The sequence below is a fragment of the Pseudopodoces humilis genome, chromosome 7, assembly GCF_049639895.1.
Source record: "Pseudopodoces humilis isolate 2021_Gansu_Grassland_sample_001 chromosome 7, ASM4963989v1, whole genome shotgun sequence".
NCBI classification, from domain to species: Eukaryota; Metazoa; Chordata; class Aves; order Passeriformes; family Paridae; genus Pseudopodoces; species Pseudopodoces humilis.
In genome coordinates, this window is record NC_142206.1 from 13,902,460 (window position 1) to 14,161,844 (window position 259,385).

At 38.6% G+C, this 259,385-nt stretch overlaps 4 protein-coding genes across 11 annotated transcripts in view; 1 reads left to right on the forward strand and 3 right to left on the reverse strand.

The window, feature by feature from the left end:
- KCNJ11 (potassium inwardly rectifying channel subfamily J member 11) overlaps positions 1-1,367 on the reverse strand; it is a 1,933-nt gene extending 566 nt beyond the window's left edge. Inside the window, exon 1 of the mRNA XM_005522305.3 lies at positions 1-1,367. This exon is cut by the window's left edge and continues 566 nt beyond it. Within this exon, the coding sequence (XP_005522362.1) occupies positions 101-1,303 (1,203 nt within the window). The 5' untranslated portion in view covers positions 1,304-1,367 and the 3' untranslated portion in view covers positions 1-100.
- Positions 1,368-6,702: 5,335 nt separating this feature from the next.
- Positions 6,703-80,064, reverse strand: ABCC8 (ATP binding cassette subfamily C member 8). 5 transcript variants are annotated; one of them, XM_014252117.2, is made up of 39 exons: positions 79,844-80,064; positions 78,424-78,565; positions 75,669-75,790; positions 70,118-70,179; positions 68,632-68,874; positions 67,584-67,772; positions 62,809-62,973; positions 60,760-60,915; positions 55,114-55,248; positions 53,932-54,094; positions 50,249-50,289; positions 49,807-49,952; positions 45,579-45,684; positions 45,247-45,357; positions 43,285-43,360; positions 43,089-43,194; positions 38,860-38,895; positions 37,343-37,378; positions 34,030-34,128; positions 33,161-33,245; positions 32,418-32,498; positions 30,237-30,374; positions 27,751-27,876; positions 26,949-27,048; positions 26,110-26,357; positions 25,351-25,511; positions 24,114-24,183; positions 23,282-23,439; positions 21,629-21,721; positions 17,380-17,482; positions 15,959-16,072; positions 15,213-15,333; positions 14,907-15,037; positions 14,284-14,362; positions 13,318-13,426; positions 11,653-11,756; positions 10,708-10,841; positions 9,330-9,392; positions 6,703-6,857 (listed from the first exon to the last, which is right to left on the reverse strand). In XM_014252117.2, the coding sequence occupies exons 1-39, from the start codon at positions 80,037-80,039 to the stop codon at positions 6,720-6,722; spliced, it is 4,686 nt and encodes a 1,561-aa protein (XP_014107592.2). In that variant the 5' UTR covers positions 80,040-80,064; the 3' UTR covers positions 6,703-6,719. The 5 variants fall into 5 exon arrangements, with proteins under 5 accessions (XP_014107592.2, XP_005522363.1, XP_087913585.1 ...); XM_005522306.3 differs by having other exon boundaries at positions 70,118-70,284; XM_088057459.1 differs by lacking the exon at positions 79,844-80,064 and adding an exon at positions 79,388-79,555 and having other exon boundaries at positions 70,118-70,284.
- A 14,617-nt stretch (positions 80,065-94,681) lies between these two features.
- Positions 94,682-143,980, reverse strand: USH1C (USH1 protein network component harmonin). Of its 4 annotated transcripts, XM_088057431.1 has the most exons (23): positions 141,084-141,205; positions 137,132-137,199; positions 135,047-135,190; positions 134,374-134,512; positions 128,716-128,824; positions 128,575-128,599; positions 127,824-127,881; positions 126,952-127,055; positions 125,696-125,780; positions 125,247-125,306; positions 124,950-125,006; positions 123,004-123,146; positions 122,308-122,373; positions 119,695-119,819; positions 117,367-117,416; positions 114,511-114,663; positions 114,049-114,165; positions 100,343-100,384; positions 99,979-100,032; positions 99,734-99,833; positions 98,421-98,530; positions 97,665-97,720; positions 94,682-95,905 (listed from the first exon to the last, which is right to left on the reverse strand). In XM_088057431.1, exons 1-23 carry the CDS (start codon positions 141,117-141,119, stop codon positions 95,893-95,895), a joined length of 1,914 nt encoding a protein of 637 aa, XP_087913557.1. In that variant the 5' UTR covers positions 141,120-141,205; the 3' UTR covers positions 94,682-95,892. The 4 variants fall into 4 exon arrangements, with proteins under 4 accessions (XP_087913557.1, XP_087913556.1, XP_087913555.1 ...); XM_088057430.1 differs by lacking the exons at positions 114,049-114,165; positions 114,511-114,663; positions 117,367-117,416; positions 141,084-141,205 and adding exons at positions 118,160-118,236; positions 143,926-143,980; XM_088057429.1 differs by lacking the exons at positions 114,049-114,165; positions 114,511-114,663; positions 117,367-117,416 and adding an exon at positions 118,160-118,233.
- Positions 143,981-144,459: 479 nt separating this feature from the next.
- Positions 144,460-240,696, forward strand: OTOG (otogelin). Its single transcript, XM_088057510.1, has 56 exons — positions 144,460-144,557; positions 144,722-144,782; positions 144,880-144,934; positions 146,121-146,208; positions 153,774-153,866; positions 154,093-154,247; positions 154,651-154,769; positions 155,131-155,336; positions 156,913-157,043; positions 157,919-158,025; positions 158,950-159,059; positions 159,865-159,990; positions 161,197-161,305; positions 162,159-162,205; positions 162,682-162,827; positions 167,221-167,353; positions 168,338-168,515; positions 170,291-170,415; positions 171,333-171,545; positions 173,130-173,295; positions 173,787-173,861; positions 176,297-176,340; positions 176,805-176,958; positions 191,087-191,194; positions 195,364-195,502; positions 195,749-195,883; positions 196,959-197,105; positions 197,697-197,816; positions 198,681-198,797; positions 199,641-199,797; positions 200,770-200,796; positions 203,211-203,378; positions 205,462-205,740; positions 212,834-212,951; positions 213,629-213,708; positions 214,092-217,843; positions 218,504-218,672; positions 219,603-219,739; positions 220,917-221,006; positions 221,377-221,560; positions 224,152-224,372; positions 225,241-225,379; positions 226,251-226,445; positions 227,279-227,491; positions 228,248-228,352; positions 228,705-228,815; positions 229,700-229,801; positions 230,241-230,339; positions 230,700-230,740; positions 231,260-231,335; positions 231,833-232,011; positions 232,804-232,908; positions 233,321-233,440; positions 234,199-234,244; positions 238,766-238,845; positions 240,146-240,696. Exons 1-56 carry the CDS (start codon positions 144,506-144,508, stop codon positions 240,344-240,346), a joined length of 10,653 nt encoding a protein of 3,550 aa, XP_087913636.1. The 5' UTR covers positions 144,460-144,505; the 3' UTR covers positions 240,347-240,696.
- Positions 240,697-259,385: the final 18,689 nt, after the last annotated feature.

The following is a 259,385-nucleotide window of genomic DNA, read 5'->3' on the forward strand; positions in this document are numbered from 1 at the left end:
CCTGAATTTTAAAAAAAAAGTAAGAGGCCACCTCAGTGTTTTGAGTTCATGAGATCTTTCAGACACAAAGCCCTAAACAGAGTTTCCCAGTCAGAAGGCATCAGGAAGGCTCTTCACTTATGGTAAACTTGGGCTTTAGCTTGACAGACCTTCTCCTTATTGTGCCTTTAGGGGACAGTGGCATGGTGTCCATAATGCTCTTGTCCTCCTCCAGCTGCCTGGCAGTGCACGAGGGGGTGGGCACTTTCACCGTGTTGCCAAATTTAGAGTAGTCCACCGAGTATCGCCCATCTTCCTCTGCCACGATGGGCACAAACCTTTGGCCCCAGAGGATTTCATCCGCCAGGTAGGAGGTTCTGGCCTGGGTGGTGATGCCGGTGGTCTCCACCACCCCTTCCAAGATGACGATGATCTCCAGGTCCTCATGGTGGTGAAGGTTCATGGGGGAGATGTCGTAGAGGGGGCTGTTCTTGTCTATCACGTGGTAGATGATGAGTGGGGAGACGAGGAAGATGCTGTTGCCCCCCACGGGGTTCTCCATCTGGATGTCAATCTGGTTGAGGGGAACCACCTCTCCCTCCAGGCTGGTGGTCTTCTTCACCACCTGCATGCGGATGGTGGCACTGATGATCATGCTCTTGCGGAGGTCGCCCACGCGCAGCATGAAGCAGAGCCTGCCCTCGCGCAGGGCGATGACTGCGTGCTTGCTGAAGATGAGGGTCTCGGCCCGGCGGTGGGCCTGCGACGTCTTCATGAAGATGCAGCCCAGCATGATGGCGTTGATCACCAGCCCCACGATGTTCTGCACGATCAGCACCAGGATGGCGGCCGGGCACTCCTCCGTCACCATGCGCCCCCCGAAGCCGATGGTCACCTGCACCTCGATGGAGAAGAGGAAGGCGGAGGTGAAGGAGTGGATGCTGGTCACGCAGGGCACGAAGCCGGCCGCAGACCCCGCCGCCCCCTCCGCGGGGTCCCGCTGCAGCCGGGTGCTGTGGTCCAGGTCCCCGTGGGCGAAGGCGATGAGCCACCAGACCATGCCGAAGAGCAGCCAGCTGCAGAGGAAGGACATGGTGAAAATGAGCAGCGTGTGCGGCCACTTGAGGTCCACCAGGGTGGTGAAGACATCCTGCAGGAAGCGCCCCTGCTCGCGGATGTTCTTATGGGCCACATTGCAGGCGCCGTTCTTGCCCACGAAGCGCGCCCGCCTCTCCCGCGCGCGGTACCGGGCGTGATCCGGCACATCCTCGGCCAGCCGGGTCAGCACGTACTCCTCGGGGATGATCCCCTTCCTGGAGAGCATGGCTCCGCCGCGCACCGCCCCGGGCAGCCGGGGGGGCTGTGCGGGCTCTGCCAGCCGGGCTGCGCTGCCGCCCGTGCCGTGTGTGCGCCGCGGGCTCGGAGGGGGGAGCGCCGCAGCCCCCGCCGCCGCAGCCGGCCCCGGAGCGCTCCCCGCCGGAGCTGGGGGCGTTTCTTTACCTTTTCACCCTCCTTTTTTTTTTTTTTTTTTTTTTTTTCTCTTTCCTTTTTTTTCCCCCCTCCGGAGGAAGGGTTTCGGGGCCGGGGTTTGTATGTAAACATTTGGTGCGGGACGGATTTGCTGCCTTCCATTAACAGGGGCTCCTTTGTGGGATGCCGTGGCTTCATGTCGGGTGATTGTTCCGTGAAATGGGGGGAGGGGAAGAAAAAGGTACTGGCCAATTTTAAAAAAGGAATTTGTAATAATAATAATGATGACATTGATAATAACAACAACAATAATAGTAATATAGCAGTAAAATAATAACAACAACAGCAACAATAATAATAATAAAAAAATAATAATATACTGAAATTCACTTGCATGTCTTTTGGTAAGTAGGAGGAAAGAATTCATCTGATAAATCAGGCAGGCAGTGGTACAAAATTTGCTTGAAGATGCTGAATCCAAGAATGTAATGGCTGAACAGAGACCTGGAACTAACGGGGCTCAATCCCACTTAAAATTCATCTGAGTTATTTAGAATAAACAAGGATTTATTTTTTTTTCTGCAGACAGGAGACCATGAAATGATGTGAGCTGTGGCTGCTCAGGAAAATGTCTACAGTCCAAACAGCAGCAAAAGTTACAGGGAAAAAAAAAAAATCTGACTGCAAGGGTTAATCCCCAGTGATATGAACTTCCAGACAGGCCTCAAAATCCTCGGAAAAGGCAACAAAAGGAGGCAGGAAGCTGGAACCTGTTCAGGACACTGGGATGTCTGTGTGGGTATAAATACGTACATGGGCATGCCCATAAGGATGTATCCTCCTGACAAAATGCATTATTTAAAAATATTCTGATGTGGCTTTGCTGCTGTATAAACAGCAGTATTCTCATTGATGTGTTTACTTCTTCTGCTTTCAATATTTTGTTTCTATTTCAGTTTAGACACTAACATTGTGGAGCTGCTACAGCATCCCAGGATATTCTGGGTAAAATCTTTTTCTTTAGTACCAATGGATTTGTGATTATTTATATTTTAATTGCATGTGTCTGTGGACTTTCCCTTTAGTTTTGGCTGGAAGTGCTTTGGTACACACTGTAAACAGCTCTTGGCACTAATTCCCTGGGCAAGGCAATTGTCCAGTTGATGTCTGGGCATCAGCCAGTTGGGGTTGAAATTAACTTTCACCACCTACAGCTGCTTAAAGCAGCCCACCTAGGGATTTCAGAATAGTAGTTTGAAGTAATCACTCTGAACTCTCCAAGCAGTTGTTACAGGTTTTGTAATTAAATGTTTACTATTACTTCAGACTATTTCTACTTTTTATGTATAAATAGTGGCATGTCCTTGCACACATCAGTTCCTTTTGGAGGGGACAGTTTCCCAGTTTGGTTCATCTTTCTTGCTGTCTTGATAAATAAAGCTAGAATAGCAACAAGGTGCCCTGGCACATGACTGCCAGGCCACTGAGCTTAGCCAAAGGTGTTCCCCCTTTTGCTACATCCCATCGTCTTCTAGACTCTTTTTGTGTCCTTGGTGTGAATGGCACCTGCACCTACACTTTTAGTTTGTTAACTACATGATTTATATGACAATGTAATTTTAAAAGAAGTTTGGGTTTTTTTAAAAAAACATTTCTCTTTCTAAACATTAAAAAAAAAAACAAACCCATAACCCAAAAAGATGAAGTAAGCTGAAATTTTTCTTGTCAGATGTGTAGTTCTGCAGCTGATGGCAGTCCTACTCCCAGCATTTTTCAGTAACCATAAGCAGTCTGTACAACACCAGACAACTCATGGGCAGCATTTCACACCCTTGCAGACATGGACGTAGAGATTCAAGAGGCAGTTCAGACTTTTGTGCTGTTTTTCCTTACATTTTTCTAACTATGGTCTTTATTCTGTGCCTTTTCCTCCAGAGGGCGGTACCTCCATAAATGTGTGCTAAAAACCTGTGTCGGGGGAGAGGGTTTTAGAGCAAGAGTAAATTTCTGCATGGCCTGGTGCTAGGAGGGATGCTTTGTGAATACACTCACCACTCCGCTTCTAGGAATCCTGAAGTCTCTAGAAGAGTTCTTCCGTGTTTCCACTTCTGTTATGGGACTGTCATTTGCCCCTTCTCTTTCTTAATCTCTGAGTACTTAGGGGCTGAGATGGGATAGCAAAGCAAGTGGCTTCTGCTGAAGAATTTCTAGAGCTGTCTTTATGGATCAAGTGACAGATACTTAAAAAAGTGACAGATCTTCTGAGTGAGCCAACATATTTGTGTTAAGAGCTGCTGAAAAAAATTGGGCTCACAGGAATGAACAATCCCACTCTAGTATTGAATCATAAGGGGTAAATTCTTCCACCCACAAAATAGGTTTTACACTTCAAGACACACCCCCCCCAATTTATTCTAATTTTAATGGCTATCAAAGAGGATCTTATGATAACTGTCAAATTAAAATTTAGTTGTTGCCATGTTATTACTCTACCTTTAGAAGCTGAGTAAAGCTTCAGAGGCTACACAGAGTCTGACAGAAATTAAGCCTCATAAATCACCTTGCAGTATGAGTAGGTAGGCAGAAGAAAAGAGATCAGAGTTGGTTATGCAAAACCATAAGGGGAGGCATGAGCAGAGGGAAGAGGGCTGATGAAGCAGCCATGCTGTGTTTCCTGGCCACACTAAGGCAAAGGAATAAACTCTATAAAGTTTTTTGTATAGTGGAAGCATTTATACAAAGCAACAGAAAATCCTCTGCATCTCCATGGGCAGTCTATCCCCTAACACCTTTGGGACTGAGACAAGTCCCATCCCTGAGGAAAACTGAAAGTCTGGCCTTGGCTTGCACTGTCTTGCAGCCATTTCAGAATAGCCCTTTGCTTAGTGATGCCTCTCTGCCACACACACACATTTGTGAGCTTGGTTTAGCAGCAGCTCCTGGGCTGCCTACCTCGTGGCAATTGACTTGGATAATGTCAGCAAGCCTCACACCACAGAATAATGTTCTTGGCTACTGCTTCTGGTCATTGGTGAGACTCTTAATCCTTTGGAGTTAGGAGCAGGAACTCCCTGGCCCCATGTAAACAAGACCAGGTGAAATGTGCTGGGGAAATGTTCTGTGTGGCAGCCAGGAGCCTCCCTGTTCACATGTATTGATTCAGCTGTGTGGTACCATTAAAAAGATGATTAACTGCTGGGTATGAATGAACTCACCCTACTCTCCTGCAAGCTACTTTGGGAAATACAAGCCCCATTTAAAATGGAAATGTATGTCACTCACACTTCTGAGTTCTAGTTTCTTAATACTGCAAGATAAAGTACAGCCTCCTTGGCAATATGCTGTGTCCTTTCCTCCCCTGCATTCCCTTCTGGGTAAGGCTGTCAGAAGCTGGTGGAATAGGAGTGAGTCCAAATTGCAGTGTCAATTCCCAGGCATTTCACTAAAAGCACATGAAACCTCACTTCTCTGCATCTCTCCCCTTGCCATTAGAATCTCTAAGAGCTTCCACAGATGGCTGCAGAGCCCCTGCACCATGAGTTTGAGGTGTCCTGCAGAGAGGTGATTTCCTAAGTCTTTACAGGATGAGATCCTGCCTTAGACCAGTAATGGGAAGACAGCAGACAGAATGCCCAGTAGCTGTAGCAGAAACCTGCTGTGCCCTTCTGCTCCCACTTCTCCTCTATCAGCCCTAATGGAAGCCTGGTATTCCAGGGTGAAAACACACCAACAGCTCTGCAGCCATTCTTTCTCAGACACTGTTCAGAAAACAATTCCCTGGAGGAGGAGAAAGCTCGCACCTGCCCTTTCTCTCTTGAAGGGTAGTAGGAAATGACATAGCTTATGCCTTTCATCTGCATAACCATCTCCTACCTCCTGACTCTTCATTCTGCACTCACTGTTCAGTCTACACTCTCCTCTGGGGCCACTTAACTGCCCTTCATTATTGCCCCAGTAACAGCAGGGATATGCTGCAAACACTCTGCTCTAGAACTGGTAACACAAACAGCAACAAGAGTTCATTTTCCCTGGCTCTCTGCTGCGGTGCTAGAAGTAATGCCTTAAAATATCACATATCCCATGAGAACACTGAGGTGTCTTTTTCTACACCAAAAAAATAAAAGCTTTTAAAAACAGATTCCAAATTGAGCAGACTAAAGTGAGAGAAAAGAACCCCAAAAAGATATAGAGTTCTCCTAAGCACTAGAAATCCTTCAAACAGGTGAAGCAACAAAACAAAAAATGGATGTAAAGGCAAACTTGCTGTAAAAAAAAATAAGTGAAAAATTCATTGCAGCCTTACATTGGGTTACTGACATTCTATTAATGAAAAAAATCCCAGAATGATTGTCACAGGGCAGGGAGAAGTAGCTGTCTAGCTAAATTAGGATAATTTCAGTGGTTAAAAGTTATCTTAAGTGTACATAATTTGTTAGTAAGGGTCACCATAAATCTAGAGACAGCACAACAGTGGGTGAAATATGTAAAGCTAGGATCTGATGAGTCAAGCTCTCGTGGCCCTGAGCTGCAATGAAAGGTTTAATGCTGTTTATTTACCAGACTTGGAGGGATAATTTCCAGATGAATTGGCACATCTGCACTGGTCTGGAAACAGTGTACATTAAACACTGATACTTTGTCACAGCCTGACTCCTCTCAGCTTCTTCACAGTGTAATAGTATTCAGCGGGCAAAAAGATGGAATCAGATTGTGATTCATTTCTAGACAGTATTAAAAGAGAGTCTAAGGCACAACTCAGGCACTATCAATAAACCACAGTATAAAAAATGTTTTATAGATTTTATATTTAAATATTAAAGCTTTACAGAGTCATTTGATTGAAAGAGATACAAGCTTTTGAGAGATACCTTTGGTGTATAATTTTTCCTTCTGCATTTAGTCAGTCATGAACATTATGTACAGTAGGGCTATGACACATAAAAAATAACATGTTAATAAATGATGTGGGGGTTGAGAGTTACATAAAAATTCCATGCTGGTTATGTTTGTTTGATATGTATCCTGTTGTAGTTTACCCATGTAGTTTTTTTCCAGCAATATTTCATGATTCTTTGGCAGCAAATGAAAAGTAGTAGCATACAAAAAAGTGAAGTACACAGATAATTCATTAATGCTTCAGATGGAAAAAAATGGCTCATTTTATTAAAAAAGGAAAAGCTCAATTTATTATGAAATAATATTTATTTACAGGTAATTTACATTTTTAGAAAATAATAAAATTGTATTCTAAAATGCTTTATTTATGTTTATTACTTATCTGCTTGTACAAAAGAAGCAAATACACTGTCTTCTTGTTCTAGCAGAACCTCAGGCTTGTCATATTCCAAAATAACCCCTCTCTTCATTACAATAACCAAATCTGAATTGAGGATTGTGTGCACACGGTGCTGAAAAACAAATAAACAAAATGCCAGGTCAGTGTGACTCTCTAGTCAATCTATTCCAGGATAAGACAAACTTTTGCAAATTAATTTTCCTATGAAGTTCAAGTTTGATTAAGGCTACTTCTCCTATTTTTCATCTTAATTTCTGTGTAAATACTGCAGATAAATATACAGACCAACAGCCAGGTGGATACTCAAGTACCTAAAAAATACACAGGCACTTAAGTATGAAGAGTCCTACGAGTTCCCTTTAGAATGTTCCCAACCCAGAGTCCTGCTACCCAAGTGCAGCCGAAAGAAGGCAACCAGGCAGAGTAGGAAATGGGCAACTGGCTGTGGAACTGCCTGTGGGAATTTGTGAATTCTCCTGGTCCTGGATTATATCTGGGTCTGGGGTGGTTCCTGAGCTTGGTGTGGTTTGTCTATTTAGAAAGATGATCTAGGCAGTTTTACAGCACTTGGGCCATGTCTTCTGAGATTTCATAATCATTTTGCATCCATAACCTTTGGAAAAGGCTTTTCCACACTTCCTCCCCACTATATGAACATGTACTCCCTCCTTTTGTATGCTCTGGGCCGCGTTGCTCAGAGTTCCATCTGATGTCCCTTGCCTCGTGACTTGGTAGACCTTTTTCACATGTCCTTTTGTCAGACTGTCCTTCTTCCAGACAGAAGAGCCCCAGCCTGCTCAGCTGCTCCCCTGCAGGACCAAACCCAACACCTCCAAAATCATCCTGGGCTTCTTACCAGTTTGCAGTTGTAATGTGTTGTTCTGGGCACAAGGAGACTGGAAATGCACACAATATTCAAGGTACGTGTGAACTTTGGACTTTGTATGTTAAGTATGGACTTTGAGTTCAGCCTTCTTGTTTCTAATAATCTTTTCTATTTCTTTATCCATACCACATTTTTCTATCCTATCTCAAGCATTACCTAAATAAATAGCATTCATTGTTTCCATCTTCTTTTTAAATAAAATACTTCAGTAATTTCCATAATCCCTGTCAGATTCAATTTCCTTTGATGCTTTTTTTAGCTTTTTTCTCTTCCATCATTTATTTTTGGGTTTAATTTTTTGCAAGCCTCTTCATATTGACAGAATTCCACTTTTTAATGTTAACTGTAACTGCATGGGATTTTTTGAATCTGCATTACTCCTGCAGAGATATTTAATCTCAGAATATTATGGTTGCTGTTACATGGTTGCTCTTTACCCATAAGGTTCCTAATCAAGTTTTGGGCATCCTGAGTATCAAAACAGCTCTTTTATTTCCTTCTCTGGCTTTCCTAGCCAGATTTTCCATAAAATAATCACTGATGACATCTATAAATCTCATATCTTCAGCAGTTTCTATGACATTCATCCAGTCCACAGGCAGGGGCAGGGGACTGAAATATCACATTCCAGTTGAATTTGCTGCCCTTGTCTGATCTCTTTCAGTGTAACACAATCACTGCCGTCACCCTGGTAACTGTGAGTAACATACAAGATAATAGAGAGCCAGTACTGTAACTCCTACTATTCCTATTCTTCCAAAACAGAAATTAGGAGTATATGGCTTTTTCTCAGAAAAAAAAACCATACCAAAACCAACACACAACAAAAACACCTCAAAACCAACAACGCAAACAAAAAAAATCCACCACAAAACCACTATCCATCCCACAAATCCCCTGTGTTATGTTTCTACTACAGAATGTTTTGAATACAAACCCACCTGCTGTAAACCACATTTACAATTGGAAGCAAACAAAAACATTCAAAGTAGGTTTATCCCAAGATGTTTGTTTGAGCTGTGCAGTTTAAAACTCACTAAGAGAGTACAAGAAGAATAAAGCTTTTTTAGCTTGTCCCTAAACAAACTGAAAAAGATACATAACTGCAGAATACAGTGCAAATCTGAATTTTCATCCAGAGAAATCAGGAAACGTCATGGTTATGATTCCTTTGCTTTTTTTATAATGACACACTGGATGGATACCATAAGATAAATCAGGACTACTGTTACACATTTACTAGGTGAAAATAAATGATGCTCAGAGATTCCTGAGCACAGATTTCTTGTGTTGAATTTTTAATTGTAAGGAAGCATACTGACTTCATTTCACGTCCCTGATACGTGTTTATTTACTTGTCCTTATTTTAGCTTGATAAAACTTTTCTTACATTTCACAGCAGTCAAAGCATATGGCATTTTAAATTAGCTTAAAATGGGAAACAGAAGACAGAGAGCATACTTAGATTATGTACTTTTACAGGTAACTTGACCTAGCATCATGCAATACATTTCAGAAGCTACACTTAAGAATTTAAGTAAGAAATTTAAAAATGGAAAAGAAAGCTTACATCTAAACACCACTTAAAAAAAGAAAAAGATGAATGGCCTAACACATTTATTAAGACTGACAAGAAGTGACTAATGGGGCATTTCTGACCCTTATTTGCAACAGAATGGCAGCAGGGACTGTACTTACTGCTATTGTAACCACAGTACGGTCAGCAAACGCAGTCATGACCACCTTCTGGAGAATGTTCTCCTAGGGAAGGAAAAACATTTGGTGCTTTTCAAACAACAGAAGTTGCATGATAGACACAGACACTGAGAAGGCTTAAGTAACCACTGACTATTCCATGCTGTTATTTTTCCTCCACGGCAGAAGCGAAAAATTAGCTACATGTCTGAACTAAGCCAGAGCCTGGTCCCTCCTGCCATTCCCACTGCTCATTCCTTCCATTCTCACTGCCTCTGGGGTTCAGCAGACCCCAAAGCTGTGTTGTGGCCCCGAACTCCTGCAATGCTGGTCTCAGTTTTACAGTGAGGAAATCCAAGGTGAATTCCGGGTGCTGCCAGGCTGCCTGTGCTGGTGCCTCTGTGGCACGTCCTTCACCCCTCTGCAAGCCCAGGAATGTTCCAGCACAATGGGGACGTCTAACACCAAGAGGTGGCAGGGACAAGCAAGGGACTCTGCTGTACCTGGCATATTTAACAGTGGAGATGATATTTAAGATGGCCTTAGCATACATAGCTCTCACTCAACAAGTACTCATCCTTTGCTATTTAGGAGATATGTCATTGCATTCCAAACTGCTTGGAAGTGTCAAGAGCACAGATACCTTCATTTGCTATTAGCTGCTCTTTAGAGAGGCATTTCAAAGGAAGGGCTCCTTTGAGTCATTGATCCATTGATGCACCAAAATTCAAAATGTGTTTTAACTGGGCTCGTGCACTATAGTTCCCTTACTGAAGCTCAAACGCGAACATTTTACTGAACTAAAAATTGTAGCTGTTCTAACAAACCCCTCCAATTCTGTTCTTTACTTACAGTGGAAAGAAAACCAAAGTATTTCCTGTAACAATATAACAGATGAAAAAAATGTACTATTCTATTTGGCTAAAACCCAGTCACTGCACTATTCCTGAGTGCTTAAACATCTGCCTAGAAATTCCAGGCAATTAATGCAAGAATCCAGTATGTCTTTTCTATGTCTGTGTTCCTTGACCCTACTTTCAAGCCTTCTAACTTCCTCTCTTGTCCTCCAGCCATGCTGGGAAAGCTTGTCATTTGCCAATTCACCCTTCACTGACCATCCCAAGCTTTGTTTACTTTAGAAACGCCTACTGCCAATTAAAATAACATGCTTCATTTTCATATGCAATCAGCTCTAGAATAACTGTTCAATCCCTAGTAAAATGGTTTAAAAGATCTTTAGATTTGTTAGCAGTGACTCACAACTACCTGGGCTTGTAAATGTCTGCATATTACAGAATAGACAGAATTGCTTTCCACTTTTTTTTCACATATCAGTTGCCTTCCCCTCAAGGAAAAGAGATCAGAAGCACTTCAAACTCACTGTTGCCATGTCAATAGATGCTGTAGCTTCATCCATGATGAAGATGCTCGTCTTCCTCACAAAAGCCCTTGCCAGGCAGAACAGCTGCCTCTGGCCCTGACTGAAGTTTTCACCCCCTTCTGTGACTATGGCATCTGGAAGTGATACAGCAAAATCAGTAAGGTCAGAGCAGAATACAGCATACGCTTGGAAAACACTGTCTCACTTTCAGAATAAAGTACTATTTCCTAGGCCCACAGCTTCTGGTGACACATTTTTGCTTGCTTATTTCCAGTGTTCAAAACAACCAGTACTTCTGTCTCACTATATTCTCTGTATCTGTTAGACATCAAAGTAGCTGAGGATGTTCAAGAGCAAGTTTCTCTGGAACATGTGCAGTCTAGGACAATGCACCCCCAGTCAAACCAGCATCCATAATTTCTTTTCCTTAGGGCTCCATAACTTACCATTTTAAGGGAGTTTATTTGTGGTTTTTTGGTTTATTTTTTCCTCTTAGGTGGTTTTTTTTGTTTTGTTTTTTGGTGTGGTTTTTTTGGTTGTTTTTTATTTTTCTGCATGGCCAAATGATTCATATCTTGAAGCTTTAGAAACCTTCCTTCTTGGACATGACTATTGGAAAACACAGAAGAATGTGTTCTAGGTAACACCTGACTTGTTGACAGCTTATTTAAATTTACAAGACCCATAAACCTCACTGCTTCATAACAAAGACGTACTGAAATAAAATGATTTTACCATTGATTTGAAAAGAAAGAGTATTCTGCCCCCTAGGTACAGTTGGTAAAGGAGTTTTACAGATATAGGACATTTGCCTGCAGGCACTTTCTGTCACCTTCCACGAACTTTAAAAGCTCTTTCTTCATCAACTACTTTTCTAATAAATGAGTGTGAAACAGGAATACTGTGAGTGCTGGAAACAATATTCTCAAAAAGAAGTCTCATTACCTAGGCCCCCAGGTAAAGCCTTCACCACATGCTTGAGCTGTGCTATTTCCAGTGCTTCCCAGAGCATGCTGTCAGTGCACTTCTTCTCAGGGTCCAAGTTAAACCTGCAGCGTGGGTAATTCAAGAACATCAGTCAACAGAAACTGCTGCAATGGATTTCTTTTTTGGTGTGCTTAGAAACAAACCTGCAGATAATCAGAATCATATGCTGGAGGTCTGGGCCTGATTCTGATTTATCATTGGCATAAACGTGGATTAAGTCTGGGAAATTCAGTGCATTTATACCAATGTGATTAAGATGAAAATTTGACTTTCAGTTGAGCAGAAATGGAAATGCTTCCTATTTAGTAGATATCTTCCAGGTTTTGGAATTTATTTTGTACTGTATAAACTAAAGAAATCTCATGTTTTACTAGGAAAAACATGTAATATAAAAAACATGTAATACTCAGTTTAAATTAACATTAAATTTTAACAAAGGCCAAAATTCTATGCTCCCTTCTTTTAAATACATCGCTTTGTTCTTCACTGCTATAGAAATGTTAATGGAATAATCAAGCTTCATACTGCATTATGAAATTCAAGGCTTCACTACAATTCAAAAAAACTTGGGTTTATGAACAGATAAACATTATTTTAGCTTGCTGTGGCCCAGAAGTGACAGCAACAAATGTGAATCTCACATCATATTCCATCAGCATATAGAATGACAATAAAAGATTCAATGGTGTATAACACTACTTTTACATTTTGCTCCTGCTGTACGAGTTGTGAAGGATCGATGCTGGCCTAAATGCATTTTTTAATAGATTAATTCATAAAACAAAGGAATACAATCACATCATCTGATGTGAATGAATCATCGTATGTTCAGGCATGTCCTGAAGTCTGTATCCTTTTCAGTGAACTCTAATCACTCATGTAGAAACTAAAACGGCAGGTGATGTAACTGTGCACTGAGGATTGTACTGTTTCTTCCTAAGGTAAATGGCACAGACACAGGGAAGTACATTTGCTGGAAACTGGAATTTTTGGCCATTGTTTCTACTGCATCATCTTCTCAGAGAAGTAGAAAGAGAAGGCAAAAAAACCCAAACAACCAAAAAACCAAGGTATTTGGTGCTGCAGATGCTCAGAAGAAACATAGAGGCTCCAGGACAAAATAGCACAGTCTCCTAGTACTTCTTATGTTCTTTTGCTTTCTCTCTGTCTACAGCAATTTCTTAGTCTTCATTTTTTACATCTCATATTTTAAGGCAGACAGATGAAAACAGATGTAGGAGAAAGAAGGTTTCAAGAATTGCTGGCTGGTTATGGGTATTTGAGCTAAATTGATTACTGGATCCTGGAGGAATAAATATTGGCCTTCTCTGCTTCCCAGATGTGGGATGTCTTCTGCCTACAGTGTCCTGTCCAGGCTCAGGCATGGGGAAAGGCTAGTCTGGCAGAGGTGAGTTAAAAGCACAGGCAGAAGGCAGTGATCCTCCCTATTCCAGCTGAGGAGACTAGAATTGAACAGCTTGATATAAAAGTCATTATAATATATTAATATAATAATCAATACAATGCTATTAATTAATATAATAATTATAATATATAATTAACATTGTATGACACACAAGCAATTACATGTTTTTTATTTACTGCTGGTGCTTAAACACTTACCGGATTGTTCCACTGAATAAAATAGGATCTTGGAGAATGATTGACAGCCTGGATCTCAACGTCTGTAAGGGCAGCTTTGCGATATCTATACCATCAATGATAATCCTCCCTATGCAAAACAAATAGGACAGTGTGTTTATTGTGCCACACAGCTGCTGGCAAAGACATGACTCACTTCCAGACTGAAAGGCAGTACAGCAGGAGCAGGCCTTGTATCAGATAGCCCCTTCACTAAAGAAATGTGCTTTGACTAAAAAGCAAGCACAGCCTTCTTGAGTCAAGCTCAGCTGAAAAGATACAGAGTGTGTGTACCTGAAGTGTCTTACGAATGATTAGATACACAACTGCTTGACCAGTATACATCTATCAAACAACAAGGTCAGACATTACTTCAATCAGGGATTAATTACCAGGGGCAACAAGCCTTTCAGAAAGCCAAATTACTGTTGAACACTATGAAATCTTACCTCTGAGTACAACTGTCTGTCTTAGCAGAGGGGCTCTGTGGGTGATGTGGCTGGGAAACAGGCTGACATCTTTTTGAGATGCATAAGGACACAGAGCAGGAAATATGGCAGGAAATTCCAGGGCAGTAGGCCAAGCTGCAACCCCCAGTTGCTGAGTTTTCTGAGCCTAGTGGATCCCATCTGTGCCTCGAGCACAGATCCCTCATGACACTTAAACACCTTGCCCTTTTATGATTTGCTCCTATTGTTGTGATTTAACAGCACAAAAGGCTGTCATCTGTCACTCTTGGACTTCTGCTTCTATCAAGCAGAATTTTTATTGATCCAGCTTATGAATGGCACAGTTGTATGGTGACAGGTGATATCAGCTTTAAACAGGGCCAGAGAGTCTGTCCTGCAGATTTGAAAATCACACTTCAGAGCTGCTGCTGTTAAGGAAAAGAATACCGAAGAACCTTCAAGAGCTAAGCTTGAGTGACACACAAAAGTGTTATCTTACCCTCAAAGGTGTCAACCATTCTGAAAAATGCAAGAGAGAAGGAGGATTTTCCACTGCCCGTTCGGCCGCAGATCCCAATCTGTGACACAGAAAGCAGATGAACATCAGGCAATGAAAATACAGGAAATGGATAACATCTGTACTTGACACTTCAGATGAGAGGGTGGAGGAGCTGTTCTGATTCACATAATCCTCTTCTCCTCCTGACAGACAATCAAACTGAACCAGCCATTACAGAATAACTGTGTTCACTTTTTATCTTTTAGGGGTCTGAGCATTTGAGAATAAATCAAGGCCAGTCCTATAACAAGAACAATAGGAGAGCGGTAATGATAGGAATAAAGACAAGAGAGTCATGTGAGAAGGATGAAAAGGAGGTCTAGCACTGTAAGGGCCCACTGTCACTTCTTTTGGCACTGTGTGCTCTGGGATACTGAGAGGGGAGTACTGCCTCAATACACCACGCTAAGAATCCCCCAGACTTCCTTTCCAGCGCACTACATTCTTTGAGAGAAAAAAATCATCTGCAATTCAGTCATCAAAACATTCTGTGGTATGTTTTAACTCTGATTTATGTGATGTGCTAGTCTAAAGAGCTTCTGAGAACCACTGCAGTTCTTTACCTTTTGTCCCGGTGAGATGTGGGCATTGACATGTTTCAGCACCGGCTTTAAGTTGCTGTCATATCGGACACTGAGATTCTGGATTTGGATCTCCCCTCTGTCTGGCCAGTTCTGGGGAATCTGTGAGGAAGCTGCACCACGAGCATAGAGGGGAAAAAAACCAACATCAATAATATGATGTATATCAACTCTTACAATGAATTAGTTGGTTCATGAGGTAATTTACTACATTTTTCATGGCAAACACTGCAAAGTCATTAAAATTTCAGCAAGCTCTTTCTGCATGCTGCACAAAACCACACTTACAAAGGAGCCCTTCGTAATTTTCAGCTTCTGTTTTGAGAAGGCCATTGATTCTTTTCACTGCCCCCAGCTGGATCTCCATGTCAGCCAGGTTACGAACCATCCAATTCAGGTAGTTAGACACCTGATGTAAAGCAAATACAGGACTGAATCCCAGATTTTTAGTAGTTTGCATCATTTGACCAGCATGCAGTTTATATTCCTACACAGGAATGCCTCAGTAAGTGGAAGTTGTGAATGCACTGGATGGTACAACATCAACAGGGAGGCAACGATGACTAAAGGTTAAATTTCCTAACTGCAGTGCACAGTTACTTTGGTATTATGGAGATCTGATCTACACCAACAGAAAAGGGGGTGGGGGAACAATAAAGACAGGTGAAAAGACATAATTTTGGTAACTTAAGTTTAGACAATCTAGAATGACATACAAGGGCATAATTACAACTGATGCACTGAAAATGTATTCTTCACAATGCAAGACGATATAAAAAATTATGATGCAACTTGTCCATGTTTCGTTGACATATTTGAACTAACACCTTGATGAGATTTGATCTCAAAACTGAAGAAAGCATACATTCAAATATGTCAACCATCACATGTTAACTGAAGTAAACACATGGTTTCAGTGATGTTACAGTACCCACTATAGATGTACAGACACCTTCAATCTTCCTGTTCCTTTGTGCCCTGAGGAATTGCAAAAAAATGTTTGGGAGAGACAGAAAGGATCCTGAGATTCTTACCATAAGAGCATAGGTTAGTCCCAAGCCTACAAGTCCTGAAGTGATTTTATTATACAGGCAACTGGTAATAGAAGTGACAGCTGCTATGAGTACCACACATGCTCCAATGTACTCCTGAAGGAATATGAATAAGCTCCATCATTATAAGTCTACAAAGGGTTAAAACGTTCTCATAACTTTGCATACCAAATAACAAAACCATTGCCCAATTTCGAAACACAGGCAGAAAACCCCGTGGAACTCCATACAGACTCTACCTGGGAACACATTCTTACTGCTTTTAGCAGGGCTGTGCTGGGGAAGTCAACACAGATACCTTAAGCATGTAATGGAGGTGGCTGAAATCATGCAGCTGATGCTACCTGGGATAGGAGGGAAATGCTCATGTATCTCATCTCTGTGGCTGATGATGAGCTGCTGAGAGGCTCTGCTGCTCCTGCTGAGTTCCTACTATCCATAACTGTCCAAACAAGCCATTGCACAGCATGCACCTATTACCTTAAGGGCCTTTTTCTGCTTTAATTTAAATCATTGGTGATTTGACCTCCCACAGAGAATTCTTTGAGTAAAATTGTGTAACAGACTAGAAAACAAACTCTGTAGGAGGGAAACTATCCGTGTTTGAACTGTTTAGTGATACAGGCATTGATCAGAATTATGGACTTCAAGTCGTCTAGGCCTGAACATTAAATAGGGTAATAATATTTTATTCAAGTCATACCCAACACCTGAACTAGATTAGCAAAAGGTACCAGTTAAGATGGTGTCCAAAATGGAGCTATAGAATGTGACATGAAAAATGAAATAACATACATTTAGCACATTTAAAAGAAGCCCATGTTACCAGAACAGCATTACTACACCTGAATTTAAAAGTGTGATGTAACATTCCACAATAAAATTCCTTGACTAGCTTCTTAGAGAATTATTTTTTAATAAACCATTTCTCATGCCAGGCCACGTCACTGAGCAGAAAAGAGGCCATTGAATATGACCCCAAAACAATCAGATAAACCCAAACCAGACTCAAAGTTATCTACATTCTTCTGCTCCTTAGGAGAGCTGCCAAGATACTGAAATGTTCCTAGAGAGCCACAAGGCAGAGGCTGCTGACATGGTCCCACAATGAGATGCTGGATGGTGGCACAGCTCAACTAGCTCTGATCATTCTTTACACACAGAGCAGTCAATGTGACCCGTGAAAACTACTCCTGTCTTGGAAAAACAGCTGCAGGCTACCGGGAAAATTCATACCCCATTCAGTGTCCAGGATGGGTTGGACATATGCTCATTACAGTCATAGAGGGCAAAGGTTTTTGAGGCTTTGAGATGAGGCTTGAAAACTGTTGGATGTCTCATCAGATTACTTGGAACAAAATAAAAAATTCCTCGTTTATACACAACAATAATAATGTACTTGCCATGCGAACTTCCAGCCAGCGATTGGCTGCTGTGAGGAAAAGGGAGGCAATGTTGTTGGAATCTGTGTATTCAAGAAGTTTTTGTCGGAATTTGGCTTCATACCTAAAAAAAGAACACAAAAGAGAACGGACGAAAGGAAGAAAGCAGGAAAGCAAGAGGAAAAGAGAAAAAAAAAGGAGTCAAGCCTTGGGGTCTGGGAAAAATACAAAGTAAAATTTAATTTCTGGGGTATGTGCTTATGGACAGCTTGGCACAGGGTATAAATCAGCCTATCAATAGTTCAGAGCGACATCATTTGTAGTCTCGTGTTAGACACAGGCAAGGTGTCTGTATCTCGAGAAGTTATTTATGGATATTATTGCACTGATTATTGCATCGAAATTCTGTGGGACTTCCAGATCCCACTAGCCATTTAATAAATGTATTTTATGACATGGTAATTCAGAGAGAAAAAAAATCTAAAACTAAAATATTTAAAATATATATAAGAAAAATAATACATCCACGTATTTGTGAAAAGAAGCATTAATGCTGCAGAATTCTGTTTTTCTCAGTCATATAAGCTCAAGTTTTAAAATCTGTATTACCATAGTGCTTGGAAATTGTAACAATTAAAAAAGTATAAGCTCAAAGAACTTCATATGATAGTAGCTCCCATATTAAACAAATTTATCTGTTCTTATCATTAAACAAATAGAGCACTTTGGAAAATAGAAGTCCAAGTACATGGCGTAACAAAAAGTGTTATATTGGAAAGAACTGTTCCTTTCCAACCTAATCCTTTCCCTTCCCTCAAGGAACTAGCCACAGTACACAAAACCAGGATTAGTCACAAATAAGCTTGTTTACAGTTTGTTACAGTGAATTTGCACCCATTCATCTGAATAGCTGTGCCAATGAAATCTGCCACAGATTCAGCAGGTATGGGAGATGATTCCCTGCTGGGGTCTTGGCAAGTGTGCAAGTCAGCCAGTTGCCCCTTGTAGCTGGGCATATTTAATTGCACAGGTGTAAATTAAAGTGATGTCAGTAATCAAGTGTATCAACAATTACAGTTAATAATGTACAAGCCTGGCACAGAAGTCTTTTCCAGGGTAGTGATACAAGCTCAAAGGCCAGAAGATTTAGTTTAATCACCCAAATCTTGCCTTTTCCCCCCTTTTATTACATGATCAAGTTTAATACACTTGATCTCTCCTTTTGAAACTTTACCTTATCCTTTAGCTATTATAGCTGCAACAAACACTGATTATTTATAAACTCAGCTCTCCTAATATCAGTATAGAAGAATGCCTATGTACAAAGTACGTGGCTTAGAGCTTTCAAATTTGTTCACTGCAGAGTGACTTAATCCTTCTTCTGAGCACAGTAAAAGAATGACTTTAGATAAAAAGTTTATGAATTTGAGGAATATAAATAATTCAGCTGTCCACAACGTAGCTACGTGCTACAACCTAAGAGATGTGTCTGCTGTGTGCAATGGGGAATCAAGGAATGGCTTGGATTGGAAGGAAACTTAATGATCATCTCATTCCAACTCCCTGTCATGGGCAGGGACACCTGTCACCAGACCAGGTTGCTCAGAGCCTCAATCAACCTGGCCTTGCACATTCCAGGAACATCCATAACTTATCTGGGCAGCATGTGCCAGAGCCTCACCACACAATAAAGGACTTTTCCCCAATATCTAACCTAAACCTACACTTTTTCAGTCTGAAGCTGTTCCCCTTGTCCTGTGATTACATGCCCTTGTAAATAGTCTCTCTCATCTTTCTCACAGGTTCTCTTTTGGTACTGGAAGACCACAATTAGGTTACCCCAAAGCCAGGCTGAACAAACCCAACTCTCAGCCTTTCCTCACAGGAGAGGTGTTTCATCTCTAATCAACTTGGTGGGCCTCCTCTGAATGCACCCCAACAGCTCCACATCCTTTCAGTGCTGGGACCCCAGAGCTGATGCAGCACTGCAGGTGGGGTCTCAACAGAGCAGAGCAGAGGGGCAGAATCCCCTCCTTGCCCTGCTGCCCACGGGGCTCTGGATGCAGCCCTGGATTTGGGCTGGCTGTGAGCACATTGGTGTGCTTGCATAGCAGAATGGTTGTTTCTGAAAACAGACACTAGAAAATAGGCAGAGGAATATCCTGCTCTCCATGTCAGAGCTAGGAAGCCCTTCCTTTGCTCAGGGCTCACTGCCCTCAGTGCCTCACCATACAGACGTGGCCGTGCTGCTTCTGGAACCAATTCTGTCACATTTAACTTTCCTATCTCTATAGCATGAGGAATTGTGTAACGCAGATACGCCTCAGAGAATGTGAAGTATGCATCATGAGTCAGTCATGCATATGCACGTGGAACAGGGATGCAAAGTTACCACAGTTGCTGGATTGACGCAAAAAATATCAGAATTTCTCTTCAGAAGGTGTCCCTATATTACTAGGTCTTTAAGAATACAGACAAATCTTTGCAGAATCCTTCACATCTTGTTTATTGTTTAACACAAATGCTATCTGAAGTATCAAAATAAACTATGAATCAGGCCAGGGCATCTACTGAAGGTGTTTTTGTAGGTGCAGCAGTAGCTGTCTTTCTGAACTCCCCCCAGATTTTTTTTGTATATTTCTTTCCAGATGCATTCTGAATAAATCCAGGACGGAGAATAACCAAGGGTAAGGACACCTCAGGAACAACTGGCACCTCCTAACAGAATGAATTCCTGAGTTAGTGTTATTTTTAGGGATGCTCACGTTAGCAAGTCTAAACTCCACTCCTGCTAATATGTCAGGCAGCTGAAAAGCTACACAATCCTAAAAATAACTGGCTTAGCAGCTGAGGCAGGAGGCTGGCAGATGGAACACAGAACTCACTGAACACACATGGCTGGCTGGGTCAGAGACACATCACTTACTGCAGGATTTAAGGAAAAAGGGGGCACCATACACAGTTCTTTGACAGAGGAATTAATTCCAAAGTGACAGGAAGAATCAAGAGGGAATGCACTGACAGACTGAAAATACTAGCTAGATGCCATTGAATATTGCTTTCTGCATCAACACCAGAAAATATACAACCATAATGCTTTAAAGATCCTCTTGATCAAATAAAAGAATATAGGAATAAGAAAAGCAGAAATTAAAAGAGAACATGATTTTCCTGCAAATTGAACACAGATATAACTACTAACTATAGAACATCGCTGGCACTTAATGAACTAAACATTCAATAACAGTAATTAATGGAAAACACTATGCTGCTCTACCAATCTTGGGTAAGCTGTGTTCAGTCCAAAAGAAACGAACTCTTAAATTGTGTCTTTGATCTATTTATAACCTATTTAAATAGTTTAAGTTACCTTTGTGCATTACTTCTATTATGAAATTACAATTATAGGTTAGGAGGAATAAATAAACACTATTGCTTCAAGGACAGGAATAAATAAACACTACTGTTTCAAGGACAGAAGGGTAACAGTAATAATTAACTGACAAAATATGTAGACACCATCTAGATGAGAATCTAGTGGAAAAGTTGACCATGTTTGAATCGACTGAGAAAAGACAAGAATAGCCCTAGTGCAGGGAAAGCAGCTGGTAAGCTCAACAGTGGTTTTATTGGTACCTCTGAGGTATCACTATGACTGCCAGTTTTCTAACACACACACACAGAACCCAGGCACACTGTCAGGTATTCCTGGGCTGCTCTCCTGGGAGCTTATGTGGATGGAAAAACAAACCAAAACAGACAAGGAAACACTTTGTCTCCAGCTTGTGTATTTCCAAAATCAGTGTCAACACCCACATTTTCAGCTAGCAACCTGAAAACCGATGTGGGGGGATTCTGCAGCCCCTGAAGACCCCAGCGTGCACAGCTTATCTCACCAGGACATCGACACGCATCCGTCTGTACCAAGTTGTGCGTATTAGTTCTGTCATGGAAACTGTCCAAGCCCATCGTCTGCCACACCACTCGCTGTGGTAATTGTGGGCCAATTGAGCTTCTTAAATCACATTTGCCCTCAAGTTCTTTTTTCAGGCTGCACGTAAGTGTCTGGACAGCAACCACAGGGCAGATGACCCACATGAGCTTGTTCTTTTTACAGTGACTCCTCTACATACAAAATGCTTAAAATTCTGCACTGTTTGACATCCCCCCTTGCCCATGTTTGAGGACTCTGGAATTTTTCAGGCAAAACAGTTTACGACATAACATCACCTCACTTTAGAATATCTATGTTTCTTAAAAAAAACTATACCTGAAGGCTCGGATGGTGGTAAGACCTTCAACAGTCTCTGAAAAATGGGAGAGTAATGGTAGCTGAGTGCTGTCATCCAGCTGCTGCAGGTCCCTGGAGAGGGTTATGAAAATAATTTTGTAAAAAAACCAGGGTTTTTGTGCAGTTATTCTCTTGAATCAGGCCCAGGGAGTGGAAAGGAATAGTATCACAACAGTCATATACATAAGGTTCAGAGAGATTTCAAAGCAGTGCTGCAGGGGAATGAATTCCTCAGGAGGACTTTTCTTTTAACATTTAACTAGCTGTAGTTCTGAATGGGTCTCTTCCCTTCACTGCCTTCCCTCTTTTCTCCTATAATCCTTTTTCTTGTACTCAATTTTTTATTGATTTAAACACCGTTGTGTCTCTGTATTGAATATCAGTTTAATGGAATGTTGCAAATAGGAGCTCAAGTTAAGTGGAAGAAAAAGCGCACCCCCAGATAACAGCACAACTTCTCACTGAGCCAACAGTATCTCATACACTCAGTAAATGAGAGTCTGCAGTCATTATTAGGATGCGTTTCTCAGTGTCATATTTAGTCCTCATATCAGTAAAAGCACATGTAGGGTGAAATCTATTTAGTCTCAATTTCTTCCAGCAGGAAGTAAATTGGTTGCAGACTCCCTCTCAATCTGAGCATATATGAGGTGATATGCATATTTCTGCATTGCTGCAAGCATTTCACAAGAGGGAAACTATCATCTTTGAAGGAGTAAGGTCTCAGATACAATTAAAATTTTCATACTTTTGAAAACTAGAAGGCACCCAGAACAGGAGAGGATCCTCAATGGATAGCAGTACCACCATGGTTAATACTGCATTCTGCACTCTCCTTGATTTAACATATTTCCACTTTCACCTGGACAGGCAGACTTCAGTTTCCCTGTCCTGTCACCACATTTTCTCAGACATACCCAGTGCACAGCCCCTGGGGGAGGACAGAATCCAGTTGGGTTTTTAGAGTCCTGTGAACTCCAAAAACCTTTGATCATGCACAAAGACCCTGCTCATTCCTTCTGGAAGCTCTGCTTGAAGAGTTGCTGACAAAGACACTTGTAAAATGACACATTTCCACTGCAGTGGATTTGTCCCACTTGCAGACAGTGCCATGGCCTTGACAGGACCAAATTTAAACATGAAGCTCCCCTGCACAGCAATTCTGCAGTGCACTCCTGTACTGCAGGAAATATTTCCATTGCCAGAATGCAGAATGGTGATGTGTGGGTGTCAGCCAGATTTCACCTTGAAAGAACCAGGCATTAGCGTGAAGCCCCGGGAAACATTTAACTTAGGGCCAGCCTGAGAGCTCCTAGTATTGTTATGTTAAGCAGCCCAAGTTCTACTTCCTTATTGGTTACCTGTTCTCCCTATATGGTTATGTTTCCAGAAGGTTCTACCCCAAGTGTATATATTGTCACTCCCCCCTCGTTCCTGGTCTTCGGAGTTTTTCCCATACTGTGTTCAGTTTCTGGGCATCTTCCCTATTTTGTTTCCATTAAAGTTCTTCTGTTCTTGGGCAACTCCACTGTTCCCGCTCCTTTTATTTTGCCACCTAAATCCTGAAGACAGGGAACCCGAAAGGTTTGCCACAGCCACCCTCCCCACGACTGTGACGGTCTGTGCTCTTACCGGGACGCGACTCGGAAGTACTTCTGGATGAAGTAGCACATGATTGCCAGGGGAACCAGGGCGATCAGGAACATCGGCGTGACGTACGAGATCACAGCAAGGGCAGACACACACAGCAAGGTGGAACGGCTCAAGCACTCCAGGGTGGCTGGAATGTGCTGCACAGAGAAGAAAAAAACCACTCAGAATCTTCTATAATGTGCCAAGTTTAAAACACTACTTCATTTTCCTTTCTCCCACTTCCGCAAAGATTTTATTCCTGGCATATTCTAAGTATTTTAGGCATACAGGTCTGCTCTTGAATTTAACACTGGGTTTTGGGGACATCTGAAGGGATTTCTGTGGGGCTGCTTCCCACCTGCACTGTGGAACACAATCCTCATGTCAGAGGATCACAGACGGGATGCAATAGATGATTTTAGCATCTGCATAAATCCTATGACCTGGCAGCGCAGTCTGGGCTAAGTAATGGTAGTTTGAATTTCAGTCATTTCTATTCTGGACAACAGCATTTACTTTTTTCTCATTTCATTTCCTCAAATGAATGTGTTTAACCACTTAAAAAAAAAGTAGATACTTTTTAATTTGGGGATATCACTACTGATCTTATTTTCCCTTTTCTATAGAGGACATCTTAGCAAAATTAATGTTTTTTCAATGTGCATGTAAGATGAGGAACTCATTCAGAACTGAGAAAATCATGATGCAAACTGATATAGTCAAAATTATAGTGCATCTTGTAAGCTTAATCTAGATAAATCTGTAATAAATGAAACCCCAGATTCAGATTAAGACAGGATAACTTGAGAGCTTGAAAATACTGAATCAGTACCTGGTCGATGGTATTGCAGTCAGCTGAAAATCTGTTCAATATACTTCCCAGAGGTGTTGTTTCAAAAAACCTAAAATGGTACAAGGAATGGCAAAGTTTACAATACTGATATTAGAACTGATCCATGCTACTATTTTGTCTTACCTAAGCTAGGTACTATATCACAGAAACAAGCAAATAAATTGGCATCTGTAGTAAAATTTCTCATTTTTCCCACCACCTATGGCTTTCCAGTTAAATGGAAATGTCTTGAATTTACAACCATAAGTATGAACCTACAACCACTTAGAACCCTACAGCTGCAAGCATGTCCTCAGCTCCCTCTACTGCCTAAGCCATGGACATCACATGATTACACTTGAAAAAATCCTTTCAGATTTTAATTTGATGCCACTTCAATTAATGAAAAATTCAAAAGAATTTTTTAATTAAATTGTAAAGTCTTGCACCTTTCTGGGAACAGAAAATTGTAACAAGAACAACTACAGTTGCAATAATATATTAAAAGATATTTGGATATAAAAAACGGACACTACATTATTGTTCTCCAACTATTAGCTGCTCCGTAACTCATGTGAAACCTGAAGTCTGATTTTATCCTGGAAAAAAAAAAATCTAAAGAATAGTCTGAGGTTTTCGTGTATGTGATTTTTTTCTATGATTTCTGGTTAAAAATAAGAAGTTTTTTTTCCTAGAGCTGAAGGTTTGAATCAAGCTACACCTTTCCTTTCATGCACAGGGAAAAAAAACAAACTTATGGAGGACAACCAAGGCTTTTGCTGGAACAAAGTACATCCCAGTGCACTCTAATGACGCCTATAATGACACTTGTCCAAGCTTATTACCTTTCCTAGACTTGCACAATCACTGCCTGACAGTAAATATTTCCAGTCATTAAGATGATGAAGTCTGCTATGAATTATCCGTACCACATATTGATCAATAAGTGTGTTTTCTCCCTAATTAAAAACTGCAAAGAGAAATTAAACATGCAAGGAAGTAAATCTCTGAAGTCACAGGCAGGAAAGGCATTTGACTTGTGTCTCGGAACTCAAGTAGCTTGGGAACCATTTTCAAAAACTACTCAGAAACGTGACACCTGGTGATTTTTCACTGATATCTTAAAAAATATGCGATGCACAACCATTTCTTACTAAAAACTGCACTTAGGAGACTGTCTTGAAGTAAAGAAGACAAAATGACTATAATAAAATTTTTATTACAATCAAAGAAATACCTCATTGGAGCCAAAATAATTTTATTTAGTAGAGAAGAGTGTAGCTTTTTGGTGACTTTCAAGCCAGTCCACTCCACTGCTATTGATGTGACAAGACATAATACGATGCCAAGGCAGCAAAGAATGCTGAAAACTTTTGAATATTGAGAATGGTCAAATTCCTAAGAAACAAAGAGCAACACAATTATTCACTTCAAATTACATTTAAAAATTATTGTAAATACATAAGCACAAGAGTGAAAAAATGTGAGAGCATATCCCTTTTTCCTCCCTAAATTAAACTGTCCATGATTTTTACCCATCTTAAATCATAACTTGTTTTCCTTTGGAGAGGGAGGTGTTCGCAAGTGATAAATCAGAAATTTAAAATCACAGAATACCATAAAAAGCCCAGGTTGCTGCGAGAATACAACACTGCAAGGAAAACAAAAAAGAATTGTGATATCAAAATTTCTTTAGAAACCCACATGTCATGGCGGGACAATTTGTTCTCTCAAATTTGCCCTAAACCAGACACCAGGTTTAGGTGTCACCAGCTTGGTGACTAAAATGCAATAAATTTAGCAAAAGGAGAACAACACACCAAACTTAACTTCTTTTTACTGCACAGTGTATGCAAAAATGCATTGAGCTTCAAAATACTCTGGAGCGGCTCTCAGATAAAATAGCACATTGCATACAAATCTTGGAGCAGAGGTTGACAGTGGGAGAACACCCCCAGTTAAATCATAAGAGGAAGGTGAACAAGGCAGTGCCTACCATGCACTGGGAGCAGTTTTTTATGTCGGGCTCTATCTTGATAGAGATAGCATGCTCTGTCCAGAGTGCCAGGCAGTAGTCGATGGCCACCATCACCGTGTGCTTCAGCAGCTGGGACAGGAGCAGCAGTGGCAGCAGGAGGATCCCTGCTGCACTCAGGTACTTGCCACAGGCTCTCCAGGGCATCTTGGCTCTCTGATGCAGCACTGAAGACAGGTTGTCTTCGTCATCACTCTCTGTTACTTCTTCTGCAAGGTGAAAAAGGACAGCCATGCTGACATACATAGCAAAGAGACTGGCAAGTGGTAGCTACAAACCAGGTCTTGCCATCCAGGATAAAGGGTGGCTTTAAGGTCAAAGTACCTGCTCAGGCCTGCATATATTAACCTGCTAAACTTAATAGTAATGCACACTAAAGATGCAAAAACCCTCAGCACTTGCTAATCAATTTCTTCAACCATGCTTTTGCAGTGTGAAAGCATTGGCTGGATAAAAATCAATTGTAATTTTTTTCCTATGTAAAACCTTAAGCAAATATGCTTAGCTGTTGACAGATAAAGTTCACCTAGCATATTGTTTAATATTATTCTTCATTCACTATTAAATCATATTTGCATATAGGAAAAAACCTCAAAAGTTTGGAGGGAGTGATGACTTGTGAATGCTTGCAATCGCTCTAGCCCAGAGGTCAAAGCAATGGAAACAGCACTCTTATAAATCATGGCCCATATGAAAAATGTTTTGTTCTCTTCCCAGTTTGAATGGTGTTAATTCATTCTAATATAATTTAACTGTGAAACAGTAATGTACTGGCAGTGGGCTCAAAGGGTGCTCTTTACCTTCATCCTCTTCATCATCTTTCAGCAATGCTTCCCGGGAATACATCGTCCTCCGGAGATTTGTTCTTTCCAAAACAGGGTTTTCCTCAATAGTTGTTTCCTGAAAAAGGGACAGTTCATGTGTTTTCAACCAAAAGGTCAATACAAAAAAATTGCTACTTGTGATAAAATTGTTTCCACTCAGTAAAAAATAGAAGTGAGAATCTCACAGCAAGCAGCCGTAAGTGATTGATTTGCTACATCTGTGTAAAAATCAAAGGACATAAATTAGATATCTAATATTAATCTCAGATTGCCAATTCCAACCCTCCTGGAATCTTAACTTGCACAGTTATCCCAGAGTTAATAAGAGCTAAGATTAATATCTCATTCTTTTTGTGTTATAAGTATGAAAGACAAAAAACATCATAATTTAAAGAACTTGATATAGTCATATCTGAAAAGCTTCCACCCAAGGCAGTGAGTAAATTCAGGCATATCTATAAACCCAGTTGTCAATATTAGTAAAGCTTTTCCTAAAATGGCTGCATTTAAATTCCTTAGGTGACAATATTTTGATAGGGCTTCCTATCAAGAATGGATTAGAAAAGTGTCAAGGCAATATGAGATGTTCAGATGAAGGAATCTATCTTAATAGATAAAAAATAATGGTAAAAGTAATACTACATTCATATTAAGTTAGACATCACACACAGTATGTCAATTGTTAAACCTTTCAAACTAAGGCAAAAAAAAAAAAAAAGAAAAAAAAAAAAAAGATGACATTTTCTTGCATGTATTGATTGCCCTGCCCATCAAAAACCTTCTCCAGCTCTTGGTCTTGTCGATTCATTAGTGTCTTCCAGTGTTCAAAGAGCTCAGTCTCCGATTTCTGAATGTCCTTGAGCGTTCCTTCTCTCTGGATGTTACCATCTTTCATTGCAATTATCTAAAAAGACAGAAACACAAGTGGTAGGATAAATAGCTGGGTATGTCTATTTATTTTAAAGCTATGTTGCTGTGCTTTGACAGGATTTTCTCTTTTCTTAAATAAATAATATTTTTACAAACAAATCTATCTTCTAAAAAGACACTGACATTGACATCTCTTGGCTCCATCCCCCTCATTCAAGATGCTGAAAACCCAGAAACTTCCTGCACTCCATGTTTTCAGAAAAGGCTGCTTTTAAGAAAGAAATATGGGATCCTGTCAGCAGACAGGGGGGGCACAGTACTCTTCCTAAATACAAGACATTAGCAAGATAAGATTTTAGAGTTCTCTTACTTCCTTAAAGGAAAAAGCTTTTATCAAGACATTGAGTGCAGGAAGTTTTGTCCTCATTAAGTCAGCTAGATACGAGCATGCTGGCTCCTTCTCTGATACCATGGACTGATAAGGAAGAGCCAGGGAATTTGAATCCCTAAAGCTTTTAAAAGCATAAATAGTGGAGACAGTTTGGGAAAGAAAAATATTTATGCAAGACAAAGTCTGCAGGGAGAAGTTTCCAGGTTTGTGTCAGTGTGTTATACACATAATGTAACTACTGCCACCCCCGACAAGGGGAACTGGAAAATGAGGCATGCAGATTGCAAGCCCCCATCATTACAAAAGAGTTAATGCACCATTTATTTTTCTCTTGCCCTGGAAACTCAGAAATTTCCATGGGCAGGGAGTGGGGAAATAAACAATTTAGTTTATTGCTAAGAATTTACACCAAAGAGAAGGTAAAAATAAAGAAAATAAGGAACTTTTTGTGATCAATTTATTCAGGAAACCTGCAACTGAGTTGGACCTTGAATGCTTCTGGGGGTTTTGTTGAAAAGGTTTAGGGGGACCATAACATATACTTCAAACTACATTTTTATTTAAAAATTCTTAATAAAATAAATATTCCCTCTTCAGTCCATTGGGAAAGAAGTGCTGAGGATTAATGAAACCTACACTTAGGGAAAAGAACATGAACTATTTTGTAATAAGTACTTTTTATTATCAAGTTCATACAAAGCCTTCCTGTGCTACTGTTTGAAACAGTATATTTCATAAAAAATTACACATCTAGAAGATACTAAAAATAAAGCAATTTTTGTACAGTGTCTCCTAAAACACCATCATCTAGAAATAGGTCTTACATTCACAAAGAAAATTAAAACAATTACACTGATGAAAGGCCATAGCTGTATAAACTTACATCTGCAGATATATATATAAATAAAAAAAGAAGTAGTTAAGATGGAACTCATAGGGAGGGGAAGAAGGCAGAAAATTCCTGAGACACTCATTTGAAAGCCAGGACTGTGTTGAGAGCAATGGTAACTCTAAAGGCAAACAACTGAGGGACAAGGTCACTCACAGCACAGAACATAAATAACAAATGCTGGCCACCAAAACCCTGATCAGAATAAGATGAATGTCTATCTGCAACTTTATACCAAGCCAATATGAAGCTCAGGAAGCAGCTGCAATATGATTATTTCTTGAGACCAGGAAACTGCTGCTATTGCCTGTGCAAGATGTGAAAGAGAGAAGTCCTGCTAGGAGGTATAACTGCAGTCATCAATCACCATAGCCAAGGAGACCAGGGAGGCTGGAAAACTGCAGGAATAAGTGTAAGGCCAAAGGGAACCAATGAATTAAAAAAAAAAAAAAAAAGAAAAAAGAATACAACCCCCCAAAAATTTCCTCTTCATCTTTGACATTTCCAATTACAAACTGGTATAGAAACCATACCTCCATTTTTTTTCCCTTTAAAGTAGAAGATATAAAAAAGAAACCTAACAAAACAATCAAATACGAGACATTTCTTAAAATCTTGCCCACACACAAAAGGCAAAGATGTTCTTAATTCATTATATGCTAGTGCTAACCACAAGGAAATACTGGGGTTTTCCTTATATTTCCATACCTCTCAATATCCACCTCAACATGCACCTTTCCTGTGATAGCACAAATTCCTAGTAATACCCCAGCAGAGGCAAAGGTGTTACTCAAACATTTCACTGTTTTGAGATTTAAAAATTAGCCAAAATTCTCCAATGTAACTAATATTTTGGGATACTCAGTATATTTAAAATGTAACCTGCTTTCATGAGAGTACTAAGTCACAGCTCTAAAAAAATCCATCTGATTTAGGTGTTCCAAGATGGAAATCTCAAAATTATGGGTCCCCTAAGTGGCTGATTTTCAAAAGATCTTTAATATATATCTTCTCACTGAACTATTACTGGTGGAGAGATGAAGTGAAAGCCCTGTTTGCAGCAAGACATGTTCCTGCCATGTTGTTGCTTCCTTAGAAAAAAGAAGATCCTTACCCAGTCAGCATGGGGCAAGTACTGCAGCTTGTGAGTCACCAGCACAATGGTCCTCTTGTCCTCCCGCAGCATTTTCAGGATCCCTTCTTGCATGAGATGGTCACTCAGGTGGATATCAAGGGCAGAAAAAGGATCATCCTGTCATGAGGATAATGGGTCAGATTTTGGAGCCAGAATTTATGGGATCCAAGGAAACGGAAAGGTTTTAATACCAGTAAAACCAGATAGATCAACAGACACACAAAAGAGGCCATCAGATCAAAACTGTGCTGAGGTACCATTTCCTTAATTTACAGAGCACCAAACCTTGAACTATGTTTTTGCAGAGAGCACTGAGTAATGCCAGCTGTGTCAGTTCTGTGGGGTTCTCTGGGACCTGCTCCTCTCCCCAGATGTGTTCATGGCCCACACAGCTTGAGAACATGGCTTCTGTAAGACTCTGGACAATGTCCCAGTGTGGGTCTGTGGCAGATACCACATTACTGCTCCAGGGACAGGGACAGCAAGCATATTTCTGTTTCTCTAGAACACCACTGCCTTCAGTTGTTTTTTGTGTGTTTTTTTTTTGTTGTTGTTCACAAATCAGTAATACTCTATTCAATCAAACAATACTCTATTAACAAAGAATCACAAAAAAAATCCAACAAAAGAAGCAATATTCATCATTTTGCTGACTCAGCTCAGATGTTTGATTTGAGACCTACATCATCTTATTAAATCAATCCATTATATGCAATTCATTTAGGCATAAATTAATCTGTACCACCTTTTGAGAAACTTATTTACCTAATCCTATTTATATGGAATCACAAACCTTTTGATTTGATATTTCTGTTTTAAATACTGGCTATAGGATTTACTTAGTGTTACTATTTCATACTATAATATTACAACTAAACCCATACTTCATTAAAAATCAAAAATATCTGAAATTAGCAGTGATCACTTATATTCCAATAAACCATAGCATCACAACATAAAGCACCTAGAAAGTGCTCTGAATCACAGTAATGTCATGATCCAAAATTTTCTTTCAGAAGTGTGTGTGCAACTGTGTGTGCACTGCGCTCACTGAGCAAGGATGTCTGCTCTGCTGCTGCAGTCTTTGGACCTGCCACAGACCCAAACATCAGCCATATGACATTTATACTTGTGAGAGTGAAGTTTCATAAGTATTTACAAAACCAGCCCTAAAAGAACCAAGTGTTTTCTAGTACTAACATACAGGATTTCTGTTTTTTTTTTTTTTCTAAATATTAATACTGGAAATAAAGTTCATTTCTAGGTGTTTTTCCATTGTAAAACCATAAGAGAACCTGCTGCTATTAGGAGGTTATTGAGTGTCCTTCACAGAAGGACAAAAAGGCCAAAACCAAGTTACAGACCAATAATGGATCTGCTGATTTGCAGCACCTGACCCAACTGCTCCCTACTCTCCTGCACTCTGATCTTTGCCTGGTAATGGTCTACACACGAAGCAAGCACAGACTGATCAGCCTAATTACAGGGAAAGGTCTAAATAGCCTCCCTTTCTTTTAGGGATGAGATCTAATGTGCACAGCTTTTCTAATCCTACACGATTTACGCCTCACTGTCATTACAGCTGGATTCAATCCTTCCAGAAAACTAAGCTAAAGAAGGAAGGTCCTCAGTTGGAAAGCAAGCAAGCTCACTACAAGTGAGTGTGTAGGATGCACCTGTTTTCCCCACCTGTGAAGCTGTCAGAACCTGCTGTCACTCTTTTTCCATAGCTGAAGCTGGGACAGGATATACAACAGGCATTTCAAGGTGCAAAAGCTGCTTAATTTGTTGCAGAAAGGAAACATCCCAGACATGAGACAACATTAATTTTAGGCCTGAGACATCTTTGGAATTTCATGAATACAGTTGAAACTATTATATTTCTAAGACCCAAAGATAAAAGCAAGGGCCAAATTCAATTTTTAACGTGCTGAGAGGATAAGCATCAGCATTTCTTTGTGCAATACCTATCTGTCTGTCTGCAGCATTTACAAAATGCTTCCTACCTGCAGGCTAGCTGACAAGAGATACAAAATACACAGTGCACATTTGGCTCGGCTCAGCAAAACACAATGTTCAGTGTGTGACCCATGAAATACTCTAAACGAAGAAGCAGCTCGTGCTTCTGCATGGAGCATAAACAGAAGGGCACCTACTCACCAGGAACACAACATTTGTCTGCTGGTAAAGTGCTCGTGCCACGCTGATACGCTGGCGCTGCCCTCCAGACAGATTAATACCCTGGAGATAAAGCAAGAGAGAAACAATCAGACAGTTAAAGAAAACATCAGCTGAGTATTCAAATTCCTTATTCTGATTGGATTATCCATAGAAGACTTTTCTGGGTAAAGAAACATGAGAAACCCTTTTTCTGAAGTGTGGCCTTGTAATGTATGCTTCTGGTGTTTTAGGGAGCATTTTTGGGGCTCTTCTGTTTGTGCCAGAATATGTTAGAGTAAATAGTTTACAAATCTGCGACTTCTGTTTCCTTTCTCGTCACTCCCTATCTTCCCTGATGTGATAATGCCATTGATTAAACACCCATCCTTCTGTAAATGAGAGGGCTCCGAAAAAAAAAACCCAAACTATGTATTATTATTTATTCTTCTATTACTTCTAAAGAAACCAAGAAATATCCTGTTATGTCAGGATATCTGCAACAACAGCTGCAGAATAGTCAAACATTCTGATAGCAACACATTTAAATCATTGCACCTCACATAAATGACAGTGTTTCCATGTTCACTGAGCAATGAGCTTTCAGACTAATGACCCTAACACACACTTAACTAAAAGATTATCTTTGTTGCCAAATAACCTGTAAGATTTTAAGAACCAACAAAATAATAAACCTCCCTCTATATAGTTAAACCAAAAATAGAAGCCTGTGGCTGTTTACTGACCCTCTCTCCAATCTGGGTTTGGTCTCCGTGAGGCAGAATGTCAATATCAGGCTGGAGCGAACAAGCATCAATTACTGCTTTGTACCTGAGGAAACAAAAAAGGCAACAAAATCCACACAGATGCTGCTGGAGAAGCACATTTTCTATCTACAGAGGAACAAAAATTAACCAGCTGGAAAAAATCACACAGTGGAAAACATATTTGTCAGCCACTAATTGTTCTAATGGGATCTCTTTCAATCACAGGCAAGTAAGTAATATTTCAGTTAAGAAAAAGGATCTTAGGTCAGCTTGCCAAATAAAAATATTAAATAGTCAAACCTAGGAAAATCAAACATAACTTCTTCCAAAGTATACTGTTATGTTTTAGCAGTTGTTTTTCATACCCAGGGCCTTTGTTTCTTGTTTTAATATCCAAGGATGACAAAAAGAAAAAAAGAGTGCAGGATGCAAATACATAACCACTTCTTTTCAGGGTGGGAGAATGGAATACCAGCAATTGATTTCTAAATATTTTACAATTTCTGGTGGATATTTATACTGAATAAAAAGGCAGCCCACTAATTCTTTGCAAACAATATTCCCACTCCCAAACAGGTGATGTCCTTCCAGGGGAGGCAAACAAGTCAATCAGGTGAGAGAACACTGCATGCTAAACAAACATGGTCCTTGGAAATGGAAACATTTGTACACTTGAGTTCCAGAAAGACAAGCCCTGTCCCTTGTGCCACATGGTTGAAGGGGGACATTGTCATGTTCAGGCAGGTGCAGTAGGTTTGTTCCTACAGGGAGATGGGCATGTGTGACCCAAACAACCCAAATATTTACAGAAAAAGGGATTAAAACACAGCTGTGCTGGAACCTGTTACCTCTGTTTGTTAAAAGAGCTTTCAAACGTGATATTCTCTTCCACTGTGGCATTGAGCAGCCAAGGCTTCTGGGATGCATAAGCTACAGCACCTCTTTTCCTGGGAAAGAAACAAACACAAGAGTTTCCAGCTTACCGGTGCGATTGGTGCTTTTGGAAACCGTTTTCTTGTAAATGAAGAAACCTCTAATTAGTCTTCAAAAATGCTTTCCTTTCTTTCTTTCGGACAACCAATAGCTTTTCCATCAAGGAAATACGTAAGATGATAGATTTCTGACAGAATACTGAAATTGTTTACCCAACTGAATTTCACTTTTTCCCCTCTTCTCCTACTGTGAAGTGGGGTTTGTAGAGTCTAGCTCAATAAATCTGCCTCTTGAGCAGAGTGAATGGCAGGAAGAAAATTACCAAAGACTGAATCCCAGCTCTGTTTGGATAGATTAATAAAAAAATTAGATGTGTAGCAGAACACTAGTTAGGCAGTGTTCACATTTCAGGAGGGACTTTCTAGAAAGATAAAGTGTTTGAGAAAGATCCAAACAATTCCACATAATTCCATATATTCCACATATATCCAAGGCAACTCCCTCTGCTATTTTTTCCCCCATTCTAAGAAGAGGACTAGAGTTAGAAAGTAAATGCATAAGTCATTTCTATGCCTATAAGGGCAAGAAAAGAGAACACAGACAAAAAAACATTTGCTAAATTTCCCCTAGTGAAATGGCCCTCATAATGTATTGTCATTTACCAGTATTCATCAGTACAGTCAACAGGATCTTACTCACCATATACATACTATTTCATATAAATTATTATTTTTACTACTATTTAAAAAGTAAAGTATCTGCCTGCTAGAGAATTTGTGCTTTTATTGTCTGTGGTGCATTAAAGATCCCACTAAGGCAGAGCTGGGAGAAAGGCAACATCTTTTATCAGAGCAACTGATACTGTTGGAAAACTCATTGGCATATCAACCTTTCTACAGAAAAAGGCCAAAAATGGGATCATATGCCTAAAAGCATTTGTTTTCTTCATAGTTCTATCAGCTAATCCAATAAAAAGATAGGACCTCTCACCCAAATGTGGCCCTTGTCTACTAAACAGCCATTATGGCAGCCTATTTCTAGTTGGACATGAAAACAATTCAAACCATGACTTGACAAAGTACATTTTATTTCTCTTTATAAGTTCAGGTCACTCGCCCTGCTCATTTTTTTCAGGCTTTTACCAAGCTTGTTTAGAAACCAAGATAGGATTCAATTTTTATTGATGACCTGAAAGAACATGCAATTCCACTATTCTGCTAACATGCTTCCAAGTTGAAATTTATGATGGTTCATTAGAATTTAATTATGTTTTATGTATTTTCTTTGCTGGAAAATGAAACAGAAATAGCTAAACAAAAGGAAAAAAAAAGACAGAAAATATCCCCCTAGGCAGCCCAGCCTGCCGCCCCAAAATCTAATTCAAAGACCATTCAAGTCTGCCTCCAGAGAGAAGCATTTTTTCAATTAGTATGAAATTTTCATCCCAATAATTTAGAAAAAATTGTTCTGAGCATTCCAAGATGAAGATGCATTCCCTTCCCCTCTTTTTCATTGCTTGAGACTGTGACTTTGGAACTCTTAATTCTCAATATGATCAAAAAGTTACTGCTAATTTAGTTTTTGGAAAATAGCCAAATTTTGAGGCAAAAGCTTTTACAACTTTTGCAGAAAGTGTTCTTTGGTTGAGTGAAGATATGTGATGCACTCCATGCTGAGAACCAGCACAATATCTGGGAATATTACTCACATTTGGATGACTTCCTGCTTTTAGGACAACAGTGAGAATTCATTACTACAAGAAACTTGGCAACAGGCAATGAGTTTGCCAAAACTGATTATGGACAGAGGATTTAGTAAGTTCCTCTAAATTAATCCTAACTGCAAACTAACACTAGGATGGCATATCAGGACTTATCATATTTTGACATAAACAAAAAGCCTGCAAATACTTGAAAACTTTTACACATATATGAAATCTATTGCATGTCCACAGCGCTGCTTACAGTAAAGAGACAAACAATTGTTACTGAAACTGTGAGAAACATGTGGCTGAAAATCCAGAAAACAAAATATTCTGCAATGGAGTGTGCAAGACTTGCTCTGAAAGTCTGCCTTGAACATACATAAGGTTTCACAGTTTTAGGACTGAATGCAAACCAATGGTTTAGGAGACAAAGGCTTTCGAGGGATTATTCTGCAGGTGAAAGTGATTGCTTCCTGTCCCTAGACTGCATAAATAACCATGTATTTTCAGCAATGGAGTCTATTTTTTTCCCCTCTGATAACACTAGCCATAAGCTCTTAATTATCACAGAGATGCAGACAAAAAAATTCAGTCTTGCAATAAATAGGGAAAACCTTCCCTGGGTTCCCTGGAGACTATGAGCTTTGTCTCATATAGAATCAAGCCTGTTTACTAAATATGAATCAGACTAATTCATCAGAAACAACACTGTCAAAAGGAACGACATTCACTTCTTCACTGTGTGGGTGACTGAGCACTGGAACAGACTGCCCAGAGAGGTTATGCAGTCTCCCTCAGTGGAGATACTCAAGAACCATCTGGACACAATCCTGGGCAATGAAAGCTCTGGGATGACCCTGCTTGAGCAGGGAGGTTGGACCAGATGACCCCCTGTCCCAGAGGTACAGTAGATCTTCAAGATCAAACACAACTAGTTAAGGGATGTTCATACATGAATCTCAGTGCCTTAATAAACCTCCAAAATCTGAGATGTTGGCAATTTTTAGAAGAAAATAGATGCAGTTAAAATGCAATGGAGTTAGAATTATGATGATAGAGGAAATAACATATTGCAAAGCCTTTTCTGTGTGTTTTGGGATTGCTGACTACAGTTTTATCCTGATTATTTTTCACAGTTCATTAACTTCTACTATCAGTCAATTCAAATTCAAATGTTCTCCAGATATGAGAGAAATGTGTACTGTTCTGTATTACCACTGCATATGCAAAAAGTATGCTTCTTGTATTTTCAGCCTGATGGAAAGTATTGGAGCATTCTGGTATTGCCAGTCCTGAGCATTCCAGAAGAAATTTTTCTGCCATTATTAAACTTCAAGGGTCACCTGCTTGTTTTTATTTTAAACCTTGGAATAGCTGCATATAGAGATATCCTGTTTGTCTTCTAATGGGGAACATTAACCTCATTAAGTGCAGAGACTGCTGAACAATGTTCACAGAGTTACAGAATGGCTGAGGGTGGAAGGGACCTCTGGAGCTTCCCATCAGTTTTTAAAATGTTGTACCTGACTTCCATGTCAATAGGAGGCTCTTTCTCTGGGCTGTAGAAAACAAACACAAGGGTTTTTAAAAAAATTATTTCAGACAGTGCAAATAATACCATAAAGTAATATCACTAGGCTATAATCAAAAATACAGCAAAATGACTGCATAACAGAAATTAGGCTCTTTTTATGCTAAAATTCTCTGATATGTGATATTGACCTAAAAAGGGTATAGTTAAAGCTTCAGTTTGGAGAAGAGCTAAACAACCTTGTAGAAAGCCTTCAACACCTATGAGTAAATGCTCAAGTTCTTAAAAGACTTTGACCCAAAATATTCTTCTGAGAGCACCAAAAATGTTCTACAGGATGTTAATGCAACAAAACCACCAGAGGTATTCTTACAGCATTTAACCAACTAGGATTCCCAGAACATATGATAATGTACGTACTTGTTCCATCCATTCTAATATTATTTTCTATCTTTTAATACTCTTGCCATACTGTTGTGCATGCTATCTCACCCTTCATCATCCGTTTCCATAACAGTTTCAAACATGAGACTAATTCTGATCATACTTCTCTTGTATCTTAAATGGTTCAAATGGTTTCCTTTCAACTTGGCCCAGAAATTTCAGTCTCTCTGAACACAGAAAGGACTGTAAGATTTCCAAGTATCCTCTACCATGAGGTTTAGACATGTAAGTTCCTCTTATACTACACACACATGGGAGCAGCAGCTTTGCAGGACTCAATCTGACAACTAGGCAACAAGTCTGAGAAATAAAGTAAATGGGAGAGAGGAAGCAGGCAAATCTAAAGAAAAGGCAGGGGAATAGTTGGAGAATCACAGAATCAAGAAAATATTCTGGTCAGTAAAAGCCACACAATTTAGGCTAAGTCAAAAAGGGAGGCCATATGACACTGCTGATTTCAATAACAAAGTTCTCACTGAGTCCAGCAGGAACAGGATCATCACTTTTAGAAGGTTTACCATTCAGGAGGTTTCTGCCCCAAGGTCAGAAAGCTTTGTTCTTAGTTGATTTGGTAGATATTCCCAAAATCCAAGCTGAGCTATGTTAATCAGGTAAAAATAATTTCTGTGCCAACAGATGGACTATCTCCTACTCTCCACACTTCTCTGTGTGTGCCTGAAGAATGGTAGGTGAGAAAACAAACTTAGGATGTAAAAAAATGAAGAGAAGGGTAATGGGGAGAATTTGCTTTAATAAATGAGACCTTTCAATATTCTATACCATTTTTCCAAGTGCAGCATAATGTGGTTCAGATCTTTAGAGAAAGATTTTCAAAGACATATTAGGATACAATTTTCAAAATCTCCAAATGGCAATGCTTTCATAACAGAAATCCAACTCTTCTTTTCATAACTTGCATAAATGGTTTCAAAAGACAATGCAATCAAAATTTCACTGATTTTCAGAATTCTGACTGTATTTTAAGGACAGATTTCAGAAACCTTTGGTTTTTTTCTACTGCAATTGATTTAGCAGGAAAACCAATAATTGCATAAAATACCATACCTGAAATCTTCCCCCGTCTCACTGTCAGAAGTGCAGCTGCATCACAAATAGAAAGCAGAGACTGTTTACTTAAGTGAGTGCAAGCAATCTGCCCCAGAAAGAAAAACTATTAAATTCCACTTAGTGCACAGACTGCAAACATTACTTATCACAGGGCTGCAGTGCAGCATCTGTTCCTTCTACATAAACTGACTTGGTTTCATCAGGCAAAAAGATTTGGTGACCCTTTTTTACCTTATAAACATTAATTTGACTCATCAAATAAAATCACCTCCACCCTGTCCTAGAGGTGCTAGCAGAACTAAGAACTCCTGCTGTGACAAGAATGCAGTTCCATTATAAAAAGTTCTTTTCCTGGGAAAACAAAATGATAATTCGTGATACTTTTTTTTTTCCCCCATGACAGTAACTGTACCTTTACAGCAGGTAATGGGTTAGTGTGAACCCCAAATCACACCTTCAGTTGCTATATACTGGGTTCTGTGTCAGCCCTGTCCTTGGGATGATGTGCTTCTATAAATGTAGGCAGATCCAAAGGACAGAAAGGTTTTGGTTTTGCTCTTTTTGAACATGCACAAAGATGTTCAGAGTTGTTTTGACAGGATGACTGGGCATACTTATTACTGATGCTAAATTCAGTTCCATTCAAAAGTGTGAAAAATCTGTGTGTCAAATGATATAAAGAAAATCAAGGAGGACCAAAGCCTTTCACACTTTAAAGGGGACAGTCTCTCTAACTTTGTACCAACACAATTTGCTTATCAATATCCAGGAGAGATAACTATACCTGCAGATTAAAAGGTTGGTTTGAGACACTTCTGTAAAATTTATGCATAATAAGCAATGATCTAAATCAAATTTACTGCACAATTTGAGAGCACCAGCCAGTCACCAGTACTTTTACACCAAAAGTCTATGTACAAAGCTTTTCCACAGTAAACTCACACTCCACTAGTCTTAGCTGACCATGTGAACTCAGTGGCCTGTTATCCAAAAACCCACAAGCCTATTGCATATCATTAACTAGAAACACATTCTTTACCAGGAACTAGTGATAGGCTGAAATTGAAAACACCTTTTCCAGCGCTTCCATGCACAACACAAAGACCCTGAACCAATTGTATATCAATTCCCTGATCTCTGTTTCTGCTCTGTAGCAGGAAAACAATTATTCTCCATTTGGAGTTTTAGCTCAGACTTCTCAACCCACTTTTCCCCACTTGTTCTATACCTTCTTTCCCCCTTTTCCTGCATACTCTATCTCCTACTGAGATCAAGAGATTGCTGATATGCCAAAGCAACATACGTTTGATAATTAGATCTAGATCTAATTCGTCAAGGTATTTTAGATGTCTAATGATACAAAGATGAGCCTACTGAGATTTTCAAGCTTTCAGATTTTGATTTCCCATGTAAATAAAATAAAGTACTTGGATGATTCAGGAAACTCCAGTAAACATGTATTTTTAAAAACCAATTTACTATGTAGGCACAAAAACAACTTTAATTTTTTTTTTAATTTGATGAAAGCAGACAACTCCACATTAAGATGGAAACTGATTGTTAGCAACCTTAAATCTGTCTTCCTTCATATTATAAGGAAGAAAGAGTCACATGCAAGAATGTATGTCCCGTTTAAAACAAATGACAATTATATTTGAGGAAACTATTTCCCAATTAGGTCAGTTTTCTGGTGTTATTTACTCCAATAAGACTTCAGTTGGGAATATGAAAAGTCATATACTGCCCAAAAGAAATTAGCATGGCATGTACTACAATTATTTACTCAATAACAGGTCAAATCATTACCATTTACCACCTGCGCAGAATGTAAATAATGATTCTTCTATTTTTGTTAAAACCTTAACCATATTATAAAATATTTATACTGAGATGCTCTCAGGAAGCTTTGAACAAGAGGCATTAATCTGAGCTGGATCTTCTGAACATACACAGTAACATAAACAACAAAAATATCACAAATAAGCCATGGCTCACTTCTGATTATCTCCCTCCTAGCCCAGGAATAAATTACATTACTTTTTAAGGATTTGAAACAAATAATTTTGATAAGAAACAAGCAAAAATAATCCTCATTTATTCATAAAGCATGGGGGCAAAGAGTAGGGAAATGACTTGCTATCCATTAGACCAAGGGAAGGGCCAGAAATAGCATACAGATTTCCTGAGCACTGAGCGACGTATCAGCAGGATACATCCTTCATCTTCATAGCTATGACCTTGGAGGAAGGGAAGGGGAAGGAAACTTGGATGAAGTAATTCAGGTCTATTCTGTAACATGAATGACTGAAGCCAAGCCTTCCCAAAGAAAGAGCTGCAACAAGGGAGTTAAGTGATTTTGGTAACACTTTTCATTGCCTCAGCTGAGGCTGTGAGCCCTGGCGATTACTTGATAATACTACTTTCCTTGAACCTGGGATAAGGTTGCATGTTCCTGGTCAGAAATTAGTATTTGCTTATTAAATTAAGGGAGCTTTCATCTGACAGCTTTACAACACAGGTGTGCAGCCCACACTGGCTGCATCCATCACTCTGAATAGACCAGTGCATGTGGCAGCAGCTCTGAAAGATGAGACAACACAATCTGTCCCAGTGCAGCCAGCACTTACAGTGCTCAGATTGTTTCAGCCAAAAGTCCCTTTCTACGTATCTGACAGATAGGGCAGCAAATGTGATAACAACTGAATTTCACCTTGTGATACTTTGGCACATATAGAAGACATGAAAACCAGCTCTGACCTTTCCACTCTCGTGAAGAACATACTTCTAAACAAGTGCTATTTAAAAACACAGCACAGTTTCTGATCTGAAACATAATGTCATCTGTTTTGGTTTAGCATCAGACATTCAAATTACACTTTTTAATCATGTTATGTCATCTGTAAAAAATTACAGCCTTGCTGAAATGAAATTAGTTCACCTAATAAGGCTGCAGGGATTCTCTGTTGTCCCTCACCACAGTCTGATTTTCTGCTTAGGGAAGTATATCCTCATGGAGAGATCATCACACTCTGGAAATTTGGCTTTTCTTGTTTCCCTCTCTAGCTGAAAGGGTCATCTTCCTCTGTTTCATTTTCCCCACCCATAAATTAGACAACCAACCTTCCTTGTACTATTGATATTAAAGCAAATGCAATTCTGAGTAGTGTGACTGGCTTATACATGGAGGCTGGATAGAAATCATATCTCTTGATAAACACTCAAGGAATTTAGAGAACTGTTCCACAAAATTGCTGCAGGAACCACTGCATAACAATGACCACATCCATTAGAGTGTACAGATTTGATTTATAGGTAACCTGATTTTCCTTCAATCAGCTCAAAATAAAATTGTTTCTCCAGGTTCCTGCAATTTGTTGAACTTTACCTATAAACAATCAGAGTCCAAAAGGCAAAATGAAGTCTGTATGGGTAGGAAGTCTGGTAGTGTGAAATAAACAGGCTAAAAATGTTCACATGCATTGATCAGACTGTGTATTAGAGATGGCAGGAATTTACTGGAAACCACATACAGCGGCAATATATTTTACCATCTGTCACCCTGCCTGAGGGTCAAGAGAACAAGTCCCAGCGGAAGCTGTTGGAGCTCAGTACCATTTTTTTCCCTCCCTCAAAGGTCAATAAAAAAGTTAGACACGAGTGGAATCCCTTAGTGCCTATCAGAATCCAGGTGCTGTGAACCCTTGGGAAAGGAGGGAAGGACATGGCTGATTCATTCCTGCCAGATCAGGCAGGATACACTGGGAATGACTCCACTCAATGAGCCACTTGAAAGACACTCTTGAAATTCTCAGGCATTAGCCTGGTGCTGAAATGGAGCACACATCTGAGCCAGGCATTGCTCCTAGTGAGCCAGTACCTCTTTAGAGCTCCATGCAAAGACATGAGCTTAGGCCTCAAAGTGCAAACACCATTCTGTAGCTGCACAACGCCTCAAGCTCATTAATTCTAATTCCAAATTAGTTACAATTTCACTCAGGTTATGTCACTGGAGTACAGAATGCCCAAGAATGGTTGTTCATTCCTATTAATGGAATAGAGGCAGCTTGTTTCACCTTGGCTGGGGATTCTTTCTGATCTTATGGTAAGGTTTTATCTTGACTGTGTATCTAGAAAATTCCTGACTCCACAAGTTCCCAGGAGAGATTTTGGGCTTTTTCTGCATTACTGCTCTAGTCAAGCTGAACTTTTAAATTAAATGCCCCTACCTGCTCCAGGATATGTTCCCAGAGATCTTCTGCATCTCACCAAGTATGGCCAGCAAGAGAGATGACTTACCACAGCCCACCTGTCCTACAATCATTGTTAGCTGACCTGTGAGGGTGGAAGGCATATACAAGATTATGATTTACCAAATAACTACAGAAAAATATCTTACTCAGTTTATCTGATGTAATTTTGTACCTTGAGGGATTCGGATATCAATATTGGACAATGCTGGAGGACCTTCAGGTGTCCAAGTGAAAAATCCATTTGTGATCTATACCAAGATGGAGAGAAAAGATAAACAGAAACCCAGCTTTAGGGCTCACTTCCCCCTCCAACATCAAAGAAATTTCTTGTTTTCATTACATAGAGCACAGGAACAGAGTTAGCCTTTGCCCAATGCAGGAAATGGATCTTCAGGTGACTGACTTTGTAAAGGACTTCAATGGGCAGAAGCCTCTGAACTCAAGCCCTATTAGACTATTAGAAAATTACTGAGAATTCATGAGGGCAAAAGAAGTTGCCATTTAGAGTTTCTCTTGTTCTGCTGTTTGTAAGGTGGGTACAATGAATAAGTGAAATTATTGAAACACAATTAAATTACATACATGCCCAGCGTGCTCTCTGCAGAGCCCTGAATGTCACTTGAGACACAATGCAGTTTATACAGCAATTACACCACCTAAATTCCAAGCAAACCTGCAGAACCTCCCATAAATTAGATGTTGCTGCCCATTACACCATTTTCCTTTGTATTTCTGACATGATTCTCAGATAATCTAGGTTTTGCTAGAAACAGAAATTGTTTCATTGAAAAAGACTAAAACAAGAAAAACAAAACCTGTTCAGACTTTAAATGGAGATATCCAAGGATACTATAAGAAACAAGGAATGGGAGGCAATTTTAAAAGGCTTACATTTATACAGCACTCTCTTTTCTCACTTTTTCAGAGCCACTAAAGCCTTCAAAGCCATTCAGCTATGCAAGGTACAAAAATTTTTCATCTAAGAAGACTGGATAGGACACTTTTATCACACCCTTGAGAAAAATTGATACTCATGTATTGAGCAAAAATGAGCATTGGTGTTCCTCCCTCTGGATTACCGAAGGCAGTCAGAGGATCCTCTTTTAACTCATGTCCCTTCCTGGGCAATGAGCTGCAGACAGACAGTACCTGCACAAATCACCTGACCCAGGGGCCACCAGTGTCAGGAGATGGAGCCAAAGATTATCCCTGGCTTTCTGTTCAAGCCTTACAGAGGTTACTGCACCAGCCTCTCCTTTGTGACAAACTCCTCTGTTGTCACTCCAGGCAGTCTTTTGAACCAACACTGCCCCCAAAACCCTCTTTCAAATATTCCTCTTATTTTCCTGGAAGTCTGTTCAAGATGGATCCTGCACCAATTCAGCATGTCTAAAAAAAACCTGAAAGCATTACCAGTTGTCCTACTTAGTCCCATGAAACTGAATTATTCATCCTCTTTTGCTGGAAATGTAAATGTTAGCATACTTCCTAAATAAACAGCTTCATCACTATAACAACCATCAGGATTTTTATTACTTCTGACCATTTCCATAGCAAATCAAGAGCACCAGTCTTCAAGGTGGCATGGGTAATTGTACTTATTTTCTTCAGACAAGTTAGGCCTTAAGGAGTTAGTTTTTAATTTCATCTAGGGAAAGGCTACTAAGAATTCCAAAATAGGAAGGGAAGATCCATTATGAGATTATTTTGGGAATATCTAGAACAATTTCTTTTCAATTTTCTTCATTCCATTATTCTATACAGACCCCAAAACTGGAAGAAAGAGTCTGGCATACATAAAAGGTTGGGCCAGGTGATCTTATGAGGTTCCTTCCAACCTAGGCTGTTCTAAGTTAAAAATTTTGGACCTGAGAACAGGGATAAAGATTTAAACACTTGCAATAGCAAATGGCTGGGTGAAATCTAGAAGAATAATTGAAACTAACCACAACCTAGAGATTAGTAGTTAATTCTTAAAAAGGAAGACAGATACAAGAAAGGTGGAGGTTAATTTCTGACAAGCGCATATAGTTCACACCAAACACTGGTTCTTGAAACTTGAAACTGCCATCAGAGTACAAAAGTGACTATTAGTGAGCTAATATAAGTGCTATTAGAGTGACCTTCATATCACCTTTACACAAAAATCATCTGCTTCTGTGATGTTAATGGGTCTTCTCATGTGAGAGCTGTAATTGTTCCAGTCCTCCCTGGCAGGCCTCTTGCGGTTCACAACCTTGAGTGGCTGTGCAAAATCAGAAAGACAGAAATAAGCACTAATTGGTGGCAGTATCAGCAAAATGCCCTTAACCCTAGCAACCATAGTGTGAATGGTACAGTTCAGGGTATTAAAATAGAGGTTTTGCAATTGCAAGAAATAATCAGTAGGAAATGAAGAAGTGAAAAATTTATTCTGGGTACAAACGACTGCAGCCACTTTACTGGCAATGAGACAGCTTTACTCACCACTGCTTGGTACTTGCTGTGATTATCTGCACTTCTTAGCTCTGAAGATTTATCATGCTCTTCTCCAATTTCTTCACTTGACAGGAATTCACTCAATTTCTGCACACTGAAAGGGAAAAATCCCCACCATCACACCTCAACCTTGGAAGTAACAGTTTTGTTCACTGCAATGTTTATTACAGAGCATCCTTTTTGATACTTCAGCTGCTGTCTGCTGCACAGTTTGTTCTTTTGTTACAGGTGTATGAAAATGTGTAATGGGAAGTTATTGCAAGGAAGCTTTCAAAACCTATCCTGTTGTCCATTAACAGTGACATTTTAAGTTTGCACAGATGTTCCTCAAGTCTTGTCTCTTCTGACACCACCAGAGAGATCTCACAGAAAGATTTTCTCAGGCATTTGGTGGGACATAGAAGGGCTACAACAGTGGCTTGTTTTGAAGTCACTCACCAAAGTAGAATTAATCCCCTTTATGCTGATCAAGTGTGGCCCAGTCAGTCCTACTGAACAGGCTTATGAATGCTGTACACTGTGAGCCAAATTCAACCAGCTATGGTGAAATATGATGTGCATAAGGTAACTAGATAAAGGAATATACCTTAACAGAATAGTTTTCAACAGATGAGATATAAAAGGAAACCTGACAACCAGCAACAAAGAAGAAGGCATAAAATTCTCACTAGCTGCTTCAAGATTTAATTAGCTATAAGATAATGTGCCTTTATGAAGACATTTAACAGATCAGAGCACCAATTTTATCTCTGTACCTGACTTTATAAAATATGTCTAATCTACTCACTGGGACAGCAAATGAAATTTGTGAAAGAATGGGATTGAATCATGAACTCAACATCAAAGGAGCTCAATTATCTGGAAATAAGTTAACTATCAGTCTTCAAAATGATAAAGTGCCAGAAGGCCTAAAAATAAATTTATGGACAAGAGCTGAAACAATTTATTTCAATGTTTAGCCTTAGGCCACTGGTGAGAAAGAGGAAAAACAATGTCACTGAAGCATTGTGATATGTGGTGATCTGTTAGGATGCCAATCTTATAAAATAAGAATAAACCTGCCAAGTTTTATTTTGCATTTCACTACCAGGGGTTTCTTCTTTAGAAGGAGACTTAGTTTCTTCTAAGAAGCTTGGGAGATCCCCCACTGATGCCAAAACATTGTTGGATCCAGGCATTACTGCCTGAGGCAGACTCCCTGCACAGCTAACACCTGTCCTGCAAGTAGAGATCAAAGTCACCCGGGCACTCCCTAAGAGAGAACTGGTTCTAGAGTTTTTCTGTCAACCTGCCTGATAGCTAATGGCAGCTGAGGATTGAGATCAGTGGATCTCTCAGTGGATTCAGTGGAGGGAATTTAGCTAGAGCAGGTACTACAATCTAAATAACAAAAAGTAGGAGAATAACAATTTGGGATGGGATAAGAGGTGTAATAATTAATTTGGGATCGATTTTTGATCAGAATTACTGAATGGGAAGGTTTTTAATCTCAATGGAAGTGATCAGAAGCTCCATTGTTAGAGATATTAATATCTATTTGCACAAAGCACTGGAAAACAGGACTAGGAATCTTACCCTTTTTGTTCAGTGAACCAAACATTTAAAAGAACATTTCAAATGTCTTTAAATGGACCAAATAATGGTTTAGATGCTGCCTATATGGATTTGATATGCAGCTGCACCTATGTTCTCTGCATGAAAATGACACTGATATTTGAGAAATTGCTCTGAAGACAGAAGGAGCAGATAGTGAAGTCACCCATGTATCTGCTCCAGGGCCTAGAGGGGTAGGAACAGAAGACAGCAAACACCCTCAGACCATGCATATCCAAGCAAGACTATGTCTCTATTAAGCTGTCCAACAATTTGATTTTATTCTCTAGGTGTGCACCCAGGTGTCTCTACTCTCTGCAAACCTCTGCCCAATGCTCTGCATAATTCTAGAGTAACTGCTCCTGAGGCATCTACTGAAGAAACACAGTAGAGCTGTAAGAAAAATCTTGCTAGAGGCAACAGCTCTTGTTTCAGGATGCCAGACTGTTCAAAATTCTTTAAGAGTAGAAAAAGGACGTTCTCTGCAGAGCTCTTGCTGACAGCACGATTCCAGTATTCCAATATCTCCACAGGGGAACTTATTTTTAAGCCACAGAAAGGACATATTGATTAAAAGATGGTTATTTGCACAGCTGACTGGAAAGATGGTTTGATATTAAACCCAGTAAGAGACATAATGCCACTCTTGCTGCTTTAACAGCTGCTGATTGAAAATTGTACACTGCACCCTTTGTCCCTGAAGATTCACACTGAAGAAATACATCAATTGGCCTCTCAGTTTTAATTTTCAGTGGCAGAAACACTGCATATATTAAAAAATACCGAGAACACCACTACACAAAGAGTTATCAGAATTTGTCACCTTCCTAAAGGCTTTGAACAGTTGCTCCTCTCAGAAGCAGACACCCAAGCCCGTAACTTGGAAAATTTTCAGGGGTCCTATGTGGAACAGAAGCTTTAAATCTGTCAATCACACAGGGGTTCTGAGTGTGTCAATGACAATCCATGGGGATGCTTTGCAATTGGGCATAAGTCTTATGATTACAGATACTGACAAGGTTATTGATCAATATTCTTGTCCTTGGTAGCATCAGGCATCGAAGACTAGCCAATACTAATAGAGCAGGGTTTTTGAATTGCCTAAGAAGCAAAACCAGTAACACTCTCTTACTATACTTTACATGCTGGTTTCACTGCTGGATCATCTTCTGCTCCACTTAATCTTTTTCTGTCACTCTAGAAGCTGTTTTGCACACTTGCTAAAACCAGCTAGATGATCTCAGCCTAGAAAGCTGAAATACAACTTTGCCAAGTTAGGTCACCTTTACCTGACCTTATTAGCAGGAAGGTGTAACCGTAGGACACAGTTGCAGCAAGCAAACAATAGCCCTGCTCAATGGGTGCAAACTTGACTGTCTGCTTTTTAACATCTATTAAACTATTTAAGCAAGCACATCTTTGCATAGCTTGAAAATATCTGGGACATGCTTCCAAAATATTCCTCTGAAGGCTGAGGTACTCTGGAGAGAGCAGCACCACCAGCACTATGGAGCAATGCACTCTGGAACACTACCTGGGTGATACAGACAGCCAGGAAGGCAAGGATGATGTCAGCTTCGTTCCAGAGTTTGATTCTTGTCTGCACAAGTGGCAGGGCAGCTGCCTGCCAACAAGAAGCTATCTCCAGAATAACCCATGAAGAACTCCCAGCTAGCAACAATTAATATTTGGCTGATACTAATTGCTCTCAAATTGTTCCTGTGGCATTAACAAGCACAATACATTTGCAAAGAAATCCTTAGGCAAGCCAAAATAAATGCCTGTTGGTAATAGGCAGTGTCAGTGTGGACTCCCAGACACTTTGCTGGCTGTAATCTTTGCATGACAATTTGCCATGGCTCTAGGGACTACCACAGTGGCTGCAAAACATTTCCTGCCAGCTGCTGATGCTCTCAGATTTCACACTCCTTAGGAGAGAGGACACAGCTGTGACTTTGCACTGTCAGGGAATTTTCAAACACTGAAGGCAATCTTAGCCTCCTGCTGCAGTCTCCCTTCCATCTCCAAAGCAACAAAAAGGCAATTATGCAAGGGCTGGTATCCAGTCCCATAGTTTAAACAAGCTTGTCAGACAGCTTTGTTGGAGGTCATAAAGTTTTTCTATTAAAGAAGGAAGACCAAACTCTGCTCAGGTAGAGTTACACTGCACATGAAAAAGCATTGAGAATCTGTTGATACTCAAAATCCCCAGTGAAACAGCAATTCCAGTGGTTGGTATTTGGTTAGCTTTTGAACACTCAAAACTAATATGTTCATCAGAAAGTAAAAAAGTTCATCAAGGCTGGATTAGACATTTAGTCATTAACTTACTGTGACTCTTAGAAGTGATTTTTAAGGTTTTTTTTTTTTGTTTGCTTGTTTCAGTCTAACTCTGCCCCAACAGGCAGCTGAAAAACAAGAGATACATGCTGTAACACATGCCCTTCTGTGATTACCTTTTACCCTTCTACATGCTTGATGGAGGGTAAAAAAAGTTGGGGAGCACTTTACAAGAACAGATAAATAATCACCATGCTATTTCTAAACTTGAAATTGTAAAATGAGCAATGGACACATTCTCAGAAACTGGGTAGGTGGTAGATATTAATTTTACAGTTCTCACCTTACTAATGCTTTGACAGTGGATCTAACCACACTTGAGAGCAGGAATAATGGAGACACAAGGATATGAAACAGGGAGAGGGAGGCAAATGCCACTGATGGGGAGAAGTCAGCCTTTCTTGTCAGATGAGCATGGACAACAAATGTCTACAAAAGAGACAAACATCATCGTCAGTGCTTTGCCATAAAGAAGGAAACAGACTTCATATTTCATAAGCATTTAATTTACAGAATCTTAATTCATACTCTCGTAACAGGTTGAGGGATGCATGCTCTGGGCTGCTTGTGGTCCCAGAAGGCAAGCATGCATTTTCCATTCTCTCCCAGAGGAACTGCAAATGTGTGGCAGGTTTGCATCCTGTTCTCCTCCTTCCCCAGCTCCACAACCCTTATACTTGAAAATGCACTCATAATTAACACTATTTAGAAAAGTCCATACTTACTATGAGTACAGCTGCAATTGGTATTGCTGCATTCATAAAGACTGTGAAGGAAAACATGCAGGAACATTTAGAAACAATTTTCATTCTGACATTCTAAATGCTCAAATACTACTAGCACTGCTTTACAATGGGGTTTTCTACACTCTTACCCTGCATGTCCATCCCCTCTATCACAACCTGAGGATATTATTTAATCATCACCTTTTCATTTTGACCTTCACTCAGCTTTATTTCATGTAAATAAACGACACAGATAAAGAATATACACCCTAGAGCTAAAACAGAACTCAGATATAAGCAACATTCAAAGAGTAAAAGCCCTCCCCAGTTCATCTGAAGTGTCACTGTTTGACTCCTCTGGTTGACTGGCCATCCTTTTCTCAGCATAAACCCCTGAAGAACTCTATAGTGTCAGATATTTATTTTGCCTATGTTTAGATGACCTTTAATGAATCTTCAAATGTATTCATAAATTCTGTACTCATGCTTATATAAAGTAGTGGAGTCATTGCATGTAGCTCTAATTACTCGTCAGAGAGGAGAATTTGAAAATACAAGCATGTTAGTGTGTGTAATCGCAAAATAAAAGCTTAGGCTTTGAAAGACTTACACGTATGAAAGTCCAGAAGTGCATCTTTACACCTCACCCCCAGAAAAAAACCAACGTATTTTTCTGAGAAAAATGTTCTTTTTGTGTTGGAACACAAAGCAGCCTCTCATATCTCTTTAATGGTTCTACTTCCTGACCAGTTTTCACACTTTGTATCAACTCAAGGTAGTTACAAATTACCATGTAGTAGTCTTGCTATACCTACAGCACAGAAACTGTAAAGAAGTTGCTGTCTGCAACTCTTTCCTTCTGAGTGCCATTAAATCCTTGCCTTTGCAATGTGCCTTTGAGACTGCTGCAGTACATGGGTTTGCTTTTAGGGATGAATCCAGTGAGAGAACCTAGCAAAGCCAATCAGCTTCTCAGAGATGGATCCTACTCTACTCCTGTCCACAGTACAAGATCATACCTGTCAAACAGGAAGCTGGATGGAATAAATATCCTGTAGGGTTGGCAAAGCTTGCTGCAGTTAAGACACCTAAACTACTTGGTGGCTTCCCAAGAAGCTGATCTCAATTTTTCTATTATGTGAGATCACAAGATCTCACAAGATACAAGGACTTCAAGCTTCTTTCAACCAAACAAATATAAGCCATTGGAATTTGGGGGTTGCTTTCCTTTTTTTAATTTTTTTTTTCCTAATTATGCGAGTGTCCAGAATAAAAAAAAGTGTTTTCTAAAATAACTCTATTTTGCAGCTAATGCTTTACGTTCAATTAATTTTAGTCAAAAGGACTTTGTTACTGGAAAAAGATGGACTAAAAACTAGGAAAAATGTTCAGCTGGTCTGGATATTTTAGTAACAGTAAAATACTTTTGTTTTCCTTTTTCCACTCTTGTTTTCCTCTGAGAAAGCTTCGAGTTCTTTTGCTTCTGATACATTAGGTGAAAAATCATAGAAGTAGGAAAACCACTCCTTTCTTTCTCTGTCTTTCCTGAGTTTTAATGTATACTAAATCCTGTAAAGATGTCACCCAACTTTCATTCTGGTGGGGACATTTAATTAAAATACAGGAAGAGGTAGTTTTTATAATAGTTCTTTTAGTACACATGAATAATTCCATATACATTTAGTCTGGATCCTGGCATAGGGGTGAGGCACATGAGATCCAATTTCCATGTGGTTTTGAAATGGAATTTTCTTGTAGTCTAGCCAACACTGTCCTGAAATTTGTAGGTATATTTTCTGCAATCCAATGCAAATCTATTTTTTATGAATAAAGTAGCCCCAACCACATTCTTTATTTCTGTTAACAGCTATGTGTACATAGAAAAGAATTTCAGAGTCTATTCAACACTCTGTTAAAAGAACTATATATATATATAAATCTCTTTTTTGCTTTCTTAGTGTTCTAGCATGTGTCTGACTTTCTCTACACCACAAACACATAAAATCATGGTCCTCTACTGCCTTTTAATTTTTTTTTTCCCCTAAAGAAATTAAATCATGTGTTCACTACAATATTAGCTAATGTGTTTTGGACTGATTATGCCTCTCATAATTATACTTAAGGTAAGAAAAAATAGCAATTTCTCCTGTATTTATATTCTGTTTTTAGTCTGACAAAGTGCAAGTTTGTAAAGGTAAGTGTAATTCTGCTAAAGTCTGAAGGTGTAAGGAACTCCTAGGCTGTAACAGTAAGAACCTTTATAAGCCAAAATTATAAGCACCATCAACATAAAGCTGCACTGCTTTACCCCAAGCTGAGAAGTTATATCCTGTGTCCTGCACATACCTAAATATCACACAGAATACAAAATCAGAGTGCAACTGCAAATTTGGAATATTTCAAGGAGCATCAGTAAATATTTAAAGTTTTTCTAATAATACAGATTCTTATGTCATTGCTTCACAGGATAATCAGTACCGCTGGGATGAATACACCTTTCCCTAGCTGTTGCAAATGAATCTGTGAGGATTTAAAATCCCATAAGCCTTCACAGCCCTACAGCTGAACCCTTGGCCCTGACTATAAATAGATTTTAATGCCACATGAAGCACTGCAGACAAAGGGAACCCATGTATGTTGATCTGGGTGTAAGACAGAGTTTCTGGTCTTGCAGTCTGCAGCTAAATTCTGTTTTATGTCAAAGCAAAAATTCCTCTCCAAGCCCACAGTACTTGGGATCACCAGGGAGAAATTCTGGTCTCAGACGACAATGAATACTTCAATATAACATCAGTTAAATTCAGTGGGATCACAATCTTTCTCTTAGAGTACATTACCTATGTACTACCTAGATGATAAGAACTAGGCTTCCTTCTTATCCCAGGAGATATTTGTACAGGTACATAGTAGTGCTCAAAAACTTCTTGCTAAAATTTTCCATTTCGTTAATATCTCACAGATTATATATTCTTCAGTTTGATTTTACTAATTATTTCTAAAATGTAGCAGTTATATAGCTATTGCACATAATCTCCTCAAATATAGAGTTCAATTTGCTGTAAGTCTTTTTAAAAGCACAATGAAGTCTTAAGGCAGTTTGAACAACAACAGGAGAGGAAAGAATCTGGATACAGAATGATCAAATGGCCAGGATGCTCGTATTTTTCTTTCCAGGATACAGAAATGGTCTTAAGAATCACTTATTTTAACAAGAAATACAAGTTTTGAGTAAGAATATGTAACTATTATCTGTTGGAGCTTCAGTGCAAAGACAATGCCTGACACATATTATTTGTATACTCTGAATTGTGCAAAATGCAGAAAAACCCTCAACAAATAAATTTCAACATCAGCTTCCTCTTGGATGCTGTGTTCTAGAAGATAATAAATTTTCACTGTCTAAATATAGTCTGGGAAACATTAGTCCCTTGAAAGCTTTTGTCCAGAAAAAGTCAATTCCTTGAAGTACTAATTTTGTCTTTTTTGTCTTTTAGACGTATTTCCCATACAAGCAAAGTTCTACAGAATTAAATGGAGGATCTGACTAGATGGAAAGTGAGGAGTACAGATCAGAGCCTAAAGCAACTGAAATTATCTCGACCAAGAAACGGTAAACTCATTAGTAGCTGATAATTCAGTAGCACTTAGCTGAGCAGTGCATTACAATGAAGGAACAGACTTACTGGATATGGAGGTATAAAGAGCAAAAGACTTGAGGCTAGTCATTTCTTTTTGTCTGGTTTCCTCCACGCTGCTGTGAAATATGTGCTCCCAAGCATAAAGTTTAAGGAGCTTAATGCCTCGAAGCATTTCATTTGTTTTCTTCAGTCTCTCGTTGGAGTACTCCTGCAACATTTACACACACATTTACCTGAAGAGTACAATAAAAACACTGGTTCCCTAAGCATAAGGATGACACTTATATAATAAAATTTATAATAAATTTTAAACTTTATAATAAAAATTATAAGCAGCCCCTTTGCACATTGCAGACATTATATCACAAACAGCACTGCTCCCATGTGCAGGAATTTCTAGGTGACACTGACTCTATGATCACTGTATGATTGGATGCAAGAATGAATGCTGTCCACATTTCTGGAAGGGTGCATACTGTTGATGGGAAGGATTTCCTCTATACACAGGAAGATGCAGAAATAACTTCCATTACTACTACCCATGATCTGTGGTGGAAGAGATTTCAGCAAGCTCTGGCTCCATTACAAATTCCTGTGGCTTCCTTGGCAGCGCAACAGTTGCTGAAAAGGGGAATAAGGTTCAGAGCAGCTGGGCATGAGAATGCCAATGAAGCAAGGTAATGTTTTCAGCAGTGATGCAGGTGATTCAAATTATAGACAAGCCAAGTGAGGGATCAAGGAACAGCTTGTGACTTAGCAGACCTCTAAGCTCCCCAGCTGAGGCACACACTGTGGGAGTTAGGACTGCATAGAATTTGTTTAAATAAATCCATCTGATAGATTTCCACATCTGGGGTCTGGGTTTGGGTGCAGCATTCATACTTTCTTTCCCCTTGGACAGCTTGCCCTGCACAACTCACTTATTTGTGCACTGCCCAAAGCTACTTTAGTCAATGTCTACTGATCATCTAGATTTGTAAGTTGGAAGGTTTTTGAGTTTTTTTTGCTCTTAGGGAACCATACTTGCTGAAAAATATAAACCCCCCCAAAAAATGTATTTACTGCTTACACTCAGAATCTCACATTCTTGAATGTGGCATGTTTGAACACTATGAAATGTTTGAGAAGCAATTCTGGGTCAACATCCATTGTTTGCTTTGTAATTCCAACCAATGCATAATTACCAGATATGATATTTATATCACAAATGAGTTTGAAGACACTTACCAACGTGCTTCGCTGGGCCTGTGAGAGTTTTGTTGCTACAAAGTACTGGACAGGTGCAAGGACTATGATTACTGCTGCTCCAATTAAGGCACTGATCCCAAGAAGATAGTAGAGCAGAAGAACTCCTACAATTATCTGTTGGGATAAAAAAGGGTGAGGGAAAGATCCTGGCTTCACTTGGGGTATTCACCACAAAGACCAATTTCAGGGTAAGGGACAATGTTCAACCAAAAGCAGCTGCAGTTACAGCCACCCCAAATGTCCCAAGTTCAGCACTGCTGGCACAGCCAATGTGATCAGTCAGGGCTTCTCTCAGAGACCAGACGCCCACCCAGTGCTCCTCCTCAGCCCGGGAATTCTCTCTATTTCTGTTTCTGTATTTCTCCCCACTACGCACAGTAAAAAAGTTTTACAGGTTTGTGTATCTTCTATAATTTAACACTCAAAACTATTTAAAAGAACTTTATTTAAAAATAATGTTTAGAAAAACAACTTTAAATAAAATTGAATTTAAAAATACTTCCAAATAACACATTATACCACTGAGAACACTCATCTCAGATAATCTCTGACATAAACTGGACCTGTTTTAAGGATCTACAGTGCCAGACACACAACTACTTTTGAAAAAGGGTTACAGAAACAGTGTAAAAAAAATAAAAAAAAAGCTTTCTCTTTTGATAAGTAAGAATCTAGAATCTGGAGAGAAAGCCACAGTCTGGATGGAGATGGTTTACTGTAAGCAGCTCAATAAACACAAACAATACATACAAGCTACCGAAGTTAATCATCAGTATTGTAATGACTGACTCCTGAACAATCTGCAACATTGACAATCTAAGTATTTAAAACTGTAAGCTAATAAATCAGTCAGAAGACACAGGGATAGAAAGTTAATGTCATACATCATTTCCCTTAATTAAAAAATCTAAATAATTGGATATTTCCTTAAAGTGTTATCTACTACTCTTGCTATGTTTGTACACTCTCATAAACTTCACAGAAAGTCTCACATCATTTCAAAGCTCAATAGTCATAGGCCTATTTCCACACATTTGTATGAATTGTCTGTTTACATGAAAAAAAGGAGTTTGTAGTTTCTACATTTCCATCAATTTAAAGCACAGAGAGAAAAAATATTTTTTTTTTCCTTAGGAACCCTCTGATGCCTCTCTACAGCTAAACTGTACTAAAACACGATGAGCCACAGTATTGTCTTAGAAAATACGCACTGACATGAAAAGTAAAATCCCACTGTATATGCCCCACAAATCTAGTAAAATTGCAAATTGAAAAAATATATCAGTGATGAGTAGTTGAGCAATCTGCTTCCATCTGAAGTCAGGAAATTAATGAGTGTCTGAAGCCAAACCAAACACACAAGGCCTCTGCCAGACACCCCTGTCAGAGCTCTCCTCCTTAACACAATATGGTCTTGGTCTTTACCAATCAAGATTTTCCCTCCCAAGTGCTTCATCATGAGCAGATGCTGTGGGCACTCAAAACACAGGAAAGCTTTGAACAGTGAGAAGCCACTGCAGAATAATGACTGCCTGTTTTCTTGCTTTCCCTCACTATTGGGTTGATTGTCAAGGACATTGTGGGACCACCTGGCTCTAAAAAGAGAGCATCACCTTCTCCCATAGACAAGGAGAAAGCTTTCCCACAGCTGGATCCTGAGGGAGTTGCTAGCTCACAGCTGCTTTTCCAACCCTCATCCTAGCTACTGAGAGGGTCAGTCTTTGCAATAAAAACCCCATGTTTCCAATTGGTTAAAAATTACCCCATTTTCATCTTTATAATGTGATAATACAGACAAACTTTTGAAATATGTTCAGCATGTATGAGGAAAAAAAAGTGAAGAATTGTATCTGAAAAGAGCTGAAATGTTATTGAACATAATTCTATATCACATCACAAAGTAGTCAAGAGTCAAGAATAAAGAGTACACAGATTAACATCTGAGCTCTGGGGACCAGCATCTGGCAGATGGGATGGCTCTCATTACTCTTCCTGAGAAGTCAAAAATCATATCTAGAAAAAACAAGTCCGTGTAATGAAACACTGATTCTCTTTCATCAAAATCCCAAAGCCGTTCTCTGCTAGAGATATATATCAGGAGCAAAAAGCTCACCAATAGCTCTGGTTTTGTCTCAATTATTTATTGAGGATGGCAAATACTTTCAGCCAGAAACTGCTTTGTGGGCAGTTTTGAAAGAGACAAATGTCCTTTCATTATAAGTGTAAGCTATCCCTACCAATGAGTCAGAGATATGAGAATACAGGATTTTTTAATAATCACAATGAAATCAAACAAGGGTGTTTACAAAATGGAAGCATGGGGGGAAGGCCTTTATAAGGCCTCATTTTGCTCCCAGGGTTTGAGCCAGACCTACTGAGGGCATCTTTCAACTGGTTGGCATTCCTGGGCCTCTTCTCATGGATTTCAATAACTTTCAAACAGTAACTAAAGGCAATGATAAAGCTCCCATTGACTCCAGCCAGAGCAAAGATGGGGCTCAAATTATCTCTACTGTATAGAAAACTAACTTGTCATGAATGGCTATTACAAAATCTACAGCAGATGCTGAAATGTTGATTGCTAGATTAAGAGCTACAAAACCATTAAAAATCTGTTTTAAATAATAATGGAGTTTGCACAATGTAGTATTAGCCATCTTTCAAGCAGCCAGTAATTGTTTTCACTGCCTCATAAAAGAAGGTACTGAATGAATGCTGTGGAACAAGGTTTTGAAGAAGCTTTTGTGACCAGTGTGATTCACTGATTTTGGCAAGGAGCGCTCCACCCACAAAACAGGAGCATGCTCCAGCACTGATCGTCCTCATCTGGTAAGGAGCATCACAGGGGGAATTTTAATGCAATTAATTGTATTTTCTGCAGGCTGTCAGGAAGTCTCTATGAATCTGTGACTTTTGGCACATTAGAGCAAAATGTTGTTACGGAATATGCAATGGAATTGGATTAATTCTCTGTTGCACTAAAGCACTCTCTATGCTGAGCTGCCAGAGAGGTCTTAGAAAATAAGTGCACATGAAATTGGTAGCTTGTACATAGTTTGTCTATAATAACTGATACCCTAGACACTATCATTAAGTGGGTGGACTCTTCTTAATGCTCCACAGCTTTTCAGCACTATCATTTTAGCAGTCTAGAATCACTGACTTCTAATTGTGCTCCCCATAAAAGGAATGAAAATACTCTGATATCCAAATTATTACCAACAAACTGCCAATATGTAACCATATATAATATATTTCCTCTTAATTTATTTTCATTGTAATTATCTTCTCTTTTTCAATTAGACATCAATATTAGGACATATTCCTTGATAATTTCCACCCCTACTTTAAAATAATCTGGTTCCCATTTTTCCTCCCCCACCCATAATTTTAGGGAAACCATGCCAAAAAATAAGTCAAGTTGCCTTCTGAAAACATCTAGATGATAACTGCTATATCCATCACACTCCCTTAATTCGAGAAAGCAAAATGTTTTAAACTGCCATGTAAGTTCCTCTAGAGCAGATCAGAAAAACTAGTCCATACCTCTTCTGCAGGAGTAATACACTGGAAGAGAAAAATGCATTTATACTGTGTGAAAGCAGCCACACTGTGACCTAAATATAGCCACAATCACCTTAAATCTTAATATTTTAACAGGTATGTTTTCATACATCTCACACATGTAGAAATCACAGTTAAAAGAAGCCACCAGTATGTAAACTGATTGTTTACACCTTAATATGCTCACTACCCTGATCTGAGGCTTTGCACAAGTTTCATGGAGCTAACAAGAGTTTTATCAGAGATTCAGACAGATTACTTCTTCCTCCATGTCCTACTGCAGTCTCAGAAGCAATCTACCCCCACTACCACAGCTACTAAAAAATCTGTGGTAACACAGCAGGTTTCAAACATGTGGCAGAAGTGTGAAGATTCAGGGTATTTCAGGAAGACACTGGTTTTTCAGAGAATGAATATTCCCCAAGACTGAGACTACACAAGAGGATACAAGATGAATTCAAAGACTCACTGTAACTGACAATAAAAAAGGACCTGTACTTCCCCCTCCCATCGCCCCCCCACAAGTATTTTCCCTGCTGAGGGGAAAAAACCTCAGGGCAAATAGCTAAATCAGGCCTTTTTTGCCCCCCCCCCCCCAGTTTAGAAGTAAATTTGGTTAAATTTGGTTTTATCACATGACCAGATGATTTGAAGAAGAGTTGTTCATCTGCTCTGTAGCAGCTTGACAAAAACCCCTTTGTACTGAACAGGAATAATTACAAAATCCACTCAATTTTAGTAAATATCTTTATTGTCAGAAAAAATCCTGATGGCCAGCAGTCTAGGACCTCACTCTTTGAAAGACATTCATACAGTTTACCCAGTTATCTGAATGGCTAACTTTTCTTCCCCATTCCAAACTTTTCAGTGTAATTTTCTTATAAGCTTAACATCTTACAGAAGAAAATCACTAGAATAAGATGCTGATAGACACATCAGCACTCCTAATCAACACCCCTAAAACCACATTATAAACTGCCTGGAAATACAATCTGCCAGTTGCACTCTATATACAGTCTCATGAAAACCATTTAATTTTTGGACAAGGGCAAGCAACCCAAAATGCAAAGCTGTTGGATAGATTACTTGGGGGTTTCTGACTTACACAACAGTGAAATCAGCCTCTATATGGTGCTGGAACCAAACTACCTTTGTGACATGAACACAATGAAGTTTTCATCATGTTCTTGAAACTAAATCATACATCTAAAAAATATCAAATTCACCAGTAAGTGAATTTAAGCTCTACTGCCTCTTCTCTTTATATTTAATGCTAGCACTGAAGCACACCCAACAAAAAATGCACCAAGTAGATGGAAGAAAGCAGAAAGACTTGCAGGGTACTGAGTATCAGATGAAACTTCATGCTTTACTGTCAGTTTTTTCAGAAAATTCTTAAATAAAAGTATAGGGTGATCCAAATGGGAAAAGAGACTGAAGGGATCAGATTGGTATTTAGATACAGGAGGCCAAAGATACCAGAGGATAAAGCAGCAAAACAGTTTTGCATAATATGTTATAACAAAAACAAAAAAACAACCAACCAACCAAAAAACCTCACAAAACAAAAACAAGTAAACAAACTCACAAAACCAAACCAAACCAAAAAACCCAAACCAAAACAACGACAAACTGTGGATTCATGATCCAAAAACCAGCAGTGGTTTCAAGGCATGTCCAAAGGTTCATCTCTACGTAATCATATTTATGTTACTTCTCTTGCTTCTGCTGGGATTCAGAAGACAAATGATTGCAATATCTTCCAGTTAACTTCCCTGATGTAAGAAACGAATGCACTGCAATTCCTGCTGCACCCTATAAATTCTTGTTACAAATGCAAACAATTTTTGGCAGCAGTCAAGATACTAATACAATCATAAACACCTCAAGTCACAGATGTGGAATCCATTACAGGCAACGTTTCTAAATGTTAATAGCTTGAATTTTTATTTCCAGTTATTCTTTAACTTCTTTAATATCCCCGCTTTCATAAAACTCCCATGCATTGAACCACCATAGACTGACATGCATTAAGAACAAAAGCACATTCAATCACCTTACCTGTACTGGCATAGCCCACAGGTTAGGGCAGAGGAAGAAGAACCACATCAGCTGATTTGTGTCTATGGCAACCAGGTTACAGATCTGGCCTGCTGTCATCTCCCCCATAGACATGTTAGAAGTTGAAAGCTGCATAATTTTATTGTATATTTTTGTCTGGAAGAGAGATCAAAACGTACTAGCATACAGAAATAAAATGAGACTTCTAGCTCCATCTAAACTTCAGGCCCAACATGCTGAGGGAAAACAATATGTCCAGTAACCTGAGTGAAGGATAGAGTGAGTGGATAAGGTTTGGCCTTTTAAGTTACTTCGTAAAATTTAAAGCTACTATTCTTCACTGATAAAAAACACAGGGCTGTTACCTGCATCGTGGTTGTCTAAGTATTCCATTTTTGCAGCCCTGTGCATCAATAAGAGAATGAAACCTTTATGCCCAAAAATGCCCAAGAAGCACATTAGCAGCTATGATTTACACCTCCAGCATCTTCACAGAGAATCCTTCCTGTAACTAACACTAAGATATTATTAGATACAATAAATAATCCTCAATGTATTATTATCCTTGTTATTTTTCTCTGGTAACTGATTAAGGTCCCATCCACCACAGAACAATGTTCCTGGCTGATAACATTGCTACACTTTGCTTAGAGAACCCAGTCCCACTACAAAGGTTAATTCACAGACAGCAAATGTCACAGGTACAATTCTGTACTGAACTAAGCAGTTGCCTCAGTGCAGAATCAGGCACCAGGCATAAAATAACTTAGTACAGAATAACGAAATAATACTTTTACTGGATAGTTTGGTAAAAATCAGACACGACACACTGAACAGTGGCAGATTTACACAGGAAGAGAGAAAAGATTTAAAGAAAAAAAAAACATAGAAGAAAGTAAAAAATACTGGCACAGAGACTGCCATTAATAGTGATCTGCTTAGAGTGCTGACTTAGAATTTTCCAATTTGAATAGTCCAACTGGTGTTATCTGGACCTCTTATATCCAGAGCAGCAAATACAAAGCTTTTCTTAAACAAAATTTATTTAGCACTATTGTCCAACTATTCCCCTTTTGTACTTTGGTCCTTGTATTTTTCAGTCATTTGCAACTCTTCCACTCAATCCAAGTTATGACTGGTTTTTTTTTCCCCCCATTCTTTTGGGTCAAATTTTTCTTCCTGTAGAATTTTTCTACTTCATTCTAGTCAGGCAAAACCAATGGATGAAATCCAGAAGTCTGTCAGCTGACAAGTGCTTCCAAGTGTAAGATCAAAAGAGAATTAAACAATTAGGCTGCTATTGAAAGCATCCATCCATCACGGAGACTCCCCACAGCAGCCATGCAGCTCACGGGATAAATAGCGTAACTTATACGTCACACTAAGCCTGGCTTTCATGCTGTCACAGGGTAGGTTTCAGTCAGTGCCTCTGGCAATCCCACACTGTAATCTTACACCAAATCTTCTCATTTCCACGCACAGAGCTTTGTATGCTACATCAAACTTTGATCTGTAGTTGTCAGTTATACAACGATTACAGACCCCATTTTTGCAATCTGACTTATGCTCAGTGCTTACAGATTCCACTGTGCCTGGCAGATTTTGTGGCATGACACATGGAATCAAACACTACTCCATGCATTGGGAATACAACCTATCCTTCTGTCCAAAATATATTTACAATACATTTTAAAGATGTTTAATTTGCATGGGATGTGACATTACCAAAAAATGCCATTAAGATGGGACAGGTGCAGTTCACACCTAAACTACTTCAAAAGTTACATTCAGTTGTACTGTCATCAAATTTTTACTTAAAGGTAAGAAGACATACAGCATTAGACATTAAAAATAAACTTTTATATAAAACCATCAAAATAAGATGCAAAGGAAACAGAAGTCAGGGCTAACACAATTTCTAACAGCAATGGTACATTCAATACATTTCACTTCAAGAGAAGAATTTCAGAATGTAACAACTATATAACTTATATTGACAATTAATGCTTATGAGGGCGTGAAAAGGTTAATTAGTAATATATTGGGTACCTGTATTGCGCCTCTCAAGTTGATTCCTGTTTCAATAGCAACATAGTATGATGCTTGCAGAAATGTCCTCTGCAGTAGAAGGGCAAAAAATAAGAGTACAGCCAAAACATAGGCATTGGACAGGAACTCTTGCGATGAAATGAAGAAAACACCAAGAATTTTAGTCTATAAAAAGAAAGTTAAAAATCAGGTGCAATGGTAATTTAATGCCCTGTTTTTCATAATTAATGAGCAGAGATAATCACAGTTTATTACTTTGAAAGTGCTCCCAACCTTGTCTGAAATTTCAGTTTATCACTTCAAAGAAACAGTCTCCTAACATGCCAACACAGTAAGCTTCACTTAAAAGCAAAATGACATTTATAGGATTTCTATTATCCTTCCAAAACTCTAGGACACTGAATAACTCCATATGGTCGTTTATTAAAAGGTGCGCACTGCCCATCATCAGAAGGAAAAAGTTAACATCCTTTGGGAAAAATTACTCACATTATTTTAACACCTCAGGTTACCAAACACTAAAAATGACCTTCAGAACTTTAAAAAAACCCAAAACTCCCAGAACCATGCAAATTATTTTGGCCTGCAGCATCTTGTTCATTTTTACATATGGTCATTACCTTGTAGCAAGCTCAGGAGGTCACTAAAGTGCATTTTGAAGCATGTCTACAGTTTAATGGGAAAACAGTGCATTTATTTCATATTATATTTAACAAGCTGACACCTCTGATGCCACAAGTTGAGAAGTTGTCTCACCATTAGAAACCTTAATTCTGTAATTAAAATGTCTCCATCTTCCTCTTTCTCCTCTTGGCTCTTTCAAAACTTTGATTGCTGGATTGTGCTTCCATTAAAGGCACAATTAGCAAGAGGACTCTTTCTGTGCCCTTTCAGAGAGATTCTTGCCATTTACACTCCTGCTGTATCCCTTGTTCAGCACATTTTTTCTTGCCTACATAGTTTCTTTGCTGTTGAAGTTTTCACAACTGCTAAAACACTTAATCAGCTATATTTCACAAACTCTCAGTGTCTGTACATTTTATTAGATCTGATCTGCACCTTGCAGTTAATGTCATTAAAAACCCCATATGGCAAGTTCATGAAGAGGCAAAATTTAGTTTTTAAAGCTGTTCTTTTGGCTGAGCTAGCTGGAAAAGGAACAAACTTCTCCCTACTCTTATTAATACCCAGTTGCTCCAACCTGCACGCTTCTGTTGCTTAATGTGCACTAGCTGGGGAGCTAACTGGATTTCTTCCTGAGACAATTCAAATCACTGAGATAAGAAAATCAGCCCAGGAAAAAAAATAATAGGCCAAATGAACCAAAAAAACACCCAATCAGTGCCAGAGATAAAGCAAAGGAGAAAACAGGAGCAGAGGTAAAAAGGAATGTAAAAGGAGGAAGATTTTAAAATCTGCATTAAGTGCAGAACTCTGAACAATTGCAGTACATGTCAGCAATTATAGTTCAGATAAAGAGACATTTAACTGCTATTTTACCTATTGCACCCAAAAGGGATTTTAAAGCCCTAGTTTATTACTTATCCCATAGCAACTCAAATAGGCTACAGGAGCATTTTATACTACAAATAGTCTATAGTACAATAAAAATGAGCTTCTCTCCCAGATTATTTACAGTCTTGCAAGTTCACGTTTTCAGTGCTGTCCTCCATGCACATCTGGCCAGTACTGCTCATCTCTGCAGATAATACTACTTTTTACTGTATGTAAAAGAATACATTTGTTTTCCACAACTGTTTGCCAAATCATGCTTGTCTAGCAGCGAGATTCTGGTGCAGCACTCATTCCCATCAAAACATTATATAATAGACAAGGAGGGAAAGTGAGATGAATATTCTCATCCTTTCTTTTAATACTCCCTTGAGGGAAAAAGAGGACAAACACAAACATAAAGAGCACACACTTAATGAGAGCATCAAGATGTTTGCCAAGTTTCAGAGGCATTATGAGGCCATTATGGCTTACTGAGCATACCTGTGTTTAAGCTACAATAGGTGTCTACACACACGTCAGCCTGTAGGAAACACAGAAATACCTGAACACTTCCTGAACCTTTCACATATAAGGCAAATAACCTTGTTCAAGAAGTTGATGGAAATAATTAGAGGTTTTATTTTCAGAAATAGCTTTGGGAATATAAAGTATTCCACCTTCCTGACAACCTCAGAGAAACACCAATTCTTAAAAATTGCTCTAACAAGTAAAAGGTTGAGCAAAAAGTTGATATTTAAATGCACAGACTCTAGACTCACAAAATCTTAATGTCAATACTGGGCCCCGTGACTTCTAGAGCTTTTTAAATAATGAATTTGCTGCATCTCTGCATGTGTTATGTCAGCAGCTACTCCTAATACTGGAACTGCTAATCCTAACGTTGCAATGTGGAAGATGTTACCAGCAAACTATAAAGGTTATCATTCTGTCAGTCTCTTCTTCAGTGTGAAATGATTAACACTTAGAGAAATCCGTGTCATAGGAACATTCTGGGATGGCCATAAATATTGATACTGGAGTTATAAATAAACATGAAGAGCACGACAGAATTTAAGATGCTGTCGTGCTCTAACTACAGCACTAACTAGAGCAGTTAATACTGCCTGTGACACCCATGTGATCTGAGTTACAGCTCCACAGTGGGTTATATCTGTCACAAAGGACCTGAGGAACAGAGCAATTATTCTCTTTGCCTTCAGTTTCACAAAGAGCATTTGTTTGAAAGATGCAGTTGACTCATTACAACATCTTAATCTAAACTATTTAAGACGCAAATGGGAACACTCCTAGCAGTAGAGCTGGTGTATTTCTTTCCAAAATAGACCAAGTTGGTTAGGTATGTGAACACACATGGGTACGCTCCTGAACATCCCAGACAGCCTCCAGATAATATGAATAGAAACCCTTCATTAGAAAGATATTTCATCTAACCCAGCAAATGCAAATTTCAAACATAAATGTAGCTAGACCCTTACCAGAAAAAACAATGTCAAAACATTAATTAAGGAAAAGCCTTTTGGAGACATTTTAGCAAAGCTAAAATACACCCTTAAGTGTCACTCATGGACTACCACCATAAGTGAATATTGCTGTTAGCTGATCCCAAATTGGTGTCAACAACAACAGTTAGGTTACTGCTTAGCTAGTGAGTGAGAATACCAGGCTGGATGGAGCTCTGCTTAGAGCCTAACCAGACACAAACTCTTCTTTTTTCCAGAGACACACTAACTGACACTTTTATAGGAAAATTTAAATAGGAAAATTAAATAGGACAATCTGTAAATTGTATCAAATCACAATTTCAGCTGAAACAGTGTCCCAAACAAATTATTGAAAAGCAGAGCTCAAGACCTTCCACAGTACTTTCCTGCATTATAGTCCTATAGTTTCAATTTTCTCATTTCCTGCATTAACTGGTTTCCATTGATCTATAATAAAACTTGCTATAATAAAGCTTCCAAATATTATGATAAGGATTGCAAAACAGACAAACAGTTAATTTTAGCCTGAGGCCTTTGTTAAATTTTCTGCACTGCAGCTGATGGACTTCAATATTTACAGTGGACCTAATCCAAAGTGTACTTGAACTAATGGGTATATTTCCATTAGTGTCAACAGACTTTAGAAATAGTCTTATATCAGACACTGAGCTGCAGAAATAAACTGATCTATCTTGTAGAAATCCAGCCTGAGTGACCTCACCTTATAATGAAAAGATGCTTTCTGAGTTACATTTTTATTTTAAGTTAATCAAGAAACATATCTGCTTCCTCTTGGACAGCATTCATTTAAATAGCATCCTTTAAAAGTATGTTTCAGTTGATCTTTCAAAACTATCCTCCTCAAAGACACTAGAGGGAATTCTTGGTCACAGTTAAATTACTTGGCATTTCATGATGATGACAAAACTCTGTGTCAGTCCTCTTAGACACCCCTCATTTTTGGAAATGAAAAGGCAAGCCTATTAAAAACACACTTTTCCTTTCTGATAAACACTCGATCACATATTTGATTCAATCTTTACCCAAGACTGAACCTAAATTCCTTATGATATTGATGGGATTCTGGATATGCTTCACGGTTCTCTCAAATGAAGTTATTTTTCAGAACGCAAGGCTGGCTACATGCATGGCTCACATATTTTGCCCCCAAAAGAATCACAGAATGGATCAGGCTGGAAGGGACCACTGGAGGTCATCTAATCCAACCTCCCTGCTCAAGTAGGGTCATCCCAGAGCACATGGCACAGGATTGCATTCCAACTGGTCTTGAGTTATCTCCTGCAAGGGTGACTCCACAAGCTCTCTGGGCAACCTGTTCCAGTGCTCAGTCGCCCACACTTTGAAGTTTTTCCTCATGTTCAGGTGGAACTTCCTGTACATCAGTTTCTGCCCATTGCCTCTTGTCCTATTGCTTAGCAGCACCAAGCAGATCCCGGCTCCATCCTCTTGAGACCCTCCCTTTGGATACTTGTATAATTTGATGAGGTCCCAATCCCAGTCATTTCTTGAGGCTGAACAGGCTCAGCTCCCTCAGCCTATCCTTGCAAGAGATGCTCCAGTCCCCTTAATCACCTTTGTTGCCCTGCACTGGACACACTCCATCACAGTGTACAAGTGGGTTTCAGGCAGTACATTCACACTGGCACTTCCAGCATTCACAAACACAGTGCAGAGTCTCTTTCCTTGCTGAGGACAAACAAAACAGAGCCACAGCATCACTTCTTCCACTCCTCTCTTTCGATGACATTTTGACAGTACCTGTGGGCGGATGGTGTTATTTCCTTTTCCAACGTTGTGAACAATCCCAGAGATGCAGAGTGGCCCAGCGAATCCAAGCAAGTCAGCCAGCATACGGAATGTGCTGCTGAGAAGTAAGGGTCTTCCGAAAGCACAGCAGAGAGCACGCCAAATGGATCTGGATCCTTGGGGAGAGGATGATCTTTTGTTCTGGTCAATATTAAATTAAAATTAGTAAGAATTATGTTATACATTAACCTCAGGTCTGATAAATCAGTGGTATTTTTATTATTGCTTTAATTAATTTATGATCATTTGTAATCTCTCAGGTAGAAAGCAGAGGAACTACAGCTACTGTTTCATTTTACAGAGTCAGAACAAAGCAATAATTTGCACTTTCTTCCACAAAAAGAGTCATGATTTCTTTCCTACCATTAGTAGGGATCGAGTAAGTGTGTTGTTTGTGGCCTACTGAGGAAGGAAAAAAAAAAAAAAAAGAGGGAGGGAAGTGACTGGTTTTTGTTCTATGGTGAACACAGAGACTGGAAGCACACACTTCTTAGGCAGGATGCAAACAAGTTCTCTTAAAATCCTGTATATCCTCAGCTCCCCCTGAGGAGTGAAAATTAATTTGAGCTGCGGTTGTTTCAGCCCTGAACTCTCCTATGGACAAACTATAACTGAAATAACATGGAAAAAAAATAGCCCTGCAAGGCCTAATTAATACTGACTGCATAACTGAATGTTTCTGGGGTCTTATTAGGGGGAATAATGGTGTTCAGTGAACACAGTCCATGATTCCTTTCCCCATGAAAATGGAGGCCGTACCAATTTTACACACATTTAACCAGTAACGGGTTTGACATGCATGTTTGATTAGAGAAAGTTCATTATTTGTACAAGGTAAAACTGAGAATGTGGTCTCTCGGTATATGGACTGCTATGCCAACGAATACTTCATTTGCATCTTATCTGTTTATATCGCTTTGTGTCATGCTTATATGATAAAAAGTAATGAAAAACACAAACTCTGAGTAAGTAGGCAGACATAATTCCATGCTTTGCATACCTTCTGTGCCTCAAAGGCCTCATTAAGGAGAATGTAATTGGTCAAAGCTCTCATAGCAATGGGAAGCTTGCCTATGGTTTTCAAATCTATTGGTTTCTTATGGGCAGTCTTGATGAATGTGTTCATCCACCAGTATGTTCCTTTGGATAACAGATTCACAAAGGGCTGCAAGAATCGGACACCAAGATCCTGGAGATCTTCAGGAGGTTTAACTTCTTTAGGAGTTTTGAAGAAAACATACCTCTGAAATACAGAAAAATGCCAGCAGAATCATGGTAAATGTGCAGAAAATACCAGTGCACAAAGAATATATAAGGACATTGCAGATAATGAATGAATCAGTTTTGGTTTCTTAAAAGACATTTAAGTATAACCAATACAGCAATTGGTTTCCCCAGGTACTGAGGATAATCAGAGGCATCCAGAAATAAATAATTATCATTCACTATGACTGCTTATGGTGCAAAAATTTGTATACTTGTAGGAAAAAAACCCCACCTTACAGAATCATCATGGTTGGAAGAGACCTTCAAGATCATCCAGTTCAACCACCAAACCAGAACCACCATAATCATCCCTACACCGTATCTCCAGACACCTCTGGAACACTTTCAGAAGTGGCAACTCCACCACCTCCTTGGGCAACTTATTCCAGTTCCTGCCCCCTGTTTCAGTGAAAAACTAATCTGAATCTCCATGGTACAACTTAAGGCCATTTCCTCTTATCCTTTCAGTTGAGACATGTCAGAAGAGACTGACCCCCTCAATTATTTAAACACTACAGCCCCAGCACTGCTTTGAGTTCCAGGCAGCACAACATGAGACATGGGAGCTTAGGCACAGCCCTGAGGTTATCACTGGGTTCATCTCCCACACCACATTTCTTCACATTTGTTGGCTCAGAACATGGAGCTACTGGTGCTGCAGCAAGAAAATTTACATGGGAATATTTCTTTCCCTCCTAAATTTAATTTGTGCACAGTTGGTGAGTGGCAGCTGAAGGGAACTTTGGCATTTATGTATCCAGCAGTCTCCAAAGTCTCAGTTTAGATTATGACTGCAGCGGGAAAAAAAAATATAGCTTGGAGGAACCCCAGTAGCCCAAATAAATCACTTATTGTAATTGTCTCCTGGAATTATCAGTGTGTCTAAGATTCTACCAGTCTTCTCTTGCATCAGAAATACTTGGCTGTCATGACTGAAACAGAATAACTTAAAAATTTACAGCAAACTCAAACAGATGAAATTGATCTTAAATTAACAGCAACAGAATCTGGCATTTTTTTAAATTACAGATTCACCTGGCCTAGTAAAATAGTATTAACCTTCGATTGTCAAATAGATTTCTATTTCTAGCTGTATTTTTCTTTCTCCTTTAGTAATGCATTTTACAGCAAGTACCTAGAAAAGGGAATAAAAAAATACAAATAACCCAAAAAACAACCAATAAAAACCACAGAAGGAGACTTCTATCATAGTTACTTACCCTCACCCTAATGACATTGATTTCTACAGCTAGTAGCATTCCATAAAGAACAACCAAGAGTCCTGTGAGGCAAAATCGAAGCTGAGAAAATCCAACCCCATTATCACAGAACTTCACAAATTTGATGGTTTTAGTTATGAAAGCTAAAGTCCAGTAGAACAGCAATGCTGTAGAGAAAAAACAAACAAATTAACCAGCTCCATAGTTGCAAAAATATATAATGGCATTATAAAATATAATTAAGGAAGAATCCAACAAAGTGCATAAAACCAGAGAGTGGCCTTTCTCATGTCAGACAGAAAGGCCTAATTTAATACAGCAAACATTAAAATATTAAGATAATGTTAGTTCTAAATGCCTTTTCTATTAGAATTAGTGATATTTCAAAAGTTTTACATAGTGAAGTCTGCAGAAGGAAGTTCCATCTGTTGTAAACGTGTGTCCACATAATCAGCTGAAGGGAAGGTGTTGCTCCAAAAGTGAAGGTGCCTGTGAATAATCATCTTCAGATTTGGTTAATGCCACAATACTGCTATGAATGTGGCTTGGAGGAAAATTCCGCGTGGATCTCTGGGATGTGTCAGGAACAGATATCAAAATACTTTGTCCAAACTTCTGCTGCACTATCGTTCAACACAAATTCCATATGTAATTCACAATGTAGCTCAAACAGTCACATCAGGGAAGGATATTCTGGAATTCATGGAATACAACTGTCACTTTTTAGTGTTCTACAAAACCTCTTGTCTCAAGGTGCTCATGCTACAACAAGCCACAGATAAATAATCCCTGTGATAAGCTCTGGTGACTTGGAAGCACTCACCACACCGTAAGGCAGCTCCTGTTCCCTGTTCTTAAGGAAATGCCTCCCAGGGTTATATTTTTTTAAATAAATCTTTCATTGCTGCTGTATCTGCCATGGTGCAACAGATGGAATGAGCTCTAACTGCCAAGAAAAGCTTGGATGTGTTTTCCACGTGTCTTGCCGGAACACCAGAGAAAGACTTTAACCAAGGCATTAGCAACTGTAAGTCTAGCTTAAATATGGATAATCAGAAGGAAGCTGCATAAATTTCAAAGAATTGGTGGTGTTCCAGCTACCCTGAGGCACCAGAAAGCACCCTGGAGATGTACTCTGGGGCTACCCCTTTCCAAGCAAAGCTAAATTCAATGCAGAGAATCCGTGTGAGATTTGGGACTGCCAGAAATGAAGTTAAAACCTCTCCTTTAAATGAGGACAGCGAATGGAACAATAAGGAACACTGTGCATTAGGACATTTGCCAAGGGAGCCTCTCTTCCTCTAGAATTAAGGGGCCAGTTCATAAGAGGAAAACACTGAGTGGTCAGGCATTTGTGCACTGCACTTCAGTGGCCAATGCAGTTGTGGAGAGGGTTTAAAAGATATACTTACCAAATTTCCCTGATACAAGTTTAGCTTTTTTATGTGAGGCTTCCTATCATCTTCCCAACTTAGATTGCTTCTCATCCTGTATCAGACTGCTTCCTTCCTTTGAGGCACTATTCCTCCCTATTTACAGTGCTTCTGACTATAAAGTCTCACTTCATCCAAGAATTACATTCCATGCTGTTCTACTCTTAACCACCTTTATCTGTTAATTGTTGTTTTGTCTCATTCCTCTAACAGGCAGAGAACACATCCCTTTTAGAATGAAAGGGACTTAAACACTGAGCACTGAAAATATCCACCAGTAGAGGACTTCCAAAAAAATTACAAAGCCAACAGGCACTTACGTATGTCTTGAAATTATAAATAAGAACTAGCAGAGCCATTCTCCTATTTGGGATTTAAACAAGGGTCTATATGACCTTTTATTATTATTGTTATAACATTAATTTATCTTTTATCTTAGCAGTATTAAAAACTGCCAAACAACATGCTTAGGTGATAAATGGCCACTTGCTGTCACACTTCCTTAGAAGCATTTGAATTTACTTGGCTTGTGACTTTTGAATACAAGTATGTCTAATCTGATCTGGAAAACACTCACAGGCCACTCAAGGCTCCTTGGAAAATCCAGTTGTGGGTCTATTCTTTATAGATGATACTTTTATCATCTGGCTGGTGAGTACATTTTGGCTGAAAGTTTTTAGAAATTACCTCTGAGAACATCCACTAGACTGAACTGCAAAGTGATCAGACCACAGAGGCATGCTTATATTTACTGCATTGCTTTAGATCTATTCTAGATGCCTAAATGACCTTCCTTTTTCTTGGGCCATGTAAGATAACTCAACCCACAACACTGGGGTGTAGATTCTTGCCTGCGCCACACCTCTGAAAAATAAGGCAATGCGCAACTCCAACTCTTCTACACTTTTACTGAATTAAGGCCAATCTAAAAAGCAACACATTTAACTGGATGGGATTTATTAATTAACCTGTGCCTGTTTGGAGAGAATAAGCAATATTTTTATGCAAGAACTTGCATTTTAGAGAATAAACTAATTCCAAGGGAAACAACTACAGTGCAAAGGGACAAAAATTTTTAATAAGAAAAATAGATCCCAGTCTAATAGTAATAAGACAGTCATATAATTAAGATTAGCTTAAAAAGACAATTTTTTAAAATAAAAAAATTAGTATGTTCCCACACTACCACCCATTTCAGATTAAAACCTCAAAGTCCTATTGTTATTTCATAGTTTTCTCCTATTATTAATTTTTGAGGTTTATTTATCTTTAAAACAAAGAAACTAACTTAAAAAAATGTGGAATCGGATGCTTCCATTCAGTTGTGTATTTTAAACATCAAGAAAGCAGCAGATTTTCCAATCCAGTATGAAAACTATTCTAAAATGAGTCCTGCTTAACTGTACTGCAATGTAAATGTAATGCAACCATGTGGTGCAAAGAGCATCAAAATTAGCATTATTATGAGAGTTCCCAGGTAAACAGTACCACATGGGAACACCTACATTTGTTGAAATATAATTACAGATCAAACTCATACAGAGAAGAACAAATTCAGACCATATCTAGGTGTTCCAATAGTTGGGACCCTCAACCACATTCACTAACTCAATCATTAGCTTCAGTGAATAAATATTCCAAACCTTGTCAACTTTTTTTTGATAAGAAATACTAAGAATGACTACTTCAAAATAGCCAAGTGCCTGGGCTAAAGTTGAAAGTCAGGGTCAGGATCAGTAGAGGAGTTTTGAGTCCTTTCACATACCCAAGGAAACACACTAATCCCCATGTCTGTCACGGTATCTGCTTCTTACTTGTTTATGAAGAGCTATAAATGGATTTGGTTTCTTTAAGGCACAGCATAAAAAGGATATTTAAAAAAAGAACATGTCTCAAAATTTCACAGGATTTGAAAATTTCACCCTGTTCAGAATTAATGAACAGATCTTTAAGGGTCCACTGCTCTGCATCAGTGAGAGTTCCCCTGCTGGGATTAATAGGTTTTGGATAAGGCTCTGTTAGTCTTTGCTTTAAACAGCTACCAACTCTCTGCAGCTGTGAGCATTCATCCTGCAGCTGAGGCAGATGATGCCTTGCAGTTTGCTGGAAATTCACTGATGCTCAGAAGCAACAAGATGTCACATCAGCTCTTCTGCTTTACTCTGTGTGTGTGCAACAGACCTCTTTTACACGAGCCCTGTTTCCCATACATCCAGCAAAAAGTTTATCACCAACTTCAGCTTTCCCTCCTGGTTCTCATTTACCTCATAAAATGAGGCTCTAAAGCAAAGCTGCTTCATGGCCACACTGCACTCTAGTGGGTTGACAGCTGAGTAAAGGTATAATTTAACTATCCATACTGGGCTCGTTTGCATGAAGTGCTCATTGCTTTGTCCCAGATGTCAATACAGAGTAGCTGCAAGTAAGATTAAAATATGAGAACCCTCACAGTTTGTGCAGTTAAGAACAAAGGATAGAGACTTCCAGAAATGTCTGTCTTAGGACAAAAAAAAAATAAAATAAAAAAAAAAAATCAAAGACCATCTGCTTGTGAAGACTTTGGACTAAAATTCAATTCAGACAAACTAAGTGGGAAAGACTGTGATGGTCTAATTTTCTTTTTTGCCTAAGAGCTAATAAGACCAGGTTTTCTGAGGGAGTCTATTCCTTGGAAATACTTGCAAAATTAAAATTCATCCATAATTAGTAAGTGTTGGTATTTGCTGGTACTTTTTAGTATTCAAGTATTGTCCAAAGTTTATCCAGCATCAGCACTCTAAACACTGGAAAACATTATCATAAAAAAGAAATCTCTACTGAGCACGAATTATGCAAAAATGGGTAATCAACTACCAGCTGTAACTTTGTGCTACCCTTCTCAAAGACTTAACAGCAGGAATGTGGTAGTGACACTAAATTATTTAACACTGCATTATACATCTGAAATAACAACAAAAAGCTCAAACAACAAAACAACCAAAAAAACAAAACCACAAAAAACACTGCTTGCTTTACAGGCAACTATAACAGTCTAGCAATGCTTCCAGAGGCATAATGCCTTCCTGTGAGAAGGCATTAAAAAGACTGGTTGACTTACTTAAAAAGCAATTAATGACCTCACCTGTTCATAAAGGATAAAAAAGATCCTACTTAAAAGAAAGGTACAAGAAGAAAAGCAGTCCCAAATAAGAAGACATAAAGGTTGCTAAGCCTGGGTACAAATCTAAATCTTTGGAGAACAATTTTTTTTTCAGGAGTTACAGCCTGAACAGATATTCTGCAGAATAGGATTCTCACTCACCCCAACATGTAGTTCAAAATAACATTCAATATTTAAAAACTTTCTCAAATCTAGTTATTACTGACTTTTCCCCACCTGACAAAAACTAGAACAAAACTTTGATACACAGAGCTACAGTGGCACTAGCAGGATCTATTGATACAAAAATCCAGCTCAAACAAAATTTGATGAGCCAGGATCACCAAAGAAATAACAGGTAACAGAATGTGACTAAGCATGTAGACATTCCCAGCCTGCAGCCTACTTAAACAGATGAGAACACATCAACAACTGCATGACAGCAGCAATGGATTTTCTATAGCTACAGTTTATTCACAATCCTGCAAAATACAGAGTAGACTAAGTAGTTCATAGCATTTTTCATTCAAAAGGCCTTAAAGCAGTTTTCAGAGGGAGTTTTAGAAACATGAAGCAAGAACAAGTAGACAAAGTAATATATCCATGACTAAAAGTTGGGGATGTCATTCCTTAACTCCATGCATATTTCAACAGACCACTCACACAAAGATTTCTTCACTCTTACATCACGCTTACACACAACAGGCTGACATGCAAGGGGTTTGGATTTAGAGTTAACGATTTCCCACGCTACTTTTCCCACAATAGCAGTTTTTCCTAGAGAAGTCTTTGGCTCACTGAATTCCCGTGAACACTACACAGACTATTATTAGAAAATAAAAGCATTAAAAATAAAGAAATGTCTGAGCATACCTAGAGGGGTAGCTTTGATCACACAGGACTGTAGTGACCTGTCACGGAGGAAGCAGACACACAGCACCACAGCCACACTTCCAAGTGCATAGATTTTGAGACATACCTATTAATAGTTTGGGAAAATTGGATGTTTCAATATTGTGGTAATAGACAACTGATGTGATGGCTGCCAGGAATGCCATTCCAGCTGGCATGTACAGGTGTAAGTGGCGGGATTCAGAAACCCTTTAAAGCAAAGAAAAAATCTGTTAAAGTCAAACCTCTCAGCTATTTAAATGCTTCCGTCTATATTCATGAACTGTACCCTGTACCCAGCTCTGATGTAAGATTTTCTAGAATGAGTTATGGATGCAAACCCCTCCAAGTTTTAATTGAACTTTTGCTCCTAAATCACACAGTTGGATTTCAAATTCCTCCCTTGTGCTGAAAATGAAAGGTGTGTACTCCTATTTCCTACCAAAATCAATTGGAACATTGTCTAAATTAGGACAAGCAGCTCATCTCCAAAATGAGAAAAGTTAATTTAAGATAAACTAGTTTGGGAACTGTCCATCAAAATATGCATATAAGACCAACTGACAGCACAGTTCAATATTTTCTACAGAAGCATTTTCTGGAAGTGTTTCATTTTTTTCAGTTTAAAATAAGGAACAGCACCAAAGCACAGGAATTACTTACAGTGAATCTGTCTTCAGTGACTGGAAACAAAAAAACCCAGACCTTTAACAGAATCATACACCCTTCTGTTTTGTCCTATAAAGCAAAACCATGCTGATGCTTTGCTCTATGTAGCAGCAGAAGGGGTCCTGGCCAATACAGCCCTTTGGGAATACTGGAATTGTTGGGCAATGCTCTTGGTTTGTGAAGTGTTCAAGAGAAATATGTTTTCCCCTCCTACTTATTTTCTCTTCCTTCCCTTTCCCCTTTTCTTTCTTTCACAAAAAGCATGTAGTGCTCTATGCTATCATAGGCTACACTTTCCTCTGTTTCCCAGCCAGCTTCACTAGAAGAGGCACCAGGATGACTTCAGCACACAAACATTCAGGGAAATTCACACCTTGTCCTCTGAATGGATTTCTTCTTGCTGCATCAAACACTACTTTTGTGGAGTTTGGAGAGACAAGAAGAGCTGTGCCGGGAAGGAGATGAAAGATCATCACAGGACATCACATTTCTGAGAGCAGAACATTCCAAATGTCTAGCAGAACCACATGAGCTCACATTTTCCTGCATCTCTGCTCTAGAAAGGAGATCCTTCCCTCAATGAAGATTGTGGTGAACTCCAGATCTGGCTGAAGCCATGCTCACAGCATGTCATGAACACTGACTTTCTCTTGCTGACAATAGGTGGATGTCAATACAGCAAAATGAGAAAGAATTCTCTGAAATTCCCAGTAATGCCAGGAGGTTTTGTACACCAGGGCTGAATTCTCAGCAAGGACAAAAAAAGCCAACAGGAACAGATTTCTTCAGACAGCCGAAGCTTCAGTAGGTAACACTGCAGCAGTGGGAGGTTTTTTAAAATCTGTTTATTTCACAGTTGCTGGAATTCCCCTATATAACTGCACCTCCAATAGGCCACTTCTATTGCTGAGATGCCAAAGCCTTTAGCACCCAGTTGCTGTCAAAAGAACTCACCACCATGATCCATTTTGGTTCTTAGAAAGCTGATCAGTCTCAAAACTCTCTTCTATTCACTGGAGCCCTTGCCAGCCTGCTGAGTGCTTGGGAAGCACGACTGTGGGTTGGCACTCCCCCAGCAGAGCTCCAAGCTTTGATTCTCATCAGGTGACACCTATTACTTAACAGCAGTGTTCTGAGTCAAGTTAAATAGCAAATAAATATAACGAGAGGCATTGCTAACCAGAAAAATAAAGGAGAAAACTCAAAGCAGGAGATTTTGCTCTGAGCATCCCACACCCTGATAACTCTGAATAAGCAAGAGAAAAAATCAGCACCAAGAAACATCCTATTTATATATGTTTAAGAGAAGTTAAAATAATAATGATGATATCATTTTCTACACCAGAAGTCTGCAGTGCATTTCACACTGGTTGGTGGATACTCGTTACATGGATGGCTAATCAGGGAGGATTTGTTCTATTTAATGAGGAGCTTATATTTCATAATCCTTGGGTTCAAACTCATAATTGTTATGAAAAATCATGCCTCTCTTCATAGTAAGAGATCATATTCATTGTTATATAATTAGGTTTTTTCATAATAAATCACTTTCCTATATCACTTGTTTCACTCGGAATAATTTTTTTCCACAGATTTCTGTTTAGTGACATCCTAAGCTGAATAACAGATGATGGCTCATGCTCACATAATATGAGCTGCTCTGCTCCAGGTAACATAGGAGACATAGTGCACAATCATCAGAAGAGACTCTGCGAGGGCTGACATAAGACCCAGCAGGTTAATTTCTTTCACCAGCAGATTTATTTCTTTCATTTAGATGAAAATAACTCAGTTTGGGGTGAATGGTGTGACCTACTGTGCACATGGGAGTTCCTCCTAAGTAAGGGCTGTGGGACTGGGTCCTTGGACATAAAACGTATCATGAAAATGTCACCATTTGCTTGAATCGTTAGGATTTATCTATGATTACTCTTTGGAAAGATAGCATCATTAAGCTGAACTAAAAATGATTAAGGTCAGTTGTGCGTGTGTACATCACTTGGCAAGGTCTGTGGAATTTCTGATACAAGGTTGGTAGGTTAATCACTAAGAAAACAGATTATATGTTCATAACCACAAGGAATATGGCTTAGATAAGAACTCAGGGAGGAAATATCTACCCTGAAACCTTTAAACTGTTCAGTGCTACCAGGAGAAGGCAGACATACACTTACCCATCAGACACTATGCCCTCTGCAATTTCACACACCAGCACAAACAAGAGGATAAAAGTCAGTATCCAGCGTAAATTATGGCCAGGAAAATGAAGCCATGTGCTATGATGTATATGTACTTTGGAACTCTGACTTCCCCATCCTAAAAGAGAAAAGAGAATTATAGAGAGCTTTCTTAACAAGAGTGACACACGAAGCTCCTGCTTACAAAAAACCCAAAACCTTATATGTAACAACCTTGCAGACCAACATCGACACATCTGTGTTATTAAACATGCACGTATTTGAATATTATGTGCTCTCATTATCTCAATTCATACAGAATAAAATCAATAATTCAGACAAGACATAGCCTTAAATTCCTATACTTCTAGCAACTGGCTATCAAGTAATTACATGCACTAAACATTTTTCAAATCTATTCACAGCTTAAATGACTAACAAATTAACGTTTTGACAAATACAAACACCATAATAAACATACTAGTTCTTTTCCCTTCAATTCTTTAAAAATGTTTTTTTTTAAAAAAAAAGAAAAAAGGGTGTGAAGCTTTATCTCGTGAAAAATTAGCAATACCAACAGATTCCAGATAAATGCAGAGAAACCTAAGCAAGAAAAGAAAAAAAGGTCCAGCTTCAGCTGACCCCATTTTCACAGTCGTGCTGGCCATTTCCTCACCGAACCTTTCCCACTCGCCAGGAGCAAATGTTACTCCGACCCGTGCCGTGGTTCTCCGCGGGCCGCTCCAGGTTTGGAGGAGGGTACCCGGAGCAGTGACAGCCCCGTGCGCTGAACCACCGGGCCACCTACCGGCCCCGGAGGGCTTGTGACATCAAATCACAGCCGCCTCAGGTACCGCAGGAGCCACCGCCGCGGGGCAGGACGTCTAAAGCGGGGGGGCCGCCAGGTGCCTGTGACCCCGCAGTAATTGTTGGGAGTAACATTTCATAACGCAACACTTACTTGTCAGGTTTCCCAGGCTTTAACAGCATATTTATTTCTACTTTCCGGGCTGCCGGTCAAAACGGGCAGGGTAAATCCTGCGATGTCCTCCTTCCCTGCCTGCGCAAGGGCTTTCACCTGCGGGGAGCTCCGACAGACGGGGCTGGGCCCCTCTGCCCGGGCGGACAGCGGGACGGGCGGGGGCAGCCCGGGGAGAGGCGGCTGCCGGAGCATCCCGCAGCTCGCACCGCATCCCAACACCACGGCAGCCTCCCCGCGCGGCACGGGGGCAGGGCCAGGCCGGGACACGGCAAGGAGAGGCCAGGCGGGCGGGGGGAAACGCGGCACACGCGCGGCAGCGCGGGGGAGGGAAACCCACGGCGAAACAAAGCCGGGAGGGGGGACGCGGCAAAGGAGCACCGGAGACAGAGAGGCAGAAGGAAAAGGGGGACAAATGGGAGAGGCACAGACACCCACCGATGAAGAGGATGGGGAAGGTGATGAAGAGCAAGAAGACGTGCGGCACCACGTTGAGCGCATCCACGAAGCAGCCGTTGTTGAGCACGCCGTGGTCCACGTTGTAGGCGGTGGAGTTGCCCTCGTCGCCGCAGAACGCCAGGGCCATGGCGGGACCCTGCGCGCAGCCGGGCGCCGCCTCCGCCTCCGCGCACATCAGGCGGGGCCGGCGCGGCCGCGGCTCTGCCCGCACCTGCCGGGAGCGGCGGGGGCCCCGGCCCGGCCGCGGCCCCGGCCCCGCGCTCCGCCCGCCCCGGCGCTGCCCCGCCTCGGCACCGCCCCCGAACGGCCCCGAGCGGGGCGCTGGAGGAGCGCGGCGGGGACGGGGGTGGAGGCGATGCGAACGCCCCGTGACAGCCCTCGGTACCCCGGAGCACCAGAGCCGCGTTCCAGAGCTCTGGGGGCTCGGTATTGAGTGCTCTGCGCACCGTTAATATGACAGAACATTAAATATCCAACGCTAAATTAGTGATGACGGAGGAATTACAGATTACAGGAAGTGTGTTTTTCAACCTTATCAGCTTTTGCTTTTTTCTCCACTATGATAAAGATATTATTAGATTAAGTCACGTATTCATCCATACCCTCCTCCCAAAGGAGACTTCAACATTACATCCTGAACAGCTGTTGTGTTTGTGCCTTACTATTTTTTACCCCTGAGTTAAACCCAAACAGTTTCCCCCCTCTACCAAAATTGCCTCAGTCTCTGAGAATCAGATCATTAATTTGAGTGGGCTCCAAAAAAAAGCGTTTTTATGTACACCAAAATAATCTACAAATCAAACTTTCCAAACGCATTTTTTTTTCTTGAGTAGAAGTTAGACTCAGCTAAGCCAAAGCCAAATAAAAGCTCTGATCAAATACCTCTCTGCTGGGGGATAGCACTGGAAAGTAAAATGTGATGTGCATCAGAAATCTGCACCTGGCACACACTTCCCAGCACAGACTGAATCAATGTCCAAGATTCAAATGTCTCTGGGGTGTAGCCATGAAGTACTCAACAAAAAAGATTCATCGCCAAATCGTTTCTTTTGGAGCTCCTTTCATTGCTAGTCATGCCTTTCCCTTGCTTTGCTGAGTATCTGACACAACTTGCTGCATCCTACAAAGAGAAATGCAAACAAATAATGCCTATTTATCCAGGCTGCACTCTTCAATGCAAAAGCTACAAGTTGGCTAAATGCCTCTAAGGGAAATGAGCCCATAAATGAAAAATTTCCTTCTCCCTTCAACATAACAGAGTACATTCAATTTCTAGGACAGACAGCTTCACTAATAGACCTGAAAATTACTTTTGTCATGCTGCTTTCATTGATCTTGATGTTGGACAGGAGCAAAGAAAAAGCAATTCTCTGCATGGAACTTTATTTCCTATATATGGTCTTTTGGAGCTACAGCAGTGTGGTTAAGAATAAAAATTAAAAGACAAACCCCAAGCCAAATTCTGTATGTATTCTCAAATGTGAATGTTACACCCACATTGGAAAGAATCCAGCATTCATCTGAGCTTCTGGTCAAGCTCAGCTCTGTTATCCAAATAGTTATTTAATAAACAGTATGAGCAGTTTACATGCAGATAATTTAAAAGTCATTTCTATTTTAGCATTTCCTGAGTCCCCAAGTGACACAAGATCTCTGTGTTACATATGAAGAAAGAGCAACAATAAACTCTTGCCAGTTTACACTCTGGGGGTTGAAATCATGGTTAAGATTTGAGGAAGAAGTAGCTGTGCCCAGAGAATTTGACACAGAAATTAAAGTTTGACATCATCTCTAAAGATCTCTAAAGAAATCCAAAAACATGTACAACCTCTGCATGTTTTCTGAACCTTTAGACCATCTTCCTTTACTACAAGGTGTCAATTACAACATCACAAAAAACGGTATCTCAAATAACAAAACATCAGGAAACTCCATTGTTTTGAATTTGAAATTTATCTTTTCAATGATTTTCAGACACAGCCTGGATTACATGGTTAATGTGGTGGCTTAAAATTAGCGTTCTCAGTTCAGGTCCTACATGAGATCTGTACCTGCCACAGAGCTAAAGTTGAGTCAGAAATGTGTTGGCACCCTGAACAGAAAGATGGTGATTTAAATGGGGAATTAGTGACTTAATGAAATACAGAAAAAACCCCAGCCTGACAGAAATCAAAACAGTTGGTAAACTGAAATTGGTAAATTGAGCATTCACTGCAATAAACAGGGACACAAACTCTTTAAATAACTCACACTTCTAATAACAATGTTCCAATTTTGTCCCTACTGTTGCAATGAAATCAAGTGAGTAATCTGGACAAATACTGGTCTTGCTCACTAAAGCATCAAATAATGATTTCTTTTTCACACACAAATGGTGAAACAGACATTTTGTGACTTTACAAAATAATGCTAAGACATAGTTTGATTCTTTTCTTAGGAAAGGCTTAGATGTCACTGTGGTGTCAAAGGACTGAACCCCATACTACCTCTGCTGGTCCTGTGGGCTTTGGGGCAGGTCACAGAGGAATAGAATAGTTTCTTTCTCAAAACTGTGATTTCATGAAGCTTTGTGAAAGCAGAATTCCTTTTCAAAGTACAGAAAAGGTAAAGGAAATATGAAACCGACAGGTAGTCAGCCATGTTTATCTGAATGTTGCAAATGCAACTTAATTTTCCACTAAAGTCCCTTTACATCTTATTTCTCTTTCTTCTGAATATTTTCATCTCACAAGAAGTCAGTTTCCTACTTCATTATTTCAGTGTATCTATTAGAAATGAGACATCAAGTTAAATGCTGGTAGCCACTAGCACATTCAGTAGGTGACTGGAAATGTTTTGAAAACATTTTGATTATGTAAAATTGATTTCCAGAGAGACAAGGACAATACTTTTAACTCAAGGAAAAGCCACTTTTTATGCTTGCCTTGGAATTTGACTTTGTCTACAGGATACAGACAAGTCTTGGTTTTGTGGCAAAGCACTGACACTTTGGAGACACAGATATCCATTTATGTGGGAGGTTTAATTTTTCTTTCCTACTCTTGTAATTTGTTCCTCACTTATTCAGCTGCTTCACACTGACCTCTCTTTTTCATCAAGGAAATGCTCTCTTCCTAAAAAATCATGGTTTGCTACTGTAGATCACTCTCCAGCTTTGTGCTTTTGTTTTCATCTAGAAACACAGATAGAGAAGCCCCCAAAGTCTTGAAAATTCTGAACAGCCACAGCCCTTGTTCAAAGCTATGATAGTTAGGAATATAAATTTAGACATCTAGCAGGAAAAATTCACTTTCTTGTGTATTTTAAAGTCATTAATGGGACCAATTATAAATAGGAAATCTTAGGGAAAAAATACTAACAAAGCAAATTCTCATTGTGATTTGGAATTAGCTAAACAATATGCACTAAACTATGACTTCTGGTTCCTATTAAATTCTGCTCTTAGAAGAAGAGAGAAAAAGCAATATACATGTGTGGGAGGAAGCTACCAATCCCTTTCTGAAGCACATTGGGAAAGGTTGAGGGAAAAAATGGGAGAAAATCGCCTCCAGAGAAAAGAGTTATTTTATTCTTGTGGAACAAAGAGTTCCATTCTATCATTTCATAGAAGAAGTCATTTAATAACAACAACAACAACAAAATTTCTTTGAAAAATAATCTAAGGTGCTGCTATTAAAATTCATGCAATAATTATACACATACTCATAGAATAAGCATAAGCATACTCATAGAATCCTAGAATGTTGGGTATGGAAGAGATCTTAGAGATCATCCAGTTACAACTCCCCTGCTATGAGCAGGGACACCTTTCACCAGACCAGGTTGTCCAAAGGTCCATCCACAGCTGGTCTGGCCTTGAGCACTGCCAGGAATGGGGCATCCACAGATTCTCTGGGCAACCTGTGTCTCACCATCCTCATAGTGAAGAATTTCTTGACATCTAAACTAAACCTTCCTTCTTTTGGTTTAATAATTGTGCAGACATTCACAGAAATAGCTGTTTTTTTCTCTAAATAAACCTTATTAATATTTAATTACTGTCCCTCATTAAAAATGAAGAAAGAGCTTATGAGTAAGCAGATCTATCTTCGAGTGGAAACAAAATGCAAACTCTTTGTTGGGCGATCATCTTCAGGCAAACACACAAGTGTTTTAGATTGGAACAGCTTAAGCTCTAAGTGTGTTCAGACATCTTGTGGCTTCAGCCACATCAATGACCTCTATCATTAAGTCATTTTATGAAGCACATTCTCCAACATTCAGTATAGCATTCAGCCAATTAATCTTGCTTTGAACTAGCTCCTGAATTTAACAGTAGCTTCTTGGTTCAATAGTGCCAGAGCAGGGCTGACTTGGCGCCTGAAACCTGGTGAAAAATCTCACTTTTCTGTTCATTCACTCTCCTTTGCAGTGTTAAACAAACACAGACACATTTGGGGCTATCTGGCACAACTCAGGGTGAATCACCTGAAGGGCTGCAGGCTACTTCCCTTACCAGCCTGACCTAAGGATATTCCTGATGCTCCCGTGGCCTCCTGAATCACTAGGATTGTCCACAACAGCAGCAACGCTAAACCAACTTTCTTTTCACTCCTGACTATCCTTGTGCACAGATGAACTTTTACAATCTCTGCATGATTTCACTGGTCACCTCACACCTTAGTTTCATCTCCAGTATCTAAATGTCTTGAGTACTCTCTGTGTAGTACTTGTACTACAAGTGTTGTGCTTTCCTCAGGGGAATAAGCTGAGTGCTGTGAACTAACCTGTGCCAATAAACAGCTCGCGTGCTGGCTCCAGTGTGGTATTCTTCAGCAAATGTTATTTTAGTTACTGATTCAGTTCAGTGCTATTATGATGCTTGCCTTGTATATGGGCTCTTGTATGTAAAAGATTATTCTGCCTGTTTATACTAAAAGAATTACACACACTAACAAATAACCATGACAAATATCCAGCACTAATTTCCAAAAGATAACAGGGCTAAAAGGCACTGGCCTTTCTTGGAACCCTTTCAAAACTACAAATTAGACTGAAAACTAAGATTTGAATTGTTTTTTGAAAATTATTAGAAACAAACCAAAGATATCATCCTTTCCTTTTCAGAATATAAAATGGTTTTCTGCTCAGGCATACAGAGTTTTAGTTAGTTGATTTATTTATTGACTGGCAGGAATTGTTCCAGGATACCCTCAATTTCTCCAGTGGGTAAAATCGACACAACAATTAGAGAGAAACAAAGCAATCAGTTCTGATTTGGATTTGGAATGTGTTTATCTTGTGCCACTATTTAACAAAATTATGCAGAAAGTTAACAAAATGGTTGCTGTAGCTTAATGAAGTTTTGCGCTTCAAAATTTTCTTCTATTTATTTTTAGTAGGTTGCAGTATGGCATTTATTCTATCTCCTAAAATAATGACAAAAAAATCATATTATGGATTAATTAAAGAAACCAAAACATAAGTATGCCCAAAAGGTTTGTTCCTGTATAGCAAATACTGTTAATTCCCTGTTGTGATTTATCACATACCTAATTAATTTTAAAAGGTCTATTTCAGGAGACATTCCCCTTGAGTTCAGCCCACATGCAGACTACATTTGGGATTTTCAGAGGCTCAAGGGATTTAAAACAATCAATACCCATAAAAAATATAAAGAAAACAAATTCAATAGTTTAGTAATTGAACTTACAGCCAGTAGTATTTTTTTCTATCTTTTTTTCTATTTTCATGATGATTTGAACCTGAAACTCATTATCTCTGGGAGTAGTACAGTGCTGTTTTTTGTACAGCAAAGAGCTGTACTTGGATTTGTAGGTGTGAAGCTCTGCAGGAAATTAAATTTTCTATAACAGCCTTACCTGGCAGCAGTAATTCCTGAATATCTTCACTTAGAGCAGATGTTCACAGCCTCAGCCCTCAAACCAGCCAGAGTTCCTCTGCTCTGGGTAACTATTCTTTATATTGCCGGTATTTAGGAGGAATCATGTAGCTTTTGTAGAAAGTCAAAAAGTAAGAGATAGCTGTACAACTCCTTCCTGTATTGGAATTCAATGTTATTTTTCACTCTCTATAGAAAGAGAAAAGTATTTTTTTAACATAGTCTATAAATTTATATAGGAAAGTTAAAAATTTGTAACAACAATAAGTAAGACTGAGTACCAAACCTTCAAAAATCCCCTTAAGCTGGGAAAAATAATGCAGAGTCAAGGGCTCTAAAACTAGTTTGGATCACATTTAATTAGTGCTTTTAGCCAAAGAAAAGAGGGAAAATTCTAAACTCCCACTCTGAAGTAGCAAATGCAAATAACAGAAAATAACACCATGGCAGTCACATTAGCACACAGGAAACAGGCTTTGCTGACACAGGCCAGGCTTCCAGCCTCTGGGCAACAAATAGGCTGTCCTTAGGATTCAGGGTCGTGGAGTGTCTCAGCTGTTCATGCAAATGTCACAGGTCCTTCACACTGTGAATAGTACAGAGGAGTCACCTCACCGACTGATAGTGTCCTGGATTTTGAACATACTCCACTCTTACAATTAGGAATTCCTTAAGTGGCTGAAGTAATGGGTGAGTGGGAGTAGTGGATATTCAGAATAATTTTAATGTGTTACACTGTGCAATTACAAGTTGCCTTGTCAAAGAGCAAATAACAGAAACAAGAGCTTTGTACAGCCACAGCATCCCTTGAAACCGAGTGTAGTAGAGAACAGGTTGAAAATAATTGACAGATTACACTCCAGCAATATTTAAAATAAAATACTAGAGCTATCAGCAGTCCTGGCTCACCAGGACTCACCAGGGAGGTCCCAGTTGACTGGAGGTTAAAAATGTGACACCCATCTACAAAAAGGTCAGGAAGAAGGATCCAGGGAACTACAGACCTGTCAGCCTGCTGTCAGTGCCCAGGAAGGTCATGGAGCAGATCATCTTGAGTGCCATTATATGGCACAAATGGGACAACCAGGGGATCAGACAGGGGTTCATGAAAGATGGGTCCTGCTTGACCAACCTCATCTCCTTTTATGACAAAATGACCTGCTTAGTAGATGAGGGAAAGGCTGTTGATTTTCCTATCTGGACTTCTGTCGCTAAAGGACACAAAATGATTCACACGGACACCTTTCAGCGTTAGAACAGGAAAGAACTTACCTTTATTCTGTGACTCGAGTATTTATAGATTCTTGACAATGACCAGGGATTGGATAATTAAATTACTACCTTCCCAATCACACTAGTCATGTGAAACATCCATCAAAAGACGTTTCTTAGAAGGAATGTGATAAACAACTTATGTTTATAGAACTTTCATGGGCAAGAAACTAAAACTATGAAAACATTATCAGAAGGTTTTAGTTTTCAGGGCAACAGACTTCAGGAAAATTTCGACACCATTTCCTACAGCATTTTCCTAGAGAAACTGGCTTCCCATGGAGTGGGCAGGGGTACTCTTCATTGGGTAAAAAAACTGTCTGGATGGCTGAGCCCACAGACTGGGGGTGAGTGGATTCCATCCAGCTGGCAGCCGGCACCAGTGGTGCTCCCCAGGGCTCGGTGCTGGGGCCAGTTCTGGGCCCCTCACTGCAAGGAGGACACTGAGGGGCTGGAGTGAGTCCAGAGAAGGGAAATGGGAGCTGGTGGAGGGTCTGGAGCACAAGTCCTGTGAGGAACAGCTGAGGGAGCTGGGGGTGTTCGGCCTGGAGAAAAGGAGGCTCAGGGGAGACCTCATTGCTCTCTACAACTGCCTGAAAGGAGGCTGTAGCCAGGTGGGGGTTGATCTTCTCCCAGTAACACGTAATAGGATGAGAGAAAGTGGCTGAAAGTTGTGCCAGGGAAAGTTTAGATGGGATATTAGGAAACATTTCTTCACCAAAAGGGTTTTCAGGCCCTGGAATAGGCTGTCCAAGGAAGTGGTTGAGTCTGCATCCCTGGGGTTATTTAAAAGCCATTTAGATGTGGTGCTTCGGGACATGATTTAGTGGTGAACCTGGCAGTGCTGGGTCAAGGGTTGGACTTGATAACTTGAGAGATCTTTTTCAAACTAAACTATTCTGTGATTCTGCTTTTATTCCTATGTAGGATTACTCTCTCTCTGCAAACAAGAATATTTAGAGGTGAATATTTAAGACATATCAGGAATCTGATGCTTAGTCGCACTTACATGCACTATTATGATACAAGTGGCAGCAAACAATTCTAGGTACCTATATCAGATGTAAAGCAGTTGCAGATTTCTCTATAAGAGCTGCTCTGAACAAAGTATGAGCTATTGGTAAGAATATGATGTGCCTATTATGAAAATTTGTATAATTAAAAAAAAAAAATCTACATTGTTGTGGTAAAGAAAAAGAAGTTGGAAATGTTCTTTGTGTTCCTTATAACGGTTTCAAAGAGAATAATTCCTGTTTCCTTCAGAAGTAGTTCTCTCAGGACATGTATTAGTTTTTTCTGACTGGCAAAACCACAAGGCTGAAGATAATGTTTTATATTGTAAATCTCTTCTTAAGAGATTTGTTGTAGGTTTCCTGAAAAAAAATAGATATTTTCTCAAAGCTGAATGTTTTCCTTTCATAATAGCATATATTGCACTGTCTGAGTCTGTAGCATTAGATATGAAAACAATACTGACTGGTGAGTGCAGCAGTCAAGTTGTAGTGTGCAAAAACTGTAAACAGAAGTGTGATTGATAGAGCTGAAACCCTGCTGAGGATATAATGAGAATTGACCAGTAGTGTGAATGAATGCTGTGCCAGGTTCTATAGTTTTTTGGATAAATAGCCTATGAGACCAGGTTGTAAAATATAGCAGATAGAAATGCCTTTCTTTACAGGAATTAGTTTGCAGAGAGTTTTCAGAGTCTCTTTGGGTGGAGACTCATCCTAAAACAGTCTCAGGTACTTCTCAGCCCAAGTCATGGCTCCCAGTAAGTACCAGGGCAGCCATGTGCTGGCACAAACACCCTTGGCTTCCCACCTGACACTACAAGGGGATGTGTCAGAACCATCTATGTAGGGCATAATTCCCACACTCTGATCTTCCCTCCCACATGGAATTATTCCCGATTCTTTCTCTCACGGCTGAAGGTAGCCTTTCTCAGCATGCTTTCCCCAGGCTATATTTGTCTCCTGTGATAAGGCAGCAATACGAGCCAGTGGAAATGTTCTGCACGTCTGCATTTTGGCAGCCCAAATGTGAAGGGCGATGTCAAGTGCTCAGCCATGGAGGTTTTTCATGTGCAACTCTCAGCTGTCTGTTTTCATCTGCAGCTAACAGCAACACAGTGGAGACAAGAACAACCACATCCGTCTAGAGAGCACTGACGAGGGATGATTCTCTCGTGTATAGCAGGGACACATAGTCAGGACATGCTCACAGTAACTGGGCAGAAAAAGTAAGATTGTTTGTTACATATTCCCAGTCCTGGAACTGGCCGTGGCTCCTTTAACAAACTGAAATTAAGTTCTGAATTGACCGTTCTTTTCACCACATTATAAAAATCACTTGCCATTTCCCCATTTGCTCATAGTTTGGGCAATGAAGGCTCAAGATATTGTAAGATAAGGAAAGGATCATGCTACAACTAGGTGAAAACTCCTCTCTCTTCTACAACTGGGAACACAGCTGACTATAATTATCATTGCCCTGTGACTAATAAACCACATCAATATCAAAGAAAGCACATTTGAGATTTCATACTCGAGTGTTATCTAATTCCTAGGAAAATGATGATGTCCCTTGTATAAAAACCACTTGCATTGTCCTAGTGCAAAGAAGGGGAAGTATTTTGTCCCTTTGTGTCATTTATAAATCTAGCCACTTTCCCCCATCTATTTACTACGGTATTTTAAACATCTGTTCATGTACATACAGGTTTAAAGACATCATTAGAAAAAGCAATACAAGGTAATTTTATCCATGAGAAGTTATACTATTTCTGATGTACATCAATAGCATAATAGAAAAAAAACATCTCTGCATTTGTTTTTCTGGCTAGAGGCAAAGAAATGTGAATATTGTCACAGCTGACTACAAACAAACACAACTTTCCTGCAGCAGTACAATATGGGACAAATCATTACAACTTAATGGCAATTTAATACACTTAGTTAACTTTTCCCTGTGAATGATCCAACCACAAAATATGCCCACTACCTCTGTTTCAATCAGCCCTATGAGTGTTAACAGAAATTCATTGCAATCAAATTCTCCAAGAAGAAAAACAGCATTATAAATTATGTTGCACCCACCTGTAAATTCTGAATTGACTGATGAGAAATTTATAAGTTAGTTGGAGAAAAGACTTGTGTGTCCTCTCCAACTGGATTCTTGCTATATATGTCACTCCTCTGCAATTAGTTGGAGCTGCCTGATTTCCACTGAGGAAGAATATGCAATTTCTTCTGTCCTAGCAGGTTAATAACTTTCAGAGATCTGCTTCACCACAATTCTTCGTGAATAATCAGAACAGGAACATGGATTTCTCCTCTCTTTCCCTCTGTCCTTACTTGTGGTTGGAATTGCTGCTAATTAAAATCTGTTAAGGGGTGTCTCTGCTCTGAAAATTCCATATTTTATACTGTGGGGGGGAGAAAGAATAACAAAAGTACTGATAATTGCAAACTTATAATCTACTTAGTTTCAAAGGGTAACTCTGAAAAGTTATTTCACCCTGCCAGGGAAATACTTAATGGAAGATTTTAGTTAAAGCTTCATTTTTTCTGGAGTGCTTCTAGAAGTGTGTTATATCTAGTGTTCTTTGCCCTCTGTTAAGTGGCATTAATCCTCAAGAGCCTCAAGCCGGTGCCAGCGTGAACGTGGGGTCTCAGTACTTAAGCATCCAGAGCTGTTTGGGGGAAAGGCAAAGGCAAGAGAAAAAAATTCAGGAAAAGTAGTTTGAAACTCTCTCGGTTTTATCTGCATATGTGTAGCTCTGCATAAAGAATAAACATTATCAGCTTTCCCTCTCACTTTCTTACTGTTTAGAAAAGTCCTTGTCCTCAAAAAGGCTGTCTCATTTCTATCTTGCTCAATTTATGTTGGACGAATATCAGTCTCTTTCTCCCAAACTTTACTCTAAGCACCATATAAACAAACTCTGTTATAGCTATTGAAGACTAATGAGTTTTACTGATGTTTGCAAGAGGAATGGTGAGAAAAGGTAAGATGAGGACAAACCAAGAAAATGAGCAGTGGGAGCTGGTGGGAGAAATAACCTTTAAAGATTATTTGAGAAAATGAGGAGGAACTAAAATTCAGTATGAATACTAGAACTTTAGCATTGACAAGTTTCCACACTAAGCATGTCCAGGACTAAGGTATCAATTGCCTTCAGATTTTGACTTCAGGCCTCCATCCAGCAAAATACTTAAGCCTGAGTAAGATTATTGAACTCAACCTATGTCAATGGGTTGAGTTTGCTCATATGCTTTAATTTAGGCATGTGCTTAAGTGCTTTGCTTGTTCCAGTCCATGATTGCTTTCTAAGTGGCAAACGTGTAACAAGCACAATTCAGGTGTGCAAGGGATACCCATTGCTAATCATGTAGCAGGTTCTGTGAATCATGAAGCGACTCTCTGCAGGACATCAGACTCCACATTTTTTCCATGTAGACAAACATTCCAAGTTCAACATCAGCCATTCAGCTTTACATATCCAAGAGCTGCCAGTCTGCAACTTACTTAATTCCTTAAAACTTATTTCTAGTGGCTTTTACCCCATTATGGTATGCATCCATCATCACAGCTTGGAGAACTTTTTTTCTTAACTTCAGCCATGATCCTCTGAAGGTTCACATGTCAAAAACTTCCTTTCTAGAGAACAGAAAATTTACTGATTGCTTTTCCTATGTCTGTCTCCACTTCCTCTTTCATCCTAAATAATTTCAGTAGAGAGCAAAAAGAGCTCAAGTTATGTTGTTGTAAATATAAGTAGAGCCTGATTCTCTTCAAAGTGATGTGCTATTATCTGTATCCTTCAATGACACATCAAATGTGGATCTAGTGATAGAGGATGAAGTATTCCAGCAGAGGCCCCCAGTATTCCAGCAGAGGCAAACCTCTAGATGCCTCCCCCAGGAAGAAGGAAAGAAAGCATCCTAGTCAATCTCCTTAAAAAAGTTTGCATGACCTGTGAACAGGAGACTCCACCTGGAGTCACATTCTACAGATCTCAAGTCTGTAGAAAAGAAATTTTGAAGTCAGTTCCAGAAATTTCAGTCAAAAAACCAGAAACCTCCTGACAACAAGGATAAGGGCAAAAGATAAAATTGGAAAGCAATAGAAAAACACTGAAGGTCAAACTCAGAATGAGGACCAAACACTTATTATCTTATCATAAATTGATTGCAAGGGACTAATCTGGTTTATAATCCTAAGGGTCAGGTTCTTAGACTTAAGACACTGGCTTTTCTACACTAGACCTGGTCCTTGGATAGTATAAAGATATCTGTTCATATCAACAGAGATCACAGGGGGATATTTCTTTGGTAAAAGGTGGCAAAGAATTCCACAGCAGCTACCCAAGGTCTCACCACACTTTATCAGGGTCAACAAACAGCTGAAGCAAACAGGAGGAGCTCTATAAACTTCTGCATATCAAGCTCCATACAACCAGATATGCATCCTTTGACACAAAGCCATGATTTTCCACTCTTTTTTTCTTATGGTGAGAGGGATTATAACAATTTACATATATTCAGAGATTATGTCTCATATTTGTGAAGTGCTGAGATTATTTGTACATGTGTGCTCCTCAAATTAAGTTGATGTTAAAAAACCTTACTGGCGTATGTACCCCTCCTTATGTTGTACATTTGTTTGTGAATAGAGCATTCTTTAAAAAAGAACATAGCTTCTCTGAAATGTATGCACAGTTTCTAAAAGATGCAATGGCCATGTGATAAATAGTCGCTAAATTATGAATTAGCAGAATGGCAGTAATAAATAGATCAAAGACCTCCCTATGCTAATGTCCTTATGAGCAATAAACCATGGTATTTCATTTCCTGTAATGCATGCCATGGTTCTGATCCATAGGGTCTCACATTTTTTGCCTGCACACAGGCACGCACAGGCTCACAGAGCAGATGTGAAAGTCACAAGTCTCTAATGTAATTCATGCTCCAGTTCAGCAGCTGTGCGGGGTTTGCTAAAGACAACGTGGCCAAGAAATTCCTGAGAGAATAAGAATGGTTGTTAACAGTTCTGAGAAAGTCTTCCTCTGGGTTATTATCCCATAGAGAGAGATAGCAGGGTTTGGCCGTCTTAACCAAACAAACAGCTATGAGAAACTACACACATTCCCTCTGAGATTACTGCAAATGAAAAACAAAAAACCATCTTCTCTTAAAAGTGGTTTGAAGCAGTCATGATACTATCAGTGAAGTACTTGGACTTCTTCCTGCTTTGTACATCAGGTCACAGTTTCCATACTCCCAAAGGAAACTGAGCATTGGCTGAACAAGAGAAAGTCCCATTTACTCTTACTGTTATCTTTTCAAAGCTGGCCTTGTTGAACAGGGGTAAGGCACAAGCCTATGTAATGACTGACAGCCACCAAAGAACAACGCAGTAGAAACTTGAAATGGGCACCTCTGTTTAAATTATTTACACCTGGGACACCATTCACACACATCAAAGTAACTGAAAGTGAAGTTGCTTAAAAAGTGTATTTTCTTGTAGCATTTTCCAGCCCCTTGAGCTAGCTGGAAAATGAAAGATGGGATGCAGTTCTAGGGCACTGAAAATCAGAAATACAGTTAAAAAACTACCTGGCTAATGGCTTAAGGTAATTTTAAAATTTCAGAAGTGTCAGGCTCCTTTCTCCTGACACCACCTCATTACATTGCCTAGAGAAACACAGGTTAAACTCTCAAAGCAACGTTTTCTTAATATACCTGTAGTACTGAGCAGGAACTATTTCCTCAACTGCCTCTCATGCATTTTAAGCTGTATCCAAGCAAATCAAGTTAACAGGGTAGATGGGGAGAAGACAATTCTGTGACTAAGAAGGCTACAACTCAACTGCTGGTACTCCCACAGATCTCCCAGCTCAATCTTCTGTGCTCCTTCTGTCTGAACAAATAACACCAGTAGAAATAGTTCTAAGTTTTGTGTTATGTTTCTTAGTGTGCTGAGACAGTGTTTAGCACAATCAAGCACTGAAGTTCTTTACTGGTGCATTTTTGTGGCTCTCTATGTGCTGGTACAAAACATCTGAGCAGCCCTTGAGAGAGCACTGGATAGCACCACCTATCTCTCTGATGCATTGTCATATGGTCCAGATGGTTGCAGTACGTAGGCAACTGGGAACCAAAGCAGCAGGAGAAGTACATCCTCCTGCAATTTCCTTCTGGTGCTGATCTTGATGCATACAGCATTTAGATTAGTTTGTGGTTAGGAAGTCTACTGGCCTGGGTAGACGCATGCTAAGACCTAGCAAAAAAGTACACTGTAGCAACTGTGGTAGCTTGCCAACTATCAAATTATGAGATTTGCCCCAAAAAACTCTGTAAAAGATTACTGCAGCTCAGCCAAGGGAAAATTGCTTTCGGTGCAGAGTGAATTCTGAATTCCACAAGGGTGGCAATCTCTTGCAAGTAGGTCTGTTATTGAAGAAAAACGTAGAAATCTGTGTACTTTAGCAGTTAACTATTACTATGATGTACAAACCCAGAGACAAATAAGAAACTAGACTTCTTCCATTTGGCAAATGCAATTTTATTTCTGGATTAGTTGTAAGAGTTCAACATTTTAAATATTCTAACACATATTCCCTGCCACACACGTTAATTGGCATACTGGAAGAATAGCGCAAATAAAGAAAGCGAACCAACATAAGTAAACATCTGCATATAAGTACAGAGTTCTCAGGAATGTAATTATTATTTTTATGTGCTGAAGAAGAGGAGGGCTTCCAAACCTTGAAAAGGCAAGACTTCAGTGGGAATTTGATATACCAATGAACTGTCTCTCAGTAAAATAGGTGAGAAAAACTGAAACACAACATAAAATACAGAACACAAACTGGCAGGTACAAGAAAGGAAGAAGACAATGACATTTCTAAGGCGGTATCTCTATAATATAATTACTAAGTCTACGACTGTAATAATACTTAAAGCCAAGCTTGTATCAATTTTACGGTCTTGAGGAATTTACTCAAACCTAAGGCACAGAATAACCAAGAGAAGAAAGTTACACTTAGTGGCTTCCTGCACACTTTAGTTACATATATAGGCTCACTGAGAACAAAGTACAAAACAGCAGACTGTGAATCACACCCAAATTTTCCACACATGACTATATGAGGGAGGAATTTTTGCCACCAATACTCAGGAGTATGAGTGTGACTATGCATAATGATTTTATCTGAGCTACTTGCTAGTTATTTACTCTGCTGGTACAGAAGATTTTCTGTACTGTGTGGACAACACAATCAAAATTATTCATTATAATGCTCACATTCCTGGTATCCCAGTTCTTCCACCAGTAAGGTCTTTATGCTCAAAAAACCTCAAAACTGAGACACAAAAATGGACATTAAGAGAGCTATACAAATATGAGAACAGGAGTTACCTGTGTACTTTCCTATTTTCCCAGGAAAATCACTATCTAGGAAGTAAAAATATAATTTTTTTCACACCCAAACTGGCCTGTGAATGTGTATTCACAAGTGCTGCATGTGGGAACAGACATCTGTGTTCTATCTTCATTTGTCATTTTAGAGTCTATTTCCAGGAAAAATGAAAGATGATCTGCAAAATTTGGCCCCTCAAAATAGCAAAAAGAGATCAAGCGCTCACAGACTGAGCTATGCTGGTCAGCAGTTCTTTTTAATCATGCTGGAAAAAAAGTTTTGCTGTATGTCTATAAAATGATAATAAATTATTCAAATTATCTGAAGTTTCTAGTTCAATTTACAGGTCAGTCAATAAAGAAGCATTTCATGTGGTTATTGATTCTCTATTAATTTACTGAGCAGCAGGTTTCTGCCGAGGAAAGATTCCATTTCAGTAGTTGTAGTCTTCCTTAAAAAAATGTCCTGTGGAAAAAAAGAAACAAATAGTGAGAAATGTGTTGTTAGCTCTCGTGCAACTTTTAATCTTTCTAGTAAGCACAGTTTTTAAACTGGATCTTAAGTAGTTTTGATTTGTATTGTAAGTAATAATTGAGAAGACCCACATGCAACAAGAAATCTTACCTCAGTAGTTCTAGAGATCTCTGACTGTACTTACAGTGATTACAGCCACAGAGAAACCATACAGAGGAAAGTGAATTTCTAAGACAAGGATAATTTCAGAACAAACCCACTGTATAGGTATATGACAAATTAATGAACTTCAGTAAAAACCAAACACTCATGAATACTTGTTTACAGGCACACTGTGAATAATCTAAATGGAAACTTGTTCTTTGGACAAGCCTTCACAAGAAAATAATTTGTAGTTGCTTATATACTTATGAACTCCCAAAGCCACAGCAATGGTCCACAGATAAGGAAAAAACCTTAGGTTAATCCTTCTTGTTTAGACAGGGCCTATTTATTTAATAGTCTGACAGGTGATAAAACCAATTCTGCAGAGGATCTCTGAGGGACTTCATGAAGTAGAAACTAAATACTTATATTTTAATATCACAGGCATGGCAAAAGCCCAAAGAACACTCCAGCTCCAGCATGCCAAGAACAAAAGGAAGGATGGCAAGCAATGCACAGGCAGGGACATGCTGAAAAAATAACACAGCCTCACGGTGGCCAGTCATGTTAAGCCAGGCGTGCTATTCACCATGAGGGACACTGCAGTGGCTACAGCTGCAGGAGATACCCTTGTCTGTACACAGGTGCACTGCCTTCAAAAACCTTTCTGTGTGTGTTGGGACTGACTGCTGATGAGGGAATGGTAGGGCTAAATATACAAGATATGAAAACAAAAATAACAATGATAGAGTTATTTACTTGCCTGTTAGTTTATGCACAGGTATTAAACAAAATTTCATGTCAATCTATAATTGGTATTAGCCAGTAAAATTGATTTACAGCAACTGTAATTGTATTATATTAAGAATATCTAGTATTCTGCATAGAACAGGAACCCAGGTTAACAGTGACTAGAAAACCTTGCTCTGCCATTTTACTTGGTAGTAAGGATATCTTCAAATCTTCAATCAAACTAGAAAATATGGGTCTTGCTTTTGAAACTGTTTGTCCAACATAAAGCAAGTTGCATAGATTTGATAACCCTATCACACTTGTAGCTGTAAATTCTTCTGTTTCACACCTATGCTGATTATCTTTAAAACAAGGATTCTATGAACACTGCCAAGACACCCAAATCACTTAATCTCCTGAAAATTTTATGTAAGTTTTCTTTGACAAGAACAGTAACTGCAATCTAATTAAGAAAAACTAAACCAAACCAAAACACAGAATTAAACATCTGGTTGTGACACAGAATGCTTACGGGAATTTGTTTCCCTAAATTGTGATCTAGAGTGAATGATTCAGACTGAAGTTAAGTGTAACTAATAAAAAAAACCAAAGCCCAAATCCTCAAACTTTAAACTGAAAGAATGAGTGTGTAGTCATATACAACCAATTCTGAGAATCACAGTTTTGCAGTCTGGGAACCACTGCTGTAATGCATGGCAGCTACTTATTACTATCAAATTAGCAACAATGTAAAGCAGGAGGTTATACAGTCCATAAGAGGAAGAAGATACTTGAAAAATGTGTGACAAAAAAAAGCAAACTGGCTATTGTTACTCATCTTTTAATCCCCAGAGAAAAAACCTGATGCACTTACATTTCATCATCATATTCTTTTGGAGGTGATGCTGCAATGACTAAGTCAATCCAATCCTGAAAAAGAAAAGCACAGGCAAACATCTGCTGCTAAATACTACTATTAGAGGTGGCCAGTGCTCCACCATGGAATGTCAGATAATCAGGGAGATAAACTGTTCCTGGAAATTCACAGGGAGCAGCAGCAAGGTCTCTATTAAATACTTCCATAGGAAGACCATTCCTGATTTACTTGTTTGGTTTGTATCTTGAATTTAAAGAAAAATCTACTGTTGCAACAAGATTTTTACAAAAAAGCTATTCTAAGAATCATCCTGTATTGGTCATTTGAGCAATGATTACAGCTCCTGCTGTGGAAACACCCACTGTAGCTGAAGGGCAATGTTGTTTGTACATCAAGAAATTAAAGATAAGCTATTATCAGAAAATTCCAATCAGCTTGCAAGTAATCTTCAATATCAAAGAGTGATTCAACATATAAAAGTTCTATAAACACTCAGAATGTAATGTGTTTAAATACCAATCTTGACATGTGGCTAAATGCCATGGAATTTCCCAGTAAATTACATACATGGTTTTCAGGGATGCTACATACCAGCATCTTCTGCAGATTCTAGCTGATTTTGAGAGTACCTGACATACCCACTACTTTTGATGTTTGTAATCTTGTTTGTGTTGATGTGACAATGTCATGACAGAAAAGTAGCTCTCATGTGAGCTCTGTAGGTAGAATGAAGTAGTATTCCAGGTTACTTACCCCACCCATGTTCCAAGATTTTGCTAGAGTTGCTTGTGCTTCTGCCAGCTTGCTGTCAATTAATATCTTGCCATTTACAGCCAGTATTTCATCCCCTTTCACTATGCCTCCTGGGGAAAAGAAAAATGTGTTATACATGCATGTATGCAAAACAAAATCCTAGGAGTGTTTTCTGTGCCATATTTGTGCAGTAAAGACTATAATGACATGTGTTCTCACTGGATGCGAAGGTCTACACTAAAAATCTTAGGAAGTCTGCTACAGGCAAACACAAAAGGAATTTTTAAGCATGGCAAAGCCAAACTAATCTCTTATTGATCATGACCAGTAAGAAACTAATTCAATATGATTTTCCACTGTTTGTCTGCTTGGGTAATCCAGCTATACAGCTTACAAACTGTGACTGACTGTAAGATGTTACTACTATTCCCCATCCCTGGAAGTGTTCAAGGCCAGGTTTGAGCAACATGGTGTAGGGCAAGGTGTCCCAGCCCATGGCAGGGGCTTGGAATTAGATGATATGTAAGGTCTCTTCCAACACCAAAAATTACATGATTCTATAAAAATGGCAAAATTCATTAAATTCATGAAGGAATAAAATGGTGTTTGTCAAGGGTTTGCATATGGTCATTGCTTTGCAAATGTATGTGTAGTGTTTCCTCCTTAGAGCTGATTTTGACTTCCAGTCTGGAAAGAAGCATGACTAGTTAACTGGAACTGGATTTGAAGAGGATGGTAAGAGGACAGCCTTAGTTATGAGAGATCCTAAAAAGAGTGAAAAGAGCACTGAGGAGATCAAATGACTGAGATGTTTTCACAGCAAGAGTGACTTGAATTTAGGTGCAGGCTGGGACAAGGACAGCAAAGACAGTGTAAGGGAATATTGCCCTCGTTGTTGACCAGGTCATAAGAGTTCTCAAGAAATGGATGGCAGGTACTTCCCACCAGGTGCAAAGCCCAGATGTGTTGGTGAGCATGTTCTTGTGCCTTCAAGAGCTAAGCTTCAGAGGCTCTGGCCTTTAGTTGGGTTTTGGGAATACACCCAGCTGCTTAACTAGACAAATTACCATTCAAGGAAGCAAAACCAACAAAACTAAGCAGTGTAGTGTAGCTAATACACCAGAGAATCAGGGGTTGTTTTTTCTAAAATTTAAGCAGCTGATGTGGACTGCCCTTAAACTTGAGACTGAACTTAGGTCTTTGGGCTAATCTAAGTTAGCCTTTCAGTACCAGGCTATGAAATCAGCCAACTATTGTCAGCCAGTGTAAGGAGACACTTTGCAGTAGTATTCAAATTCCCCATTGTTACTCACCATGTTTGTCTGCAGCACCGTCCTCATAGATGGCAGACACAACAATCTTTCCAATTGGAGAATCAATTCCTCCCTCAACTGCAAGGTCTAGTGATCCTTCCTATGAAAAAAACAGTTCTAGTTCTGAGAAGTCTATTGATTTTTGCCATTAACAGGAGCTTAATCTTTCCTTCTTATTAAATGATGCTGTGCATCAAATGCTTACATGAACCTTTTAAATATCCATCAACCAACACAATATTTACCTTTTTTATTCTTAATAGTCGTACGTCTTTTCCCATAATCTGGTCTGGGGTAAACTGTGAAAAGACATAATGATTAATCATTTCCACTTTGTAAACAAAAAAATTAGGCTGATCTATGTAATTTATGGGGGAAAAGGGACCTTTCCCTCCTCTAAAATAGTGTAAGAGGAAGATCAGAATGCCACATCACCTTTTCCTGTAAGAACGCTCCTTTTCTACATGACTAGAGAAGACAAATACATAAGACCCAGAAAAGCAACAAGCAAGAATCTTACCTCCTCCCAGCCCTCAAAATCAAAGATTTGGCTTTTTTTCCAGAGTATTTCATATTAAACAGTGAGGCATGTTTAAATTCTCTCCTTACCATTGAATATGGATCAAAATTTTCCACATACTTCTGGAAGCCCTGAGAATAAAATGACATTTAATTGCAAAAACAGCAACTCACACACTTAACACACAAATTCCATCTTATTTATTAGTGAGAGAACATGTAATTCTGTAAGCTATGAAAGAAGACAGTAACTGGAGAAAAGCCCAGAGAGACAGCAAAGAGTCCATCCCGACAGTCAGAAGACATTTCAAAACCTCATGACAGATCAATAATTTGAGTTGGTCACATCATGGAGCATTTCTGAGGAAGCATTTACCACCTGTCAGCTCCATGGTTCCTCGATACACTTGACAGAACAGAAACAAATCTTGAAAGCACCACAGGCAGGTGTGTTCTGCCACACTCTTTGCAGTAACATTTCTTGGGATTATCAACATGTTGGATGGTAACAGGTAGAAATGATAGGCTCCAATTCACCTGTCAGCAACACTACTCCACACTGTCTGGGTTTTAGGATTCTTTCTCAGCTCCCTTCTCTCCTCCTTCATGTGGAATTTCAGGGAGCTGGGTCCATAATACAAGGAAGTACATGACAACAGTTTGTTGGACAATTTGCAGGACAACAGTATGATTTTTGTTTTCATGTGGTTCTGTGGAGGACTTTAAAGTTTTGTCAGGGAATGTTTGAAATGCAGATGATACTGCAGTTAGGCACAGCAGGATTTAAGCTTTGAGAGGATCCACAAAATGTGGGGCTTAACCCTTGTCACACCAAGACTGCAGGGCAAAGCAGGAGTTACCTTTTCTGCAAGTATGGGAGCTCCTGCATCAGCAGTCAGGAGTCAATGGTGTTTGAGTTGCAGTTTCTTGAGGAGGATTAATAGCTACAAGGTGAAACTGTATGGGCAATGCTGGGGATTTATGAAAGCTCTGCACTTACCCTGCATGCTAAAGTAAGGACTTCAGAGCTTAAGAAAATCTTTACTGAGGCACCTAGCTCCCACTCTTGTGGCCTGAAGGTGCAATAACCGGGTGATACGGGAACAGAGAACCACACAACCTTTTGCAGACACAGCAGGCAAGCCAGTACCTTACACAGACCAGTAGTTCAGTGCATGATCAAGCTTGATATATTCATTATTGCCATCTTTTCTACTGGATCCATTTGACAACAAAGACTATTCCACTGTCAGACTCAGCTAAGCCTTTTTCCACTTGTAAACCAAACACACAGCTTGAGATTCCTTTGGTATATTTAAGAGCTAGTTGTTAAATGGCAAAGTTGCAGCAGAAAATACTAATGCCTCCTCTGCTATACTCTTTTGGTTGCCTCTGGGTTCTGATCTCACCCATAACAGCACTGCCTTACATTGGGTTTGTTACACTGCATTACATTTGTTAACCAGATAAATGAGAATTTTATCATAGACATCAGCAAGGGTAAAATTTAATCCTGGGGGAAAAGCTTCAATCAACCATTCATTCATTTACAAAATGTATTAATATTATGAACCATTTAACTAAAGCTGTAAGAGAAACATTTTACAATGACAGTTACCTAAACAATTAATACTTTGAATAACTGAATTAGTACTGCTTTTGGAATCATGGCTAAAGTAGATATCTATGGGTTTGGAGCAAGTAATTTAGAGAAAAGAGCTCCAACCTCAGCCAAGTCACTAAGTCATTACGTAATCTAAAGGAAGTCAGTGAACTCTTTGTCCCAGGTTGTCCTCATGAAAAACAGATGTTGTCCTTGAAAGTTTTCCTGGGAAAATAATCTTTAAATAGGAAAAAACCCAAAAAACTTCACAAAAACAAACACACAAAATAAAATTAAAAAAAAATCACCAAAAAAACCAATCTGCAAGCAAAATTCATAGAAACATAGAATAACCTGAGTTGGAAGGAACCCACAAGGATCACCAAGTCCAAATCCTGGCCCTGCACAGTGACACCATGCATCCAAGGGCACTGTACAAATATCTCTTGAGCTCTGTCAGGCTGATGCCTCTGGGAGCCTCTTCCAGTGCCCAACCACCTTGTGGGTGAAAAACCATTTCCTAATATTCAACCTAAACTGTTGTCCCCTTGGGTTCATATCACTGTGTATCAGAGATACATAAGACAGAAAGAAGACATGCACTGAACTGTAATAAATCTCCCCTGAAATGGACACCACAAATTCAGAGATCAGAGAGTGCACTCCATATCCAAGCAGGGACTAATGAGCCAAGGAAGATGAAGTGGAAAGCAGTCCTAATCCTACCCTCCCACCACTCAGGACATTTCAGGTAAAAGAGTTAAAACCATTCAAATCCCTCCTTGATTTACAAAAATGTTCAGAGGACTGAGTATAAGTTGAAAACGGAACACTAAAATATTTGATTGCACTGAAACAACTCTGTCTGGACTTCCAGGTGAAAGCTGAAGTTACTACTTAAAGAATAAAAAACCTCTGAAACATAAGCACTTATACTAATGATACTGCTTCCCTGGTTTCTTATAGTCAAGAGCAAATGAGACCTGAAATAACAGCAACAAACCACAAAAAAACAAACAAAACCCAAGCAGCAACAACAACAAAAAATAATTGAAGGAGAAAGTCATGACCAGAAATAACAATCTTTTAAAAAAAACCACCCCTTTTGAGAACACAATTGTTATATATTCAGAACATGCTGGCATTTACTGGCAAATAAATAATCTCAAAGCTGTATCTTTTTCAGTCAGTTTTCCCTTCTAGATATAGATTGAAACTGATTAAAGGAAGAAAAAAAGAATTATTAATGTTTTACTGCTCAAAAGCTCACACTGTGAGGTCACTATTGTCTGCCAACTTTTCATATAACAACAATGCATCTAACTTGGCTTAGCAATGACAAAGGGGTTTTGTACAGAAACTGGCACATTTGACAGCAGTGGAGAAGTTTAGCATAAAGTTCACTTCTTCAAGGAACCATCCATTGGACCACCAGCCAACCAAAGATGAAGAGACAAAAACTTCATCCTTATGACAGAGAAAAGCGACAGAAGTAAAAATGCAGTTGGAAAATCCTACACAATACAGGAAGGCTGAATTTCCACCACCAGTTCCTCTGATTTCCTGCCAGTAACTATGTTATGATGATAGCTCTGTTTTTAAAACTGATGAAGAATTTTATTACTGGAAGCATTGCAGCTGGACACTAAAAGAAACAGGGAAATCTTGGTAATAGCAGTATCAGATCAAGTTATCAGTGTTCAACTTTCTTAAAGGTTGCTCTTAACCATATAAGTTACAGATGGTCCAACCTGAAGGATTTATTCTCATTCTTCTTCTGCCTAGACTGGGAGGAGCCACAAGCACACACTTAAAGCTTACAAATACTAGCAGTTCTCATGCACTAGGGCTGTCTTGCATCCTCTGTTTTAGAAACTGAGCAACAGAATTGGAAAGGAAAGTTTTAAATCTATGATCAATCAAACCAGAAGGAGCACACAAAACACGGAAAATGTTATTTTACTTGTTTTTTGTTAGATCTAAATGATGAATTGTAAACCACCATCCTTTTAAACATCTCTTGTGGCTGCAAAGAGAAAGAAAATTGCCAAACCAGGAATTAACTTTTTGCTGTAAATAAGTATCACCTACTCATAAATTATTTTTCTGCTTATTTTGCTCTCCCAGGGACTTAATAACACTTGCACTTGTTAGTGCTTGTTCCCTGTATCATTTCAAAATGAGAGAACACACACAATGAAATTGTACCAAATGGAAAGTGGACAGAATTCTATAGAAACTACATAAATAATGCACATTTCCATACCACAAGATTTCTTTAAAATATTTTCCATGCCTGCTTTTACAACTCATCTCTATAAAACAGTTCCTGGATGTCTCATCCATGATATATAAGAAAAAAAAAAAAATTGAAAAACCCCAACCCTAAACATGGACAAAATGGTAGACAATAATTTCCAAAATATTGAGAAGTAATGATAAATATATATTTATGCATTTAAGATTTACTTTCCTACCAGAGATATCCTATACTGAAGAGGTGAATTCTATTATTAAATGGATTTTATTGAATTGCTTTTGGCTTCATGGTCTTAAATTCCATATTCATTATGTTTTTCTGTCACTTCCACTATTCTAACAGAACAGTATGCTGTAGTTTGGAATCATTTAAAATGCAGAATATCTTATTAATTTACAAAAATTTTCAAAAATGAAATGGATTAACCCCCATATTATTATAGAAAATACTACTGAAAATACATTTCCCCAGCCTCCACTCAAAACCTTTCAGCAAATCAGGTAAGGTATTTGAGTCTTCTGAAACAAGAAAAAAATTTCTACAGACCCAACTCTGGCATTTACCTTTTCACTGTCAATTTGCTTTAAAACAAATTACTGTGTATCAGTTTCAGTAACATTTCTCTCAGGGTCCTACAGTCTTATCATTATTTGGAAAAATATATTCCAGAGATAATGAAATATAGTTTGTGTTTTATTAAAATGAACTATGAGTTTTTGTCTTGGAGGACTTATGGGCAAGTTTAGAAATTTTCCACAAATCTCTTCAGAATCTCTCTCTCTCTCATAAAAAAAACCAAAACAAACAAAAAACACAAACACACAAAAAAAAAAAAACCCAAAGAAAAAAATTTCAATTCAGATTCTTTTGGTATGATTATAACCAATACTAATTGAAATTTCCAGTCCTTCCCCATCTTTCCACACAGTATCTAGGTTTTACTTTAAGACTCTAAGTCTTGACTTTAGTCCTGCAGCATCAGGCTTCAAATCTTGCAAATTAGAGGAAAGCTTAAATATGATTTTTTTTCTCTTCAGAAATTCTTCAGCCAGCCACAAAGGATTAAGGGAGGAAAAATATTTTATAGCATCAAGTGCAGCAGAGCCTTGTAAGTCACACAACAGGATGTTTTTGATAGATGGGAGAGCAGAGACTAATGCTCCTGGTGGTTTTGCATCTGTGAAAATCTCACCACTAAATCCTAACAGTCCACTCCTGTTCTCTGAGCCAAAATTTAATTGGCTTTGCCATGAGTGTATTCCAGTTCACTCTAGTACAGATCAAACTGATTTTGACTCAGAGCAGACCTCAGGGTTTAAGGCCACACTTAAGGTTTAAACATCGCCCATAAGTTCCCTATTTATAAGTGGAAACAATTTCATATTCATCAACTGCTAAAAGACCTGGTAATTCTTACCTGAATTTAGTTAATAAGCTAACTTGAGTCATAATGGAGACTGTCTGGCCCAACTACCTTTCAGGTAACAGGAGAATTTTACCCATTCTTGCATGCCTATTTTATTCTTAAGTGCATGCTTTTTCATCTTCTTTACTAGTCAATTGCTTGAATATAGGCCACCGGGATTAGCTACTTCAATCAATTAAATCCATCAATCTCAGTTTCTTGAGCTTGATACTCAGGACAGTTAAATTCAGGTAAAAACAAGGTAGAAAAAGTGGTGTGCATTATGTCAAATTAAAAGCTAGAGTTCCATAAGGTGTGTGAAATCTAGGGAGATGAGAAAGCAGACAGCAAATGGTGTGTTGTCTGGTGATACTATCCTCCACTAAGAGAAGTGGAACCGGTCCTGTATCTGAACAATGAACTTACACACACAACCACACTCAGCAACCAACCAAACAACCATACCCCACTCCCCTTTTGCATGCAATCTTATTACAATTCTTATACACTTCTGGAGACAGGCAGGTACTGTCTTGTTTGTTTTCTCATTTCTGTTTGGCCTTTTCTGTTTTTTAACTAATAGAAGTCATTTCCCTCTTCAGTATCCATGCAGGCTTTACTTCACACACCACTTGTGACTTCCTTGCAGGGAGGATGAGTAAATATCCTTTACTGCAGTAAGTCATCAATGGAAGTAAGAGGTATAAGGTCTATAATTTATAGACCGATCTTTCTCTCAAAGTCCTACCAGAATATTGCTCCCATAGAAATTTTAATCTTCCAACTTATATAAGGCAGTTTGGGAAGGAAGATGATTGAATCTGAAAGATTTTAGCAGACTTGTGATTTGGAAAATGTGCATGCATGCATAACAAATCATAAGACATTTCCCATGGAGGTGGATCTCATTACCAGCTTCTTAAAGTAATTGTATGTAATCAGTTAAAAAAAACAAGTACTTTTTAAAATTTGTACCAAGGCTGTTTGATCACACATAAAGGTATCATCTATTTTGCAAACTAGTTCATATACACACACTTTTTCAAGAGCTAGATGATATTAACTGCAGATTATGACTTTGTTCATTACTCCTCTAAGGGACTTCATATTGCTTAGAGATGTTAAATTACTAAACACAATCAAAATGAGAGCTCCAACTGAAGGAAACATCTCCACTGGAGGGATCTGAATTTATTTTTAACTCGTGTGCCTGCCTTCTCTTAAGCAGTTTATTAAAACTGCTTCCAATTACTATTCAGTTCATTTATAATACAGAAGCTTCAAGATGACTCTGGCTGTGGGAAAAGCAGTTAATAAGTATCACTTAAATTTGTTCAAAGTCTAACTGGGAAAATAAAGGAACAAGAACATCTAAATTATTAAAGTGAAAAATGACAAATCCATCGTGTTTTAATGAAACACAGCTAGGAATATTGTGCACATAATTTTTTTTGCCAGAAATAGCTTCTAATTAAATAAATGCAACACAAATTGGATGTTTTTTCTGTCACTTACTGTCTTACAAATACATATATACACGTGTCCACACATGTGCATGCAACAAACACAGAATTCCGACACTAACAGCTTAAGTCATGATGACCCTCAAGAATAAATACTACTAATTAGTCCACCAGCTATTTTAGGTGAATTTCAAGGACTATCAGCTGAGATATCCTTATCAACTGTCTGAGCAATATTTCTCTTTTTTTTTGCTCAGTAAGCCTTGGCTTCATAAACTACAATTCCCAAAGATGCTTCATGGTTGGTCCTAAAATGCTTAGCCTCTGACTTTTCTCTTGCATTTGACACAGAAATGGAAAAGAAATAAGAAAAATAAGCTTATTGTGTGAGTGAACTTTGCAGTAACACTGCATGACCAGTATATTGGGGTCTGATATAACAACACACTTTTTTCCCACTGGAAATTAAAAGATACATTTAAATTATTTATATATATATATATATATATATATATATATGTATATGTATATGTATATATGATAAATAAATGATAAAAAAGGCATATATCTTCAAGTATGTTCATGACTGTTTACAAAGGTAAAAGACAGCTGACTTAATTTTTATTATTTCATTTCTGATTAATTCCGTTGACTTAATATTTATTATTTGATATCTGACAAATTCAGAAATTATCAAACTAAAACCCAGCATCTGAATAAATGAGAAATAAGATGTACAAATTCTAGGGCTTTAAGCTGCTCTGGAATTATGCACTCTGTACAAAAATTGTCACTGAAAGTGGCTTTTCCACCATGGAAAAAAATGGAAAAATACTATTTTGTACTTACCATTAATGACTGCTTGAAAATACAAAGGAATTTTAGTTAGCAGGAAATGGGACAAAGATTGATTTTTTTGAGGCCATCTCAAAGAACAATGTCAAAACCAAACCCACACAGTACTCAGAAAAAGGATATTAAAAGGCTTACCAGGGCCTCTGATTTGATTGTTGGCCTGACCACGAAGTTTGGGTCAGGATGCAGCATAACTGGTTTAGAGACTATTGGTACCCCTGGATGACGCTGGGTAGGTGGACTTGGAGCAAGTTGCTATGGAGTTAATTTAAGAAAATTACAGTTCACAACCCAATTTGTACAAATCCATAATTTCACCAAGACTCCTCAATTCAAATGGTTTATCATAATGAATTTTAAGACACTAATACAAAAAAAGAGCTGACAGAATATTTTTAACTAAGGCTTACAAAGCCAACAAACCAAAACACTATTTCTCTTTTATCCAAACAGTAGCTTTTCACCTAAATTCTGGATTCACTAGCAAGATTATGGAAAAACCTTATCCCTGCTCTTGGCATTTTTCCCATAAAGGAAACAAACTGAATAAGAAGTTAGAGGAAAAAACCTCAAACTGCTAAAGTTTAGTGTAAGAACAAGTGAACCCAAAATAAGATTGTAACTAATCCATGGCTAAATAAATCTTTTAATATGAAATTCAGCAGGACTGCAGCAAACAGCTTTCCATAAAGAATTTCAAGTTAAATTATCTTGATTTAACTGCAAGGGTTTTTTTAGGTTAATTCCTTGCCCTTGACTCCATGATGTTGAGATTCCCAGAGGTATCTGAGACCTAATCATTCAGCATGTCTTAGTCCAATCCTGTATTTCTCACTCAGCCAAAACTCCCATTGACATCAAGCACAGTTTTATTCAAGACAAGAGTTCAAAACTGAAACCTGTGGGTTCAGTTTCTGACTTAACCCCAGCAACTCTTGGGACACTTTTCTCAATGTTTCTCATAGGAAACGTGATGTATTCCAGAGATCGTTCTTATGGTACAAGCTGTAACCTCTGAAATTATTTATCTGCTTCCACCAAACAGGTTAAGACACTTTTTGGATTTGTTTTTTTGTTTGTTTCTTTTTTTGTTGTGTGTGTGTGTGTTTTTCCCCTGTGGGTTTGTTTTGTTTTGTTTTCCCCCAACCTTTCTTAAATAATTTAAAAAAAAGTTTGAATCAGGTATTTGAAAGTCCCTAGGGATATCACTCAACTGATGTTGTTCTAGTTTGTAAAATACATTGTATCATTAAGCATTCTGAGCTTAGAAGAATCAGAATCAACAGATTCACAGATATCAACTTATTAAACTGCACTGGAACTGGATGATTTCTCCTGGAGTTGCACAATTTAGCAACAGATTCTTCTGCAGTGCAGAATGGACATCTGATCATTCTGACTCAAAATCAGTGCAAAGAGATATCAAAGTAATGTTGGCTCTGAGATGAAACTTGCATCTTAGCACTCATTATATTTAAAAGATGGTTTGAACCTAGAAACTTTTGCCTTGATGGAAGAAGAAAGCACATGCGCTGGGACATACAGACATTTGCAACATGCAAATACGGACCGCATTTTGCTAAACTGTTGAAATACAAAATCCTTGAACCATTAGGAGTCACTCCCACCACCTGTGCTTTCAGCAGAGCAATGTATCTACACAGATCATTCCATGAGGCGAATTTTAAATAAATTAGCCCTGCAGAGTGAAACTCTTGACAATTCCTTGCCATTAGCACTACATGAGAAGTTCATGATACTATAGCCATGATAAATAAAAAGGACGTGACATACCAGTGGGTTGCTTGAGACAGGGGATGCTTTGCCAACGTGGGAGGTATTTCTTTCAACCTAAACAGCAACACACTTAGTACTGGGTTCATATAAAGTGTAAAGCTAATAATAATTTTTTTCAGAAACAGACAATTTATACCAGATATTTTAATAGCTAGTTCTCACGAATGTCTCTGACAGGATTTTTATTCCTTTTGTCAGGTTTTGTTCGAGCTGAATTGGAAATTAAATGATCTGGGTTGAAACCAAAAATGGAGCAATGTAGAGAAGATTTACCAGCTTGAATAATATTAGAAAGATTAACTTATGGGACAACTACAGTTGTCTTATATTTTGGCTTTAGCTGGCATAAACATGAGATCTTTAGTCACACAAATGCACTGCTTTTGCTTATCTGTGGAGTTTAAAAATGACTTTGTAAAAGGTAGCAAGAATAAATTGTCAAGCTTTAATTTTGCTTCCATTTCTGAAATTACATCAGAAATACTGAATTATCTGTTAATAAACAAAGCAGCTTTGACTCAATTAATTTTACTAAGAGCCTAGTTACTTCCTCATATACACAAATTATATTCAGTGAAAACTGACATTAATTTTAAAGGCTAGGTTATTTGTGGTTACCTAACATATTTTTCTTAATTATTACTTTATTTTCTCTAACACAGCTAGCAGTAACAAACTGCCAGAAACAGATAATATATTGATTTGGGGTCAGATCAGTATGGCAGTTCCTATATTAATCCTTCTATCTGAATATTCTCTGTTCTTTTTAGAAGAGGGTATTTCTTCTGCTCAGCACAAGTATTTTGTACACTTGTTCAATGATGTTTCATGTCATTTTTATTTTGGAAATAACTTGGGAAACCTGCTATCTAGATCAACCTATGATAGTTCCATTTCAGTAGATCTAGCACACTCTTGGCACTTCAAATGTATGAACCACATAGATCAAGCATTACCAGAGGTCCACATAAGTTTACAAGAGATTCATGGGTCACATCAGGGCAATTGCTCACACAGAGAGAACCTATTAGTTTCCACCAAAAAGTAATAAATTTGCATATCCTTCCCTACCCAAGGAGAATCATGCAGAAACAAGGACTATTTAGTAAATATGCAAAACCCCCCAAACTCAACAGTGCAGTCACTCAACCCATGCAGAAAATTGTGTAGGAAAGAAGTGACCATGTGGGATCCTCTTCTGCTGCTTGAAAAAAGTAAGCATCTTTTGCCAAAACAACAAGTACGTGATTCTCACTACAGTGCTAAACAAAGGGAATTACCATGAATCAGCTGCCATTTCTTTCCTAAAGAAAGATTTGGCATAAGATTTCTTTTATTTGATCCTCTTTTGGACTCAGATTGCAATAAGGAGAAAGTTGATGTTTTCTCAGAGTGCAAAAAGTCAAACCAGGTTACCAGCTCTTGCTTTTTTATTTTATACAGTTTTGACCTTTTAAAAGTTTGACCTTCTGAGTTTAAGCCAATTTTCTTTGTCCACTCTTCTCACCTAACAAAGCAATTTGATGAGACATTTAAAGCACTTTTACAAGTCGTTTTCACTACAGGGATACTCAAATTTAACAATGAATTAAATCTTCTGCCTGCAGTTGCTTTTTTTTTTTTTTTTTGTCTTTAATCACTCAAGTCCAAATGATGTTTTTTTTAGCCGATACATTCTATCTAGGACATCTGCAGGTAGTAGGGTTATGAGGTATGTAAGCAGGAGAGCAAACCCGCTCTGACTTGCATTTAAAAAATGTTAACATGAAACTACCTCTGGACTGCAATCACTACTGAAAAAATGAAGAAATCACCTCATTCCCTCCTTTAACATTGCAAGGGGCAGAAAGGTAGATCCAGTGGTCAAAGAGGGTGATGGATCAGGCCAGGGAGGCACGAAGGGGAGCGATAAAGGCGCATGCATCCAAACAGATCCCGAAGTCACCTGAGAAGCTGGTGTTACCAACAGCGTGGGACCTCGTGGAGGATTTGAGGGGGGAAGTGGGTGAGCTGGTGGTGCTGGGGTAACAGTGGGGGGCGGCGGCGGTGGCGGAGGTGGCGGTGCGCGCTGTTTGGGTTTGTCAACTTCATCTAAGTTTATGTCATCAAGATCTGTGGTGTGCAGCTGCAGGCCCCCGGCAAAGCGTCGCATTGAGGTGGCTGAGGGAGAGGAGGCAGGAGGACGTCCACTCGCCAGCTACATGTGACAGAACAGAAATCTGCCTCAACACTTCTGCCTACAACAGCTCTGAAGGGTGGCCAGCCCTAGAACACCGTTCAGCTCCTCCACAGGAAAATCTTTGCTTCTCCCACACAGAATATACACAAATGTCTTCTCTGAAGGCTTTTCTAAAAGCACTCCTTGATATTCCAGCTTAAAAAGAAGAAAAATGGGAGTGGTGTGACATCAGCTGTTGGGGTAAGGGGGTCGACAAAAGAAACCCCACAAAACCCCAACAGCATGAAGTTTTCATAAGGCAAAACCACAGCACAAACCAAGATAACATAACTTTTGCCTCTGGCTCTCATGAGGAGAAAGCAAGAATTATTCCTTGCAAAAGTGCTTATTTGAATGAAAATAATCTAAGACAGGCCCTGAGATTCTATGTCATTAAAAAAGGGAAAGGGGTTAAAATTGTGTAAACATAATCACACATTAGTACAAGAAAGGAAACAAAGCTTAAGCAGCTATCAAAACAAAAAGTTCACTGTGCTATGAAATTCAGAACCTCAAGGGGCTTGAGATTTTATAATTTATGTTAATCCACACCAGATCTATTTGGTACTAAACAACTTCAGAGTTAGAACACAATGAGCATCTCATCCAAAAAAATAAGGATGTGTATGAGGAAGGAGTCTACATATGCTGTTAGAGTTGCTAACATTTCTTTTATCAGTGATCAAACTGCAGTATTTGAGAAAATTCAGTCATTTTGCTATTTTGTAGACTCAGCTGAGGAAACCTTACATAGATAAGCTGACAGACACATTCATCTTACTCTAATATGGCAACACTTCCCTCACGTGGGTAACACTTCTCACATTCTTCTTATCTAACATGCTCATCGCTTTGTGCTGAAAAATAGCTATTTCTTTGTCAGAGCTTGAGATCTTGAATGCTCTTGTTCCCAAGAAACAGCTCAAACCTGTAGCACCTGAATATTTTTCAGCTGAATTTACCCCTAAGGAACACTCAGGTTTTGTGTTTTACATGTTCTAACTGCTTGGGTGGGTTTGTACAAAAATTGTAGTAGAGCAATTATATATAATGTAATAGAAAAACTAATGGAGCAAACACAACAGAGTGCTTGTCTTAAATCCAGGTAGAGCTCTGAAAATACAACAGTGTTTGTAATCTGTAATGCTCCTACTTACTTTACAAAGTAAGGGGGACAAAGTTCTAGCAGAACACAAGCTGCCAAGTTTGGATAGTGAGAGAAAAATTCTGCATAAACCTTCCACTAAAGACCTGTACTGACACATGGATCTGAGCCTAGGGCCACAAGGAACAAAAGATCAGCTGCTTTATTCAGAGCTGCTCCACACTGACCTGAAGGAAAATCATGTAAGAGTGTTCCCCAAGGTCCCTTTTGTGGTTGCAGTTTCTTGGGCATCCCACGGGAGCTCACTAGATTGCAGTGTTCCTCTTGGAAGTGGCTTTCCTTGGAAGAAAGCCAGAGCAACAGGATGGTGGGAAAGCCTCACTCCACATGTAGAACCATCAGGCTCTAAGGAACAATCGCTATCTGCAGCTCCCCTGATTAAAGGGGACTACTTAAAGTACAAGCTCAAACCCTATTCCTTGTGAGTTTTGTATATTTTTCTAATTTTCTTATCCTGTTCCTTTATTTCACGCAGTAGAAGAAAGCTTTCAAGAGCTCATCATCAATTATATTCTTATATTCACATGATACTAATAAATATAGCTGGATCTAGCATTTCTTACTGGTAGCATGTCCCACCTAGTCCAAATATTTCATGAGACAATAAAACTGTTAATTTAGTGGTGATATATAGTTAAACTAATAGTATTATTATTATGACAACAATATCAATATAATAATATTATAATATTACATATGATATGATATGATAGATGATATTATATTATATGATATATAATATAACATAACATAATATAATATAATCAACATAATGTTATATTAATATAGTTAAAAAGGACAAAATAAAATCAGTTCATTAAAATAATGCTTAAATCTTCATAAAATATAGGAAAAGCAAATTCTGTAGATTTTAAGTCATCAATTATTGACTTTTTCCCCCACCTCTTAGAAAGAAGACTGAGGGGGAAAGACAAAGACAGATTTTTTCACTGGTAAAACCTGTTGCTTTTAGGAGGCAACTTTCAGTTATTTAGAGATCATGCAATATATGGAAAAGCTAGAATTTTACCTCAGGAGACTCATTCTCCACAGAGGAAATCTGTTCTAATCGTGTTTGACAAAGTCTTTCCACCCAGTGCTGCACCTTTTCTGATTCTTCCAGGTCTTCTCGTTCTGTCTCAGATACCTTGACCATAATGTTGATGCATTAGAAAAGGTTATAGGTATAGTCATAATACAAGTATGAAAAGCCACCTAAAATAGTTTTTAAAATAATAATACTAATAATTTTATGAAGGATTTCCTATTCATTAAATTCATCACTACACATGGACACAACTGCAGAGATATCCTCATTTGGGCAAAGGCTGACTTTTTAAGCAAATGTGGTGGCAGAATTTTGCAGTAAAACAGCTTTTAAAATTTCATTATCTCTGACAGAATTAAACAAGTGTCCTGCTAAAATAATTCCACTAAAAACCCATCTAATTTTCTTTCAATATAGCTTCGCACTTGATGGATCACAACATACCTCTTGCACAAGACGATTTATTTTCAGTTGTTTTTCTTTCTCCAGCATACCTTCTTTCTCTTTGGCAAGTTTTTGCTCAAATTCCATTTCTTTTTTATTCTTCCTCTGTTCACAAAAACTATCACTTTTTGACTTCTTTCGTTCTTTCCCTTTCTGGGAAGGTTTTTTAACAAAAATTTTTACATCAGCTAAAAACACCACAAGCTTCAATCTTGGTACATGAGTATCTGCCTTGAAAAATTAATTACAGTCTATGCAAGTATGGGATTTTTTTTTTTTAAAGGAAAATCCAAAGTCCATTTACCCAGCAATTTGCAAGAAATTCAATCTTTTTCGAGGGCTTGTGCCTCCTAACATAAGCTGGATGAGATCAGAGCAACCTTTTTGTTCCTCTGCAGAGTTACAACTTCAGGGCACACAAGCTCACTGCAGAACTTGGAATGTTCAAACAGTTTTGGTTTGGTCTTGATTAGTCATCTCTCTTTTTTGGCATTTATATATATCTGACTGATTGTTTTCTGGTGACAGATGCTCATGTACAGGTAGATGTGAATAGTCCATGCATCCAACAGCTTCATGCATATGCCCTAAAATCAGCATTGCATCCTCTAATAAAACTGAAATAAGGAACTAATTATAAAGGAAAGGTTTAGATCAGTGCAGAAACTGAGTTTCTTCCAAGAAGGAACACTGCATCGTCACAAATACCATGTAGCTCCTACAAGCACAAAGTGACTCTAAAATTTTAGATGTAGGATACAAACAGAGGGAAAAGCTTCTTTTAGAAGCTTCTTTTGGAAGCCTCTGCTGCTGTTGTCTTCAAAACAGACACTGATCCTTGTTTCTACTTCAGTGATGTCACATTTCTGCTACCCTTTCACATTTGTACAGGTAGGACTCAGCTCATATTGGAAATGCCATGTTCTCCTTTCATTTATGAAAAGTAAAACAGAGGAGCAGGTGGCCACTTACTGACAATTACTGCCACTGCCAGAAAGGCTGTGCTTCAAGTTTAATTTTGTTCTTATCATCATCATCATCAGCTATTGACTTTTCATGCTTTGAATTCCCAAAACCACCATTAACTGCTTCACATTAAATAGCATTATTTGTCTTCCTTTCACCTTTTGCCCCCTGATATTGAGAACAAAGCCTTGGAAAACAGGCATTTTCCCTGGCTGCTACAAGCCAATTCCCCCAGTCAAGCAGTTAACTGGAACTTTGTACTGCTGAGTTCAGTGGGATGTGGTCTATTGCTTCATGCTTACATTGTGGTGGTGCTGTAGGGAGGAGAGCAGAGGGAAAAGGAACCCCAAAAATATTGGAGATAAAGCTTAGCTAAAAAAATTCTAGCTTTTCACACTAATGCTTTAACATAAACCTAATTCTGTGGTGTATTTTATTCAGGGATAATTAGTTTTTATCTTAACAACAATAGCCAATGTCATCCTCTAAAAAATTCAAGATACATTTAGTACTGTCTGCTAAATGTAACATCAGGCAGGTCAACTTGCTAGGTACCAACATTTGTAGAATTACTGAATTCAAAGGCACACTAAGCACTACACAAGCCAAAGACTTCTAGAACATGAACATGTATCTGAGTGTCTTAGCTGCATTCACAGCATTCAGACACAACAGGATGATTCATCCTTTCCTACAATTTTCCCCATGGATTCAGTTTACTTCCTATTATAGACATTTTCAGTACATAGTGAAATTTTGTTTTTAAAACAAACAAAAAAATCATTAGCAATAGGGAGTAGGATGAAAATGCATCACTGCCAAAAGCAAATGATTGAAAATAAATCTTTTCAAGCTTCTAGTGCACACTGTTTGGTAAAGTTCAATAGGAACTGTGTAAGATCATTAATATGAGAAGGTGTATTTGGGCATTCTCTAAATTATAGTTGTCTGCAGCAACACAAAATATTACCCTCTTTGTGTGAAGGATTTCCATAACATGCCTTTATAATTTTCTGATAAAAATCCTAACTTCCCTGCCTTTCACACCGGTTACAGATCCACGATGATTTACGGTCACTAGCAGTACAAAAAGGTATTGGAATGAACCATCTTCTCCTAATCTCTTTTATGGAAAACAGGTATTACCTGGACCCACAGAAAGTCAATGTAATACTCTCAAACAGTGATACAAATACTTCATCTGTCAGAAACAATCCTGAAACCTTGAATTCTTGACAGATACATGCACAAAATTTTCATGGCAATTTTACTACAGTTAATTACCAAAAAAACCACCAACAAAGCACACAACACTACAGCAATCCCCCTATAATAAGGCTAATATACATTGCAAGAAAGAAAGAGAAGGAAGCAACAGCAAGGATAGAATATTATTTGAAACTCTCATAAACTGAAATTGCACTACTTCAGCGGCATCTCTACAGATACAGAAATATTCTATCAGCTTAAAGATTGTTAATTTTTCTTTTTTTTGCTCATATGTGCATGCCTAAAAGCCTTTTTCCTTCACTCGTCCTACAGGGAGATTTGCTAAGGTATAACTGTGTAATTTTTGTCTCTGTACTGTTTTTATATACACATGATTCTGAGGACTTTCAGAGAACATGAAGACATGCACTGCCCACCTGTAATGAACACCTTCTGCAAAGTAATGTTATACAACTCCCTCTGCACATGGTGGAACTCAGAGCCTGAAGGACTCAAAAGGACAAAGTCCTAGACACAAAATGCCTACACAAAGGCATTTTAATTTGTGCATACGTTAAAAGAAGGAATGTTTGACTATAAAAAATGTTTACTAACAACAGAGAAGAAGAAAAATTCCATTTCAAACTCACACACAGCAAACTCACATTTCAAACTTTGTACCTTACGGATTGTGGGAAATTTTCCATCATACCGATAAAACCATCCAAAGGCTACAAAAGGTAAAGGAAAAGTTGTTTTTTGAAGAAAAGCCAAGGACACGCTTGTACTCAGACCAATCCATGCTGACATGTGTAACTGATTAAAATTTATTTGAAGGTGCAACACCAGAGGTTTGATATTACATCACAAGTTCCTAGCTAAATTCTTGATAAATGGTTCTAGTACACTTAGTCATAAGTTTCCCTTGTTTTAATGATACACATTTTATGCCAAAGAAAATGCAGCAAATAATACAGAACCACACAGGCATGTGCATTGTTAAGATTTCTATGGTCACACTCTTACTTTACAGTAGTTTTTGCAAGTCTTACGAAAATTAAACAGGTATTCAAACTCATTCAAGCTTGTGGCAGAATATGGCTTTTGAGGAGACATAAAAAGCTCCATTTCCCAGGACAAAATATTTCAAGCCAAGTGCATAGATATTATAAAATATATTCTGAAGTAAAAACATACAAAAGAATATATTACCATAACTTTATATAAGAAACACTGCTAACACAGAGCACTCAATATAGTCCACGTTTCTAACGTAGAGTTAGATTTCATATCAACGTATTTTTAGATGCGATGACAGCAGCAGTGTCAAAATCTTTCATCATTTACTAAAGGACCACACATATTGCCCTAGGAAAACCAAATGGTCAGTTCAATGTCAAGACTGACTGTCAGGAGGAGGTGAGACACAGGAAGAATCTGAATAAAGATAGGAAGTGAGGGCTGAGTGGCAAACCTGTTGGTCCTGCTTCATGTTCATGTCATCCACGTCATCAGTTTCAAGTTGGTCATGTGCAAATCCCTTTAAATCTACTAGAGAAACAAAGGAGGAAAGGGGTGAGGGGACAGAAGCGACAGTAACTAGAGGTTCCCATGAAATGAAAAACAGATCAGTAATGTGTGACTAGAAGTTTCCATGAAATAAAAAAAAAAAACATAGTTAGTGATGGGATGTGTTTCTATAGAATGGTTAAAAAAAGAAGGACCTACTTAAATCAGTCTCCAAACTCCTCCAGTCCTGAAGAGATGTTAGAATCTACATGTGGACAATTAGTCTGCTATGTGATGAAGGGAAGCCTAAAGAGTTTGGTGGCTTTTCCTGTAATGGAACCATCAGCAGACTTTCCCGAAGTCACACACAAAATAATATAATAAAATAACATTAGCTGAGGAATCAACCCAGGTCTCCTGTAAATTATGCAACAAGCACTTTCCACATTTTTCTTTGTACAATACAATTTTAGTACACTTTCCACATACAATTTGCAGCTTCCAATTTAGATTCTTAACTGCCAGCTAAGCTGCAACTGTCTTAATTCCCTCTGGACAAGTCAGAAAGTCAGCAGCATCCTGGGCTGCGCCAAGAGCAGAATGGGCAGCAGGGCAAGGGAGGGAATTCTGCCCCTCTATTCTGCTTCCATGAGACCCTTCCTGGAGTGCTGCATCCACCTCTGGGGCTCCCAATATAAGATGGATGTGGAGCTGTTGGAATGGGTCCAACAGACGGCCCTGAAGATGATCAGGCTGGAGCACCTCTGCTGTAAGGAAAGGCTGAGAAAGTGAGGGCTGTTTAGCCTGGAGAAGAGAAGGCTGTTGGGAGACCTTAGGTCAGCCTTTGGGTACCTAAAAGGGGCTACCAGAAAACTGAAAAGGAAGTCCTTAAAGGGCATGTAGTGACAGGACAAGGGAGAATGGCTTTAAATTAAAGAGGATAGATTTAGATCAGATACTAGGAAGAAATTCTTTACTGTGAGGCACTGGCACAGGTTTTCCAGGGTAGGTGATGGATGTGCCATCCCTGGCAGAGTTCAAGGGCAGTTTTGGATGGGGCTCTGAGAAACCTGGTGTAGTGGAATGCATCCCCACCCATGGCAGGGGGTTGGAACAAGGTGATCTGTAAGATCCCTTGCAATCCTAACCGTGAAAAGGTTGACAGGTAAACACTGAACAGAAATAACATGCAAAACAGTGCACCAAACCCCCAAACTATAGAGGTTGATGCTTCAGACCATTTCTTAATAAGCCTTATTCTTTATATTTTTCCTGCTGATGATTGTTAAAAACCATGACTACTTGAATGGATGTAGATTTTGCAAGATAGGTACCTGTTAAATAAGAGTTATTTAATTGATTTATCATATGCTTCCAGCCTTCTGAAAACAACCAATTCATAGGTAGCTTAGCTTGGAGAAAAACTGGTGGTATATTTCACAGAGCTCAGTGATGTGTCTGAGACAAACAGAAGGAGGCAAGTTGACATCAATTACTTACTTTTGTGTTTGGAACGAGGGGCAGAGTGCACTTCTGCAGTTACAGTTTTTAGAGACTTGGGTGGTTCTTTAGGACCCCAGTCTTCTTCCCACTCCTTTTTAAATTTCTCTTCCTCTGCTGTTATCCTAGAGCAAACAAATGCAGTTAGACATTCTGAGTAAAAAACCAACAACATCAGTATATATTCATTAACAGTATAATTTTTCAGCATATTTGTTTTTTTCTCTTGAATATAAAGCACAATAAACTGCTTCGTCCTCATAACTGAATTCCTTTCATCAATCTGTTTCATTTACTAAGCTACTGAGATAATTTGCAAAATACAGTGTAAGATATTCTTATTTAATATTTAGGCTTCTAAGGCCTGTTAATATATAAACACCTGCACAGATACTAAGCCATGAGTAAATGAGTAAAAATACATCCTCACTTAGCAATTTTTCATTTTTAGGATTTAAATTACTTACTAGTAAAACTGCAAATTTTAACTGAAACATTGAGTGACAGAACATCTACCATATACCTAAATCAGATATCACAATGGCAAATTATACCTAAAAGATATGTGCCCCCTCTCTATACTTTTAAATCTATTTTGATGATTGCTTCCTAAACACATAGTTCTAGGTTGCCATAAAAAGTGACTCTTCCCAAAAAGAAATAAATATTGATGAAACAGAAACCATATCAAATGCTGTATTCTAGGAAAAAAAAACAGGGAAAAATTAAAAAAAAAGAAGAGAGGGGAACAGATGTGTACAGAGAAAGGATGGGGGTGGTGTAGAAAGTGTCACACTTCAGGAAAGGAGCATGGAGAACGAGTAAATTACCTAGTATGTCACCATGATCTGAGAAAAAAGATGTTTCAAACAAAAATTCAGCAAATACTAAGTATGTCACAGCAGAAGTGCTGAATAACCTAACAACATGCAGCTTCATATACATTGCCTTAAATGATCCAATATCTATTCTTGACTATAGCTTGCCTTGAATTGATAATGTGGTGCCAAAATTTATCAGGTCTTAGATATATAACTGATGCTATTTATATTTGGATTATCTTTTGCATCTCTAAATTTGCTAAAGTAAATTGAAAAAATATTCACATGGAGTCAGAACACTCTTAAATCTGTAGCTTAACTCACTACTTAAACTTAGAGGCATTGTCAGGGAACAATGGACAGAATGTTTTTCATTTAATTTTAGTTTAAAAATTGGTGTCACAATGTAACTTGTAGTACATAGAATTAGGGACCTCTGCCATTTAGGCACATTTGAAATTTTTTTCAAATGTAAGATACCAAAAAAGGGCACAGTAAATTTATACAAGGAATTTCTGCAGAAAGGATTCTTAAAAGAAGGCAAGGCATGATCGTCACAAACAATTAATACAGAAAAGTACTGTATTGCCTGCCACAACTGCTCTTTAAATCTCAGCTTTAGATTTCATCTAGGTTCCTCTATTACCATTCTCCCTCTTCCTCACCCAGGAAGATTGACATCAACTTAACTATTTGGATTGTGATATGGAAAAGCTTAAAAGTGCCTGAGCAACACTTAGAAATTATACAAGGAAGTAGAAAGATGTGCTAGACCTTGCACTGAGCAGCCCTCAGGGCATGGAAGCCCTCCCTGAGTGAATAAAGATGCTCTTAGTGCAGAGCAACACGGCATCCAACATCCATTATAACAGACAAGCAATCTAGATTTGGAGGACAGAATCATCCTTTACCTGTGATGCTCTGCTTTTATAGCAGTGTTTGGCTATAAAAGGAATTTCTATAGTAGGCCACAATAAAGAACAGGATGTTATAAATTCCCCAGGATCAGAAAAGCTGAAGAATTCATTGAGGTGCTGCTGTAGAGCCTACAGCAGGACTGCCAGAAGACTTTTCTCTTGTGACAGCTGGGGAATACATTTCTTTTTGCATCTTACAAATTCAGAAATCCCTGTTCTTTTTCTATCAGAAAATTTTAGCTAATGCAGATACATGAAAAGGGACTTAAATGAATTAAAACCCCCTTAATATGCCAAAGGGGCAAAGCTAAAGACTTGAGGGTCAATCTTAGCCCTAAAAGGCAGAATCAAAACAGATATTATTGTGCAACTTGCATTTTCATGGAATTTCCCAGCATCATTTAGAAGGAAAGTTAATTACTGTGATAACAACCGGTTAACTTCAAGCTTCCAAATGTAAAAGAATGCTTAATTTAAAAATATAATACTGATCTGTTTCTTAGCAGTACTGCTTTTTTTCTCTTAGAATTAAAGGTAGCGTTTCAGTGACAATAGAGTAAACAAGTTCTGGGATACAGAACTTCCTTAATCTTCTCTGTATATTAATAACACTTTTAAAATAAGTGCTCAACTTCCACTTCACATTGAATTTATTATTGCCATAAACCTCATGTTTAGAGGTGGTGATTTTCAGATCAGTTTCCTGTTCTTTAACTGTGGTATACTTACTGATACATACTGGATCCTATATTTAGCTAAAAGGAAATGCTACACAATTTTATTTGAAAGCAACATGCAGAATGTTTTCAGCCAGATCTAATGCACAAGGAACCCTTTTCCAGGTGGCACATTGCCTGTGTAAGCTTTTTACTCACTGCTCTATTTCCCTGCGATATCTCTCTTCTTCCTCTGCAGCCTTCTGGGAAATCTCTAGTTTTCTTCTATAATAAGAGAAATTAGGACAACATGATAAAAATAGTATTTTCTGTGTAAGAACCTGAACAAAGTATGTCAGCATACAGTTAGCAAAAGATACAGACAGTAAATACATTTGTACTGGGGGAAAATGCTCTGTTTTAAAAGTCATCTGTAAGATACCAAAGGCTCAGTATGGTTTCCTAGGAGCCCTGAGGACATTTCTGACCATCTAGATAATGACTTTACATCTACTTAATTTTTTAAGTCATTACCTCCTCCTGAGGCAAGACTATAGCGTGCTTTTGTATGAGTATAAAATTTCTCATGGCCTTGCTAAAAATAAAGCATGAGTAAATAGCATCAGGAAAATAACAAATATCACACTGAATCACTGGGGTATGACTGGGGTATGAGGGACCCTCCTACTCAAGATGGCTTTGAATGACACCAGCTTTTAAAGCCCAGAACCATCAAGAGCATCATAGGACAAATATTTTATGAACAGAGACTCTGCAAAAGCAACACAAAGTTAATCTAAGTTGAGAATCTCACTTCTGTGAGAAGCATCACAGAAATAACTAAGTGCTCCTGTCTTCCATGCCCTCTCCAAATCCAAGCTAAATTTTTCAGATTGTCCTATAGAGAGTTCTCACAATCTCTCTTTCTCTTGCTGCTCTTTGATGATTTTGTTTGTCTCCAGTGCAAGCCGCTTCTGATGCATTAACTCCTGGCGCTCCTGCTCACGGAGACGTGCTTCTCTTTGCCTTTCTTCTTCAGTCATGAACAGCTCCTTTCCCTACAATCAAAACCACCACCCAAATCAGTTGTGAAAATATTTCATGAATGCAGTTCTTCTAGGAAATTACTGAAACTCAAATACATTGTAGCACATCTGTCATTTCCTCACATTGTGCTTCCTGAGGAACACACCCTGAAAGAACCTCAGAAATCTGACTGCTTACTCCAAGGAGCAATTCCAGTTTCAGCCTCTAAGTTACTATGTGCAAACACCTCAGAAGAGGTTTGCCACTACCGAAGTCAGCAAAAATGTAGGGGTCATGCCAAATACATGCTGAGTGTGTCACACAGAAAAAACTTCACATTATACTTTCTTGAAATCTCACTGAGCAATGAAATGCCAGAGAACAGAACACTTGAATGATTCCCAATGTGAAGACAACTACAGAGTTACTGTGTTTTAATGCTCTTAATGCATGGCTGCTGCAGAAATGTGTCATCATTCAGGAACCCAAATACAGAGAATGTACATCCCCAATACACTGTAAAGTTTATGTATTTCAGTTGATTTTGTTCCTGTATCATTTGCTTTACAATTAAGAGACCAGCACTATTTTCTATTCAAGAAAGATAGTTCCATACTCCTATAGGTAGAACACTTTGACAACATTAATCTAATTTTCATTTCTGAAATTAAAATCCCATGTTAATTAGGAAGGTAGGATTATTCCTATCTTTAAAGTGCAAAGTAGACATCTTGAACAGAACCAGGAATTGAGGAATGTCTTTGCACCATCGTAGGGAAACTTCTTTCTTATGCTATCTCTTCTCCAGACAAAGATGTCTATTGAGAAGAGACATGCAAGGTGAAGGAGTGAGGAACAGAAGAGTTCTATAGCAAGAATTTGCCAATTTAAGGATACCACCCCAGAGTAAGCTGAGGTAGAGTTCACATTTTTAACATATGTTGTTAACATAACTGGGAGTTGAAACTAAGTCCTTGGGATGTCGAATTCCTGGAGCTTAACCAACTAGCCCAGAGTATTTGTTTAAACAATTTCTACAGTGCCTTTGGACATCTTCATCTTTTGTTACTGTAAGAGAAGATCAAATAAACCATTCCTTAATGTACATAGTGTACATGAGCCCTTAGGAAGCAGCTGAAGTGACTTATTAAATCTTTTCATTCAGTTGCAAGGAAATTAGAAAACATTGTCTTTGATTAGTCTATGAACTTGATTATCCTCTTGTATACAACTACTTACTTTATATAAGAAGGATTAAAGCAGAAAAAACATTAAAACATTTATTGAAAGTCACACTGAAGTCAGAGGGAAAATTTAATTAATTTCAGCTGGCTTTAGATTAGACCACAAAGGCTTATAGTTCTGCTGCACAGAACAGTGGAAATGAAAAATTGAGTAATTTTCAGTGTGTCAATACACTAATGAGATCAGATAAACAGTTACAAAAGGAACTCATTTGGAGTAAGACTAAGGCATCTTCTATTCAGGATTAAAAATTATTTGTCTCCAATCCAATTCACCTTTCATGTTTCAGCAGGAGCAGGTATCTATTAGAACAGAAGCTCTCAAACATGAGAGACCATTACAATAAAGTTAATTTCCATTCCTTGTCAAGGGAATGGTTTTGCGTTGGTCCACCGTCATGTTTTATTTGAGAATACTTTGTGTGGCATCAAAGAATCACATAACACTCAAAACTGTCCTGGTTTGACAGAGGTATAGATCTTATAAAGAAACACAGCTTTTGTTTTTGTTCATTTATTTTTACCATTTCTTTTACCCACATAGCAATTTTCTGCTTACAAATGTTCTGCTTTTACAAATATGCTACTTACAGCGCCTGCTACCACAGAGATAGTCAAAGTACGGCTACTCTTGAGCACTCTGACAGCCTGCAAATCAAAACAAAACAAAAATCAACGTGAATGAAGTGATAAAGGCCAGAACAATTCTGGTTGCCATGGCTGGAATTTCCAGAACTAAACAGAGTGGTAGGTATGCAAATCTCAATACACAACCCCTTGAGTCAGTAGCCCAGTATCAAAACATAATTTCTGTGGACAGGAAAACAGGAGAGGTGTATGATAAGTTGATAACTACAAATCCAGGGAATTAAGAAGACTTGATTTTACCTCTTTATGATCCACATTAGAAAAGTCCACTCCATTCACCTCAACAATCTGATCACCAACCTAAACAAATTAATGCAAATTTTAATACAGATGCTAAGTTAGTACACACATTAAATGAAAACAGAAAGAGATGTGCTCTCTAACACACTTCACACAACAATCATAGGTACTGGCAGAGTGCATGGGGAACAGACAGGAAACTGGCCAGGCTTGCACTCCTACACTGGGATCCTCTATTGCCACTGCTTGGGATCAGATCCCAAGCCTGAAGGAATATTGGTCTGACCCAGGTCACTCATGTTCTTAAAATTTTAGAAAACTAGCTTTATTTGAAATGCAACCACCAGATATTTCTTTCTCATGGGGAAAAAAACTCCATGAATCCTTGAAGCTGTGAATACAAAAAAAGAATTCCTTGCGGTAACTACCTTGGAAGGTGGCAAACTTACCTCTAATCCCACCTCTGCTGAAAGAGAGCCTGGCTTAACATTGCTGATAAAAATTCCTGGTTTTTGTGTTGGACCACTGGAAATACTGGAAATGTAAAAAAACCCAAACATTAACTGGATTATATTTATAGAAAAATATTTATGAGGAATACAGTGTAATACAGTGAGTGGTTTTGATTGTTTCCTCATAATTTGTTTTAGCTTAAAGAATATTTATGTTATTAACCAATACTGAAACAAACACCAAAATGTACCAGCACACAATCAATGTGTTATAGATTTGTCATCCTACTGTTTTATTCTTTATACCACAAAACTGGTTTTAAAGAAAAACCTAAAAGAAAAATATTCAAGCTTCTATATTCTGTCATTCATGCTGAAATTTATATATATGCTGACCGACACTGTCTAGAGGATTGGGACACTAATTGTATTTGAAAGCAAGCAACACAATGAAGAATTACTAATTATTCACTGAACTGCAACATACGCTATATATATATATATATATGATGTTATTTTGTTTGGACTGTTTATTAGGAGCAAGAAGGATATTTCAACCAGAGGCCAACATCTAGCTCAGGAACATTAAGCTGCCACCTAATCTGGGCCCAAACACAGAAACTACATTGCAACAAATGATGACAAGCCACCCCTCCAGGTTTATAAATAATTTTTTAAAAAACTTTACATCCTCTAAATTACCTGATAATTTCAACCATATACTTCTAAATATATAAGAAATTCTACAATATCCATTCTACTCCAAAACCAACTTAAGATTGCAAGGACAGGAGTCCAAGAATCTCAGAGTCATATATCTAAAAAGCCTTGCAAATTTAACATTAATTTTAGGAGCTGGATATATCTTTGTGAAGGTGTTTTAGTTCTGAAAAGGGTCAGAGAAAGCGTGCAAAGTGCAAGGAGTGAACTTGAGAGGGGATAGTGCTGGAATTTGCTACATCACTGAGCAGCATTTTTACGTACTTAAAAATGTAGAGGCATTTAACAGACACACTTCCATTACAACTTGTACTAAGGCTTTTATTTTTAAATTTTAAAGTTTTTTTCTTTAAAATTTTGACACAGGTACTTATGCTTTGCCTAAAAATATGTCATAAGTGCCACAGATATCTTGCTGTTGCATCTTGCCTTCCTGATCCAGTAGGCATCTTTATTTTCCCGACTTCCTATCCAAGAAGGATAGAAATAAATGCCTTGAGTGTCTTGAGTGACATTAAATAAAAAATGTGTACCTGCATCCCATGCCTTTTGTACCAATCAAGCTAATGAAGACTTTCTTCTCTTTACTGTCTCTCCCTCCAGAAGAAGCAAGTCCAGCAACACTGCCCTTTCCTTCCTGTAGAGGGATAAAACAATGCTGCAGATGTTAATTCTGTTTTAAATTCGTATCAAGATTACTATAAAATTTCATGTACCCAGATGAATCCCAGCCAGCATCAAGATAAGATTCAAGGCTCCAAGGTACTATCCTGGTGGAAATGAATGTGAAGCAGAGTCATTTCAGTGGATCTTCATGGCTGAGGTGAAAAACTGGACTTATCTATTTGGAGAAGATTACTTAAATAGTCAAACTTTGTCTTCAGAAAAGGGTGAAGGAAAATTAGAGGAAAGTGATATGGAAAAATAATCATTTAGATGTTCCCTGACAAAAGGGCTGGAGAAATACATGATAAGGCTCTCTATTTAACTAAGTCTTTCTTCCTGAAAGCAGAACAGTAATTGCGGTGTTTCTTTTCACTTCTGCAAGCCTTAGAAGTCACTTGCATTCAAAGTTGTAATTCCTCCACTAATACGTCTAAAATAGGCCAAATAATCTAATAAGGATTTATGCAGTAGAACTCCAGCCTGGGAAATTAATAAGCTCAAGCAAAATGAAGAAGCAATTAATGAGTACAAGCAATTTCATTTGTGTCCTGCCCTTTCCTTATGTAATAGCTCTAGAATCATTTCATATCACAAAAGCTATTCCTCACAGAACACTTTCAACAAGATATTGCATTATAGTAATGCATACAATAGCTTCTCTGATAAGGTCAGAGAAGAAAGTGTTTCAGAACCATTACAAATTCCCCAGAAGACATTTAACAAAATATTGATCTCTTACCCCACACTCTGACACAAACTGATCCACATATTGCCATTTAAGGGGTTCATCTGGTGAACTGAAAGGAAAATATAAATTTAAATAATGGGACAAAATAAACGTGAATGTATTCCAGAAGGTGTTTTGGAATGCAGCCTTCTGTTTTCCACAACTTTCTTTGGATACCATTCACATCTGGTTTATTTTCTCGCAATTTAAACAGAACATCAAAGAAGCATAAAATTATTAGGGCTAGTAAAGGTTGAATATAAAACTGATAAAGCCCTCTCAGGCGAAACAGTTTTAGGAAGCTCAAAGGAACATTGTAAAATGATCTGTAACCATGCAAACATCTTATGCGAACTTCTATGCAGAGCAACACCTCCTGTCACTAACATTTCTCAAATATCCCCCTTAAAGATCCAGCTTTCCAACAAAAATTGGAAGACCAAAACAATTTTAAGTATTTCTAAACTCCGAAGCCATCATCAAATGCTACATACACAAATAAGCAATGGAGCTCTCTGTTAAGCTAGGTGCATTGATAATTAGATTTACAGATGTCCGTGACAAATGAGGAGATAGAAATTGGTTCATTTAAGTGGGAAACTGGTATAAAATCAGATTCATCAAACAAGACATCTGCTTGTTCATTAAAAAGGACGTGACATTTTAATCAGCATTCACACATTTTCATAATTAAACACAGATTCTTTGGGTAGAAGAGGCTGTGCGAAAATGAATAATCTGTTTTCAAATGAAAAGCCATTACCTTTTGACAGGTATCATGCCAACATCTGAAAAGGAAAAACATTTTGTTCAGTTTCTACAGACCATGAGCAATCTATTAATAGCAATCTTTGGTGACAGACGGGATTTTTTGTGTGTGTGTGTGTGTGTGTGTGTTACTTACGTCTAACTTTTATGGACACGATTTTCTTTGTACGAATGAGGTTTATGACTTCTTCGTGTGTGCATGATGAAATGGAATATCCATTTATGCGCACTATCTCATCTCCAACCTCAAAAAACAAAGGGAGAAGAAAAAGCAAATGTTAGTTAATAATTTTTAAAGTTTTTAAGATTGAATACAATCTGGCAATCATTTTGATGCAAAGGTTAGATAATGTTGATTCATTAATACTTTCTGAATTTCAGGTAATGTCCAGATCAGATTTATCTGTATTTGTTTTGAATTAATACCAAATACCAAAAGAGCAAATTAATGGCCAAATAACAATTTTATAAATACTGTCTACTATACATCAGATTTGTGCTCCACAGATTACCTTAAAAACAAGAGTCTGTGTTTTAATTCAAATTAATTTTGGAGTTATTTTCTTCTTTTATACTTCAGAAGTTAAAGTTTGCTTTTACCATATGCTTTCTGAGATACTTTCCCTAATATATTTGATCAATAGGAAAATAAACTTGGTCTTATTATCTTGCCTGATTCTGGCAATGAGAAAATGCATTATTTTAAGGGATTTTACCTCTTTGTCTTTCTTTGGGGATCCCACTAACATCTATTGGCAATCCAACAGCAGCACCCCAAGAACATTCCTGGCAGTGTTCAAATTAACAGTGTAGAACAGACAGGGTGCTTTCAGCCACTTCCATAAAATTTTGAATCTTATTTATCAAAGTACAGTCAAAACATTTTTCTTCCTCTAATATAAATCCAAATTTGATATGCTGTGATGACTAGAGAGAATTTTCCAAGGTTTTATGAACTCTGCCCAATGATCCTCTTATCCAGGTAGGCTGAGAAGGAATTCTTGATGAACACATTGCCTACCTCATTTAAGGTAGTGCTTTATTACCTGCTCAAGATTACACTGAAAAATGCCAGTCCCTGGCTAGACCACCCTAAACAAAGACTTTTACTTGGTGTGAACCATGTGATATGGCTGTATGAAAATTTAGTGCATGATTTCTTCCATTATCAATGCAGATCAATCCACTGCACAGTAAAATATACAAATGATTACCAGGAAATTACCTTAACAAACCATCAGCAGTATCATCTTATACCTCTGATCTCCACAGGGAAAAAAGCCAAATACTTCGGGTTTACTCCTCTCCAGTAGCATTTTCTCTGAATTCTTGTGAATATTTGTTATGTAAAATGTATTTGATGAGACTTATTTCATTACTATCAACAGCATGGGTTTTTGTTCTTAGTCAATGAAACTTTGGGTGCCTTCTCACAAATGTGTCTGGTTCCATGGCAGCATTATCCCTAGTTAATGCTTGTCTAAAATGCTCCATTTAAAGACTCAAGTGTCAAGCTCCCGAATTTCACTTTAGGCTTAAGTTTTCCATGCTGGTATCTGCATTAGGGTGATTTCAAGTTTCAGCAAAGTTAAAGCAACTGTATTTTTATTTCACAAAATATGGGTGGAATGCATTATCAAGATCGTTAATAAAAATAAATCTACAATTTGTTGAGAAGCTCTGTGCTTTCATTTTATATGACAGGAGTGAGTGGAACTGGAAGTAGAAACTCCTCAATATAGCCTGTGTTCTGGAGACTGTAACACACACAGAAACACTACATTGGGTGACAGGCCATTAGGCATGCTGACACCTTCTGCCTTTTTTTATATTGTAATAATGACTATTGAATCTTGCTGTGATCTGTCCAATTGAAAAAAACAAAACCACCACAAATCAAAAAACAAAAATACAACCAGTATAACTTCTTTATTTCTTTCACAAGCTTTTCTAATACTTCTGGGAAGTGTCTCATGCTCTGCAATACTTCACAAAACATTAACAACATGGCCACTCTACCGTCATTCCTCATGTGCCACACTTTCCACTGAAGCTGATTTTTGTCTGACACAACACAGCATCAGAAGGCTACAAAAGCAAAGAAAACTGTCCTGCAGAACTCACAGAGGCAAGAGGACCACACTAGGACTGTGGTCCCTAGTCCCTCACCAGTGGGACATCCACTCCCTCTGCTGGGCATCCAAAAGAATCTCATCCAGGGCAATGACCTGCTCTCCTAAGAGCTTGACAGTCAGATATTTAAAATTATCTTCAGTAAGAGCAGAAATAGGTCAGTAATGAAGGCTTTTGAACATACAACCTGTGGTAAAAGTACAGAATCAGACAAGAAGAGCACATGAGGTCTGCTGTTTATAGTTACACCCCTGATAGCTCTTGCTGTCACTCAACAGACCTGTTCCAAAGATTCAAAACCACATCCATCCACGCTACCCATTTTCTGTTGATTTTACATATGTGGTGAAGGGGGGCGGGGCTGGGTTTTTTATTTGGTTTTTAGTTCAAGATTCCCATTTTACTCACATCTTCCACGTCATGCAGACTGTAAGAGACCATGGAGCCTGGGTTTCCACAAACCCGACTCTTTAAAAGGCTCATCTGTCATACAGTTACTGCCTGAAATGCCTTAGCACACAGAAGGCCCCAGTTTTAGGGCTGCAAATGACAATTCCATCATGGGGCTTCTGTATCAGCAGAATTCGTGTTGTTCTGAGGATGTCAGCATTCACGGAGTCAAATCTGTTCTCATCTCCCCAAGACGCACTTGCAAAATTATAAATGCATACAAGAGCATATTTGATTTTTCCCTCCAGTATAGGAATGAGCTTTTCTCATACAGATATTTTTAATACTCTCCTTCAGTAGAGTGTCATCTTATTTCTGAAACTCAACACTCTTCACTCAACCTAATGACATTTGTATTGCTGACAGACAATGACTAAGGCTGCCTTACGAATAACCCAAACTAGGTTGAACTACAGGAGATGTATAGGCATACAGCAAACTGCTTCTCTTTAGGATACTTGAACAGCTTTTTCTGAACAACGACATCCAATATTGGGGTAATTAATAGCTGTTTTCATGTATTTTGTTACTTTTGTACAGGTATCACTGTATACCAAGCTAATGAATCAGAGCTGTAGAGATAAAAGCCCGTGGGACAGAGCAGAGTAGAACAGTAACAATTATTTTGGTATTATGTCACAGTTTCCCCTTTCCCTATCAATCAGAGAGATGACAGATTTTTTAGAAAAAAGATGTAAACCTAACTTTTCTCAAGTAAAATGCCTATTATTTCTAACTTTTAACATGAGAAATATAATATTTAGTGCTTCTAGGAAATTGAAGGGCTTCATATAATAACATCAACTGTTTCAAATTTCCCATTTTGTATACTGCTTCCACTTTCATCATTCACACCAAACTCTTTGTATTCAGCAGAATCCTCATACACAAGTATCAAAAAGCAGTGGGGGTGTGAAATGAAGTCCATTTCTTAATGGAAGGACAAAACACTTGTGCCTTTTAGAGAAACTGTAGTCAAAAAAGGGTCAAAACTACAAGTGTCACAGAGAACCTTCATTATTATTTGGTCATTTTAACTTGGAAAGTACTTCAAGGAGAAATCATGCCATTTGAACTGGAAATTTTAAAAGTAGCAGGATGTAAAACTGATGGTATAATAGAAAATCATTATACCTTTCTCAGTCTGCATTTTTGGGATTGAAAATGTGTAGAGATTTTGTTAAATAAAGCAGGTGGGTGAAATTTCAGAAGCAGTTGGCTTTACTGTGAGACAGCAATTTAGAACAATGGGCTGCCTGTCAGGTCTTGTTATTCAGTGAGGTTCAGAAAGTGCCTAGTGCCACCTATTATTCAGGCACTTTAGGCTGAGCTTTAACACCACATATCAAAAAGCAGAGGCCAGGCAGTTGCAGGAGCTTCAAAGCACCATCTGCCCATATTAATTCATATAATCTAACCCTAAAAAATTCAGACTCAAGTCTCAATTCTTGCCCCTTATTGTCCCTACTTTGTTTGCTAAACCCCATCTATGTTCTGAGTTGCAATAGAGTCTGTACACTCCAGCCCAAAGATCCTTTACAATCCCCTTCACTGACACCAACATGTCCTACGATGACCTCGGTCACAGAAGGCCATGGGACCTTTTTGCATACAGAGAAAGCAGGAAAACTGACATCCTAATAGCAGCACAACAGCTGAGCATCACTATTATCCAGTGATTGTGTCAACATTCGTCTGAAATGAGCAGAGAAGCAGAGCTGCAACACAGCATTAACACAAACGTATAAAAATGACAATTAACTTAAGGCAGTGGCTTACTTTAAGGCCTTGTCTATGCTTCCCAATCTTGCTGTGTAGTGTAGAGAATGAGGTACATCAACTTTTGTAGTGTGAACTCAGAGAGGGTGCATCAATGTCCTTTTCTGCAGTTGCCCATTGGCAAATCCCATGCTTAAACTGGGCTGACAACACACGGAGCATAAGGTTTGTGCTGAGCTATTACACCCTCTCAGCTCTAACTACATACTGAACGTGTGCTTTTTTTCCAAGGAGTTTCTAAAGCATCCCCCTGGATGCACCTGTCATGCAGGCCAGTCATGCACCACTGCAGAGCAGGCTCACAGAAGATGAAACTAATTCAAAGGTGATTCTGAGTGGGATATATAGGCATGAATGCACAAACAGAAGGGCAGGCACATGCATGTGAACAGAAGAAGGAACAGTTTAAATTTTAGCTTTCAGTCTGAGTGACACAAACATGGAAACCTAACTTCAACTACCTTGTTGACAGATATGTATTTTTACTTTTTAATCTAAGATATTTGTGAGGTAATACTGAAGTGTATCTACAAAACATGCTAGCATAATTAAACTCTGTAATGAATCATGCTAGTCTAATATATTTTGGACTAGTGTTAAACATAATCCTTAGCCATCAATACTTTCAGCAAATATGATTAAAAGTAGCCAGGCATATCAGCCTTTCCAGTCAGAAACTCAGATCTTTAACACACCTTATCAGATTCAAAGTCTGACTGCAAGATGCAGACATTGGGCACAGAAATTCCTCGCTTCTATTTTCACTAAGCAATGCCACATTCAAAAAGAAATCAGACACCCAAAACTTCATTCATGCAAATTGCGTAAGTATTGCAGTGTTCCTACACATAATTATTTTTGCTAACCCTATTGGCAAGTTTATGTATTCAAAATTCAATCACAGAAAGTGCAATTCCATGCAGTACAGAGGATACTGGGAATAGTCAAAAATATGTTATTTTGTTGCATAAACCAAAACCCTCACAACTTATACATTAAGTTCAAGTAAACATTTCATTACACAAATTGTATCTGTGCAAGATGGAATGAACACTTTTAGTATTCTATGCACTATTCTACATTTTATCATTGGCAACTTAAAGCACTCTTCACAGTCTAGAGATCTTTCTTTCCATCTGCTTACATGTAACTGTTGCTCTTCAGAAAGTGTAAACATTCCAGAAAACCCTATAACCTTCAACAGTTAACATATCCCAAACAAAATAAAAAAAAAAAGTTTACATATTATTAAAAACAGCAAAATGAACATTTTTAATAACTTGATTCACCACTAGCATAATGGTATTTACCATGGCCTTGCCTTACATATCTTAGGAATTCTACTAGAAGAGACAAAGAGCATCTTAGCAAAAACAATTTCTGAATGTGAAAGAACAGCCCTTAGCACCTAACATGAATAGACATTTCTTACCTGAAGTCCAGCATTGTCTGCCTGTCCTCCTTTAACTAACTGGGAGATGAAGAGGCCACAGCTGAATTCCAGTCCACCTCTTACACTTAATCCAAGCCCTTCAGGATTCAAACGATCCAATCTCACCTCTTTCAGCTTTCTGAAAAAATGGAAAACACTTGAGTGTTCAGCTGCAAAACACCTTGTCTCAATAATGATTCATATGAAATTTAGACATTGTTTTTCTCTTATATAATTTAGGCAAAAAAAGAAAATTCACTGAAGTTTGGATGGATGTGTATTAACTAAAACCATCAAGTTTATCCATATAAAAAGTTATTTGCAATGATTGAAAACTGCTTTTAGAGAGTTAGAGCTATGAGGTTGTTCCATTATTAAATTCAGAAAAAATGAGAAAAGATTGTTTTTTACTCCTTTATCCTGCTTTTACTAGACTAAACCACTTGGCAAACAATTTAAGTATAGCACAGGTAGCTGTACTTCTAGCAAATATAGCAAAATTAAAATAGGTATGCCCAACTCTACACAGATGAACAATATTTGATGCTGAATTTACCCCGAAACTCAGTATTTCCTACTTGTATTTAAGTTAGCCGCTTTTGTTTATTTGTTTGCTTGGGTTTTGGTTTTTTTTGTGTTTGTTTTTTTTTTTTTTTGTTCTTCATTCTCTTACCTTGATCGTTTGGGTGTAAGCTGATCGTATTCCACCTGGTGTTTTAATGGGATGAGTGGGCGGATAGCATCAAACAGAGGCAACCTGCTTGGTTCATTAATCACGAGTTTTAGGTCCCCCACAAGCACTGGGAGATTCATAGACCTGCAAAAACACAGTGACAAAACCAACACAGGTAAACAACACACCAACAAAACGCTGTGCTTTATAAGTTGCTGTGCACATGGCTTCAGTATTTGCATGTCCTTTCAAGCTACCAAAAAAGATATTTATGCAGATACTCATTTGACAAAAGCAGAATAGCCCCTGGGAAAGCAAACCTTCTGTAAATAAAGAGTACTTGCTTCAAAACATCTGAAATCCTCTATACATTCACTTGATCTTTTAAGGTCATGCACATCACATTTATAGATGACATCTCCAATTTCATTCTCAGAGTACCCACAAGATTTGTGGAACTGTTTGAAAATAACTTTTCAGATTAGACATACGTACCTAATGGATTTTTGTTTCCTTAATAGTGATATTTCTAAGTAAACCTAGGCTACAAGCTCCTTCCTTTCCTGAGCTTAGAGGACTGACAAATTGTTTCAATCTAAAAAAAAAAAAATCATAATACTCAGCAACTAGAGCAAGGACCTTATTTTTGCTCAAAATCAAATTTGAAGGGTGATTAACAAATTAACAAAACCTACAGAAGTTCAATTGCTGTAAGCATCTCTTTTATGAGAGGTAAGCAAAGTGGTCTCCTTGAAATTGTCAGCACTGTGATAGTTACAGGTCTATAATACATACTTTGTTTTACAGCTGCAGGAGTGGAGCTAAGGCACAGTGGAGTTATTCCTATAAAACAGTCAGCTAAACTTTTTCTGTATTATTTGATGTTCCCTTTCTTTTAATTTATGTTTCCTGGCTGCAATATTTCTGAGGCATGGGCATTGAAAATACGGATCAGGAATACCTACACAGGATTAGAGGTCAAATACTTCTGGAAATGTTATTCACAGTGAAGCAGATATTAAGTCCTAACTCCATCAGCAATTGCACGTTTTTTTGCCATACATATTTCATAATGTATTCCCAGGAATTCATACATCATCATTATATGTTCACAGAGATACTGAAAATGTTGCCCAAGTCATTGCAATTGTGGAAATTGAAGAAAAGTTGCCATATGCATTGTTAATTTTGTAACTGCAAGAAGATTTTAAATAATTCAGATCTGCTGAACCAACTGGCTTTCCAAACAACAGTCTTTATGAATGGAAAAGCAATTAGACAGACCTGAGTGAAACTGAATCAGATATGCAGCTGAATACCCCCATAACTACAGCTCGGTGCAAACATCAGATGGAAATGTCTACATTTCACTCAGCTTTTAATTACAATACCAATGGAAACAATGTCCATCAGAGCCACTTGGCTATGATTAGTGGAAAATATATTCTCATCTTCTTTGAAAAGCAATGGATCATAGGTTGTCATTTGCAACAAAACAAGTCTGAGGCAACTGTAGTTTAAATCAGTTCAGTGATAGGATTGGTAATATCGCCTTCCCAATTTTTACTGTTCTGTAATAAGCCAGAGTCACTAAACATGCCAAACAGATTCCAAGACTAAATTTTCCCAGCTTTCTGAAGGATAGTTGCAAAATTTTTATTTGACAAGTTAGCAAAAAGCCTTTGAAATGCAATGTCAGTGAAAACTTTGTATCAAATAAACAAGCTTTATTTGGAAATTTTATTAATGAATTTATTAATGTTCTCTTCCTGTTTCCTAAGAACAGTTTTATCATGCAGGAGTCTTCCCCCCCTACACCCCAAGTATGAATCCACCAAAATATTTTAAAAAACTGCCAAGTCACAAAACCAAAGGAACTTAAGAAGTAATTATAGACATGCTCCTTCTTTGCCTGCAGGTTATGCTGTGAAAGCAACAGACTTCATTAAATGGGATAAAAACCTCTTATTTCAACTACTTTTCTAGTAGCATATAGAAAGACTATTTAAAATCATGGATATTAATTCTTCAAATTTAAAAACATTAGTAAAATTCTACACAAACATGTATAAAGCTAGATCTTACTGGTGGTACATCCGCAGCACATCATAAAGGTAATCCTTCTCTGCTTCATTGTCAATTAATAGATTGACCTGAAAACCCAAAGACATTATCGTTAAACCCTGACTTAATAGCCACAAATGCTTAACATGAGAGACTTTCACAGATTCTTAAGCCATAGAGCAAAGATTTCACCAAGGAAAAAGAATTTTTTAAAGATAAACATGTTTTTTCAACAGAGCACTACCTCACAATGTCACACTTAAAACGAGACTTTCTAAAGTTAATATGACAACAATTAGACAAGGCGGTGAATCCTGATGTATTCTGTCTGCTAGATTTCCTCTCAGCAGTGGTATTATTACAGTAGTATCATATTTGTCTTACCTGATAATCACTGTACTGTTGAATAAATATCTTCAGAAACCTTTTTGGCCACTCGTTAATGTAGCACATGCTGTCACAGATAAAACCAACACGCCGAGATATAATCTCCGTCCTGTCGTCCAAACCACTGATTTCAGGAGCTCACTTATAGCATTATGCAAACTGCTACATCTCTGTTCCTCCTTGCTCCAGCTCTTAACTGATGTTAAGAGCTAGTTATTCTTTCCTTCCCCACTAATAGTACCTTTACTTAAACCAGTGTCATATTACTATGCCCGCTCTTGGATAATTACAGTAAATTAAAACAAAAGAAAACCAAACCTGAATTCTTACGTGAGGAGTTAAATTTATATTCAGTGATAGTGAGACCCCTACTAATCTTACTTGTTAAGAGAGGTCACATCACACTGGTTTTACATCTGGACAAGCCTGATGTTTAGGAAAACAATTTACATCTGACCTAAAGGGTAATATTACTGTGATGTGAAGACTGAGAAGCAATTTGCATACTTAAAGAAAGGCCCTTTCTTTCTAGGTTTGCAATGGTTTGTATTATGTTCTAAACTAAATACATGCTTCATATTCCTTTTGTCCCACTTGGCTCCCTAAAGCCAGTAAGACTTCACATACCAGTGGTTTTCTATTACTTGTACCTTCTGGCTCTCTAAAGCTGGCAAGACTCTGCATACAGGTGGTTTTCTGTTACTTGTCTCCTCTGGAAAAAGACACTTTCAAAACACCTAAAGGCCAGAAAGCTACAAGCAGGTCAAGATTGCTTTACAGTTACACCAGTGAGTAAACCCGTTTATTCACAGTGAATTTCAACATACACAGGATAAAGTATGTCTTAAAAGGAAATAAAATGTTTGCCATCAAAACTTCAGCAATACTGGGCACTCCAGCAATAGTTGACTCGACACAAGGCTAATTGTAAAAGCAAACTCAAAACTGTAAAGGCAAAACTCAAGGTAAACTAATTCCAGCATCCATTTTTCACTTCCCTGACAGGTAAAATACAGAGCTCAATCCCCGGTGTTAGCAAAGATACTGTATGAGCAGCGTCCCACAAAGAACATTCTATGTTTAAGTGCATCAACCCTACACAGCAAATGGCAATACCATCATCATCTCTTTTTCCTGGCAGGGAAAGCAAAGATTGATAACATGCTATTTCTCTCCTGATATGCTTGCTGGTGGATACATCGCCATTTCCTCTCAGAAAATGGAGGGCCACATTTAAATTCTGCTATTTCTTCTGTCAAAATGTTCAGTCTTTCTGTTTGACCCCTGCACTTCTCATCCTCCACCAGCAACTTCCTCTTCCTCTGACAAAACCCAGCATCCACATGATTTCTAATATATTCAGAATGCTACAACTGGGTTCATCATCCTGGGCCACCCCTACTAATGGGTTATTCTCCTCCTGCTGCCTTCTAGTCCATCAGTTATCACTGCCTCATAGCCACCTGCATCTCTTGCCATTTTCCTAATTCTTTAACTCCTTGGGGTAAAGTATTATTGTAGACATATGCTTTACCTGGACCTACCAGCTTCTAAAAGCTGACTCTAATTTCATAAATCCTAAAATGTCATACTCCCACTATCTTAAAAAAAAATAAAAAAGTCAGTGGTGACATGGCATAACTTGGATCACAGAAGAAAATTTTCTCAAGAAAATGACTGTAGAGTAATGGGATAGGTGATTTCACACCTTTTAAACCACGGATATTTAAGAAAAAACATCTGGGTACAGCCCTGGACAGTCAGCTCTTGGTGGCCCCGAGCACTGGGGATAGGGACAGACAACCTCCAGGTGTCTCTTCCATCCTCAACCCTTCTGTGATTATTTCAAGAGTCTTCATAGTAGTTGTATCATTGATAATCCTAGAATATAAAGAGTTGCTTATGCTCTATTTCTCACTACATACATTGTACTGTTTTTCATAGAAATCAATTAAAAAAAATCATCACACAACCTGCACCTTCATACATAAAAAAAGCCAAAAAACCAACCAAAAAAACACAAAGTCTGTCAAGAAGTCTACCTAAGTTTATTCAGTAGAATAGAAGCTGTGGGGAGGAAAAAGCACTTTTTGGTGTGGAAAAAATTCAGATGACAATAATGCACTATGTTAGCACTATACCAATCTGCCAGATTTCAAAGAAGAAATATGAAGTGCTGTTTAAGCTACACAGATTTTGGAAAACTATTGAAGGAAAGGGAAAAGCTGGTCAATATGGTTTGTATGTATTAAATATTTTACATTGCTGCTTGGTTGATAGGGAAACTGATTAAAATTGCTAAGAAAAAAAGAAACTAAGAAAAAAAGAAAATAAATAAAATGGCCACTAACTGAGGAAATTTGGATCTTGTAGTGAGCATCTTCACTGGTATGTCACAGAAAAAGTAAGCATTCAAGACAGTGGATGTCGCAGAGGTCACTAGAAGCAGAATGATACAAAATAAAAAAAAGAAAATACTTGTCTCAATGTCTTCTAACTCAGATAAAGTTGTCACTGATATCTGCATCCCAGCTGTTTGCAGCAACACTGAAAATACATCTTACGTCATCAGGGGTGGGGCTTGAATGATTTATGAATTATAGCAGCAATGAAAGGGAGAAGGTTTAAAGTTCAAGACAGTAACCACCCACCTAGAAACCAGTCTTTATAGAAATGTTGCACAACCCACTGCTGAGTTATACAGTAATAGGAAGCAAGGCAGAAACAATGTGCTAGATGGTTACAGTCATCATTATGGAATATCCAGTTTCTGAACACCAGTTTGATGTAAGAGTTTTTTTGCTGTCCTAATTAATCCTAACAATCCTTTAGTTAATGTGTTTATTATCAAGTGACAGATACTTCCATAAAACATGACATTACTTTGCAGAAATTTTGTGTCCTAGCTGACAAAAAAACCCCCATAAACTAAATAAAATCAACCACAACTTCCTTCATAAAACAAATGAAACCCCCACAAAACACTACAGAAAACTTTACTCCGAGAGTCCTAAATGGCTTGGCAAAACCATCTTTTACACACGGAAACTATTTTCCTCCTCCTTTCCTTAATTAGAGCCTTTTGAGCGTTCTTCGCTCATACAATTTTGCGCTCTGCCGAGCACTTATTTAATCGGGAAAATGACAAAAGGACGGTGCCAGGCAGCCCGAGCCGCTCCACGTATCAAGTGCATTTGCACATGGGTGCAAACGTTAAGGTGGAAGCTCAGCGGGCCGAGCGGGCACTGCCAGCGCCTGCACTGCAGCACCCGACCCGAGCGGCGCCAGCTCCCACAGGGCATTAAACAAAATACGAACTGATCCTGGAAAACCGAGCCCTGGGAAAGCTCTCGCACTGAGGAACGTTCCTCTTCTCTCCCTCTCTTTCTAAGGGTTTTAACACCCTTTAACTCCCCTCCCAGGAGGCTGCCACCCGCGCCATTGGCAGGGCAGTGCAAAGTCCCCGAGCTTCTCCCTTCCTCCTCCCGGCTCACCGGGGCAGAGCCCTGCCCGGCCAGGGGGGCCGTGACGGCCGCAGCCTCCGCTCCAGTCGGGGAGGCGGCCCCGGCTGTCCCCGCAGCCTCACCTTGTGCCGGAACTCGCGGGCGACGCGGCGCTCCATGGTGCGAGCTGCGGGAGCGGGAGCTGCGCGGGTGCGGGGCGGGAGGGGAGCGGGACGGGCTGATGGAGGCGGCGGCGGGTGCGGGCGCTGCGCGGGTGCGGGCGCTGCGCGGGTGCGGGCGCTGCGCGGGTGCGGGCGCTGCGCGGGTGCGGGCGCTGCGCGGGTGCGGGCGCTGCGCGGGTGCGGGCGCTGCGCGGGGCGGCTGCGCGGGCGAGGCCGCGCCCCGGGGCGGTGGGAGGCGCGCCCGCCGCCGCCTCCAGCATCCCCGACACGACAGGGGACGAGCGGCCGTGCACCGCGACCCGCCCTCGGGCTTGCGGCCGAAACGGCGGAGAAAGTCAAAGTAAAAGTAAAATAAACATCCGTCCATACACGACCCCCCGCCCCGCGGTGTGCTACCTGGGCTTTGCCCTGGTCTGATTTTTACAACTGGCTCTCCTCAAACGGCACCCAGCTCCCATACCAATTTCTCTCCTGTATTTGTAGGTAACATGCATGTCAGTAACACTAACAGTTAAGGAAAGCACGAAGATGTGAACTTTTACGCCTGGGTTAAAAACAAAACACCAAACAAAAAACCCCCCGAAGTCCAAACAAACAGAAAAAAAAATTGCTTTGATAAATTGTTGTACAGCAAATAATCACCGCTTCTTTATTTTTAGGTAAGCAGAGTGCAGCTGATGCATCACTGTCTAAATCAACTTTCTCTGCCTTTCCCACCAGCATAATGCTGTTTCTTACAAACAGAGCCTCTGACGTGGCTGCTGTGTGTAACTGCAGAAGAATCAAGCTCGGAAAAGGAACCGATTTCGGGCTAATCTCTTTCATACGAATTTGTCTTGAGCTGGTTCTTCTCCCACTTTCCCTACTGCAGTCCAAGATCATAGATTTCCTCAGTCAGGATGGTAGCGAGTGGAGGACACCTGTTCACCCAAGTCTCTGTCTCCACGCAGAATCACCTGTAACCACGTAACTCCAGAGAGAGAAAGGTTTACTTAAGAGCAGGTAACCTACCTTTCCTCCTTCCAACAGAGTGGAAACTTGTATGAATACATATAAAAGCTTGAATAAAAAAGAAATAAAAAGAAATCCAGACTGCCATAAAACCCCCTGCATTCTATTTTATTATTTCTATAGGATAACTCCTTAGAAACTGTTAGCCCTTTGCATTATTGGAACATTTCAACTGAATGTACACTACCCATTTCTCTTATCAGGTGTCAGGAATATGAGAGGAATGCATATTAAGCCTGTATACAAATAAATACAGTTGTTTTCAGAAAACAATTTTCTCTTAAAATGGCAACTATTAATACATAAATCACTTTTACCCACATGCCAGTATCACATAATACCAAAAAGCTTTTCTCTCCACACAGATATAGAATTTTTTCCATGTAATGCAAAACAAAACTATCTTGTATTTGAAAAGAGAAAGGAGACACAAAAAATTCAAGGCACGCATTAGAACCCATGCATGTCGCCTTTAAATTGACATATAGTCTAGAACAATCATTTGATATCTAACAATCGTTTCTAGAAGGCTTTACAGGAATAGATCTTATACAAGCTCAAAGTTATGTACATTTGAAAGAGAGTAACTAGTTTTAACAACACAGATAAACTTCCCAGGATTCAGAAATTTCTCCATGTAATAAATGGAATCAACTTGGTGATGTGAAAACTGCTCCAAATCATCATGTAAAGGACACGATGCAGAAAGGATGACAAATTTGGTGGGCTGTTAGTCTGCTGTTACATTAATTCCTGTGCTCTACTGTGTGTAAATACAAAGCAAACAAGTCCACAAAGCTAACTCATGCTCCAAAACTGCAAGGTGGATAATCAGTAAATTTATGAGATTGTTCTGAAGTTTTCATTGATTCAAATGCACCATATATTAAAAGATGGTACAATTATGACTGCTTAGCATTTTTAGATAATGAAATCTTTCCTAGGAAGAAATCAAATTTCATCTTAATTGTCTCTAAATTAGCTTCAATTCTTGTTTGCTACTTGTGGCATAATGGGAAAATGAACAAAGTGAGCAGGTCATTTAGTAGGCAAAGAAATACATTAAAGTGTGTGTTGTGTAACCTGATCCCGGTTGCTTTTATCTGCTTTCTCTACTTCGATTAATGTAACTTGGATCAGTGAAAGTGCACCAAAGCCAAGCACATGCTGCACTCAGAGCAGATATAGGCTAGCACATATATAGCAGAGATATGAGGCTAGCACATAATTCTGAAAATCTTCTTGGGGTTATTTGGAAAAGGCTGTGTCAGAGTCAAAGGATATCTTTTGTTCCTCAACTTATTTTCTCTCAAGCACATTCTCCCTCCAACACTTACAGGAGGGAACAAAATTCTCAGTGAAAACATCACTAGTTCTCCATCATTTCATTAGAAATGAAACACAAGAAACACAATCCACAGGGACAAATTACAAAGGCAGAAAAGAGATCTTTTTAATGACTTACTGTTAACAGACTTCTCAAAGCAGTCAGAAAGGCCCCTTTTTATCTGAGACAGTTTCTCACCTGGTATGGGCAGCTTCTAAAGCTCTGTCATAAGATATGCAAACCTGAAGAATGATGGGGGGAGAGACAGCAGCAGATGGGAAAGGGAAAATAACAGAGGGAAGGTAACAGTGATAGGAAGAGAGAAAAGGGGATAAACATAATGGAAGGAAGCAAATTTAATCATAAGGAGTGAAAAAAAGGAAAGAAAGACGAAGAGGCATAAACATGCAAAAGGCTCCACAGAGAACTCCAGTGTGCGAATTTATAGTAAAAAAGAAAAGTTACCAGAAGCTATGTAAACCATCCATACACGTTAGCTGCATGCTGCATTCAGTGTATGTCTCCCTTATGGCTGCCTATTGTGTATCTATGCCTGTACTACTCCATGTCCTGTATTAGTGTAGTCCTGACACGAGTTTCAGTGGGGCCACTGTGCAGAGCACGGACAAGACTCGCCGCTTCCAGCAGGAGCGGGCGGCTCCGGCCCATCCGCAGGAGCTGTGGGAGCAGCCCCGGCTCCGCTCGCCCCGGAGCGGCTGCTTAGAGCGGCGGTCCCGGCTGCTGCTGCCGAGACACCGGCACACGAGCCGTCTCCCAAAACCCCTGAGGGCAGGCGGAAAAGTGGAAATGAACGTGCGGTCAGCGCCCGGCACGGCCGGAGCGGGAGCGGCGATGCGGGGGGAGCGGGCGGCCGGGGCCGGACCCCGCTGTCCGGCGAGGGGCGGTGACCGGGCTGGGTGCCGGGGCAGGGCCGGGCCGGGGGGCGGGCGGCGGATAACCCCCCCGCCCGCCCCGCCCGGGAGGGCGGGATGAGCTCGGGGTGCAGGTGGCAGCCGGAGCTCCGCGGGAAGCCGCTGCCGCCCGCATGGGGACCCGGCTCCTGCTCGGGGCGCTGCTGTGCGCCTGGCTGCCCTCGGGTGAGCATCCCGCGGCCCGGGGAACCGTGGCGTGCCGAGCCATGGGAGGGCATGGCATGGCGTGGCGTGGCGTGGCGTGGCATGGCATGGCATGGCATGGCGTGGGAGGGCGGGCAGGGCAGGGCAGTCCTGGCCATCGCTAACCTGCCGTCGTTGCCTTCCAGCCCTGTCTCCGTGGGGTACCCGGGCGCAGCCCCCCGCCGCCGGGGACCTGTCGCTCCCCAGGTAAGACCCGGCCGGGGTACAGCGGGGCTCTTTCTGGGCTGGCTGGCTGGGTCAGCTGCCCTGGCTGAGCCAACCCCGCCTTTTTCTCTCTTCTCAGCCGAGGCAGCACGGCGGAATCCCGGAGCAGGGGCGGCCTCGCCGCGGCGACGCAGGTGAGGATGCGGGCAGGGCTGAGGAGCGGCGGGCGGGCACCGCGGGGCCGGGCACCTCACTGGGGAGACCACTGGGCCATTGGGATGTGCAGCTTCCCGCCGGGCAGACCCCGGAAAGAGAGCATCCACAGCATTGCCTCCGGGGCTCGTGAGGCTGCTGAGTTCAGGAGGTGCCAGGCTTCCTAGCGCCGCTCCCGGGGAGACCCCTCGGAGCGGGGCTGGCCGTGCGGGACAGAGGGATGGGTGTTCTGCTTGCCATCAGGATAATGCGCTTCTCGTATCTTGCCTCACTCGTGTATCTATATACTGCTATGATACCATCTGTATCCTGGGTGGCTGTTCTACCGTTGGTGATTCTACAGGACTTGCCCTCGAATGTCTATTTTATCCCAGCCACGAGGACTGCCAACCCTGAACGAAAGTCAATGTTAGAGTAGCGAGAGAACACTGTGTGGCTGTATCTAGAGCTTCAGCTTGTTCGAGAAGTTATGTGGTGTACAAAGCATCCTGGCTCGGGGAAAAGCTGAGGTCTGGTCTGGCTCATCAGCAGCAATTGCTTTGTGGGGGCCTTTTTGCTCCTCGGAAGAGGTAAACGAGCTGGCAGTATCGGGTCACTACAGCTCAGCACTCAGGTTTTTGGATGTGGTTTTTCTTGGCAACTCGACTGTGTCACTCATGGCACGCTGCTGAAATGTAATTAGGGTGTGTGGTTCCCACTCCCTTGTTCGAGGGTGGGAAAAGGAAGGATTGCTTTGTAGTCCTTGTTCGTGGCTCCTCAGAGGGAGTCACCTTTCTCTCTGCTTTCTCCCTGCTCATTCTGGGAAAAACTCAGCAAAGAAAAAACGTCACATAACTGCAAGGAGAAACCAAATAAACCAGCAATTATTGTGAATACTCCTGGATTTAGGTTCTCCCACCAAGAATTATAGTGATAACTTTTTTGTTTCTTTCTGGGCTAGCCTACTGAGCAGAAATCTTCAGTAAGAAGTATGTTTAGGAGGAAGGAAGAATAAAAGATATTGGAGTCTTGAGTATACCTTTTTCTTTACAATGGAGTTTTTTGAGAACTTTATAGTAAGCCAATACAAAGCAAAGATATTATTGAAAATGGTAAAATTTCTGATAGACTGAAGAGACTTTTAGGTGTCTTGTTTATAGCTGCTGATTTCTTTGTTCTTTCTGAAAGGAGCCTGGAATGGCAGTTTATAACACTTCACCTACAGCATCCTTGTCTCGGAACAGGAGAATACACAGTATGAAATGTGGACCATCCAGTAAGTTATTTATGTTTCTATATAAAGCAACTTATCTTGTCCCTTATTTTCTGCATTGTTTAATCATTCTTGGGAAGAAGAAAAATCCTAAAATAGATATTACAGGCCTTAATGTTAATGAGGCCCTATCTTGTTTGGTCTCAAAGGTACTCAGGAGTATGGAAATTTTTCATGGAGTTTAACCTAGCTCCAAGTTTACACCTGCTTCTGGCATGATAATTTGAAAGACTAACTGCAGGTTTTGTAATAAATGTTTCAGGAAGGAAACATTATCTTACAGTGGTATACCTAAAAATGTGGATTGATGTTTAGGCACCATTAAATTGCATGTCCCATACCTTTTTTGTGCTTGGAGATTGTTTTTGCTGAGGTAACCTGAAGATGCTTTTTGTGTGTGTGATCTGTGGGTTAGGAGGATAAGGTCCTTTTGGCCACCAGCTTGTAGAGGTGGACATTTGCTTAAGGAATGTGCGTCTTTGGTTTTTTGGTTCATCTTATTTTCAGAAGTGGAGTGGACAGGCTTAAAATATCTTTGGTAAAGTGTAAAGATCGTCTATGTTAACGCTGAGAAGGGTCTGTGTCATGCTCGCCTTGAACAAAGGAGAAGAACAAGGCAAAATCATTCATAGTAATTTTAGTTAGTGATGCAAACCCTCTGGTTTCTTTTCAGTCAGCCTGGTGGCATTCGGTGTGGGACCTATCTCATAGTGAATAGTCTGAATTTGCATCCCATAGCTTTACAGCCCAAAAGGCTGTAAAGTGGCAAGGCTGGCGTGTGGAATGGACTCGTAAATTGTTAGGGTTGTGTCATCTCCAAAAGCTTTTAATGTCTTCAATACACACCGTTTTCAGAAGTTTTTTGTGAAATGTGTACCTGAACATGGAGGAATGATACAAGACTTTAGAGAACATAATATTGTTCAAATAAAAACTATTACTTATGAATCTCTCTCCAGTATATGAAAAAAAAATCATAATATGTTGTGTATGATTAAATTGCTTTAGAAACCTAGCAGTCTGTTCTAATAAAAATTCCTCTGTTTTTGAGGGTTGCACCATTTTATTGACCAAGAAGTTGTTATGCTTTTGTTTTTCAACTAAACAAAGCAACTTACAAAGAGAAGATATGTGGATCATGCTGAGAAATTTGTTGTCATAATAATTGTTTCCCTTGATTTAGTCTTTGCCTAGTGAAAATTTCTTTAATCAGGACTAGTAGGTTTCATTTTTTGCTTCAGATCTGGAAAAAAACCTCTAAGAGGTGCTACTGTTCAAATGTGCAATAAAAAAACCACACACATAAACCCTTTGTAAGGATTCTATTAAAGAGCTTTTGTCAAGGGTTTATGTGCAAGTTTATTGCTTCTTAAATAGGCCTAATAGTTAATAAATGGAAGAACAAATGTGGAGCTAGGGAGAACAAAATATTTACAAATGTCTCATGCTAGCTCATCACATGGCTAAGCTTCTAAAGGGGGATGTGGTTATGATGGCAAGAATTAGGTTTTATTGCCCTTTCCAGTTTCTTTCCAGTTCTTGTTTTCTTTCTCATTTGTATTTCTGTGAGGCAAAAATATTCCAGAAGGATTTTCCATTTCTGATACACTTGTCTTGGAAAGGCAGTGATGTTGAATTAAAAATTATCAATAATTGCTCATATTGAAGGCAAATAAAATCAGCATTAAACTCTTTTAAACAGTGGAATACGTAGGCTTGGAAGTTTCCTTTTTAAATCACAGTAACTTGTATGGCAAATGGAATCTATTGTTGTCTGTGTGTGAAAGACAAAAAATAAAACAAAAGAATAACCTGATGTGTTCTGTACAGTAGTCCTAATACTTAAAAAATAGTTTTCCTTTTGGTCTCTCCAATTTAAAGAGAGATGCAAGCTGCTATAACTCTGCCTATGGAGAGGGATTTGCAAACATCTGGGCATATTAGAAATAACAAACCTTCTTTATTTAAAAACCTGAACTATGGAAACCCAAATCAATGACAAAACACCCCAAACCAAAGCAGAAATGTAGGCTGTTACATGCTTTCTTTACTTTAGAAATGTCTCTAAGAAAATAGTTCTTTGAAATACTTGTAGAACTGTGATTATAATGAAATTATATTACAGTCAATTCTTCATGCAATATCAGTTTTTCTTGCATTCTGTAACTCCGTAAAGATAAACCATGTTTTATATGGAATGACTGCATGACTTTTGCAAGAGATCTCTTTACCTTTGTGTTGTCTTAGTCAATTGAAAGCATTTCAAACAGTGATGTCATCTCTTATCTGTCAATGGAACAAAAAATTTGCTATAGCACAAGCAAATGCCAAGAGAAAAGTTCTGTGTTAGCTTCTTGTAGCCAGGGAACATAGGACTGGAAATGTGCATCAGAATAACTGAAGTTAAGGTGTAGCTTATGTAGCTGTTAAACTTTTAGCTTCTTTCCACACAAATCTTTTCATGCAAAATTAAAAAATAACAAACAAATGTAAAAAAAAACCCAAGCCCCAAACATGAAACTCCTGAGCCAAGGCATATTAAGAACTTGCGACAGGCAAACCAAATTATTTCTGAAGGTATTTAGGCTACTGCTGAGAATCTCTGACATTCTAAAGACTACAGATTTTCTTGTGTTGAAATGCTGTAGCAGGCACGAGTCATAGAAGTCATAGAAGATACTTGTCCCTTACAACATGTGCTTGAGGACTGATTTTAGGACAAGTACCAGAACAGAAAATATGCAGCCAACTGGAAGGTTCTTGGAATTGAAGCATTAAAATTGCATTCACTTTGTTTGTGGATGCTAAATGCAAGCAGCAGGCAGGGACCACAGTGTCTGTAGAAAAGCAAGTCACATAACTTTCTCAGACTAGCCTGAGAATGTAGCCTGGGAAATCATAAGACAGCCTTGCAGGTGTTGCTTGTCAGTTCCTTCTTTTGTTGCAAGAGAAGGTCGAGGGGCGGTGAACCCCACTGACCAGTGATGGTGATGTGTTAGTTCACTAACCAATAAGAGTTTTACCTTTCCAGACCTTCTCGTACTTGTCTACAAAAGAAGATCTGGGATGATAAACCTTTCTATCCTGTACAACCCACAAGAGAGTCCGTGTTGTTACTTTCACCATTCCTAATATAGTGTGACATTCATTCACTTCAGAATCCCAGAGGGGAAAGATTTTCACCCTAGAAGCAAGGAGGTTGGCCCTGGGCTGTGTTGCAGCCTGCTGAAGCCTGTATGCCAGGGAAAACCTGTGCCACTGCAGGCAGGTGCTTTCAAACATTGTGAAGTTGAAGGGTAGAAAAGATTGCAGGGAATACTTGTATTAATTTTCCCATACCTGAAAGAACACCTGAAAGCTTGCACCTAGAGAAATGTGCACTGGAAGTTATGCAGAGTTACAAAATACAGAATCTCAAGGATGTTGACTGCAAAAATTGAAATACTACATTCTAAGCTTATAAAGCATACTCTTTTACGTGTGGCTCTAGATCTAATTTAGGTTTCTTGCAAATTCTTATCCTGATCTGCTTTGCTTTTTTCACCTTTCCATTAAAGAATAAAATTTGTTGATTTTCAATAATTGGTCATTTTAGTACTGTGATTATCTTCAGAATCTTCAACTGAACTACTCTTCAACTCTTGCATAGCTACTTTAAAAATGTGTAATTTTTAAAGAATTCGGAAAAAATATAATTCCCATCTCTTTCTGTAAATGACTCCAAATTTCTAGATCTGCTTAGGGCAAAGTTGATATCCAGGCAGAATCATAAGAACTGAAGGCATGGGCTGGATCTTGTATTTATCTAGCTTAAGCAAAACTTTATCACCAAGTTATCTCTATATTAACTAAATTATCTCTAAATTAATCTTTCATACTTAAATTTTTCTGTCCAAGTGAATCTAGTAACAAATACCCTGAAAGGAAACCTGTGTCTATTATTTTGCATTAAGCAAGTTGTTTTTTCTTCCTGCTGTGTCTTAAATAGTGGCACTAGGAAGTGCATAATATTTTACAAAAAAAATACTCAGGTTGGTACACATTAGGCACAAATCTTCAAGAATTAGTAGTGTACTGGTGATAATGGTGTATTACCGTAAGGTCAGACCTGAGCTCAAGCATTTGTCTTCATGTGATAGTTGAAGCAAAAATCAAGTATTTCAAAATGGATGCTTTCTTGAATGAAAGTGAAAAGACTTTAATTTAGATGTCTCTTTGATTTAGAGTCTTAGCTTTTGTGTGGAATACATACTGTAGATTTCCTTGCAGTTACCTCCTTGTGCTCCAAGAGGAGAGCATTTCTTTAGTGACTCCATCTCACTTCATGCTGAAGGGCTTCACACTATATAAATTACTTATTTTATTCCCAAAGAGCTTGTTGGATCAGGAAACCAAATCATGGATGGGCAAGTCAGCACATAGAGTTCAATTGGAACTAAAATAAATTAAAGAGATTTTAAGTATTCATTGGAGAAGCAGTAATGTAAGAAAGCAGATAATGCTAAGTGTGCATTATCCATATCAGAGATGCAAAGCCACCAAATATATTTCATCAATAATAATATTTCAAAATAAATGTCGGTTTTGATGAAGATGCAAGATGCCTTTGAACAGCTGTCATGATGCTTCTAAGGAATGTCCCTGTGTGAAGCTTGGACCCTGCTCTGCAAAAACCCTTGCAGTAATGTGGGCTGGATTTCAGTCATACTTTTTCAAAGGCTGTAATAATGGGCTCAAGGTTCTGTTACTGTTCATAGAAGAATTTGAAAGGGGGGTGAACTGAAAAGGAGATCCATATGCTCAAGGGACTAAAATAACCCTACCCATGGGGCTGCAGCCTAATCAGTAATTACAAGGGGTTAGAGTATTTAAGCTGAGAACAGCAGAGAAGAATTCAGACCTGTGTTACAAGATGATCCCAAGTCTTCACCTTATTTGATAAGGAAGGAATTTGAGGCTGGTTGCTTCATCACAGCAACAGTGATATTATCAGGGTGATCTGCAGGTTCCAGTGGCAACACTGGTTAGAAATGCCATTATTACTTATGTGAGTCAAAACTCATGCTACTTAGGCCTATTGTCTTCTGCTAGAAAAATCTCACCAGTTTTCAGTTTCAGATTCCAGCCCAGTGCACTCAACTGGCATAATGTCAAAGGGGAAAGAGGAGCTGAGGAGTTTTAATAGGTGTCTCTTTCAGGTTAATGGAGGACAAAATATTCTCCCATAAGTTTTCCTAATTTTAACTTTCAGTTAGTTAGTCCTGATGTCTTTTCCCTTTCTGCAAGGATTAAAATGTTTCTCACGTTTCTAGGGGAGAGATAACATTTTGATGTGGTCATATGGGTCAGCTTATTTGGAGAGCTCATTTTCCTTTAATGACAAAGATTAGAATGAACCCTTTGTTAAAGGATATTTATTCTGAATACTTTAGGAAGTATTTCTGTGTTAATGGAGCAGAATGGGATGTTTAAAGGAGGCCACATTTACAGTAGTAGGAGCACTAAATCTGATCTGAAACAATGCTGCTTTCCTCATTACCTGCTTAGAGGATAACTAATGTTTGCACACACAGCTGTCTATGCAGTGTAAGGAAAGACACTTAAAAATTATGCAAAAGGGGATAACAACAAATAAAACAGCTGAAATTATCATATTTTCTTAGAATCATACACACACAGAAGAGATCTTCATACAGAAGAAAATGCTCGTGATTGAGCCATTTGATTTATTTGTTTCAGGTTTGACTAACACCCTTTCTCTCTAAAAGAGAGCCAGGGAGACCCTTCACAGTGACAGCAAGGGTCCCCAGGTCAGCTGACTGTTTGCACAGTCTGAACAAACACAGCTTGGAGCAGGTTACCTGAGCCATGCTTGGAGTGGAATCATTCGACCTGAAACATCAAAAGGAGGCTAACTTCCTCTGCAGCTCAGAGGAACATGACTTGCAGCCTAATTGCACATTATTGTAACTGGACAGGCAACAGGACATAATCCTAGAGAAGCAAAGAACAGAGACCAGAGCTCTGGTTACACAGGTCTCACAACACTCAAGATGAAAGAGATCAATGTCTGCCTCTCTTGACAAGAGGAACAGGCTTTTGCATTATTGACAAGATTGGTCACTGTGAGCATGTAAATGAGCTGGCTCAGTCAGAGTAAGTAGGGACCTTTCTGCATGGTGCTTGTATTATTTTTTAGTGACCAGAGCTGGTCAGGCAGGGACAGGAGCAGGAGAGTAGGGCTAGCAGGCAAAGAGACACTTTGCCTTTTACTTTGTCAACCTGCCTTGTTCTTTTGAGCATGGATTTTTTTTTTTTTATTTTTTTTTTTGGTAGGGTGGGAGACTGCTTGTTGAAACCAAGGGAACCAAAAATTGTTTGGAGATTTTGAAAATCTCCAAGTTGAAAAGGAGTTGAAAGGGAGTACACTTAGATAAGAAATTATTTGCTATAAGGGTGGTGAGACACTAGGATAGGTTGCTCATAGAAGTGTGGATTCCCCATCCTTGGAAGTGTTCAGGTGGGATGGGGCTTTGACAGACCTGGTCCAGTGGGGTTGGAATGAGATGATCTTTAAGGTCCCTTCCAACAGAAACCATTCTAGGATTATTTTTCAAGAATGATGTATTTGTAAAGATAAAGAAAAGATGGCTGAGCCTTCAGTTTGTATCTTCCTGAAACAGTTTCTTCTGAGCAACTTGTCAGCTTTCTGCAACAAAAACAATCTCAGTATTTATTCTAAAGTATTCTAAAGTACAAAAAGTACTATGATTACGTAATAGTAAATGATTAAAATTTAAACTCCTTATTTAAACTTTATAGGAGTAAATAGTAGGAAAATAAGTAAATGAATCACAATTTTTGAAAAGCATTTAATCACAAAGTTTAAATTTAGTAACAGGAAACTTTCTTTCTGCTCGTGTGCATTTTTCTTCAGCATATGAACACATCTGTCATATTTTGATAGGGATCTTCCTAGGGAAAATAGAAACTAAAAAAACCCAACCAAACAAAAACCATCACCTTCCTCCCCCAAGCCCAAGTCCAAACCTGTCATTGCAAGTCAGGGATCTGTGTCTTTATGGAAAGTGCTTGTGGTTGGTGTACTTGGAAGCTGTAAGATGAAATGCAGGCAGGTAAAGATACACAGCTGGGATCAGAAGATACACTCATTTTAAGGTAGCCTGGTCTCATCCTGGCAGAGCTTACCCACAGGGTGTTGTTACCTGTGTGTGGATGTATGCACTGGACTTCTTTGTGGTGCAGTACTTGTTCTCTTCCTCTCTTCATTGCTTTGGGGACTGAAAACATGTCAGACTAACAGATGTCACAGACATTTTGATTTGGCTTCTCTAAAGGTGCAATAGATTTATTAATCTGGCCGTATAACTTGAGTTGAAGCTTTCACACTGTTTCATTTTTGTGGGGCTGGTTAGGTTCTCTAGGACACTTTAATGTTAAACTAGCAACTCCTGTCATTCTCAGAGTTACATTCAGTGAAAGAACTGTGTCTTAAAAAGAAAAATATCAGAATTTATTTTTGACATGCTTTGTTTTGTTCCACTCAGATTCACTTACATGTTTTAATGGAGGTGAGTGTGTCTACAGAGAGCTGTGCAATTGCAGTCGATTTAATGCGACAGGACCAAGATGCCAGACAGGTGTGTAAAGAGAGAAATCTGACTGGGTTTCTGGGATTGCACTTGTTTCCCACAGCTACAGTGACTACTCTCTGTCTAAAGGTTCCCTTCATGCTGTAGCATTTTCTCCCTCCTCCTTTCTTTTATGTCATTATATTTCACAGCATGTCACGTGCACTGCCCCATCTCAACTCCTGTTTGTATCAAAAAACCCGCACTGTGTCTCAAGTGACTCTCCTTTTGGTAGTGTATAACACAGGTGCTGAAAGAGATCATATATGCAGGACATGGGGCCAATATAATTTTGAAACTTTTGATGGACTCTATTACTACTTTTCTGGGAAATCCACATATGCCCTTGTGAGACACGCTGAATTAGATGAGCAGAGCTTTTCCATACAGGTAGGGAATGGTGCTTCTGCATTCTTTTGAACTGCTGTTGAACATGCTAATAATGTAATAATTTTAAAAGATTAAAGATAACTTGAGATGATAATAGGGGTTTGTAAAATGTAATCTAGATGTGATTTTAACATGATGTGGGCTACCAGTTACCATAGCATAGAATGTAAACAGCGGGAATAAGACTGAAGTGTGTCCTTCCAAAGCCTGCTTTGTTCACTCAAAGCTGTGAAAAGACCACTTCATGACCATGGCTATGAGAACACTGCTCAGTTTTTTCCACAAGAGGGGGACCAAACTTCTTGTTCCCATTCTGAGTGTAGATTAGGGGGGTATTAGTTCTTTCACATGTTTGTTACAAAGAATTTGATTAATATGTTGACTTTCTGATTTTGTTTGGCAGGTGAATAATGATCCTGAATGCCATTCTTCTCCTTATTCCTGCAAAAGGTCCATTAGTTTATTCTTTTCTGGAGATGAACAGATAAAGATGAGCAGTGAAGTCACCTATAAAGGATTTGGGTAATTGCAGACATGTTTCTAATGCTGGAGTTAACATCATGGCACCATTTTGATAGCAGAAATGTAATCTTGTTCTTTGGTAGGCTGAAAAAGCATCCAGACCACAGCTGCAATAATTACTCTCCATTTACAGAGTAGTGTCTGAGAAAGGTGATACCTAAATTAGCGGTATATAGAATTAAATATAATCATTAGCATTCATTATTTTTGCTGTTATTTGCAAATTCATTTGGTTTAGTGGAATTATTCAATATTTACATGAGGGATTTTCAGTTGTATGAGGAAGGCATCAGCAAGTCATTATTTTTAATGGTTACATTTTCTAACATAATGTTATTTTTGGTTCTGTGTGTCATTCCAGAGTACAGTTACCTTATGTTATTGGCAACTTACACATCCAGAAACTAGCTGGATATTTCCTGGTCAGGCACCAGTATGCCTTTACCCTGGCTTGGGATGGTACATCTGCAGTGTACATCAAAATGGCACCAGAATACCTGGGCAAAACCCATGGACTGTGTGGAAACAATAATGCTATTCTGCAGGATGATCTGGAAACTAGTTATGGTGAGTATTTAAGATATATCCTGTTGTGTAATATGGTGGGCTTTGTTTTTTTTCTGGTGAAATAGATGCTTATTATTGTTATTGTGCTTAGCTTTCAGTTGTAATGCCGATTGAATTTAAGATAGGAGACTTTCGAAATGGAAAGTATGATAAGGAAATACTAAAATTATTAAGTTCTTATTAATTATTAGATGTGTAATGATATTTAGTGAAGAGGACCAATTTCAATGTAGGTGGGGCTCTAGGGATGAAGATCTTAAAGTTGTCTTACTCAATTACCTACAATGGTATTTGTATTTCAGTTTCCTGGGACCTGAAAGTAAAATCTGTTTTCAAATGTTCACTGCCCTTTTAGAAATTTAGTGGCCTGTGGAAACCTATCGCTATTGGAAATTAATCAATAATTAGTAAATCAAATTAATGAAAACTGTCAACTCCTGTTTGATCTGGCATTTCATATGTGTTAATGCTTTCAGAAGTAATCAGTAATCTGTCAACTTCAGACATTTCCAAAAAGCTTGGTTTTCAGTAAATAGTGAGTGAAGACATCTATAAAATGAGTAAGAAAAAAAAAAAGCAAGAGGGGTAAAAGATCAGGTCCCCTGCCAAGTATCTCGAGTGAGGCCATAAAAACTTTGGGAGATCATTGTTTTGGGCTGTTTAACTGTTGGTTCCACCTCTTTAACTTGAGGATATTTCTGTATAGCACTACTTCAAAGCTCATAGTGGATGTGGTTTCCTCTGTTGTTCATGCATTCCACTCAGTTCCAGAAAGCACCAGCCCTGTTAACAGTCATTACCCCCACTGATACTTTGCTCACTAAATCAAGTTGTTTATACTAATACAAGATCAGGGGGTCATCTCCCCAGAGACTTTTCTCTCTTCTCACCTTTCTCAGTGTCTCCGTCCCTTAAAGCTGCATTTCTAGCACAAGTGGGTGAATTCACTGTGCATGAGCTTCATCCACTTGGGGAACAGTAGTAGTACAGATGTGGCAAGATATGCATTTGTGGGTCATACAAGCAGTAATCAATGTCACCAGCTGTCCAAGGTGGATAATAATAATGATGAATAGTTGGTTTAAGCCTAGTATGGACGTTTCTACTTAAATAAGTCACATCCTTATTTAGCAAATTCAGACAATCATTTTGTACCCAGGAATGCCTCATTTTTCTTAGGTTTTAGACTCCTTGTTGGGAGTTTCATATAAAGCAGCAGGATAGACCTATGTATTATTTATTAATTTATTTAAGCTTTTTAATAAAACTTTTTTTTTTCTTTATTCCATTGATGGGCTAAGGCAGGCACAGTCTTTCTCCATTAAATCCCTTCCTTGCCCAATTGCCTCAGTAAATTGCTTTCTGCCATCCAAAAGCCCATTTCTGTAGTTCCTTTTAAAAGTACTTTCTGCTTCTTGAAAGGACCAGATTGATTTCAGGTGATTCATCTAGTAGTAGGAAGGGTCAGGTGTTCTCCTCCTGATGTGCTCTGGTTGTTGAAACATTTCCTTGGGAATTCCTATAGAAGCACTGTTGTTCTTCAAAGCCTCCATGTGACTCTGTGTGTCTTGTCTAGGAAAACTGACAGATGATGTAACAGAATTTGTAGAGAGCTGGCAGGAAAATCCTCCACAAGGAACACCTGACTGGGATAAATCTCTTCTCAGTGAACCACCGTGCCTGACACAAAGCCATGAATCTCTGCAGGTCTGGATCAACACAAAAGGATTATTGCCATAGCTGGTGACTCTAATTGGAGCAAGAATTTGACTTAATTTAAATTTTCAAACAATAATTTGACAACTTTTTAATGCTTTGAAGGAGACTGGAAATGTTTGCACCTTTTTTTGGGAGAGGTTAATTAAAATGTTTACTGTATCAGATCTTCGCTTGTCCTCTCATCACTTCCTCCCCCTGCCCTACCACCCCTCTTGTCTTCCAAATTTAATTCTTGATCTTTTCAAATATTATACTGTCTGCATAGCAGCCAGTAGAAATGTTTGACTATGAAGCTGAATGAGTGACAAGTTGTAAAATAGCAGAGTGTTCAAGAACTAATAGCCATTCCTTTCCTTAGGGAGGATAAAAGAAGCAGGGAAGCAAGACCAGACACAGTTAATTTGCCAGTGTTTAAAAAGAGAATTATTCTTGCTTCTTTCCATGACATTGAAGTAATTTTTCCTTTTAATTAGTATTTTTGGGATATAACCCATAAATTAAAGTGCTTTGAAACTAAAGCTGGTGCCAGCTATGGTTTATTTCTCTTGCCTTTTACTGTGCAATTTAATTAAATTGAAGGCTTTTTTCAGGTCATCTTGGTTTAGTTGCAAAATTATCTGTGTTCTTTTTGGGGAAGGGATATGTTTTACTACCACTGGTATGACCTTGGATAAAGGATTCAATGTTATGCAAGCTCTGGCATGGAGAGCAATGTGTTGCTAAACACTGCATCTATTTGGTGAGGGGAAAGTGATTCCTAGACACAGACAGATGTCTGTTCTGATTTTCCACAGCATTCTCTTTTATTCTGCTTATGTTTATTTTTGAAAACCTCATTACAACAGCTGTCTCTTTCATTTCAGAGGGCATATGCTCTGTGTAATATCCTGTTACATCCCCCATTTAAACAATGTCATGAGTATGTGAGTCCTCTTTCTTTTATGGCAAGCTGCACAAATGATCTCTGCATGTAAGTGAATGTTTTTGGCTAATTCCAAAGCTATTATAAAAAAACCCATGGCCCTTCTGTCATAAGAATGAATTATAAATGTTAAATGAACTGATTTGTGACTTTCTCTGCATGTAGGATTTTATCTAACATTGTTACTGTTATCTTGCTTTTCTCACTTGTTCTAGTTTTACTGCTGTGGAATGCTCTGGAGTTGTTATTGTTTTCTTTGTTATAAGAATGACCGAAGTCAGGCCCAGATATTTTCCAGTTGTGTTAGTCTATCTCCCTTGAATATGTCATCTCTTTTGATTCTGAGCGTGCAACATCCTTAGGTGCTTTCTGCCATTCTAAAGCCTTCTTACTATAATGAAAAGTCATAATGGTCAGTTTGGCTTCTGCAATCTGTATGGTAATACTAGTAATACTGGAAAGAGGAATTTGATAACCAGTTGAACTTGTGCTAACATTTCATAACCTGCTATACTCCTGGTCTGAGCAGTTTTGACTAGCTAAATTAAAAAAAAAAAAAAAAGGCAGGTCAGAAGATAATTGCCATTTCTTGTACCCTGGTGGCTCACGGGTAGAAATGTTATACTTCCTTCCTGTGAGTTTTCTGTAGGATGTTATTCCTTCTGTAAAAATCAAGACCTTTATTGAAGTCTCCTTATATTGCTGTGTTTCTGGCTTTTGTGGATTTATTCAGAAAAATAGTATCAGGTCTCAAATATATTGATACTTATATTGATGACCTCTTTGCAAGGGTGGCAGAAAGTTTTTATCCTTTTAAGACTTTTAACCTAGTCCAACACCACAGTACTGTAGAACATTGTTAAAGTAGATTCAAACAGTGTGGGTTGAATTCAATGCAGGAGCATTCATGGGGTTATGAGTGTGTGTTTGAATAGAGGTACAAAATATTATCTCACCTTTTATTTGTGTAAGGTCAGCGGCTGATGATGCAACTTGGTGTCGAGCGCTCACTGAGTATGCCAGAGCATGTGCCCAAGCAGGAAAGCCACTCCATGGATGGCGTGTGCACTTCCAGCAGTGTGGTAATGCCCATGCTCTTGTACTTGGAAATACTGCTTGGCCCTTGTGTTTTGAAAAGGGTGCCCTTCATAGTTTTACTTCTTTGCTTTTCTCCAGTTTTGGACTCGTATAATTTTTAATGAAGCTATTAAGTGAGTCAAACTTACTTCAAGGCTACATAAATGCAATAGATTTTCTCTTTAATATGTGCAATTTATACTGAATTTATTTAAAGCACTAAGCTTATTACAGTGTGTTTCTTTAAGGTGATTAACCATTTTTATTTTCACAGAGCTACTCTTTCAAATATTGCCAAAGTCTTCATGGCTTTGTGATATGTAAAATGTGTGTCTCGAGTGTTAAAAATAAACTTAAATTGCACTTTTGCACTTGCATAAGACTTCATCTTTCAAGTCACATAATGTAAGTTTGAAAGAGGTTATCTAATTTGTTCACCTGCCTGGAACACAGGACCAAAACTGCTTTGTCGTCCATGACAGAGGATTTCCACTGTGGTTACAAAAAATCTCTGTTAATGGGTATCCTGACTGCTTCTGATGATGGTCTGAGAATCTAAACAGCTCTGTGAGAAAGTACAATTTAAGATTATTCCTTCTTAATGCACCTTTAATGGAGAGAATGGGAATATATAAATATGTATGAATTCTGTGTGTGTTAGGGAAGCCATTGTTTTACACGCTGTTTATCTAGAGAACAGATAGAGAACTGACATGCCAGAAAATGCACACCTGAAAGAAACAATGTGCCATCCATGTAAGTCCTGTGACAGTAGCTCCACACCTTTTCATTTCTGTTTCTGTATTTCAGTCATTACCTGTGCTGACCCCTTGACCTACAGTGAATGTATCAACTGCTGTCCCGTTTCGTGTCATCAGCACTCACAGTGCATTGGCAGTGAGCTTCACTGCATTGATGGCTGCTACTGCCCAGAGGGTGAGTTTGGCTTCTCAGATACATACCTGACTCCACACACCATTCAGATTGTTTCTCCCCAAGTTTATTTACATCCCTCTATGACCTGTCTAGATTAAAATCAGGAGCTCTTTATTAACTGATTGCCAGCAGCGTGGGTATCTAACCCTGTTTTCCTTATTGACAAGAGCCTTTTCCTTCCTATAAAAAGTAGGAATAGGTTTCAGCTCAGATCCACATTCTAGCTACACAATTTCAGTGAAAAACAGGGTTTGCTATGTTGTTGCAGAGCAGGGATCCTCGTGATTGTGGTGGTTGCTGATTGGTTTTTGTTGGTAGAGGGAGAATTATTTTGGTGGTTTCGGGTTTTTTTGTCCTATGTCTTTTTCCTAGCTAGGGTGCTTAGAAAAGCTCAGAACCATGTAATAAATAAAACTCATTCCCATGGCCAGAAACAGGTTTTGGTAGTGAGGTTTGTAGACTGTTGTATGATTCTGGCAAGTGAGGTATTTAGCAGTGTGGTCTGTAGCAAAACTTTGCCTTCATCACCAAAATAGATCTGATATCCAGCTTTCCCCTAGTTATTGGCTTCTGTTGAGTACAGAATTCTGTCTAAAAGAGGACAGAGAAAGTTATGCCATGGATCTTCAAGTCTTGCCTCATATATACCCTGATTATTTATAAGTTTAATCATACTTGTCATAAATTATGCTTTTTATGGTTTGGTAAGGCCTTTTTTAATTCTGGTCCTCTGGTCAGAAAAGTATAATAATAATTATAGTAATAAGGAAAAAAAAAGGCAAAAAAACCCCACAAACCAGTAAAATGAGGACCATAGGGGCAAAGATTTGTAAATGTGTTAAAAAATAAGCCAAAGGTACTCAAAGCAGCCTGGCTTCTATGTTTGGTTTTGTTATTTTGTGTGTGGGGTTTCCTCTTCCTTTTACCCAGTAATTAAATATTTGTTACTTGCACTATGTTTACTGTATCTCAAGAAATTTAGTGAATTGGTCCCTATAATATAATTTATTTAATATAGTTAAAATACACTTCTTTTGGTTAAAATGACTAGCAAATAGAGTAGAGATTTATTATCATACATAAATGACCATTTATGTATGATAATAAATCCAAGAACATCGGTCTTCTTGCATATAACTGTTAATTCTCTGTCAGGCATTGTCATGAATATGCCACTTTTTTTCTTGGTTTTTTTATTTCTTCTAGGCTTAATTTATGAAAATGAATTGTGTGTCAAGCCTATGGACTGTCCTTGTGACTACCATGGAAGTTTTTTTGAAATGGGTTCTGTGGTTTACGAAGAATGTAATAACTGGTGAGTAATTTTTCTTACTACACTGTGAACCAAATCCTTTAATGATCATAAAAAACAGCTTATTCAAGGCCTATTTCAGAAATTAGATAAACTTGATAAATACTCACTGTTCCTACATAAAAAATTGTTACTCTGTATACATTTTGCAATTAAGGAATAGATAAATGATTAAGCTATTAATGTGGAAGAAGAGAAAATGACAAATACTGCAGAGAATGCTGTAATATTTAGTGCTTTTTTTCACTTTAAACTCTCCCTTAAAAATAAAAATCTAGAATTCGAAATCTTAACAGGAGAACTATGCTGACTTTATCTCCTGCTTTTATTGTGTCACTTGGACATAAAGAGCCTAATGTAATTGTGACATTAAGCTGCTGCTTTGGAATTTCTGAATTAATTTTATAAATTGGAAATAAAAATTTGTAGGAAGAGAGTGCCTTTTATTGGATCACCTAAACTGAAGAAAATCTATGAGTTTGCAGATGTGCAACTTTTTTCCCCTCCCACCAATTCTTCAATTCCCACCAATTCAATCTTTAAAAGTCATAAGATTCAAATTACTTGTGTTTATTCTCCTCAGCGTTATTAATCCTTAGATTTTCTAATGGTTATTAAGGAGATAAAAAGAAATGATAGTGACACTGGATGCATGGATGAAATTTCACATGATCATGTCCTCACGACAGGCTTCCAGCCATTCTAAAGACAGTGTTGTACAGACTCTGTTGTAACCTTTTATAAGACTCAAGACACTTGGTGCTCATTCCATAGAGAAAGAATCCAGGAAGAACAACTGAGGCGCAGCTGTGTATAATTCACTGAATAAAATATGAAATCTTTGTTTTGATTTCAGTACCTGCATTGGAGGAAAGTGGATCTGTACAAATTTTACATGTCCAGGTAGGTGAAAGTCTCAAATACTTAACTGTTTGATAACTCAATTCTTACTTCAGTAAATATTACTTCTGGATATTACTATGACATTTCATTGTGTGATTTGCATTTTTATTTCAATCTACACACTCAGTAGATTAAATATTAAAATGGCCTGGCTTATCAGTTAAATGTGTTAATGTTTCTGAAAATCAATTTTAAGAGCCACAAATCAAATACCCATAATACAAGGATGACAGATATTATTGCCTCCTCCTGGGGAGGAGCTGTTCAGGTATCCTGGCCTGGCATCAGCTAGAAGCTCCATGACAAAAGCAAGGAAAAGTATCAGTTCCTGTGTTCCTAATACCTGGTTGTGATATAAATGCAACTTTATAAGTTATAGAATGTATCAAAGTATATGAGCTCTACAGCAGCAATAGCTGTGGAGAGTACACTCTCTTTATGACATATTTACGTGCATTATTTCTTATGTTTTTCAGCTGAATGCTCAGTTTCAGGAGACACTCACTTCATGACCTTTGATGGACGCAAATACACTTTCCAAGCCACCTGCCAGTATATTCTGGCAAAGAGCCGCACATCTGGAATGTTCACCATATCCTTGCAAAATGCTCCTTGTGGACAGGTAGGACTTGCAGCCTTCTTGTAACGTTTATATCCTGAAGGGTTTATTAATTGAGAGGGAAAAAAAGCATGTAAGAAGAAAAGCAAGCTCCAAGCCTGTGCATGTGTATAGCTGATACTAAGGGTGCTATTAAAGGTGATTCTAAGGGTGATCCTATTTTATACTTCAAAGTTTGTGATGCTGTGCACAGGTATCACTAAATATTTTGTCTGCCTTATGTCCAAGACCCATTCTTTCCTTTATTTTGTATGTGCATTTCTGAGCATGTATTATAAAACTATATGTGAGGTATGGAACACTGGCAAGGTTTTTGACTACAGAATTTCATTTTTTTCACAGTCTTAATAGGGCTTATGATTTTCAGGAAGTTATGTCAAGATAGAATGGATCTTGAAAATACATACTTGGCATGGGACGTGCAGGTGACTGAGCTTAGCTGTCTTCTGGAATCAGGCTTTTCTCACTGATTTCTAAATGTGCGTGTTAAGGGCAGGATTTGGCCCACATTTATATTAAAATCAGGATTACCAAGCTGCTGGACTCGCAGCAGGAGAAATTGTTTGTGTCTTGGCCAGACTTATGTTCTGTCTCCAATGGTCTTCTGTAATAATTTTAATTTAGAAGCAACTGTAAGGCATTTGAAGCATATATAGCCTTAAATATGACTTCGCTGCAATTCTAGACCATCTATATATGTTAGGCCCACATTATTACGTAATTCACATAAAATCTGATTTAGTGCCATTGCTTTGTACTTCTGTGGAGGTAGCTACATTAGCTTTCTTTTGTGTTCTAAATAAATGTATGATGCTAAAAGTCATTTTACATTAATCATTGAAATCACTCCTTGCAGCTTCTACTGTTCATACACTTGAGATTTCCTTGGGGAAATGAATTAGTTATATAAGTTGTCATGCTACACTTTCTAAAGGTGTACTTCAGTAGTCATTTTCTATTTTTGCATTTTAACCCACTTCTCTGGATGGCAGAAAAGACTTAAGTAGAAAGTTAGAATGGAGTTGCAGTGACAAGTTTATTGTAGTAGAAATTATTTATTTGCAATCCAGGTAAGAGATAGGAGACTGAGTCCCCTCATCTCAGTGGTAGAAGTTGGGAGGTAAGAAAAATAGCTTAACTGGATGGAGGCCAAATATATTTTAAAACTTGATGATCCACAAATAAATGCCTCTTCTATGGTTCCTAGGAGAATCGTATCAGGATACCAGGTGAGATATGTGACGGGGCTAGAAGTTACCACTGTTGAAAAAGTGAATTCCTGGGTAGCAAATAAAATTGTTGTATAACACTCTAACAGCCTTTTGCTCTTTGAGATAGAGGTGTTACAGTGAGGGCTGGGAAATGAAATGTTGGCAAGGACGTGCATGTTTTAAAAACTTCTAGGCTTTAACCTCTATGTGCATTATTCTTGTGATCCTGCTAGTATTTCCAATTTATAGGAAGGTTGAGGTTGTTTCAAGATGTAGTTAGCTTGGTTTAATTTTAGCAAACTAGCCTGGCTTCATTCTGTACTAAACTTGGAATCCTGAGGAATTGATTAAATTAGTATCATCTCAATGAGAAAAAAAAATAAAAAGAATAGCTGTGAGCAAAACGTAAGCATAGGCATGCATCTATTCAGTCAGTGTCAGTCTCAGAATTTTGCAAGGTTCAAGAAGCTTGAGAAAGGTGGTTGTGTATAGTATAGCTGGGCTATATCATGGAGGAAGAGCAAAAGAAATCCCCAAAGAAAGTGTCTACACAGCTTTTTTTTATCAAAGGGGAGTTGAGGCCACAATGACTTCTTGCAGAAGCTCACAGCAAGGTACCTTGCAGCCTGACCTGTTGAAAAGCCCATCAATAAATAGAGCAAATATCTGCTGTGCTAATGGGCAGAGTATGTGTGTGTGCCTCATTCCCTTGTGTTAGGACCACTTCTCTCTGTGTACAAAACAGACAGAATTGTGCTTTTTGGTTTAGCTGCCGTGGTTAATTTTTGTTGGGGAAAGTGATAACCAAACTAGTTGGCTTTCTGCCTTGCTGGTGAGGTTGCAAAGTGCCTTTCAGTTACTCTTGCATTCTTCGTCAGCCTTAGTGACTTTGCGTAATGTGTCTGTGTCCAGGTGGTTTGTAGGTGAAAAAACCCCCAGATTCTCTTGGCTTTTACTGCATGTGGGGCTTCGTGCTTCACCTAGCTTTTGACAAAGGTCACCTGGGCAGTCCCTAACAAGTATAGACTTTACGGAGGTCTGAGTAAAGCGTTCTGGATGTTAACAATCAGGTGGGTAATCAGAGCATTATGGGATATGTCCTAGGGCTACGTGCTGCTAATTTAATTGTCAGTATACAGGTGGTAAGGGGGTAGTGAGAAGAGTTTTTGTACTATAGTGCAAGAATGTGGGGCTTCAGTGCAGCTATTCAAGTGTCTAATTATCAACCAGCTGGTACCACTTGGCAGAAGACCTGCTTTTCAGTTCCCCAGGCGCCCTCCATTATCTTTTTTTCCTATTTATTAAAATTAATGGATTGAAATGGGAAGCTAAAAGATTTGTAATGTGGAGTCTCATATTTCTTGATGGTTTGAGATTTTATGTGCTTCTTTAAAACAGCCTTATCACTCCCATCTCATTCAGGCAGACTAGAAAATTTGGAAAGAAAATACCTGGGGAGATTTTAGCTTTTTGAATCACAAAGAATCCAGTCATCCTGAGCCTTAGAGCTGGTGACATAAACAGTCATCAGGCAACAAGTTATTTCAAAACGATGTGAAATTTTGTTTAAGCACTTTCTGGAAGGAGAACCAGTCAAGTGATCAGCACAGCTTAACCTTATCTGAGTTTCAGGTGACAGCCTCACTGGCTGTGTAGTTTTTATGATGAGAAGGTCTTCTGAGTATAGATTTTTTTTAAAGTGTCTAGTGAGAGAAATGGCCATTCCTGTGAAAACACCTGCCAAAAGCTGGCAGGGGCAGTGCCGTGAAAGAAACAGTCTATTGGAACAGAGAACAATTGTCAGGCAGAATTTCTCCCTCAGTTTAAGCCTGAAGGAATAATAAAGCTTTTGTCAATACTGTGTACATATACTATGGAGGATTGATTTCTTGGTTCTCCTCTGCTCTTTATGCCACCTGCCATTTTTTTATTTTCAGCTTTTTAAAAGACATACAGTATTGTCAATATGTAGCCATTATTGCTGAATGAAATGCACATAAACCTAATTTCTTAGTAAAGAGGCAAGACAGCAAGATAAGGTGCGAGCACATGGCTTCACAAGGCAGACGTCTGTCTTCAGTGTCACTCCAGGAGAGCTGGTTGAGCTGATGAAATACCTCCAGTTATTTTTATGATTTCCTATTTTCAAGTTTCATTTTATCATTTCCTCTGCTGGTGTAAGATCACTGTTGCATTATTATCTAGAGACAGGGAAATTCTGCATGTAGTTCTTTATCTTCACACACCACTGTGTGTACTTTGAGTCCATGGTGTTAGAAGAGCTGACACATGACCTGCTCTGCAGCTAGTTCAGCATCTGTCAGAGCCACATGGTACTGTCCAGAGATCCTTGTAGCTCTAGGAATGGTTTTCAACAAGCAGGACAACACTTGCCCTGTATTAGACAAGTACCAGTGAAAATCAGAAAGAGTTGATAAAATGTAAGTATTTGAGCTGAACATTCTGGTCTCTTTTACACCATGAATGATGCTATTCACTACATAATTTTGATGTTTGTGCAACTGTCCAAAAGTTATCTTGACTATATTTTTTCAGTGGCTTTTTCAGCACTGAAGATGCTTAAAACTTTACTGTTTCATCATTATCCATGCCTTCACTGGAGGCGGTGAGGCTGAAGAATGCAGCCTCCAACAACTCTGGTGGTTATTCCTCTTCTGCAGCACATGTCCAGATCCAATCAATGTGGAATTTTCTGCAGGGAAGCCTAGACTGCTTTTTGACCAAGTGATTTCAGACGTGTCTGTGTATGTTCTGGTATATGTTTTATATGCTTTAAAAGAATCTGTTATATCAGAACACTTTGAAGTACAAATCTGGAGTTTGGTGCACTGCTCTGTAGATAGTGCAGCATTGTTAGTGAGCATCAGTTCAGCCTCAGCAGGTCTTTAATCAGGGTGTCTCATGAATTGTGTGTGTCTTGGTACTAAGCTATGTGAGAATTGTTTAAATTTCTCTTTCCAAATCTCACTTCTACACTGTATTTGCATAGGAGGTTAAATGCTATTATTAAACACATGTGGAAAATCGTTCAAAATACTGGTTTTTCTTAGCTGCAAAGTTGCATGTTTCATAGGTGCACTCTGCTAAGAAGCAGGGGGTATGTCTTAAAATTTTCAATCCACACTAAGTATAACTTTTCTTGTTTGCTTTGCTCTCACTTGCAGAACCAGGATGGATCATGTATCCAATCTGTCAGCCTTATTCTTAAGCAGGACCCCAAGAGGCAAGTGACTCTGACTCATTCAGGAGATGTTTTGATCTATGACCAGTACAAAATTAACCTCCCTTATGCAGATGGTAAGGAGTAATACATAAGCATATAACTCTTATCAAACACTAGAGTGATGTTTCAATGACATTTATGCGTGTTGTGACACTGTCAACATTGCTAATATACTGAAGTTAAAAGACATATTTTAGTGCCAACGTTGTTATTTCATATGAAATGCTTTACAAATTAACTTTTGATGTAGTTTTTACTCTAATGGTAGGAGTTGTGCAGTGGCTGCATCAGGCTAGTTGTCTCTTACTTTAAGGTTTTGTTTATTATAACAAGTCCAAACGCCATCCCTCACATTTCCAAGGCTTTTTAGTTCTTGCCTGAGGGGAAATTCTTTCCTCTGATTCTTGAATAGAATAATTTATTCTTCCATTTTTGTGAGCAACTCACATAAATTTAAGCAGAAAGAACCCTACTGGTCCTTAGAGATGAGCTACAGATTTTCAGACCAGAAATTTATTTTGTTTGTTTTTGCTTTGAGTTTTTTAAACCTCTCTGTCCTGAAGGTGTGAAGGTGTCTAGCATTCTGCATAGGAATATTTGAATGTGAGGTTTAGTGTTGTCTTTAATGAGAGTTTTATATGCAAATAATTAGTACATTTGATGTCTGCAAGGCCTTGGCTCTTTGAGAATTTCACAAAAGAGGTTTTAACATAGGAATCATGTTCCTGGTTTTAGGATGAGTTTGTCTACAAAAAATTGGTCTGCAATGTTTGTATTTTTACATTGATTTCATTTAGTTTACCTCTGTGGATATTTCAGTGAACTCTCAGTGCATTTTAAAAAGTGTGGTGAGTCTCACAATTTTTTTGTTTTGTTCATAAAGATTGAATCCGTATAACCTTTAATGAGAATCACGTTTAGAGGAAAATACGTCCTTAACAGGAAAAAACCTTACAAAAATGTGATATCAACCAACACCAGTGAAATGGCAAGAAACAAAACGTAAATTTCAAGCAGGTTTCCTTTGCCTTTCAACAAGCTCTGTTTTTACTCCCCAGAGTTATTTGAAATACGGAAACTTTCCTCTGTATTTCTGCAAGTAAAGACACAGATTGGATTACAGATCCTCTACGACAGAGCAGGACTGAGGCTTTACCTTCAAGTGGATGAGCGCTGGAAGGACGACACTGTGGGCCTGTGTGGAACCTTCAATGGAAACACAGAGGATGATTTTTTGTATGCAGAGCTGCAAGATTTCTATCTGCCAGTATATGAATATCCATAGCTAGAGTGGTAGATCAAGTGTGTACTGAAGCTGAAAGGATAGATACCAAGACTAATGTATTTTGAAGTTTTTCATTAGTGAGATAGATAGTAGGGTTCAGTTTGCTAACAGAAAATCTGTAGCTTCAGCTACAGGATATCAAGCCAGGTTTCACTCAAAATATTCAATATAAAAATCTGGTGAAATACATACAATGCACAAGGGCTATTTTACCAGAAAAAATGCTGTCCAAAATGCAGAGTGGCCTATGTAAAGAACTTTCTGCCTCTCTGCAGTAGTCTATCTCTTTCCAGCTCCTATTTTCTCCTGTAAGCCCTAATCTACTGTCTTTGACAGAGCCTTCATTGTTTGGTGCCTGCAGACCAGCAAAAGGAACTGGCTGCTGCCTGAGCTTCCCTTCATTGTGATGCAGGGAGAGGTGGTCAGAGCTCCATAGTCAAAGCTGCTGTTTTCCCAGCTTGCAACATATTTCTCACAGACACTGAAGAACAAATTAGCTTCCAGTGGATTAGAGTAGCCTAACGGTGCTGGGAGAACACAAGTTTAGGACACAACAGGATAAAAAAGGGAAATAATAGAAGAATTTTGTGTTCTCGGAACAGCTGGAATTTTTCTAACTCAAAACTAATTGAAAAATGGAAAATATTTTCATTATAGTTCCCATTTAAAAATATACCAGTGGAATTTTGAACAGTTTCTATATTACAGATTAAAAAGTATTAGCAGACTATTATTTATAATGAGACTAGGAAACACATAGACAGCATCTTAATGAAGAGACACTATTTATATAAAACTTCTTAAAATATTTCTCTGTTTGACAGGTAGTTTTGTAGTGTATTTTTGACAACAGCCTTTGGATTCCTCTCGCACAGATGAGAAGCTGCACAATAGTTGATATTTGTAAAAAAATGCCCTTAGACCTGAGGTCTTAGAAATTGTTCTGAGACATGACAGAGATTTGGTATCAAGGCACCTTGATACGTATGCAAACAACCTGATCCGCAGCATGTTTGGGAGACTTGCCATAGGCAGTGGTGTCTTCTGCACTGCCTTCTGTCCCTGCTGCTTTACCAGTGGCAATACTCCTGACTGTGTGCCTAATGCAGTCTTTTCCCTCAAGTATAACACTCCATATTTAAATGCACAGTTCTGATCATTCTCTCTGTACAACATTACTGTGCCTTGGTTATTTTGATCAAAGTCTTTATTGTTCAGCTTCTATTACCTAGGCCTCAGAGATACCTGTTCAATTGCTCTTGCAGTTATATTTCTGGAAGCTTGGGTTTCTTTTCTCTTTCCTGCAAGGAATAAAGAGCCTAGGAAGTCAGCAACAGACAGGAAAGTATATTAGGAGTAAATATACTCCTGTTTATTAGGAGTAAAGAGGAGAGATGAAAAACGGGTTGGATATCACTAAGGAACCAAAAGGACAGATAAGGGAGCTGAAACTATCAGGACAGTGATGCTCCCTTCTCTCTTATAAAAGTGGAATTTGGTCTATTTTGATATTTTCTTCCTTAAAAAGTCTGTAGAGGGCATCTCTTTTGTTTCTGGGCCTCTACCTATGAAAAAAAGGAGTCCTGAAACTTAAAATTGCAGTTTTATGGGCAGGTGAATGAGAATATGGAATAGTGAAAGAAGAGCTTGAATCAGAGGGTGTAAGAACTGAGACCATTCTTCAAATTCACTGTACTTTTCCTGACTGACTTCTGTTTTGTAAAAGATCTCCAGCTGGAGTAACAGAAAGCACTCCAGAGCTGTTTGGAAACGCATGGAAAACTTCATCGGCATGCATTCTTGTGCATGACAGTTCACAGATGGATCCGTGTGATGTTCATCTGCAGGCAGGTGGGCAGTGAGGGAAAATTCTTATTGACAAATGCATTTCTGCTTAGAACATCTGTGCCCATTTTCCTGGTTGGATCAGGTACAGTAATAACCAGTCCTACCCATTAAAGGAATTAGTACCTAGGGGTAGTGTAGAGGCACCTGAGTTCAATCCCTTAAAAAATCACATTGTGTATTGTCTGATGATTTTGTAATACTTGCAGAAGCATTTGAAATACATAATTTTTATTTCTGGTTTGCAGTTACACTGTGTCAAGTTAGACATACATTAAATTTTGGTACAAGGTCTTATATTGGTGATGCTGCTAGTTAAGATGGTGACTCAAAACTATTGCAATATTCATTCCTGAGAATGCTGAAAAAAACTAAATACTTGATTTAGTTGTCTACTATGGAAGAGACTGAGTAAGGAGAAAGATGCTTACGCACTGCCAGCCTATAGATTTAGCTGAAAGGGTCCAGTTGAGATAGCACACAGGTGGCTGATGCCATGAGGACCACTGATGCTCACTAAGTCATCCTTTAATAATGATGAACTTTGTAGATGTAGTTACATCTATTTCACAGTTCCTACCACTTCTTGTATTGGACACTAAACATTTGTAAAGATAGAGGTAGAATATGAAAGTTTCCCCAGTAATTTTATCAGTGCTAGGGAATTGTCGTGTCTCCTGCTGCAACATTTCCTGTCTTTTGAGCATTTTTACAACGTTCAGTGCTAAAAAGCTGCATTCTAGGTAACAGATTGGGACATGAATGTTAGTTTTTCTGTACAGCTGTATAGACATCAAAGATAAAAAGATTTATGTGGCAACAGTATATAACCATGGTTGGCTGCATTGTATAGAAGACACTTTTTGTTCCAAGTCTTTTTGAGCTCCATCACTGAAACGGTTTTTAATCTGTTATTTGTGTAGCCTCTTATGCAGCGGAAGCTTGTAGCATCCTTACGAAAGATCTTTTTGCTCCATGCTACCCCTATTTGAGTCCTGTTCCCTATTTTGAGCAGTGCAGAAGAGACACTTGCAAATGTGGACAGACTTGTTTATGCTCTGCTCTGGCCCATTATGCTCATCATTGCCGAAAGTTTGGAGTTGTAGTAGATTTCAGAGGAGCTGTCCCGGACTGTGGTGAGTTTCCTTTCACTTCTAGACTTAAATAATTACTGCCTGAGGACTTTAGAGACAATCAAAAAATAAAATTAAATCGATACAATCTTTTAAATGAGAAAAGGATTAGTTCTAGTGTGACCTTTTGCGCACAGGACAAGGTTCTTTTTTTAAAGAATTTTCTGTCAAGACAGAATTTGTACCAGTGTTTTTAGAGTATTCTTCCTTTATAGTTTACTTTCTGTAGCTCCTTGATTTATGAAGCATTGCAAATATTTTTTTAAGTAGTTGGAGGGCTTCGAATGTGTACAGAATTCAAAATACGTCTGTCCTTATTATATGGCATTGCATAACTCATACCATATAGATATTATTCATGAACTGCATAGATTTCTTTTCCTTGTAGATGCTAGGTTTATCTAATTCTTTAAATGAATGAGATGAAAAATTATGGTATTCAGCAGTTTTAGTTGGATTACTGTCAACTTTTGCTGTCTGACAATCTCTTAGTTTATTCTCTTACTGTCAGTGACACTGAAATACACAAAGTGCTCAGGAAAGTGTTGAAACTTGGTATTGTTGTTACTTAGTTTAAAATTAATAGAAAAATATAGAATATATGTATATTTATAGATACAGGTGACATGTGTTATCCACTCCATAAAGCCTCACAAGCAAAGGATAATAGTAAATTTTTGAGTTTATATTCATTTTTAGTGATGCGAAAGATATTGATAGGACATGTTTGGCTCTCACATACATTTTTTAAAAAGCATATAATTGTCAGCGCTATAAAACAACCTGAAACTGATACTTCTGATGTCTGGCTCTATTAACAAGTCTGAAAATCTTTTCTAAGGAACATTCAAGAGCTTAACATTTAATGGGTTTCATCACATCATGTAATTATCCATGTTGTAATGCATGATAAGGAGGATTAAGTTGGTCCAGCTTAAGCATCTCAAGCTGGAGTATCTGTATGTATATCTGACAAGACTGCCTTGTTTGTATTTATTATTGCATAAATGGCTCTGTCCACTTATGATTGAATGAGTCATTCAAGCCATTTGATTTGATTTGATTTTCTGGAAACAAGTATAGTTTTCTTATAGTATATTTAAAAAGTCATGCTTGTAGCATTTAAAATAGGTGAATCTGTTGGTATTTCAAGAGCTTCAGTCTTTTTTAGTAGCGCTTTATAAGAGACAGACATATATATAAAAAAGAAAATTTAATATGGTGTTGTGCAACATCTGCAAAGTACATGTGTTTTTTTTAAAGAGTTTTTTTAAAGTTTTTTTATAAGGTGCTATGCATTTCCAAAAGCCCATGCACAAATGATAAGTATTTTCGGAGTTAGAGGCAGAAAAGCTTCAGCTGTTTGGTTTCCACAGTGTAAATCTGGATTAACTGCTGAGACTCATTGCACTTGTTATTACTGTGGATTTACATCTGTGTAGTTTACACAGCATAGTGCCAAGGTAGCAATTTTAGTGGAATTTAATGTGATTGGGAACGAAAGAATGGAGATGTTTATCAGAAAGCTGTTGGGAGGTACTTGAGTCTCTTGCACCGTAATTTGAGAGATTTGTTTCGTTTGGACAGCTCTTTCATGTGAAGACACAAAGGAGTACAGTACTTGTGTATCTACCTGTGGCAGAACCTGCCAAGCACTGTCTGTGCCAGAGAAATGCAGCAGTGATTGTGTTGAAGGCTGTGCTTGTCCCTCTGGAATGTATTTGGATACCAGGACTGAGCGATGCCTGCAGAGGTGGGTAAAGTTGCAGTTCTGATAGTCATGCTGTTTCTGACCACCACATTTGCAAGTCAGAGTGGAAAGCTAATTAACTTGTAACCCTTGTGGATGATACACATCTGTAAACTTGACAGGGTCTCTTAGAATTATACAGAACTGAAGTCTGTGTTGATCAAAAATGGCTTTTCTGTAGCATGGCTGCTCATCCAACATCATCAGTGTTATTTGTTATGTTCTGTCTGGTTTTTGGCACGTAAGAGATACAAAACATAAGCTTCCATTTTCCTGCTGATTTGGTTGAAAATATGCTTGAGTTATACAGCATTATTGAGATCAATTTCTTCCATTCGAAAAACTCCAAACAACCACAAAATAACCGGCTAACCAAAAAAACCTCACCAAAACCAACAAAGGAACTGAAATTTGAACAGCAGTTAAGTCAATGGGAATTTAATCTTCTTTTTCCAGTTTGGGTTAATCAGTTACATGTTTTTCCTCTGTTCCAGAAATGAATGCCCGTGTTATTTTCAAGGAATTGACTATCCCCCTGGAGAAAATGTCATGACATCTTTAGGCAAATGGTAAGATACAAAATTGAATTTTCGCATAAATGAATTGTGTCACTTTTTTAAGAGCGCTGTTAAATAATTTTGGCTAGTTTCTTGGGTTTTCTTTTTGTTGTTTTACTTATTTTTTAATGAAACCTACAGAATAAACCTGCATCAGTTTTCTCTGTGTTTGACAAAGGTCCTTTAGAACTTAGGCTTTTCAGGCTGCTGTGCTTTGTAATGCAATATATTGAAGTGAAAAACAGGAAGAAAACCATAATAATTTCTCATATCCATACTAATGTGGAGAGCTTGAGAAAAGCACAGACATTTCCTGACTGTCCATAGATCTTCATTGCTATTCTCCTTCCCTTTATCAGATTCTAAGTCCGTTTATGAAGAATTATTAAGAATCTGTCTTCCACTAGTATGGAATCATTGTAAAAGAGCAATGTGGCTTTTATCAACTAAGAAATAGCACAAAAAACTGTCAGCTGTAGCCAGTGGTAAATAAGCATCTCTGTTATTGTTCCTTATATTTGGCATTTGTTCTTGTCCTCTTGCTCTTCCATTTGCATCATCGCAGCCATGCCATTAAGGAAGAAAGCTTGTTAGATGATCCTGGCTCCTGCCAGATGCATCCTTTTCAACAGTTATTTCTGTCTGGAGAAGGTTAAGTAATGTGGGTGACAAGTTCTGTAAATAACAAGCCTTGAGAAATAATATCTGAGCTCTCACTGCCTGTATCAGTTGCTGCAGCTCTTAATTAAAAGCAGAGCAGACCAAATCATTCATGTCTGTGGTACATCAGTGTGGTACTTTGGTTTGCTACAAAGGCCACATTAGAGGTTGGTGTTGTCAGACTCCTGTTGCGATGGGGGCACTTAGCAAGCACACACAAACTCTTTCTTGCTCTTGTCAGCAGGCCATAAATACTGATTATTATAAATTGATATCTTACTCATTGAGTTAGCTTACATTTTTACCTTAGGGCAGATTTCCTGGAGTGTGCCAGGCAGCACATTACGCATATGGGGCCCTGCCTAGGCTGGGTGCACTGCTGCCTACCCTCCCAAGGTGTTTTTGTTTACAAAATGTGCCATACAGTCCTGGAAGTCAAGACAAGGGGCTTCTCCTGGTAAATCCTTAATCCTTCTCCTCCAAGGTCTAGGTCAGCTAATTTTGCTGACCCATGTGATGGGTATTTGGTTGAATGCAGATCGCCCACAAATGTAGTTTTTTTAAATTGCCGTAGACAACAGGTCCTCTTTATGTTGTTTTCAGTGGAATTGTTTGGGATCTGGCAGCTTATGCTAATAAAATTAAAATCTACTGTTTTATAACTATTAGAACTAGAGATCTGTTTTTCCTATTAAGTCATGATTTTTACTTGAGGTGTTTTTAAAAAAAGGCTATATACAGTACAGACTGTCAGCTCTTGTGAATTGCCTTGTGCTAATCAATACATCAGGAATCATGCAGGACTACATGTGTGGATGAACTGGAAAAAAATACGATGTGATCTAAATACTAAGTATTTTATCTGTCACTTTCTATTACAAACAATTATGATCTTTATTCTATTCTCCCCATCCTTTATTCCTCTCAATTGCTTCATCTTTGGAACTTCCCACTTTCAAACTGGAATTTCTTCTTTATAGAATGGCTATTCTACTCTGTTGCTTTCAACAAGTTCTTTAAAATATTTTTATTGATGTTGTATCAGCCTTTGAGTTGCCTCCCTCTGTTCCCTTTGGTGCTCCTTTTCCTCCTGCCTGAGTGATACTCTGCAGTCCTTGAGCACTTTTCCTGCAGTGCTTTGGGGTCCATACACAACTCCAAATGCTTTCACAGAGAGGCTGTAGCACGTATAGAATTTGATTCTGAATCTGCTGACCAGCCATAGGAGTCCTGGGAATGCTGTAGCCATTGCAAAAGAATAGGAAAATTGTGCTGAATTTCATGGCCTCAGGTTCTCTAGTGCAGACCAGGACCTGAAACTCAGCCAGCACTGCTACAGTTTTCCCTGACAATGAGTTGCAATAGGAGCTGCTACCATTTTAGAAAAGTACTGAACTATTTTGGCTTAAATTGGAAAGGAACAGACAGTATTAGGTTTCCCAGTGCTTCCCTGCATACAGGATCTTGTTAGGCTGAGTTTTATGTGGTTTTGAACTGTTTCATGCAGGGGGGATGTGTTTTGGGGAGCAGCATGGGGCCATATTCCTGTACGTATTTTTTTGTCAGCCCTGCACCTTAACTCATAGGAATGTTATGTATAAAGGAGAAGGTTGAAGTTCAACAAATGTTCATGTGTTAAGGCAATGCACACTTTATCCAGTTATAATGTTCTGTGCAAACATTTATAAAGTTATTTTCTATTGACTTATTCTGCATTACTAAATAGAATATATAAATATTTTAGATCTTCCTGTCTCTCAGTATGTCTTTGTGTATTTCTATTGCAGCCATTGCAGGGATGGCATAATGAACTGTGATAACAACGTAATAGGTGAGTGAAGAGAGAGGGAAAAGATACAGGGTCAGTGAATACATTTCCTCCAGTCTCTGTGGACTCCTTTGTCTGAACTAGAAGATACTGCAGTGTGTGAAATTATCTTCTGGGAGGGGATCCATAACTATATATTTGTGTATTTGAAAGTAATGCTCCTGCTTTGTACCAGCCTAACTGTCCAAAATACTGTTAAATCTGAACAACTTTTTCCCCCCACTACTTTAAAATAATAGTTTTTTTGATTGCTAACACAGATAAGTTTAGCTATACGATAAACAGCATACCTTCAGTAGGGCAAACAAAGGTTAGCCTTGCCCCAAATAATATGAGGAGAGGCAACTGAATGTTACTAGTATTGCTGGATGTTATAATTTCTGTGTTACAAATCCTTATTGCACACATTTACAGAATACAAAATTTCAGGTATGAAGACTTAAGCATTTGTCAATTTCCCACCCCAGCACACAGCTGCCCAGTTGGACAGATTTATATTAACTGCAGTAATCCACAAGTGGATCCTGAGCTCAGCAGAGAGAGGACTTGTGAGAATCAGCTGCTAAACCTCACTTTCTCTGCACACCCTCCTTGTGTGTCAGGTTGTGTCTGCCCACCAGGGTGAGTACAGACAGATTTGCATCTTTTGGTGAACAAACATGATTGAGTAATTAATTCTACTTGGACAATTTGAGATATCAAAGGCTGAGCATAAAACTTTTGAAGGCTTACCCCACACTACTGGCTGTTAAAGTCATAATAAATGCTAAACCATGGGACAAGTGGAGTTAAATACTTCATAATAATATCAAAAAAACAAGAGTATGAAAATGGCATTGCAATAATTTTATTCAATCTGTGTGTCACAGCAGAATCTTGTTTATCTAGATTTTTTTTCTTTTCAAATATCTAGCTGCTTATTTCAATATTTGGCTGAAGGAGTCAAGTTTATTTATTCATAGGCATAATTTTCAGTATATTTTCCCTCAAAAGGATCTCTTAAGTCTTGGGGATTTACGCTGATAATGTAACAGTGAGCTGTTGTGGAATCAAATGCTGTATTGAGGGAATTTTGATTATAAAAATAACACTAAAGTGTTTAAGTTATGCTAGTCTTGATGGAATTTAATTTCTTAAGCACATAGCCTGAAGTTTTTTAGTGTTATAACTCTGGAATCATTTGAACTGTTCAAATAGCTCAGTTGAGGTCTGTGCACTCATACTGAGTGATGTCTAGATATTTCTGTCTCATGATAAAATATTGCTACTCAAGATTTTGGGATTTTATTTTAATACTCAGAAACATGAAATGTGAAATGGTTAATCTGAAATGGAACTTGTAATTAGTGGAACTAACAGTATGGTACAATGTTGAAAAAGTGCAGTGCTAAGGTAGCCTTTGAAATTAACTGGAGGCAGACATTTTTGGAATAGTGAAAATTCACCCTCTTGGACCAGGCTGACATTCTTCAAACCTACCTTCAGCAGCACTATATGGCTGGCAACTCAGATCATACTAACTTTTTATTCTCTGCTATTTTGCTGTGCATGACCTCTGAGCTTGTGATCTCTACTGCTTCCTGTTGTAATTTAGGTCTGGAACATTGTCTTAGTTTAGGGCAAATTAGGAAGGAAAACTCCAAATGGGGATTTCCCCAGGGAAATGCCCCTCCCCACTAACTGGTCCGGGAAAAGAAAAAAAAAATTCCTTAGAGAGAAGTGGAAAAAGCTGTTTATTTAACAGAAATTGAGTAATATTAAATAATAAAACCTCTTGCTGTTCGATGGGATGGCAAGTCTAGGAAAAAAAAAGTCCTTTTCATGTGGTGTAGCTCGGCTCGCTCAGGTTCTTATCAGTCCCTCCGGCACTGGAAAGTGCCAAGGCCCAGGCCCCGGTGGGCCACAGGCGTGAGCTCCCGGGGTTTAGCTGGGTGTTCAGTCCAGAGCAGGCTTGCACAGATCCAAGAAAATTGGGAAAAAACCAAACAAAGGTCCAGGGAACTCCTCTGCCTCAGCTAGCTAAAACTAACTAAAAGCCAGAGAGAAGCTCTATCCCGCTGTCTGTCCGTGCTGCAGACACCACAGTCCAGGAGCGGGATGTGTGGGAGTGATGTTTTTCCTTAACACAAACTGCGCGCTTCTTCTTCCCCCTCTCTTGCTCTCAAAGCCAGTCTTAAAGGTGCAGAACTTAATATATAACATAAACCAGACGATTGGGGATACCAGTATCATAAAGTCACCCCAGGACATTCCACCCCTTATCCCCATATCGTCAACTTATTATCAAAATTATTATATATATATTTTAACCCTACAACACATACATTATATACAGACAAGGGCATTTATTCATGATTTTCACCTAACCATCAGATCTCCCTGAGGTACACATTGTGTTGTTCCATCTTTCCGCATTATCCACCATGTGCAACCCGGTCCTTGAGCAAAAACAACTCCACGAATGGGTTTGTCTGTACTTGAAGTAGAATTGATCCAAACTGTCTTTCCTAACAAACCTCTGAGATGTACTGCTGGGACTTTGTCTCCGTCTACTTTATGCAGGGGCTCGGATTGGGCTGGGCCTGCTCGATTGGTGGAACCTCGGGTATTAACTATCCAGGTGGCCTTTGCTAGATGTTGCTCCCAATTTTTGAAAGATCCCCCACCCAACGCTTTCAAGGTAGTCTTTAACAGTCCATTGTACCTCTCCACTTTTCCCGCAGCAGGTGCATGGTAGGGGATGTGGTACACCCACTCAATGCCATGTTCCCTAGCCCAGCTGTTTATAAGGTTATTCTTGAAATGAGTCCCATTGTCTGACTCAATCCTCTCAGGGGTGCCGTGCCTCCAAAGGACCTGCTTTTCAAGTCCCAGGATGGTGTTCCGGGCAGTGGCATGAGGCACAGGGTAGGTTTCCAACCATCCAGTGGTGGCTTCTACCATTGTGAGCACGTACCGCTTGCCTTGGCGGGTTTGGGGCAGTGTGATGTAGTCAATCTGCCAGGCTTCCCCATATCTATATTTGGACCACCGCCCACTGTACCATAGCGGCTTCAACCTCTTGGCCTGCTTGATCGTGGCACACGTCTCACAGTCATGGATAACCTGGGAAATACTGTCCATGGTTAGATCCACCCCTCGGTCTCGTGCCCACTTATAGGTGGCATCTCTACCCTGATGGCCTGAGGCATTATGGGCCCATTGAGCTAGGAACAACTCTCCCTTGTGTTGCCAATCTAAGTCTATCTTTGACACCTCTATCTTTGCAGCCTCATCCACCTGCTCATTGTTTCGGTGCTCTTCATTAGCCCTACTCTTGGGGACATGGGCATCTACATGACGGACCCTCACAGACAGTTTCTCTACCCTGGTGGTGATGTCCTTCCACTCATCAGCAGCCCAGATTGGCTTTCCTCTGCGTTGCCAGTTGGCCCTTTTCCACCTTTCCAGCCATCCCCACAGAGCATTGGCTACCATCCATGAATCAGTGTAGAGGTAGAGCTTTGGCCACTTCTCTCTTTCAGCAATGTCCAGGGCCAGTTGAACAGCTTTGAGTTCAGCAAGTTGGCTTGATCCACCTTCTCCTTCAGTGGCCTCTGCGACCTGTCGTGTGGGGCTCCATACGGCTGCTTTCCACTTCCGGTTCATCCCTACGACGCGACAGGAACCATCAGTGAACAGAGCATAGCGTGTTTCTTCTGCTGGCAGTTGGTTGTACGGTGGAGCTTCTTCAGCTCGTGTCACTTGTTCCTGCTCCTCTTCATCAATGAGACCAAAGTTTTCACCTTCCGGCCAGTTTGTAATTATCTCCAAAATCCCAGGGCGATTTGGGTTTCCAATACGGGCGCGCTGCGTGATGAGGGCAATCCACTTGCTCCATGTAGCGTTGGTGGCGTGGTGGGTAGAGGGAACCTTTGCTTTGAACATCCACCCCAGCACTGGCAGTCGGGGTGCCAGGAGGAGTTGTGCTTCTGTGCCAATCACTTCTGAGGCGGCTTGAACTCCTTCATAGGCAGCTAAGATTTCCTTCTCTGTGGGAGTGTAGTTGGCTTCGGACCCTCTGTAGCTTTGGCTCCAGAATCCCAGTGGTCGGCCTCGAGTCTCCCCAGGCACTTTCTGCCAAAGGCTCCAGGACAGACCGTGGCTCCCGGCTGCAGAGTAGAGCATGTTCTTCACGTCTGGTCCTGTTCTGACTGGGCCAAGGGCTACTGCATGGGCGATCTCCTGTTTGATCTGAGCAAAGGCTTGTTGTTGTTCAGGGCCCCACTGGAAAGTGTTCTTTTTGCGGGTGACCAGGTAAAGAGGGCTCACAATCTGGCTGTACTCAGGAATGTGCATCCTCCAAAAACCTATGGCACCTAGGAAAGCTTGCGTTTCCTTCTTTTCTTGGGTATATGTCTTGGAGGTTCCTTCAAGGGAGTCAGACATGTCATCATCATACTTGTCAGTTTGACTACAGGCTACTGGAGCGGCTTTCTTTTTGGTAGAGTATCCCCCCTGAGTCTTGCTGTCTTCCAATTCAAGCATCCGTTTTGCCAGAGCAGCAGTAGATTTTCCATCCCATCTTTTCATGTTTTCTCCACAGTCACGTAGGAAAAACCACAGCTCAGCTCGTAGCTTTTTCTCTCTATCTGGGGAACTTCTGCGTTGAGTACCAGGGCTCCTGGTCTGTACTGCCAAGACTGGAAGAAGGTCCTCCCTGAGTTTCTTGAGATTCTCCTCTATTTTGTTTTGGAAGTTTTGCATATCTGTTCTCACAGTTGCAATTGTTGCCTGCATGGGGCCATGCACGGTATCTGCATATGCTCGAAGCTTCTTCGCCATATCCAGCACAGTCTCCTCCCGGTCATCCCGCTTCATTGTTGCTAAAGCAGAAGCGTATTCTTGTGGCCCAAGTCGAACAAGTTTTCGCCACATCACAGATGTACATGGCACCAAGTCTGGATTTCTAGTACCTAAGTCACCCACAAAGACAATCTCTACTATTGCCATTTCTCTCAAACGCTGAATGCCTTGTTCTATGGTTTTCCAACGAGTTTGCTGTATATAGAGATCATCTGCACACAGATATCTTTGTGCCACGCTTCTTAGGACCCGTTCCCAGAGACTATAAGGGTCAGCCCCCCTCATCATCTCCTGGTCAATAACCGGATCGTGTGACAGGGACCCCAGATGCCTCGCTTCAGTGCCATCCAGAACTGTAGCCTCACCTGCAGCATCCCACAGACGGACTAACCAACTAATTATAGATTCATCAGCTCGTCGAGTGTAATCTTTTCTCAGGCCACGAAGGTCCTTTAGGGAGAAAGGTTCACCAGTGCCTCCTGATTTTTGGTCAGTTGCTGGTCTTGAGGGTCCTTCCCCCGCATCACCATTATCATCATCTACTGGCCGATCGGTTTTGGTTTTGAATTTCATGCCTCTCGTGGCAGGAGCAACAGACACTGGCTTAGGCTCACTGTCTGGTTTGGCTGCTGGCTTGGCTGCAGCCTGAGTGACTGGGGTAGCTGTTGATTTATCTGCCTGCCCTACAGTATCTAGCAGCGTGCGATAAGCATACGCTAGGGCCCAGCTTATTGCAATGATATTTTTCTTCTTAGAATCATCACAGCAATTCTCTTCCAGATATTTCCCTACTTCATCTGGGTTCTGAATTTGTTCACGTGAAAATTCCCAGGCTGGGGGATCAGAAAATTCCTTCAGAGTCCGGCCCATTCTCTCCCATTCTCTACACCACTCAGGATTTCCCACACCTGAGTCTACTTCTGGGGCAGGGGTCTCGTTGGCTCCTCTGGATATCTCAGCCCTCACTCTAGAGAAGTTGCAGACCATATAGAGGAAGCTCAACAGCTGAACTACCAGGAAAGTGACCAGGAATGTGGTATCCTTAACACTCAGGGGAAACTGGATATTCTCAAAGAGGGACATAACAGATTCAAAGGAGAAGAAGGAAAGAAAAGGCTGAAAAGCCTCATCCCCTGGTCTTCCTCTAACAAACTGTGTGCAATTACCAATAAACTCCCAAAATGTGCTACTGGGACTGGGAGGCAGGGTCGGGCGAAGAAACCATAAACCAAACATACCCGACAGAAACTTCAGTAGTTCTATAAACTTCCTATAAATCATTATCACCGAGCCCAGCACAATAACCATTCTAATCCGTGCCCCTCTACTGTGAAAGAGGGCAAAGACAGGTATTAAAACCTCAAAAACTTTTAGGGACCAGGTCCACATGAAGGCCTCCACCCCAAGAGACATTATGTATCCAAACAACATGGCTACTGACTGCTTTATCCCAATACAGAATAAATACAACCAACACTCAGTACAGGTTTTTCCACTTTCTCTTGCCCCACGTTGGGCGCCAAAAAAACTGTATTTGTCTTAGTTTAGGGCAAATTAGGAAGGAAAACTCCAAATGGGGATTTCCCCAGGGAAATGCCCCTCCCCACTAACTGGTCCGGGAAAAGAAAAAAAAATTCCTTAGAGAGAAGTGGAAAAAGCTGTTTATTTAACAGAAATTGAGTAATATTAAATAATAAAACCTCTTGCTGTTCGATGGGATGGCAAGTCTAGGAAAAAAAAAGTCCTTTTCATGTGGTGTAGCTCGGCTCGCTCAGGTTCTTATCAGTCCCTCCGGCGCTGGAAAGTGCCGAGGCCCAGGCCCCGGTGGGCCACAGGCGTGAGCTCCCGGGGTTTGGCTGGGTGTTCAGTCCAGAGCAGGCTTGCACAGATCCAAGAAAATTGGGAAAAAACCAAACAAAGGTCCAGGGAACTCCTCTGCCTCAGCTAGCTAAAACTAACTAAAAGCCAGAGAGAAGCTCTATCCCGCTGTCTGTCCGTGCTGCAGACACCACAGTCCAGGAGCGGGATGTGTGGGAGTGATGTTTTTCCTTAACACAAACTGCGCGCTTCTTCTTCCCCCTCTCTTGCTCTCAAAGCCAGTCTTAAATGTGCAGAACTTAATATATAACATAAACCAGACGATTGGGGATACCAGTATCATAAAGTCACCCCAGGACAAACATAAGCAATTAAAATTTATTTTTTTTACTATTGGAAGACTCAGTGTCAAGTGCTGGTGATCCCAAAGCTCTGATAATACGGTTTTATGGTTGTAAGAGGCAAAGTGTTATGATTTCCTAGGGACAAAAATACAAAATTAAGATTTTTCTTTATTATAACTATGGCAAACTCATCTACAGTATATTGTCTGTAGAGATACGAGCACAAAATTATTTGGTTTTGTTTTGTTGGGTTTTTTTGTTTGTTGGGGGGTGCTTGGGGTTTGGTTTTTTTTGAGGATGTGCAGAGGGAGAGGCTTCTTTGTGTTTCAGGATTTTACCCTCAGTGCTGCTTTAAGGCAGAACTAGGAAACAGTGTTACAAGCCTAGGGTTTGAATTAGAAGTGTCAGTCTGTATTGATGAATTAGAAAATAAAGTCACATACAAATTTGTCAAAAAAGATTCAGCTCTAGTGGTCCTATGTTGCTTATATATTTATGCTTTTATTTGAGGTTGCTTTAGGAAAAGCTAATCTGATCCTAAAGGTGTATGTTTTTTTTGGTGTGCTTTTGAAAAACAAGAGGCTTATGCTATGTATTAACTATGCAAGTTTTTTATTTAGGTAATAAATCTTAATTGTTTAGGAATTTTCATAAGAGAAGCTTTTGATAGAAGCTGGATAGAAGTTGGATATGAAGAGTCCTGATATTTTAAGTCAGTAACTGAGTTCACACTACAATGATTCATGCTGCAGATTGAACAACTTAGAGTCAGAGCCAGTACAGCACAGTAATGAAAAAATTTAAATTAAATTTTTGGAAGAGAAAAATGAGTAAAATACCATGACCTTTATACAGTACCCCATCCTGTGTTCGTGTCATTTCAAGTAGTGCAGGATTCAAAGTGCGCCGTGAATTTCTGTAACTTTGAAACTCCCTTTCTAGGCTATCAGTTCTTACTGGTGAAATAGAAAACTGAGGTGACATTGTCTGCTTTAAAAGGGTACAACAGCCATGGAATTTCTTTGCTCTTAACACTAGTCCTTCACCTGAAATAAGTTTCGTTCCTCTATGCATGCTTTTGTTCCTGTTTGAGACCTTGCATCAGTTAATCTTGGTTCATCACATGTAAGCAAAGCTGATTTAAGTAGCAATGAAATCAGTTTAATGTGTTTGATTAGTTGATTTAGGTAAAATAATTTTAAAAATGAGTGAAATAAAGTGAATATATCACAACTAAGAAGCCTGCTTAGGAAGCTACATTTTTTTTCAAGAGAGGAAGGACCTTTCTGATTTGTTTAGTGGTGTGATTATTCCTCAATGATACTTAAAGAAAGATACTTAACAAAAAGAACCTGTTTTCACAGAAGGAAAGGAAAGAACCTCTTTTCATAGAAGTGGTGTGAAGATTTCAAGGGGGCAATATTTTTATTTCGCAGTCTTTTTTTCTAGTATCTGGGGTCTGAAATATTTTCAAATACTTCACTACTTCTAGCCTTCCTTTTTTTGTGCTTACACTGGAGCTGTGCTTCATTCCTTTTCCCCTGCAGAGAATAAATCAGATGCAAGTAACCATGCTTAAGTAAATATCTAAATTTACAGGAGATCATTCTATGGATTACAGTTTTTAAGGTACAAAAATTGATGATATACTTTCCATCTATTTTAGAAGCTGTTGAAATCAAACACTAATTCTCCTGGGACTCACTTTCTAAGGTTGATTTGACCCTACTTTGCCTGACATACTAAGTCATTTTTAAGACTCTGTTTATATTTTTTCTTACTGGTTTTCATCTGTCACCATTTAAAGGGAAATGTTCTATATTTCTGTGTTGCATTAAAAAAAAAAAAGAAGTAATGCTCTCTCAGTGCATAATTTGTCAAGTACAATATTTGAATTACATTTTCTGGTTCTGGGTTTCTGTGAATCAAATTATTTTTCCTCCCTAACTGTACCAAATGTGCATGATTTGACAAGGAGACAGAATCCTTAATCAGACTACAGAAGGAACAAGGAGAAACGATGGAGTACAGGAAAGGGAAGGGAATAAACAGTAATTTCTGGATGCTATGTGACATGTTTGCTCCAAATGGACAGGTTTGTGCCTGTCTTGTTTCACTGGTTTTCCATGGTCTCCAGTCAGACCAGTAATGATCTCCAAAGCAGCTTCTGTTCATTGTTGCTTACAGCCTGCTCTTAGTGTTGCTGTCAAGAAAATCAGTCACTTTCCTGAAGGAATTACTCGTGTTTTCTCACTTCACCCATTGACAAGATTTTACCCTTTGACTGCAGCATGAGCTGTATTTAACTGATCTATACTTTAGAGAGTGTACTGCATTAAATTGGTGCTGTATTTGCAATATATGTAGTTTTGTGGGGGAATTATATTGGTTGGAGTTGATTAGCTGAGAGATATTTTCCAGCCTAAATGGTCCTAGGATTCCAACAAGAGCCCTATCGGATTTTTGAAGATGGGTGCTTTCATTTGGACTGATTCAGATTGTTTAGTAACACATCAGTATTTATTTTAGATTGTGTTATCAATTCATATTTCCATTAGCTGAAATATTTAGCAATTTCTATGTCTATTGCATAATAATTCCATCTTGCTGGAGAAACGAATGCCCACCAGCCTCTAAATATGAGTAATAAATACAAATTCTGAGAGTTATGTCAATAGCTTGAAATACATATTGTCCCAAATGCAAATAGTAGTATTTTTATTGCTTCTGTTACATCTGCTTACTGGATCTTCATAATTTTTTCCCTTTTACGTTTTTTTTCCCTCTATAAAGCTATGTTAAACCAACCACTATACAATTAACCTAGATCAAAGTCTCTGCTAACTTAGCAGTATTTTCCAAAATTTCATGGTAATTTTTTTTTAACTCTAAATCATAGCCAAACTTCTCTTCCTAATCATGCTTATAAAACTGACTGTAATTTTGTCCTTGTTTCAGTGGCTTTTTAATTTCCCTCTCAGTGTTAGTGCTGCAAGGGAATAAAAATTCTCAGTTGGCTGCTAGCAGATGTTATCTGTACATGCAAGTCACTTAATTTCTCACTGTTCAGCACCATCCTGACTTGATATTTTATTGAGTGTCAACAGACTGCTCTTAAAAAGAAAGCAACATCATTCTAGAATAACGAAGAACATAGTGCTCCATAATTCCAAGTACGCGTATTTATTTTCATGGCCTGTCAGTCTGTTCGAACCTCAAGAACACAAGGCAGTGGTATTGAAGTTTTTTTTCCTTGCACTTTATTTTTAATTGTTTACAACTATGTGAGACACCTTTTTAAAGGACATGTCTGACAAATTTTTTCTTACATACATTTAGGAAAAACAAAAACTGTCCTTCTTTCTTCCACCCCCACACCCTGGAGACAACTTACTATTTATGACACAGAAGAATATCTTTTGTGCTAAAACTTGTCTCTACTAAATTTGAGAAAATTTAACATAATTAGAATTTTTATGGCTTTCTCTTTTTTTCATCACTTATTGCTCTCATAAAATAGATGAATGAAGAATTAGTGAATTCAAAGCTGTATTATCCTGTGATTGTAGTGAAGTTTTGTAACTAAGTAATATCATGCCACATTTTCCTTCTAAAATTTTCTAAATTATCATTGTATTTCTGTGATATGTATCAAGTGACACATAACAAGCTTAAACACATTATTGGAAGGTTTTATTTTAAAAAAAGGAAAACTTGTCACTTTCTAATTTTCAAAAACTAAACAATGAATGTTGTCATCTTATAAATGTGCCTATGGACAAACCTCTATTAATGAGGAATTAAGATGAGAAGAATACAGATGAATTTCAAACATTTTTAGAAAACTAATATTTATTAATGTGATTACATTGACCATGTTATTTCTTAAAATTAGTCTCCTTAGATTAAATCAAAATCTTGTGCTTTTGTTGTGTGTTTAGTATCATTTTTCAGAAGACCTGCTGATTCTCAGTTTAAACTCAGAATTTACTGTTGTTATTATTAGCATGAAAATAAAACCTCTGTTCTGTCCAAACCTCACTCCTCTGGATGGCCCTGCTGCTGTTATCAGGCTAAGTATTTTTAATCTTTTACTTCTGGTTTAGGCAGAGCTTTAGAGAGGTCGGTCAAGATTTAATGTTTTTCAGGCAAATAAGGGTTAACCCCCATGGGGATACATACCATCATGGCTATGCACTTCACTATTTCCTCAGGAAAATAAAATTCTCTTACAAAGACGGCATTAGTGTTATATTTCTGATGGCAGTAGACACAATGTGCTGAAAGTGCAGGTGCTCATCTCCAAAGAAAGCATCTGTTGCAGTTCCCTTGCAAGACAGTCCAGTTCTTTTCCATCCTCTTCTGCTTTGCTGACTTGCAGCTTTCCTTGATCTATTTTAAGAGTTCCTTATTTACTCTTGCAATACTTACAAACCCTCTTGGTCTCCTACTTTCTCCCTTACACCAGCTGCAAATAAATATTTTTTTTTTCCCTGTACTTGTATTAATTGACAGTAAAACTGCACGAGGATAATTCAGATTCTTGAGCACCTTTTCATATGACCTTCTCCTTTCTGACCTGTTTTTAAGAAGAGAAATATTAAACTCTGTGACTTAGTTCAAAGGAAGACTTCTATTATGCTCAGAGTTACTTTCTGAAATTCTGGAGCTGATTGCAGGAAGTTTTCCAATCCAGGGTGAAGCTGCAAAAGGAGGTGACTATCTCAGTTAAAGCATCAAAATCGTTTGTTAACACAGGAAGATGGAAGGGTGTAGTGAGAATGATGGAAACCTTCTAAGCATTCTATGAAATTACTTAGTATTTTGGTATAATAAACCAGGGGGAAGAGGAAGAAGAGATTAAAAGAAGCTCCCAAAACAAAAAGTCAGCCAGAATATATTAACTCTGCCTGTCTAGACAGTGAGTGAACTGTAATGAAGGCATTAGGTGCTACAGTAATGTTGCTGTTTTCTCTCAAAATTTATCTTGTTTTCTGGTTAGACAAGCCGAATGCTCCCTGCCGCTTATTTTGTTCATTTTTTGCTTCCCCTAAGCTCTATTACAATTACTCAATTACTTTTGTAGGACAGTCTGTGAAACGTTCAGAGAGCAAATTTAATGTTGTGGCAAAAGTACTTGTGGCTGCACATTGATGGTAGGCTGCTGCAGGAGAGAGGGGAAAAAGCTTGTGCAAGACACAAACTGTTGAAAGCTGCTCTGCTGGAATCTGGGAGAGCAATTTTTTTATTGTTTTGGTGCAGATTTGTGATCTTTGCAGAAGCAAAGGAGTGTTTGATGAGTCACAGGTGACATAACTTCTAATGGTGCCTTTACCAAGACTATTTACATATTTCTGTGTGTGAATGCAAAAAGCTATAGATAATAATGAAAGGGAATGTTCAGCAGGGTGAGGTGGGATAGTTGTCCCTGCATCTTTGCAGTTCATTGTAGGCTGGACAGTAAGCATAAGCATCAAGAAAAATGTCTGATACTTCAAAGAGGAGCTGTGCAAGGCCTTTCTGTAAGGTGTTTGTAGTGAATTGTTAGATCACTGAAATCTATCCATTTGCTTGGCTTTACAAGAGAGAAAGCTGTTATCACTTTTTTTTTTTTTTTTAATCCAGTGGAATAATGTGAGGAAAAAACTGCATTTAGTGTTACCTTGTCAGTGTGATCTCTTTGTGTCTGAATGTGCCCTGTTCAGTTCTGAGCAGCTTTAAACCAGTGGGAATTTCAGTCTCACAGCTGATTGTCTTTGAGTGACACAATGCTTGAAATAAGTATGGATTACAAAGAACACTTCACCTACCCTGGAGGAAAATTACAGTTTTTCACTCTAATGGGGGAGGAGGGTTTATGGTGTTCTGCACATTCCCATTCATAAGCCTTACTGAGCTGTAAATTTCTGTGTGATACATAACACACTGAAGAAGAGTCTAAGTGAAATACAAATTACATATTTGTACTGTGTAATTTGTCAAATACAAGTTACCAGCTCATTAATCCAAGCAAATAAAATGTCTTGTGATAAATTCGGTGATGAAATGTTTCCTTTTGGATAGCAGGGAAAAAAATATTTTTGTTGCCCTGTTCGTCATGGATGTGCCTTGCACTTCTTGTCCATGGTGCTGTATCTTGCCCAAATGATGGTGCTAACCATCAGGAACAATCAGTCTGTTAGGAACACAGGAAAACCTGAACAAAATTTGTATTACTACAGAGAGGTATTGGGATTCCAAACCAACTTACCTTGAAAAAAAAAAAAAATATTATCTGCCAAAAGGTATCATTTGAAGAGACTGTTTATGTCTCAATACAAGTACGTTTCAAACATTAGAAACAGGGATAATCCTAGACTGTGAGGTGCCTGTAAGGAATCCTTTTTCTAGGAACTGGTGTGTTAGCTGCTCTAGATTCTTATGTTGCATGGAATGGGGCAGGATCAAAACAGCTTGGAGCTGTAGCAGTCAGAGTGAAAGACACTGCTGCAGCTTGTCTAGAGTTCAGGTTTCACAGCTTTTGTTTGAGATGGATTTGTCATCACAGCTGTTCTGTTATTGGACACTCAAGTCCCATTTTTGGTGTCACTTTACTTATCCAATAGCATTACAATATTTGTAAAAAAATGAATTGGTTTTTGGAAGAAATGCAACTTTTCTGGGGTCAGTGAAATGATAGCTTATTTAATAAAGTGACTCAATGCTTCTGGTATATTTCCTGGCATTTATTTGTAGGATCTGCTTGAGATCTCTTTCTATTTCTATCTCTTTATCTAATTTCAGATTTTATGAATATTATCAAGAAGCCACAAACATTTTACTTTAAAAGTAGGACTAGTTGCTCTGTTTAGTCTTGCTGGGCAAGAATTCCTCTGTTCTTTCTCTATGAAAATGAATCTTTTTCACTTTTTTTTTTAATGGCTTCCCATTTTTATCTGATTGTCTAAGAGTTGTGTATAAACACCACTAGTCTTGGACTGTAAGTAGCTATGCATATGGTTAGTTGTGTTATAATGAAAATCTCCTTTGAAGACTGTGAGGATACCACTAAACTTGAGTATATTTGTAATTGCTTGCATGAAAGTGCCTGCCATGCAGAAATAAATATTAATTAATTGATACAATAATTCCACGCAGCTAGGACAGCTCTTTTGGTACTGATTAAATTATACATGGAGAAGGAGGCATAACTACATCTATAGAAAAACTGCAACAAAATAAAACTCATTAAATCAGGGAAAGAAAGAAGAGGGCAAGAAGAAATTTTCATTTAAAAATCATTTGGCTAAATATGCCACTAATTTTGGACAGTAAGAGTACATACCACTAGAACAAAGGGCTGTGATGGCTCCCACATCTCATGGATTATCTCTTGGCTTCAGTTAAATGCAATTTAATTGGCTGAGTTACAAGAAATTTGGTGAAATTTGGAGGACTCCTAGAAATTCTTAGTTTCCCTGATGTTTACATTTGTATATTAACGAGTCAGTCTTCAGAGGGTTAGAGATTGAAGGGTGAGTGCCCAAAGTGCTATTTTTCAGGTACCTGTGAAAGGAAGATACCAAATTGCTCATACACAATTATTAATAAAATGGTGTCTTTCCCGTTTCAGAAGACTTTAAATATTATTTGGGTCTCAATAATAAAACTGGTAGTAACTTTAAAGATGAGGAAAATACTTTTGTATCTGGGTACCAGCTATACTGCTGCTGAATGCGTATTTTTGGTTCTTTTTTTGATAGTCTTGTGAAACATGGGGACATGTGCTTGGATGCAGATGAATGTCCATGCTCATGGAAAGGAAAGGAATATTTCCCAGGTGACAAAGTAACTTCTTCCTGTCATACATGGTAAGTGGAGATCTATTTAAATGATGCATTTATTTGTGTATTTGTAGGTTGATTGTTTTTCCTTTTTATGTGTTTTAAGCGTAAATTTCACAGCAGATTATCTAAATCATCTACCTTGACTTCCATATTTACATTTCTTCAGAGAGATATTAAAACTGGTCAGGTTCTGTTGTTTCAAAGCGCTTTACATGACAAAAATAGTGATTTGGGTTCTTTTCTGTTTTTAAAAATCTTGATTTAGAAAATGATATTTTTTTTTTATTTTCAAGGTCATGGCTAATATTCCTAAAGCACAGGTAAAACCCCTTAAAAATTACACCTGAGTGACATTTTTTAAAAGATTTTACTTATTCATTTTCACATTTAGCACTGAATCTGAGCAGTCTAGAGACCAGAACATAACCCTGTATCCTTAAATATGCATCCACTACTATGTTAAATTAAGGGGAGTAGTGAACAACATCATGTTCACTACGGGCAAGGAAACAGACAAGTTGGTGACTGATTTTGTGTATGTGGATAACTGATTAGTCGTTCAAGTGTTCAGAGGGAGAACTCCAATAGGCATGGGCTGATAGGGTCATTTAAACACACACAGATACCTACTCCTTTTACTATCCAGTGTTGTAACTGCAGCACGTACCCTGCCAGCTTTCCTAGCAGAAAGGTTTCCTTTCTCAGTAGGATGTGTTTCACAGGAGTGTGAAAATACACCCCACCCCCTGATCCTGAAACAGGCTCGTTTCTTGACAATCTCTGCCTGTTTTCCTCTCTGACCATGGCTGAATGTTGCAGGCTGGCACGAAGCAGTGCTATTTGTCTTACCAGAGCCTCAGAAAAATCAGCTGTACTGCCAAGCACCATGAGGCTGTGGTAGAGGTGTAGCCTCCAGATTCCCAGCAGAGCAGTTCCCCTTTTCTGTGCCTTTGTTGTAGCTCACCAGGAGCATTTAACTGGTGTCTCCTGGTGAGCTGCTGCTCCTGGCCTGCTCAGCATGGCCCAGCCCAGGGAAGGCTCGTCCCGTCAGCACCAGGCTCTGCCCTGTATGGATGTCGTGCCCCCTCCAGCCTTGTGCTGACTGCCTTCCTCTGCCTCTCGTCAGGTCCTCAGTAGCTGCTCTAGAAGAGATTTGTAGCCCTTTGGTCGACTGGTGAAGCGACTTACAAGCCATCTCCACTGGGCAGGCAGGTAAAGCGACCCGGGTAATTCACCCCCTTGTTTCCAAAGGCCTCTCCATTTGGACCTGGTGTGGGATTGCTTGCATCAGACAGAATTAATTTATCCCATCTAATCTGTAGGAGACTTCACCAAAGGCAGCAGCAGTGCAGGCAGAAAGACACTGGATATTTAGCCTTCTCTTTTTTTTTTCCTCTTTTTTTTTATATTTTTTTTCTTCTTCCCCTGACGCCAGGCTCGTTAATTCATGCACAAATCCTTAATGCTGTCATGGCTTTTGTAGTCTTCCATGTCCAGAAGCAAAGACAGATTAAGTGATAATGGCTTTTTGACAATCAGTTGTTCACAAATAGAGGGGAGTCTGCAACAAGCCCTGCTTGATACCAAACATATAAAATCTGTGAGCCTGCTGAATGTGTATGCAGGGGTGTATCTGACATGCTCAGGGAAAGGTGCAATCATGAGAGTGATCTGTTCCAACAAACACACTTAGGCACTCATAAAAGCTATCATACAGTGGGGTTGCTGCATTGAATTAGTGTGTGTTGATACTAAATACCATCTTTCTCATATTTAATGTAGTGTTGGCAACATAAATATTGATCTATCTATTGAACAGTAACATGACAAATACAATAATTTCAGAAATTGGCAAGACTACCTGTGAACTGACAGCAACTTTCAACCCAAGCTCTGGGGTCTGACTGACCTGTGGTTTTATGTTTCCCAAGTTTTGTTTTCAGTGCAAGTACCTGAAATATTTAGCATGTAGTGGCAACATTAAACACAAAATGTTCTGTTGCTGGGGCTATCAGAGCAACATTTTGATGGGGTGCTGGGACAGGTAAGGTGGGTTTGTGCAACTAGGTGTGCTGTTCTGCTGTCATCATGAGATCCTTTGAGCTGAGACCATTGAGCAACTCCTGGCACTCTCTGTGGGCTGCTGAATTGGGCCTCCTGTATTCTTTAATAAATAATTCATAGAAATATGCTTTATAAAAACCTGTTTGAAGTTTAGAAGATTCTGATAGCTCAGCTTTTCCAGCTAGGGCTCTCTAGATTCTCATAACTAAATGTTAGTTCACTTAGCATGAAGCAAGCCTGGTGTAGAGGACTTTGAAGACCTTGTGTACCTCTTAAAATCCCTTCCTTCTGACTATAAATGTGTTCCTGAAATAAATAAAAGGATCTCCTTAGGTTAAGGGTTTTCCTTAAACATGTTAAGAAATGTTTCTGTACAAGCCCTTAAGAGATCAGCATACAGAGACTGGATTAGACACAGGATTTGAATAGGCCAAGAGCAAAATTAAACCTGATGTCTCAGAAGAACATGAGAAGCAGAACTTAGTCTTCCAGTCCAAACAAAATTTCTGTTTGCCCCTCTCTCCCCTCTGCTTGATGAAGTTCCTTCCTTTGATAGTGTTCTGAGGTGTCTGCAGTTAGCAAGTTCTACTGCCATTTCCTTGTGCTTTTGGTAGAGCAAACACTTCTCATATATTGTATTTTTAACTTACTTTAGCCATATCTTAGTGTATTGATACATGTGCTGATGCAAAATGCAATCAGTGATGGGATAAGCAGTGTCTTGGAAAATCTGGACAGTGGCTCCATGTAGGTGCAAGTTAATTGCTAAGTGAACTGGAGGAAATCTGATTCTACCAGTAGCTGGATTTTCTGCCTATAAATATAGCCTATAGCCTAGATTTTCTGCCCTCTCAAAAACAATGGTGTACTGGCACTGTTTCATATAGAAATATGAAGGAAAAGTAACACTGACAAAAATTTATGCTGAGAAAAAACTTCATAATGCCTGCTGCTTCACTCTATGAGATGTCAAATGTCAGAGATTTATCCAGTATTTCCGTAAGTCAGATTAAGGCTTTAAGAGTGAAATATTCAACATTCGTTTAACAAGGAAATTGAAAAAAAATTTTTTTTAAAAAGTAAACTTTGGCATGTACCAAAATTATATCACATGCTGTATTTAATTTAACCACATTTACAAAGATAGCTATATTAAAGCTATGCCAGGGCACCAGCTTTGCTGTCATTATCAAGGAAAATTTAAATGTTTGGATCATTTGGGAACATAAAAATGATCTTTTAATGATTGATTGTGGATGCAGGAAATGAAATTATATCCATTATTTATAAAACTTATGTCATTTTTGAAAATGTTCAGATTGCAAGAGGGTGATTCAGAAAGAGGCATAATATCCAATGTTGCAAAGCCTCTTACTAGAATCCACTAATTCTCTTATGCTGTAAAAGGAAGTCAGTGAGGTCTGAACAGTCATTCAACAGATGTGTGGTGGAAACTCTTTGGTGCCTAAGGTGGCCATAGACATAACTTGACCTGTTCTGGAAGCTCCTAAACTGTTAGACTGGGGTCTGGGGGTGATGACATCTAGACATCTGCAAAAAGGCTACAGCAGAATGGTTCTTTTAAGGAACCTAAGCACCAAAATAATACTACTGAAATGTTTCCTTGATAATTCTGTGAAATTCTCATTCAAGAAGAGAATGGATGAAGACTCTAGTAACAGGACATGCTACTTTTTGACTCTAAGATTCAGCTTGTACAGGAAAAAATGTTTGATGAGAAGCTGAAAAAGAAGGCTTTCTCCTTGTATCATGTTATTGATGTGCACTAGAGAATTAGTTGTATTACTTTGCACCATGTTTTTTGTTTTGTTGGTTTTCTTGGTTGTATTTTTTTGGGTTTTTGAGACTTGTTGTGGTGTCTGTATATTCTGGAGCCTTTAAATTCTCGTGGAAGAAGAAAATTAGATGGTATGATGTATAATTTTTTTCCCAGGGAATATGAACTTTTTTTCCCAGAGAATTAGTTCTGCTTCTAGACAACATTTCAAAATGCTTCTGTTCTCCTCACACTTGCACAGCTTCTGTTTCTTTGCTTCTCAGTGCAGTAGCTGTAATCATTTGTCTGGGCTTGCAGCTGATATTCCCATTATTGGTTGTGCATTTTTCAGCATTTGCCAGCACGGATCGTTTCAGTGCACCTTCCAGCCTTGCCCATCGATGTGCACGGCGTATGGAGACCGGCACTACAGGACCTTCGATGGACTCACCTTTGACTTTGTTGGAACTTGTAAAGTTTACCTAGTTAAGGTGAGACTTTTTTTGTAAAACCACTCTAAAACAGGATTTAAAACTACCTGTTAAAATCTACTGTTGTACTTACTTCCTGTCTGTGCATTTTATCGAGTCCTACATCCTATTTTTTCATTTTTGCTACTGTTTAGACTTTGAATCGTACATAACATAAAACACTGAGGTTTCTGCTAACTGAGCTGTGTAGCTATGCATATGTATATTAGTATATTTTTAAATGGACTTTTTTTTTTCCCCCTTCAGGGTACTTCTTCAACCAGTCTTTCTGTCATTGTAGAGAATATTGACTGCTTTAATACTGGAATCATTTGCAGAAAAAACGTTTTCATTAATGTTGGAAAATCATTTTTAGTATTTGATGATGAAACTGGGAATCCAGTAAGTTTCAGTTCTTGCTGATGATCAAAAAGCAGCATATGTACTTCTCTGAGTGTTTCTTCCTTCCATAACCAAAAACTTATTGTGCCACTTCAGTAGGAGAAGTGTAAATATCTTTACAGTGAATGCTCATCACATCTGGATTGTTCAATGGAAACCTTAAACAAAATCTTGTCTGTATTTGACAAAAATGTTAAATGAGATAATTGTAACTCTTTTGTTTAGACTTAATTCCTGTTTAATATCTTAGGAGAAATGCAGGTGTTTTGAAGTCAGTGTGAGTTTTGCTATTAATTCCACTAGAACTAAGAGCGTAGTCAGGTCTGGAATGTATAGGAGGAATATTTCTGTACAGTTAAAAAATCCCAACAAATTACAGCTCCTGGTATATCTTCCACAGCCTAAATTTTTTTGTTCTGGCCAAACTGCAAACTCTATTCTGTAAATGTTCAGTATTTTAGTATATAAGTAATTATGGTATAAATAGTACTATTTATAGTTTATAGACTGACTGTAGAGAGGAAGTTTGAGATACTGTGTAGCTAAACCAGGCATCTTAGTCCATGCTACAAATCAGGTGCAGTCTGATTGTTAGTGGATTGAGAGGAAAATGCTTTATGTAAATAAGACTGTAATCTGGGGACAAATGTAGACAATTCCTTATTTCCAGAGGCTGCTTCATGCATCTTTTTTACCTATCCATATTCAAAAAGCATGTGACTGAGATAGAATTACTTAGATAACTAAGTGAAAATTATAATTAGGAGCCTTAGGACTATTCATCTAACTCCCAGATGACTCATTAACACCCTAATCTTCAGTCCATTACCCATCCTGTAAATTTGATATAAAATCAGCTTTTAAAGTTGTAAAATCACAAAAATACAATACAGTTCACATTCAAAATCCATGCTCCTATTGCTTAAGCATTTCTCTCTCTGTGGCCTTCTGTTTGTTTTTGGATGTGTCTGAGAACCATGTTGTTAATTTTATTTAGGTGTTTAATTTCTTGTCAAGTGAACATTTTATAAAGATATTATTTCCATTATAATCTCCCTTGTTTTATTTTGAACAGAGCTTATCTAGTTACATAGATGGCCTACAAAAAATGCAGTTATGGAAAGCTGGATTTTTCACTGTTGTTCATTTTCCTGATGAACATATCACCATTCTTTGGGATCAGAGAACAACAGTTCATGTGCAGATGGGTCATCAGTGGCAGGTAGGCACAAATCAACACTCTTACTGCCATTTCTTTGAGGTATTTATGTAAATCTTGCTAAATGAAATGTAATTTTTCAGAGAATAGACCATCAGAAATAACTGAAAGAAGCATTCAGCTACCTTGTCAATGAAAATATTCATTCTCATTTATCTTTATTTTTAGTTACTCTTTTCTGGATAACCTCAGTAGCACCAGAGACAGATATCTTAGGGGCAAAGCTCTCCTTCAGTACTCCTCCCTTATGTGACTGAAGCAGATGTTATTTTGCTGAGGGTTAAAAAAGCCCACATAACTGGCTAACAGCTCCCTTCTCTGAACAAAAAGATCATCTCCTTCTTTAAAGGCTTGGGGTTGCATAACTGAAAGGGTATAATAGTGACATTGCCAAAATAGAATATCCTCCACAGCTTTTTTTGAATTCTTTTGACTGAAATTTAGCTGAGAAAGGATCAGAATGTGACAAATTTATAATTAAGCAGCTGAAGATGCAAGTTTTGAAAATGATCATGACTGATAATATTTAATCTTGTGAAAATACATTTTTATGTATGTGTATATATATGTGTGTGTATATAATTTTTTTCTCAGGGAGAATTGACTGGATTATGTGGAAATTTTGATTTGAAGACAGTAAATGAACTGAGGACACCAGATAATTTTGAATTAACAAACTCACAAGAGTTTGGAAACAGTTGGACAGCTGTAGAGGTACATGGCAAAAAGAGTATGTGCTTGCTAGTATATTTTGCTAGTAGATTTTTTGCAGTTATATCATAAAATTAATCTCAAATGAAACCAGAAGTTCATTCCTGGAAGAACCAGTCAGGCAGCAATACAAATGACAATATCAGTGGTTTTTAAAGGTGTCATAATCTGTTAAAGAAAATAATCACCTTTTTTTCTTTTTTTTTTTTTTCTGTAGAGTGTTATTTTGAATGTTTTTTATTACATTTGAACAGTAAAGTAGTGGTTTTTTTTGTATAATGGAAGAATTTTGAATTCACTTTAGAGTGTGTTGACAGTTTAACTGATTTTTCGTAGCTGGGAAACATTTAACTGTGCAGCCATAGCAATGGAAAGAAAAAAACATTTTGTGTGCTGTAAAGTTAGAAATGCAACTTTTTCTAAGGTAATGTTTCTAGTGGTGTTCACAGAAATGTACCTTCCCAGTAGTTAGGGTAAAAAGATATGATTTCTGACACTCCTAACACACATTGTCTGAGTGATCTTTCTGTGAGACTGTTCCGGTGTAAGTACTGCAGGTTGGGCCTCTCTGGCACCTCTTCTTAGACCTGTAAGTATGTGTGTGTTTTTCTGCTGCTTTCAGGCCAGTGAAACGTTTCTTCAAATTGTGTAATTTCCCTTTTCTTCTTCATTAGCATTAGCTTTTAATTCTATATCTTAGTCCTGCTTTAGTTTCATAAATGATGCATTTATTTCACCTTTTGCATTTCCCTAAAAAACTAACAAGCAAAAAAAAAACCAAAAAAAACAAACAAACTTTGCAAGTTCAAAGCACAAGGTGGTCAAAAAAAAAAAAATTTCTCACCCTCATTTTGCTTCCCGGTTTAGTGTGTTGACAGCTCTGACATTCGAAATCCATGCAGCTTGAACCCCCTCAGAGAGCCATTTGCCAAGAAGGAATGTGGGATACTGCTAAGTGAAGCATTTGAAGCTTGCCACCCAGTGGTGAGTTGTAGTCCTCTGTATAAGCAAGTGAAAGCGAACACAGCACCAGAGAGAAATGATACTCTTCAACACAAAGCACTTTGTAATTGATGAAGACAAAAATACACCCAATTTCAGATATTTTCTTTTTAATCACAAGTGCTATTTGTGTAAGCATAACCAATTGCTTGCTTTTCATGAAATGTGTTACATGGCACACACATTTCTCTGGCATATATAAATAAATGTATTAAAGAGGCAGTGTCAGATGGGAAGAACTCATTCTTAGAAAATTCAAATGTAAATCTGTTTATAATGTGTAATATTTCAGTAAGCAAAGTGGCATTGACAGTTTTCTTTGAAATTTTATCACTTAAGACAAGACTTGAAGATACTGTAAGGAAAAATGACAAATTCTTGTGTGAAATCGTCTGATAATATGAAGAGAATGTGAACTACTCACATGTAAAGAAGAGCTTCCCATTTACTTTGATTTCTTACATTTTATGTGTATGACTTCCTTAAAATTTCTGAGTTTTACTGATTTGTGATCAGTTTAGTCTTTTATTTAATGAGTTTTTCACATTTTATTAGGGCTTAAATGTTACAAAACAATACAAAACACAAGCCCATGTCAACATCTCAACATGCCTGTTCTTAATGGGCCATTTATTTGTGTTATGGTTTGTTCCAATGAGCATTTTTTCTCTCATGTTCCAGAGAAATTGCAGTCAATCAGAGCATTGAGAGTGAAACCTTTAATATCTCCAAATTTGATATATTGCCTTTTGAAAGAGCCACGGATTTGTGTTTTTGGCAGGTTCTGTAGGAGCATTTTTGATCAGCGAATATTTTCATTTCCAGATTGACGTCACCTGGTTTTACTCCAACTGCTTGACGGATACTTGTGGCTGTAACCAGGGCGGTGACTGTGAGTGTTTCTGCACGAGTGTCTCAGCCTATGCCCATCAGTGCTGCCAGCACGGAGTTGCTGTGGACTGGAGGTCTCCCAGAGTGTGTCGTAAGTTTGTTTAGCCAGTATTGCCAAGGGCTGCCACTGCCCTGCATTCATGGGAGCCTGACCCCAAAAATCAGCCTCACCAGGTTACCTGGGGCCATGAACTGAATCTAAGCCTTGCTGGTAGGAAGATGTGTCGGTGTCTCTCCAATTTCATTCTGGTCTATCTGGATGATGTGCTTTCTCTGTTTGTGAGTGATATTTTTCTGCTTCCTCGTCCTATGATGTGAAAGGAGAAGTTATGGGAAGTCTGTATTAGGGTAACAGCTCAATGATTTCCATCTTCAGGAAAACTTTACTTCTTAATAATATCTAGTAAACATACATGCCATTATTAGAGCCCCCAGAGCAAGTGTGAAATATAAAAACCTGAAGAAAAACAAGTAAGGTTTTAAGCAGGGTAGAGTCATTCCCTTACAATTCCTCTCCAGCAATCCTAAGAATTTACAAAAAAAATCTGAGACTTTTTTCTCTGACACCTACTGGAAATGCCTAACAGGAGGCTGTCATTTGCCCAAAGATGTGATAAAAGAAGGGGAGATGCAAAGGATGGAAGGAAACAAGCATTTTTCTAACTTTGCAGTTGCACAGAGAGAGTATGCAGCTTGCTCAGGGTCACACAGGAAAATGGCCACTGAGAGAGGGGGTTACTCTTAATTTTGGATGGAAAGGCTGTGTTTTAGCGTGAAGCTCAGTCGTAACCACTAGAGGTCACAAAAAGACAGCTTAGTGTGTAAGCTTAGTATTTCCAGATGGGAAGCAATGCTTTCTTTGAATCTGTGTAGTTAAAATTAGTACTTTATCTAAAGTACAGTAAATATTTGGCAGTAACTTTTTAATAAATATTTGTGTATCATCTCTGATCTGATTTGGATGAGCATTTGGCTCACATCTTAATCTTAAAGATTAAAAAAAATAAAAAAATCTTTTTTCTATAGAATTCCTGTAACTGCATTTTTTTCTTCTTTTTTTTAGCTTATGATTGTGAATATTTTAACAAAGGTAAGTTCTAAAGGAAGTTACAAAATATCAATAGACTCTTGGTGGTTTATTTTTTATTATTATTTAAGTCTTAGAATCTTTGAGTAAAAACAATTGTATTAATAAAAATATTTGTGAATGTTATGTCGTTCAACTAGCCAAGATTCTGTTTTGCTGCTTTATTTTGCTTTTTCAACTGCTTTTAATTTCATAATACTTTTTATTCTTGGACCTCTCCCAAGAACATGTGTCTAACTAATTTTCTTTGCAGTGATGGAGGCTGATTAAACAATTAAATCATTAAGTAATTAATAGAATATCAGCTGAAAAGCACGAGTGGCACTACTTGCTTAAGGCACAGTGCAGTTCAAAGCTGAACAGACCCCAGGGGGTTGTTAAATCACTCACAGGCTCCTGTGCAGCCTCCAGAGGGAGGTAGCTGCTAAGCTATGACAACTTTTTGTGCCCAGATGAGGAGTAACACTCCTTTTAGGTCTGTCTGACCTAGCCTCAAGTTCCTCAGCAGCCAACACTGCTGCTGCAGTGGATTGGCTGTCAATGAGAGGTACAAACCTTGGGGAAGGTGCTGCACCATACCTTGAACCTGCACTGGGTGCTGTAGTGCTGTGCTAGCCCTGGAATCCATATTCAGACGCGTTCCAAACTACCCTGCCCGTGTCTGCACAGTCAGATGTGGCACACAAGCCAGCCTGGTGTGAGGAAGGGTCAGATATTTATGCTGTGACTTTTTATCAAGCTCATGTAGAAGCCTGTCTGTCCACATGGCATGGAGTATTTTGGTCTTCTGATCGATATTGCAGCAGCTCACTCCTGGAAAGGTCTCAGAAAGGGATCAGGTTTAAATTAGGGCAGATGTATGCACTGTGCCAGGCCCAAAAATTATGGCCAAGGTATTTGCCTTTTCTCATACACTGTCTCCTGAAAAAATTTTGAGGGGTCAAATCACTGATGCATGGAAATTTTATCTAAATAATCATTTAAGAATCTAAATAAATTTAAATAAAGGATGGTTGATTATAAGAAGTGATTGAAGGTTTTCAGTTTTCTTTTTGGTTTGTTTGAACCATCTTCATGCTGAATATATTCTTGTCTACATAACTTAGAGTAGGATGACCCCAGATTACTTAGTTTTGGAGAAAGGAAGGTTAAGAAATTGTCTTTGACCAGAAAAAGGTTTTCTCCATTTAACTTTGATGAATCCAGAGTGAAATAGTTAGAGTCCTGCCAGAAGCAGAAGCCTTTTGTCTTTGGCCAAGGGAAATCCTCAGCTGGTCGCTGTGGTCTCAACTTTTGGATGGGCTTGAGGTGGGACACTTAAACATATAAGGATATTTCCAGAGCACTGGATGTTTTAAGTAGGAATTTAAAACATGTTTTTCCAGCTCCCTGCACTGAAGGTACGGAGGTATCTTTGTACATGTTCAGGTGTGCATGGACTTGTGTCCTAACTGGCTACCTTTTGCATGCTGTTAGAATCTAAAGCTCTGCTTCTAATGCAGCATCCTTACGATTTCAAAACTTAATAAATTTTAAGGTTTTGGAGAACCAGAGAATGAACGAAAGCAGGCTACAAATTGCAGTCCAAACTTCTGACCTGTTGGAACTTACTTTAAAAGTCAGTGCTGTTGCCTCCCCAGCTGATAGCTGCAGTTATCTCAGCTATATGATTGCCATGTCCTGGCTTGTGGCTTAAACAGTAATGAGGTGAACTGCTGAGGTGAAGCAGAAAATGCCTAATTGTAACAGAGAACTTAACAAAAATAGATTGAACATTTAAAAATAAACTCTAAACTATTTTTCTGCAGTAAAATTTGATCTAAATGAGAAGATATGACATTTTAAGGTTTGTAAAAATAACTGCATGTTTTTGGCTTTTTTTTTACTTATAGATAAAATATGACCATTCTTTGCTTATGATGCTGATTTATTCCTGTCTTACTGTACAGTGGTTATGTTTGTGTCTTCACTGTTGAAGGAGTTTTTTGATGCTTGTTGACAACAAAATTTTATTCTCTGCAATATGCCTCATGCTTTGGACATTAATAAAATAGGTTTTAAAGAGTAGTGAGAAGAGTATAATCAGTTCAACCATACAAATAAATAGTTTAGAAGGATCCTAAATCAAATAACCGAGGGGTCAGCTAACTTCAATAAAGTGATTATGAAACCAAAGCATATGAGAGGGACTAAAAGGAGAAGCTAATCATGAAAATTGAAAGGAGGTATTCTTGATCGTTTTCAGAACATGTGTTTTCTAAAAAAAGTTTTTTGTTTTCATTCACGTTTACTGCATGGCACCTAGATTTATTTTCAGAGTGGTGAGGTGTGTTTTTCTTCGCATGCTCTGCCCTAATGTTTAGAGTTAGAGTATTTGTGACACTTGACATGAAAAATAATTGTTTTTTTCTCCACAGCTCTGGGAAAAGGTCCATACAAACTTGTCAGCTATTTGGATGGAAAATTTGTAATAGCAGCAAAATTGGTGGATGGTGTTGTTTTCCCCGTGAAAGAAGATGATGTTGTCCCTGGGCACGTAGTGAGCTTTATGCTGACTTCAGGACTTTATAAACCCAAAGCACATGGTAAAGTCATAATAACATAGCGTCTTAAATAAGACAGAGCAAGCTCTGCCCTTGTCTTTAAGAATAGACCTGGATTAAAAAAAATAATAATTTAAAAAATCTTTGCTATATCAGTCAGTTGAACGTGCACTTAAATGTCTGCCAAAATTTTCTTTGGTGGGTTTTAGATTGTAGCTTTGTAAATGGTTGAAAAGCAATTGCCTCCCCACACCCCAGCCTTCAGAAGCACCAAACTACTACTGCAGCCCAGTACTCCATGTGTGTTGCTCTCTTTACCCTTCTGGTGGAAGTGGGAAAGAATGGGAGAGAAAGGTTACAGGAAAAGTGCTCCCCCCTTCCCTCGCTCTGCCACCATCACTCATTGTCTGCCCACACACACAGAGATTCCCTTTGGCACTAACTGAACTCTGTAAGGGTGAGTGCTGAAAATTTGGCCTTTGGGTCCCAACTTAAGTTTCCCCTGAAGGAAACTTCCTTCTTCATCAGTTAAAAAGTGTGTTGCACACCTTCAGACATGTGCAGAAAGCCTACCAGAGTATATCAAACATTTGTGACATTAATTAAATGCTGAAGTTGTCTGCATGCACAGCTTTAGTGCCCACTGAGCCCTTGGGTATCCATGGCTTTACTGACCAGAGTCCCCTGATAAGCTCTTAGGACAGACTGAAGGTTGCTGTCTTTCTGTAATCAAAGGGGGCATATGGGTCACTTAAAAAAGTGATAAGCATTTGATTACTAATACTGCTGTCTGTAGAGCTAACACAGGAGCTCATGTAACAGAATAGCTGGGGACAGATTTCTTTTATTAGTCATAGTTTTGAGGCACTTGTACATTGTGTTCAATTTATGTTTAGAAAGGGAAGGTCAATCCTACTGTTCTCTTCCCCTATAAAAATCTCTTGCTAGAATTTAACCTGGCAAATAGAATTTTGCCTTATGGTCCAGTTTGAGCAAATGGCATTTCATCATTTGGTCATGAGGAATTTGTTCAATCAATATGATGTATCATTGTAGGACATTCTTGACTCTTTGGTACCTCAGCAAAATGCATATCTTACCAATTTCAGGCAATTCCTGGATAATGGAGAGTTTGGGGCATTAATGCACTGATTGGTTATATAGCAGGTGTTAAAAATCATGCTGACTGTCCTTTGTTACTTATCAAAGGGCTACTTGCTACAGACACTTTATAAAAAGGCATTCATTAGTACTGCTAGGTTTTTCAGATTATATGAAGCTTTTATGCTCAGAAAACAAGGTGGTCTTCCAGAAGTGTTATAGCAGAATGTGATAATGTATCCTTTTAATAGAGAGCATTTGTTTTCTAAGCTTTTTTTTTTTTCTTTCTTTTTTTTTTAAGAAATGCTACCCGGTTCTGGAGAGTTAGTTGATTTCACAGTAGATTAATGGCTGTTTTCAAGAGACTAGCAGAGTTTACAGCAAAATAGAATGAAGTAATTCTGTGAACAACAGATGCCTGTAGTAGGCTCAAGATCTGATGCCCCACAATTAGCTGTACAGAGGCTGCTTGATATCAGAAGTAGTGCAGGGTAAGGTATCGTGAGGGAACATTTGCCAGAAAAAAAAGACTTTCCTGTAATGCTCTTAGAGGGAGAGCTAGAGAGCTGAATGCAAACTACAGGTTTTTAATTTATTTTTAATGAAAGGCTGAGCTTTTAAGCTATCAATTCCTGATGGCAAATGTTACTTCTAAAGCTAGTTAGATGGAGTTAAAGTTTTTATTAAATAAATGGCTTAGTATAGACTGTAAATTAAGTTCTGTGTGACTGCAGGGCTATATTCCTTTATCCTCGTGTGGGCAAATGTCTCAATCTCTTTGTATTCCTGTGAAATCTATAGAGTATTTAGAAAACTAAATAACCATCACAGTCTAGCACTCTGCAATTCGTACATTTTCTTACAAGATTCAGGCTGTTTTCACTGGTAAGGCCAAAGTCAATTTCCATTCCTCATGCTACTAGTATCAGTAGCGGTACATCCGAATGAACTTGGTTTATTATGCACATATCAGCAAATAAATAAGTTCTGTGTGCTTTCCTCTGTTTTGGTTTTTTTTTTTCAGATTCCAGCTTGATTTCATTTGAGACAGCTGAGAGACCAAATTATTTTCTTCAGCTGGTCTCCAATAATACCCTTGTTGTTTCTAAATGGAAAAAATCAGAAGATTTTCACAACAGATCTACATTTGTCATTCACAAAAATACGTGGCTTTCAGGGTACAGTTCCTTTGAGTCATTTGCAAAACCAGGATATTTCATCCACACTTCAGCCTCTTCAGTTGAGCTTTTGAAGTATCATCATTCAGAGGAGTTCAGACTGTCAACTCTTTTTAAACTTGTAGGTAGGTATTTGTACTAGAATATTATGAACAGCAGTTTTCTACCTGTGCAAATCCAGGCTAAATGGTGCTGTTATTTTCAGAGGTGATGGAACTGTTTACTTCTCCTCTACCTTACTGGGAGCTGTGGGAACTCCAGGATATCCAGGCTCAAAATATTTTTCCCTGAGCATTGTAGTGAAGATGAGATCCTATTTTCTTGTGAGAGGCCGTTTAATAACTTAACACACAGTTTTGTTTTATTTACCTAATGGGTTTGGAAATGTGTATCCTAGTGTATAGTTTCTGGGCAGTGCTTGCTATGAAGGTGGTAAGAAAATTCTTCAGGAGTAGAGCATTCATACTCATAAATAATGGATTCAGAAAGGGAAAAGAAAATATCTCTAAAACTTAAGGTGTGTGGACAACATTTTCTCTCCTTTGCCTGCTGCCAAGAGAGAGATTTCTATTCAGTAAATTCTTTGTGAATCCTCAGGAGTAATGCCATCCAATGCTAAGGACATGGCCTGTAGCTTACAGCTTTCAAACCTCATTTTCTCCTGAAAAACACCTTGGCTTTTATCCACTACCTACTCAGAGATGCTGTGCCTGTTGGGTTGTTAACTGCTAGTTTTGTTATCTAGTGGGGGGTATTCACCCCTTCTTGGGGATCCAGGTGTTCATTTCCCTAATGTTCCTTGAACAGACACAGCCTTTGAATAAAAACCAGATTGCTGTGAGGGTGTTTCTGCCTACCTGTGAGATTGACATTCCCATAACAGTTCCATAATTCCACTGGGACATTAGGATCAGAAATGAAGAAGACATTCACTCTGAGGATCCCTTCATAGGAGCTGGCTGCAGATGTTGCTCCTCCAAGAGCTGATGACAAAAACACACATAAAAAAAAGTCAGTTAAGCTATTTCTGTTTTGTTGTTTTTGTGGCTTTTTTTGTTTGTTTTTTTAGATTAGTAAGCAAAAGAAATACTAAGAATTACAGTTTTCACATATTCTTAAACCAGAGGAACCATAGACTGAAATGAAGATGGTCTTGGAGGTCAGGAAAAACATGCGAGAAGTAATATTGGCATATAAAATAAAGCAAAGCAGATTATTCATGTAACTGCTCTTTGCTTTAGCTTTTACTTGCCTTAACACATTAGATACAGCAAACATACTCATTTATGAAATTCAGTGACAGCAATTACTTGCTTAAAACAAGTGTAGTATATATAAATCCAAAATAACTGCAAGTGATTATGTTCTAAAACTTTATGTACTGTAGTTTTAAATGCATTAGTTATTTATATATTTATTTAGCAGATTTTAATAAGTGTTCCTGGCAATGTTTGAAAATCAGTTGTCCGTTCTCTGAAACTGAAATGTGTTTTACAAGCAAAGAAAGAAAATGAAATATTGTATCAAATCAAGCATGGCCTGCCCATGTTTTACAGTGACTGTGTTGAATTGTGACACAGACAAACCTGACGCAACCTCTGATTTCTGTGACAGAAGAGGCCAACTGTATGCTTTGTGGAGCTTCTTGTTATCAAAACACTGAATTAAAGTGTTAATGGTGTCATTGTGAATCTGCCCATGTTTTGCAGTACATTACGCTGACAGCCTAATGCAGCTGTTGACTGGCACACTCCAACTTCAGAAAAATGACAGATTTTGTCATTGCCAAATGCCTGTTGCCTCTTGACAAATGCTTGTAATCACAGAGCTGTTGAGGTTTTTGAACAGCAGAATTAGAGGGCTAATGTTATTATCAGGATGTTCGTACAGCATTTCAAGCAAGGAACGTTCTTGGGACATACCAAAAATTTCAGTCTTTTATCTTTGAGGAAGGAATGAAGAAGTTTAAAGCATGTTCCAATTCTCAGTGGTCGTCCATTAACACAGAATGGTATGTCTTTTCAAGTGCAAAGTCTTTACCCTCCAGTCATTATACCAGAAGTCCTATTTATGCCAATGGAAAACTAAAACAATTTACCTCAGCAAGCAAGATCGGATCAAATGATCAAGAGATATTTCATTAATCACCACATCCGAGGGCTTGGGTTTCAGAGTTTTATAAGCAGAGGAGCATAGGGCTCCAATCTTTCTCCAGTGTACTTTCACAAGGGCCAGCCTGCTGATGTAGGGTAATTACATGGTCTAAAAATACAGCAGCATTTGTTTAAGTTAATGGAAAAGTTACACCAGCTCCAGAGTGCGCAGGCAAAAGAGTATTGGGTTTCCTGCTGACTATTGTAAATGCTTTGCATATTAGATCAGAAACTCTTGAACCGGGAACAGCTATTCCTGCAGAATCAGAGGATAAATATCAGGAGCAGAATAATAGGCCCAGTAAATCCCCTTGGCCAGAAAGTTCCTCATGAGACTTCTTCATGCTCTGTGACGCACATTCAAAAGGAAGAATTTTATGCGACCTGATCACCACAGCAGTAGACACATATCTGTTTAAAAGTCAGCTGATGGGTCACTTTTTCCAGTTTCACCTCAATAAATATTGTCACATTGGGATGCACCAAGGCTGTGCAGTATTTGCCATGAGAAGTCACTTCAGCTTTAAAATTGGGTTATTTTCATTATACTTCGCTTTTTCTGCTGTCCCATTCCTAGAAACATTTGAGGAAATTGAGTAAAGACCGAATTTTGAGATGTAGTGTGTACTTATTCACAAGAAAATACATTTTTGTATTCTATTCAGGATTTTTTTTTTACTGGCAAATGAATTGGTATGCATTCAGTCAAAAGAAAGACTGAAAGACTGTTACTAGATGGACAAGCACAAAGGTGTCTGATAAGAGCAATCAATTCCCTTTTGAGGATGCTGGGAAATCAGTGTTTGTAGGGAATTGATGGATATAGCTGCTGTTTTCTTACCCTTTTTAAAACTAATTTGCTCAAACTAGTTACCTTTTATCATTCATGTAATTGTCACCCATTTAGGACCACTGAGTTATTTTTATGTATGTTATGAAATGTGACTTGCCCTCTATAAATCCTACAACAAAGTATTTAATAATGCTAGTTATGTGCTGTAATAGCTAACTTGCTGTAAATACAAGGCCTGTTTTAGAGAGAATTTTTAGCTGAAACTAAAATATCAAGATGCACTAAGTATAGGCACACTGCATAGAGGTATTTGTCAATTTCTAAGTTTTGATACAGAGCACTTTCAGTTCTTTTTAATCTTGGCATTTTAATTAACTGAATCACATTCAGAAACATGGTGCAAAACTGCAAATTAAATTCATTTTTATGAAAAAGTTTTTTACAAAACCATCTTTTTACCTTAAGTCAGTTTTGCACATGATACTACAGACTATTTTAACATCAATTTACTCTAATCCATTTCCATCAGTAGAATTAATTTTCTGGAGTGTCCTGATTCACTCATAATGAGTTGCTGTTGAGTTGAACTTGAGCTCATGTGCTTTGCTGGCCTGAAAGATCATGACATGGGCCCTGGGGCTGGAAAATGCTGAGCAACTGCTGCTGTACGCTCAAATCCCATGTGTGCCACTGAATGCATCTGCTTGGTAGCTCCTACAATCAGACTGAGGTTACTGTACAATAACATCTTTCCTTTTTATGCTACAAACACAAACGTTTGATCTACCATTTTTGGTTGAGTAAATAGGAGGAGATTAAAGAGTTGTGTTAACATTGTAATAGTAAACTGAACCGTAAGTAGATGAGAGGTAGGTAATTACACTTTGCTTCCAGTGATGTTTTGGCTGGGCACAAAGTTTAATTTTTCCAGTGATATTTGCTTACATTACTCATGGCAGAAACTTAGAAGTCATGAGCAGGGTTTGTTACTAGTTTGTGTGTTAAGTGGGTAGATAGGATTTCATGTTTCTAAACTTGTAACTGAGGAGACAGGAGCAATCTAAGTTACCAAGCAGAGTTTTGCCTCCATTATAAATAGAACTAATTCTATAGCAGTATTTGTGCCTATTAGATTTTTATTTTAAAAAAACCCACAAAAAAAAATCAGGTAAGAATGAAAATCCAAATACTTTTTAAAATTTTATTTTAGATCTTTATTTTAAATACAACCTTTTATTAACACTGGAACATTTCAAATTTTAGGGTTTGTTTTTAAGTAAACAGCCATTTTTTTTGAGCATAACTTGGAATGATTCATATTACAGAGATGCTAATAATAGCAAATGACATAAAAGTCAGCATAGAAAATTAAGGTCAGGTGAACTTGTGAACATTAGGAATTGTCAAAAAGAAGTGGACAAGTTGCTAAGAAAGGTGGCTGTGGCTCAGCAGAACCTCATGGTCTGTCAGTGATAAAATAGTAAAAATCTTCATTAAATGGTACTAACTACTGTTGAAATCCTAATTTCATTTTTGAAAACCATGAAGAAGAAATTAAAAAATTGCAGGGAAGAAAATGCTTCTTTGATGTTCAAGAAAGTGTAACACATTGGAGGTGGGAAATATCTCTTAATATATTGTCTTTGGCAAAGTATTACCTGTGCTCCTACAAGGGGTTTCTGCTGTATTGTAGTGTGTTGATGTGCTCAGTCCCAGTTGGGTGAGAGAACTGTGGGCTCAGCTGGCACATCAGCTGGAGCCACTGTCACCCAGGACATAAGTCACCATTTTGGAAAGGATTTGCTGTGTCACCAAACAGGAGACAAATGCTGGTAGACTTGACAAGGAGGCACATGGTCATTCCACATGCCATGAGGAGTCCTTTTGAGGAACACATGCCTGGTACCAGAAGCTTGATTCATTGTCTGTAAACTGTGTATCATTGTTTTGTGATGAGGGAACTCTGCTGTTGCACAGGCTACTGTAAGCTCATGTTACTGGTTGCTGGAGGGGGAATTTAAGTATTAAAAAAATGGGAAGCATGTGGTGGAGGTGGCTGAACAGACCAAGTGACCTCAGCCTCATGTGGCTTCCCCTCAAGGCCCTTCATCATCTTCATTGCTCCTTTGGGTGCTCTCTAACAGCTGAATGTCCTTCTTTATAACATGGTGACCAGAACTGCACAAAGAACTTGAGGTGAGGCTGCACCAGTGCAGAACAGGTGTTTTTGTGCTTTTTTTTGTCTTGTTTTACAGTGGATTGATCCTTGGGATGCTGAGGCATTCCAGAACTTAGGTTGACAATAGTGAAAACTTTAAATGGGATGAATTACTGAACTGATGTTTTTTTAATATTCTAAAGAATTTTCCCACAATTCATAACAAAGCACAGGTATCATCATACCTTATGGGTTTACAGAGGCATCCTGAAAACTTTCTGAGAAAAAGAAAACCAATTCATACAAATACTCTAACTCTTGCTGTGGTGATTTGATGTGCTCTTTAGTGTAGTTTGCACACTAAAAGCGCTGGTACAGCTTGGCCAGGCATACTCAATTCTCTAAAATCCCTTGACTGGAAAATTAAATGTCCATTGGTTCCACACCTCATTGGAAGCAATTTCTTATGACCAGGTTCACAGATTCTTCTGTTATATTTCTTTTTGTAGCAGTGGAGACAAAATTTGCAAACAAGCATGACTTCATTCTTGACTGAAGGCTGCATTTATGAAGCACTCAACAAATGCTATGCATTTGTTGGAGATTCACCCTAAATCCTGCCAAGGCATGCAACAACACCAAACTCCATGAGCTTAGTCTGTAGGAAAGCTTGAGGAAAATGTGTCTGTCATTTCATGAAAGTCTAGGTTCATTAGGGGAATGGGAGATGGTACGTTAATCCCAACACTTGAAAATGTTAATTCATGACCACCGTTCTGCTAAATTGAGAAACTATCATTCTTCATCAGGTTACAGACTGTTTTCTGCAAGCTTGTACTGTTATTGTGTTTGAAAATTACTCTGTGATTAAAGGTGAGTTCTGTGGCTGGAGCCAAAAGCTATGGGTTTGTCTTCATACTTAATCTAGGGTAGTCTAATGAATGAGATTTTCCAGATTCAGCTTGGATTTATTTACTGTTATCGCTGTTTTTGGTGATTGCCCGTGCCAACAGGTCTCTGATATGCTTTGTCTTATTGCCATATGTCTTCTTTTTATCCTTAAACCTTCTATTTCTGCTATGTATTTTCTTTGGTCCTTAAACCTTACTGCTCAACCAATCCGTGCATACAAAACCTCATACATCAGTCACCAAAATGTATGGAAAAAATTCCCTTCCTCCATTAGCTTTGTGTAGCTTATGGTGTCACTAGAAGGGGTCACAGAAAAATTCAATTACCTGTACTTAATTTCTTATAAGAACATAATAAATGCATATTCTACTGTCATAAGAATTGCATTTTTTAAAGCAGTAACAGATTACATTCCTGGATAAAGTGAAATGTGAAAGGGGTAACACTAGATGGCAACATACACACCCTTTTGTCTGATTTCTATGTTTAAGAGAATTATTTGTATTTTAAGTGAAGTCATTAATGGTTAATTATGACAGAGATAATTACTTGTAAGTGCAGATTCCCTAAACTGCAGAAAAAAAAATTCTCAGTACCTTCATGGAAAATTTGACTGTCTTCAGGAAGATGTAGCAGAGCTACTCCTTGCACCTCAGTCAAGCAAATATCAGGAAAACTTAAAAAATACTTAAAAAAATTAAAAATTGAAATTATTTTTAAGTAGTTAGCATTTTCCTTCTGGTGTTTAATGTAAACATTGTTTAAGAGCAGTTACTCTTTATAGGCTCTGCACAACATTGCTCTGAGCTCAGGTTGACCAGTTTAGAGAGGATTCAGATATGATGATGGGTGTCTTCGGCAAGCATAATTGGACAGGAAATGTCACTGCCCTCCTGCCTGCTTCTAGAAGAGCTGGGCTGGGCTGTCACCGTGCAGGACTGAAATCCAGACATATCATGTAGATCTTGCAGGTGTTGGAAGAACCACTGGGCTAATCCAGCATTGTGCAGGAAACTGCTCTGCGTGGAGACAGGGGAGGGCTGGAGTGCATTTGAATTTGTGTTGCTATTCTGTGACTTGAAAGGCTTTCAATAAACACTGTGTGTAGATGCTACAGTGAATGTAAGGCATGCCTCTTAGTAGTATGTGTCTGCGTGGGTTTCAAGAAATGTAAGAAATAATGGATCTTTGTTGTTTTTCAGATGTCAAATTTAAGCTTCTGTCCCGTTCTACGTGTGAGTGGCGTTATGATGCCTGCACAAGCCCTTGTTTCAAGACATGCAGGGACCCTTTGGGAAAAAACTGTCAGACAGTACCAAAGTAAGTGTCTGTATTTTTATGGAAAAGTGTTTAATTTAGGCGAGACACTTAAGCAGGATAGTAGGAATACAAGGGCCCAAATGTACACGTAATGTATCAGGACTGTGGTTTTGGGTAAGGAGGTAAGCTAAAGAGGAAAGAAATGGAATAAAACCTGCTGCTGCAGCCACATTAACATAACATTTCAGCCTTTAGTGTACTGTCAGGTTCTGGAATAACTGCTATATTTGTAACTTTAATTTTGGGAGTATTATAGAGTATTAATAAAGAGAAGTTATCACAACTTTGTTTCAAACAGTTGTGCCCTTGCTTTTCCATTATGTCATTGCAACAGCTATATCTGGCCTTGCTTTTTCCTGCAAAGTGGAATCTGTGCTAAATCTGGTAAAACTGACACTCAGATTTTGACATGTAAAAATATTGTGTGTTTCTTATAGCAATAGTTTTCACTCTTGAACCTGTGACTTCATTTCAAAAGCTGAGTGTCACAGAGTCCATGCTTTCTCTTAGATCTGAGTGGGAATAGAAGTCATGTAATGGCATTTTGAAGGAGTACACTGAGGCAAACCAGACTGTCTGCTTAAACATACGTTATATATAGATTTTTCTTCCAGAAGCTGAATGCTCGATCCAGAAGATACTATTCAACTAGTTAATATTAACTGTTTTTCTTTTAGAGTGGAAGGTTGCATCCCTGCCTGTCCTCTCAACATGTTGCTGGATGAACTCACTCAAAGATGCGTGTATTTTGAAGACTGTATGTCTGAAAACTTATATATATATATCTCATATATTAGACTTAGCTTAATTAATTAGTTCTTTAGTCATAATTTCAGTATCAATGCCTACATTTGTGACCTTAGTAATGTGAACCTTGAGCTCACTAAACATACATTTTAGTTAAAACAATTTAATTCCTCAAATATGAGACAAATTTTAAATTAAGAAAGATGTTCTTTATGTCCTTTCTTCATAAAACATTTCAGTAACATTAGATGTCAAGCAAATGATTTAACAAATTTATTTTTTAATTTGTCTATGAATTTTAGAAGTTCAAAGGCAATTGAAAAGATCAGTCTGCTGGCTCCATCACTATAACTATTCATGAATTTCAGGCTGTTTTCTTGTGTTTGGTTTCAGGCATTGAACCTGCAGATGACAGTCCACCTTTGCTTCATAGCATTCAGACCCCAGCAGTTCCACTTTTAACACCAAGTGCAAGTTTGGCAATTATCAGTGGACAGGTAACTTCATTTCCTGTACCTGAAGCAAAGGACACAGAAACAACACTTGCTACAAAATTGCAACTCACTTCAACTACAGGGAAACCAGAATTTTTGGCTGTTGCATCAAATGAAACACTTCCAGCCATAACTTTATTGCCAAGTATTTCTTTGCAGTCGACAGAAGTGACATCTGGGAGAAGCACTACAGCAATGACTGGGACAACAGAATCTAATGTAAGCTTGTCTGCTTCTGTTGATGTTTCTCCTGTGTTTCCATCTACTGTCAGTTCAGAAACTTCCACAAGAATACAGCTGATCAGTAGTGGCCCCACTAAGCTGCTGAGGGCTACAGAACCTCAGACAGCAACTGCTACACGTGCAGTGACTACAAGAACAGAATCAGAGAGCAAACCAATTGCTACTTCTGTTTTTACTGGGACACCACTTGTACTTAGAACAACAGAAATGCCAGTTAAAACTAAAGTAATGGAGTTGTTGGAAATGGCCACAAGAACACTTCCCACAAAAGAAGCACAAGTAAAACCAGAAGGACTTACAATGTTTACTCCCAGTTCATCTGAGTCAGTAACAGAAAAAACTACTGTATATGTGCCACAATTTTCTACATCGCCTCTGGATGTGCCTTCATATACACCACCAGTAAACCTAACAGGAACTTCAGAAGGGACAAAAATAAGTGTAGAACAGTTTTTCACTGCAGTAGCTAATGTTACAGTGACATCATTTTCTCCTATACTCACTACTTCATCTTTGTTAAAGCCAGCGTCTTCAGCAACAACAGAAGCAGCAGCTGTTTTAACCAAACAGACTGTGAAGACTACATTTTCACCAGCATCCATGACACCTATTTCATTAGGAAAGACAACTACAGAACCTCCTCTTGGAATGGTTCAACACCTGACTGGTACTCCAGAGGTTCTTTTCACTACGACTCTAGGTCCAAAGATGGCAACTCTACATACCCAAGAGAGATCATCAGAAACAACTTTATCATTTACAACTCATAAAAAGGAAATCCCAAAAATAACATCTCATGTGGAGCATACGTCAAGTTCCTATTTCCCACCCTATTCACCACATCCTAGTTCCAGTACTGAAAAATCCTTCATTCTTTCTACAAAGAGACCTGCAGTGTCTGCTCATACTCCTGCTTCTCCAGCTTCAGGTGAACTAAAAAAAACATTTAAAACTGTTTCAACTACAGGATATCCCTTACACACAGTTCTAAACACAACCGACTTCCTGACTACATCATACACTAAATATCCTGTCATGGCTGAGACTATCAGTGTGACACCTTTGCCTGTTAAGGTAACATCCAAAATAACATCCCCTCTTGAATTAGAAACAAAGTCAACTTTGTTTTCTGGAAAAATATCTACTGAATACAAGTCAGTTCTGGTTTCAAGTACAGTGAAGACAAGCACTCCAGTATATTCAGGTAGTGTTGCCACAACCGCAATGAAAACCAAAGAAAGCACCACAGCTCCTTTTATAGCTACAGAAAGAGAATCACCTCAAAGAACATCCATCACTGGATCTCCACATTCTCACCTTAGTGTGACTGAAACCACATTGCTGTCAACACAGCCTGATAAATCACAAGTAGAAAGTATTACTGCCATCTCTACTAGAAAGCAATCTGCTTTGACTTTTTCACCATCAAGTTCTCTAATATCTTTAAACATTTCTCTTTCTTCCCTACCCTCAGATGGAAAAGAAGCATCACTGACAACCCCCAGTTCCATGCATACAACCCCTGGAATGACCTCTTTATACCCAAGAACAACTGTATCAAAATCTATGTTAACAACAGAAAAGACCTCTCCAGTCCCAACTTTCTCTATTTTATCTAATATATTAGAACATTCAAGTTCAATAACAACAGTACCAGATGAAAAATCACTAGTGAATATCACTGATGCCACATTCTCCCCAGCCTCTGAATTCAGCAGTCAGTTCATAACAACCAAAAAAATAATGTCGGGCAAAGAAAAGTCCTCTCTGTCCCCTTCTGTTGCACTTCCAGTAACAAAGTCTTCTTACTCTTTCTCCACCTCTCTGTATCTAGGAGATAAATTAGTTTCTTCACCTTCTTTAACACAACTGGTACCAGAGTTAACAACCGCACCAAAATATTCAGTAGAAACTAAAATGGTTTCTACAGCATTAAAACCTGCAGTCCAAAGCCTAACAGAAGCAGTGAAACTTCCAGCAGCTGCAACTCAGCCATCCCTGCCTCTATCTTCAGCAGGCCCCTTCTCCTTGCAGACATCTTCAGGAGCTAAACTTTCAGTACAGGCCACAAGGACCACTGTTATACCACCTTCTTCCACTCAGAAGACTACAGAACTTGGTCGTCAGGCCTCTGAACCTTCATTGACAAGCCAAGTTCACCAGCATCCTGCAGAATCTCTAACCAAATCCCCTGGTCAGCCACAACCTGTCTTCAGCACAACTGAAGCTACAGCAGAATTGACTTCCTTTTACCCCTTAAAGACCTCACTACCTGAAGGCATTCATTCAAGTATGTTACCTACCTTGGTAGGTCCTACCAAAATTATTTTACCAACTCAAAAATACTTGCATTTAACTGATTCAGTCACACAGACACTTGTATCAAGAACTTCTTTTTCACAGCCTACAGTCCCAGCTAGAACAACAGCTGACTTGATTTTTGGCACCAAATTTCCCCTGTTCTCACCAGAACTGCTTGCCACTTCCTCTTTAACTAAAATTACAAAAGAACCATCTCCTTTGCTTCCCACGCAAAAGGCAGCTACAGATCTAAAATTCACACATCAGGGCTCATTTACTAAATCCCTTGATTCAAGACAAACACTTGAAGCATCACTTTCACCAGACTCCAAGTCAACCTCTTCAATGGTTTTGCTACCAGGAAGGACAGAAATTCCTGTTGCATTGGGATCCACACAAAGGAGAAGTGGTACAGAGAAAACTGTGGTGTCGCCTAAGCAGGTCATGCCTTCAGCCACCACCTACAGTTCCATGAACATAGCAAGGACAGACTTGTCGACTGGGGACCATCCATCAGTTGCAGCTGCAGCCTCTCCAGCGATGAGCAGTGCTGGGAAAAACGTCAGTATTGCATCAGCAGCTTCAGAGAAAGCAGCAGCAATAGTCACAGAGCCCATCTCCAGCTCTCTTTCCGTTACTTCAGAAGCAAAAGGAGCCATGCCCCTGGACACAGTAAAGTCTGAAGAGTCAGAATTAGCAACAGGATTCCAATCTGTCCTTACTCAGGGTGTTACTGTTACACCTCAGACATTTTACCCTCCTTATTTCACAAACACAGCTTCACTTATGTCCACTGTATATTCACCTGCTGAATCAAAACCACTTTCTTCTATACCTCCATCATCTGTCAGTACTAATCAAACTGCAAAATTTGAAATAACATCTGAGATACAAACACCTTCTGTGAGTTCACTGCTAATGATATCTGATCGTCCAAATGACACTGCAGCTCCATCAGTTTCCTCATTTACTTCTTTATCTACCAAACCACTTCATGGCTTTACTACTGCATTTTCTGATGGGCTGGCAGTAGCTGAATCCATGTCAGGAGCTGCAGCATCACCTTTTATGTTGTCTCGAGAAACAGCAACTCTTCAAACTTGTACAGTGAGTAGATATAAATAATTACTGCCTGCTTTGGAATATGCCTTAGTTACTTTTACGCGCTGATTAAAAAATTAGATTGTGAGCCATGTGCTGATCTTTAGGATTTAAAGTATCTGTAGCGAATAAGGGAGCCCAATTATGTTATCCATCTGAAACCTTGGAGGACTTCAGTATGCATATCATCTTTTTTCCAAATGTTATGCTACACTGGATTTTAGGCCTCAGTTTTCTGAGTGTGACTGTTACAAGAATGGGTTTCTTGGCAAAATACGTTGTTTCATAACATCCAGTGTCAGTGTTTTGTCATGTTGCCCTCCTTAAAGCACATCTTCCCAGACACCCCTATTATTATTCTTGCTTGTTTCCTTCCAAATTTTCCCTTCCCAACTTTTTTCATTGTATAGTTATAAATATAGTTATAAATTCAGTTATAAATTCAGCTGCTCTCATCTTTACTATAGGATAACAGTGTTAATCTGTGGTCAGAATGGTCAGGTTTACAAAGGTGCTCTTTGCTTGTAGCTTCCATCGGCATCATGGGGATCAATAAGTATTCTGTGCCTGAAGGATGTGAACCCCTTTTTCATCAAAAACTATACAGTATTGTGATACTGACTTGGTATGAATGGTAACCACTGTCTTTTGTTGAATCTCCCTTAGCCAATCACAGAGAGTGAGTGCATAAAACACATTTGTTTGGATGGACAACTGATCCAGGTTAATAAGTCACAGAACTGCCCATACAATGCTACTCAGCCCAGCTGTGGAGTTTTAGGATTTGCTACTCAAACAAATGGTGACAAATGCTGCCCAAAGTGGGAATGTGCATGTAAGTTTTAGTTCTGCAGCAGTTTTGAAGTGCATTCAGGTAACAATTTAATGCATGTGTAAGAAGCATAAGAACTGATACTTCTATAACATAGCATAGAAGTAGAAGATGCACATTTTTTGGGTTACTCATTCTCTAAGGAAATTTATAATTGTGGTTTTACATCCAGGGAAATAAAACAAAAATGCTCCTTTAACATACTCAGTGTTAGGTATCTGCAGTGGATATGTTTAGGTCTGACTTAGATGCATCTTGTCATCTCTCTAATCAGGGGATACCTAATCAATACAGATTTTTTGGTTCATTTTTTAACTACTTCAGGATGAAAAGATTCCCTAGACTGTTAACTACTTCTGTTAGCAGTTTGGGGACTCTGTATTGTACTCACTCCCATCCATTACCTAGAACTGGGCAGAAAAAATCCAAACCTTTAAGAAAATTCAGTTTCATCATAGCAAATAAAGTATGCAGAGATAAGCAATTGGAACTAATGCTTAGGCTTTAGAGTTTGAAATGACTTGGAGTAGAACTCCAAGCCCGCTGAAACACAAAAGCTTTAGCAATAAGGCTGAGGAAAAAATAAACTTTTCACCTGAGGAATAAGACTACAGGGGAACTGTGAATCTGGCATGATCTGCTGTCACTCATGGTTTTTCTTAGTTTGGGGTTTCTAAAAATTGCAAACCTTTGTTGGCAAGAGTTGTAAGGAAATAGCTGATTGCAAAGGTCTGTAGGTTGTCCCTCTGAAAATATGCAGGATTTGATTCTGCTGTCCGTTTACAAAGATGCACCAGTATCAAATATGTGCTGCATATATGAACCTCTTGGTAAGCTAGTTCATCTTATAAAATTTATTGGTTTGCCTTCATATTTTGTAAGATTTACCGGAATTCTAGAGTTAGAAAATACATTTTCTTTTTTTTTTCTTAGGTCGTTGCACCATTTTCTCTGATCTGAGTATTGTAACCTATGATGGAAATCATTTGGCTTTATTCAAAGAAGCATCCTACATTGTTAGTCAAACTCCAGATGAAACTATAACCATCCATGTCCTTGACTGTAGAATGGTAACTAACATTTATCAGCTAACAAAAGGTGTTTGGTACTGCTAATAAGATGTATCTGAAAGGCAAGAGCATAATAATACTTTATATTGTGGTTATTATTCACTTCTGTGAAATATCTATGAATTGTGCTTACATTTCACAGTACTTATGAACTGTATTGCAATCTAACACCTGTATAGACATAGCTGGAAGATGAGAGGTAGGTCCATGTTATCCTGTGGTATGTGTAATAAAGACAATGTGGTGAGATTTTAAGTGGATTTACATCATTACTCACTTGTGTGAGTGCTGTCTTTTAACAAATACCACCACAGTTGTACCAGTATACCACCAGTCTCTTTCAATGCAGGATTTTTATCTGTGTTCATATGGGCAAACTTGGACTGGAAACACCCATCTCAGAGCCATAAAAGACTGTAGGAATGCCAGACTGGATGGGACCACCCTGTGCATTCCAAGTTTCTGACACAGGAGTAAGAATGCCTAATGGGGATCCTGTCTAATGGGTAGTATGGGTTGGGTTTTGTCATGAAAAGATCATTTCTTGTGAGCCTTTTCAAAATTCCTTTTAACTCCAGCCTCTCCTGTGAAAGCTAGGCAATTTGATGTCTTTATGTCCGTTGCAAATATTGGTCTCAGGTTTCATGTAATGGAAGTTAATTTCAGAAGCTGAGTATGACTGATATGAAGACAACGTGTTGGTGACTTTCAGATTTTTTTTCTTCTTGTATTCAATATTTTCTGTTTTATTTACCCTTATGTAGCTCAGGAAGTATGCATTTATTCCTGATCCATTACTTCTGTGCTGTACATGTCATACAGATTTGTCATTCCCAGTCTCACTCTTGCTGACCTTCAGATATGTAGTTCTTATTTTTTTGTCCAAACAGCTAGTCCACCATATTTTTTCTCCTGAAAACCTATATTTCTGTTTTAATTCCAAGAAGTTATGATATAGTATAGTTGTTGTAAACAATGAGGTCATAGTATTTTGTTTGTTTATCCAGATAAACTCTATAGTCTTGACTTGAAACTGTAATCAGCAGTGGTTTTCCTCTTTTAATAGTATAATGCCAAAACATCCTTAATGTCCCAGTACCTAAAACCAGTAAGCAGCCGATGTATTCAGATTTTGCACATCATGGCTGTGGGTGATGTATTTTTGCTTTCTCCACAGAGTAATTCAAGTTCTACTTCTTTGTGCCTGGCAATGTTGAACCTAACTTATGTATCAAATCAAATTATTATCAATCGTTTAAGCAGAAAAGTAAGTATTTTGAGGGGTTTTATTTTCCTTTAGGTGACACCTTATTTCTTCAGCCAGCTGCCTCCTTAGGTGGATACTGAGGAATAGAGTAGGACACCATAGGTTATGTGATTCATTGTTCCAATTTTGTAATTAAGTCAGTTTCTCCTGGTAAATTCAAAGAGCCAAACTCCGATCCAAGGGAAATTAACAAGGTAAATCTCAGAGCCAGGCACATTAATTGTACGGATACCTTTGGTATCTGTATTATCTTTATGGAGGAAAGACTGACTGCTTCTGAAATGACTTATGATTTAGATTCCTAAGCTGCCAAAAATCTGGCCTTAGTTCTTCTACCTGACAATTAACCTCTCTTCTGTGTGTCTTTTAGATAACAGTAAACTCAAGATCTGCTTGGCCTACTGTTAGAAAATATGGATACAAAGTTGAAGATTCAGGTTTCAAGTATGCGGTTGAGACCCCAACAAAAATCAGAATTCAGTGGTTTCACAACACAGGTGTAATGATTATTGAGTTGAATAGTACCAGAGAACCAGGAGCTTTGGGACTGTGTGGTAAGTATACAGTAGTGCAAGAAATAAAGGCTTTCAGATGCTAGGGAGACACATTTTCCTAATTATATAAATTGTTTATGCAGGGTCTGTCCCAAAAAATTATTGCAGATCACTTGAAATTTTAAAATGCTATTAAAATTAATCTATTACTGATTTTGCTTATTGTTGAAATTATATTTGGTATTTATTCATGTCATCACTCTTTTCCCACCGTGTTGCTTCTGTCTGTAAGCTGTTTGAACCACAGGCATGATTGCAGTTATCAAACCCAAATAAGTAAGACAGTCCGTAATTTAAAATATGGTCATTTACAGATTTAGTGTTTGATATCCCTCTGAGAAGAAGTGGTACATGCTATTTTCAGTTTCTAAAGGTCAGAATTCCCAGGAAATGTAACTTTAGAGAACTAATCTTAGTTTAACTGTTGGAGAAAATATTTTGAGGGAATTTCTTAGTAATAATGCACTCTGTTAGGCCTGTTCAATAGTTTCTCCTGCTTTCTTTTTTTCTAAATAGTACAGCCTTGAATAAGCTGGTGGTGTTACAGCTTTTTGTGAGCATGTACTTGCTGATGTAAATCCCCACTGTGGTAGCTGCGTCTGTAAATTTATGCTGTAAATTGGAGCTGGAAATCAGGATTAAGGAGATCATATAATTACAGTGGATAACTTTCCAGTTTCAGAAAGGGCAAATGCCTGTAGCTCAGTATCAAATACCAGGAATAGCTCAGTCCAGTTTCCAGTCCTGCTGACAGATTTGTGCTTCTCACAAAGAGTGTTTGAATTTACACCATTTTGAAATTTGATTGTTATCTCTTATTTGTCCTAATTTCTTAGTTTTCAGTATTGTTCTCACTCTGTTTGGCTAATTGTTATTGTAATTGAATCAAACAGAAACAAGACAATAAGGGCAGTGGATATTTATAATAAGACTGATTCAAGTTATCCAGTGAATCTCTTTTGCCTTTACCTGTTTGATTACTGTGGTAGAGAGGATTTGGAACATTACATTCCTGGTTTGCAAGGCATTTTGACTAAATGACAACACACTTCTGTGGATGGTGTTGTAAGTACAACTTCTTCAGGGAATGTGCTGTGTATTTCTGTGACTGGGAGGTTCTCTGCATAAGTCTGCCTGCAGAGTGCTGCCTGGTGCCATGTAGAGCCTGCCCCAAATGAGCTCGTTGTACTTTATCTTTTCAGGGTGAATTACTCCAGCCTAAACTCCTTTCTGTGCTTTCTGTGTTATAGCAAATTCAAGCAGCATACTTTCTCAATAGCTTTTAGCTGAACTGCAGCATGGGCAGGTCTTGATTTCTCATGGGAAAGCATTTAGCATTTATTCATGGAAATGCTAAAACTGAAAAGACCATTACAGATTTGTAGCACAAGCATCCTTTGGAAGGGTTCAGAAACAACTGTATCTTTTACAGTGCAAGGATTGGGCAAATGTGGCAGCTGGTGAAGAGCAGGGATGGGAGATGAGGGATGTGGGAGGGGAACATGGGCATCTCTATAGCAAAACTGGTGAAGAGGATTTAAGGCATGTCAGTTCTAGTTGCAACTGAATCCTGCCAAGAAATATGTGAAGTTTTAATTTTGCTGTTTTAAACCTCCTTGTCAAAGTGTAAGAGAACTGAGAAAAGACGTCCTTGACATGATAGCAATCCTTTGAAGTTTTTCAGAATCATCACGTACTTCCTATCTGTGTTACAAATACAGACTCAAAAGGTTCAGTCTGACACAGTGTGGAAAGCAGTTTTACTCTCTGAATGCCTATTGCTGTATCACTGATTGTCATCAGGAATTGCTAAAAATGGTAAAACAGACCAGTTCTTTAGAAAGGGGTGGAATCCACAAATCCTTTTTTGTATTGAAACAGATAAAGAATTAGGATTGTGCTTGTAGAGACAACAGAAGAAAACAATCTAGAAGCCTGATACAAAAGTCTCAGAAACTGATTAGGAAGAAAGACTGGGGGACTGATCCATCATTCTGCTTTTTTCTACCCGCTGGATTTAAAGGATTGTCTGAGGAGACCTGCAATAATTGAATGTTCTTTGCTGACCACAGTCACTGTCCATGTTACATGGCTCTTTTTGCTTCAAAGTGTTTCAAAATTTCTGACTATCTTAGTTAAAACAGAAAAGTGTGATGCTGCCTTCTGGAATCAAATAAGCATCCTGGCATTTTATGGTGGTTCCCTTTTCTGATAACATACACAGTTATAATTTGTTGCTTTTTGTGGAGGTGCTTTGCAACCTTTTTTGAAACACATTTTTGTTCAGTGTTTGTGCAGCTGAGGAGCAAACTTCCAGTTTCTTAGCAGGGCTCTCTGAGCAGTTCTTTGATATGCAGTAGATTTCCATTCAGAGATGCATCTTTACTTTTGCTTTCCTTCGTTTTTCTGAATTTTGTGTATTTTGAACCTAACGAAGACTTCTTACATCTGTTGTAGGTTGTGATACTGTCATGTCGTATAAAATTTGGAAAGCTATCTACTTTCTTGAGTATGCTGCTTCAAACATATATTAGATGTGTTAACCTGCCTTTTTTTCTTTTTCTTTTTCTCTTCCTTCTGCTAATTTATAGGGTTTTGTGATAAAATCTTGGAAAATGACTTGATGCTACCCAACAGGACATTTTTAAGCCAAAGCAGTTCACCCTCAACTTTTATAGACAGCTGGCAAGTGCCAGACACGTTAAAGTATGTTGGAGAAGACAGGCATCAGGAAACTAATTGCTCAGTCATGGACTGCTCAGAGTGCTTAAGAATGGTGTTGAACCAGACCTTCAGCAGCTGTCACCCTTATGTATGTTAACTATTTCAAAGCTTACATTTTGAGAGAGCTGCAGCTCAGATAGAATTTTGTTCACTTGGTAATTTCACTAATTTGAGGCTACATGTAACCATATCTGTTGAATGAGATGTATATTTTTGTGTGTGCTTACATTTGCAAGGTAAAAGTAATTGAAGAGTATGGCAGCTTGATAGGAGAGTTGCAATAAGCAACTTTCACCTGTTTCAACTGAATTTCACCTATTAGTTTTGAAATACCAAATAATTCATAAACCAGTCAAGATCATTCAACTGTATCAGTAAGATGCAGAAAAAAACATAAAAGAAAATAATTTTAGTATTTAATTAATCCTTAAGCCTTCAGTAATTTAACAACTCCCAAATTGCAGTAGGTAATCTGAGAACCTGCATTCTCAAAGGCTCTAGAGACAGAGTTCCAGCTTTGAGATGTGAGAGGACAGAACAGACAGAAAGCCTAGAGCAAAAAACAAACTCTTGGTCTACAAATAAATTATTTGTGGTCATAGGAGTACATTTACCATTTGGCCTTTTGTATATAGCTGGTTTTGATGGTGAGGAGACCAAAAATAGGTAAAAATGTAGAGGTAAGAAGGAACAAAGTAATAGTGCCTTCTACTAGAAAAATTGTATTACATCTTATCTTGGCACTTATTGAAGATGAAACTAAGGAGTATAATCTTGTCAATGTTCAGGAAGTCTCACTTTTAAACACTAGTATATTATATTTGTACACCAATGAAGACTTAACCATGAACCAAGAACTCTTGGCTTCTCTGTAGTGGATATTTTTAAAGGTCAGTCTTTCCTACCTAGCATAGCCTCTATGAAGGTGTGCCATCTCATTTTTTTTCCTTTGTTAGGTTCCACCTGAGCAATTCTGTGATATATGGGCTCGAGACACTGAGTACATTCTAAATCCATGTGTTTCACTAGCTGCCTATGTGGCAATGTGCAACAAGTTCAATATTTGCATAGAGTGGAGGAGCTCTGGTTACTGCCGTAAGTATTCTGGATGTATGCCCACCTCTAGCATTCACAGAGACAAAATTTGCCTCATTTAAGAGTTATTATAAGTTGAAAATACCAGTGTTTCTTGAGTCTTCATGATGCTGCTGCAGAAAGCTGTGCCTTTGGAGAAGGGATTAGGGAAATGAAATACTTCTGAGATTAGATGGAGTGTAAGGAGTAAAACCTGAGATCTTAGTGTGTCCTGGCAGCAGGATTCTCCCATAGCAACTCTAAGGCCAAATGGGATTTGTAGCTGGATCACAGCATCTCCTTATGCTGTCCATGATCACCTAGGAAAAGCCCCCTTCAGTGATAACATAATCGACCTTCATCTGTGGTTTTGAGCCAATTTTTTTCTAATTCTTCAGTTTGTATGGATTTTATTAGCAAGTAACTGTTAAAAGGAGATCTTATAAAATACGCAAATATTTTATATAGCTGTAAATACATATTCTATCCATTGTGAAGGGACGCATCACACTTATTTTTATACCACAGTGATGCAATTTCTTTGGCCACTGCAAGTTATTCAGAACACTCTATGACTGATCTGTGTAGTATTTAAAAATGGTTTTGAAGTTTGAATTAATTTGTGTCAACACTGTTGCATGGTTTGATATCTCTGCTGCCAAAATGCAAACTGAAGCTTGATGAAAATGTTATTACAAGAAGTGAAGTGCTTGCAGAGTCCTTATGTTTGAATTTGTTACGTGAGTAACTGGTCTGTGTTGGTGTTTCAGGCTGGTAGATCCAACTCAATTGGCAAGCACAGGAAGTTGACAAGAAGACAATGTGTTCTCTTAGGTGTTGCTTCATGAGATTACAACTTGAACAATGTCTGATTTATTTATTTCCTTCCTAGCCTTCCCCTGCTCTGAAAACTTCTCCTACCAGCCTTGCATAGCTGCCTGTGAGGTTCCAGAGAGCTGTCAGAATAACAAGGTTGCTCCTCTGGACTCAGACTCCTGCGCAGTGCTAACAGAAGGCTGTGTCTGTGCTGGAGGGACCATCCTTCACCGGACTCATACTGCTGTCTGTATTCCTGAAGAAAAATGTGGTATATTTGGATGTGATTTTCTTCTTTATTATCTGCAAGCTGGTGGTCAGATACTTCATTACTCATAAGTTGAGTTCTGGTTTGGTGTTCTGTGAGTTCTGTCATTCATTTGAGGATTCTAGATATTCAGTAAACATTAACTGTGCAGGTGAGCAAGCAGGGGATGACCTTGTGATGCACAATATTGCTCACTTTCTCTCGGCTGGAGGATGCTCTTCAAAGTCTTTGCTTAAGTTTATGTATTCAATTATTTTAAGTGTGTTAATCTTGGTCTCCTTTTCACCCAAGCCCTTTGCCAAGGGTCCAACCTTTTGATACCCAATGGCATTCAAATGACATGCAGCAGCAGTTTGTTACATGTTTTCAATAATACATACGTGTGTCCTGCCAGCATTCGTGTTTATTTTCATAGCAATTCTGCCTCACCACACCAAATAATGGACCAATTCTTCTCTCTAACAACATGAACCTTAAAGATTCAATCAGAGTACTAAAGCACTGTAAATAATAGTTTTGAAATTTGAAAAATAGAAAAGTAGCTTCTTTTCAGGTCATTATTTTAAAAATTGAAGGATTGGATTTTAAGTGACTGGCTTTGCAGTGGAGACACAACAAATTTGAGGTCTGGATCTTCTGGAAGGTCTTGAGTGTCTTTCTTATACAAATTCAGTAACATACTCTTCTCATTAACTTTTTTGTGGAGTCATTAACATAATTAAGCCTTTGAAACTGGGATTTTTATGCTTCATAGATCCACATCCACTATGGAAAAAATGGTGATCAAAACTGGAATTTAAAAGGAATTACTTCTGTTTTCTGTTGTCCTGATCTAGCTTGTACCGACAGCTCAGGAGCACCTCATGCCTTGGGTGAGATCTGGAGAACTTCTTTGAGTGGATGCTGCATGCAAAAATGTGTTGACAGTGAGACCATTATTCCAGTGGAGTACAGCTGTTCAGAGATCCCCAGTTTGGAGTGTCAGCGATTTGCAGAAGTGGCTTTGCTTGTCCCTGATGATCAGACATGCTGCCCTCAGAAGATCTGTAGTAAGTGTTCCTTCATAATTGTGAATACTGCTCACTGGAATATGCAGATGTCCTTTCTCTGAGGTTTGCTTTCCTGTTACACATGCCACTTTTGAAGAAAATGGAAATTACTTTGGTTTGAATTTACAGATTACATAGAAAACTGTAGAAAATGTTAGGCTCAATATCCAATAGGTTTTGGGGTAGAGGTAGCGGATATGAGGAGGACTGAAATAGTGCTGTGTTTATTTGAATATGAGTTGTGTTTCCCTCAAGTTTATAGATTACTGTTCTATTTTTAATATCAAAATACAAACAAATGATCTGGATAATTCTGAGGAAAAAGGAATCAGATTATTGTTTATCTAATTTATAAAGTGAGCCCTAAGAAATTACAGAAAAACTTTTTTTTTTTTTTTTTTTCACTTAATTCTTGCTTAGCTTATAAAGTTTCAAAAAGAAACCGCAAGCAATTTTCATGTTTTGACCACCTGGTATGGTGTTGCAGTGAGTTTTCCAGGGGAGCTTTGGTTTTTTTAACTCTCACAAGCACTCATCTCTAGTTTAACATTGCCTCCATGGAGAGTGTTGCAAGTGATGAGCACTTCTGAATCCTGCCTCATGGGAGGTTTTGCTGCTCCATTGTGTTTTCCATACCCTTGTAGTTTGGAGTTTTGAGATATCTAACTGCAAATACTGCTTGCCACTGCTCCGCTCAACTTATAAACGCATAGTTTAGAAGGTGCTTTTTCTCTTTTTCTTCCCTTTATGTGACAGTCTGTAATCAGAGTCTCTGTGAACTCCTAATCCCCGAGTGCAGCAGCTTGGAAAAGTTAGTCACCTACTACAGTGAAGAATCCTGTTGTCCCAGCTATGTTTGTGGTAGGTTTGTTTTGAAAGGTAAAATGTACACTATTTAAAACACATTGAGTAAACTAAATAGATCAACTCAGAAGGATAATGGTAGTGTAGGTACCATTGCTAGTATGGCTGTTTACAAAATTTTGCAAGGCTGTGTCTATAGTTCGGGGTTGGTCTGTGCCTCAGTTTGAGCAGATGTGATACAATCTTGTGTTAAATGATCAGGCAAGATCTTGGGATACAAGGTGAAAGCTTTTTCTAAAGCAGCCCATAGTACCTCTCTACTCCGCACTGCCTTTCCTTGGGATATAGCATAACAAAGGAGGAATGCTGAGCTTCATCTAAAGGAATATATCTATTGTCCCTTTTCCAGAATGTGATCCAGAAAAATGTGAACCATTGGAGCAGATGCCAAGCTGTCAAGATGATCAAACACTGATAGCTGCTCGGGTGGAGAATACCTGCTGCATTTCCTATATATGTGGTACAGTAGCCTCACTGGTTGAGATTGAGTGTGGTTTTGCATATGCAGTTGTGTCTGTTGTTATCTTGCCAGTTAAGACTCCTTGCATTTCCTTTAGGTCTCCCAACACAGTAAGGCTTAAAAGTGGTTAAAAAATTGGCATTATTCAGTTGTTTTGGGGTTTACTCTTTAATGACTTCATTCAATAATAAAATTGCACTTTTGCCATTAGAATATGAGCACCAATTTTACCATGCAGTAAGTATTTGATAATAATCGGATAATGAGGTGTTATTGAGTTATTTTATTTTTGAACAGATATCTGGGAAGGAAAGGCCCTTCCACATGCAAAAATTTGAGTGTTAATTGGAAATGTGAATTACAATTCTGTTATTTACAGTAATCAGATTGTTTTGATTGTGTGTTAGCAATGGGCAGCATTTGGCTCTTCTCACTGTCTGACTCTTTTTTGATAAAATGAGTCTTTACATATTAGTAGTATGAGTCTGTACATACTGAAAAGTTCCCGCTGTGGTTGTCATATGGGTTCAAGTGGGAGGGTAACACTGGGATCACAGGGGATGCATCTTATTGAGGATCAAAGATTCCTGGAAAAAAAACAGCATGACTTACTAGAGAGAAGACCTAGCAAAATTTTTCATAAGAGGAGGAGGAGGGAAAGTCATGTTTGCTCTCAAAAAAATGTATTAATTCTTTATAGCAGGGGACAAAGGAAAAAAGCGACAAGCTGGACTGAAAATTAGCCTTTTGTATGGGGTCTATAAGCAGAGAATGCAGAGTACCTTTGCTCTGTTATATGAGTCTGGGACAAACTTACAGCAGATTTTCTAGGCAGTAGTAAAATTTTTTCCAATACTTTAGATTTAAATAATTGTTTTCTCCAGCATGTGGGGCTTGCTCAGATCAAATCCCCAGATGTCAAGAAGGAGAAGTTCTCATTGTGGATGGCAACACTACTGAGAGGTGTTGCCCTACGTACCAGTGCAGTAAGTTTGACTTGATTTTAATATTTTAAATAGCACAGAACATAGGAAATTTTGTAGTTTGGATGTTCAGTGTCAAAGTGGTGGATTAGAAATACAGCTCCACTTGCTGTACAAGCAATCTATCATCTGTAGTCTTGAACAAATAGTCTTTACTTTTAAAATTTCATGTGTGTAAAGCATTTTCTGATATCTGTATCATGGAGAAGAGTGAGTAGTTTCAGACCTAAAATTCTGGATATTTAAAATTATTTAAATACTTTTCTGGAGTATTTTGTACTCCATACTGTTATTACCCAGTAGTCAGTTTTTTACTATTAGTCTTGTAAACTGTTACCCAAAAGTACTTTTTGTAGGTCATTTACTGTACCTTGATTAATATTTCCACTCATCCAAAAATGACAACATTGTGTTTATTGTACTTTCTTTCATTTAACTTTAGTCTGTGAAATACATCGTTGTCCTGAATTCAAATGCATGCTTGGCATGGCTCTGGTGGAGGTGTGGAGCCCAGAGAAGTGCTGTCCCTTCCAGACTTGTGGTAAAATCACTGATTTCCACTATAATTGCCTTAGACAATGAGAGATGACAGCTTTGGCCCCTTGGTTTTAAGCCTGGTTTCAGACAACTACACCATTGTGATCTGCTCATGAGCAAATGATACAGAAAAGTAATTTTATGATACAGAACTTCCTAATCTTCCTGTTTTGCTTTTCTTGCATACTGTAGAATTTGTCTGTCCAAACTGGGTTGTATACCATCTTAAAAGTGTTGTAAGAGTTACTGTATTTGGTTTGATGACTTTTATATCTGGAATTTTAATTCTCTGTGTTGAATCTGTTGTAAGCAAATAGCATATAAATTGCTCAACTACTGTTTCTGGTGTTGTATTTTGTTTCAGAATGTGCATGTGAAACAATCCCCAAACCTCAGTGCAAACTGGTATGAAATTTATCTTGCCACTGTTCTTTTTTATTCATTACTTAACGAATTGATATGTCAGTATTTGAATAATAGTTTTATCAGTGGAATATGAAATGGCACACCACCTCTTTTTAAAAAAATTACTTTAAAGTAAGATATACACAGTTTTAAGAAGCCACTTAAGTCTAAATGCCTTGCAGAATAAAATAACTCTACAGCCCTGATATTTTCAGAGCTTTTTATTACCATATTCTGCCCAATATATTGGTAGAATAGGACTGCTTTCATGCACACAGGATAAGTCAGGATAACAGTTTGGGTGTAAAGTGTTGAAATAAATGCTTTCAAGCATCACTGTTAGTATTATTTGTTATGGTGAATATGTTAACATACATCATGCACTCTGACTAAGCAGAAGCTTAAGCGATAGTGCAACCCAGATTCTGAAGGAAAGTTGTTTAAAAGAGAAGGATTGTATAAATAAGAAAACCCATTGTTATTTCCTGTGTAATTTTTTTTCTGTTTTTATACCCATAGGGGCAGAAACTTGAGATAGATGACCTGTTTCAGAACAGTACAGAAAATGTCTGTAACTGTGTGAAGTACAAATGTGGTAAGTCAGAAAATAATTTAATTCAAAGAAATAGCCTTCCAAGTGCTAAGAGAAATTAGGAATTAAAAATCAGGTGTTCACTTTGAACATGGCACTGAAGAGGGGACAGGATTAATTTACTAAATTCACAAATAGTGCTAGTTCTCCTCTGTGTCCTCTGTAATTAGTGAGAAGAAATAGACATTTCTCAGGTACATTTCTTATCCTGAAGTAGTCTTCCAAAATAAAACAGTTGAAGAAGTCTGCACTGTCACTTGGGTGCAGCTAATAAAATATTACATATTTATTTAGATTTCATACAAGGCTATATTAGAAAAAAATTGGTGAATGCAATGAAACACTAGATTATTATTAATGATTTGTTGGAAAATGTGGCCCATAATTCTAGAATAAGTGTAGTAGCTGTTTCTACTCCCGTTTCACTGTTTGAAACATTTTTAGTGGAGTTTTGATGCCAAGCTGATTGGTCTGAGAATGCTGTTTGTGTTTTCTTGCAGTGAGAGACAAAGTTTGCCTGAGTAATGAGAGAGGTGTGCTGCTTCCTGGGCAGAGAATTGTGCAACACAGTGCAGATGGAATTTGCCATATTTCCTATTGTACAAATGTGATTGATCCCTCCACTAAATACTACAGAATAAACACATCTTCGATAGACTGCGCTGTCAAGTGCAAAGCTGTAAGAAATTCAGAAATTTAGACCTCTATGTTGTGTCTGGTGGCCTGAAATAATTTGTGATGGGTTTTGTTGAGTAGATGACAGTATAGAGCAAGTTGGAAAGAGTAATTAGCATATCTCCCTCTAATGATGTGCTACCACAATTCTGATGGAAGTTTATAAAAGTCTCCCTCTCTCCACTGTTTTCTCTGCTGTGTAAATCTTACACAAGCTAAGGTATATAGTGAATGCCTCCTTGGATTAATAGCATGCTGCCTCCTTGCATCCCTGCAGAGCTTCAGCTGCATTATGTGCAAACTGGTACAAATTCCTGAGACACATTAGCAGAATAAGAATCAGAAAGAATTATTATTAATAAAAGAATAATTCTAAATGTGGTGAAAACAACTTTATAAAATAAGGAAATGTTACATTGTGTTTTTACAAGATATGATACATTACCAGGGGAATATTATACACATTTTTTTAATAATTTTATAATTACTTGATGTCTAATGTGTAAAAAGTTAAAATTTCAGTGGTTCTTGAAGTAAGATGTCACATTTGAAAATGGTAGAAAGACCAGTTAATTCAGATTTGGAGCTCCTCCCCTTTCACTTCAATTAAGGCCAAAGGTATTTTATAAAAGCCTTGTGAGTTGAAGTGTTTGTAAGTGTAGGCTATGTGGTTTTGAAAGTTTTTTTAAAAATATCCCTAAATCAGATACCTGAAAAAAAATCTGCCTGTTACAGTAGTAAAACATGGGACTGCAAGAGGGTCTCATACAAGGAATAATCTATTTCCTTTTGGCAGAACCAAGTCTATCAGCCTCCAAAAGACTTAACAACTTGCTGTGGTAGCTGCAAGAACTTGTCTTGTCTCCACACTTTCAGCAATGGCACAGTTACCAGTTTTAAAGTAAGTTTCCATATTTTGTTCCCTCAAAATATTTAGAAGTAAACAAAAAATTAGGAAATACTGTACCTATCTTGCCATATGAGATGTCCAGAAAAGAGCTTTATTTGGCCAAATACTAGGAATAGTTTTTCTATTAATTTCTTGGAGAGTCAACCATATAACTGTCAACAAAAATGAAAGTATTCTGATCCTCTATGAGAGAATTACTGTCAACTCAACTATTTTAGAACCTGCTTAACATTATGTTTTTTTTATTGGACTTTCAAATGCAGTGCTTAAACAGGACTTGACTAAATTATATTTTGCTGTATTACTGTTGATTCAAGTGAGATCTCATTCAATGAAATTGTTTAAATAATACTTGAAATAGTGTTTTTGCTGAGTGAAGTTTCTGTTTAAAAATTTTTGACAGCCAGGTGCTGTTTGGATCTCAAACTGCATCAGATATGAATGCACCAGCACAGCAATAGGACCAGTTCTGGTTTCCTCTGCAGTTGGATGCCCACCCTTTAATGAAACTGAATGTGTGAAGGTCAGTGTACAATGCACTGTTTGCATTCCAGCTGTGATTTATGTTTGCATGAAAAGATTAAACTCTGACAAAAGATGCTTTTTCCTCAAGAAGGGGAAAATCATTCATTTTTGTAGTGACTGTATTTTTTCCCAGACATTTAAAGGTAAAAGGTATAACTGCACACCAGACTACTGTGCCACCAGGCTACTGAGTTAGACAGCTGGACACACCTCTTCTGATTCTTAGACTATATATATATTTTTTTAAAAAATGGGGTTTGTAACATCAAATAATCTTCATACAATTGTCTGAACTTGGATGCTTTTCTGGACCGCCCCTTTGTAACATTTTCCGTATATAGCAATGTGATTCAGCACAATGATCAAAAATACTGAAAAAAAAGGCAAGACTTTCTTAAAATCAAGAGCATCTTTTCTACAGTGACATAAAGTTTTATAAGCTAGTTTTGGAGCAAGAACAAAAGTTCTATTTGAATTTGCAAGATAAGATTATACTGAGTGCCAGGAAATGGAGGCAAGGAGAATTCTCTTGCTGCTTTCTGTAACTCTACATTTACATGTGGATAGAAATAGCAGTGGGCTGGTCCTTCAGAGCTGTCTTGGTTTCATAGCCAAACCTTCATCCATTCACCAGTGTTGCATTTGGCTGAACAATGATGCAGAATTTTATCTGAAAGATTCCTAATAGTGCAGATACATGGGAATGAATGCTTGAAAAAAATCAAGTTTTTCCTCTTTATTTTTTCTCTTGGTCAGGTTGGAGGCTATGTTGTGCCATTTTTGGAAGGATGCTGCAAAACATGTAAGTGATTATTGACAATTCCTGCCTCAAAAGTGTCTCTGATCTGCTACCTTATAAATAAAGTGGATTATTTCCCATATGAAAGCTTGATTCACATCTCAAAGGCTGCGCTTTTCACAAGTTTACACTGTAAATAACACTGAAAATAGTGGAGTTAAATCAAAAGAAAACACTTTGACATGGAAGCATTTATTCCACTGATAGTGATTGTAGCTGATCAGGTCACTGAAATTCCTATCTCAAGTATTTTGTAGTTCTTGTGTAAAACTCCTCAAAATTTTAGGTACTGCATTTAGTAAAATAAAAGGTACTGTTTTTAGAGGGTACCTTAAAACAATGCTTTATTTGCATTAATGTGTTCATATTTTCTAAAAATGAAGATTGACCTCTGTGGTTTGTAAGTTAATTTTGTAAATAATGAATATAGTAATTAATAGACACTTAAGAAACCTTCAGGCAGTATCTTTTAAAAGATTCTATAATTTTAAAATTCCCCCTTTCTTGATTATCTGTGAGAGCTAATAAAGATTCTCTGGCAGAAAAAAAACCAGAATAAAAATTCTCTACAGAATAGGTTTGAAAGATATTATGTCTTAATAGAAATCAAGAAAATATAAATAATTTTTATTTCTTAATATATTGGTGCATTTTGGCTCATTTCATGAAGGCCTTAGGCTGAAGCTGATACTATTAGAAGCAACTGAAAAGGAGATTTTTCTACTGGACAGTATAATAATATTTAAAAATGCAAAAATCTGACTAAATTTGCATAAGAGGCTGAAACATAGACCTGGAAGTGTGGGAGAGAGCTGGAGAAAAGCACAGGTATTTCCTGCTGGGTGGGCTGGAGCTTGCACAGCTGTGACTACCTGATGTGCACAGCTACTGCACTGGGTTATGGGCTGCCAGCTGGGAGGTACCTTTTGGTGTTACTGACTTGCATTACATTTTCTAGTAAAAGGTTTATGAAAACTGTGCAAGATTTATCTAGTTTTTCATTTTTTTGTCTGCTCCCACCATAAGGGAATGATAATATCCAAGTTTTTTCCCTCTGATGGACCTGTGTTTCAAGCACTTGTCGTACCTAGCTCTGTGGCAAGTTCTCCATAGGCACTCTGAGATCAGTTTTTGATTATCAGACATTGCCTTTCAATGCCCTAGCAGCCAAATAAACCAGCTTCTGAACAAATTGGTAAGACAGTTAAATGTGCATTAAGCTACTTTTCAGTGGGGCAGAAGATCTTGCTGCTATGCTTAGAGAAAGATTATAACCACGCTCCTTAATAGTTAAAGACAAAAGTGAAATAACCAGGGGCATGCCTCACACAGTATAATTAAACCGTTGAAAACCTCAGTGACTTCTGAGATTCATTTACAAGTACATTCCTAGAGTTTTGATTTTCACATTTGTGCACAACACAGAACCTCTGTGAATCATGTAGTTCATTCTGCCTCCAAGCAAACCTGCCATGAGAGCTGTCAGTCAGTTGTAATTGTGGGAGACGTTTTATGAGAAGGATTATCAGTGTTTTGTTTTCTTTTGAAGTACTTTGCCATTAGAAACAATTGTGATTTTTTATTTTCCGTTTTAATTGGTCATGAAAATTAAGAACCAGGAGCTCAATCAAAACGTAGAGAGGAAATGACACTGTTTCTCTGTTGTGGCCCCAAAGGACATATTGAACTCAGGATACCAGATTGGCTTGGTTATAGCAACATAGACCAGATTCCTCCTGGTTTGCACATGAGATTTAGCATTCAAGTAATGCCTGGATGTGGTTCTCAGCTGCTGGAACCATGAGCCCTGCCTGAGCAGGGAAGCAGGACCAGATGACCTCCAGAGATTTCTTCCAGCCTCAGCCATTCTGTGATCCTGTAATATACAGATATTTTAAAGTTGAATTCTGTTTTCCAAAATCTAGCAACTCCCAAATGTTTTCATACTACCAGAAATCCTCTGTAACACGTGCTCTGTTCAATGTGCAATATTCTTACCAGGTTCTTCAGTGTCAGTGCTCCTCCCATTCCTTGTTAGCCCAGTCACTCCTACAGCCTATGTTGGCTGTCACACAGGTACCTTTTCCTGAAATCAGTAGGACCAACCCAAACAGCATCATTGTTGATTTCCAACAATGTACTCCCTGATAGGAGCGCCAGACCTCTCGTTACCCAATTATTGCCAAAGCTGCAGTGTAGCACAACTGCTCGTGGCTGTTCACAGTGGCTCCCATTTTGGTTTGTTTTTCACTTTGCACTGTGTGGGCGGTGCATTGTTGTCAGCCAACAATGTACTGTTGGTAGTAAGCACTTGCATAGTCTAGCTTGCTGCATGTGTAAAATTGCTGTGTTTAAAAGGGTAAACTAATTCCATCATGTTTACAGTGCACTAGAACATAGAGACTAATTGCTTTGCTTGTTAAAGCTTGTTATGTCAGCCACATTTTTGCAGATGATGTGTCATACAGTTTTGCTTCCAGTGCCATGTACAGTAGAAGCAAGTAATTGTTTTCCCATCCATAGCTAGGACAATATACTGAAAACAGCAACCCTGTGTTTAGTCTGTGAAAACTGGAGATTATCTTTGTTCTTTTTCATAAAGCATGTTAATCCTTTGAATTGTAACATGCTGGTTTTGGCATTTTTTTTGTGAAAATTACGTTGACTGTGATTTTGTACACCACTGAGTGATACATCCTGCATTATGTACATCCTACACACTTAAGACTCCAGGACTACTAAATCAAAATCTGTATTTCTCTTTCATACTGCTGTTGCTTTAATTGACCACAATGTTATGAGTCAACCCAAAAACCAAGCAAGGATTTTCAGCCATACAGATGGTGCAAAAGAATCTCATTATATTACGACACGTACAAAATGCTCCCATGTTTTATAAGGTTCTTCATGTAAACGTATATTTTTTGTAAAGCTCATTTTAAAAGCATTGGATACTAAAATACATGCATGGAAATACATTATATATTTATTTTGTGTGGGATACGATGTACTTGCACCATAGCCTGGATGAAGTCATAGTCACAGCTGCACTGAATTCTCCACCCTACACACCATGTATAATGTAAAAGAAGAAAGAGCCATGAAAAGAACTGTGAAAAACATGAAATAACGGTGAGTTGGGTTTTTTAAAAAAACTTTATTTTCTTCTTCATTTATCATTTTCATTTTTCCCTAAGCAAACATAATTCAGTGACAGTCAAGCAGTAGCCAGACATTTCTGTCTGCAGGTTTTTATTTGTTTCCAAGATTTATTGCTGTCCTTTCTTTCATGTAGAAAACTCTGCTATGTCTAGAAAGAGTACCAGGCTTATATAATAATAAAAAAAGGCAAGAAAACCCCCAAACAACAACAAAAAAATCTAAATAAAATCCCTCAAACAAACAACATTTAAAAACTCTCTAAGAAGCATTTTTACTAGTTTGATAGTGATCAGAGCAGGGAACTGGACATTGTGCATCAAGATGTAATCAAATTGTGTCACAGGTCAGTATTGTGTATGTTCAAACCAATTAATCCTTTATTGCCCTTGCTTTTCTGGAGCTAACAGTATTCCCCTTTTGTCAAAATCTTTGAATTTCTTGGCTCAAAGAAAAGGCAGCTCTGTAAAGGAAGAGTTGTTGGGGGCTGCATCATGGTGTGTGAAACAGTGGAAACTCTTCTGATGGAATGGGCTGTTCATTCTCTTACAGATCTGCAACGTGGTGTGGTTTATCAGCACAGAGGGCATCATCCTCAGAAGATACTGTTCTCTTACAACTGAATGTTATACTGAACATCTTTGTTTTTCTTCCAGTGTTTGTCATTTCCTTGTTAAATTACATTTAATTCCTTGTTTAATTCCATTATTTCTTGTGACCGCTTTTATTTGATCCATGTGCCTTGTACATACTTCTATGAGAAAAATTGTGGAAATAATGTTAATGGAAATAAAAAGTTTCATGTGTTCACTGGTGTTCTTTGATTTAATAAAAATGTACAGAAATGTAAAGCCCCATGAAGCCCTGTTCTTCATCAGGTTCTGTTATGTATTTATTTAAAATTTTGTTTATACCACTGGATGAGTGCTGCTATTAAAGTTTGTTGCATTTATTTTGTGGAAAATGGCACTTCTAATTTTATTAAAAATTCACCTTTTGATAATGATACCATTTGGTGTCATTAACAAGTTGAATTAACTAACAAGTCTTCTCACACGGGAGTTTGATCAATTTTACAAAAGTTTTTGAAAATATTGGACTCATTCATAAAAGGCTTCTGAGTGAGCAATAAACCTTTTATATTTATTAAAGATAAAAAGAGACAGATACTTTGATGAATGAAATAATTTTAAAAGTGATTTGATGTGCAGCTGCTGTCACTTCAGCAGAGTTTTGTATGTGCAGTGATGTGCTGGGTATTTTCTTCTTTGCGTCTCTTGAACCCATTAAGTAGTTGGGAGTGTTCTTGTCTCTGAAATGTTAGAACTTTGAGCTGATATTTTTAAATCTGTGCCCATTTGTCAGGTAAGGAAGATGGTAAATTCTGTAAGAAGGTGACTGTTAGGATGACCATCCGCAAGAATGACTGCAGGAGTAACACACCAGTAAGTAGATAGCCACGGCAATTTCTTTCATTAGAAGAGGAAAAAATACGAGATATTAAAAAGAAGCAAGAAAAGGAACTGGGATTCCACAAGGCCATTGTCTCCATCTCTGTCACAGAGACAGAGGTTTCTGTGTTTCACAGAGCTGTTTTATCCCTACTTTCTCAGCAGTCATCTCAATAATATAAAAAGGAGGCTGTGACTTCTTTTTGTGTGCATTTAGGTGCATATCGATGTAGTCTTATTTCACCCTATACTGCAATTATTCTATGCATATATATAATATATATATATATGCATAGAATAATTATAATTATATAATTAACTGTTATAACTGAGCCTTGCCCTAATACTCTACAGCTAAAACGGCTGCAGATGTGTGTAATTTTTCATCTGCCCAGGGACAGTGTTTAAATGCCAACTTCATGAAGAAAGGAATCCTGGGACCTGAAAGCTTTCTTTAGACAGCAGCATGAGCACGCTGTAAAACGTGAAGGAAGAATGAGGCACTATCTGTGTGTCTGTCAGAGGATTTAGTGTTGGAGGACACCAACCATGTCCTGCTGAGCAGTGAGGCTGAGAGCAGCAGCAAGGGTGCAGACAGACGTCTCGTGTGAGATGTGTAAGAGCGCCTGGAAAAGCTGTAATAAAAGAGAGTAGGGAAACAGCTGTAGCCTCTAAAATGACTCCAAGAGTACATTTAGCAGAGTAAGCTTTTGAGCAGCCAAGAAATTTATTCTCAGTGTTTCATTGAACAGAAACACAAATCCTGACTATTAAATTTGAAAAAAATTTATCAGTTTTTTAAGCCTATTTGTCTTACAGTCTATATTACGCATTTGGTATCGTTAGTAGTAATACCCTTCGGCTTTCTAAAGGATTGCTTCTTTTATTCCTCCTTGCTGATACCCAGTATAGCAACACTGCATCAGTGTATCACTGAGATGAATACTGTCGGGAGTTGCAGAAAGAGCATTTGGTGCTGTGTTCAAGCCAAGGTTGTTATGAATACTTTAAAACTCAAAACTGAAATTACTTCTTTGTGGCTGTTAAAATAGTGCAAATCCGTTACTGAAATTGACAGAAATTTCATCATTAACATTAAAATTGAGACCTGTCTGGGCAGTGCACTTAAGAGGTTATTTCCAGATGTAGTGGGATTTCATAAGGGGGTAGAGGAAATATGTTTTTCACTGCTTTGCTATTGGATTGGGGTGCCTAATGTATTCAGAATTCCTTAAGAACCCCTAACTATCCTACCTGCTCCCATTTGTTAATCATTGCCTGTGTGTGTTGCCAGGTGAACATCGTTTCTTGTGACGGGAAGTGCCCGTCTGCCAGCATTTACAACTACAACATCAACACCTATGCCAGGTTCTGCAAGTGCTGCAGGGAGCTTGGGCTGCAGAGAAGGACTGTGCAGTTGTACTGCACCAGCAATTCAACTTGGGTCAGCTACTCCATCCAAGAGCCCACAGATTGCTCTTGCCAATGGTCTTAAAAAAAATAGAAATGAAACAGCAAGCCCAGATGTTCACAGCATAATTATGTGATAGTTTATCTATTAAAAATATAATAGCCAATCCTCTGAATTTCACTGGATTACTGCAAAAGACCACGAATACATTTGGACTCTCCTCAATTTCTGAAAAGTGGCTTTGCATCATTTGTGTTGTAATTTGTTTTCATTTTCATTCACAGGGGTTGTTTTAGGGGTTCTTGTGGTATGTGCCAACATAAAAGGTGATTTACATTGGCGACATCTAAAGAGAGGGACCACCATCTGTTTTGTTTTGGAAGGCTGATCCACTCTTTGTCAAGCCCCCATTCCAGCTTTACGTCATTGCCCGACTTACCTGGGAGCAGATCACTGTTTTGAAAATTGTAATTGTGCAAGTATGTTTAGTGTCAATTAAGACAAATTCTTTGGACAACATGAGAATAATTTTCAGTTTAAATCATATTCCTGTTCCTAGGTAAAGCATGTATAAGAAATTAAATTTAGGATTTATTATTTTTTTAGTCAAGGAAATATTATTCATGCTTGTAAATGTATGTAATATTCCCTGGGAATCATTTCAGTTTTTCTAGTGTATTTTGTATTGTAGTGAAAAGCATTATGATAAGCATGTGTTTATGGAACAGATCTGCTGTCTCTAGGCCATCTAGATTAGCCATTAGGAACTTTATCTTTCTGCTAAACAATATGACATAAACTGAAAATGCAGATTTAAAAAATGAAAACTATTTTATATTCCTTTGTATAGATATCACTTAAATGAAAACTTTCACCTTATGAAATGAACTGTACTTAAATTATCTCTTTAGGAGAATGAACATTGTTTAACGCTAATTTTAAAGATGTGAAAGTTCATTAGGGAAAGAAAATGAGGATTATATATTTGCCTCAAAGAAAAAGAAAATTGAAAATCTTTGTCACCTGTATAGTAGATGCAACTTCTTATGCTAAGTTCTTGAAATTCAAAATGTACAATTGTAAGGTTTGAAATTTCGAAAGCAATTTTTTTATGAACTTGAAAAATTACGTTTTCTTTTGTAATGAGCTGATTTTTTTGCTTCTGAGCTAATGTTATATTCTGTTCTCCTTTAACAAACGCCACTGAGATTAAGCAAAAAATTCAGTACCTTTTGTTTTGTAGATTAAAATCATAGATAGCATGCAGTGATACCCTTGAGATGTGCAAGAATAAATAGATCTCAGTATACCCTCTTTGGAAGCTGCTTCTCTACATAAATCCAAAGAAAAATGCATTGTTAAAATCAATCGTGAACATTTTTGATATGGATTTTGTATACTGTACATTTCATTCTTACAATATCTAATAAACAACAGGAAGTCTTATTTTGTTACAATTAATTTTGCTATCATTCCTAGAGCAGCTTACTGCCATGTGATGGAACACACTATATTTACTAATATTTTTCTTCAGTGGTGCACATAGGTAATTTGAGAGTTTGCTGATATCACAAGTAGTACATCAAGGAGACTTGCTTATGGATTTTTAAAATCTATGTTTTTCTGATATCATCACAGTTCACCTTCAGCCTCAGAAATGCAAAATTTATCTATGTAATTTTATTCAAACAAAAATTTGGAAAACACTTATTCATCAAACTGCAACAGCACAACTCTGACACTGTCATACTCTTTGTCCTGGGAAAATAAGGGAAAAGGTGATTTTCTGTACATTCTCTTTTCATATTTTTTCCTAGATTAATCTTCAGTTTGACTGCACTGTGTAGACTATATTTTGAGTAATTGTTGTGTGTTGATGATTGTCCTTCAGAAATTAGGGCCAAATGTATCTTTAAGCTCTGCTTGTTGTTTGTGTGGTCCCTGATCACTTTGTAGATCACATTCGTTTTTCAAATCTGTCTTCTAATTATCAAGAAGGGACAATTTGGGAGAAGTCCATCCTTTGGAAATCCAGGGGGATAAAATGCTGTTTATAAGGCATTGAGTAGAGTTAAATCCTTGACACTATGTGTGTAAAATCCATGCTTTGGCATTTTCAAAGGAGAAGTTCAACCTTCCCTAGTTTACCAGCTGGTAGATGCCACTCTAGAGGGTTGTAATTAATAAGAAGAGATGTTTCTTTTGCTCTCAACCAAGATGATATTTGTTGTGAAGTTCCAAACACCACCATGAGGGACAGAACTAGAGCAGGAATTAGGCCAACTGTCATTTTTCCCTCTGCTGAATGTGGTCCCTCTTCTTGCCACTTAAGCAGAAGTTTCTAGCAGCTTAAGGCCGTAAGTCTGAAAAACATTTGAGATCCAGACTTTCAGCTGTTGGTTGAAGAGAAAAGTTGGTGCAGGCAGCGAGCGCAGAAAGCTGACATTATATCTAGTAACTATAATCAAATGCTGCTGCTGCTACTTCAGCAGTGAAATAATAAACATCATGCTAAGTCCCTACTTCTGCTCTTGAAAACAGTAGGCTTATGCCGGGAGAAACAAGGGCAAAGATTCAGACTGCCTCTGACGTGGCAGGGAAAGCTGCTTTATTCCTGCCTCCATGTTAAATTCCTTCACACGTCCTCAGCCTATCTGTGTTTGTTAAAACAACCCAGGTCCTTACCATGTATTTACCTTACAAAGCAGCTCAGCTGGAAAAAGATGTGCCCTATTTGTACTTCCACATCTTTGGAAACCAAAGGGACCTCAGTGTGAGTTTCATCTGTCCCTTCCATGCTGGAAGTGCTTGGGCTGTAACAAGGACCGAGACCTAAAACAATTTTATTTTCTTTTTATTAAGTCCTTTTCTTGAAACTGACCTGCTTGAAACTGAGGCTTCTTTGGAACATTTCTTTGGAAGTCTCAGAACTTTATTCCACCCCAATAACTCTGTTCTCCTCAAAGGTGTTTGCATGAGTGAAGTTTCTTCACAGGACTGATTCCTAGTGTTGGGAGGGAAACATCACAGGCTTGTGTTTCATTAAATCTAGGAATTAAAATCTTTCTAATGCTAGGTGCTTTTCCATCTTTGAATAAAATGTTTTGTATTTGAGTGTGGAAACATCAGTTGGTTCTTAGAGTGCTGATTGCCCATTTCCATCTCATTTAAAAAAAAATTTATTTGCATTACTCCCAGTAAGCTTACCCAGCCTTGATTCACAGGAAAATACGAGATTTGGCAGCTGGACTCTTGAATATTGTGGATATTGACCCTTGAGGAAGGCCTTTAAGAAGAAATACAATGATATAAATTGGGTTTTCTAAATGCTCACTCTCTGGGGTTGTTAGTACATGACCTGGAGTTGGGATAATGGCCTCTTGAGTAATGCTTCCTCTAATTAGTGATAGGGCTGCCTGGTGGTTTGGTAAATTAATCTGAGATATTGGCATCTGCTAGGCTGCAGTTTAATGTGAATTATTAGTCACAAGTTAAATAGCTTACACCCCCTCAGACAGCTCTCAAGTATGCAGCCCATGAAGTCAGACCAAAATCATTCAAAAAATTCTGCCCTCACTCTTACCTCTGCCCACACCACCATGTCTCTCCCCCGTACAAGTGGCTAGCTATGAATAATTAAAATGAGGTAACAGCTGCTATGCAGATGGTGGTTTTTTGCAGAAGTCCCCTCCTAGTGTGATGGAGACATCTAACCTCTTTAGAAATAGTACCTGACAGATTGCCATCCCCTCAGATCTGCTTTCCGCCTAGACTTCTGACCAAGGCTTTGATCATGTCACTTCACATCTGCTGTTTATAACATAGATATCTGAATTAACTCAGGTGTCCAGGCTTCATCTATCACCAAAAAGAGATGCATCCAGAGAGTGACTCAACCCATCCTAAAATAAGTGTCTAAGATTGATATGGTGATTTATCCTCCAGATGTACCATCTTTCCTTTTCACTGTGGAAAGAACCTGGAAGGTAAAATATGGCTAGGTAATTTGCTTTTGAACTATTAAAATTAGTTGGAATTAATGGAATTATCTTTAATGGCTAAAGAGAATTCAACAAGCTCAAAAATCAGCTAAGCTGATAGTGATTATGGCATGTCTTATCTGACCACCTCCTATGACGTGATTAATGGTAATATTTTATTTGTATGAAGCTGAGTTGAGTGTCATTTGTCTTATTTGGTGTTTCCTGTATATCTGTTTGGTGTTTTCAAGTATACCTATTTTGTATAACACCTATAAAACTATCCCTGTATCTCTAGAACTGAACACAGATGTCATCATCAGCCAAACCTTCAAGATGGAAAAGCACAGCTAAATTTAAAAAGATATCATGTGTTTATTTCTATGACAGAGTCTTCTATTAGCTGGAAAAGGTCTGTAAGGTGGGTGAATTTTAACATATTTCTGTTTTATAGACTTTTCATTGTGTAGATGTTGGCTTGAGAGCTGAAGGTGATTTGTGATCTTCCTTTCTAAGCTTTTGGCTTCCAAGATATTTAAGGTATTATGATTCTTCAGAAAATAGTGAAACTCCTCTAGGAGATATAAATAAATGCTTATTGTATCTACTTGGGACAACTTTGAATGGAAAAAAAAAACAACAAAATAACCCATGTTTGATTAAAATCCCTAAAATGTTTAAAATGGTTGTCTGAAAACTTCATTATTTTCAAATATTTAGTTGAAATATCTTAGATCCTGACTCTCATCCTTTTTCATTTCTGCTCTGGAAGAGTAATAGAAAGGAGATGAGGAATCATGTTTTTAATGAAAACATTTAGAAGTTTTTCTCTTCAGATTGGACTGGCAAGCCCAATTGTCATGAGGTTGTTACCCAGGGGAAAGTTGGAGTCAGTACCTAAGGGAACCTCTTGGGATTTTCAGCATTAGAGGGGGGAAAAAGTCCTTCCCTTGGTAATGAAGGAAAATGGACATGTTCTGTGGTTACTGATGGCAATGGGCTGGATTGCAGCCCTTGTGTAGGATTACTGCAGGTAGTGGAAGTTTCTCTCCTATCTTATTCATGTGTCATAAGGCTAAAGGAGGAGTGTGGGGCCTTTAGGTAGCTCTAATAACGAGTCTTGTTAATTACCTATAATTGACATGAAATGAAAGAAAATATAACCTAGTACCCTATAAATACTGTATTTAAGCTGATCTCTGGAAGGAAATTTACAGCATTTGCACATTTTTTTGTTGGCTCCAAGACTGGAACACAGGGGGAAGGGAAGGTATCATTTTTAGGCTTTAGGTTTGGTCATATTGTAGCACTTCCAAATCTTCTGTCAACACTGGCATGATGTTGCATTCATTAAAAAATGCACGACCTTTTAAAATATCCATCTGTTATATAAATAAAAATAATGCAGCCCTATATTTTTAAGGTATGCTAATCCTGCATGGCCACGGTCTAATTATCAAATGATTTCATGCTACCCTGGTGGCAGGCAACATCCAGACCACTGAACACTTGCTATGGATCTCTCATTAAATCCCTCTTGCACAGTTTCATTCATAAATTTACCATGGCTTTTAAAACAAAATAGTTTGATGCTTATACAGCAATATCAAATAAGAGCAGTGTGTTTCCAGAATGCAGCAACATTTTTCAGATGCTCCACTTCATGCATGACTGAGTAATGGGTCGCAAACTCCATTATTGCTGCCTCTTACCTTGAACAGAAGCCTTGCTGCTGGTGGGAGGGCATGGTGGTTGTGCCTGAAGATGAGATGCCCTAAGTGTCACCTTGTGGAGCTTGGATAGTCTGCTCTCTTCATCAAGCTTCATTTTGATAATAGGTACCCCAAATTGGGTGTCAACATTCCTGATCCACACCCTGCTCCTTACTGGCTACATTGGAGCTAGCAGAGGTCCTGGGATGCTCATGGCTCTTGCCTTCTCTGGTGTTCCTCCAGAACTATCCTGTGCCTGCTCCCAAGTGAAATATGGTGCCTTAGAGGTTTGGAAACATGTCATGTTAAGTTTGGAGAGGCAAATTGCAAATAAAATTGTGGGTTGCTGGTTACATTGTAAATTTAACTTTGAAAAGGCTTGGAAATTGCCTGGTGGAAGTGGGTAGTGGAATTGTTTGCTTTTTTCCATATGGCAATTTTAAACTTTTGAATTCAGTGCAAATGGCTTATTCCCAAGCGACCCTATGATTAACTCTATTAACAGTGGAATTATTAGAGACAGAATGAAAGTATTCAGATTTACCTTAGACTGCTATTTACCCTAAACAATTTCATGCCATCTGTGCTAACTTTGTGCCATCTGCTCTTTTACAAGACAAGTTTAGCAGCTTAACAAGGAATCTTCCTTCTGTCTTGTGGCTTGGAGTACTGTGGTAGTATCACTTTCCCCAGGCTTGCACAACCCCTCATTGTGTATTTTTTAAAGCAGTATGAATCCCATAGCTCTATTTCCCTTGATCTCTCAAAGCACTGCTGGGCTGGAAATTAAGAGAATTGTTTCTGCCTCTATGTGAGGAATGGTAGAGAGCCAGGTAGCTGGACATGCGTCACGGTGGTGACAAAGAAGAGCCTGTGACACACGGAGGATAAATCAAAGCACCCTTAGCATATCTGCAGGTAACATCAAGCTGAGTGTGTGGTCGACACACATGAAGGACGGGAGACCATCCAGAGGGACCTGGATGACCTCAAGAAGCTGGTCCATGGGAAACTCATGAGGTTTAATAAGACAAGGTGCTGGTGCTGGACCTGAGTCAGGACAGCTCCCGGTATCAACAGAGGCTGGGGATGAAGGGATGGAGAGCAGCCCTGCCCAGAAGGGCTTGGAGGTGCTGTGGGTGAGAGGCTGGACATGACCCAGCCATGGACACTCCCAGCCCACAGAGCCGAATGTGTCCTGGGCTGCATCCAGAGCCCCGTGGGCAGCAGGGCAAGGAGGGGATTCTGCCCCTCTGCTCTGCTCTGTTGAGACCCCACCTGCAGTGCTGCATCAGCTCTGGGGTCCCAGCACAGGAAGGACAGGGACCTGCTGGGGTGAGTCCAGAGGAGGCCACAAAGATGATCAGGGGGATGGAGCACCTCTTCTACAAGGAAAGGTGGAGAGAACTTGGTGTGTTCAGCCTGGAAAAGAGACATATCTGAGGTGACCTAATTGTGATCTTTCAGTACCTGAAGGGAGCCTACAAAGCAGATGGAGAGGGACAAGAGAATATAGTGACAAAACAAGGGGTAATGGCTTCAAACTGAAAGAGAATAAGTTTAGCTTAGATATTAGAAAGAAATTGCTTAGTATGAAGGTGATGACACACTGGCACAGGTTTCTCTGAGAAGCTGTGGATGCCCCATCCCTGGAAGTGTTAAAGGCCAGGTAGGATGGGGTTTTGAGCAGCCTGGTCTAGTGAAAGGTGTTCCATGGCAGGGAGGTTGGAATGAGATGATCCTTTCCAACCCAAACCATTCTGTGATTCTATGATTCACTGATGGTAGCAACCAGTGCTCAGGTAGCAAGGGGCTGTCTGGGAATGGAAGCATAGGGAGAGATGCCTTGTGACTGTGAATTCAGATTAATTTCCTATCCTTGTTGCATTTTTTTCTCGATGAAAGGTTTGCCACTGCCAGTACTTTCATATTCTAGTTCAAATCTCCTTGTATAGCTTAAAATATTTTATTAGCCTTTTATGTTTGCCCCAAACTGCTTTGAATAAGAATGATAAAGTACACCAGGAGTGATTGGCATCAGTGTGCTACCAGCATCCCAGTTTTCCTGCTAAAGTTTAACGAATTATTTTTCCTCTTCTGTGGCACAGCTTATTCTGATTTAAGTATTTGTAATAAGTTGGAAATTTCAGTGAGTTGTGTCCTTACTCACCAAAGTATGTGACTTGCTCAGTGCTTACAGAACTTGTTTTTGTTACCAGGTCATTTGAAGTTCAGAGCAGTTGAAGATCCTTGTAGCAGTCTTTGAGATACTGCTGTTCTCTGTGCAAGAAAATCCTTAGCCAGAGCAACTGAGAAATGTTTTTTGAATGTGGAATCTTCTGTAGTACACACTGCAAACTTAGGGAAGACAATGTAAATTACAGAAAATTTCTGCCCAAATTATTTGCTTGTCTAAACTGTAAACTTTCAAAAAATATTTTTTACAAGGTAGGCTTCTGGGTGAATTATGTGAGGTGTGGGCTGCTGCCACCAGCTCTAGCAAATAATAATGCATGGAGGGCTAATGGATGTGCAGCTGAAATTTGTGTTACTTGCTCTCCTATAAATTAAGCACCTATGGCTAAGTTAGTTTGGTACTTCCAATAAACAGGTAACAGAAAAGACTCCTGAAAACAGGGAAACTGAAAAAATAAATTTAAATTTGATGTCCTGGTTGTACTATATACTGTGTGCATTCTGTGTGCATGTATATTATATATATTATATAAATTATGTATATGTATATTATATATATTACACCATATTATATACATGCATCCAATGGTATTTATGATACTGGTAGCCAACAAACAGCATTCAGTGTTCACAAATGTTTTCTCTTTATACCTGTTCAATATTCCATTTAAGCACCATTCATTTTATATATGTATGTTTGTGCAAGTAGGTAAAATCAGATATTGACATCTAATATGTGTAGTAATAAGTTATTTATTCAAAGCACTGGTTACTAATTGGATTTTCAGTTCACTGACCTTGTCACATCTCTGCTGAGTTCAAGATGTTAAGAATATTTTCCAAATGGCCAAATCTCATATTTAAAATTCTAATGTATTTTACATAACATAAGAAGTTTTTAGTACCAGAAAAATTCCATTTTCCTCAGTCCAGTTTCAGGTTCCTAACCTGATTTTCTGGGCTTAATCCTCTTCCTGTTGAAATCAATAAGTACATTGTAATATAATGATTCACGTTCTGGGTTCAACCATAGAAAATTAAGGCTACATGCTGATTTTACTGCCATTGTAGAAAGATGATATCTTAAAATGTGTAAAAGCACAATAAACTCTTTAACTCTTTCAGCCCTATTTTTTTTTCTCTTCAGAGAGTCTGAACACTTAAAAATGGATCTTTGTTTTAGACCTAGTGATGGCAAGAAGATGAAAGCTGAGAGATGATATTTTGATAGGAATTTCTTTTGTGGTTTCAGATGCTTTGTAGTGAGACAGTCCCTTCTTTCCTTAACTAATGCATGTTGTGCAAGACTAAAAGGAAGTAAAAACTAAGTGGAGCACATTTTATTGTTTTAGTAGAAAACAAGATAATTAACACTATGGAACTGTTGAGCTTTGAGTTGTTTAACTCTTCAAGAGTAGCAGAGAAGCAGCCCCAGTCAGTCTGTCTTGCTGAAATGTATTGGATGTGCTGTGAAGATTTAGATCTGCTGTTCAGATCAATGTTGTCATTGAACAGCCCAGTGGCATCTCATGTGCTCTGCACAGAGCTCCCCTGGTTACGAGGTTCCTGTCAGATACTGGTGAATCCAAAGGTGAATATTTCAAAATGGGCTCTGGGATGTGCTTCAGGCCATTCTCAAATGGTTCTTCTGGAAGTTATAAGGGGCACCTTTTCTGCTTTGCTGCATCACATGCGTGAGATAACCACAGGGATGTCAGAAAGGTGAATTCTGCCCTTGGCCACCCCAGGTGCAGTGTGGGAGCCCTGCTCCCTGTGGGTGTGCTTGTGAGGAGCCTCTCCCACTGCTTTCCACCAGAACTGTCTGTGAAGGTCATCAATATCCTGATGCTCCTTCCTGGGAATAAAAGTCAGGATACATTCTATAGCATCTGCTGCTTAAGTATGAAACTGCCTATTAACGGAAGAAATGCACCAAAAGCATGAACTTCAGTCTCTTTTTCATCTCAGTTGTTTTCTTCTTAACTCTAAAGTCTCTAGTGGAGGAAAAAACAAAGGAACAAAAAATCTCCATCTCCTCCTCACTCCAGAAGACTTTCTTAGGAAATGAAACCCTTTCCATTAGGTTTCCAGTCTCATTCAGATTTCCTCTGTACTGCTGAAATCTCATGTCCTTTTCTGCCTTGGGTGGAGGACATGATGTGCTCCTTGGTGAAATACAGCCTTTCCCTTTCCTGCAGGAGCTTGAGGACATTCTGTCCCTCCCCCTGATTTTGGGACCTTGTGTGGAAATACAGTATCTAGAAATGGGAGTCTGCCAGCTGTTTGGGGGCCCTTTCTTGCACAGAGGGAAAGGGAAGCTGAGACTGACAGAATGAGAGATGTAGGCTTTTTATAGCATGGAGGCTTGTGGTAAACTGTGGACTGATCAATGAATATTTTCAGCACAAGTGGAAATATGTATTTTCACAAGTGCAGTATGGATGCTAGCTGTGAAGCAGAGAGCACAGTGCCTGTAAAATAGCAGGCCACATAGCTTTCTCAGTCTTGCCTGGGAAAGTGGCCTGGGAATTCATAAGGAGGAATTAAAACAATCCTCAGAGATAGAAAACAGCCTTGCAGGTCCTGTTTGTCTGTTTCTTGTTTCCTTGCAAGAGAAGGTCGAGGGGTGGTGAACCCCACTGACCAATGATGGTGATGTGTTAGTTTACTAACCAATAAGAGTTTTCTTTTCTGTACTTTTCATGTATCGATCTATAGAAAAGACCTGAGGTAATAAACTGGGGAGAGAATTCTCCAGTTCGACTCCACAAGGGAGTCTGTGTCGTTCTTCCCTCCGTGCCCTATAGAGCAACAGTGCAGTATCCAGAGAAACTTCATCTGAGAACATATGGTTAAAGTACATGAAGATTGTACAAAGATTGATTCCAATTCAAATATATCCATTCTAGTATAAGATACTACTTATTTTCTTAATTATCTGATCCACCATGAAAGGACTGCCAGATTGCAGATAGTTCATCCCCAGATGATGGTGTGTATTGAATCAGTAAGGATAAAATTGGTTTTTTTTTTGAAAAACACTGGCTGATCCCTGTTAGTCCAATGCAACTTAACTGAGGAGAAAAAGGCTTTAAAGGGTAAAATTCAGAATAGATACAGATGGGTCTCCTTACAGATGTTCTGTTCTGGTGGTAGAAGAATGGAGTTGGAAGTTTTGCAAGGGCTGTAGGTACATCTGCTCCAGGTCAGAAGATATTCCCTGTTCCATACTCCCCAGTGGAAAGGAAACTGTTCCAGAGCAATGCTAACAGGTTGGTGCCTCTCAGTGTCTTGGATTTCTCTAAATGCTGTAGTGGAAAGCAGTGATGAGAAAAATGGAAGAATTTTCTCTAGCTCATGGGGTACAAAAGGATACTAGTACAAATGTGTTTTGTTGTGGTGTTGGTTGGTTTTGTTTTTTTGGGTTTTTTTGAGGTCTGTTTTGGTTTTGGTTTTGCTTGGGATTCTTTTAAGAGACCAAGAAATGGTCTGGTCTACTGGTTTCCAGATTGGTTTTTGTGATCTCGTAAGAGAGAAATTTGTATGTAGCCTACAGATAGCCTCAGACACTGAGAGGCAGCCCTCTGTGGTGACATAAAAACTGACCGAGACTCTAGCATCAGAGGCACAACTGGCATTTTATTTTCAAATATGTTTTCAAGTTCATGAGTTACTATTATGCCAGAGAGCTAGGATTTGTGCTCTCTTCTTTGGCAGGTAGTGATTCTGACTTGTTTGGTATTATGGGAAGACGATTGTTTCAAGAAGGTGGTGTTGGTACTTTGCTTTCTGGACCAAAGCAAATTGACTTATTTTTAGACTGGTTTTGATGTGGCTGTGGGCTGCCAGTACACTTCAGGAATTTGTGTTGCATAGTTTTCCCAGCAATATCTAACCCTTGACTCCTAGGAGTGTAATACAATATACATTCTAGATAAAAACATCCCAGCGATAATGCAACTTGGAATCAGAGTGAAAGTTATGGAAAAAATGGAAACACTTCCTAGAAAGATGCTACAGCTTGTACTTGCAAAAGCTTCGATGAATTAATGTGTAGTGATATCCCTACTTTTGTTAGGTAAGATCTTGGAACTATAAGATGTGTGCAAATAGCTTAAAGGGTGAAGGCTAATGAGTATTATGAATGGATGAGTGGCCTAAAAATTAAATACAGGATTACCTGGGTGTAGGAAGTGTTTGGCTCCACACAGGACAGTCAATGTGTTGCCAAATCACATTGTGGCCATGGTCATAAGTACTTTTATCAGGGCAGCTTATCATTAAAAATATTGAAAACCACTATAGAAGGCTTTTTCCATTGGTAAGAAGCTGAGGATTATCTTGGGGTTTGTTTTATAGATTGTTATTTTTTTTGTCTGTTTGCTTGTTTGTTTTTTTTAAAAAAGAAGCTGTCATCAGTTTTTGTCCTCACACCTGGAATCTAATTTCTAACTTTGAGGAGGGTAATGATAGTGTGCTTTCTGCATTTAAAAAGTGTCTTCCTAAATCTAACCTGTATTTTGCTGTCTGTTGATATCTACAGATGAGATTTTAGCTGTGTCTAAAAAATTATGAGACTGATTAATAGGCTCACTAAGAGGGATGTTTATGAAGAGATATGAAGGTATGTTCAGTTTAGTACATTTTGTTTTTATTTGCACGGTATCTCTTATGGTTCAGGTTTTCAGCTGACATGTGTTTTTTCCAGACCTTTGTATTGGCATCCAGTTACAAATGAAAGGTTGGAGAATGCATGAAATTTCCCCTCAAGTCCTATTTGAAGTTAGACTGAAGATACATATTTTAGTTGCACAAATGAATTGTTGATGTTAAAAACCTCTGTTTTAATTCTCTGGCAGGGTCCCATTAAGGTCCCTTTCTATTATTTTAATTCCTGGTTTAGCTTCATTACTTGTAGATACATGTTTTGTATAATGAGTATGTTTGTGCATGAGTTAGATATGTCAACTCTCATTTATTGTGATGCTTTAAATAGAGAGAAGAACTTAGAGGGGAGTGAGCCAAGACCTCTGCTCTTGAAAATGGATAGGGCTGTTTGTAGTAGCAGAGGATTTGCTGCAGTGTCAAAGTGCAGGAACTGGGTTTAGAGCACGAGTGAAAAGGTAGTGCATGGCTCTCAGACAGAGGCAGGCAAATCAGTTTTACATGAGGTACGTTTAAAAAGCCTTTTCACATTGAAAATATCTGCATCAAAGGAAAACTTAAAAGGAGAAAAACAGAAGACAAAAGGAGTTGATTTCAAATAGCTGGAATGTAGGTCTTGAAGGTCCATAGAGCTATCACTTCATTATAACTTAGATTTGTGAAAAGCTGGTAATCTCAGTGGACCTGTATCCACAGCTTTGTCTTTGCCTTTTCCTTGGTGAGTTTCTCACCTGGTGCTGAACAGTCAGCAGTTAGCTGATGACAGTGCTTGCTGCCTGCACTTAGATTCATTTTTGTAGCTGCAGTGTTGCTGGAGTGATGCTTACAAATTTAGAGGTGGAACTGTTTCTTTGGATTGTCTTTGGCTTTAATGATGCTCCTTCATCTCCTGTAAATGTCAAGATAAGTATGATGACAGCCGAGACATGCTTGGCATAATTTCTGTAGTTAGCTCAATAAGGCTGCTGGAAGACTTCTGTGAGATTACTGCAACAGGATCCAAGAAGGGAACATGGCAAAGAGGGGCTGGAGCCATCAGTTCTGCATGCAATCATCCCCATCAGGTGCATGTTGTCCCCTAAGGACAGGTAGCTAGTGGCAGGTGGAATTAATGGAAAAAAAGAAGTAGTCAAAATCAGCCTGTGAGTGCAAATGGATGGACCTTCCAAGAAATTATTACTAAGAAGAAGTCACTACTGATATCTAAACTGTCTCCATTACTGAGTTTATAAACACTTTTGGTAAATAAGAGGTTAATAACCATGTTTATAATAAGAAAAGACCCCTGCCCTAGGATACACACACTTCACTGTACCCGGATAATCCCTGGAGCAAGGAGGTTTAAGGTAATTTGTGGTGCAGCTGTCCTTTCCTGGAACATGAGCAAATTCTCCTGCACATGGTCAGCTGCAAGAACAAATGTCTATAGCAAATGAAAAAACAAGATGTTCAACCGCAGCCTTCTGCACTTCCAAGAGGGGCACGTGAGCTGGGCTGTTCCTCCTGCCGGAATCAAACTCCACAGCACGAAAGGGTTTAGTGTGCGGCTTATGGCCAAGTGGGAGCAACGTGTCAGTGGTGAGGGAGGAATGCTGGTGATGGAAACCCAACTGATTGACATACAGTGGCCATAAAGTCATAGTAAATCTATTGTTTTGCCAGAAGGAAGCAGGATTAGAAAATGTATAATCATTACAATCCCTGCACTATACAGCATCAAGTGACGGTTGCTCTCCCATTGGTGGTGTGGCTCATACTTGGCTTAATCCCACTGAAGTCTGTACTTGGGTGAAATCTTCTTATGCTCCATGTGGTTCAAGCCATAGCCTTTCCTGTGTTTTAGCCAAGAAATGCCTCTATGGCACTGCAGAATTTAGCTCAGTATTTCCAAGGAGATGCTTTCTCTGTTGTGTTGCTGCAGACACCCCCACACTGCAAGTGGCAAGTTTAACTTGAACTGTTAAAAAAAATCTGGCTAATCAAGAGAAGAAGAATGCAGTTCTCTGGAAAAGTTATCTTTTATCTACAAAGAAGTGAAAGTTAAAACAGATATGAATGTCATTAATAGCTAGAGGCCAAACTTGCTCTTGATCAAACTGTGCCAAAGGAAAAAGTTGCATTTTTCAGAAGCTTGAGTGGCCTGAAAAAGGTTGGGGGGTAAATGATATATGCAGCCACACCTTCAATCCCTTAATAACTGACAGACAAAACAATGGAGATACCCAAGTCTGCTGCATTTTTTGACACCTCTTAAGAGATGCAAAACTTCTGTATTTGGGTTATATGCTGCCCTAAATATAAGGGTTTAGATTTCTGCCATTTTACTTGCCTTGCTGGATGAACTGTGAGTCTGATTGATTCTCTTTGCCCAGGATGTGCACAGGATGCAGAGGTCTACATCAGCACAAGTCACATTTCTTCCTCCCAAGCAGACACAATGGAGGGAAACCCTCAAAGAATTTCCTACTAAGTCTCTAAAATAGTTTCAGATGTTTTTTATGAGATGAATAAAAATGTTTGATGAAATATTGGAGTAGATACATGATGGATATAACAGAAGTTAATGCTTCTTGCTGTAGTGTACACTGTGTTGTCATACAGGGTTTGACCTGATGATGACTTCTTGCTGCTGCATTTACTGATGTTGTTTTGATGATGTCTTTATATTGTAACACAACATAAAAGTCTTGTAATTGAGCTGTGGCTGGTTTTCTTTCTGAATGCTGGTGATATTAAGAGGATAGAACAAGTCTCTGTATACACTACTGATGGGATACTACCTGATACCTGCTGGAGAACAGCAATGGAAAGTCCATACTATTTGACATCTGGGTTTTTCTTACTCTTGATTCAAGTGTTTGTTTGTAGGGAGACACAGACTGCATGAGAGGATGTGAAGTGGTTCCTCTGTTAGTGTCCATAAAAGAGGGGAAAGGAAATTCCTAATTCCTTTCTGTTTTACACTTACAGCTGAGATACCTGTGGAAAGGACATTTGCTACCTAAGGATTGCATCTACACTGAATGTACTACCTGATGTGGGATTGAGAATGTGCTATTGGAATGCAGCCTGCACCTGCTCAGAGACTGACAATGGTGATTCAATGTTTTTTGGGTTTTTTTTTGCTAAAAAAGGCAGAGGAGTTTGATAAACCTCAGGCTTTAGATTAAAATAGTGACATATTTTATATACAGTGAAATTATTTAATATCTACTTTTTCCTTTTTTTTTTTCCCAAAAGCCTTGACTTTAAAGTATCCCTGAGTTCAAATGGAGATAGACAAGATGAATTTATTTTGAATAAATTTTAGCAACAGTTGATTTTTTTTCCTGGAGTGAGAAGCTGATAACATGAGAGGTGCATGACAAGTACCTCATGGAGTGATGTATGTGTTGTTTTGGGTTTTATGGTGTGGGAATACAAGTTGAAGATAAAGCTATAATATCTCAGTCATTTGATTTAGGATAGAGCTTGCTTTTGCATTAATGGATTGTGCTTCGTGTATCTTATTTTGAAGTTTATTTTTCTGGGTTTTGTTTTTGATTTGGCACTTGTAGCTTGGAATAAGGAGCTTCTTTTAATATTTACCTTGAAAGCTGAATTTGATTGAAACACAGAGCAACTCCTTTGTTTAAACTAGGTTGTGCTTGATGAATACCAGCATAAATCTGGACCTGAGCTTTTGGAGAAGTCACTTGACTTCTCTCCTCTTCTTTGACCTCTCATTAAAATGGAGCCAGGGTACCTGCTCCAGCATATATTTCCATCATGACAGCGGCTATTGAGATCCTTGACTAGAAGGTGGAAGAGAACAATCAGGCTTCAAATTAATTATTCTGAAAGGCACAAAAGCCCTGAAATGAATGAAATGGGGGAAAAAAAAAAAAGCAGAGAAGGGTAACTGGAAAGAGCCATAATGCAACCCTGGGTTTATGCAAGCAGCTCAAGCCACTGAGGTGATGCTGGGAAGGGTTAACTCGGCAGCAGCTGGCCACCAGCGCTTGGTCCTTATCTCACTCTTATCCTCTGCTATTAACTGGCCACAATTACGGACCGTATCGGTTACTGCCATCTGTTTTTTCATGAGGCGTTGGTGGGACTGCAGCCAGCACGGCGGATTAGGGGCAGAAAGGCAGGGATGACAAAACGCCTCTGCTGAGGGGTCCGCGTGCGGCTGGGGCAGGCCACCAGCCCCGACAGCTGCGCAGAATTAAGCGGAAAGATAAACTGTGAAGGCAGTTTCAAAGCTGCTGCAGAGGAAGGAAATGCATTTCTGCCTGCAGTTGTAGTGCAGGGGTTGTGCAGAGAGAGCTGAAGTGTGAAGCCAAGGTGGGCAGTGGTGGGGTGTGTTTTGGGTGGCCTTCAGCTTCCACTGTGCCTTGTTGCGGTCAAAGTCCCCCGGGCAGGAGCAGGCAGTGACACAAACATGGATATCCAAAGATGGATACTGGGCATGTTGGACAGGAGGGGGAAAGCGCCCCAGACTGATGACTGAAACACGCCTTCAATGCTTACCTTTGCCATGGAAATCACCATCTGGGCTCACACTGAAATCAGGGACTGCTTCAATTGCCGCAGTGTGTGAAGGCAGCACTGATTTCAGCCCTGATTATCAATACTTTTAGAAGAAATGGGACTTCTGAAAAATATTAATTGACTACAAAACTATCTTTCTAAACTTCCCAAATGTTAGACCATCCTGCAGTAATGTGAGAAAGGAAACATTTCCAGCATGATACCAGGGATTCAGGAGTCATTACAGCCCAACAGCTGTACTTTGATTCCAAATTTTACTAAGACCAGATTAATTAAATTATTCCAAAGTACAATATACTGCCAAAATAAGGCTCTCTGGTATTTATTATTTTAGGTAAATTAAATTAAGGGTAATACAGAATTTAATGTTGGAAAATGAATACTTAACTAATATTTAATATACTTTCTTAATTTTTAATTAACACACGGTAGTCAATATTATAAGGATTAACATCAATAGAGAAGCAAATCTAATTATTTATAGCACACAAGTTAGAGAAATAACTAGAGGTGCTCTGTATTTGGAAAGTTACACTTTCCCTTTTTCTGCTCCTGATAAACTTGAGCAACAAATGGTGGACAGGGGAAATCACATTGTTATGCCTTTTGACTTTTTCATTATTTCAGGTCAGATGATGTTTCTTGGATCAGGGACAGATGGAGCACTGATGCCCTTAGCATGATCTGTGCTCTAGATTTGGAGGTAGGAGGGAACAAGTTTTGGTTGTGGGGTTTATTTTTCCTCTGTAAACACCTACAGATTCACTTAGTATTGAGAATAAGATATACATTAGAAGCAAATTGCTGTTGTAAGTCAGTAGTATTTATTTGACATGTAACTACTTTCTTGTTCTGTATTTAAGTAACGATAGATCATGATTGTTGTAATAGCAAATATTCAGACTTACCTGCCTGCAATATTTTAAACTGAAGGATGTAATAGGTTCCTAGGCCTTCACATCAATTTCCTTTCTTGCTTCTAGCCTACTCTAGGTAATTGCTAAAATAACCTGTTTCTTTTTATGCTATAGGATTACATTATTATTATTATTATTATTATTATTATTATTATTATTATTATTATTATTATTATTATTATTATTATTATTATTATTATTATTATTATTCCCATGCCCAAATGGGATGTAAAGTAGCTCAATATTTATATAAAAATTTTCAGATAGGTTGAGAGTAACCTTTACAGCTTTGTGCATGAATGAAAGCTGATGTTGAACTCTCTGGTCCCTTGAGACTCAAGGTTAATCTGCCAAGAGAAGTCATAATGTAGTGATAATATTTTTCACCTGTTGAAATCAGTTTATTAATTTTAGAATTTTGTACTTTCTTTCCTTGACTATTTATGTAGAAATACTAGTGTGTCCTTCACTTAGTTAAAAACACACCGAGGAACATTGGCACTATATCCCTTTAGCTCCTGGAATATGCCTCTGTCAGAATTTCTTCCAGCATGATTAAAAGATGTGAAAAGTTGAGCACAGAAAGTTATGCTGTCTACACAAGGGCATGTCTCAGGCTCCTATTGGTCCCAAGGCTGAAATTTAAACTCTTCAAACATTTTTTTAAAATTCACCTATTTGATCATTGCTCTCTTTATATGTCTCCAGCTATGTGAGAGCTGCATTCCAGAGCTTTGTTGAACAATGGAAACATCAAACTCATGAATGCAAGAAAGAACGTGACTGTGTGATGGTTCTTGGTCTGCCTGACAGTAATATAATTAAAAGCTGTCCCCACCTTCAGTGTTTTACTGGAACTTCCACTTGAAAGAGGCATGAATTTTTAAAAACTAGTCTGTGGAAGAAGCCTTTACTTAGTTGACAGTACTGATGGGCATTGCATAGAAAGCAGCTGGAGGTCCCAGAGCAGGAGGGCCAGACTGAGCTGTTGGTGCCCTCTGGCTATGGGGAGAACTAATTAACACCCACACTGCCAAAACTAATTAACACCCACACTGCTTCCAGGGTGGCAGCATCTCACAGCCTGGGGCTCACAGTAGCGTGGAAGAGTAGAAAT

Bases quoted from the DNA above. Each gene is read 5' to 3' on its own strand.
- ABCC8 (XM_005522306.3), bottom strand. From the start codon at position 80,039: ATGTGCGCGGAGGCGGAGGCGGCGCCCGGCTGCGCGCAGGGTCCCGCC. The intron at 54,095-55,113 runs GTAAGTGTCTTC...TAAATGTTGCAG, and splicing joins AGGCCCAGCGAAGCACGTTG to GAGTACTCCAACGAGAGACT. The intron at 16,073-17,379 runs GCAAGTACATTA...ATATTCCTTCAG, and splicing joins GCTGGCTGGAAGTTCGCATG to GAGTACATTGGAGCATGTGT.
- USH1C (XM_088057431.1), bottom strand. From the start codon at position 141,119: ATGGAGCGCCGCGTCGCCCGCGAGTTCCGGCACAAG. The intron at 128,600-128,715 runs GTAAGTAACACA...TTTCCTTTTCAG, and splicing joins CGTGTCCATAAAAGTTAGAC to ATGTTGGCATGATACCTGTC. The intron at 97,721-98,420 runs GTAAGTAACCTG...TTTCTTTTTCAG, and splicing joins AATCTTGGAACATGGGTGGG to GATTGGATTGACTTAGTCAT.
- OTOG (XM_088057510.1), top strand. From the start codon at position 144,506: ATGGGGACCCGGCTCCTGCTCGGGGCGCTGCTGTGCGCCTGGCTGCCC. The intron at 228,353-228,704 runs GTAGGTTTGTTT...TCCCTTTTCCAG, and splicing joins TTGTCCCAGCTATGTTTGTG to AATGTGATCCAGAAAAATGT. The intron at 238,846-240,145 runs GTAAGTAGATAG...GTGTGTTGCCAG, and splicing joins ACTGCAGGAGTAACACACCA to GTGAACATCGTTTCTTGTGA.